A 288,358-nucleotide genomic window follows, 5' to 3' on the forward strand; every position below is an offset into this window, starting at 1 on the left:
GAAACACCTTCCCGCCAGAGTGGTACCTATTTATCTACTTGCACTTTGATGTGCTTTCAAACTGCTAGGTTGGAAGGAGCAGGGATCGAGCAATGGGAGCTCACCCTGTAGCGGGGATTCAATCCGCCGACCTTCTGATCGGCAAGCCCAAGAGGCTCAGTGGTTTACACCACAGTGTTTACACCAAATACTCTTAGCATCATATAATTTAGAGTTGTGGGGGCATTACTGGTTTCTTTTATTTCTGTTTCTGTTTTATTGTGCGTTTTATATTTTTGTTTTGTGAAGGGCAGTATACAAATAGACAAAATGAATAAGCATAGGAAGCTGCCTTCTACTGAGTCAGACCATTGGTCCATCTAGCTCAGTAACATGTACACTGCCTTGCAGCATCTCTCCAGGTTCCAGACAGGCACCTGGAGATGCTCTGAATCGCATATTGGGCCGTCTGCACATGATCTACCACTCTGAGCTATGTTCCTTCTCCTTAAAATGACATACGCTTCCTTATATTGTCTCAGGCCATAGGTCCAACTCTCTCAGTATTGTCTACACTGACTGGCAGCAGCTTCTGAGGTCTTGGACAGGAAGTCTCTCCCAGCCCTAGCTTGAGATGCTGGGACCTCCTGCTTGCAAAGTGGGCACTCTGCCTTTGAACTGCAAGTACCATAGAGGTCATCTATTCCAAGCACCTGCTCAGTGCAGGGATTTTAGGACTGCAGTGTCCCCCAACAGAGACAGCCACCCAGCCTCTGCTCGAAGACTGCTAAGGAAGCACAATCCACCACCTCCCGAGACAAAATCTTCCATTGTCACAACGGATTTCATGCTCAGTTAACTTCTACTCCATCACTTCCCCCCCCCCACCCTTTCGTTCTAGTCCTTCCTTCTCAGGAGCAGCTAATAAGAAGGGGGGGGGAGAGAGATGTTATTTTGTCCACAATTAATAATAATAATAATAATATTTATTTATACCCCGCCCATCTGGCTGGGTTTCCCCAGCCACTCTGAGCGGCTTCCAACAAAGATTTAAAATACATTAATTGAATGAGAAACTACCTAAATTTTCACTTTTCAGACCAATGAATGAACTAAAATCATGCTGGAAAAGCTCAGTTGATAGAGCACGAGGCGCTTCATCTCCAGGTCATGGGTTTGAGCCTCACATTGGGCAAAAGATTTCTGTATTGCAGCGGTTGGACTAGATGATCCTTGCAGTCCGTTCCAACTCTACCAGTCTTACGATTCTGCAAAATGCAATCACCCTACAGAACTTGCACTCCTCTGAATTTCACGATGCCATTCTCCGACTGGCCAATGTGTGTACTGTAAAATGTGGGTATTAGGGGAAGCTATGCTTTAAAATGCATATGTTAGTGAAAATAAAATACAAAAGCTATTATTATAATTATCGTTGTTATTAATATCATTAATTCTTATTTCCTGGTGCACTGGTTTTCTAAGCTCAGAGAGCTTCTCTTTATTTTTATTTTTAATTGTAATCATCATTACCTTTATTTTGTTTATTACATGCCCTTCAACAGCAGGTCCTAGTGTGATTTACAACAATTTAAAATTCAGAATTAAAACCAGTTAAAGCAGATCCCAGTCTCAGGAATAGGTTGGACCCTTAAAACACACATCTCAGTTGTAAAAGGTCAGGGTAAGAGGTACATTAGATTAGAAATTGCTTGCAAAATGATGTATATTAGTCAAAACTGCATGCAAAAATCTGCAGATTAGGATAAATTCATGCAAATGTGGAGAACTGGCAAATGTGGAGAGCTGGACAAGACTGCATCAAAATGAGAAACCTAAATTGAAAGATTCATCCATTTTTAGAAACGAAAGTCTTCTACAAAGGCCATTTTCATTTTTAACTAACCAATGCATATGTAGGAAAACCCTGTTTTCAGCCCTCAATAAAAAACGAACATTTCTCTCCCCTGCCCCACCCCATAAGGTTGGTGTCCTTAGAGAGTTAATGGGAGGGGGGGCAACTGAGGGACTTACCTTGCGCCGCTCAGGTGAAGGATGAATCTGGAGGTAAGAGAAAACCTCCTTCTGATGAAGATCAGCTCAATTAAGCTCCTCCACAGACAGGTGCACCAACATTTTCCAAGGTGGTACCTGCTCTTTATGGGGAACTTTTATGACCAGCCTCAATGCAATTTTGCAAAAGCACCTGCATGCTATTAAAACAAAAACAAAAAAACCCCACCTTATTACATGCCTGAGGCCCCGGGGAAATCAGTGGTTCCTCCCGAGGGAGGCATATTTTCTTAAGATGTTTACTACAGATGAAGAGGTCCTGGGGCAAGGCATTAACAAGTTGTAAAGTGATAAAAGAGGCTGTATCTTTCAGGGCCAGTGACATTGAGAGGAAGAAGCCTCTCTCACATCTGGGGTTGTCCCTGCCGACCTAATGAATTTGCTTTAACCATTTATTAAGTGGCTCGGAGGTCTTGAAGCTGACATCGCTGGGCTTTATCCCCCCTCCCCCTCCTCTTCAAATGTGCACGTGAGGGGGGGAGGGAGACCACTTAATGAACATGTGGCATTCGATCTGCCATAAGAAATTACTACTGCTAATAATTGAGACAAAATAAATGTGCCTGTATTACTCCACGCCCACCAAAAAAAAACCTTATTAAAAAGCAAATTTGCCCACTGTCACTCCAAACCTGGTTGGGGGGCAGGCTAAATTTCAACCTTGTGTGGAACAATTTCTGGTTTTATCCAAAGTTAGAGTAGATGCATTGAAATTAATTTTCAAAAGTTTGTGATGTCCATCCATTCCAATTGGAGCATTTACCCCATGCATTTAAAGCACTATGGCTTTATTATTATTATTATTATTAGCTGTCAAGGCAATAAGCAACTATTTTACTTTTAGAAGACAACTGTTTAGGGAAGTTTTTAATGTTTGATGCTGCGCTGTTTTTAATATTCAGTTGGAAGCCTCCCAGAGTGGCTGGGGAAACCCAGCCAGATGGGCAGGGTATAAATAATAATAATAATAATAATAATAATAATAATAATAATAATAATAATAATATATTATTATTATTATTATTATTATTATTATTATTATTATTATTATTATGGCATCATTTTGAACCATCACAGATAATCCCAAATAATTCTGGGATCTGTAGTTTGTTAAAGTTGCTGAGAGCTACAATTCCCAGAATTCCCAGGAAGAAGCGCTGATCGTTATAAACCACTCTGAGAACTGTAGCTCTGTGAGGGGAAGAGAGGAGCCTCTTAACAACAAGGGTGCCGAGAAGTGTTAGGGTAACCCATTTCCCCTCACAGAGCTACAATTCCCAGCATGGTCAATAGTCAATCCCTCTTCCCATGGAGCTCTGTGAAGAGAACAAGGGTCTACTAACACCTCTCATCTACAGCTCCCAGAATGCTTTGGGGAAAGCCATGATGGTTTAAAGTGGTATCATAGCATTTTAAATGCATGGGGTGAAAGTGGCCTAGGACAAGCAGTGTATGCAGCCCTTCATCAAAGAGCCAACCTTGCATGACGTTTGTGTATCAAGGTACCCATCATCACATCCATGTGTATTTATTTGCGGGGGGGGGGGGGACCATAAAGGCTTTCAAGCGCTTCATTTTGATCTCACACTGCATTAACAACAGTTGTCTGTGCTCCATTATTGGAGATGAAAGCATCAGATCGTCCCAAGAATGTTGCCTTCTAATTGAATTATATGAACCCATTTAAAGGCCTACTTCAGAAAACTCATATTCACTTTCAAGATGACTTACTTCAAGGCTTAATGGGCTAGTTAAACAGCCCTAGTTAGAGAGCCCAGCACAGGTGGGCTGTGTTAATAACTTTATTTAAGCTGCTTCCCTCACCCCATCCCCCTCTTTGAGGAGCACAAGTCATCCATTAATTCATTCATTACGGTTAATGGCAAAGTTCTGCTGTTCTCCTAATGACACTGTCCAGACTCCAAACATGCCCACCTAATTGAGTCCAGCTGCCATCACCGTAACAGGTTTCTTGGTTGTTGTTTTCAAGGGCAAATGTGTCACAGTGATTAGGTTTTGGTTTGGTTTTTTGCGGGGGTGGTCAGGATGGCTTTGCCCCCCTCCATCTCCTTGCTCCCCATTTGTGGTCCAGCGTGCTGGGCACATGGGACATCTGCTCCTACTTTTCTCTTGTACATGGAGAAACATCCATCTTTGGACAACAAAAGGGTGTCGTGGACGTCCAGGGTATGAGCATTTTTCATGGCCAGCCATGTGCTCCCATTATTGGTTTTTTATAATGGTATAACTCTTTCACTTCTTTTCCATTGTGATGTTCTATTGCTATAATGCACACAGAGACCTTCTGGCAAAAGGCGGGTAAGAAATCTTATAAATTAATATAACTTTGATATAAAGCTTTGGTACTGAGAATTGGAAAGTGTTCGGAAAGAGGCAATCAAAATTATCAAAGAAGAGTGGAGTGGCTCCCCTATGGGGGAGGTTTGTAGCATTTGGGACTTTGAGTTTAGAAAAAAGGCAAGTAATAAATGACATGACAGACATTTATAGAATTATGCATTGAATGTAGAAAGTGGATAGAGAAACCTTTTTCTCCCTCTCTTATTACACCAGAACCCAAGGACATCCAGTGCAGCTGAATAATGGAAGATTCGGGATAAAGTACTTCTTCACACAATGCATAGTTAAACAATGGAACTCACTCCTGTAGGAGGCAATGGTGGCTGCCAACTTGGATGGCTTTAAAAGAGGGTAAGACAGATTCATGGACGATAAGGCTATCAACTGCTCATAGCCACAATGGTCATGTTCCATCTCCACTGTTGGAGGAAATATTCCGCTGAATAGCAGTTGCTGGGAATCACAAGCAGGAAAAGTGTGCTTGTGTTTAGGTCCTGCTTTGAGGCTTTCTATTGGGGTATCTGGTTGGCTACCGTGCGTGAGAACAGGATGCTGAACTAGATGGGCCACTGGCCTGATCCAGCAAGGTTCTCTTTATAACTGCAGTGCAGGAAAGCAGAGACTCTCAGTGCAATCGTATCCATGCTGAGTCAGAAGAATGCCCCATTGAAATGAGCAGGAGTTTCTTCCAGGGGAGCATATGTGTGCGTAGGGTGGCAACCTTGGTTACCCATGACCCTCCTTTTTCCAGGTTCCCCCATGGCAGCTACAAACAAGCTAATGTGTATCCGTTGAGCGACCCATTCCTCAAGATGCTCGTGACCGCTGCAAAGGATAAAAGAACTAAAGAACCTTTTCTGACAGGTGCTCTGTGCTCTCAGCTCCTGGAAGTTTTCTGGTTTAAGGGATATTATCGGCTTAGATTTAGTGGCAGGTGCAATGCCCTGGGGATTTGCAGGAGTATTTTCTTGAGGATTTGCAGCTGACCCACTTTGGCCTAAACTTTACGCAATGCCTGCATTTTCAATATCTTTTCTAAAACATAAAAACTTGAGAACGTAAGAAGAGCCTTGCCAGATCAAACCCAGGACTCATCCAGTCCAGCATCTTGTTCTCGTGGTGGTCACCCACATGCTCCAAAGGGAAGCTGTCAAGCAGGACTTGAGTTCAAGACGACTCTCCTCTGAACACCAGTTGTTGGATTCCACAAGAGAGAAGAATGCTTTTATGCTCAGGCCCTGCTTGCAGGTTTCTAATTATTATTATTATTATTATTATTATTATTATTATTATTATTATTGTTATTGTTATTGTTATTGTTATTATTTATTTATTTACTTTTACCCCGCCCATCCATCTGGCTGGGTTTCCCCAGCCACTCTGGGCGGCTTCCAACAGAAAAATGAAATAAAACAATCTATTAAACATTAAAAGCCTCCCAAAACAGGGCTGCCTTCAGATGTCTTCTAAAAATCTGGTAGCTGTTTTTCTCTTTGACATCTGATGGGAGGGCGTTCCACAGGGCGGGCGCCACCACCGAGAAGGCCCTCTGCCTGGTTCCCTGCAACTTGGCTTCTCGCAACGAGGGAACCGCCAGAAGGCCCTCGGCACTGGACCTCAGTGTCCGGGCAGAACGATGGGGGTGGAGACGGTCCTTCAGGTATACTGGACCGAGGCCATTTAGGACTTTAAAGGTCAGCACCAACACTTTGAATTGTGCTCGGAAACGTACTGGGAGCCAATGTAGATCTTTCAAGACCGGTGTTATGTGGTCTCGGCGGCCACTCCCAATCACCAGTCTAGCTGCCGCATTCTGGATTAATTGTAGTTTCCGGGTCACCTTCAAAGGTAGCCCCATGTAGAACGCATTGCAGTAGTCCAAGCAGGAGATAACTAGAGCATGCACCACTCTGGCAAGACAGTCCGCGGGCAGGTAGGGTCTCAGCCTGCATACCAGATGGAGCTGATAGACAGCTGCCCTGGACACAGAATTGACCTGCGCCTCCATGGACAGCTGTGAGTCCAAAATGACTCCCAGGCTGCACACCTGGTCCTTCAGGGGCACAGTTACCCCATTCAGGACCAGGGAGTCCTCCAAACCATAGGCATCTGGTTGGCCACTGGGAGACCAGGAGGCTGCATGGTCTATGACCTTTGGCAGGGCTGCTCTATGGAAGATACGACAGCTATGCTCTGCCTCTACAGTTGGCGGCAGTAACTTTAGAACTACTAGTTGCTGGGAACTTCAGAATGGAGAGTGCTCTTGTGCTTGGGTCCTGCTTGTGGGCAATGGGGCATGTGGTTAGCCGCTGTGAAAACAGGATGCTGGGCTATTTTAGTTTCTTGTATTGCAGCGGGGTGGATCAGATGACCCTCAGTGTCCCTTCTGGCTCTGCAGTTCTATGATTCTATGACCACCGCCTGATCCAACAGGCACTTCTTATGTTCTTATGAGGGTAGGGGTAGAGAGGAAAGGCAGTCTATGGAACATAAGAGCGCACTCCCAGGGGTTGAGGGGTCTTCGCCCCCCAATAAAACATTTGAGGAGGCCATCCCCCAAAGTTGATGGGCACTGCCATTCAAATGGTGTCCGGGCACGACATCATGTGAATGATTATGCAGGATAGGGCTTACTTCCCCCCCCCCCAAAAAAAACATTTTATTCAAGTTGCTATGGAACAAGGGGAAAATCTCCAGAAGAAGTGCTAGGTTGCTATTTGATGTGTAGAAGGCTTGAGGGTACATATAGGTAAAAACAGGGCTGGCCCCAGACATTTTGGCACATGAGGTGAAGCACAAAATAACACACGCCCTGCCGTAGAAGAGAGACTGTGGAGTGAAGCTCTAAATTGGGAACAAGAGGGGAGTGAAGATCTACTTCAGGGACAAGGGGCGGGGAATCAAATTAACCTTACCCAAAGCTTTTTCCAGCCAAAACAAATCGGAGCACAGTTCCAGCACCTCTAAGGTGGGCACCATTGCAGGCCAATGCACCCCTGCCTGCTTCTTGCCTTTACATACTTCGGGGAAGCCCCAAACATTTCAAGTCAAAATGGAAGCTGGCCCAGCGTGTGCAAGTCTACCCTAATTTTTAGATCTATGATTCCACCTAGCTCCAAGCCACGATTGGTCATGCTATGGGGCGGGGCCAATTCATATTTCCTTTTCTTCAATCCATCTCCTATGTAGCGGCAACAGGCTTTAGGTTTTCCATCCAGGCCTCTACTGTTGCACAAAAATGTGTTTCCTCAAGGGCTCTTCCGAGCTGTCTGCCTGAATCTAAGAGAATGATGGAGGTGGGGCGCATTCATTAACCAGCAGCAGGACCAGGGACAACCCCCCCCCCCAAAACCAGCTAGGAAGGCAGCTTGCTGTAGTTTTTAGTACCTCCGCGGGTGGTGAATGTGGCTATTGTCAAACAGGCGTCTGTTCAGGGATTACTGTAACAACTTCATGGTGATTTCCAGCACCTATTTTTCTTGGAAAAAGCACTTTTACCCAATGGTTTAAGTGTAAATGAAAAGCCTTTTTTTATGGGGAGGGTACTCTGAGTCACTCTGGGTGGGTGCAGAGCTCAGGAGACCCCAGAGGGCAGCCCCCATCATTTCCACCCTAGGGATGTGAGGATAACAGCAGCTCCTCCTATTCACTGAGAGGCCATTGTGGATGCAACAATAGGGGGCTGCCAAGGGGTGGTAGATCTGGCATTGAAGGAGCATGCCCACAGCTGCTGGTGTTACCATGACACCAGCAGCATGCAATTAGTTCTATAGAGGCTAGATCTGCCCCATGGACGCTGCTGCCCAGGATGGTTGCCTTACCTCAGACCGAGGAACCTCAGCCACTTCCTCAACTGTCTTTCTGACCTAGCCTGTGCTGATCTTTCCACAGATACTAGGCTGATACTCTTTGGGCTGCTGACCTCCCTTCCTCTTTCCTTTATTCTTCGTCCCACCTTGGGAAAGGAGACATCTTTCCTTTGCCTTCCTCCTGCAGAGATAAAGGAGCAAGCATGGCTGTTTGCATCTCCACCCAGAACTAGGACCTTTCATCTCCAACACATATTTCCTATGATAAACTTAGCTCTGTTATTTTTCCTTACTCAAAAAAATTCTCCATGTGGAATTGCATCAAGGGTAACAGCATGCTCCTCTAAGCAGGGACGTCACTGTGGAGCTTCAGGCTTCTGCTGATGGGTTTAAACTCCAAATGCCATTGAGGAGGAGGGACAGGGCCCAAGGCAAGAAAGGCAAAGGTGAACTTTGCTGGCAGAGGTGCACAGATGTTAGTCAGATGGGCTGATTTGGTAAGGAAGATGTACATTGCATCTTGTCAAGAGGGTTCCGTTTCTGATCTGTGATGAACACTGAGCAGGGGTCTCGCTGCTCAGCTGAATTAATGCAGTGTCTGTCAGACCCACCCTTGACTGCGATTAACCCTGGGTCATTTATGAGCATCCTTTGGCTGTTGGGCCTCTTCCGATATTCCTGCCTGTGTAACATAAAAGCACATAACAGCCACAGCACCCATTCACTCTGTCTGCGGCTTCCCTTGCATTTTATCCAGAAGTGGCAGTTAGGACAGAATCCTGCAACATGATCACTGACAGGAGCAAGGCCTTGTCAGCATATAGCACCTGTGCTCAGAAATCTATGCTTGTTGCTGGTTTGCTACTGGGCCAAGCTCAAGGTGTTACTATTAATATGTAAAGCCCTTAACACCTGTTGGGACCAGTTTACCTTTAAGATTGCCTTACCCCATGTATGCCACTCAACCACTTCAGTATGAAGAACATACATAATACCTGTTCTGCATCTGCAAGAAATCAATACTTTATTGTGGCATCAGCTATACTCTGGAACTCCCTGCCTATTGACATCCAGCAGACACCTTCACTGTACTTTTTTCCACACCTGCTAAAAAAAAATTATTTAGACAATCTTACCCAGGCTAGATTCCCTAGTCTTAAGGATGGTTCTCCACCTTTCTTCATCACTTTACTAATTTTATTTTTAAAAAATCCTCATGAAAATTCATCAGCATTTAAGTGCAACATTCTCATTTTTGTATGCAGGTTTTGCTTAATATTGGAAGTTTTGGGCAAGCAACTTTCCATAATGAAGTGCATTTTGACATGTGACCTTCACTGATTGATGCATTCTGATGCACACTTTCCTCTAATACATGCAGTTCTGAACACATTGTTTCATTTGAGAGCTGCATCACGGAATTTGGAAAATAGTGAATTTTGAAGGGTAGCTGTGTTCTGCCTTGCATATTGCTTAGGCCAGGCAGAGGCAACTGTGGCTCTCCCAGATGTTTTGGAACTACAACTCCCATGATCCCTAGCTAGCTAACAGGGCCAGTGGTCAGGGATCATGGGAGTTGGAGTTTCAAACCATCTGGAGAGCCACGGTTGCCTATGCCTGGCTTAGGCAAGTGAGAATTAGGGAGAGTCATCTTGAAACCTAAACTGATGGGGAACGCAAGTCCTGTTCTCCCTTCTGTTGACTCCTTTAACCAGGCACATTGGAATTTGGCTGGGGAACTCTGGGTTCACATCTCTGATAAGCCACACAGTGTAACTACAACTTGATGTACAGTACAGAAAGATTCCGGGGAGTAATTACCATTGAACTTGGTCATATTTGTCCTGACTGCATATATTTGGTGTAAAAACCACAAGGAGCTTTCTTTTAAAAATCTAAAGTTGGTCAGCTGAAATGTATCCTCTGGCTTTTCATTAGAAATTCAAAACACTTTTCCAAGAAGCATCGCCATTTTAAACTGTTAGCATGAAATGCAAACCCCATCAGAGGAAAGACATACCCAGCTTCCACCTGGTGATTGATATTTATTCATTCATTCATTCATGTATAGATATTAGTATACTGCTGCTTCATCAAAAAAAAATATTCAAGTAATTTACAGTAATAAAAACAAAACCATACAATAAAAACCAGAAAGATGTTGAAAACAGACATCGTTTAACTACTGTGAAAAAGATGAATTCTTAATTGCCTGCTTAGGCCTGGTAGGATAGAACATTTTCAGCAGGTGTTTAAAAGGTAGCACAAAAGGCAGTCTTCTTCGACCCCTGCTAATCATTGCAAGCAATAGTCAAATGATAGTATCATTATCACAATAATGTTTTGTCATTTATCCTGGTACTCCGGTAGATGACATCACAGCTCTTCCTCCAGAGGAGAGATAGAACAGATTGTTAGAACATGCCACCCTATCCTTGATCCCCTATGTCATTTTCTATGTCCTCTTTGCAAATTTCTCTAGAGTCCTAATTCACTTACAAAAGTCCTGCTTGAACATTTTGTTGCTGGGAAAAAAAAGAAGCAGCAGCAGAAGCCTTCAAATGCAGTCTCTGAGCCTGGAGGCTGTCCTTCTATACCATCATCTGGACAGGTGAAGGGAAACAGATGGGGATGTGTTCGAGCATCTCCCATCCCTGGAGGGGTTGAAAATCTTTCACCAAAGATTGCTCGTTTTCATTCAGATGAAAGGAGAAAGTCGTGTGTGTGTGTGTGTGTGTGTGTGTGTGTGTGTAAGTGTGTAACTTCACTAGAGCAAATTCTCGTCTGCCTGTCAGCCACAGGATCCTTGTACTGTATCTGTTTTTGTAGGTCAAGCAAGAATGCAAGCAACATTTGGATCCAAATTGCATGCACACGTCTCCCCCAACCCACCCCCTCTTCTGACTTCCAAAAGTGGTTGTGGGTATCCAGTGAAGTTAAATGTTGTTCAAGATTCAGGACAGATAGAAGCAAGCACTTCCCCACACAGCACACAGTTAAACTGTGGAACTCACTTCCACAGGAGGCAGAAGCCAACCTAGGTGGCCTTGAAAGAAGATCAGACAAATTCATGGAGGAGAAGGCCATGATGGCTGTGCTCTGCCTCCACGGTCTAAATACCAGTTGCTGGAAACCACTGTGGGGGGAGAGTGCTTTTGTGCTAGGGTCATCCTTGAGGTGCTTCCCATTGGGGCATCTGGTTGGCCACTAAGAGAACAGGATGCTGCACTAGATGGGCCACTGGCCTCATCCTGCAGGCTCTTCTTACATTCTCATTAGAATTCCTGTTGCCAGTGTGTTAAAACATGCAAAAAGCACAGGGGTGAGCGCTCCTGTGCAGACATTACTCTAATTACTAATAAACCAGGAATGAGAAAAATCAAGACCCAAAGTCCTGTCACACTGCGAGACGGCCTGGAAAAAATGAATCCAGGATTGGGCTATACAGACAGAGGGGTGAGCTATGTAAATTGGGTTAGTTTAAGTTCCCAATCAGGGAAGGGGCACCTGCGTCCCTCTCAGTATTCCTGGATTCCAACTCCCATCAACCCTAGTCAGAAGGCAAATGGTCAAAGGTGTTGGTTGCTGTAGTCCAACAACATCTGGAGAACCGCAGGTTCTGCCTTCCATTCTAAGTGTCTCCAAGGGACACAGAAAATGGGTGGTGGTGGGGAGCTGTGATGATCCCACATTAAAACAGGGAAAGCATTTAAACAGGTCCAACTGCCATGACGAACCATGCCAGAGATCCCCATGAGCACTGTTTGTGATGTGTGAAAAGTTTCTTTTCCCCTAAATGTGAAGCACATGGAAGAGACTGATCAAGGAAGACTGGAGAGCAGATGAGGTCTCTCTCTCCCCTTTTCTTTAAAAAAGATATATATTTTTAAGAGGAAGCAGGCAAACAACCTGTGAAGATAACATTTCAAAGCCAGCCCTAAATGAGTAACAGATCCAGCTACCAGGAAGATCTATAGGATTTTTTTGTCTAGTGGTGCTAAGAGAAGATCTGATTAGCATTAACATCATCATGATGAATTTATTTACAAGAAAAGCAAACCTGACATTTCCCCTCCCTTCCTACTTTCTATTGAATAGTCCGCTTAGAAAGTCAGCCAAGATCTCCCCCAACATCTTCCTTCAGAGAGAGAGAGAGAGAGAGAGAGAGTGAGTTAAAGATTTTATTTATTTATCAAATGGATATGCTGCTTGATTGTTAGCAAAACCTATAAGCAGTTTACAAAGAAGAATAAAACATTAATATTATTGACGAATGACAGTTCAAAAGAGGCATTAAAAACACTAGAAAGATAACTAAGATAAATAGTAAGCTAAAATGAGAGTTAAAACATTTTGATTTATACACATCTGGATGGGTTTGCTTAAACTGCTTGCTTTTGCCACTGGACGCACCCACTACTGAGTCTTTAATAAGTTTGGCAACTTGATAAGTTTGGCAACATTTGATAAAGTTTGCAACTTGTTTTGATATGCTTCCACCTGTGGTTTCAACCATGATCTGGCCTCCTAGTTTGGACCTGACTTGGTCTTTGGATCTACAGTAACTCTTGGGTTGGTGTGTCCTAGTCTAGTGCTGGATCCCACAGAGAGGGAGGTCAGGCCTTGCAGGACCACGGAGAGCTCCAAGTAATCCACTCACTCCCACAAAGGTTATGCCCCTGCTCTCAAACTACCTATGTGACTAACACCCCCAATTCAAAGTGCTGGTTTTGACCTATAAGGCCTTATGTGGCTCAGAACCCCAATACCTCAAGGACTACCTCTCCTCATATGAACCAACCCACACCCTGCAATCATCATCTGGGGTCATTATTTGTGTGCCCCCTCCATGGGAGGTCTGGAGGGTGGTAACACAAGAAAAGTGGTGGCTTCCAGCTTGTGGAACACTCCGCATGGGAAAGCTCACATACCACCACCATTACATATCTTCAGGGGCCAAGCAAAAACCTTTCTTTTTAATCATGCCTTTGGCCTTTAATTATCAATGGCCTTTTAGAGTGGGTGGGATGTTTTAATGTGTGTACACACACACACACAGACACACACACACACACACACACACACACACACACACTAGCTGGCCCGGCCACACATTACTGTGGCTCAGTCTGTTAAATGGACCCTCAGAGTCCCCCTTCAGATTCCCCTGACCTTCAGAGTCCCCCTTCATTTTGTTGAAATGTTTTACACGTGTTCTGTTTACACAGGCTCATCCCTGTGACTCCCCCCACCCTGTCCCAACCCATGAGCTACCCCATCCCCTCCTCCCCCCACCCCCCGGCTCATCCCTGTGGTTGTCCCCATCCTGTCCTGACCAATGAGGTATGTCGCCCCCTCCTCCGCCCAGCCCCACCTTATTCCTGTGGATGGATATACCCTGTCCTGACCCATGACCTATCCCACCCCCTCCTCCCCCCATCCCCCACCCAGGCGAACCCCCACCTCCACTCAGCCCAGTCTGGAAAGGCGAGCCGAGATGTTGTGGAGAGGGAAGCTTTCCTAGGTGCAGTATCAGTGTATGCGTCGCTAGAGGGCGCTGTTATGCAACCTCTCCTGTGCTCCCAGCATGCACTTTCGTCCAAGTTGTGAGTTTTGGAACACAGGGTTTTGGGGGGAGGGTTACGTGGCCTGGGTGTGACATCCGTCTACGCAAATGGTTTTTTCTACCTCTCGTATTCGCTTGTGACATATCAAAATTTAAACGCAATCGGTCAAGCGGTTTCGGAGAAACGTGGACACAAACAAACATGCCCCTTTTACATTTTTTTTGTATATAGTGTGTGTGTGCGTGCGTGTGTGCGTGTGTGCGTGTGTGCGTGTGTGCGTGTGTGTTTGCTTGCTTTTTGCTTAAAATATTGTAAGTTGCTTTGAGTTGCTGCAGCAAAAAGTGACTAATAATAATAATAATAATAATAATAATAATAATTTATTAGTAGTAGTAGTAGTAGTAGTAGTATTAGTATTAGTACCCTGCCCATCTGGTTGAGTCTCCCCAGCCACTCTGGGCGGCTCCCAATCGAATAGTAAAACAATACAGCATTAAATATTTAAAACTTCCCTAAACACGGCTGCCTTCAGATGCCTTTTAAAAATAGGATAGCTGCTTATTTCCTTGACATCTGTTGGAAGGGCGTTCCACAGGGCAGGTGCCACTACTGAGAAGGCCCTCTATCTGGTTCCCTGTAACCTCACTTCTCACAATGAGGGAACCGCCAGAAGGCCCTTGACACTGGATCTCAGTGTCCGGGCTGAATAATGGGGGTGAAGACGTTCCTTCAGGTATACAGGACCTTTAATAAATACTTTAATAAATAATAATTACTCTAGAGCAGGCATCCCCAGACTTCGGCCCTCCAGATGTTTTGGACTACAATTCCCATCTTCCCCGACCACTGGTCCTGTTAGCTATGGATCATGGGAGTTGTAGGCCAAAACATCTGAAGGGCCACAGGGATGCCTGCTCTAGAGTCTTAAAGCAGCAACCCTCTGGCCTGAAGTTGGCCACTTCTTCATTCCTTACCCTCCTGCCTGGTGCACATCTTTGAATTGCTGAGGTCCTGAAGAAATACAAAAAAAAAAAGGCAACACGTCAACCAATTCCAACGGGCGAAATATATCTATTTTTATCTTTATAAACTAACGACATGAGAGACAGTGATCCAAGTTAATCATACTGTTTCGGTTTGGTCTTCTTCAGTTTTTTAACTTAGTGTTTGTATACAATCTGCGGAACAGATTGTGCTGCCCCACAAAAAAAAGATGCCTTATACTGGTCCGTCTAACTCAGTAATATCTACAGGGATCAGCAGCAGCAGCTCTCAAGGTGATGTCTCCCAGCCTTACCTGGAGATGCCAGGGATGGATTGAAACACGGATTTTCTGCCTGCCAATTTCTACCACTGAGCTATAATCCTTCAACCACCCATTCTGCTATTCTTAATAGGCAGAGCAGAAGTTCACATCTCAGATACCCCCATACTATTTTGGAGGTTGGTATTCACAATCCCATTCTGGCAAGTTCAGATTGTTTAATTATTGTTTTGGGTTCTTACACATCAAACCCACTTCCCTCCAAAGACTGGGCCTTTTGTGGTAAGTGAAGTGCAGGAGAAAGTGTGGGGCCACACTTGCCTTGGATGTAGCATCACCTAATCTCACAACAAATCAGAGCGGTTATTCATTATTTAATGTCATCTAATGGGGGATAAGGCTATCAATGACTACTAATCCGGATGGCTGTGTTATATCCCCAGTGTTGGATGCAGCAATATTTCTGAACGCCAGTTGCTGGATACCACAGGATGGAAGTGTATTCTTGTGCTCAGTTCCTGCTTGAAGGTTTCACATTAGGGCACCTGGTTGACGACTGTGAGAACAGGTTGCTGGACTAGGTGGCCCACTGGCCTGATCCTGCAAGACTTTTCTTATAGTCTTCCTGCAAACAAATCAGAGTGAATGCTCACTAAACAGGTCATCTGGAAGAGCCCTCAGATTGGGAGGCATCCGCAGAACAGTGGCATGCCAAGATGCAGGAGTGGGCTTCTCTCGGAGAGGGAAGCTCATTCCTACTCTTTAGGCCCCTAAATTTGAAATTATTTCTGAATGCATTCCCCCCTCCCCATTTTTATGTTAGTGGGGGGCATGCTTCAGCCACTGGGTTTGGGAACGTCTGAGCTAAAGTGTACAGAAGGGGGAAGCAGCACCAGGGAAGGGGAGATTAGCAGGAGGGTCAAGTGCTTTCCTTGAACTTTGTCCTTTTCCCAAGCAAAAGAAAATATTGTTTCACCCTTTGAATAATAAGAGGGGAGAAGTCAAGACCAATGTTAATCCAAGCCCCCAAGGAAAACAAACAGCTGTGTGAAGGAGAGGGAGCAAAAACCGGCGTCTTAATAGCTGCATTTTCTGTAAGCTGGGTCAAATGATTGGAGAAAATGGAGATTTCACTGGGCTTAGTGGGAGAAGGGTGTGCAAAAGGGTTCAGTTCCAGTAGCAGTGGATGGACCGGTCGATTCTGGCTTTCTCGGCTTCTAATTTTTCCAATAATTTCTCTGCATTTCTGTAGCAATTTACGATGATGCTCATCACCATCAATTTAAAATCCTCGTGAAAATTTGTCAATATTTTAGCACAAATTGCTTCGAGTAAACATTTTGCTTAAAATGCCCATTTCCCCCCAAAGCCATTTCCCTGAATATGATGCATTTATGTATGTTATTTTTACTCACATATGCATTTGTTAATCCACACTTTCCCCAAGTATATGCATTTTTGTACCTGTTACTTGGCTGGAGAATTGCATTCCAAAATTCTGAGACCTTAGAATCATAGAATCATGAAGGTGGAATCATCTAGTCCAACCCCCTGCAATGCAGGAATATGCAATCTTATTCAATCGCTTACAAGGATTGAACCTGTGGCCAACATATGAATTTGAAGGATGACCTGTGTTTCAGTTTGGGTATTGTTTCGGAAAATGTGGATCTGGTAGTGTTACCTTCCAGTGTGAACTTTGGTGACATTAACACCATGCATTTAATGCTCTTTGATACCACCTTAGGACGGAGAATTGTTAGGAGACCCCTTATTTTGCTCACAGAGCTACAATTCCCAAAGTGGTTTAACAGTTAATCCCTCTTCATAGGGAACTCTGGGGAGTGTAGCTCTGTGATCAGAATAGGGACCTACTGACAACTCTGAGCACCCTTAAATAAATATGGGCCCCAAAATTCTTTGGGTGCAGCCATGAGTGTTTAAAGCAGTATCCTATCACTTTAAATGCATGGCATGAATATGGCCTAAGTTTGCACTGGACAAGCAAAGAGCTCTTTGACTCAAGCAATGACAAACCTAGACAGCATCTTAAAAAGCAGAGACATCACCTTGCCTACAAAGATCCGTATAGTTAGAGCTATGGTTTTCCCAGTAGTGATGTATGGAAGTGAGAGCTGGACCATAAAGAAGGCTGGTCGCCGAAGAATTGATGCTTTTGAATTATGGTGCTGGAGAAGACTCTTGAGAGTCCCATGGACTGCAAGAAGATCAAACCTATCCATTCTGAAGGAAATCAGCCCTGAGTGCTCACTGGAAGGACAGATCGTGAAGCTGAGACTCCAATACTTTGGCCACCTCATGAGAAGAGAAGAATCCTTGGAAAAGACCCTGATGTTGGGAAAGATTGAGGGCACTAGGAGAAGGGGACGACAGAGGACGAGATGGTTGGACAGTGTTCTCGAAGCTATGAACATGAGTTTGACTAAACTGTGGGAGGCAGTGCAAGACAGGAGTGCCTGGCGTGCTATGGTCCATGGGGTCACGAAGAGTCGGACACGACTGAACGACTAAACAACAACAATCGCTTTAAATGCATGGCATGAATATGGCCTAAGTTTGCACTGGACAAGCAAAGAGCTCTTTGACTCCTCCTCTTCCCCTAGATCCAGGATGTGGCTGTGGAACCCATGGTTGTCCATGTTCCTGAATGCCAATTCCCATCAGCCCCAGACAGAATGACCAATGATCAGGGGGGGTAGGGAGCGTCATCTATTAACATCTGTGGAGTTGTGGGCTGCTCAGCCTCTTCCCTCCTTTAGATGGTGGTGCCTTCATATTGCTTCATAATGCAAAAGGTCCCCCCTCCCCAAACATCTTTGCTGCATTTAGTGGTCCTTCTGTCCATTCAACTGAATGGGGCCCCTGGATATCTGCCTTGAAAGTCCTGCCTTTCAATACTTGTTCTATGCAGAATAGGGCCCCATGAAAATTATTTGGCCACCAGGGAAGCAAAGGAGTAAAGAAGAAAGCATGGAATTCAGGGGAAGAGCCTGGATAAAGAATTGTGAATGGGAAAGCATCCCGCAGCTGCCCCTGGTGCCTAGGCAACGTTGTCTGGAAATGATAGAAAGCATCAGTTCATCTTTAGCACAAACATACCCCTCGCCTCCCAACAATTAAGCAAATGATTAAGAATTGCCGCTTCCACTCTGTCTCCAATAATTCCCATCCTGGGTAAACGTAAGTCCCTGCCTTAATGGGGTGCTGCGATTGTACAAATATGAATAATTTAAAAAACAGAACAAGAAAATGGGGCGAAGGAGAAAGCCATTAAGGGAGAATATCTGAAAGTGAGTAAATCACCAGCAATTCACAAGTCCTATTCCCAGGTCGACTTCTAGCAGTCGGGATGTTGAGGAAGGTGTGTGTACATGTGTATGTGTCCCTCTGGGGAGCAATAAACGACACAAGGCCTGCCTTTAAAATAAATAAATAAATGTGATCTTAAGTGGCATGGATTCATTTGGTCCCCAAGGAAGGAGTCTTTGTGGCTGTTTACAGTATTTCTTTAAGCGATAGCAATGAACATGGCTTTTAATAGCAGGAGTTCACTCCTGGAAGACAGGGTGGGCTCACTTTGGTTGAGGAAGGGTGGGATATCGGGGGGGGACAGGGTTCTGGTTGGCTGCAGTAATTTCATGCTCATTACCAGCTTGCAGAGTAGCTTGACAAATTGTGGGCGAGGCTGGGGTATGTTTAAAGCAAATCCGCTGCACATTTAAAGCATGTTACTTCCAGCAAGGAATTCTGGGAACTGTAGTTTTTTCTGGGAATTGTACCTCTTTTAGGGAAAACCAGAATCAGTCCCAACACCAGGAGGAAGGTCAGCACAGGTTAAAGGGCAGCCTAGGAGGTTCTTCTCTCTGTCTACTCTTTCCCATGCAGACCCACCAGCCCCTAAGGCAAGCAGAGTTGCATCCCAGCACTTCCAGCAGAGGATGGCGACAGAATGAAAGTTAGTGGCCAGTCTGCCTGTCATTGGATTGAGCCCCACGTACTTTTGGGGCTTCCTGCATTCTTCTCCCCCAATCTCAGTGGGCAACAGCCAAGGCTGCTACAGTATAGCAGGCAGCCCTATTTAGGGAAGCTTTTAATGTTTACTAGATTATTTTATGTTTAATAGATTATTGTATTTTAATATTCTGTTGTAAGCCGCCCAGATGGGTGGGGTATAAGTAATAAATTATATTATTATTATTATTACTATTGCTATTGCAGCTGACATTAAGTTTAGATCAGTGGTTCCCACCCTTTTTTGGCCATGTCCCACCTAAGCATCTCTAAAATCCTTTTTCTTTTTTACCTTTATTGATTTTCGTATATTACAATAATAAACATTTTTATAACACAATCATCATCTTCAATGTTTTATATTACATTTTTATCCTATATACAAAAAATAATTCACACCACAAAGTCCACTAAATAAAATTAAAAGGAAAATAAAAATATAAGAGAAAGAAAAAGAAAAACCAATTTCTCCAGATCTTAAATAAATCATCAAATTAGACTTCCCCTTAATCTCCAATGTATATTCTTTTATTACAAATGAATCTCTAAAATCCCGATCACCACCCCCATGACATATAATTCTTATTATTCAAAAAGTGAACTCCTATTCACGTGGAGGGAGCCTGTTAATAACTCAATCTTGAATTGCCCCCTTAAAAATCAAATTGCCCCCCCCCGTGGGGCATGTGCCCCACATTGGGAACCACAGGTTTAGATAGTGATGCACAAAGCAACATTGAGTCACCCCATCTATTGGAGCGTTTCCACTAAAACACATTCATTTGATATATGCCCAGGAATTAATGCTGGTCAGGCTGGAAGTCTGGGAGCAGCTCAGCTTGCTGATGAGAAGTTTGGGTTGCGAAAGTGAGGGTTAGGGACCACCAGATTCCCTGACTACCCCTGTATCTTTAACCTCTTGAGCTACCTACCACCTCCTTTTTTTAGACTGATCCTCTCAGGTTGCATTCTGTTTTACAACTTTCTCCTCCTCACACTTCTCTTTCAGCTCTCCAGATACTTAACCATCCTGTGAGAGTACAAAGGATAAAGCATGGCTGCCTTGCACTACTCTAGGCAGGTTAGTTAGAATAGAACTACCGGTAGAAACTTTGCTATCCATTGTTGGCATCCATCTGTCTTGAGAGACAATGGATTCACCTCCAGGGGTGAAGTCAAGCTGCTGCATTAACAGCTCACTGAAGTGATCTCCCTGGGGCACAAGCTTGGTGTGTATGGTGGTCCTGGGCTGCCCGCCCAGATGACAAGACCTGACAAGACTCTTGGCCTGGCTGATGTGGTCCAAAGAAAAGCAGAGCAATAATTTGACACCAGCTTGGCTGCAGGAGTTGCCATCCAACAGTCTTTAGGCACTCCACTCTAGATTTGTGTAGGATTTAGTCCTTAGCCTTTTCTTCTCCCAAAGGTGTCCCACAAGGCAGTGGAGGTTTAGGATTACAGTTGTCCTTCTCCTAGATGGGATACCTTCCCAAGTTGAAGAGCCCCACATGCCCCTCACTTCCCTCCACAGCACATGCAGAATCGCCTTCTTGACCATGGGACCCACTCTTGGTCTCATCTGCCAAGGGTTGAGCTCATCGGCTCCCCTCATGTGGTTTAGTCAGCCAGTGGAGGTCGTATTCAGGGTGTGGCTGTTGTCACATGCTAACAGCTTCTAGGAGCCACAGGTGAGAACTGAGTGCAGGGTGGGGGCCAAAAGTGGATAAACTATCCCAGAACAAACACAATGTGTCCCCCACCAGAGGTAATGCCCCTCTCCTAACACCCCATGCACTTTCTATCAAAGTTATGAATTTTCCTACAATGAACAACTTTATTATTTTCTTACCTACAAGGTATTATTTTCTTTACCCTACAAGTTGTCTTTCTAACCAAGATTCACAAGTTCAAACACTGCTCACTCTACACACCAAAGGGGTTTCAATAGGTAATTGTCCCTGTTATCCCATTATGCCAGCCAAGAGAGTACTGAGAGAAGGTGTAACAGTGGTACAGGGGTTGTGGCCCTTGAGGGCCACATTCCCTTATGTGCAGCCTTCTGAGGGCCACATACCAGGGGTGACCAGAGACAAAAAGTGGCAGGACAGTGAATTTACATTTCCCTGTTGTACAGTAGGATAGTTTCTACAAACAACCACACATTCCTCTTTATCTTCTAGGCATTCCCAGAGTTCAAGGACACAACCCAGCCAGGCAAAAACTCTCAGAGGATGCAAAGCAAGACCATGGGGGGGGTGGCTAAGAAGACTCTCAAGGGCCAGCCAGCATTCAGCCCCTGCGCCTGAGATTCAATTCCCCTGCTCTATGTTTTTAAAGAGCAGCTCTAGATTGTCTCTGCCTTCAGGTGGGATTTAGTAACATGCCCGCGAAATCCAAGTTGCACCGTTACAGTTGATTGGGAAGTCCTGTACAACAGACCTATGTCCCCAAAAGATTGCCCCTCCCCCTTTGCAATAAGTGGCAGGCAAATAAATCGGAAAGGTGAATGGTAAGACTTGATTTGACTCTAACCTCCCTGCAAAGAGATCAGAATGAATGCCCGGTGAATTGCTTGCCTGGAAGTGACAAAAGATTCCAAAACATTCCTTTCTTCTTAATTTTTAATATACAGTGCTCTGATCTGAGAACACAATCAGCCCAAGAACTTTTTTGGGGGGGGGCAATGCTTGATTACAAAGAAAAACAGTGGTGCTTCTCAGGATTGTGGGAGAGGCAGGGAAAGAAGATGAGACTGAAGGGAAACATGACAGGGCTCTTCAAAAAACTGATGGGCTGTCACATCAAAGAGGGAAAATGCATGTTCTCTGCTGGCCCAGGAGGCAGGACTAGAATGAATCAGCTTAAGTTGCAGATACGGATGGGGGGGGGGAATCTGTCAGTTTTGGGTTCTCTCAATTTCTCATTTTTTCACTCTTCCACATTTCCACATCAGTTTGCAATTTTTAAAAGAAAAAGTCCTTGTGAAAACTCATCACCATTTTTATGCTAATCAGGGGTGCCAACTTGAATAAAATATGTGGGGCAGGTAAGCCCTGCCCATGGACGTAGCCAAGAGGGGCAGGGGGGGCAACTGCAGCCCCAGATCAAGTAAAACAATAGAAATATTCAGCTAACTGCCCCTCATAACAAATGTCTTGCCCCCTCTAACAAAATCCTGTCCCCTCAAAAAAAAATAATCCTGGCTACAACCATGGCCCTGCCCCACATAATTGATCACAAGACACAGCACACGCACACCATTTGAATGGCAATGCCCATCAACTTTTTTGGGGGGACTGGCCCCCCTCAAATATTTTATGGCGGGGCAAAGGGACCTCAGCCCCAACGTGTTGGCTCCTATGATGCTAATTTATTCTAATTTGCACACAATCTTCCTTTTAAAAACACACATTTCTGCAGAGCAATTTTCTGCTAAAAGAATGCAATTGGGTCTGTTACGGAATTCTCACTGATATGTGCCTTTCTGTGTGCATTTTCCCCTAGTTACTTAGCTATAGTACTATGTTCAGAGAAGTGTGAACCCTGGAGGACAGCAGTATTTCATTTTCTTGCATTTTTTGGAAATGTGTGGATTAGGCAAGTGAGTTTCTGGTGTTTGGAAAGTGATGGGGAAATGCATCGGAAAGTGTGAGTTGACAAATGATGAATGGTAAGACATGTCAACCTACTGCAAGCAAATTCAGATGAATGCAGGATGAATGCGTGTTATCATTTGCCCTCCTTATTGTCCTCCTCAGTGGCTAGGTGTGCCTTTGATCAAGTTTGGATTGTTTGCCTGCTATGTCCATTCCTGGACAGGTATAACCTGACCATGAGTTGGTAACCTTGAGGCTGGATTACTGCAATGGGCTCTATGTGGGGCTGCCCTTGGGCCTGGTTTTGGAAGCGCCAGCTGGTGCAGAAGGCGGCAGCCAGACTGCTGGAGGGGACACCTGGCTGAGAACATGGGACACCATCATGAAAACAGCTGCACTGGCTGCCCATCGACTCCTGAGCCAGGTTCAAGGGCCTTCTGTTAATTTACAAAACCCTGAACCCCAGGGACCGCCCAAACCCTTATGTCCCAGCTCAATCGCTGAAGGACTGTTGTTGTCCACTGAGTTGGTGGGGCTTATTTGACATCAACACAAAACAAGAGTCTTTAGTGTCATCAACTTAGTCCTGTGGAGGGCTCTGCCAACAGAAATTCAGCAGGGGCCTTCTGTGCCAACACCTGCTGGAAACCTTTCTATTCTGCCAGGCTAATGCAGGCAATGAAGAATACATATTTCCTCAATAATTACCTGGTTTCTAATTTTAACTTTTTAAATGGTTTTTTATTGCATGGTGTTCATTTACAATTGTTGTAAACCACACACATACACACACACACATGGGAAAGAGAGAGAGAGAGAGAGAGAGAGAGAGAGAGAGAGAGAGGAATTCGTGGTATAGAAATATTAGTATAAATAAATAATCTAAAAACCTTGCAAATGAATCAGAATAAATGCTCAAAAAGGACAGGATATACTCTAACATCCCCATAAGCTTTGTGGAAGAAAGCCCAGATGAAGGCTCCAGAAATAGGTCGTCTGGATGGGCCCAGAATCTCCCAGTGGATTATGTTCTGGTTGCCTTGTAGTTTCAGATCACAATTAAACAAATGCATTTAGTTATGATAAAAGTTTTTAAAAATTGTTTCATAAATGGCATTTGAAAAACCGCCCGTTTCAGGTGATGACTTACACCATCACAGTTCCCGCCTTTCTCTTGCTACCCCCATCTGCTGAATTTTGATAGATTTGGTTCTAAGTCAAAAGGAAATTGAACCACTGACCGAAGTGTGAAGCAAGCCACATTTTACAAAACTGGTGGATTTATTTCACATTTGCAGCTTTGTTTGTCATGGTCCCTCTGCACTAAAAAATAATAATAATAAATCCCCTGGAAATTCAACCTCAGCTAGCAAAGTTGATCCTTAGGTTGGCAATTATTTGAGGGGAAATATAGAGTATTCTTCCTGGTCTACCTGTTGGAAGTTACAGGTAGGTAGCTGTGTTGGTCTGAGTCGAAACAAAATAAAAAAATTCCTTCAGTAGCACCTTAAAGACCAACTAAGTTTTTATTTTGGTATGAGCTTTCGTGCGCATGCACACTTCGTCAGATACACTGAAAGAGAATCCACCAGACCCTTATGTATATTCAGAGGGTGGGGGTGATGGGAATGGGTGATGGGCTGATAGGAGTGGTAAACCTGTTGATGACTGTTAACGACTGTTAATGACTGCAATTGGTCTTGCGGGGGGGGGGAGCAAGGGCTAAGGTGCTAAGGAAAGCTTGATCATGTATAATTCTAATCTCATTATATCTCATATATTTATGGTGGGAGTGTGACAAGCTTTCTGGGTTTAGGCAAAACGCTATTGAGGTTGCTTCTAACATTACTGGTCAATTATTGGACCCAAACCCTGCTCTTGTTCATCTGTTGCAAGACCTTTACTTTATAGTTTAGATTAGAATATAACAACCACACTGTTTACTGTGGTTTATTTAGAGATCACTGATTGGAAAGCCCCAAAGGTCCATCTCTGACAGAATGGCAAGGAAGAGTTTGGGATCTGGCTCTTTCAAAGCATCTAATGCAGGGGTCAGCAACCTTTTTCAGCCGTGGGCCAGTCCACCGTCCTCAGACCTTGCGGTGGGCCGGACTAAACTGGTATTTTGAAGGGGGGAAATGAACAAATTCCTATGCCCCACAAATAACCCAAAGATGCATTTTAACTAAAAGGACACATTCTACTCATGTACAAACACACTGATTCCCGGACCATCCCCGGGGCGGATTTAGAAGGCAATTGGGCCTGAGGTTGCCTACCCCTGATCTAATGATTCTATGATTCTAATGCAATAGAGGCCAAACTAAGCAAGATCGTTTTGACCAGCCACCAGTATGATCCCAATATATCAGTTATGTAAATAGAAATGTCATTGATGTTAGACCTCCAACCATTTACGTCTGGAGAGGCTATGTCCTAGATAGTTGAAGACTTGGCGATGCATTCAACAATTTAGTTATTTGACAGCGTCCCTGCTCACTTTTCTTTATTATATGTGACTGGTGTATGCATGTAACACTCTACACTTTTGTTGAGTTTTATCTATGTCATTTTACTTTAAAATCAATGAAATGTTCTAAAAGAGAGAGATCTTCCTTCACCTATTCCAGCTCCTGATGGTAACCATTCAGCACCACCTTCAAACCTTCATAAAGCTACTGCAAGAGAGGACTATCAATGGCTCCTAGCCAGAAGAGTTATGCTCTGCAGTGCTATTTTTCTAGAAGGAGAGGTGCTGGAACTGAGTTCTGGCAAGTTCTGGATGAAAAAAAGCTCTGGTGCTCTGCCTGCTCAGTTACTGGAATCCACAGGATCCCATAGCAGCCTCCAGCTGACCACTGTGATCAGTATGTAGAAATAGATGGGCCATTGGCATGATTCAGCAAGCTCTCTTTATGTTCTTATTATACTTCAAGGTCTGCAGGAAGATCTTGAAGGCCCACATAATTTTTTTACTGGCCTATCCAAAGAGTGACTCACTCTCTGTCTACGCTGCCATTGAGTTCCTTTGGGCTGGAGGTCTCATGAACTGATGCCATTGATTTCCATGGGTCTACGCCGAGTATGCCTTAGTTGACTTATCACCCACTCTCAGCTCGCTTTTATTAATGTTTTGAGCTCTACAGGAGCTGTTGTATTTGATCTGATAATTATTGTTGGGTTGCAATTTTTTTTTATCATTCAACAGGTCTGGAGTGAGTTTCACTCAGAAAGGGGACCTATAAATATTTTTAATAAATAAAAGAATAGCTCTCCCTCTCTCATAACTAAGCATTATCTCACTTTTGATGATAATTCAATAACTTTTATAACCTTTGCTATCTCTTGCCAATACTGGTATTGTAGGCCGCTTGGGGCTTAGACCTAGATTTTTCATATGTTGATTAAAGTGCCATTAAATAAGTTTATATGTGTGTTAAAAAGAAAATGTTTGTGTGTTCTGTTACTTGTTATATTTTTTAAAAGTATATTACATCCAATCTGTCCCTTAAAATTTAGAGTTTTTAAGGAATGCATGTTGGGGGGGACAGGGTGGTTACCCTGACTGTGTTTATTGACAGATGATCTTATTTAAGATGATATTTCTTTACCATGGGATTAAAATTGGAAGAGAGTTTGGCCTTTGATTGAAAAGCAGTGGGATAAAACAGCCTCCCCCTCCCACCACAGCTCCCCAGTTGAATGGACTCCTATACCATTCTAAAATACACAAACAAATTCTATCTGCTTAGCTGCTTAGGGTCTTGACTGGCTTAAGACGACAGTTCGAGAGGTGAAAGCCTTGTAATTAATCCCTCATGCCAAACAATCCCCATCAGCGAAGCTCCCTTCGTTAATAGGTGTTTTTTTTTTTAATGTTAAGCCACATTATAAACATTTTTAACAGTTCACATCTGTCTTTCATATAAGAATTGTAATTCATATTTAAGATTTTTTTCTCTCTCTCCTGAGGTGGTTGTATTTCAGAAAGGCACATTCCACCTGGGAGATGGGCCAGATTTGTTTCCCCTCCCAACAGATGATGTTCAGTAAAATAATAATAATAATAATAATAAATTGTGTGCTGGGTACAAAAATAAGATCACCCCCACACCAAGAAATCCTGCCAGAAAGAGAGAAGTGGTAGAATCTAGGGTGGCAGAGTTCAGCAATGATAGCATGGATTGTACCACTTGAAATTGCAATGAGAGTGTCACAGTTTTGAAAGCACACATTAACAGGGCCGGCTCTAAGGCAAGGCTGGGTGGCGCAGGGCAGCAGGGCGCCGGGCCACCAGGGGGGGGGGCCACACAGCTGCGCCCGCTGCAGCGGCGCTGCGCCTGCCAGACAGCAACGGTGGGAAACGGGGGGGGGGGGGGCGCCGGAGTGATCTTCGCACCAGGGCGCCCGATATGCTTACGACGGCCCTGCACATTAAAACACACACACAAACAAACAAACAAACTCCCTGCAATTAAATTAAAAAATTCTATAACATCTGAGAGAAAGGTTTTGCACTAGCTTGCTATGCTAGTGTTTCTGCTTGGGAAACTATGGAAAATGATCCTGGAGCACTGTGTCCAATTCTAAACACCACAATTTAAGAAGCACATTGACAAGCTACAATGTGTGCACAGGAAGGCGACCAAGATGATCCAGGGTCTGGAAACCAAGCCTTATGAGGAACGGTTGAAGGAGCTGGGTATATTTAGCCTGGAGAAAGGGAGACTGAGAGGAGATATGATAGCTACGGTATCTTCAACTATCTTAAAGAAGGTGCCATGGAAGGTGGAGCAAGCTTATTTTCTCCTGCTCTGTAGGAACCAAATCAATAGCTTCAAGTTACAAGAAAGGAGATTCCGACTAAATATCAGGAAGAACATTCTGACTGTAAGAGCAGTTTGACAGTGGAACAGACTCCCTCCGGATGTGGTGGACTCTCCTTCCTTGGAGGTTAATAAGCAGAGGCTGGATGGCCATCTGTCATGGGTACTTAGAATTCCTGCTTTCCATGGGGTTGGACTAGATAACCCTTGGAACCCCTTCTAACTCTAAAACTCTAAGTTCTGTGACTCTGTACTTGCTGAAAAACTGATTTTTCAATTGATTGATTGATTATTAATTTATTGACTCAGTTTATAAACCACATATTGTAAAACAGCTCAAAAGGATTTAACAGTAAAAAAGATCAACAATGAAAGCAAGTTTTAATAAAAAACAATGAAGACATGGGGAGCATTCCAAAAACAGATATAAAAATGTGAACTGCACCTGTAATCTTAAACTCTACAGTCCTTTTTGTTTTTCTTTTTACTATCTCAGGAATTTACATAATTCAGCTCCATGCTTATGTAAGGCCTGGATGGAAAGCAATTACCAGAGTTCCCTGATTGATTGCTAAGCCATTCTGGGGAATAGTGGGGTCTCTAGCAACTCTCAGCATCCTTAGCAAACCACAGCTCTCATAATTCTTTGGGAGAAGCCATGTCTGTTTTACAGTAGTATCTCGGTGCTTTAAATGCATGCTTCCAATGTGTCCAATGTCATGGGGATGCTTTATAATGAACACGGCATTATCAGAAAGCCTTGGGATCATGAGGACTATCGATCAATCAGAAAGCAAAAGAAAATCATATGTCAACTGATGCTACAGGTGATGGGGCAAGTCTGAATTTTCATGTTAGGGCATGCCAACATAACTTCATCCAGAGCAAAGGGAAGGTGTTAAAACAATTTAGAGTGGAGTGGAGCTAATTAGAGCAAAGAGGCTTCCATCAAGCTGATCTCATCCATCAAATGTCAAAAAAAGGCCGAAGGTGAAACCATTTATCGTTCCTGATAACCTTTCAGTCCCAGGGAGGGGAGATGTCTCTTAAGGAGGGAACTTTCTGAAATGCTGAATTCTTAAAGACACAAGCTCATCCCCACCAGCCCAGTTCATAAATTAGAGTCCGACTGAGGGTGACAAGATTGGTCATGCTTCAGATGTGCCAGTGATGAACCTTGATAGGAGAGAGAGAGAGAATCAATGGTGAGGGAAAGGGGTAGTGGTAGATTTAAAGCCGTCCACAAGCAAATAAAACTTATAAGGGAAGCCCAAATCTCAAAACAACCCATATGAGGACATCCTCCTTCACAACTAAATGCTAACTGAGTACTGTGTGAAAACTAGAGTGGTGATTGTGGAATGAAACAGCTGGAATCGTGCTGCAACATTTTGTTGCAGGTAAGGCTCACATATTATATATACACTGATAGTGATCTTGATTCTCTGTGTGCTAGTCCTTACATAACCAAAAAGCTCCACTCATGCAGAAGAGGGGAATAACACAGTGGTGTAGCATTGGGGGACCGGGGGGCCATTGCCCCGGGCACACAATTGGGGGGGTGTCAACCAGGCATACACACACCGCAGAGATCCCCTTCATGCATCCTCTGTGCCCCACCCCCAACCAGTGCTCGAGCACCTGCCCGGTGGCACCTGGGGCAAGGGCTGGATAAGCACACTCTTCCCCCACTTGGGCGTTTGCGCACGCACCTCCCCAAACCCTGGCAAACTGTGCCATGCCCCTGGAATAACAGGAGGTTTGGAGGAAGTCCAAGTTTTACAGAACAAAGATTTTGCAGGCTCCTAAATAGGGAGGGATTTAAATAACCCCATGGGAACTGCATGGGCTCAACTGACACAAAATGCCAAACAGCTGTTAGAGGGGAGAGAAAACTTGCTATGTATCTATGCAATACATTTCAAGCACTCTTACACCACTTTATGAGTTATTATGGCTCCCCCCCAAAAAAAAAAATCCTGGGAAACTAGTTCAGGGTGCTGACCGCACAAAGCTATCATTTCCTTCACCATGAACAAACTACAATTCCCAGGGTACTTTGTGACAGTTAAAGTGGTGAATGAGTCCTTTAAATGTATGCATGGACATAGCCAGGATTTGTTAGGGGGGGGGGAGAACCTCAGCTATGTATTTTTATTAATTTGTATTGATTTAGGGGGAGCAGCTGCCCCTCCCTGCCCATCGGCTATGCCCATGAATGTATGGTGTGGAAGTGAACCAAGCAGAGAAACATTCCCTGCTGCAACACTGAGTTCCCATCTGCACTGCACATTTAAAGCAGTATCATATCAGTTTCAACAGTCATGGCTTCCCCCAATGCATCGTAGGAGCTGCAATTTGTTCAGGGTGCTGAGAGTTGTTAGGGGGTCCCAATTCCCCCTCACAGAGCTATGATTCTTCTCAAAGTGGTTTAGCTGTCAATCCTTCTTCACAGGGAACTATAGGAATTGTTGCTTTGTGAGGTAAAGAAAGGTTGGCAACCCTCTGCTGCAACAGGGAGCTTCCTGTAGCTGGAGTAATAGAACTCCCACCAGCCTTTGCCAGCATAGTTAAAGATGCACCCTTTTATCCTGGCTTTTGACAAAAGAGTTGCATATTTTAAGGACCCACCTTATTTCTGTGGTTGCAAGTTGTTTAAAACTGTTTTGAACATGGTGCTCTAATTGTTGTAACCTGCCCTGGGACCTTAGGGTGAAGGGCCCGATAATAATAGTGATAACAATATCAGGCAGGGCAGTGCTTTTTTCTGGGGGGGCCGCATACCCCTAAACGTTTTGTGAATCAAAGTTTGGCCTCATTGAGGGGCAATATTTCAATGAGTAGGAAAATGAGAGTACCCCTTAACATTTTGTAGGGAAAAAAACACTGAGGCAGGGGCATGACCAGGGGGGGGCAAGGGGCAGCTGTTTAACTGACCAATTACGTCGTTTCTGTCCCCCCCACAAAAGCCCCCCCCCACGTTACTGTCTGCTACGCCCACGATATCAGGGACAATGAGACTGTGACCCAGGCATAGGCAACCTTGGCTCTCCAGATGTTTTCGAACTACAACTCCCATGATCCCTGACCACTGGCCCTGTTAGCTAGGGATCATGGGAGTTGTAGTTTTAAAACATCTGGAGAACCAAGGTTGCCTATGCCTGCTGATGTAACACTATCTGGAGACAACCCCTGGTACTAGAGTAGCATATGACCCATTACCTGTCCTATTAAGAAGTATACCAAAAGGCAGTGGCGGAGGAAGACTCTCCGGCACCCGGGGCGGGGCGAACCACCCGGCTGCGTCTGCGCGGTGTCCATACAGACTGCCCATGTGTGGCGATCGTACGGACTGCGCATGCGCGACACCTGCACGCACGGCACTCAAGCGGCAGCTCGTACTGACAGCGCATGCGCAGTCCGTACGGTCGCCACACGTGCGCAGTCTTGTCTTGACACCGCGCAGGCGCCGCCGGGTGGTCTACAATCTTCGCTATGGTCTTCAGTAGAAGGCAAAATAGGGGTTAGGATTGTAGGGCAGCATATGTCAATGAGGCAGAGAGTTCCACAGATGCTGCCTGACATCAACGGGGCGGGGGGGGCCAGGACATATCGAAAGGGAAATGTACTGAACAGACCGGGGTCACACGCACATCATATGTTTGGCGCACTGATGGCTTCACCCGAAGAACCCTAAGGATCACAGCCTGTTAAGAGTGTTGCTCTCACAGAACTACTATTAAAGTGTTATAAGACTGCTTTACACGTGGATGTGGCATGGGGTTGAAGGAAAAGGGGTAAAATGATGTCTCAGTAACCCCGTCTCAAAACAATAGATGAGAAGTATTTCTGCACCCAAACGTGCGGTACTACTGTGTGTGTACTTTGTGCGGGGGAGAAGGGGTTGCACGGTGAAAAATCAGTAGCGCTTTTCTTTCCTCAAATCAGGATGTTCCAGGAGCCTTGACACCAAGACTTCCCTCGCCTTGATCGCGCGGGAGAAGGGGAAAAACAACTCAATTTTTACTTCAATGCTGTTGCGCTCCCGGTCCCACCCGTTCTAGGGGGCGCCGGAGCAATACATAGACACTCGCGTCGCCGGCGATTCCAATTTTATTGGAGGTGAAAGTGACTTAGCCCGTCAGGGAGAGGCAGCGTCGCCTGGCCAGGCCTTTTCGGGGATCCGGAGGGCTTGGCGCGCGACGCAAAGTATTGGTAGGGAGTGGAGAGAGAGAGTCCTTAGGCGACCCTTGGGGACCGATTCTCGGCCTTTCTTCTTCTTCTCCTCGCCATCGGGGCGCCTGGTCCCTCGGGCCCGGCCACAGAGACGCCTCGCCGAAGCCTGGGATCGGGCAGGGTGGGGCGCCAGCTCTGTCGAGGGGAGAAGAAAAAGCAGAGAAGGGAGAGGCTGAAATCCGATTTCACACCAATTTGGAAGAGCGACGTCAGCGCTTCTTTGAGTGATCCAAAGCCTCCGAGCGGACAATTTTTTTATTTTTATTTTAAAAAGAATTCCCCACGAGGTAGAAACTTCAAAGGGCGGAAGAGTAGATAGGAATCCGCAAGTAGCCTAGCGCGCAACAACCGACCGTTCTAGACGAGGCTGATTGCCAGTCGTGATAATGGTTATTAATAATATGATGATGAATGGCTTTTACGAATAGGGATCTGATACCTAAACGTATAAGGATAGATACAGTCACAGAATGTCAAATGACCTTGGATAGCCTGGTATTGATGGCATCCATCGTGGTTGTTTAATGTTACTGTTCTTCAAAATAAGTGCATAGTTAGAATAATTGTTCTTTAGAATAACAAAAAAAAGGAATTGTAGGAGGGCGCCCATCATCAACATTACACCAACTTATAAAGCCCTCAATAACTTTTATGCTATTCTTTTTTATTATATATGAACTGGGCTGCTAGACTCGAGAATCCTGGGTTTATTTTATTTTATTTTCACTTTGACTTCTCCCTCTCTCTTCTAATTTCCTTTAAATATCTGCAAATTGACAGGAACGCTGATGTACAGAATGATAGACCTATTCTCGTCAAATGTTTAAATATTGTGGCGACCAACAAAAGAGGTTTGAGACGCCTGCTAGAATTCTCAAACTAGAGGGAAAATGTTGTTATTAAAAATAAACAACGACAACAATAGTAACATGGTTAACTAATAATAGTTAATAATATTAACAATGTTAATAATAGCATTACTAATAATTCATGAACACATTGTTAATGATATTAAGAAATATTTATTTAATTTGTATGAATAGTAAAATATATACAATATCATATATGATATAGCATTAACTGCAGTAATAAATATTGCCTTCTTTAATTTATATTAATAATGCTGCAATGTAACTATTAATAGCCTATCTTTAATTTGTTTAACATCCTTTAAATCCGGTTCTTGCTCTCTAAGGGAATCAGAGCAGTGTTCAAGTAAAGCACAAATAATATTAAGCAAACAGCAGAAAAGAGTAAATTTCACAACAGCCAAAACAACTACCGTTAGGAACATACCCCCAAAACCCCACAAAAAACCCCACATTAAACAGAAAAGTTTTAACGGCCCCCTACCCAAATGCAAGTAGGGAAGAAGCACGTGGGTCTTCCAGGGACTCGGGATAGCGTTAATATTGCCAAAGTCATTTATAAAGTCATTTACTATAAGTAGTGGTGGTGTGGGTGTTAAAAGCCTGCCTTTACACGTCTTTAGTTTTTTCTAGGTCAGGAAGCAAGAACGAAGGAAGAGCGAAAGTCCCTGCGTATTTGAGACAATTTAGCTACCGCAAAATATATTGCTCAAAGTCATTAGGGGAAGAAGAGATGTTCTGTATATATACATCGGTAACGCTCAGGCTATCAATGCCATATGTATAATAATCTCATATTAGAGACGATAATTAAAATATCGTACCGGATTATATCTTCGCCAAGTTGTTTCCACAATCCTGGTTGCGTTTCCTTCCGTCTGTTGTATCTATCCTTAATCCTTTTTCTCGTTTCTAAAAGAACTTTGAATCAAGCTTAGCGAAAGCCTTCTTTGGGATATATGTTTTTTTCCCTCCATCTGTTTGACAAAGAGAAAAGAAGCCTTTAAAAAAATCTATTTTATTTTGTTTCGAAATTTATTATCTCATTCATCCTTTCTTCCCTCTGTTTTGTTTGGCTATTTTGGGGCTGCCTCCCAGTGTTGGTTCCACTCAGAGTAGACCCGCTGAAATCAGTGGAGATGGGCTACTTGGGTTCATATATTTCAGTGGGCTTACTCTGCTTAGAATTTACATACAACGCAGTATTATTTATAGGAGCTATGATTGCTCATTATTACCAATCGTCGTGGCACTTAGGAGACAAACTGTTTTCAAATTCCTTCGGTAAAGCTTACTGGAGTACGCGCTGCAAGAGTTTGTTTGCGCGCGCGCGTGCGCGCCCAGATATATGATGTGGACGTACACTATCAAACGCAAACGTGTTTTTATTATTTTTAAATACCCCCCACCTAAATAAATTAAAAATTCTCAAGCGCGTCATCCGGCACTAAACAGCCACGTTTGCCGTGCTGGATTCCACTTGGATTTCATCCGAACTGCCTGACTGGGATTCGCCCCCCACCCCCACCCCGTTCTAAACAGAGCGAATGGAATTTTAGCACATTGGTGGGATCAAAGGCATGGGGAAGGAAATGGCGATTGCAGTTGTACCTTATGAAACGGGACCCCTAAAGGTCTCTCCCCCCGCACACACGCCAGTCTCATCAGAAATCTGGAAACGGCTCTTATTTGTGGTGGGGAGGAGGGAAAAGTCTGTGGGCTACCCCTTGATATCCCCATCGCTGGATTTACTGAAATCGAATAAAAATTAAAATGGGAGTGTGTGTGTGTGTGTGTGTGTGTGTCCCTTCCTGTAGAATCCAGGAAAACGCCCCCCCCCCGCAATGTACTTGTGAGAATGTGTTTACTGATTTATTTATTTTCATTCTGGATTTATTGCTGCATTTTCCTGAGATATGCTTTGTAAGCAGCTTGGATAACGCTGCGTCTGGGCGGCTGATCAACGCGGCTGAAATAAATAAATACCCCACAGATTTTAAATCACTAGTTTATTTTGGGCTGGGGGGGGGCGATCGCGTGCAGGTTCTCAGGATGGCATCCCTAACAAGGGGAGGTCGGACAATCCATTCATAATCTGTTGTTTAAAACAAACAAACAAACAAAACCAAACAAAAACGCCATTGATTCCATCAGGAGAGATTCCAGCAGGTGTTGGAAGTCTCGGTGGGAACAATGGATATGAAAAGTGTTGGGGAGGGGCGGGATAGAGGGGGAAAGGATCTGGATCCCGCTTCCCAGCACTGAAAAATATATTCAATTTCAGTCCATTAAACTTGCTTCTGGTTTATGCCCAGATAGGATTAAAATCCATGAATGGTGGATCCGTGTGTTTTTTCGGCTGTTTTAAAAGTTACAACGAACATCAATATAATTAAATGAGAACCATTGTTGAATTATGATTATGATTAAATTTATTACCTGCACTTCACCTACAGATCCCCTGGGCAGGATACAATTTAAAATTCAGAATTTAAAACTGTTAAAACATAATACAGTCACAGGAACAGGGTATTATTATTATTATTGATTCGACTAGATTATAGAATCAAGTTTATTTATTTCAGTGGGTCTACTCTGAGTTAGTCGGATACAACCCATTATTATGCATTGATCCAATTTTAGGAGCCGATTCCTAGGGGCCAAGATCCCTTTGCCGCCTCGCCATTAAAATATTTGAGAGTGCTACTCTCCCTCCCGCCCAGGTTGATGTGCATTATTATTCAAATGGTGTGTGCGAGCGGCGTGTAATGATCGATTATGCCGACGCGGCTTACCTGGGCTCCCCCAAAACTTTATTCAACTTGGCACCACTGCCAAACAAACGTCTAAACCCCATGCATTTTCGAGGGAAAGTTTTCACACCCGTGTTTGACTTTCATGCTGAAATAAATGTAAAACACATCCCTGAGGAAATCATTGTCATGTCTGCAGTCGCGATATCAATTCCTCCTATATAACCTTTGCATTACCGAAACTATTTTTGGACAGTTGGATCCTGACCCCAAAGGGAGATAATTAGTTCGTGGTTTCTAAATCGTGTTTACTTGGGACAGATTATATAAATCGCAATGAAGCGGGTTTCCGATGCGTAGTGCAATAGGGCGCAGGCAGAGATGGCCGTTTAGGTACTGATCGCCAACAGTTCGCTTATGGACCTCATTCCCGCGGAACACACACACACTCATCAGTTCAGGTCGCGATTCCAATCTAAGCGTTTTTGTAGCCGCTTCTTATCCGTGGGAATAAATCCGCAGTTTGATTCCATGCGCGTTTGCTTGGGAGTAAATTCAGTGTACTGCCTTCTTTGCTAGGAAATCTATATGGGCTTGCTGCTGTAAACGCGTGATTAAACTCTGCGCAATCCTGGTACCAGTGCCACTGACAATTGTGCGTGCGTGCGTGTGTCCAATCAGTGGATTTTAAAACTACTTAGGTTTGTTGGCTAAACTATGTGAGCACCTTGAGACAGAGAGTGGACAAACAAGAAGCTGCTTTATCCCATTGGCAGCGCCTCTCTAACAATTCAGTCTCTCTCCCAACCCTACCTGGAGATGCCCGGGATCCAACCGGACCGGAGACCTTCTATGTGCACTGGCGTAGCAACTCCCGCCGGCAATCACCCAAAGCTGCTGAGCTTTTTGTGGGACATCGCCCTACCCAACCACCCGGAGGGACTGTGGCTCCCAGTCGCCCTGCCCCTGCCCCTGCCTTTTTGTGCTACTGTCTGCGACGCTCTCCCACTGGGCTAAACAAACTTTATCTGAAATATCATCTGAAAGTAGATTACTCCAAAACTAGGGTACAACCTCCCATTTGCTTCCTTATATTCAGCCGTCAACTGCCATAGATGTTGGTGGAGTCAAGAAAATCAACGTTTGAAGGAGGTGGACTTTGGTAAATTTCGAACGGGGACTTGACTGTTCCTCTCAGCTAAAATAAATAAACGAAGCCAGCATCACAGACCCAAGCCAATTTTAATCTGGTGCAACCCCCACTGTGTAAAGTGAAACATCCTCCCAGGAAAGCGAGTGCCTAGGGTAGGATAGCACCCATCGAACTCTGTCGGACTTACTTCTGAACAAGTGTAGGACTTCGGGGAATTCATTGAGAATAAGGCAATGTACCACCTGCCCTCTCGGAGCGAAGGTCAATGGCTAGGAATCACAGGCGAGGAGAGCGCCGCTGCGCTCAGGACCTGCTTCTGGGCTTCCTTTGGAGGCGTTGGGTTGGCCACTGTGACCACCACAGGAGACTTTGGCCTGATCTTTTGTTAACCCCGGTACAGATCTAACGACACTGTACGCATGGGGGTGGGGGTAGGAGGGGCAACTGCCCCCCTAAATCACTAAAAATAAATACAAATCGGAGGTTATGCCCCCCCCTAACAAAAGCCTACTCCCTCTAACAAAAATCCCGGCTACGCCCATGATTGTAGGTTGCACTGAGATCACCGCTCCAGGCAGGGGCGAGTCTATTCTGAAACTAATGAAGCTTCAGCTTGAAGGCCCCTTATCTTGCAGGGGCCCCAGAAGCAACCTCAGTCCAAATCGTTTTTTTAAAAAAATGGGTCTAGTAGACCTAATTTGAGCTGCATTGATTTGAGTGAAATTGCTTGGTTTTAACAAACCCAATGTTTAAGAGTAAATACCACAGATGTTGTAAAGGTTGTTGCAAACAACCGCATTGAAGAAGATAATATTAGTTACCCAGACCTGTTGCAGAACTATTGCTGGTTGCAAAGGGGCCCCCATAACAGTTGAAGCTTCAGGGCCCCCCAAAAGTAGGTCGGTCACTGACTCCAGGTAGTTACAAACCCAAAACGGCTGCGGAAAGCAAAGGAAAGAAAAGAAAAGCCAGTGGTGGCATAGAGATTAGACTGCCGGATTTGGACCCTGGGAGGTCAAAATGATTACTATGATCAATCACCACAATAACCCTGTGAGGTAGGTTAGGCTGAGAGGCAGTGACTGTTTCCAAGATCACCTAGCGAGCTTCATGGTCGAATGGGGATGTGAACCCTAGTATCTTAGGTCCTAGTCAACACTCTATCTACTGCACCACAGTGCCCATGAAATTTTCTGCGCACCCTTGCCCCACTGCCTCTTAGTCTAACCTAACTCACAGAGTTGTTGTGGGGGTTAAATGAGGAGAACCGCAAATTACGCTTTCGCGTTCATTGGTGGCGAGGGGAATGGGAAATAGATAGATGATTAGATAGATAGATAGATAGATGATTGATAGATAGATAGACAGACAGACAGACAGACAGACAGACAGACAGAAGATAGATGATAGATGATTGATAGATAGCAAACCAACACCAGAAGTAACTCTACAGTACTGCATCGCCAGGAGGCTAGGAATCGAGGCCACCGAATCCCCAGTCGCTGCGGAGAGATCCCTTTTCCTTTCCGGGAACTCCTAAATAGCATGTTATATTTTTAACCTGTTCCAAGTCGCAGAGCCTGTTGGAACTTGACAGAGGGCGTAGAAGAGCAGGCACCTGCTTCGGGAAGCAGGTTGGTGTCCACCTCGCCCCGTTCTCATTGAGTGACCGCAGAGTGGCGGGGGGGAGGAAGGAGTGTGTGCCTTTCCTGTGATTTATGCCTCGGCCAAGGCGTGTAGGAGCGAGCTTCCCGCTCGACCGCGCTGGCTCTGAAGGCTCCGCTATAAATTACCCACTCGCCGCTGCGCAAAAGCTGCCGAAGGCTGGCGGGGAATTAAAAAGCCCCAGAATGGGCCCTTTGAACGCCAGGAAACCACATTTTTGAAAAAGGCAAAAGGAGGGGAGGAGGGGGGAGGAGGAGAGCCAGGAAAGGCTAATTAAGGGAAGGTTCCCTCACTATCCCCTTTTCCCAACAGACATCGTGGAAGTACCAAAAGTCAATTGATCGCGACTCATGGGAGATTCGACTTTTCCAACGGAGAAAAGGGTGTCGCTGGCACATGTTTCCAGGAAAAGCATCCAGAAGTCTTAGGGCCCCTTAAAAAATATGCAACCTCCTGATCCCCTGTGAGTGCACACTTGAAAGTAAGCATAATTGTGTTGCATAGGAAGCTGCCTTATACCGACTCAGACTGTTGGTCTATCTAGCCGGAAGCGACAGTGTTTCAGACCAGGGGTTTCTTCCGGTCCTTCCTGGAAATGCTGGGGTTTGAACCTGGGACCTTCTGGGCGCAAAGCTCTACAGCTGAGGCAGGGCCCATTCGCTATTGTCTGGGGTTGGTTTAGTCAGTGGGATTGACCTCCTAGCCAAGGTTGCAAACCTAGGGCTGAGGATGCGATGACACCACGCCTCCACCGCAATGCTGTAGGACTTTAACGCTCACCAGAGCCCCGGCCATCGTAGCTAATAGCCGGGAAGGATGTTGGGTAAGGTTGGAGTCCAGCAACATCCGGAGAGCCACAACTCACAACTTCCCTGTTACTGTAGAATCCGGGGCAAAATCTCCAGCTTCCTCCATTGATTCTGAACGGCAAAGAGATCCCATAGGCAAGAATGTAGCCACCGGATGGGCGTTCTCATTGGCGAATGTTCATCTTACATAAAAGGAAAATATAAATCCAGTCCTCTTACTTATTGGAAAACCATCAAAGCAAACGGCCAATGTTCTGCCCTAATGCTCTCCAGGAACCAATCAGATTAGCAAGGATACCAGGCTGCCTGCACATATTTATGATGTTCTGCAATGGTTCCCTGTTGCTATCCCATAGACGAGCCTCTCCCTGCACCCGTTATCACAACATTCCTGGCAACGGGTCTGGCAAGAACAGCTCCCTTCATTCGATGCTAGAAGCGGGAAATTAGGACCACCGTCCACCCCAAAAAGCATTCGATTCGCGAGTCCCCTGGAGGCAAAACTAAACCCTGCGAAAGACTCCTTAAAACAGAGCGAGATATCATCATCCTGGGTGAAGTGTTTTTATGCTTAGAATCTTATTTTGGCATTCAGCTGTATAGGCTACTGTATAATTTTGTTGGTGGTAGTGGTTGTATCCAACTAAATTCTACTTCGAGTAGGCCCATTGAAATTAATACACCCAAGTTAGTCATGTCCATCTATTTCAAATGGTCTTCTCTAACATTTGCTATATTAGAGCAGCGGCGGGGGGGGGCGGCGACCCTGTTTAACGCGTGCTTAGGTCGCTTTTGCAGCCCTGTAACTGTTCCAGATGTGATCCTTACGTGGAATAAAGTAACGGGCTGGATCCGTTTCATCCGCATAAAACAGCTCCTATCTAAAACTATTGTGGAGGGGACTCGAATTGAAACCGAATTCCGACCTGCTCCCCCGGGAGCTTGGTTGGAAAAATGGAGGTGGGTCGGAGTGGGTTTTGTCCCGCAACAGAGCGCACACGGCCTGGGGTGCAGAGTTCTGCTTCAGGAGCGCCCGCGGGAGTGTGTCTGTAGATCAGCCCTTTTATCTGAATGGAAAGGGGCACTCTGCAAAAAGCAATCTTGATTCTGTGCAAATAAAATTGGAGCAAACCAAACCGAAGCAAGGAAGGATATCTCCCTCAGAAGTAGGGAAGGGGCAAAACGCACTCCTCGCCACGTCCCCTTTCCTGGATTGTATCCTCACTAGGGCAAAGTGGGACACTTTGGTGCTAAACCGGCGTTTCTTGCAGGTCTCTCCGTGGAAAGGCTCGGGATCAACGTTACTTTATTCTGCTGCAACCGGATATAAGAAAAGGAGTTAATTCCGAGTGCTAATGACAGGGATCTCGAGGTATGAAAAGAGGAAATCCTCGTTGGTTTTGACAAACCGGAGCAATAAGTAAAAAGATGGGCGGGGTGGGGGGCGGAATCCAGCCAGCGAGGCCCAGGAAATATGTAAAGGCAGTCCAACTTAAGCCAGGGAGTCGCCCTTAAGTAGTGCCGAAAAGTGACTCTTTTGGCAAACTGCTCTGGCAACCAAAGTCGGACGAAGCAAAGGTGGGCGGGGGTTGGGGGTTGGGATAAAGAAACCCCAGCGAAGGAAATGGGTTGGATTTAAGCAGGGTTCCCCAAAGCCGGCTTGTTAGCTGAAGGGGAGGGAGGTTGAAGCTAAGATTCCCGCTAAAAGTGCCAGGTAGGAAGATCTCCTGCTCTTTGGCGGGGAGGAAAATGTGCTCTGCTATTGGAAAGAGAAGAAGAAGAAGAAGAAGAAGAAGAAGAAGAAGAAGAAGAAGAAGAAGAAGAAGAAGAAGAAGAAGAAGAAGAAGAAGAAGAAGAAGAAGAAGAAGAAGAAGAAGAAGAAGAAGAAGAAGAAGAAGAAGAAGAAGAAGAAGAAGAAGAAGAAGAGCATTTCTAGATGCGTCCTGCACGCTTTCGGAGAGGTTCTTGTGCGCCCTGGACCGCTGGGTGCGCATTCCTTCTTCGCAACTCTCCAACCCAGCTGCATCTTGTAATATACATATACCTATTTATCATAGCTGCCAAGTTATCCCTTTTTTTTAAGGGAAATTCCCTTATGCTGAATGGGCTTCCTCGTGAGAAAAGGGAAAACTTGGCAGCTATGCTATTTATATTTATATATTTTACGTTATAATGCCTCCACCCTTCTGGAGGAGCCAGTCGTCGCGGCCCCCCTTTCTCTCGCACCCTTTCCACAACGACCCACCCCTCTCCCTCCCTCTTCCCAGTTGGACCTGGCGGCCAGCATGTCAGAGTTCACGAATCTGGTTAGGCGCTTTTAACTTCCAGCTGTAAAAAGACGGATATTAAAGGCCTCTAATGGATCCCGCGCGAAAGAAGGGATACATTTTCACGTTTCAGAACGGGGGCGGGGGGGCGTAGAGAATTGCGTCTGGGATAACACACACACAGCATTAAACATTCGAAAGGAGTGGCGGGTGGAAGGAAAGACACCATCAAAAGCGAGCTGAGGAACGCGCTGTCCCCAGTCTCACTCACTCACTCACTCACTTACTCACTCACTCACGCACGCACACCCTGCACCTGGCATTTGAGAACAGAGTGAGTAGGTTCGAGGCTGTACAAGGGCATTTGGATAGGGCGTGTTTTCTTTCACCTGGCAAGTTATGCGGCAGAAAGGCAGGAGATATCAAGAATGGTCAAGGTGATAGGAAGACCTGCTATAAGCTAATAGAAGGAGGCAGGGGTGCAAACTTAAATAAAATGCTGGGGGCAGCAGGTAAGCCCTGACTCGCATACTCAATCGCAAGACGTGGTGCATGCACACCCTTTGAATGGTAATGCGAATCAACTTGAGGAGGGCGACCCCTCAAATATTTTATTGGGGGCCCTGAAGGGACGTCTGCCCCTAGGAGTTGGCTCCTATGGAAGGAGTTGTGTGCATGTGTTTAAGAAATTACTAGTAGGGGAGGGGGCGCATTCCAGTATACTTCCCAATGATATCTCTGTGTGTGCGGAGAGGTTTTTCCCCACTCTCTTATAATACTGGAACTTGGGACCAAATGAAGCCAAGTAAATAGCTTGTTAAGGCACTGCTCTGCCTCAAAGAGGCTCCCTTTTGCTGCTGTTCCATGGGCAGATGTGAAACAGCAACCTAAGTGTCTTTGAGTTGTTTGCTCCTGCAGGAATAGCCAAGGTTTTGAATGACACTGAGCTCTTCTTCTGTTCATTTGGTTCTTAGGGTAGAAGCATTCTGGAGAGGGGGAAGCTGAACCACTGAAGAAAGCGGGGGGGGGGGGACGGCTCAGTGGTAGAGCAGGGCTGACATTTTGGCATCTGAGGCAAACTACAAAATGGTGCCGCTCCTGTCAGGGAAGGAGGGTTGAGTGAATATCAGGAACAAGGGGGAATCAAATCAACCTTACCTGATGGTGTTCCATAGTGCCAGAAGCGGTTTAGTCCTGCTGGCCACATGACCTGGAAAGCTGTCTGTGGACAAACGCTGGCTCCCTCGGCCTGAAAGCGAGATGAGCACTGCAACCCCATAGTCGTCTTTGACTAGACTTAACCATCCAGGGGTCCTTTACCTTTTTACCTTACCTGATGGTTGAAGTACTGGTACGATTCAAATGGGCCTGCTCTAAATCAGCCCAAGATAGCCCAGAAGGCAGCCACCTCCTACCTAAGAGTAGGAGGATGTCAGGAGTACCTCCCATTGTCAGAGAGGATGCTGTAGAACAGGCATCCCCAAACTTCAGCCCTCCAGATGTTTTGGACTACAATTCCCATCATCCCTGACCACTGGTCCTGTTAGCTAGGGATCATGGGAGTTGTAGGCCAAAACATCTGGAGGGCCACAGTTTGGGGATGCCTGCTGTAGAAGCAGCAGGTCCAAGGAGCGTGTAATAGCAGCAGCAGGTGACACATTCATCGGAGGCCAGATCTGCTGCCCCCGTGGATTTTGCCACCTGAGGTGGTCACCTCATCTTGCCTCAGGGGTGGGCAAGCCCTCTGGTAGGGCATTTGATTTCTGCACAGAAGGTGCCTAGTTCGATCCCTGGCATCCCCTAGTAGGGCTGGGAGGGTCTCCATGTCCGAAAGCCTGGAGAGTTGCTGCCAGTTAGTGTAGGCAATGCTGAGCTAGATGGACCAACTGACTGCCTCAGTAGAAGGCATGTTCTGATGTTTTTAAACAAATTGCCTAAGTGACGCTTGGCATGTTTGATGAAAACAAATTTAGCAACAGAGGAATGAAACAGGGTTGTGGTCCAACATTAGTCAGAGTAGACCCATTGGAATTTATCAGCACTAAATTCAGCAGTAGGTGTGCTAAATTTCAATAGGTCTATGTGTATAAATTAGATGGAGACAACCCAATGATTCTCACAAAAATGGACATGGAAAGAATGATGTTCCCAAAGTCTTTCATTTTGCACACCTTGAACAGTTTGAAACACACCTTAAGTTAGAGCCAAGCTTGGAAAGTTTAACAGAACAACAGCTAACTACTACCCATCACAAGACACCATGAACTTTGGTTTAGGTGACTCCCTCATAATTATTGGGGTGCTTCTAGGACAGGACTTTGGGGGAAGAACTCCAGAGCTCCATGGATAAACCAATTGGCCTTAGCAAACCCAGATATTTAAGCAAAGCAGGGGGGGAGGGCAGTGGGAGGTAGGGTGATTGCTTTACCTATCAAGCAGTAGAAAATTCCCACTCCCCCCTCAGATTTAGTTGGTGGAACCAGTGGAATTTCCCAATATTTTTCTTCTCCACCCCTTTTCAAAAATATCTTTGCCCAGTATTCCCCTACTTTTGTCAGATTCATGTAACTATTTGCTCCCAACAAACATAAACACAAATTCAATAAAAAGCAACCAATGATAATGATGACAATGACATAATCACCATCATCATTATTTGTTGTGGGGTAGGGGGGCTGTTGTCTTCAGTGTTACCCCTTGCTCTGAGTAGACCCACAGGCATTCATGAACATGACTAAGGACTATTCATTTCTGTGGGTCTGCTGCTCTGAGTAGGACTTGCAATCCCCTTCCAAAAATTGTTTGTTTTTCCTTTCTTCATTCTATTTAAATATAATGGCTCTAAATATATATTCTGGGGAAAGGGGTGGTTTACACATCATACATTTAAAGTTCTTGCCCTCCCAAAGAACCCTGGGAACTGTAGTTACCTCTCACAGACTACAATTCCCAGCACCCTTAAACTACAGGTCCCAGGATATTTCAGGGTGGAGTCATGTGCTTTAAATGTATGGTGTGTGTGCAGGCTTTAAATATATGATTATATCTTCAGCTTCTAGTTGTTGTATTAAATCAGTCCATTCCTATTTTTATTTTACTGTATTTTTACACAGGTCAAAGCCCCACTGAGACCAAAGGAACTTACTTCCTAATAGGAGTACTGTATAGCCTTACCACCATCAATTCCTCTATTCCCAATGTTCAGGTTATGAGTGCCCTTGCAATGGTGACCCAAGTTGTACCATTCCCCAAAAGATGGAAATGTCAGCAGGCTTGTGGGAATCCTGTGTTCTGAAGTACATGTTATCTTCAGGGATGGAAAGAGCCCTACAGAAGGAATATTTTTTAAAAGGCCAATTAGCAATGGAGGAGGCTTGTACATTAGGCCCAATGCCCCACCATCCTCAGACTTCAGCCAATCCCCACTGCCTTTCTCTCCAACCAGCCGGAAGATGGCTCTGCCTGTCATTAGCTCTGGCTCCACCTACTGCTGGTCTCCTTGCCTTACACTCTGCCAGTCCCACAGCGGCACCAGCCAGCCACTTCTGTCAACGAGGACTGAGCATGTTCAGTGAACACAAAATGCTGAAGGACTATAGGCGGCTCAATGGAAATATGTAAGGGGGGGGGGAGGAATGGAAGAAGTGGCAAGAATCCTGGGAAGAAAAACTCTACACTGCAATATTTTGCTGCAAGTTCCATGCTCCATTACTGGAGGTAAAGGTAAAGGTAAAGGGACCCCTGACCATTAGGTCCAGTCGTGACCGACTCTGGGGTTGTGCCGCGCACTCATCTCACATTATTGGCCAAGGGAGCCGGCGTACAGCTTCCAGGTCATGTGGCCAGCATGACTAAGCCGCTTCTGGCGAACCAGAGCAGCACACGGAAACGCCGTTTACCTTCCCGCTGTAGTGGTCCCTATTTATCTACTTGCACTTTGAGGTGCTTTCAAACTGCTAGGTTGGCAGGAGCTGGGACTGAGCAACGGGAGCTCAGCCCGTCTCAGGGATTCGATCCGCCGACCTTCTGATCAGCAAGCTCTAGGCTCTGTGGTTTAACCCACAGCGCCACCTGCGTCTCCATTACTGGAGTGGGAGGTGGGAATCAACAAAATGCAGCCTAATCCTGTGCACATTATGGAGAATCATCACAATTCAGTGGTAGAACACATGCTTTGCCTGCAGAAGGTCCCAGGTTCAGGCCCCATCATCTCCAGTGAAAGATTAACTGTCTGGAAATCTGAGCAGCTGCTGCCAGTCAGTGTAGACAACACCAGGAGACCAGTCATTGTCTGATTCAGTATCAGGCAACTCACTGCATTCCATTACAAAAGTCTCATTGTGTTTAAAGGAAACTTAGAATGTCAGCCTTAATTAAGAACATAAATAAAAAGATACACTATCATTTCCACTTCAAAACATAGTAATATACAACATGCAAATCACCATGCATTTGATGTGCACACACACACCCTCCTATGTGCAATTTGTTAAACAAGGACAAGTATTGGAAACATCAGTGTATTTTTATGGCGTTCAACACACACACACACACCAGGTTGTATCATATTGATAAAGATCAGAGTAATTAAATTACCCATAAAAACTAAATCCAAAATAATGCTTTACCTGAATAAAACATAATATCTGTCAAGCACCAGGATCAGTTACTTGTCAGTGGCTACCCCAGAAATGGAGTCTCTGGAACCACATGAGAAAATCTTGCTGCTTCCCTCAGTATCTGATGATCAGAGCTACAGTGCCTCTGGTACATGAACATTTTCAATCTGTGGGCCACACTTGCTTCTTTGCAACCATCTGTAGGCCACATCATGCCAGTGATGGCAAAAGTGGGTAGGGCAAAGGATGTAAATTTTACCTCTATACAGTAGAGTAGTTTTTACATACACAAAATAGTCCATTCATCTAAGCAAGAGGCAGCTCAAGCCTGAGGTCACCCCACCCCACCCCCCCATGTGCTAATATGACTGATAGGACCTTCAGATTGGACCATCTCATAAGAAAATAAGAACTGCTTCCAGGGGAAACAGCACTTGTTAAATTTCTGCCTGTGGTGCCTCTCTTTAAAGACCCAAGGATTCCTCTGCCAGGGGAAAATTGTGTTACTTGTCAAAAGAATCCTTTCTGTCCCTGCACATAAATATCTCCCAGGAAATACTGAAATTCATCTTAATACAAAATTGCCATGCATTGGGGCCAATAGTCCATCTTGCCCAATTCTGACTGCCAGAGTTGTTGGTACGTAGCTTTCCAGGATCTAAGGCAGCATAGGTGCCAACACCCTGGGGCCCTGGGTGCCCCATGAAGGGGACAGGCAGGCACCCACACATTTTGGTGCCAGGGCCATGCATCCTGCTGCATGGCACCCATGTTCCCAGGCACTCACAGTCGCAGGGCCAGGCTGGCACTCCTAACAGGCAGATAGATTTCCCCAGCATCTGATACCTGATTGGAGAGAGAAAGAGTGAGAGATGCTAGGACTGAATATGGGACTTTCCCCTTGCAAGGCAGATACACAACCATGAGGCAATGGTGGCTATGGACCCTCTGTAGGTCAATCTTCTAATATAAAGCCGTGAGAGAGCCTCCCATATTCCCTTAAGCTTACAGAAGCACAAAAAGGTGTATGGTAAGCACACACATACACATACACACACACACACAGAGAGAGAGAGAGAGAGGGAGAGAGAGAGAGGGAGAAACCCACCCTAGGGACAGGTAGAATTCTCAAAATGAGCATGCTGAGAAGCCTTGGAATGCTGACTGACTGCTGGGGAGGGATAGAATGGAAGGAAGTGCCCAGAATCAGAACCAGGGAGTACCTCTACACAGCAACATTTTGTTTCAGGCCCATTGGCAAAATGATGATGAGATGGAACTTTCACATCATATCCATCACACAAGGTCTTTCAGCTCACCTATTTAGGGCACACATCCAGGGCACACCGTTGCTTTCACAATGGCTGGGCAAATATAATTCCTCCTCCAACAGCACTCTCCTTATGTGATTCCCAGCAATAGGTATTCAGGGGCATTATTGCCTCTGACAGTGGGGGGTAGAACACAGCAGATGGCACTGTGGTTTCAACCACTGAGCCTCTTGGGCTTGCCGATTGGAAAGTCTGTGGTTCAAATCCCTGCGATGGAGTGAACTCTCTGTCGCAGCTTCTTCCAACCTAGCAGTTCGAAAGCATGCCAGTGCCAGTGCAAGTAGTAAATTATGCTGGAAATGTAAAGATAAAGATGGTGAATTTTATCATATGTGGTGGACATGTGAAAAAGTAAAAAGATTTTGGGAAATGATATATAATGAATTGAAAAAGATGTTTAGGTATACCTTTCCCAAAAAACCTGAAGCTTTTCTGTTAGGATTAATGGGAGAGGAAATAGCAAAAGGAGATCAGAGACTATTTATGTATGCTACAACCGAGGCAAGGACTTTTTTAGCCCCCAAATGGAAATCACAAGAGACACCAATGATTGAGGAGTGGCAGACGAAAATGATTGACTATGCAGAGTTAGCAAAGTTGACCTGCGGGATCCAAAACCAGGGAGAGACAAAGTTCCAAAGGAAATGGAGTAAATTCATTGACTATATGGAGAAGAATTGTAGAAGTTTAAGGACACTTGCAGGACTGAAATAAATCCTATGAACTTGTTTTAACCATGTGGGTAAAAAGGAACTACGAGATAAGAGTGAGTAACAAAGCCAAATGACAGGAGGGAGGGAAGTCACAGCTCGGCAGAGTGAAATGAATTGAGATGGGTGAATATAAGAGGAAATGTATTAAGAATTTTTGTTTTGTTTTTGTTTATTTGGAAAATCTAATAAAAATGTTTATAAGAAAGAAAGAAAGAAAGCATGCCAGTGCAAGTAGATAAATAGGTACCGCTGCTGTTTAATTATCTTTTAAGATCAGGACTTTAGGATTTGCTTCACTGTGAACAGATCAGTGAGGAAGGTTGGTAGTACCAGGCACAACTGTCTAAGTAATATACAGGCAGCCTGTTCCATTTAATCAAGCAACAACGGCCTACAGCAGAGAGGTCTCTGTGGCCCTCCCAATGTTGCTGGACTCCATGTAGCCAGCACAGCCTCTCTGGACACAAACAAAAGAGCATGAGAAAAGCCCGCTGGATGAGGCCATTGACCCATCTAGACCAGCATCCTATTCTTACAGTGGCCAACCAGAGGTCTGTGGGAAGCCTGCAAGCTTAAAACAAGTGCAATAACACTCTTATCACCTGTGGCTCCCTGCAACTGGTATTTAGAGGTATAATGCCTCTGGCAGCAGAGGTAGGGCATAGCCACCACAGGTAGCCATTAATAGCCTTGTCCTCCATGAATTTGTATAATCTTTTTCTAAAGCCAGCTAAGTTGGTGGCCACCACTGCCTCCTGTGGGAGCAAGTTCCATAGTTTAGCCATGAGACAATGAGAATTGTAGTCCAACCACATCTGGAGAACCACAGGTTCCGTGTTTTTTGGCATAGAAGTCTTCATTAAAAGCCTCCTTTTCATCTTAAGCACATTACTGGCGCAAGCCACGCTCCCACAGAATCCCTAATGATTCATGCTACAGAAGCAATGCATGGCAGATTTTCCTGAAACACAGGCTGCTGTTGTCATCATTAGCACAAACATTGTTCAGCTTATGGGAACGATTCTGGGAAGTTCAGAACTGGGGCCCACTAGTCCCCAGCAGCATATGGGGAAAGGCGCCCAGTCCTTCACAGATCTTCACCTGGGCCCATTAGCACCTATAATGGCTCATTAATTCTAGGCTGGGTAATTCAAACTGCAGGTATATTCTTAAAAGAGTTAATTTTTAACTGAGAAGATTGCTGACTGGGGAGAAAAAATAATAATGCAATACCATATTGCCCCTGAACAGAGTGGAGAAGATAGGAGCTTGAGAAACTGTCACTATCCAGCTTCTGTAGCAGCCTCTTCGCCCCACCCCACCCCATAACACACACATACACACAACCACCACCACAAGGACATCTGAAGGACCATCTCCCCCACCCCCATGGGAATGGAGAAGAAGCAGGAATAACTTTTTCTCATCAAACAAGTGGTCTTATCCTTTCTACTGTAACTTTTTTCCCCCAAGTGATGCTTATTGTTGTCATGATATTATTCAAACCACTTTGTATATAACCACCTGGTATATAAATGCCATAAGAATATAAATATATGCTGAGGCTGTTGTTTTAACAAGTAGCACCCAGTCCTTGATTTGGGTTCCAAAAGAGCCTACATGGAATGACAGGCTAGGCTGAAATTTTGGGCATTTTAGTTGGGGGCGTAAAGCTGCATGCAAGTCTACTTAGAAGTAAGTCCTATTCAGTTCAAAGGGCTTACTCCTCCTGAGTGAGTGGAGTTAGGATTGGCAGTACATAAAGGTAAAGGTAAAGGGACCCCTAACCATTAGGTCCAGTCGTGACCGACTCTGGGGTTGCGCGCTCATCTCGCATTATTGGCCGAGGGAGCCGGCGTATAGGATTATGTATTTCAGCTTCATTTCCTACACCATTAAGGATGTGGGCTGAGGGACACACCATGCATTTAATGAACATTCTGCCCCGAAATAATCCTAGGAACCAAAGTTTACCTTTCGCCAAGCTTCAATTCCCAGCGGTCTTAACAAACTATGGTTCCCAGGATACTATTGGAGGGGGGTGGGGGGGAGGCATTCTTAAAACGTATTGTGTGCCCAAAGCAAAAGTGTAACTAAATCCATACCAGTGTCACAATAACTTTGTTGGTCTTTAAAGTGCCACAAAATCTGTTTTGGCTTTTAAGCAAAGCATTGTTTGGCTATGCCTCCAAGAGGTAGAGAACGAACACTCCAGACTTTCCAGGGAGCAAAGCAATTTCTGTAGAAGGCTTTTAATTCACACAGAACCCTTCACCTGGGTAGTGGATAATATCCCATTCCCATGTGTAGGATTGGGTTGTAATAACCAATAATAGTAAATAAATAAATAAATAAATAAATAAATAAATAAATAATATCCTCAGTACCACATGCTTTAGAATTCCATAAGAAAAAATACCAAGGCAAGACCTGCTAATAATATAAATAATATATAAACAAACAAACAAACAAACAACAACAACAACAACACAGTGCCATACATTTTATTGAGTTTCATAAGCCAAATACAGTAAGTAAGTAAGTAAGTAAGTAAGTAAGTAAGTAAGTAAGTAAGTAAGTAAATGATTAAGACAAGTATATGGGCCAAAAAAGTTACATTTAGCTCTTGGGGAATATGCAACGTTTTGAATGATGCTCTTTTTAGGGCAGAAGGGCATTCTGGAGACAGAGAGAAGCTGAACCATGGAGGAAATGGGGGGGTGAACCTTAGCTCAGTGATGAGGCATCTTATTTTCATACATAAGTTCCCTGGTCCAATCCCTGGCACCCCCAGGTAAGATTGGCATGTCCCCTTCCTGGAGAGCTGCTGCCAGCCAGTGTGGACAGTACTGTGCTGGACGGACTACTGTACCGGTAATGTTCTACTCAGTAAAAGTCAGCTTCCTGTGTTCCTAAATTAGTAAATACTTGTATCTACACATAACCTCAGTTTTGTAGACTGAACATCTGGTCAGGGATTCGTTGTAGATGCATAATAATCACACGCCATGTTCTATATAACGTTTAATTGGGGCGGCAGTCAAGCGTTAATGGGGTCTTGGGTACCCTTTAGAGATAAATCCGCTTAAGCAGTTTGTTTTCGAAAACTGAAGGCAGATCTACGTCCTAGAACTCCCCAGTGCCTTTTAAAACTACAATCAGAAGCCTCCTCCTTCATCTTTACCTGCTTTGTGCGTTTCCGTTTCAGGCCTCTTTGAACAGCAAGTTTGGAGTAACGTCTGAAGCCAAGAGCAGAAATGCAAAGCACATATTACTGCAGCACCATCTTATTCAGAAGTAAGTCCCACTGCGACCAATATCATCTACACTCGTGACCCTGTGCATGCCTACACGGAAGCAAATCCCACTGAATTCAATGGGATTTACTCCCAGGTAAGTGTGTATACGATTGTAGCTTCAGTCCCACCCACCAAAACCATATCTTCTTTATTTTTCTTTTTGTTATATGGGGTTTCTCTCGTTTGGTTTTTAAGATAACTAATCTTACAAAGTTTGTGTTTCAAATAATGGTAAAAACAGGTCACGCCCGTTTACTCTGAATTAAAGCTGCCTTGAATATAATGGGACTTTCCTTCAAAATTAGAGAGAGTCGAGGTCGGAGTGTAACTATGTTTCAGATCAGATGTAATAATAACGGTGGAGATGCTCATGGCGCAAACAAGGAAGCAAATTCCATAGTGATTCAGTTGGAAGTCGCGTCAGAGTAAACAGGGTGCAAAATTATGAAAGGGGTTTATTGATTACTGGGTGTGTCGGATTTTTCAAACTTTCTTCAAAAAAAGGGCTTGGTTTTTCACGCGAATTTACTGCGTTATTTCAGATGTCTTTGAAATAGTTAGCTGCATTTATTCTAGCCTAAAATATAAGCCTCTTAAAATGTTTTTGAGACATCTGAAATAATAAGGGATTCCCCGCGTACAAAGGAGAAACGTTCGTGCGTCCTTCCTGATTCCTGTTGCTGCTTTTGCTGTTTTTAAAGTGAAAATTCAAAGCCGAGGAATGAGATCTGTTCAATTGATTTCGTAGTTTGGTTTTATATTTTGAAGGAAATGTGTTGGATTACAGAGGGGACATTTTGGGTGATCATGTAAATTTTGTTTTAAGAAATCATTAGACGAATACCTCTTCTTCTTCTTTTCGGACTGTTACCCGGTGTTAGAAATTTTTATTGGGAAGGGGTGAAGGGCTATGTAGCGCTCAAAATAAGCTGTATGTATAACCTTTTCGAAACAAACTTGAAAACGATTGTACTCAATCCAACCCAATAAAGGTGTTTTATAGAGCGCAATCTTATGCCTTGTTACTCAGGAGTAACTTTCACTATCTCCAATAGAGCTTCCTCTCTTAGTTTCAGATCGCACCCTAAAAGTCATGTTGATTAATTACCCCTTGAAATAAACATGGACATCAAATAAGCTGAATTTTGCTTGATCACTAGCCTCCATCACTCCCATTCTGTGCCTGTAAATATACATATTCTCTGAAGGTTATGTTAGGATATGGGTTTGATTGAGCTTTAAATCTTTGACATTTTATATAATAATATTATTCGTCTCCCAAGGGCCCGATCGAACCAATTAAGCGCGCTCCACCTCCAGCCTACTTCAATGGGGAAGAAAACTTGCACGCCAAACTTTTAAAGATACATATATTTAACAGTGTCTTCTGTTAACCTGAATGCAGCCCATATTCTGTAATCCACTTTTAGCAATATTTGGAGTACAAATGGTTAAAAAAATATATCCAGGGGGCTCGCACGATCAGGTACTTTTGAAGCCCAGTCCATTTCAGCGGGGATATTTAGATACCACCCTTGCTTCAATTCATTTTCAAATTATTGTTTTGGAGCTCTGCAAGGCGGGTGGATGGAGCCCAGAAGGTTACAGGCTTATCTGGCTGCGATCCTCGCAAACATCCGGGCTTCCTAACAGCCCCCCACTCCCCGCTTGATTTCAAGGGCTAGATAAGCAGGTGCTGAAATTTTTCCCATTAGGAAACGGGATTTTAAAATGCCTTTATATATCCTGCCTAAATTAACCAACTGACCCAAAGCATTTTTCAACCTGCCATCCCCTCGTACGTCCTCCTCAAAGTTGTGCCCCCCTTCCCCGCCAATTTTTTTTATTCTATTATATAAAAGTTCGTGCTTGCATCAAGCTAGACTTGCTATGCGGGTGCCTCTCTTAATATACTAGGAAAGTATTCCCAGGAAGTACACAGAACCGTAGCTCAGCGGCAGAACATTTTCGCTGCAGGCAAAAAGTCCCAGGTTCAATCCCCAGGGACATCGCCAGGTTGGGCTGAGAATATTCCCTAGCCGCTGCCGGTCAGTGTCGACAGCACCGAGCTAGGTGGCAACTTCTTCCCAATTGATGACTACGTGATCTTTGGACATTACAGCTTTCCGAGGAAGCTATGCCCGTATTGTGAGGAACCGGGTGAAAACGTTCAGCACATCCTTGGGGAGCCTCTCTCCTTTCCTGATTGGAGGGCAAATACACGCGAGTTTGCAGGGGTGCCAACTGGAATAAAATATTGGGGGGGATGTAAGCCCCGCCCCACATAATCGATCACATGCCCATCCACTTTGTGGGTCCCGGCCCCCTCAAATATTTTATTGTGAGTTGATTCCTATGCGTGTTTGGCAAAGCCATGTGGAATTTCAAACCCGTCTCCGCGCGCCTTCGCGGAAACAGAAACCGTTTGTCTGAATGCCTCTCCTTCTGATTTCTAAGCAGACAAAAAGTCGTTTCTCATTGGACTATATGATCCTGCGTACATTTATTTGGGAGTATGTTCCTTTGAAATTTACTTATGGGTATAAATGGCTGGGATGATAGTAACACGCTAGACTTGCATTATTTGATTGGAATTTGTTGCAATATCGCTCCTAACTTGTTTACTTTATTTGTTTCCGCTGTCACAAACTGAACCGGGCCGGGAATTAAGCATTTGATCTGATTTACTGTCGTGTTGTTTTACGAACACAGCAACATTTTTAACCGATTGAACGTTTCAAATGGATGAACCGAATAGGTTTAATCAGTTTACCATGGCCATCCGATCAGAGTGCTTCTGAGTAAGCTTGGTGAGGACTGCGCTATTAGATATAACAACCTGCCACTGGAAGTTACGTAGGCTACTTTTACATGGCTGCTGGTGGTGTTGATTTTTGTTTTGTTTTTATAAGGGGAGATCTCTGCCCCAAGGAGGTTACAGTCCAAATTCGACCAGGGTGGCATCGTTCCTTTAACATGGACTGGAAAAGGGGGCTGTGTGTTATGTCATCTTTGTTTTAAGGGGCCCTGGCGCTTTAAATATTTCAGTCTCATTGAACGCCCCTTTAAAAGACCAATAACCCACTCATCCACCCACACTTCAGAGGATAAACAATAACACCCACTCACTGTGGGGTAAAACAGTACAAGGAAAAATGATCACACACTTCTCTAAATCTTCCAGATATGATACACACAGAGGAAATACAGAAGTCAGAGTTATAACACTTTTAGCTGCCATGGATCTCGAGAATTGTTTGATTATTGTGTTTTGCTCGTCCTTGAAAATAATGAGATATTTAGGCCTGCTAGTTCTGCATCATATCATGTCATGTCATGTCATGTCATCATCAGATTGTTCCCAGTGCTAGCCCTACTCAGAGTGAACCCACTGGAAATAATAGGCATGAATAACTTAAGGCCATTAATTGAAATGGGTCTACTCTAAGTAGAATTTATTTTTTATTATTCTTTTATTAATTTTTATGGATACAATCCCATTTTTTTAGTAGTAGTAAGCAGTAGCGTCACTTCATTTCTGCACCGCCTTTCCTCCCGAAGGAGCCCAGGGCGGTTAACCAAACTAAGAGAGAAAAAATGCAACACACTTAAAGCACTGATAGAAACATCTAAAACAACATATCTAAAGAAAGAATTGTTAAGCGGCAACAATTTACATCCAATAGCAGACCAAAAAGTGTTAATTATTGAGTTCCACCACAGTTAACTACCTTGTGGAACAAACGGGTCTCCAACTGATTCCGAAAAGATGTCAGCGATGCACATAAATGTAATTCTACAGGAATATGTTGTATTATATCCATAGCTGCCAAGTTATCCATTTTTTACAGGGATTTTCCCTTATGCTGAATAGGCTTCCTCGCGAGAAAAGCGAAAACTTGGCAGCTATGTATACGCCCCACCAGAGCTGATATAAGAGATGTTGGGGCAGCATAACACAATGCATATTATCTTGTTTTAGACAAGCGATTGTGGGGGAAACAAAGGACCTGGAAGACGCAACGCGGTCTCCAACCAAGAGCCCTACTGGATCCTAAAGACGAATGCATTCCTTGATTATCTCAGTCTGCCACCGACTAAGATGCGTGCTGGATCCCCACTCCAGAAAAGCTCCATGAAGATTTAAAAGGTAAAAGCGAAGGGCGAGTTCAAGTCAGATGAGGACCCGATCCCAGCCGAAGGGAGGGAGACTCATTTCAGGGGGAGACAAGTCTACTCAGAAGTTAATCCCCCTACTGCGTTCAAGGGGACTTGCTCACAGGTAAACACGGACAGGGGTAAGGCTTTGAACACCCGCCTTGACTGCTTCATTTTGGCTGGGATCCTGTCTTAAGTAGTTTACCACCATCATTTTTCATTGCTATGTATTTATCAGAGTAGTTGTAATGATTACAGCACATTGTAAGTAGCACAGTGATTTCAGGTTTTCACATAACGTAGTCCAATCAATGTTACTTTTATACCAAAGTGTGCAAGATTAACAGTTCCGATCCGGCCAATAGCACAGTGGAATGTCACCCGCCTTGGATGCTGAAGGTCACAGGCTCGAGTCAGGCATCTCTTGGAATGGCTGGGGAAAACCTGGTCAGAAGCCATGGGCGTAGCCAATATTTTTGTGGGGGGGGCAGGACTTTGTTAGGGGTTGCAGAACCGACGTGATTGGTCAGTTAGTTAAGCATTTTCTATTATTCTATTGCCGCCCCCCTTGGCTTTGCCCATGTCAGAAACGCTGGAGAGCTTCTGCCAGTCAGTGAAATACTGAGCTAGTTGGACCAACGCTTTGACTAGGTGTAAGGCAGCTTCCTCTGTGCCCGAAGTAAGGCAGCTTTTGCTTTTGAATTCCCCAGAGATATTAGAACGTGCGTCTGCTCAGGGTCGGATCTAATATGAAACTAATGAAGCTTAAAGCTTCAGGGCCCCTAATCCTGGAGAAGCCCCATAAGCGAGTTTAGTCCACATTGCACGGCTCAAATTGATTAATTTGTTGTTGCATGTACTTCAACAATCCCAATTGTTGAACGCATCGGGATATGCGTTCGAGGGAATGTGCAGAGCGAAGGACAGGAACTTAGCGGCAGAGAATGTGCTTTGCATTGTAGGTCCCAAGTTCAATCTCCAGTGGCATCTCCTGGTAGGGCTGGGAAAGACTGAAACCTTAAACCCTGGAGAGCTAGATGGACCAAGGGTCAGCTTCCAGCTTCCTGTGCCCCTCTAGGTGGCGAGAGGTTCCAGGGATTTAGAGAGCGGCGGGACTGGGATGCTGTACTCCTTTGAAAAGGGATCTGGCAAGGGGAAGAATATGAGGTGGAGGCGGCCCTACTTTTGCTTGGTGGGGGAAGTCCAGCGGTTAAGAGGCTGTGGGTAATCATGTGATCAAAACTCTGGCTCAGGATTTGGTGACCCTTATGCAAGCCGCTGGGACCCAGGTGGCGCTGTGGTTAAACCACTGAGCCTAGGGCTTGCTGACCACAAGGTCGGAGGTTCGAATCCCTGTGACGAGGTGAGCTCCCGTTGCTTGGTCCCAGCTCCTGCCAACCTAGCAGTTCGAAAGCATGTCAAAATGCAAGTAGATAAATAGGAACCGCTACAGCGGGAAGGTAAACGGCGTTTCCATGTGCTGCTCTGGTTTGCCAGAAGCGGCTTTGTCATGCTGGCCACATGACCTGGAAGCTATACGCCGGCTCCCTCGGCCAATAATGCGAGATGAGCGCGCAACCCCAGAGTCGGTCACGACTGGACCTAATGGTCAGGGGTCCCTTTACCTTTACCTTTATGCAAGCCGCTAGTCCTCAAACTCCCATCTTCACTATTAATAATACTGTGCTGCTGCAAGGATTACTGAGATGATTTTAAATATATATATCTGCAGTGTTTGTTGTTGTTGTTGACTATCTCTCCCCCCCCCACTCCGTTCCTATCCACTAAGAACTCCAGTTTCAGCATCTGAATTTGAGATTGATCTTGGATTATTTTATTTATCACATTTTTAAACAAAGCCCTGCCTTTCCTCCAAGGAGCTCAGGCTGAAGTCCACATTCTCTTCTACCCATTTTGTCCTCCTTAGAGCCCTGTGAGGTAGGTTATGTTGAGAGTGAACTGACAAAAGCTCATCATGAGAGAGATTCCAATCTTGCTGGTTCCTCGCTCTAGCCACTAGGTACAGAGAACGATTCCCCCGCCCAGCCAGATCTCCTCCTCTCTTTAGCTTGAACCGAACTTCAAGAGTCTGGCAGCGACGAGCTGCTTTTGGGGAAGAAATTTGAGCTCAGAAAGGCTGCATTGAGGCGCATTGACCAGCAGAGGGCAGAGGGCACACAAGGCTAGTAACGCGCGAATGATGTCGATGGTTGGAGAAGGCACAGAAGCTCGAGCCTTTTGTCAACCGCTGTTAGGACGCAGGCCAGCTTTAGGGTGCGGGGTTGTTAAGTAAGGAAAGCTGCATAGCCAGAGGCTCCGATTCTCTGGTGGACATTTGTGGTTCAAAAGACCCAAAAAGAACGACAACGGCATTGCTGACCGTTATCTATTCGGGTGTGAGGGAAGATTCTGAAGCAGTCTTCACCGGCCTCCAGGCTGAGTGAGGTTGTCCTACAGTCACTGTTTATCTCCACAGACAGCCTAGGCTAGCAACTACAAAGAGGGTAATGTAGGGCAGGGGAGCTATGGCCCTGCTGGACTACAAATCCCATCATCCCTGGCCATTGGCCATGCTAGCTGGGCCTGGTGGGTGGTAACAGTCCAACATCATACGGGACTGCAAGTTCCTCTGTCCTGGGCTAAAGCATGGGGGGGGGGGCGCGGCTGTTGCCAAATACTATGGCAAATCTTCCACTCACCACCATCTTCCACCACCTTTGCGCAGTGGAACACAGAAAGCTGCCTTATAGTGAGTCGGGACCACTTAGTATTTTCTACACTGACTGCCGCTGGTTCTATGGGGTTTCAGACTCGGAGTTCTCTCCCATCCCTACCTGGAGGCACTGGGAATTGAACCAGGAGTCTTCTGCATGCAAGGCAGCAAACTGTCTCACTGAGCTGCAGTCCTTTCAGCAATGAAAGGCTTGCAAAGTACGACCCAGTTAGTGAAAACTGCGTTTGAATAGGTTCACGGGAATCAGCTGGCTGCGGATTAAAGGAGACAGTGACAAATGGGAGATTTTTATATTTAGAAAAGGGTACATGCCTCTCCCCAAATCAAGCAACTGATAAAGACAGTTCCAGAATGTAACAGAAAGTAAAATTGTAATAAATTAGGGAATGGGGAAGGAGTAAACCAGATTCTCTCCAATTTTGAATGGAACCATCTTGTATGGAATTTAAAATTCCCATCCCCAAACAAGAAAATATTAATTCAATTGGACTCTCAGAGTTAAAGTTCCAAGGGAAGAGGGTCCTTTCCTTTCCTTTCCGGGCTGCATGTTAGGGAGCCCTGTTCACATTTGGGCATAATCCCAAGCCTGATTTTCAAATCCAGCCATGTTGCACAATTGGATTTCTCTGCCATCTTCCAGGTACAAAACCCATTTAGTTTAGAAAGTTGCTTTTGGAAGGCGTACTTAAAAGAAAGAAACAGATAAATAAAATACATAACTGTTCATTCTGTTGATGAATCAGAAGCCTTTGGTGTTAATCTTTTGCTAAATTCAGCATCTTTACATCTCCCTCCCCTCCTCTTCCTCTAAAACCCTGAGCTCCATAACAGGCAATGTAGGTGAAGGGTTGTCGAATTTGGAAATTACTCTTTTCATTTTCGGTTGTTTTTTTTAAATCCCCTGGCAATTTTTGGTTGGAAGAGATGGGGTAGATAAATAAAATCAAATGTCTCATTGTCCGCCTCTGACACCAGAGATCCTCCCCCCAAAAAAACTTTGGTGTGTGAAATATGTTAACAATAAGCCCTAATTAGAGAATCGCTCCTCTCCGTGGCCTGAATGAACATCCTAAAATCTACTAGCTGCCTTGCTGTGATCATTTAGCCATGGCAAAAAAGGAGAGGTGCAAAATGGTATTTTAGGCTACATTTAAAGCACTGCACCAAATAATTGTGGGAACTGTAGTTCTCCCCCTCATAGAGTTACAGTTCCCCATACCCTTAAGAAACTACCCCCCACCCGGATTCTTGGGGGGGGGGAGGATGCTTTAAATGTACTGAATCTACAAAAATGTGTATGAATACTGAACATCTATGATAGTACAGGGTGATGTACTGAATGGAGAAATGAAACGCCTGCCTTCCTGCACAATGTCATAGTGGTAGTTGCAATGCACATTAAGCCTGTGAACCTATGCGTGTCTGCCTACTCAGAAGTAAGTCCCACTGAGTTTCATGGCACTTAGTCCAGGGAAGTAGGTTGCTGCCTAAGGAATTCCAATAAACTCAAGAGAGATTTACTTTTGAGTGAGCTCACCGAGGCTGCAATTCCATGCACTCTTTCACAGAAGTCTTATGAACAAGGGATAACTTTATTCCCAGGGATCAAAGTATTGGATCCAGGTATCGGGCAGAGAGAAAGCTGAGGTGTGTGTGAATGAGTGGGAAGGAGAAAAGAATGGAATTGTTAAAGGTTTTGAATGTTTCCTTTGGAACATTCTCTCTTTCCTTTGGGGAAAGTGGAAATCAGGGATTGGGAACCTGTGGCCTCCAGACCTTGATAGAGCACATTTCCAGTTATCCATGACCATAGGGCAGTGGTGTCCAAACATTTTTCAAAGAGGGCCAGATTTGATGAAGTCAAGGGCCGTGAGGGCCGACCAAAGGGCCAACCAAAGTTGTTGACCTTTTTTTAGGATTGAACTTGTTGAGCTTTTTAATGGTTTTACCCCAAAGTTGTTGAGTTCTTTTTAGGGTTGAAGCTGTTGAGGAGTGGAGATCCTAAACGCCAGACCATGAATTGGTAGACTACAAAGTGGAGGGAGGAGGCTCCACCCGGGCAGTGTGGCAGCACTTCTTGCAAAACTGGGTGGGTTTTTTGGGGGGGGAGGGGGTAGACTGCAATTGGCTTCTATCGTTGCTGTTGATATCGGTGCTTACATTGTAATGGGGTTTTCATGAGGCTAAGCCTAGCCTTGAGGAATGTTCACTCGGAAGTAAATCTCTGGGTCCTGATTCAGAAGTGCTTTGATCTAAACGCGGAGTGTAGGAATGGGCTGCAGCAGGGAACTGAAAACGATTTCAGATCTAAAGTTGTGTGCTGAATGTTACACAAGGGATCAGGTATACAGTAAGCCATTCACCTCCCCAGGGCTAGCCTAAGACGTTTTGGCACCTGAGGCGAACTACAAAATGCTGCCACTCTTCTCCAGGGCAAAGAAAGACCTGCAGCAGGAACAAGGGGTATGAAAATCTAAACTGGGGACAGGGAGTGAGTCAGTGCAAGTCAAATAAACCTTATCCACAGAGATCTTTGCGAGGGAAAAGGGGCTCGCTTTGAATCACATCAGATGGGCGCAACGTAGGAGACTCCAGAGGGTAGCCCCCGCCATTTCATCACTGGGGTGGGAGGTGACCAACAGCACCTCCTATTCTCCGAAAGGCTGCTTGGTGGGAGCGGTAGGCTACAAGGAGACCGGTGCAGCCGTCGCTGCCGTCGCTGCCACTGCGAACCGTGTTTATAGAAGACAATCTTGCTCAGCTACGAATGATCGCCAAAAAAAGAAGGTGGTGTCCCTTGGGTGCCGGATCTGCTTGCCTCTGTGGATCCTACCACCTGAGGCGGTCACCTCGCCTTGCCTCATGGATGGACCGGGCAGGCCCTGTACCTACCCCCCCTCCCCCGTCTTTTCATTTAGCCTCTTCCCTCTAAATCTATGACCAATTTTTGCAGAGTTCCTGGTTTTGTTTTATTTATTTTTAAGGTTGTAGGGGAAACAGGAACAAGGGCTTCTAATATACACGCCGGTAGAGGAAAGCGAGAAAATTTATACAACATTCACATGCGGCAGTGAGACGCGTCTTGGTTGTGAGCTAGGTGCGCGCAGAAATACCCCACCACGACTCTCAAATGAGGCGATTAAATTTCGAGGAAGAAATGAAATGGCTTCCATTAAGATTCGGGGACTTAGGAATTTCCCTTCTTCTCCTGCTCTTGCAGAATAAAACCAGGGAATAAGGTCATGTCGAAAACCCCTCACCGCACTGACCTGTCTTCCATAGTATTATTTCCTACAGGAGCCTTGACTCCAAACGTGCGCAGGATCGGGTCGCAGTTGTCTTTCTTTAAGTTCCGCTGTCTCTTTCTAGAAGAAAATCCCAGGGGATGTCAACCTCAACAACCCAAGGGGCACCCCCAGCTGTTTATCTGGAAACAACCTCCTATTGATCTCAGAGAGTGGCTTCTCCGAGTAAACAGGAGCAGAAGCTCAGCTTGACCCTTTCCGCAACACACTGCCTCTTAGCTTAGGTGTCTCGGAATGAAACAGGGGCTTCCTTCCGAGTAACACCTCTGAAATCTTCCTTGCACACGCGGACGCGAGCGCGGTTTTCGATGGTGCTCACTCCATTCCAAGGCAAGGTTGAAAAAGTGAGAGCTGGCACTAAATTCAATGAGGGCGATAATAAATAAGAATTATCATCGCCACCATCATACTAACTTTCAAGTAAAAGCTTGAACATTGGGGCTCCTGTTCTCCGAAAGTCCTTTAACCCTGATGATATAATAAATAATAATAATAATAATAATAATAATAATAATAATAATAATAATAATAATAATAATATAGTAGTAGTAGTAGTCGTAATAGTAGTAGCAGCCTGGGATCCTAATACACGCAAACAGCTTTGCACTTAAATTTCGCATCAACTCTTAAGGGTTCTGCACCGTCTCTCCCCCCCCCCGTCGGCGCATCCTCTCCTTTGAAGCCCAAGTCCGGATCAAGAAGATGAATTTTAGAGCTTTTTTGAGTGCCCGTTTGTACGTAGGTGCGGCGGGTGTCCCCCTCCCCTCACTGCCATCCCACGCTCAATACACACCTCCTCCCTGCACCTCTGATCTTTTGGTAGTCACTGGAAGAAAAATTGTGAAAATTGCTACGGTGACTAATAGGTATTTCGAAGACCAAAGATTTCTCCGGAGAGTGGGTTAGGACTTCCCACAGTCTGTGGAATTGGGCTGCGAGGTAGGAGGTGGCATATTCCTCCTCATAGCCGTTCCAGCGGTTTCTCCAGCCGCTGTTCCTTCTCTGCGCAATCTCCTCCGTGTCTGGCAAACTCACCATCGCACGCAGATCTCCCTATTCTGGACTTTTTCTTCGTAATTTCAGGAGGTAATTGTGTCTAAATCCGGAATTGTTTGCATTGGGAGGAGCGGCGGGAGGCGGGGAGAGAGGGTTTATTCCAGAGAAAACATCAGTTTTAATTAAAGCGAGCCGGGTTAGCTGTCGGATTTCGAGCGGAATCGCCTCCTGAAATCTAAAGAGCTCTTGATTCCTATTATTATTTTAGCTTGATCTCAAAATTAAATAATCACAGCATTCCGCACATACACACACACACACACGTATACTTCTCACTACAAAGAAACAGGCCTGTGGCAGAAGATAGGACGAATACACATACAAACACACACACAATCAAGTAAACTTTTTTAAAAATAAGGAAGAAAATGACATAAAAAGAAAACTTTCCAAAATGAGATAAACATCCATGGAGAGTTTCCTTCAGTGATACAATTTAGGCAAAAAAGGAAGGAAAAAGTACATACCCAAAGGAAGGCGGAGAAAGCCCTTTAATTTAAATAACTATCAAATAACTTTCAATGCATTTTCATTCCTCTTTTTTTATTCCATCATTTTTTTTCCTGAGAAGTTTGCCCCCTGATCCTAATCCAAGAAATATTGTGCATTTTAAGAAACCTCGGCGGGAAAATAATTTCCCATATCTTCAGAGAGTTAATTGAAACGATCATTAAAAAAAAAAGTTCACCAGAAGTGGAGTGTGCTTGTGTGTATTTAAGCCAAGCAACTGGCTACATCTCATGGTAGCCTGATTTGGGAGAAAATATTTCAGAATAGGGTAAGGAGGAAAGAATGCTCTCACAGACACAAGAAAGTGGCAAATGATTTGGAATTAACATTTACAACTATTCTTGTCCTTTTGCTGAGGTGCAAGTTATTGTTGCTGAGGCCAGTACATGAAACGGTTACCCCTACGTTGTCGGGATTGATGCAACACCACACATACAAACATACACACACTTTAACGTGCGGATCAATACAAGGCGGAGGAATTAAAGACATTTGTAATTTCTGTACCCCGCCTCACACCCACACCCACCTACAATCCATCCATTAATCTCAATTTCTCCTTTGTTTTCCCTTATTGGAATGGAAACCGCCAGGACCGCGGAAATGTTAAGAACCGAAGGTTTCTCTCAAATATTCCTGACAGTGGGGTCTATCCTTGATTACTGGCAGTGCGTAATTGTCCGGCCGGGTCCCCAATACAATGGAACCATCATCTGCTCCCGCTCTTGTGCACCAGGGCGCAAAAGTAGACACAAAGAAAGGCCCAACTGGGGGCGCCCCAAAGCGGGTCTCAGAGCGTGCTTATCCCCTAAAAGAAATCCCACCAGTTCAACCCTCTCCATAAAATCACACTTGCCTGTATCCCCTATCGCCACTATACCCGGCAGAGCAGAAGCCGCCTTTTCCATCAGAGCGCTGCTGTGCGCCTAGGTTTGACAACCACTTGGAAACAGGCCAGCAAGTGGTCCCAAAATTGAGGGGGAGATGAGGGCCATTTCTAGACATGACCCCCTGGCAGCAACTGAAGCCCCCCTCCACGCCCATCTCTTCTTCATCAGCAGCATTCAAGTTCATAGAGGGGTGCGTAAAAGGCACTTAATTTTCTGGGCGCGCTGGACAGAGGCTCGCCGGACTCTCTCTCTCTGTGTCTCTGTGCGCGCGTGTGTTTCTTTTGAGAGAGAGATCATGGAAGAAAACCGAACTGTGCGTCAGATTCTAAAGGGTTATCTCCCCCCTCTCTCCAAACACAACGGGGTGAATCATATCTGCGTCCACATCATACATTTAAAGCGCGCTTAAATCCACCCCCCCCCACACGCTGAATCCTGTGAACTGTACCCTTCACAGATCTACACTTCCCAGAACCCTTAAATAACTCAGTTCTCAGGGTTCTTTGAGCCAAGGGTGAAAATGTGCTTGAAATGTACTTTAAATATATGGCGCTGTACATAGGACGCAAGCTTACTTTTGGGATACCGGGAACGATCAGACTCCCTATTTGGGATCTGAGAAACAGAAGCATGTACGGTATTACTTCCTGTCTGTCTGTCTGTCTGTCTGTCTCTGTGTTAGTTATCCACCAGCTCCTTATCTATCTCCCGGGGCCTCCCGCCAGGTGCAAACTCGGCAGTCCCTTTCTTTTATGCCCCAGACAACAAAACAGAAAAGCCTGGTGGGTGTCAGGAACAAGGGCTTCTATGGGAGGGAGGCGGAGGGGGGGAGATAGGAGACGGGGCGGGTGTAACCGCATCCAGCCCCCCCCCCCGCACCCGCTTGCCAACGCCGGTGCCACGCTATAGTAAGATCAGCCCTGGCGGCACAGCCGGCGGCCAGCTTGCACGGTTGACACCTCTCCCTGTGATCTGCCTCTCTAGCTACTACCCCTACCCTTCCCACACTCCCGGACCCAATCCAGCCACAGCATTCCTTCCCCACCCATCCCACCCCGCATCCCCGGATAGCACGCAGGTGGCAGCGTCCCGGAAGAAGGGGACCCTGGAACTTTAAAACCCAAACGAACCCCGGAAGGTCCCAAGAAGACACCGAGGTACCTACCTCCCAGCCGGGCGTGAAGGGGGCCCGCCGGCTTCTGCAGGCTTCCACCGTTGGGGCTGGGTGGGAGACATTTGGGGCGCAGGGTCATTCTGCCTAAGATGGGTGGTGTGCCAGCAACTTTGCTTTCCTCCCCATTCAATCAGCCCCTTTCAGCAAGTTCCTAGATCTCATGAATTCCTTCCACCGACCGACTGGCAAATCCGCCCCCAATGCCCTGCCCTTCCTCAGTTTCTTTTTTCAACTTTTCTGTAAGTAGGTCCCATCACCTGATTTTCTTTATTTCCTTTCCTTTATTTCATCATCCCGTCCACTCACCGACACTAAGTGTTCCAGGATGACAACAGCCCCCTCCCTTCCCTACCGACCCCTCCATTCTCTCTATCCTCTCACTACAAACTGGTTACCTGGGTAAACTCCGCTTCTAATCTACACCTGGCTGGAATCTTTTCCCATCATGATCCGGGGTGGAATGGGAGCGGGGGGAAAAGAAAGAGGGGGGCTTGCTTTTCTTTCCCTCCCATCTTACTTTCTTCTCTCCCCCCTTTATTTATTTTAATCGTCTCTCTAGCCCCCATCCCCCCCCGCGAGTTACAGACGGCACTATTTGACGTCGAGGAAAACCGCGTCACTGCGGCGCAGGGATATTAGGAGCACCAATTGGGAGTTCAAATGTCAGCAAGTTCCCCCCCCCCGCTTTTTGGAAAAGGGAGGGGGAGGAGGAGGAGGTGGCGGTGGTGAGGCGGCTGGCGGGGTGGGTGTGTTCCTCCGCCGCCGTTTTTCCCTCCGCTTCTAAACGGAGCGTCTCCTGGCTCGGGACTCTTGCATGGCACTGTGAAGTGGAAGCGCTCCGGGGGAGAGCTTCTGCCCGCGATTGCATGCAGTGCCGGGGATCCCCCTGCTCCGGGGAGGGCCTCGCCGCCCCCTCCGGCCCGAGAAGGGCTCAGGAGGCGCCCCCTAGCCTACAGGTGACCCACCCTGCCTCTCTGCTGTCGGGGCGCGATGCTCTGACTGCCGATGGACGCCCGGCTTGTCTCGGCAGCGCTCGCCTCCTCTGCCCCGCGACGCAGCGGTCCTGATCCCGGCAAGAGCGGACACTAACCCCCTCCTCCCCCTCCTCCCGCTTCGCCTCTGCAGCCAGCCTTCGCCCCATGGACGTAGCGACGGCCCCCGAGTCGCTGGAAAGCTGTTTCAACCGGGGCTCCACTGACTGCTCCAAGATGCTGGACGGAATTAAAATGGAGGATCACCCGCTGCGATCGGGTCCCGCAACTTTAGGAGTCTTGCTAGGTGAGTCGACTTCACTTTCACCGCGCAATGTTCAACTCCCCTCCCCTAAAAAAAGGAAAAGCCCAGAACACTGATTTACCCGGGGAAAGTCCCGGGCCCCCGATCCTGAGTCTGCTGTACTCTTGCTTCAAATACAGTGCTTGGAAACAAACCGGTGCTGTCAGGACAGCAAGCGGTGAGGGCTTCCAGTGTAAACACGGAGTGCTGTAAGTAGTTTTCAGGCCGATCCTAGAAAAGGCATCGATTTGCCTTTAAGGGACTGAAGGGGTCTTTTCTTTATTTAATGCCCTGTGTGGGATTGTGACACGATCTGGCTTGATTAAAAAAATGCTACTATTATTAATAATGATTTTAAATATATAGCCACTTTTCTTTGACAATCTGAGGCTAGGATTTAGATTTCCCCGCCTTGATATATTTATTTTATTCGCGGAGGGGTCGCTAGGTCTACATAATGTGGCTGTAATGTTTTTTTAAAAGACTCGCATTTGTTACAAAGGAATATATAAATAAATCTCAAGTTGCAAAACTTTGAACCGAAGATGCCGCCGGCCAACTTCAAGAAGTGGGGGGGGGGGGAGGCGCTACTTTTAAGATGCCTTTGCCAATCTTCCGACTGAATAATCCTTTTGAGATTGAAAGATACACGCATCTGAAGCTTTGTGTTCATGCACGTCGGAATGGGGATTTGCCACAACCCAAAGGAAGTCCCTGATCTAATTTAGCTTTGTTGCTTCACTAAAACACAGGCACACAGAAGATTAATTTACACTCTTACTTCCCCATCCCCGAAATATTAACCCGTAGGACAAAAATCTCTTCCCTACACCTTTTAACAATGTTCCAGAACATATTCGATTTTACTTGAGTCATCTTGGAAAATGAAGCAACAGCATTTAACCCTCTGTTTCAGTTTATTTTTTATGTCTCTTGTTTCTCTTTGAAATATAATGTTCTCTTGCATTTTGAAGCAAGTTTTATTGGACTGTCCCTGCTGGGACTTGCAGAGTATGGAACTGAGGCTTCAAAAAGAAAAGGGAGAAACCTCTAAATGGGGCGGGGGTCCCCTCGTATCTCCTGTCTGCATAACACTCCTGTTTACTTAATTACACCCCCCTCCCGCCGCCACTTTTTGTAGTTTGTTGTTGATCTGTGTACTGAAGGCACTCCTTTAGCTTGCAACCCCAGTGACCTGGGAGTAAGCCCCATTTAATTCAGTAGGACTTCCTTCCGAGTAGGTCAGGTAAGGATTGCAGTCTGAGCCGACGAAAGTTTGATGCCCTAATCAATCAATTATCCTTTAAGGTCCTCCAAGGATCTCTGTTTCTGCTTTTCTAATCCCAATAATAACTAGTAGCAAAACAAATGTCTATAAATTTAGCAAAAGAAGAAAGGATCCAAGCAGCATGTTGGATTATTCTCAATTTAAATTTCCTAACAGTTGGCCGGATAATACTTTTGATTGAGTCCCCCACCCCACCCCCAATCCGCCGCTCTTGCTAATCCTGGGGCCAGGATTTGACACCCCCCCCCTACGCATACACACTTGAATCATCATCATCACCACCACCACCATCATCATTATTTTAATGACACACACACAAAGAGTATTAATATTAGGTAATATTAGTACATATAAACTCTGCTTTTAATACCAAAGCAAGCTGATGAATTATGCCATTCTAGGACTGTGGGAATCTGTTGCAAGGACACAGGCACGTGCTTTCGCTTTTACAGTAATCCAAACAAGCCCTGCATTCGTGAACAAGTCAGTTGTATATTAAAACGTGTGTGTAAATATAATCACTACCGTCGTTCCCAGTTTCGAACGCAATCCTGTACACCTCGCTCCGCATTGCACAAGCCAGCCCAGCGTGAAAAACAGAATGATTAAAAATAGAATTCGGATCCGCGCTGCACTATAGAAAGCGAAGGGTTCGTGTTAAACTCAGTGGCGCTTACTTCCGAGTAATCAGATGCTCGCCTCTCACTGTGCCACTCCTTTCCCCTCAAACACCCTCTTGCAGCAACAACGAGCCACCCAAATAGCAAATAAAATTTGGCCACGTAAACGCCATACGTGTGAAGCACGCTAGGAACTGTAGCTCGGTGAGGGGTAAACTACAGTTCCCATCATTATTTTAATGTGGGGCGGGGCGGGGCGGTTTGGAATGTGATTTAAATTTGTTTTAAAACAGTGAGAAACAATGTCTTGGCAACCCAAACTAAGTGAATAAAAATTTTAAAAGCAACACTTTTAATAGCAATCTTTGCTCTTGTCTGAGACTCTTGCTCTTGTGAACGTGACTGTGATTGTGTAACGATATTGACATGGTCCTTTGTGAAAGCTGCACCATCCATTGGGGCCCCTTTCTCCCCCCGCCCCCCCACTCATGCGAACCGTAAGTTGTTAAAGGGTACTGGGAATTTGTAACTCTGTGAAAGGGAAACTACAGTTTCCATTGTATTCTTGGTGTGTGTGAATATGTTTTCAATATGTACTGTATTCTTTTCTTCTTCCAAAATTCACTCCATCTTTCACATTTTCTCTCTCTTTTTGCTACTTCGTCTCCCCACCCCTTCCTTCCCTTCCTCTTCAGGGTCAGACTGTCAGCACCAGGCCGTCTGCGAAGGGTGCCAGCGGCCCATCTCGGACCGCTTCCTGATGCGCGTCAACGAATCCTCTTGGCACGAAGAGTGTCTCCAGTGCGCCGTGTGTCAACAAGCGCTGACCACCAGCTGCTACTTTCGGGACCGCAAGCTTTATTGCAAGCAAGACTACCAACAGTAAGTGGGCGCAGCCACCGCCCAAATTAGGCTCGTCCTTTTGCACGTCGGAACAGTATGTGCACGACCATGCAAAGCAACGTGTTTTCCGATCTAAGCAAGCATCTTTAAAAATTCAATCCCGATACAATCTTGTTTATGCTAGTATTTATTTGTTAGTATTTATTTATTTATTTATTTATTTGGGGCGGGAGTGCCATTCTCAGTTTTGGGGTGCACCTAATTAAACCTGGCTTTGGAAGATAGTGTCAAGCAATCAAAGCTAAAGCTCATTCTCCCCACACTCTCCGCGCGCGTCCCACTTTTCTTTAGAACCTTTGTCGCACCATTAGTAGAAGTTCTACCCTTGAGTCAGAGGGATGTCTGTGGGGTTTTTTTTTGGGGGGGGGGGGGTTGATACCAGGAACGCGAGGCGCCGGCTCTTGCTCTCTTCAGTGCACGAGTTTCTTTCTATAACTTTCAGCTAAGTCTGTGGCCGATCAGACTTAGTTTGGGATCTGAATCCAAGGTTGCGGAGACGTCCCTACCATCGGTTCCCATTTGAGGTCCGAAATCGGTTTGACTTCGAAGTGAACCATTTTTTATAATAAAGATGAATTTCTCTTCCCACTTTGTGTAACAACCTTCCTTTCTAACGGGTCCCACTATGCTCAGCTGAGACACATTCCCAAATTTACAACGTCTATCCATGGAAATCTCCCCCCTCCCCCCTTTAAAGATTTAGTCATTTTAACGGAGTCTTGGATTGGTCTGGATTCCACCTTCCCTTTCATTGAACAATTAACAAATTTAAATTACTGCAACCGAATTTGATTTTGCGCCACACTTTTCTTGGGAGTAAATCCATCTGAATTCTACCCCACTGACTCTAGAGTGGGTCGCCCCCCTCGTTATTTCTTTATAACGACATTTGCAAAGGAAATAACCCCTAATTTTTCCACACAAACACCTATTTTGCTTTTTACTTCTTGATTTTAATTTTCCTGCGGCCTCTTTTGAAGATGCAGAAACGTTGAATGGCTACTTGTTTGCCTTGCAGAATGGAATAATATTTGTTTTCCGATTACCTACTTTATTAAAAAATAAAAAAATGCATATAAACAACACTCGCTTAAAAAAAAAATTCCAGTGGTGGGAAATTTTATACCAGCAATTAAAAACCAAACGATGTTTGCAAAGTACCTTCCTTAGATAATATTGCTGATTTGATGATTGGGGGTTGGGATTCAGAATTTAAATTTTGCGTGCATGTATTCAATTACTGTAAGATTAGCTAAACTACTTTGGTGAGAACTTGGTGGAAGGAGATATTGTAAAATACTGAAAGTGGGAGAGAAAATTTAGCAAAACATTTCTAACAAATCCTGATTTTGTGGTTGGGAGTAATATAAAGATTGGAAGTATTATTTTTCCCATTTGTGAGTGGGGAGGTAGATAATTATATATAATGATTATCTGCTAAGAGATCGTGCAATATAGTATGATATCGAAATACAGAGGAAGTTTGTGCCTATGTGTTTGTATGTACATATGTGTGTATATATGTGTGCGCGTGCGTGCGCGCATAGGCGCCAACTCTAAGGGGCCCAGACCCCTTCGCCCCCCCAATATTTAGGAGCGCCGGGCCCCCCAATATTTTATTCAAGTTGGCGCCACCGTATATGTTTCTGTGTGCATATTGTATTTATATAGACATCGTGTCACAAATCAGATTAAGTGATATTTAGGCTGTCCTTTTACATACATTTACCTCAGAAGCAGCCCCAGCTGCACACGCTGCATTTACTTCCGAGTAAACTGAGTTGCCGGTTATTCCATAGGGCATTTCAGACAGGGAGCTGTTGGAGGCTGGATATAATGGGGCAAAGGCGGCGAGCGTGTCTTTGGGTGTGGAGAAGTTTTCTTAGTTTCAAGATCGGAGGATAAGTGAAGAGATACTGAAAGACAGGGAGTGTCATTTTTCCTACCCCCCCTTTTATAAGAGGTGAACACACAATATACCCCTCTGAGGTAGATGAGAGAACAAAGGCATAGGCGATTGACCCACTAGATTTCTTAATAAAACGACCCCCATATTTTATTGAATTTTACTGATTTTACAATACTGCATTTATTTTATTAGTTTTTTAAAGCCCCATCATGTTACATAGGGCTGCAAATCTAAGTCTGCAATCCTATCTACGTTTATCTGAGAGCAAGTCCCATTGAAACAGTTGCACTTACTTTTGAGTAAGCAGGAGTAGGCTCGCTCTCATTACCTGGTAAAGGGGTCTTAACTTGAAAATAAACTGGCCAACGTCGGGTCCGCATCATAATCCGGATTCAAAATTCAAACGCTTTGAAGCGCCAGCATCATTTGATTCGCCCAGATCAGTTCTGCCGGGCCGGAGCATAGCTGCCAAGTTTTCCCTTTTCTCGCGAGGAAGCCTATTCAGCACAAGGGAATTTCCCTTAAAAAAAGGGAGAACTTGGCAGCTATGGGCCGGAGCCCGAAGGCGATCGTGGACTGCGAGTCGGAACATTTCGGCTTAAATCCAGTTCAGACTTCATTCATTGAATTTTCAGATATATGTTTCCCAACCCTTCGGGTGAAGCAGAGGCGAGTCCTGCTGACTTCGGTTAAAATAAAATTAGAATCAAAACGGACTCGGAGCAAACTTTGGGCTTTGTAAACAGCGCGGTTGAAACCAGCGCGAGTTTTGCTTGAGAGTGAGACGAGTAGGGAATGAAAGGGAAGCGGGTGGTTCCGCTGGGGGAACCAGCCCTGCTGCCTCGGAGCACCTCCGGGCAAGACAAGCCGCTACAAGGGCCGGCCCCGGCTTCATAGCTCCTTCCTCCCAGCTGCTGTCGTAGGCCCTGCTTTAGAGAGCGGCAGCAACGGCGGGTCTCCAGAGCCAAGAAATCCTCCAGCACAGAGGAGGCTCTAATGTCTAATCCGCTCTCCTTCCCCCTTCTTTTTTCTCCTCCTGAGTTGCCTCCAACTAAGTCCTACTCAGAGAAGACTCTTTGGGGTGAATGGGGCTAAGCTAATCATGCCCATCCATTTCAATTGCTCTATTCTGAGTAAGGCTACGCGCGCATCATTTTCTTTTCACTGGCCTTTCGCTTTCATTCTCATTCAACGTTTTCTATCCCCTGACTTTTTGTTTCCCCCAGGGTGTGTGCGCGTGGCAGGTAACCCTGTTCCCGGTAGGGGGGCGTCCTGGGCTGCGTAGACACCATGCACTTAAAGCACACTCCCCTAACACCAAGAATCATGGGAGCCATAGTTCACCCTTCACAGAGCTATAGTTTCCAGCACCCTTTAAAACTACAGTTCCCAGGATTATTGGACGCGGAGTCTACTCGGAAGTGAGCCTCAATGGGGCTCCTTCCCAGACAGGTAAGTCGTGTTAGACTTGCAGCCTTTTGAATGCGTTTGGTCTGTCCACGAAAGCGCACGTGCCAAAATTAAACCAGGTAGTCGAAGGCACAACCAAGTTGTTTTCTCATTATTTTCCATTTTTTTGGAGAAGTAAAGTAAAATAAACACTCGCTTCACAGAAAAGAGAGGCTAAGCCATGAGTGCTACTCTCAACAGGCGGGGTGACTGTGGTTATTAGCTCCGGAGAGAAGTCACCATTCTCCCCCTACGGCCAACTCCGCAGGTCACCCTCTCGGGCGGGTGTCTCTTCGAAGCAACCCAGGAGGAGTACTTCGAGGAAACGGCCTTCTCGTTTTGTTTTGTTTTTCCCAGCACAGGCGAGTACTCTGGACGCTAAGCGTCTGCCGGAGCGTCCGTTGGCTGTCTGATCGCTTCTTTCTCCGACGAGGCCAAAGGGCCGGTTGCCTTCCGAGGGGGCTCTCTGGCACTGCCCGTGAGCGCGCAGACACGCTCGCCCGGGAATTTGGGCTGCGAAAAGGCTTAGCTGCACAGTGACGAAGGAAAACGGATAATACCGAGAAGCAGGGACCTCAAGTAACCCAAGCCCAGCCATAAGGTCTTGAGACAGGCTCGGAAAGAGAAGCAGTCTATTTTCTCTTGACGCGCCCGTCATTATGGTTGGGCCGGAAAAGGAAAATACCGGCGGACTCAGGGCGCAACGGCTGGCGCTTCTCTTCTGAGCCCCACTAAGTTCTGAGCCCCGCTGACCTCCCTGCCAGCGAGGTCCGGGCTGCGAGTCTGGAGCACCTCGTTCACAATAAACGGCGTCCATAGAGTTCTCCCGTTTCTGCTAGGCCTCGCTTGGAGAGCTGGCGGTGAAGGCCGCGACTCCTTTCTGCTTTAGGAGAATGAGGGGACGGGATGGCTAAGATTTTGGAGCCGAAGGTTGGGAAGTCGGTGGGGAAGAGTGACAGCACCTCCAGGAAGAGCCACGTTTAGGGGTGAAGCCATAATCTGTTTGCTCCCCCTATTGAAATGGACTCTTCCTCTTAAGGTAGCCTTAAGTGCATAGCGATACATTTAAAGGATGCCCCTGAATATTGAGAATTGTAGTTTGAGGGTACTGGGAATTGTAACACTGAAGTGTAAACGTTGATCTGTATGCAGCTTTTCACCTTAAAAGAAAAGTGAGTAAAGGAGGTGCTCAGAGAAAGGAATATCACATTTAACTCAGCCAAATGGACTTACATTAACCTAGGTCTGCACTTCATAAAACTAGAAGTAATTTCGTCCATCTTTACATAAAGCACACACACACACACACACACAATTGTATAACACAGGAGAGAATCTTAACACCTTTCCTGAAACTGCTGGGGGTTAAAACCACGAGATCAAGAGGCAACCAGTGTGACTGTGAGACAAGAACTTGCTTTTGAAAATCCATGGAAGGTGGTGATAGAAGCATGCCAAACTATTGCATTTTGGACTTGAGGGATAAGGTCCTAGTCCTCATGGCGGTGAGGACAAAAATCTTCTGAACTGTCTGAAAAATATGGCTTTAAAGACTAGGATATCTTCAGTCTTGGTGTTTCAAGCCCCACTCCCCAATCCCAGGGTCATGGCAAAGTATCCCATATTGTAGTCTACTGGTTTTACAGGTGAGTAAATAAGAGAGAGACCAAGAGAGGAAATTAGATGGGTTCGGTCTTGAAACACAGACCCTCTGAGCAGACAGATAAAGGGTAGTTGTGAAACCTGTTAAAATACTTGAGATATCATTTCAGGAGTGCAGTTTCAGCTTCTGAGTACCTGTACAGGCAATTAAGAGAGAGAGAGAGAGTGTGTGTGTGAAACCAACAAGGTACAAATACCCCCTTTATGTTCCACCCACAGTTACATGGCCAAAACAGTTGTATATTTTTCAGAATGTATGTTGTGATCCTTTTCATGGCATAAGAACTTTATTGCTACTAGGACACAGCAGACCTGTCTTTGTCTGCTTGCCAGTCTGTTTCTCTGTCCGTCTATCATCTACCTGTGCAAAGCTGACACTTTTAAGACTCCTTACTTAGAGTGAAGACGACTTCCTTATTTTAAAGTAATTATAGATGAATTGGGTGGAGTGGTTGATGCTTCTGAGATTACATTTCTTGTGACTTGAAGTGTGTGAGTTGGGAGGGGGAGAGAGAGAGACTCCTTTTATTTACCAATTCTCTCTGCAAGTTAAGGCTCTAAATTCAACTACAAATACTCAGAAAGAGCTGGGTGCTGTGACTCTTCCAGAAGCAAAGCAAATAGTTATACCTAAAAAGTCATTGTGACTATGTGTGGTCAATGGCTAGCTCTTGTTAAATCATCGTCCTCTTAGTTGTTGTTTTTTGCTTTCGTCCTCTTCAGTTTGTAATCTCCTTGGGGCAGAGATCTTGTTGTTCTGTCAAGTGCCCTGTACTAGGATGAAGCCTTAAAGCTCATAATATGAGCAATTGTCTTTCTTGGACATCTCACATCATTCGTTCCATGCACAATCTGTATGTCAGGGCATAGGTTGGTTTTGGAGTTTTGTTTTTGTTTTTTGCCTTGGAGCTGATTTTCTCCCCCCCCCCGCCCCCGCCCCCTGTTTTCTTTCTCTTTCTCTCTCTTCCACTTCACGCTTGTCACTAAAATTTAGGACCCTCTTTGTGCCCAGAGTGGGGTAGAACATGGTCCCTTCAATCGTCGCGACATAATAGGACTCCACAAGTAGTCTAGGAGCTGACAAAAGGCGACATCTCTTGTTGTACATCACCTTTTGTCTAACGTTCAGAAGGTTCCCCAAAAGATCCTGAAGTGAAGCTTGGTTGGGTGGGGGGAGAAAAGCTATGTGCATTTCATAGCAACAGCCCCAAAATCCCTCACCATGGAAACTGTGTAGTAATCTGTTAATGAGACATGCGATGTATAAATATTGCCAGAGTTGTATGGTTGGAGATTAATGTCCTTTTATTTCAGAGTGACACCCCAAATGTGTTATTTCAGATGGGTGCTTCTGTCCTGGACCTGTAAGCTAAAGAAAGTTTACACAGCATTGAAGTCCAGGTCTTAAGTGACATTTCCTTTAGCCTTATTGATTTGAATGGAAACCTGTTCTGAGTGTCTTAAGATATCTGACAGAATGCCTCAATTGTAAACAGAGAAGACACTTGGTGTGTCAGTAATATATTTCCCACCCCTACCCCACCCCTGACCAAACCCTTTTGGTTTCAGGTCCATGGCAGAATAATTATTTGTAGATTTCCACAATCATTGTTCATATTTTTACTCCCATTTGAATAACAGTCACACTTTAGGAATAATGAAAGGTTCAAGATGTACCAGTATCATTCTTATTTTGCTCTCCAAAAGGATTTTTTAAAATTTTTGTATGGGGGAAAAGGTGGAATATGATTAATTAACATTCTAAAAAAATAAGCATAGAATTATTAGATTATGAAGTTGCTAGGAAAAAAACCCAGAGAAGTCAAAACTGGAACAAAAGCTTAGATTTCCTTGGGGAAAATATCCCAAATGGGAGCTGTACGTGTCAATCTACTAAATAATGGGACTTTTAAAGTGATTAATTTGGTGTGGGTGTGTGAATTTTAACTGGTGAGGCTTGAGTTAAATGTACAGTTGTTTTGTAGGTTTTTGGTCCAGTGTGTTACTGCAAGTGGGGTTGAATATGAGGCTGGCTTCTCTTTACAACAATGTGGTTGGATTGCTTTGCGAATTGGCACAAGCTTCCTTGCAAAAAGGCATACCATACTGAAGTGACAGTGGTGTGAATTTATTTACATCCAGTGTATTTCCACATTAGCTATAGGCTGTAAGAGGAACAAAGGGCATAACATATAAATTATCAAATAACAAAATTCATATTGGACAGATGCATACAATGGTCAGAAAGGAGACCAACTTTTAAAATTTGTGATGAATCCACTGGAATTTGATTAACAGCCCTACCCTAATAGGAGTGTATGTGTGTGCGTATTAGTATTTACCATTTTTAGACATTTACTATAATTATTTATAGTCTCACAAGAATGAAAATGATTACAGATGAGCAATGCAGTCCTATGTGGTTATTCAGTAGTTAAGTCCTAATGCGTCCAACAGGACATCTGTTTATGATTGCTAAATTTCTGAACATTTGAAAAGACACAAATGAGTTTTGATAATTACCTGTATGTGGCTAATATGCGCTGGTGTGTGAGAGTATACGGAGATTTTCAGCGTTGCAATATTTTTGCAGTTGCATACTTTCTTAATTCCTTACTTGCATTTTTATTATCAGAGGTTACTTTACATTATCAGTGGGTTGTTTAATTGTAATGTTAATATAATATGTTTTCATTAGTTTATTCTTGATATGACTGTTTACATTTTGTCATGATCTTTTAACTGCTGGTGGGTTGTGTAAAACTTACTGATGTTATGAGTAACCATGTGTGTAAAATAATGTAACCTATATATAAAGTACACAACTCCATTCACCCTGGAGAGGAGCAACAACAACAACAACAACAACAACAACCTGAGGTCTCTTCAGATATTCTCAAAGCTTTTCCAATTGGATAAGGTTGCAATGGCAGGGAGGCAGCAGAGGTGGTTGGGGGGCGGGGAGAGTTTGGTGCAATGCTATGCAAGGCCGGGCAGGAATAAAAAGATATCAACATGATGGCCTTTTGTTAGATCACAGCACCTCGTTTGACATGACAAGGTAGCCCGCTGAGCCTGCTTCTGCAGACCGACAGCAGAAAATACAAGCAGGAGGAGGAAGAGGGAATGAAGGAGAGGGGGTGGGGGTGAAAAGACACAGTAAATCAATTTGTTCTCCTTTCCTCTGAAAAGTTCTTTGAATGAAAAGGGGAAAAAACCCGAAAAATGTGCAATTAAACATATTTTTTAAAGGAAAACCTACCAGCGCCCCAGTACTAGGGTTTATTTCCCAACTTACGTCATTAGGAAAAACAAGAAGGTGTTAGACTTTAAAATGCTGTTGTGTTTTCCAATCCCCATACAATCACATTGATCTGGTTTGTAAAAATGGAAGTTCCATAGAGGCTGGGCTCCATTTAAGAACAAGTGGTGAGCTTTCTATCTGCTGTAATGAAGAACAATTTAAGCCTATGGGACAATGAGAGTGTATGCCTTCCCCAGGACCCTATTAAGCTGAGGGAGTTGTACCTCTCATTTTCACCATCTTGAATGTTCATGCATGGGCCTTGCTGTCTTGCACTTGCTTATTCAGAAGTAAGGTGTGTGTGTGTGTTTGTGTGTGTGTGTGTGTGTGTGTGTGTGTGTGTGTGTGTATTCTCCTGCAGTCTATTGTCTGGAGTAATCAGAAAGAGTCAGTGGGTGGATCGTGGCACGCTTCAGCTAGTTGATATATGAGCACAATTTTTACAAAAGTGCCTTTTGCAGTTAAGATGGTGTCAAGTAATGGTACAGTCAGGAGCTGGTGTGAGCTGTAGTCCAAAACATCTGGAGGGCACCAGGTTGGGGAAGGCAGATGAAGAGATAAGCTTGTCATCACATCACAGCTATGGCTGTGGTCGATCAATCAGCTAAAGCTGTAGTTGATTAAGATGGCCACTCTTAAGCAGCAAAGACAAATTTCCAACAAAACCAAAGGCGGCACTTGCTTCCATGTACAGTGTGTTTAGGACTGGCGTATGATACTGCTGTTCTGCACTCCTTATGCAGAAATAGGTTCTGCAGAAACCAGTAGGATTCATGACCTAGTTTTATAATCACTGCATAAGAGCTGGAGGTAGAGTTCCAGCTTTCATGTACCGTAATCTACCTTTTAACAGTGTTCCTTAATTAGGCCAAAGAATGCATTTGCATCACACCTTAACTTAGAGCATGTTCCGTTGAAATTGACAAGCTGAAATTCTATGTTCATCTGCTTAAGATCAGGCAGGATCTGTAATTACCTTGAATCCCACATGGAAAAAGCTCACGGCTCAAACGTAGGGGAAATTTATATGTTTTATAAACAATTGTTCAGTAGCTTTTTTCTGTTTTTAATAATAAGAAAAATAATATAACCCTTTTTCTTGTTGGCTGGGTGATAAAGCAACCTTATAGTATATATTTATTTGAATGTATAGGCTGCCAACTCAGTGCACACTTGCTAGGAAGGAAGGAAGGAAGCACCACTGAATTTAATGTGGTGATGGTAAACACACTTAGGATCTCACTGTAAATAAACTGGAATTTAGCCAGCATACTAATCCTTGAATTCACAAACTTTTCTGCCAGAATAACCTCCCCCGCACCTAGATAATTTTAAGAGAGGCAAGAGATTCTTACATTTTCTTCCTTCCTAAAAAAAAAAAAAGCGGGTGGTAGTACAAAACGAAACCTCCTTGAATGGGCTCCTTTTTGAAATAATGAAGCCAGTTATTGGGAGCTGTTTGGAATGCTGGCGAATGGAATGCAGGTGGCGAGATCAAAGGTGTATGAAAAACACAATTTATCACCCGAATTTCACTCCCACATCTGTGAGATTCTCAGATAGTATCAATCCCAGATCAAGGGCTTGTGCGCACTGTGCAGGAGGCTGCGAGTGAAGGTAGGGTGCTCTGTTCTGGGTGTGGGATGGATTGTGCTTGCCAAAGTATGTCTTCTCAAAGTGATGGTCATTGCACACTGGATCAGGGCTGCAGTATTTCATCCCTTGGATTTTGAACCCAAAACACTAGGGTTGACTCTTCAAAGAAACTGCAGGCAACACTGACATGACATTAGAGGACATTAGACATTAGGCTTCTCTGTTTTCCATTTTTTCAATCTTAAATTCAGTTCTCCACATTTCCACATCAGCGTGTGAATTTTTAAAAAAGTCCTCGTGAAAATTCATTAGCGTTTTGTTATGAATTTCTCCTGATGCACACACGTCTCTATGCAATTTTACCTAATGCACACATATATTTTTTTGCAAAGTGGTTTCTCAACATAGTATGAATTTCTGTATGTTATTTTCCCAAATCTGATTTTTTTTTTTAAAAAAACCCCCCCACACACCTTGCCCTTGTACACAATACCTGGCTGGAGAACTGTGTTGCAAAATTCAGAGCAGTGCAAATCTTGAAGGCTGGCTGCATTTTGGGTTTTGTATCATTTCAGAAAGTGCAAATTAGGTTTGCAAACTGAATTGAATCCTCCCCCCTCATCCCCAAGTGGAATTAGATTCACTTGAAGGCCAAGCAGGAGTGACTTTACTAACACCTACCTCCAGGGTCTAGCTAGTGGCTATCCTGTATCTATTGGCAAAATGAACTTCCTTGAGTATTGATGCTTGAAAAACTGTGTCCCACCTGCCAGTTAGGCAAAACTCTAAACCTTGCTTACTGCTTTGTGGCATAGGTCTCATAAACACCACAATCCTAACCCCACTTATTTGAGAGTAAGCCCCATTGAATTCAGTACGACTTACTTCTGAGTAGGCATGGTTTGGATTGCCTACCCCCACTTAATGTACAAATAATGGATCAGCTTGTCATTTTTCACATACCGGTTAAGACTTACATTTTTTTTTTAAAAAAAAAATCCTCCAAGATTGAAAATTCTTCCAAGATCCAAACAACTATTCATTGTTTAAAGGCTTTAACAGCTGAGGTTTTTTTCTTATATAAAAAAGCAGCAGCAGCAGCAGCAAAAAGCTCATCTGATCTCATTTATATTTGCTTGGAAGTACCTTTGCTCAATTATGCATTTTTCTTTTTTAAAAACTGCTTATGTTGAAGTAAATATATAATTATCAAAAGAACCGTTATTGAATTGCCTCTATTGAGCAAATAAACAGACTGTGAGAATATCCAGTCTATAAACCAAATTAAGGGATACAGCCAGTGCAAATCCTCCTCAGAATAGACCCATTGGAATGAATGGACATGCCTAACTTAGGTTCATTACTTTCAAGTGGGTCTAAATATACATTTGTTGGATATAACCTAAAGCCTTTAATTCTTTTTTGTATCTGAAGCATAAGAACATAAGAAGAACCTGGCTGCTGGATGAGGCCAGTGGCCCATCTAGTCATAACTGCCAAGTACCCTGTTTTCCCCGGGAAACCCCCCGTTTTTACTTACCCTTTCCCGGTGGTCCCCCGTATCACTTTGTCTCCCGTTTTTCTCCGTTATTTTCTCCTGCTGGCGGCCATTTTCTTTCTTTCTTTCTTTCTTTCTTTCTTTCTTTCTTTCTTTCTTTCTTTCTTTCTTTCTTTCTTTCTTTCTTTCTTTCTGACGTTGACGCAACTTCCGGTGTCACAGGGCTGCCGGTCCCGGATTCTGCAGTCCGGGACTTGGAAGGTAAGCATCTAGTCCAGCATCCTGTTCTCACAGTGGCTAACCAGATGCCTGTGGGAAACCCGTCAGCAGGAGCCGAGCTCAAGAGCACGGTCCCTATCTGAATAGCTCAGGCAGTAGAACACGAGGCTCTTAATCTCAGGATCGTGGGTTTAAGCCCCATGTTGGGCAGAGGATTCCTGCATTGCAGGGGGTAGGACTAGATGATCCTTGTGGGCCCTTCCAGCTCTATGATTCTATGATTCTATTACTGTGGCTTCCAGCAACTGGTATTCAGAAGCTCTGCTTTCTCTGACCTTGGAGACATGAGGAGAAATGAACAGGCTTTTTTAGACATTTAGTTACTCTGCCCGTCTCACTAATAAACCAGTTAAGCCAGCCTCTTTGGAATTGTTGCTATTTACTATTCTTGCCAATTCTATGTGCCCCCATTTTAAATCTTATACTTCCAATCAAGGATATTTCAGATCCTAGTGTTTCTTTGCTCTACCAAAATATGGTGTATGGGTTGGGCTGATGGTCTGAGAGAGGACTCATTCAAAGCCTTTTTTGTTCATGGGAGCCTGCTGAGCAAGAGAAGTGGGAACAGACATGAAGAAGAGAAGCTTAAGAGGGGATATGGTTCCCATCTTCAAACGTCTGAAGGGTCTGTTGCCCAAAAGATGGAGCAGCCTGTTTTGAGGGTGGGTCAAGAACAGGTGGGGGGAACCTGCAATTAGGGCAAATGTATCATTTTCAGTTTTTCTCCTTTTCTCATTCCATACCAAGTCTTAAATTTAGTTCTCCACATTTTCACACCAGTCTGCAATTCTTTTTTTCTTTTAAAAAGGCCTTGGTGAAAATTAATCTGCATCTTTGTGCAAAATTCTCCTGTTATATACATGTTCACGTGCAATTCACCTAACAATTTTTTTTGTGGCAAAGCAATATCCCCTAAAATGATGCATGATATTTTCATGAACATTATGCAATTTTCTGCACACTTTTTACCCCAGTAGATGCATTCTTTTACACAGAGAAAAACACCTTGCAAAATTTGGAGGCGACAGGTTTTGAAGGATGGCCGTGTTTCGGTTCATGTATTGTTTTTTTTTAAAAGCACTACTTGTGCAATTTTCCCTTTAAATGCAAACAAAATGGAATTCCTCCCTCCCACTTCCCTACTTATAAAGAAGCAGGTTTTGCTTAAACATTCAGAGAATCTTCCTAATGAAGATAATAATAAAAAATAAAGCAGAAAGCTGTTTGACAGTGGTGTAGCCTAGAGAAAGGGTGTGTTGCCTGGGGAGACTTCTGAGAGCCAGTTAGGTCTAGAGGACTGCATTAAGCCTTGGGCTTGAGGTTCTCCAGCTCTGCTGTAATGGGTATACTGTATGTGCCTATCATTGAGGCCATTTTAGACACTGCAGTTAAATTGTCTTAAAGGAAGGAGCACTTTAGATGGTACCGTGTATCCCTTTGCTGATTCCAATATATTGTAAAACTAACCTGGTTTGTGTGCCCTCTTGCTTATTCAGCTGAATGGGGCCAAAATATGTGACTCTCTCTCTCTCTCTCTCTCTCTCTCTCTCTCTCTCTCTCTCTCTCTCTCTCTCTCTCTCTGTGTGTGTGTGTGTGTGTGTGTGTGCCCCAAGCACTGAAAATATTGTGGTGCGCCCCCCACCCCCAAATGTAATTCAAAATAAAGACAATTCTAAACTGTAAAATAAAAGTTTTAAAATAAAGCATAACACAGATTTGTTGCAACACCTGACAGGATCCGATTCCCTTACATTATTTTGAATTACGTTAATAGGGCACCCCCCTCATTTAGGAGGGGGATGAAGAATAAAAAAAAGATACCAGGAAAATGGGAGAAGAGTAGAATGTAAGAAAGTCTAACAAAGTCCAGATTCTTCCCATGGTAACTAATTGGATGCTTTTTCGTTTTAATATCAAATATCAAATTCTTTCCAAAAAGAAAAGTTCTTATTCCCTCCTCCCCCCCCCGCCCTCCAATGCCACTGCTTGGCTGGTATTCTTAAGAACATGTTTAGTCAGCTCGGTAATCCAGCGTGGTCTGGATCCCTGTCGGTGACCAAGACCTAATCCCACTTACGCAGGAGTAAACCCGACTGAATTCAACAGAACTTACTTCTCGGAGCCTAAAGCACCCAGTTCCTTAACATTAGCTTAATGGTTAGGCTGTTCCTTCCTCTCTGCTCCATCAAGCCCTTTTCTGTTTCTCTTGGAGCGACTGAAATGTTCTGGGTTACATAAACATTGCAACTCTCTTTCTCTCCCCCCCCCTCCCCCTTGTCTCTCTCTTCTGTTTGGTAACGTTATGTCGTTTTGTAACTCCAACTTGGAGAATCTTAAAAGAGAAGTTTGCATTAAACTAAGGCGTTGCCTTTTGTGCGCAGCAAGGCTTGGGTCTCACAAGGCAGGCAGAAATCAAGGTAGCAGCAGAGTTCCTCTAGCAAGGAAGGTTCCTTCTAAAAACCTATTCCTGTTTAAGGTGTAAAAGGGATCGGCCTCCAAATCCTAGAGAACGAGAACAAGGCACCTTGTTGGCGTTTAGCACTGGAATCATTGAATTCAGCTGTTGCTGTGTGAAAATTTGCCATATTTCTTGGGGAAATAATGTTTATACATTTTATTTTATTTTGCCTGGGCTGTTGGGTGAATAATGTTGCATCCAAGCAAGTCCTACTATGTTATGTTCATTGTTTTGGATGGGTCTACTCTTGAGCTGAACTAGCATTGGATGCAACCCACTCTGTCTGGGTTGCTTTCTGCAATTCTTTTCTTATTTGTAAAGCCTGATCTGACACACATAACTTCCTCTCATGCATTCTCACATCCATGAGTTTATCTAATCTCCTTTTAAAGGAGATTAATTCTGGGCAATTCTGGGCTGCATCAATAGGAGTATAGCATCTAGATCAAGGGAAGTAATAGTACCACTGTATTCTGCTCTGGTCAGACCTCACCTGGAGTACTGTGTCCAGTTCTGGGCACCACAGCTCAAGAAGGATACTGAGAAGCTGGAACGTGTCCAGAGGAGGGCAACCAAAATGGTCAAAGGCCTGGAAATGATGCCTTATGAGGAATGGCTTAGGGAGCTGGGTATGTTTAGCCTGGAGAAGAGAAGGTTAAGGGGTGATATGATAGCCATGTTCAAATATATAAAAGGGTGTCATATAGAGGAGGGAGAACGGTTGTTTTCTGCTGCTTCAGAGAAGCGGACACAGAGCAATGGATTCAAACTACAAGAAAGAAGATTCCACCTAACTTTCTGACAGTAAGAGCTGTTCGGCAGTGGAATTTGCTGCTAAGGAGTGTGGTGGAGTCTCCTTCTTTGGAGGTCTTTAAGCAGAGGCTTGACAGCCATATGTCAATAATGCTTTGATGGTGTTTCCTGCTTGGCAGGGGGTTGGACTGGATGGCCCTTGTGGTCTCTTCCAACTCTATGATTCTATGAAACTAGGATGGTGACCATCACTACCTCCTGTGGGAGCGAGTGCCGTAGTTTAACCATGTGCTGAATTCCCCCCCCCCCGATTCTCTAACTTTGGTTTTCATCACTGTTGCTCAGTTTATGGGGACTTCTTCTCTCCATCCTGGATGTAGCTGCCACTCTATTCAGCTTATGGAACTTCTATTATTTCAAACAGGGAGAAAGGACTGAAATCACACTTTCATCTGTTGCTGTTGGATTAATGGAGGAAAGAGAGTTGGTAGAGGGTGAGGAGAGAATAATGTGTGTTTTCAGGAGGCTTTCTGCAGGATGTTAAGTGGGTCTTGCTTACTGCGGCATCAGTCTGCTGGTGACCATGTTACTTGCCTGTGTATGATAGGTGTCATTTGAGGCCAAAAATAACACCTATCTGCTCCTTGGAGGCCTATAGAATTCTCTCCCTCTTTGCTTTAAATGTTTATTTGTTAACATTAGACCTTTTAAAAGCCTAGCCTTGACCTGAAGTCTCCAGAAGGACCCACCTTTCTCTCTCTCCTACCCCCCCAACCTCCGTCACCCCTGCCAGCAGATAAAAGTCTGACCAAGTTTGTGCAATTTTCCTAGTAAGGTGTAATTGACAGGGCAATGAAGGCTTGGCTGTTTGGCTTGAACTGCATGGGATTTAGCTGTTTATAAGGACTTTGTGCTTGGCATTGACCTTCCTTAATATATTTCAAGCTGGAACTGACAGCACTTCCTAATGGGTCTTGCTTAAGTTTCCTTACTCAAAATAATACTTTTAATTTATTTTGCCTTTATGTTCTCTCCTTCCAGTCACCCAATTTGAAAGCAGCTCCATTCTTAACAAAAACAAAACAAAACAAAACAAAAAGCATCAAACCTCAAAACGCATTAAATGTATTAAACTCCAAAGTGTGTGCGTGTGCGCGCGTGCATGCAAGCCTTAATACTTGTTCAAGCAAAGTTTAGTTTAGGGGCATCTCATCCATAACAACCTTGCAATTCAGCCTTCTCTGGTAGAATTAGTTTAGATGCAGATAATCAATCCTACCTTTGCGTATAAGTCTCTGTGAGTTACTTTGGGGATTTCCCTTGTTTTTCATTTCTTTATTGCTTCCCGGATTTGCTCTGTCCCGTTTCCCTGATTCCTGCTTTGAGTAGAACTCCTAAATTCAATTCTGGAACTTCCATAGTTCATTCTAGCTTTTCGTTTCCTTAGATCAGGGGTAGGAAATCTCCCTGCCTCATCCCAGAGGCATTATTTCCTTAGAGGCATCCTTCCAGGGACTACATGCTAGTGATGGGTGGGGCCAGAAGAGATAGTGGACGGGGATACATGAATGAACGAATGAAACTTCATTTGCGTCAGCCATTGGCCATAGCAACAAAAGAACATTGCAGTCTACACAGAACAAAATAAAAAGTTGATTATATAAAACACAGTTTAGAGTCCTTAATCAGCAGTCAAATAGTGGACCTTATTCTCATTGCCCCAGCTAAAAACCTTGCAACCTTTGCTGTCATCTGCTCCTCTTGATCGGCCAGGAGAAAAGACACTGTGGCAGTGGTTGGGCGGCCCGGAATAGACAATAAAAAAGGGGTGATAATGTCATTCCTCAGGTCTTTGTAAAGAGTACAAGCCGGGAGGGCATGCGCCACTGATTTGGTGTTGCCATCTCTGCAGTGAGGGCGGGGCTACATGCAAAACTTAGCAGGGCAATAGACTCTTAGCTTCATACAGCAAGCTACAGTCCAGCCACACAAAAGTCAAAGGTTTTTCCGATACATACCTTTCCCTATCCATTCCCCCAGGTGCCAACTCTGTTGTCTTTTAGGCACCTTTCCCAAAATGTCTACTAGAATACTGTCTACTCAGAAGGAAGCCCAGTTGAAACCAATGGGACTTTCAGATAAGTACATTGAATATTATGGTATTACTTTATACAGGGATGCTTTTTTTGGCCCGGGGGGGGGCGGCCGGGAGGCTCAAGTTTGAAGGAAGTAAATCCTAATGTGCAGCAGAACACATTTTAGAAAGAACCCCCTGGCCTCCCCAACTTGGATGGGTTTTAAAAGAGGATTAGACAAATTGATGTATGGTCAATCTACTGATGGCTACTAACCATGATGGCTTTGCTCCACCTCCACATCTGGAGGCAGTGATGCTTCTGTATACCAGTAGCTGGAAACCACAGGAGAGAATGTTCTTGTGTTCAGATCCTGCTTGTGGGTTTCCTGCAGTCCTCTGGATGGCCACTGTGACAACAGGATGCTAGCAAGGCTCTTATATTTACAGTTTTTTATATATGTCAGTCAATCACCCATTTCCACCACCCTTCTGAGTGATACCCCTCCCCACCCTATCTCTACATATAAGCATCTGGGGACTTCTATTTCAGTGTATCTGAAGAAGTGTGCATGCACACGAAAGCTCATACCTAAATAAAAAACTTAGTTGGTCTTTAAGGTGCTGCTGGAAGGTTTTTTTTTAAAAAAATTATATATGCTGTAAGCTGCCCAGAGTGGCTGGGGAAACTCAGCCAGATGGGTGGGGTATAAATAATAAAAATCATCATCATCAAGTTCTTAAAAAAAGGGAGGTTCTAACCAATGCTAGTCCAACTCAAAGTGGACATGTGAAATGGATGGATATGGCTATCTTAGGGTCATTAATTTGAGTGAGTCTACATTGAGTAGAATTTAGTTGGATGCAACCTGTTCAACAAGGACATTAGGAGTGTGTGTGTGGGGGGGGGGAACTGAAGTCACCCTCCACCCATGAGAGGCCATCCCAGGGTAACAGCACAAAGCCCAAAATGTCCCCCGTCCGCCCAACGACGAAGGGGTGGAGGTGATGCTGTCACCCCAAGCCTTCAAAACAGGCTTCCTATTCTGTGCCTTAACATGAATAAGGGGATTAGGATTGGCAAATTTCCGTTAGCTCACTCTACCGGACAAAAGATCCCAAGGTTTTAGTGTCACACTGCCTGATAAAAGTACAGGAGCTTGTCAATCAAAGGGGTCTGAAGCACTTGTGTCCATGACATAATCTTATTAGAAGATAAACCGGCAAAATCCCTTTCATGAGGAAAAGTTACATTTAATTGCGCCTACAGATTTTCCTCCTTCCTACCCCCTCTATTCTGCCCCCCCCCCGGGGGTGGGTGTGTTTGCACAGTTTGCAAATGATCAAGATTGCCACTGCCAAACTTTTTGAATGGCTAATGAAATGTTTTCTGATAACCAAGGAACTGTTGTTCATCATTGTCAGCCTCGAAACACTGATGATGAGTCAATGAAATCTGGAGCGTCTGTCTATAGGAAGTTGAGATTCTGGTGTAAATGCTTTTGTGCATCTGCTTATAAAAATGTTGAACAAGAGCTGTGTTTGGAGTTTTTTAGTTCTTCCGAAGGTCCATCAGATCCAGCCTCCAGCTTCCTGTAGTATCTAACAGGCTGTGGCCAAGAAACTGAAATGTAGGGAGCTGCTTTATGCTGAGTCAGACCATTGGTCCATCTAGCTGAGGATTTTCTGCACTGACTGGCAGTGGGTTTCCAGAGTTTCAGGCAGGGGGCATTACCAGCCCTAATTGGGGATGCCTACTTGCATTGAACCTGAGACCTTCTTCCTACAAAGCAGATGCTCCACCACTTACCGTAGCTATGGTCCCTTGTTATACTGTGATAACCATTGGGACTTCTATCTCATAATTGTCTGCACTGACTGGCAGCAGCTCACGGTTTCAGGCAGGGGTGTCTCTCAGCCCTACCTGGAGAGGCTGGGGTTTGAACCTCGGACCTCCTGCATGGAAATCAGATGCTCTACCAATGAGCAAAGAAATACTTTACCTGAAGGAATCATCTAGAACAGGCATGTCAAACCTGCGGCCCTCCAGATGTTTTGGCCTACAACTCCCATGATCCCTAGCTAGCAGGACCAGTGGTTGGGGAAGATGGGAATTGTAGTCCAAAACATCTGGAGGGCCGCAGGTTTGACATGCCTGATCTAGAACTAAAGTAAGATTACAGTCTTCATGGTTCTGGACAAAGCTTACCTGGAGATTGAACCTGGGACTTTCAGCATGCAAAATGGGTGCACTTTCATTAGGTTATGGATGCTCCCTGAATCCCTGAAACAAAATTCTTACCACACTGCCTATAAACTTCTCTCTGCTCTTTGTGTATGTGAGTGTCTAACCTGAAAAGCTTAAAAAATGCACCAACCTTTTTCCTTATGGGGAGATGCTCCTGCATAGGAATGGACAAATCTGTCAATTTTTATTTCTCTTTATTTCTCATTTTTCCAATCTTAGATTCAGTTGGCCACATTGTCGGCGAAAATTTGCAGTTGTTAAAAAATCCTGAAAACCCACCAGACATTTACCGGTAGTATAGATTTCTCCTAAAAACACACATTTTGTCTGTTGTTTCGAGTAACATGTACATTTTCGCAAACAAACACCCCTAATATAAAGCAAATTCACACAGTATCATCCCTAATAAATGTGTTTGCATGCACACTTTCCCCTGATTTTTGCTCACATTGTTTGGTCAGAGAACTGCATCATGAAATCAGGGAAGCACAGATTTCAAAGGATTGGCTGGGTTTTGTTTTTTCAGATTGGTTTGAGAATTGTGGATTATGTAGTTTCTTATTAAAACGTCCTACCCTTTTTCTTGATATCCATTCCACATGAACAGGCACTGATGCTGCTTCTCAAGATCTAAGTGCTAGGAAGAGGTATATACACACACACACATACACGCAGGTGAAACTCGGAAAATTAGAATATCATTGAAAAGTGCATTGATTTCAGTAATGCAACTTTTATTTTTATTTTGACAAATGTTTTCTTTTGGAAAATCCACAGTAATAAAACAAATAGTTAGAATAATACAAAAACAAACAAAAATAAACATCGCTATGACATTTCATTAATGACATTCCATTTATAATTGACCCACCTAACGACAAATAATTACACTTGCAACAAATCGAGGCCTGGCATATCTTGCTTTGCAAGTCATGCCTCTATCTCATCGATTGGTTTCACCTTTTAAGTTGCATTCCTGAAATCAAGGCACTTTTTGACGATATTCTAATTTCCCGAGTTTCACCTGTGTGTGTATGTATACCCCCCCCCCACCCCATATCTCTTCTTGGGTCCTGGGAGTCAGCAATGCATCATGGTGTCTTGTGTAAAAGTTTCACAGCCTTGACTTTTTCTTCAGAACGTTTTTTTTTCTTTTGTGGTTATCCCTAAGGTAACCCATTTCAACTGGTCCCCACCTTCTCCCACACACCCCACCCCTACTACAGTGCCTCCTTTACCCTGTCAACCGTTTGGAAGTCTGTTAGATCAACATAGGGCTTGCTGATCTTATTACTTTAACTGGGCTTGCAGATTTTCCCTTCTCCCCTTTCATTGTTTTCTCTTCAGCTAAAACGAATGCATGTACAGTGGGGGCTGGAAACTACCTCCCCTCCTTTTCTTTCTTTCCTGGCAGTCCCTGTTTTTGCCTCTGAATTCCCAGCTGCCGGGAATCACAAGCTGGAAGAGTGCTGTTCTGCTCACGTCCTGCTTATGGGTTTCCCTCTGGTGCAAATGGCCAGCCACTGTGAGGGCAGAATGCTGGACTAGATGGGCCAATGGCAGACCCCCCCAGGTGTCCCTATTTTCCAGGGACGTCCCTGATTTAGAGAAGCCATCCTGGTTTCTGATTTGATCCTTAGGACGTCCCTATTTTCACTGGAGAAATGTTGGACGGTATGGAGCTATCCGACCCCTGAGCTGTCTGAAGGCAATCCTGTATAGGGAAGTTAAAAAAAAAAAGTTTAATGATTAATTATGTTTTCATATATGTTGGAAGCTGCCCAGAGTGGCTGGGGCAACCCAGTAATATGAGTAAATAGTAAAAACTATCATTATGGAATGGGACGTCCCTATTTTCATCAGAGAAATGTTGGAGGGTAAGGCAGAAGTTTGATCCAGCAGGGGTCTCCTCACATTCTTCTGATGACTGAATGGGCCTGATACCTATTCTGTATACCCTGTTTCCCCCATTTTAAGACGTAGTCATAAAATAAGCCATAGCAGGATTTTTAAGCATTCAAGGAATATAAGCCATACCCTGTAAATAAGACATAGTGATAGGGGCAGCAGCAATGCTGGCCGTGGCAGGAGGAGGAGGAAAAAAAATAAGACATCCCCCGAAAATAAGCCATAGTGGGTTTTTTGAGGAAAAATAAATATAAGCCGGTGTCTTATTTTCGGAGAAACACGGGTAGTATCCATTATTCTACTAAGAGTAGACCCAGGGCCGTCTTAAGCATATCTGGCGCCCTGGCATCATGGTGCGAAGATCCCTCTGGCGCCCCCCGCCCCGTTTCTCAGCACCTGCTGCGTGGCTGCTGCAGGCGCAGCAGCATGGCACCCCACCTGGCGGCCCGGCGCCCTGGCGCCACCCAGCCTTGCCGTAGTGCCGGCCCTGAGTAGACCCACTGAGATTCACATATCTTTACTGTTAATGATCAATGACCAGTGTTAAGGAAACAGCACCACAGGCCCCTGAAACACATTATCTAAATGTGCACAACAGGCTAATCAATCAATCAATCAATCAATCAATCAAAATAGCATTGTGTGGAATAAAATGAGAACAAACTTTTAAAAAGAGGAAAATAACATGTCTGGGTTCTGGCAAGTTTTGGCCCCTCTTGGCCCCACTTAAGAGTGATGGATACATTTTGATTTGGGAGGAGTAAAGGACATAAAATGCATCTTATCATCTTGACAGATTTGATAAGAAAAGCTTGATAAAGGTTCTACACAAATATGGGGTGGGGTGGGGAGAATAGTAATATAGGAATACGTAGGTCACCAACTCAACCTCTTCAGAGTTTCAGAGGTACTTGCATTCATGGTAGGATTTTCGTTTTGTTTTGTTTTAAAAAATGTCTTCGCTCCACAAGTCCTGAGACTCGTTGAGATTAATGGACATGGCTACCTTGAATTTGTTAATTTCAGCGGGTCTACTTTGTGCAGAATATAGATGCAAGCCTCTTTTGGGGCAAGAGTAGAGTAAAAAAGAAGTGCGGCTATGGAATTCTAGTGGAATCTAACCTGCTGGGTTCCCTCCCCCTGCCTCACTGAAGGAGAATTCCCTGCCCTTGAAGAGGGAGAAATGAGCTAGAGGAATACTTTAGAGATCAGATTTCAGAGCCTCCCAGACTCTTCCCTGCACCCCCCCCCCCACCCAAAGTTGAAATGATTTGTGTTCAGGGGTCTGTGACCCACAGAGACATCAAACAGCCAGCCAGCGAAGCACTCAGAGTTCACAGGGACAGTAGATGGAGATGACCAAGCAAAAGACAATGCAGATGGTTCTAATCAGGAGGAGCCTGTGAAGAGGGACATGAGAAGGACCCTTCGGATGGCCCTGTTGATTTTGGAGTCCCAGCTAGGGAACAATTTGGAATGAGAGATTTCGATGTGGTACTGTATAGGCTTGGTGGGTGTAGAATAAAGGGGGATTTCTTACAATAGCATGACGCAGTGTGGAGCGTTCCTTTTCAGGATACTCCATTGCCTCCCACCTGCCTCACAGGGTTGTTGGCAGGATTGCAATGAGATAATCTGCATGAAGCCAGCTGAGTGCTTGGAAACGTTATACAAATGTAAAATACTGTTTTATGAAGGCAGCAGACAAATGGATTAACTGACTGCCACACTTTTAGGCAGGTGGCTGAATAGGGGTAGAGTATGATTTATGGCTGGGTTGAAATTTGAATAGATGGTGTGGCTGTCTTGTCATTTCTATACACAAAATGTGAAGAGGTGGCTGCTGCCAATTGGAACTGGTGGGGTGGAAGGCAGGGAGGCCAACAGTAGGCAGACCCAGAGCCAGTCCTCATACTCTTGCTGCCTGCTGAGTTCTAGAAGGGCAACCCTGAGAGACTAAGAAGGAGGAGGAAGGTGATAACCAGAGCTACTTCCTGGGCTGGCTGCAAGTAAGACGGCAGGTGCTCCTTTTGCTTGAATGGACCAGCTGCTCCTGAAAGCATGGACTCTCTTACAGAGCAGTCCAACCTCATCTCTCTTGAGTGTGTACTTATAGAGACTTTAAAAATGGTTGAAGGCATTGATGTACATTGCAAAATAAAAGAGCTTACAGTCTTCCGGTGATGGTGGTGATTGTGGGTTGTTTCGATGCTTGGAAAGAAGCCTCCCCATTCCCAAAGCAAAAAAAAGAAAAGAAAAGAAGAATTCCCAAAGCCAAATCCTGCAGTCCCAACAGCCTCAAAATTCCATCTGTTTAGATTTGAGCATGCTTAGCTTTTTAAAAACGCTGCCAGCCAGTGCCATTTCATCTCCACACACAACCTGCCAGCCACACACACACACACACACACACACACACACACACACACACATACTGTACTATTTCTCTGGTGATCAGCTGATTCTGCTTGGTCATCTTAAAAAAAAAAGGACCCACATCTGCCTACCATATGCTTCCTGGTGCTCGACTTACATGTGTGTTTTAGGGATGTGTTACCTTAATCATATTTATTGACCAATCTGGGAAGGGAGTGACATGGAGAATGGTTGCAGATTTGTAAGGCCTGGAGCACACTTTGATGGAGACCCTCTGAATGGTGAAGGGGCATACTCTGCCATGCTGGCTTCTCTCATGTGTGACATGGGGGCTCTGCATGGATGCTATCTGTGTGATCTTTCGTTCGTTCATTCATTCATTTTCCCCTCCCATCATTATCTGAGGAGGAAGGACTGCGAAGGGCCCTTAAACTGCTTGGATACTCTCTAGCTGGTGGAGAGGAGGGCCACACCTACCTCCCATTTTTTTTTGTTTATTTTTAGTTACTGCATTTACAATCCACCCTTACTCAAAGGAGCTCAATGTGGTGCACATGGTTCTTCCCCCCCATTTTAATCCCTACAACAACCCTGTGGTGTCGGTTAGACTGAAAGGCAGTGATTGGTCTAAGGCAGGCATCCCCAAACTGCGGCCCTCCAGATGTTTTGGCCTACAACTCCCATGATCCCTAGCTAACAGGACCAGTGGTTGGGGAATATGGGAATTGTAGTCCAAAACATCTGGAGGGCCAAAGTTTGGGGATGCCTGGTCTAAGGTCACCCTGAGTGAGCTTCATGACTGAGTGGGGATTTGAACCCTGGTCTCCCTGGTCCCAGTCCGATACTCTTAACCACTACACCACATTGACGCTCCTTTGCCCCAGTGAATAACTAAACTGAGCAGTCATGATAACAAAATGTTGGTCCAGGTTGATCCCCCACCCCGGATTGCATCCCAACTGAACGAACTGTCATGCTGTGCAACACAGAGGAGAGGTCAGTGTAAAATTCTTCATCCATTTTTATGTTTGCTTGTTGCCTGTCACAAAAAAATGATGCCTTTAGTTGCTCTGCAGTAGTAACCCTCTTGGAATGTTTGTTTTAAATTGGTTTGTGTGACCAGACAGCAAAATCCTATGAAAGCCAGTTTTAACTGCTTTTTCATATGGTGCTGTTTCTGTGTTCCCTGATGGGTTGGTTTAGCATAGGATACGCATCACATATGTACCCCATGTATCACCTCATTTCCAGGGCAGATGCTTATGGTTACACAAGTTAAAATATGAAAACAGATTAAACTTACCTGAAATTCTAAGCATCTAGGTAGGCTTGTCTAAACAAGAATGTTTTTTTGCAAGTGCTGAAAAGAGCAAATTGAAGGCACCTGCTAGATTTCAATAGGCAGGGAGTTCCAAGGTGCAGGTGCTGCCACACTAAATGACTGAGTGCTTACAGATGGGGAATGGGTATTAGGTAGCACATGTAGTAGTGGCAATTCTGCTGATCAAGGCAGCCGAATGGGCACATGTAGGGTAAGACAATCTCTCTAGTCAACTGGTCCCAAGTTGTTAATATACTAATAGTGGCACCTTGAACTTGCCCCAATAGCAAATTGGCAACCTGTGTGGGCCATAGCTGTCAAACCAACTGCAGTTGATAAAAGGCACTTCTAGCCTCACCTGTAGCAGGGCTGGATACAGAAGCACTAACAACAACAACAACAACAACAACAACAACAACAACAACAACAACAATTTATTTATACCCCGCCCACCTGGCTGGGTTTCCCCAGCCACTCTGGGCAGCTTCCAACAAAAGATTAAAAATACATTAAAATATCAGTCATTAAAAAGTTCCCTAAACAGGGCTACCTTCAGATATCTTCTAAACATCAGATAGTTGTTTAAACAGGGCGTACCACAGGGCAGGCGCCACTACTGAAAAGGCCCTCTGCCTGGTTCCCTGTAACCTCACTTCTCACAGAGAGGGAACCACCAGAAGGCCCTCGGCGCTGGACCTCAGTGTCCAGGCAGAACAATGGGGGTGGAGACGCTCCTTCAGGTGAACCTTCTCCATCGGGGGAGTGCAACCCCATGCAGGGTAGACAACTGACCAATTTCTTTGAAAACAACACAAGTTTTTACTATTTTTAAATTCTAAACTTCAAATTGTTGTAACCCCCCCTGGGACCTGCTAGTGAAGGGCAGGTAATAATAGCAATAACTACCTCTCAGTTTTCCTTAGGGTGACCCACAAATTCTAGTTGTCTGTGAGGAGAGTGATTTTTTTTTTCATTCATAATTTTCACAAACCTCTGCCATACTCCCCCTTTCCCATATCTTCTCCACCCCCCTCGCCCCACAAACTGAAAAAACCCCTATCCAAGATCTAAAGCGAAAAAAATTAATTATGGGGCCTTGACTGATTGTAGTTTCTCCACAGAAGTATGGTTCTAATCCTTATTAACCTTCCCCAAAGTCATGCATGAAATATGACTTTTGTACCACACTTTAGACCATGTGTTTTCTCTTTCCCAAATATATTTTTCAAGCTATCTTCAGCTCTCTTGTGTTCCCTATTTGAGGATAGGTTGAAACGAGGCAGCCTCCAAACAGATCCAGCAGAGGACTTTTTTTTATGGAGGGGGTAGCAATGAAGGGGGTGGGTGGGGGGGAAGAGAGGCATATCATTCCATCTTATGAACACAAATTGCATCTGATGACTTAGCTTTGAATCTTTCCCCCATGCTGTTTTTATTTTATTTTTTTAAAAAAGAAAGTATATTTACTCTTGATAGTGTCTTCAATTAAATTAAAAATGGTCTCTCTCTGACAGAAGTATGCTCTCTCTCCTTCTCTAAAAAAAGCTGTCACAACCGCAAAATTACCGTAAAAACCTGTTTCCAGTCAAGTCTTGCTTCACCACAGCACGAAGTATAGCTATTTTCTTGTATGTGTTCCAACTCTTAGATAAACAAGCCCTGCGTGCTGTCTTTGCTAAAGGAAAGATGTGCACTCTGATCAGTCTTAGAATACCACTATGCATTTTTCACACTTCCCTGCAGTGATGGTATTAACATAGGTGTTAAGGGTTTTATTTATTTATTTTCAATTTTTTTTAAAAAAACCCTTATCAATGAAGTTCTGACATTTTAGGGTGCTTCTGAAGCCTCTCCAGATGTCCTTTCTTCTTGTTCCATTCCTGATGATTTGGGATCAGGGTTGTTAGATGCCACCCTGCTTTTGGGGTGGGTGCAACTCCCAGCTCAAATCCCCTAACTTTGCAGGCTGCATATGTTCCAGGGTGTTTTGGTCCCACTTCTGTTGTCCTATAGTGCAAGAGTGCCCCTCTGTAATTGCAATAATGCAATAACATTGGAGAACCATTGCAGAGCAATGAGTGATGTGTGGACGGTATAAATTGACCACTTGTGTCAGGGGTCAGCAAACTTTTTCAGCAGGGGGCCAGTTCACTGTCCCTCAGGCCATTGTGGGGGTGGGGCCAGACTATATTTTGGGGGGAAAAGAACAAATTCCTATGCCCCACAAATAACCCAGAGATGCATTTTAAATAAAAACACACATTCCACTCATGTAAAAACACCAGGCAGGCCCCACAAATAACCCAGAGAGGCATTTTAAATAAAAGGACACATTCTACTTGTGTAAAAACACACTAATTCCCGGACCGTCCGCAGGCCAGATTGAGAAGGTGATTGGGCCGCATCCGGCCCACGGGCCTTAGGTTGCCTCCCCATGACTTATGTACTATTACTGTGTGATTGACATATCCAGTGTGGAGGATACCACAGACAGGGGTACTATTCTCCATCCTTGGACTTGCCTCCGAAGGTCACCTCTGATCTCTTTATCTTTCTGATACATTAAAAAAACAAGTTCTCAGTGTTCCGTCACACATTCATGTGACCAAGAGACTGAACATGTGGGGCTATGCAGATGAAAGGGAAGGGATAATGCACATAGGCTCGCTTTTCAGGGGGCAGGAAGCAGGGTTAGGTCCTACAAAGTTGTGTTCCATTATGGTCCCCATCAAAAATGTTTGCCGCTCCCATAAAAAAGATAAGTGTCCAGAAGGCACTAATTCTTCCTTTGTAGGTATCTCCTCATCCTGCCATTTTTGCGCATATAATACTCTCACTGCTGTTGTTGCATATAGGAATAGGTTCGCCTGCCTTTTCGGCACCTCCAAGAGTCAACTTAAATAGTTCCTTTTATTTGTTATAAACCATTTCCCCCAAATCCTTAGCCACTCAGCATGTCCACCACATAGGATAAAATGTTCCTTCTGCTTCTTTACATTTCCAACAAATATTTGACTCAGACCTATGCATTTTTGCTAACTTACTTGGTGTCAGGTACCATCCACAAATCATTTTCATAAAATTCTCTTTTAGAGCATAACATGCTGTGAATTTTAAATTTGATTTCCACAAATTTCCCAACAACTCCTTCTCTATATTGTGCCCCACATCTCTAGCCCAATGGACTTCTCACCTATTCTGCTCAATTTACTACATCATAGTTATGCCTCCTTGCGGTACCCGCTAACCTTTGTGCCCAGTGAGGTGGAACCAGTTGCAGTGCCCTAAATCCACTTCTGTTCAGGGTTGTGGTAGACAGGGTTCACTCCTGTTTTTCCTTGCAGTGACCCTGTGAGGTAGGCTAGGCTAAGAGGTGGCAACTGGCCCAAGACCACCTAGAGAGCGCTGTGGATGATTGGGGAGGTGAACTCAGAATTCTAAGTCCACGCACATTTTTTTTTAAATCATAGGAGGGTTTTTGAGCCTGTGGACTGCATTCTTTCAAAGAGAACCTTCGGGGGGGGGAGCGCAGTGGTCACACACCAGTAGTGGATGGAGCTGGGGGCAAAGTTGGGCAGAACAAGGGACATGACTCTTACCTTTGCATGACAGGTTACCTTCCAGCTTTGCAAAAGTTAGAGGTTTAGGCACATACATATATGGCCCTCTCCATTATTCCTCTAGAGGCATTATCACAGTTTAAATATGCATTTCAGCTATACAGAATGTCTGAAGAGGGTATGACCTGCAGAGAGTCCCGGGACTCAGAGGCCTGGATTTGGCTCCTGGGCCCAAAGTCCCCAACCTCTTTGCTCTCTTATTGCACCACAATGTAGTAATAGCCTCTCTGGTTTAATCCTGTGAGGGGGGGAGGTGAAGTGAATGCAATGTGCTTTTGGGTACAGAGTGTCCACATAGGCACTGCCTCCCTTCCCCTCCCTTCAAGTATTCCTCCCCCCAATTTTAAATAAATCTCCCACCTTCCCTTCAATAGCTACCCTGTTTCTCATATTTTAAGACATACCCATAAAATAAGACATAGCAGGATTTTTAAGCATTCAAGGAATATAAGCCATACCCCGAAAATAAGACATAGTGATAGGCGCAGCAGCAATGCTGGCCGCGGCAGGAGGAGGAGGAAAAAAATAAGACATCCCTTGAAAATAAGCCATAGTGTGTTTTTTTGAGGAAAAAATAAATATAAGACATGTCTTATAATATGAGAAACACGGTACCCACCCCTGCTGTCATAATGCAGGGGCTTTTGCTCACGTTGCAATAAAGGCCAAGCTGAGGTCTCAAAGAGAGAGAGAGAGAGAGAGAGAGAGAAAAGCACATCCCAGCGAGAATGCTGCTGGAGGTGATGTTTGGAACAGCTGTTTTTATGAAGCCATAAAAAAGGAGAAGCAGCAAATGCTCAGCAACACCCATTTGAGGGAGGCGTGGGGCGATGATGGAAGGTTTTACTAGCATCTTCAATAGGAGCTCCAAGCAGAGAACCAGCACAGCCTGATTTTGCCAGGGACTCTCCCTGTGCTTCAGTTTTCAGACAAGCAGTCTGGAGGAACTTGCACTCTGCACAAGCTCAGAAATAGAATGGTTCCCTCCTTTTGGTGGGTGTATTGTGCATATGGGCGCAGTGGGGACAGGGTTTATGTTTGGGGGGCCAGGACGCTCACCTGTCGTCGTCCTCTGCCTGGCTCTGCCTAGCAGATTTGGAACGAAATGTCTCAACGGCAGTTGTTTTCAATTACTTTCTTTGAACCCCAAGTGCTCAGAAAAGTCTGTCAAGATATTTCCACAATTCCTACTTTTAGTTAAGTATTTTTATTTGTTTACTTGATGGGGGGGGGACAGCTGCTCCCCCATTCCCCCTGGCTACGCTCATGATTCTGCAGCATGTTATCAATAGAAAAACAAGAACTTAAGAAGAGCTTTCTGCATCAGGCCAATGGCCCATCTATTCCAGCACCCTGTTCTCACTGTGGCTAACCAGATGTCCGTAGGAAACCTGCAAACAGGATTTATGCACAAGAGCCCTTTGCCCTCCTGTGATTTCCAGCAGCTAGTATTCAGGAGCATTGAAGCCTCTGACTGTGATGGCAGAGCATTGCCATCATGGCTAGTAGACATCAATAACCAGTGCTGCTTTTCTAGAAAAAGAAGAGCTGGAACTCACCTTCCTCGTGCTCTTAGAGAGGCAATGGCGCCCACCTGAGAGGTGAGTTTTAGCTGCAAAAAAGCCCTGTTACTCCATGAATTTGTCTAATCCTTTAAAAAAAATGGTGGCCATCACTATCTCCTTTGGAAGTGAGTTGAACTATGGGCTTATCCATACTTACTTGTGCCTAGGAAGAGTAAAGGTAAAGGTAAAGGTAAGTGCTTAAAAGCTCTGTGTCTGAGCCTTCTTTCTTTTTTCTTTTTGCCCTGGTGCTTTCCCCATGAAAATCTGCTCTTTAGCTCTCAGTCGGAGCAAACGTCAATTTAGGTTTTCTGCAGATTGTCATTTGCATCGATTGAGCTTTGAAGAGCAGGTTTTTGCAGGGAAAGCTCCAGGGCCAAAAATACACACCAAGTTTTGAAGCATGGGCTGTTCCTGGAAAGAGCAGAGGAATGGTAAGTGTGGATAAGCCCTATGTGTTGCATGAAGAATGATTTTCTTTTAACTGTCCTGATACAGTAGTGAATCAGTGGTGGATCTATACATCATTCTGCTTTATTATTTCTGTATGAATTGTATGATTGCTGTCTGGGGGTGGCATGCTTTACTGCAGCAAAAACAAGACAATAAATAAGCCAGGATGTTTGTGAGTTGGAAAGTTATAAGATTTCAGTAGGAAGTTACAGGGCACTGATGGAAATGTAGCGGTATGTCCTCATTGAAAATTTTGCAGGCACAAGCAGTATTGAAAGTAGGACGTCATATAACTGCACCAATACCATTGCTAGAACAAAATCAGCATGAATGCACAACAAAACTGACACTTAGAAGGGACCTAAAGCTGAGCTCTGGCATATTCCAGGTGATATAAAACATCAGGTGCAAATTAAATCTTCTGTTGTTTTGTAGAAGAAGATATTTTGCAGAGCTTTTATGTATACAATCAGTATGGAGACACACCAAATTTATATGCCTGGGAGATATTTTATTTGTTTTTTAGTATTTAGAGATGGCTTATTTAAGGGTCAACGCCACCCCCCCACCTTCCCAGGCTGCTTCCAATAAAATACATTGCATCAAGTAACAAGAACATCAGAATGATAAAACATAATTCTGCTGTTCTTTTATCTCAAGTTTGTTTTCAATCATTATTGCTGCTCTGTATTTTATTATGGTGCATACCATGCTGTGTTCCTTGAAAGGAAAGAGAAGCATATTAATAACAAATAAATAAAGAATAGCCCTAGAAATAACCACAAATATGCCAATGAAGTAGTTCTGCATAGATTTCATTAATGCTTTGCATAACTGGTTCAGCTGGTTATAGGAAGGGACAAGGGAATCAATCTGTTTGCTTTGCAATCTGTATGTTTTCAAGGCTATCTTCTAGTCATGAGGACTAGTCACTTATAGGATTTGCGACTTTTGCTTTAGTATAAAAATACAACAAATACAGACACATGGGACTCCCTCTCCGCAGTACAATGTGAAATTTTGTTTTCCTAATGGTCTTAAGTAATTTTCCAACCTGATCTTTCTCATACCTGTTATTTTGGAAGGCGAGAGACAGTGAGCAGTCACCAAACTTTGCCCTTGCACAGGAGAGACGGTGAGCGGTCACCAAACTTTGCCCTTGCACAGGGGGCACCGCTGAAATTTGGAAGACCAAAGTCCATCGCTGGAAGGAAAGCAGGGATGTACAGGCCTTTAGTTTTTGCGCCAGGCTTTTTAATAAGCTTATACAGTGCAGTTCCAAAAAACGTGGGCTAGACAGAGTTGGGAGGAAACTTGCTTGAACTCCAGGGCAAAGCCAAGTTGAAAGACAAGAGGAACGCTTTCCCCTTATCTATTAGTTCACCCCCTGCAGTTGTGGCAAGCCCATGCAGAATTTTCATGGGACTCTTCCCAGGTCAGGCCTCTGGCTTTCAGCAGGGAAGCCGCCAGAGAAGCGTGAACTGTGAGTGCTCTTTCTGTAGCCCCTAATAAATGGGGTGTTATTAGGGATAAGTATAGAGGAGCTTTTAAAGAGCTATAATTAAGGCGTGGGGTTGTTTTAAAGGAATATGAACTGGAAACTTATCCTGCTCAGTCTCTCTCTCTCTCTCTCTCTCTCTCTCTCTCTCTCTCTCTCTCTCTCTCTCTGTGTGTGTGTGTGTGTGTGAGAGAGAGAGAGAGAGAGAGAGAGATCAACTCTCTCAATTTCACTATTTATTTATTTTGAAGTTGGAATTGAAAATCACAGGGATCAAAGAAAGATCAAGGTGGAGCCCAGCTTCCCTTTCAGTACAGGAATTTTTGACCTGAAAACAGACTGTGCACATTTATTTATTTGGTCGCCATAAATGTTCCACTGTAATCTGTCAGTCTAGGACCCTTCTATTGATTACAGGGCTGGGTGGGATGGTGAGTGGGTCTGGAACCCAAGTCTCATGAAGAGTGGTCGAAAGACTTGGGGTATGTTTCGCCCGGAGACACGGAGGCAGTAGGCTCTCCAGGACTGCAGGCAGCACCCAGCGACAGTCTACCAGTGGGAACTTTGCCAGTGACCTCCTGAAACCTGCCTTTTTTTAGGCACATAGGAAGCTGCCTTGTGCTCAGCCAGGCCATTCCTCAACCTAACTCTGTACTGTTAACACCGACTGGCAGCAGCTCTCCCAGCCCAAACTGGGAGATGCCGGGAAATGAACCCAATGCATGTGCTCTTCTGATGTGTTTCCCACTTTGAGGTGCTTATCAGAAGGTAATGCTTTGCCTTGGCATGCTGGTAGCTCTGGCTTGCTGACATCCCATTACAGACGGTGGGTCGGTTGGGTGGGTGGGGGGTGCCTTTCAAATGGAGACTTCATTGAAAGTTTGAGTTCTAAACTGAATTCAAAGTGACTGGACGCGAGCTGTGAGCAGTCCCCAAAGACTCCTGTCGCGGTTGGAGAAAACACTTAAAAGTTTCTCAAGTGCGCTTGGGTTCAAAAGTCAGGGCTGTCTTCAATTAGTTCAGGAGAGCCTCTGCAATCAACAGTTCTTGTGGTCTTGTAGCAAAAGGGTCTAGCATAGAGCTCCACTCAGCCTCTCCAAAAGCAGTCAGCCTGTACTACTTTCCACTGCATTGGAAGGAACTCTTTCTCATTGCAGCTGCCTGCCTGTGGAGTATAGATGAAATGATTTAAGTGGCTTTGGAAAAGGGGAGGCAGAAAGAGCATACCCAGAATAGGGGGCAGGGTCATAGACGGTTAAAGCATTTTGGGTTGGCATCTTCCCAGAGCAAGTGATGGGTGAATCGGTCCATTTTGGCTTATCTTTGTTTCTCATTTTTCCAGTGTTAAGTTTAGTTCTCAACATTTCAACAAAAGTTTGCATTTTTTTTATATAAAGGTACTCCTCATGAAAATTCATCAGCATTTTAGTGTGAAGTTATCCTAATACACACAAATTTGTATCCAATTTTGACTGACCTACCTTTTTGCGAAAAATTTCTCCGACTAGAACGCATTTTTGAATGTTACTTTCACAAATATATGGGTTTTAAAGCCACACTTTGCCCAAGGATTTGCATTTTTATATACCTCATGGCTGGTGATCAACATTGCAAAATTCAGAGAAGTGCGAATTTTAAAGAATGTCTGTGTTTGGGTAATGCATTGACTCATGAAGTGTGAAACCTTTATGTATTGTTTCATAAAGGTTTACATTGATCCAAAACAAAATTCTATCCCATCCATAAGGATGGGTCCTTAAGCTGCAATGCCAACAGATTATGGAGTCTAGATTAGACTCTATCATCTATTTACATCATAGCTCAAGGACTCATTCCAGCCAGGTAAAGGCAATGTAAGAAGAGTCCAGCATACTGTTTTCACAGTTGCCAGCTAATGGGAAGCCCACAAGCAAGATCTGAGCACAAGAGCCCTCTCCCCTCCTGTGGTTTCCAGCAACTGGTATTCAGGAGCATTGCTGTCTCCTACTGTGGAGGAAGCAGTGAGGGGCATCGACTTAAAAAAGCCCTGGCGGGCCAAGTAGAGAAGACTGGAGGGCCGCATCTGGCTCTAAGGCCTGAGATTCCCCACATCTGAACTATGTTGACAGGTGATAAGGTCTCTAGCGCTTCTCATCTCTGACGGTTTTAAAATGCAAAGCCTCTCTCTTAAGCACCCTTTGCCAGTTTTTCCTTAAGATGGTTGAGGAGGGGTGTGTGTGTGTGTGTGTGTGTGTGTGTGTGTGTTTGCAATAGAGGTGATTTGCCGGAGAGTCATAAGTCAAGCTGAGCTTATCGTCTTGCTTATCTCTTTCCACACTTCTCTGCTGGGAGATTTATGCTAACATGCTCGCGGGGAGGTTGGAGGCTATCCGTACGGTAATTGTCGAGAGCCAGATGCCTTCAGAACGCACAGCTCCTTTTTATTTATAGCCAAATATTAGCAAGCCTGATGGGTGACTTGCCTCTTCAGCAGCCAGGAGGAAGTCCAAGTTTCTCCTTGATGGTTTTTGGCGTGATGGAACCAGTCTGTGGAAGGAATAAATCTTGGGGTGGAGATGGTATATGGGCCGTTTGCCACTTCAGAACAGTCAAGTACAAATGCTCTTAAATCATTCTTGCTCCTCCCCTTTAGATCTCCAAGAAGCTGTTTTGGATCATAAGTCATTTCCATCCACAAAGCTGTGATTTAGAGCCACGTCAGCTTCACAGCTTATGTCTTCATTGCCTGTGTCATGAATGGTGAGAGGTGGGAACCGATCCATGGTAGCCAGTCCCCAAGGGCTTAACAAGTCGGGGTATAGCAGAACCTGTGGATCTCCAAATGTTGCCAGACCACAACTCCCACCCTTGGTCATGCTGGCTGCAGCAGCAGATCAAAGTTGTTCAAAGCATTTATACCCCACCATTAGGCAAAAAGCGGCTCTTGCAGAAATGGTTCCATTCCTCAGGGTCACAATCTAAAATGGATATGGCATATGAGGAAAAGTTGTTAGGAGGGAGGAGGGAAAAGCAAACTCAGACAAAATTATTTTTCATGAGACAGTTATCAAAGTCTGAGCTGATGTCACTGTCAGTTCTGGCTGTTTTGCCCTTGATAAAAAGCAATCCCTATCCAGAAGCAATCCGCCCCCACCCAAACCAACAAAACAGGGCAACTCCTTCCACATGTAAAAAAAAGGAAGCAAGCTTAGATTTGTGAAATTTCATCAAAGTATTTGTTTTAAAATTGTTGTTGTTGTTGTTGTTGTTGTTGTTGTTGTTAGTTGTTGTTGTTATTACACTTACTGGTTTTCTTTTCTTTTATTCTTTTACAAAAGTAACTCAAAGCGACTTAAATAACACGTACATTAAAGCCAGCATGAAAACAAAACAAAACAATCTTAAACTTATTCATAATTTTAAAAGGCAGGACTAAAACATTCCACCCTCCGAAGAAGCCTGCTGACAATTAAAGTCCAAAGGCCTGACAGAACAGAAATCCCCACCCCACCCCCCGGTTCCTTAAGATAAATATTGATGGTGCCAGGTGAGCCTTCTTGGGGAGAGCATTCCACAAGCAGGGAGCCACCACTAAGAAGTCCCATGTTTTTTGTTTGTTGCTACCAGACTTCACGTGTTGGGGGCACATGGAGAACAACCTCCGATGACCATTGCAGGGTCTGAATTAGTTCATGTGGATTGTTCATATATACAGACAGACCATTGAGTATGTTCTGCTTTCTCCCGGCTATAAGAATCTTCTCTTGCTTATGAAAAGTAGACTTGGCAACTGTTCTCCTATCCTGCTTGCACCCTTGAAAGAGCATACTGAAGTTTCCAAGGCAGCCGGGGAACCATCCCACAGGATTCTGATCCTCATAATTGCCTCATGCTTCCCTCCAGCTGATCTTAAAAACTTACCTGCCAGTAATCTCCCCCATTTTACAGGATAGTTCACAAGCCTACCTTCTAATTCTTGTGGATTTCACTCGGTTGGACTTCCTGATTTACTGCCCACCACCCTCTGCTCTGTTGTGGTATGAGTTCCCAATGAGCTGGTAACGCTTTGTCCTTGCCAGTACACCTGCAACCTGTTGCCACCATGCCAGCTGGCACTTGTGCCCTGGAAAGCAGATGACACCTGTCCCCTCTGGGCTGCAGCTGTGCTTCTGCTGATGCTCACATTCTCCTTCTGAAGTGGATGGTTTTGGTGCTGTGGCTTGTCCAGGCTCAAGAAAGTCCTGAGGGCGGCTGAGCAGATGGAAGGAGCTTCTGTCAGCAAAGTTTCTGGCTAAAGATCAGTGGCCATTGGGAAATCCTCAAAGGAAGAGCTGTTCCCCAACTTTTGTTGTTGTTGTTTGCACTGGGCTGCCAAATGCTTGTTGCAGCTTTGACTTCTTCTAAAAAGCAATTCCAGCAATATATACATATATATATGTGTGTGTGTGTGTGGCAAGGATACATGTATGTTGTGACCTCATAGCAGCTCAGGAAATCCTCTCAGTGTAGTATTGGCCACAGAATCTAGATCTGTAAGGAATTTGGGTTGTGGGTGCATGGGAGGCAAATGAGGTTCTAGCCCTCATGGTTTCAAATTATGCTGCAGGTGGAAGGGTAATGACTTCCGGTAGTAAAGTCTCAGAAGTGGCTAAAAAAGATTGCTACTGATAATCCTATGCCCTGTGAAGCTGCAGGATATATTATATGGAATAAGAGAAGCCACACCAGGTTGCAGAATATACAGAATATACTGAGGATGTGTAATTCAACTGTTCCAGTTGCAGAATTCTGCTTTTTATTACAGTATTTAAAGTGTGGTATAGACACAGGAAACCGCATAGTGTGAGCTCCTGGTGCCTAGGTGGGTGGACACGCGCCAGAGGCATGCATGCACACACCAGAGGGGGCAGACAGGTGCACTGGGGGGTACATGTGCATTGGGGATGGGACACAGATTGTGGAGGGTGAAGGATCTCACCGCGACACTCCAGCCCTTGCCGCCAATACTGCCGGAGCAACCCCGCACCACACGGGAACCAAGCAGAGCCATGCTGCGCTGCCTCCCTGCCTGCCCACGCAGGGGGGCAGCCCGGCCAGCTGACAGCACTTGGCAGCATGAACCAGGTGCCCCCATGTTGGTGCCCCCAGCGCAGCCTGGTCCAGTGCTCCTCTCCACAAATGTTGCTTCCTCCTACTCCAGGAGAGGAGCGCTGAGCCTGCTTTGCACCTCTCAAAAATCCATGCCTGGGGCCACAGCCCCTCTGGCACCCCCTCATGCTACTGCCCCTGGACACATGGCCTGGAGTATGGGCTGGAGCCCAGATCCAATGACTTTTTTTTTTAAGTGACATTTTTACAAAATCTCATTCAATACAGCAAAATTCCATATTTTTATACTGACAGTCATTGTGGGCAGGAGGGCTAAGATTGAAGTATGCACTTTGGAAGTCTGTACATAATCTCAAAGCTGATGTGACATTGACAGTCCAGGCATGGATCTCCCAAATGCATTCTGCTTTACTCCAAAGCAGTTGCTTTTTAATCAGATTTGTTGTGCTGCAAGACAAGGGCTAACTTTTCCCTCCTCCCCACAGCATTTTCCTGTTCTAACTGCTCCCTGAAAGCTGCTGTTTAGCCTTATGGAGGGAAACCTACACAGGCAAAACATAAAGAACAGTAGTGTTGGCTGCTTTAAAGTAACATTTATAAATTCAAGTCATCTAATAATGGATTTCCTCCAGTTTAGGCTCTCATGCTTGAGGATGTTTCTAGTCCTCATGGAACTGAGGGTAGATTTGTTCTCCTGAGATAGAGGTAAAGAACACTACAAGAGCCTCTTCAAAAAGGAAAAGGTGTAGTTTCCCTCTTTGATCTGTAGATTTCAAATTTAAAGGCTGATTTTTCCGACCCACTTCCAATTTATTTGGAATCCCTCTGCCTTTTAATCTATGTTACAAAGAGGAAAGAGATCTCAAACTGAGCGGACGCTGTTGGAGTGAATGGAATTCCACTCTTGGGAAGGGAACATTCGACTGTGTGCCTTGCAGCTACTGTGATTCCATTGTATTGCTGCCTCTGGGAATGCAAAGAAAATTATTACACAGCCCTTTCCTTCCAGAGACCAGGAACACTTTTTCCTTATTGAATTGCAAGTAATTGCATGCTTCCTTTTGATGTATCACAAAGGTGCTGATTTTTGAAATTGTGGCTGCTTTGCAAACAGATTGAATTCCACACACACAGATTATTAATCCACAGTGATGGTGAACCTAGGCACATTGGTCTAGGAGTTAGCCCTATTGAAGCCTGTAGGGCTTGCTTCTGAGTAAGTGCCCCTCCAGGTGGCCTGTTGATCGAACATTCATCTTGATCTTCTTGCAGAAAGCTTAAGCCAAGGTTAGATACAATTAGTCTTTACTGAGTGTTCTGATTTGTTTGGGGGGCAGTTATATGGGGCAGTTCCTAAATTGCCAGCATATCTTCCCATTCATCCTGTGCTTTTCAATGCATTTCCCCGTCACTTTCCAAACCACCAAAATCCTAGTTCTTCTTAAAAGTAGATGTGTCTTGCTAGGGCAAAAGAGCACTTTAATCTACTGTGCAAACCTAATATTCTGGTAGGTGTTTGAATCCCTCCCTCAAAATAGTGACATTGCAGAGGCACCAAAATCCAGGATTGTGCTGACAAGATCCTTTAACTCATCGATGGCCACGGACATTTGTACATTAGTAGAAACAGTGTGAGGATCACAGATTAGCCTGTAGCCACAAATTAAGTGGTGGTGGGGGTAGTGGGGGCTGCAGAATCAATGCTGAACTGCCAGAATGAAATTACATGTAGCCAAACATACTTAAAGTTAATTTTATTGTGGTGTTTCATATTTGGTTTTAAAATAGAACACCTTCCTGCACATTCTACCTCCTAATGCCCAATAATGTAGTGGGAAATTCAGAAGCGCAAGGTCCCATTGTGATAGTCACAGCCACACCTCTTTCAATGCCATACAACCTGTTAAGGTTATACAATTATAATAATTACGGATGCAATGAAATAATCAAGCAGTTCTCCATGTGCTGTCTTTCAGCTAGATATATTTTCTGTGTACATATGTGGGCAAACGATGTAGAGTGTTCCAATATCGTCTTTCATAGTGACTTGTGTTTTCCATGAAGTTCTAGTGCAGGGGTCCCCAGACTTACCGGGCTTAGGGCCGGTTCCCACTGCGCCGATCGTGCAGCGGGCCGGAGGGCAGGGGAGTGCGCGCCCGTGCGCATGCGCACGGGCGCTTACTGGCGCGGCGGCGCGCTTCCAGGTCGGAAAAAGCGCCGCAAATCGTTTGTGCGCATGCGTATGGGCCTCCCCCGACCCGGAAGTGCACCAGAAATGACCTCTTCTGGGTCGGGAGAGGCCCATACGCATGCGCACAAATGATTTTCGGCGCTTTTTTCCGACCTGGAAGAGCGCCGCTGCGCTGCGCGCCGTAAGAGCAGGCGGCAGCGGCGAGCGGCGGGGGTTGTCGCGGGCCGGATTGGGAGGCCAATTGGGCCGCATCCGGCCCCCGGGCCGTAGTTTGGGGTCCCCTGTTCTAGTGAATAGTTGTACACTATTCTCTTGAAATTGAAGCACCTTGTGTTTTCAGTACTGCATTCTTAAATGCTTGGCTTTGGAGCAGATAGAACAGCAACAGCAACAACAACAACAACAACAACAACAACAACAACAACAACAACAACAACAACTTGGTGTTCTTCCTGTGCATCTTCTCCAGAGTGACCCTAGGAGCCAATCCTCTGTGGCTGACTCACATTATTTCACTCTGATTCTCTCCAATCAGCATGAAGTGAAGGGAGATCTCTCAGTGGCTAAAACGCTCCCCTTTCATGCTCTAGGATGCTGGCGACAGAAATCTTCCTGCAAAAACAGTTAACAGGTCTTTGAAATCCTGTAACCCAACACTGCTACACCATTGCTATAAAAGGACTAGCAATTTTGTTGATTGCAGCTGGATCCTGAACATTTCAGGGAAGGGATTGTACTGCTGTGTATCACCAGATAACAGAGGATTTTATTTTATTTTAAAAGGACACCAATTTGCGTAATATTTGCATATTTCCATTTATATGTAGATATAGAAATTTGGAAAGAAGTATGATTTAAATAGAAAGGCGGTACATCTCACCTTTTGGGGAAGGTTGTGACCAAGTAGCCTCTGTGCTTGTTCTCTCTGCTGTCCAGGTGCTCACTGTTGAGGGGTGACTTCAGAGGTCCCTGATGCTCTCTCCTCTTAGATGTTTTTATCTCTTATAAGGGACTTGGACCAGACAGCTCTTCAAACAGAGGACTGTCCCATGTAACTTAGGGCATATGGCCACCCTGTCCCTTGAACTGGAAAATTTGTCAATTTTGGTTTCTCTCAATTTCCCAGTGGAAAATTTGTCAATTTTGGTTTCTCTCAATTTTCCAGTTATCTGCCCAGTTCCTCACCTTTCCATTGCAGTTTGAGAATCCCTTTTTAAAAAGTCTGCTTGAAAATTCAATGGCATTTCACAGGTTCTTTTTCCTGGTTCGAATGCCGTTTTGACTAATACAAACATTTCTGCAAAGTAGTTTTCCTCCATCTATTATCAATGATTTGTGCATTTTGATACATACTTTACCTTAACATTTGCAATTTTTGTACCTGTTACTTGGCTGCGAAGATGCACTGCAACATTCAGAGGAGTGTGGATTTCAAAGGATGGCCGCCTTTCAATCCACTTATTATTCTGGAAAGTTAGAATCAAGGAGGTTTGCCTTTAAATGCAAATCAAATCAAAACTCTCCCCCTCCCCATCCACCCTGAAGCAAATCCTCCATTCATTGGGCTCCAATCTGGAACAGAAGAAAGGCAGGAGTGAAAGATCATCAGGTCACTATCATAGCATAAGAATCAGATCTCATCTGCAGTCATGGGCTTGCAGCCAACTAACCTGCTCAGAGTAGAGCCATTAAAATCAGTGAACCTAAGCCAGCCATGCTTATCAATTTCAGTGGGTCTGTTCCTGAGTATGACTAATACTATGATGCTTGCATAGCCATTTAATATATTTTGGGGTGGGGAGAGACACCAGACATTTAAAATGAACTACAGCGTTTGGTATTTCACATCTTCTCCCGACAGTAGCATGTGCAGTGCCTCTAAATGGCCGGGGGCACATATTTTCGTTATCTGAGTGTGATGTTCAGGTGCCATTATCTGAGAAATTTCACTTGATTATGGTGCATCATTTTGCTTGCCCAGTTCATTTTGCATCTGCCCTAGGAGCAACCTCGAGAAGAGTCGGCTTTGATTATTCTCCACCACCACCTCCCCCTCCCCACATAACACCCGTTAAATAAAAATAGGGCATACATAATTAAAGGAGCCGAAGCTTTAACCTAGCAGAGAGACAGTAGGTATAATTTCCTACTTAGTGCTTAAAGGCCTCCCTTTATTAACTGTTATGAAGATAGCTGTTGCTTACTAAGCTCATTTTTATACACACACACACACGAAAATTGTTTTTGCTCAGCCCTCCCTTTCTGCAGCAATGGAGATCAGGCTTTAAAAGAATGGTCGGCAACTGTTGGCCCTTGACTAGAGGTTGTTCTCCAGAGGGATGACACCTCCTTTCTTCTCTCTATTATGCTAGGGCAGACCCTCCAAGTGTCCCCATTTTCTAGGGACATCCCCGATTTAGAGAAACCATCCCGGTTTCTGACTTGATCCTGGAATGTCCCACTTTTCCTTTGTTGTTTAGTCGTTTAGTCGTGTCCGACTCTTCGTGACCCCATGGACTAGTGCATGCCAGGCACTACGGTCTTGCACTGCCTCCCGCAGTTTGGTCACTTTTCCTTAGGACGTCTCTATTTTCATTGGAGAAATGCTGGAGGGTATGGAGTTATCTGACCCCCGAGCCGTCCGAAGGCAATCCTGTATAGGGAAGTTTTTTTAATGTTAAATGTTATATTATGTTTTTATATGTGTTGGAAGCTGCCCAGAGTGGCTGGGGCAACCCAGTAAGATGTGTGGGGTATTAATAATAATAAAAAATCGTTATGGAACGAGACATCCCTATTTCCATCAGAGAAATGTTGGAGGATATGCTTGGGGTGAGGAACCTTTTTCAGATCGAGGGCTGCATTCCCATCTAGGCAACCTTCGGGGGGGGGGCACATGCCAGTTGTGGCCAGAGTGAAGGACAAAAAGTAGGCAGAGAAACAAAAGTAAATTCTTCCATTTTTACAGTGGGCTAGATTCTACACACACTCAACCCACCCCTCTCCATCCTGCATCCAGTCAAGCAGGATGCATTATAAGAGTTCAAGGACAGATGTCAGCCAACTCAAGGGGGTGGAGGCAAAGTATGGGCTGAAGGGTGTGTGTGTGGCCTCTGGAGAGTTGCAAGTGAAAGCACCAGAAGAAGGTTAAGGACATCTCCACTCAAACCTGACTTTAGGAGTAGTTTAACAGTCAAGCCCTCTGTCCAGGGAACGCTGAAAATTGTAGTCTTGTGAGTGGAAGAGGGGGTCTCCAACAACTCTGAGCACTCTTAACAAACTACAGTTCCCAGTATTCTTTTTGTGGGAATCCTTAAGGCGTGACCCTGCTTTAAATGTAGATGTGGATGGTCTAGAGCAGGCATCCCCAAACTGCGGCCCTCCAGATGTTTTGGCCTACAACTCCCATGATCCCTAGCTGACAGGACCAGTGGTCGGGGAAGATGGGAATTGTAGCCCTAAACATCTGGAGGGCCGAAGTTTGGGGATGCCTGGTCTAGAGTGTCCATTGCAACCAGCCCTCATTGCTAGAAAAAGCACAATAAATTAGGCAGAAAATACAGGTGGCAAAATCCAGATTTCCTATGCACAATGGATGGTCTCCAACTAAGTTTTACTCAAGGTGGACACCCACTTAGTCCTGTTTAAAAATTTCAGTGGGCCAGCTCAGGAAGATTAATAATGGATACAACCCATGATTTTGGGGTTTGCATACAGAAATCTTTATATAGATGTACATATATCTCAGATAATAATCATTTGTCTCCTATCCATGGTTTTCGTTGTAAAAGTGCAGTGGAGGTATGCCTTTATGTCCCTTTAAATTATTCTGTGGGCTTTAAATTCTTCTGGCAGAGGGTGAGTGGTGTGTGGAACTCCCTTCTTTTTTCCTTCTGTCCCTTTCCACAATAAAACCCATGCATTTTCTTGAGCATCCCTACACCACAAATCCTCACCCTTTAGGCAGGTCCCACCGCAGAGCTCTCTAGAGCATTCAAAACTGCAGTGCACCATGAACCATATACTGTCATCGCTGCTCCATCACCAACACATTTTTAACCTGATCATGTAGTGGACATCTGTGGCTGCCTCTTGGCATGGTGGTTAGAAGAAATGTGGGAGATGTCTCCTTCACCGAAGCATCCTCCCTAACCCCGGGAGAGATGTGTCGTGCACTGCTGCATCTTTTAAAGTACTTTTTTTGTTGTTGTATCGTTTGTTTCAGCAGCAGGCAAACCGGTTTTCTCTTCCTTTAAGGCAGAATCGGCTGCACTAGGCACGTCACACATTGCCTTGTTCTGTTCTTGGCTGCTAGAGAGACAGCCCTTGGTGCACTGTGGGAACTTCAGCTACCACTTTGGTGTGCAACCAGTTGTAAAGCTCTGTTATTTGCATCATCCTGCGGGCAAGAATAGTGTTACCACACATACTCAGCCAGAAATCTGGAGAATCCAGAATTGCTCCAACCATTCCAATGGACTGATGAACTGTTCCAAATTCTGTCCCCACCCCCCGACCCTGTCCTTTACACACCTACACCCATTCCACTGTCCTTAAATCTTAGGTCTGGTCTGAAATGCCACATCACATTAGGAATGGCCATAGCTCAATGGTAGAACATCTGCCTATTATACAGAAGATCCCAGGTTCAATCCTTGTTGTTGTTGTTGTTGTTGTTGTTGTTGTTGTTGTTGTTGTTGTTGTTGTTGTTGTTATACCCACCCTTTTCCCTAACAGGACTCAAAACAACTTACAGATAAAACCAAGAACAGCTAAAAACGTGGGGGGGGGTCATTTAAAAACAATTAAACATTGTTAGAATTAAAACGATGTGATATATAAAATCTATTAAAATCATATAAATTTATTATTATTATTATTATTATTATTATTATTATTATTATTATTATTTTATTCCCTAGGAAAGGATGAAATCCAACCCCAAACCCTAAAGTCCTCACTGCCAGTCATTGAAGACAATCATTAGCTGGACGGATCAATGTTCTAATTTGGTATATGGCAACTGCCAACGTTCCACCACCATTTTGCCACCCTAGTGTCATTTTGTTATTTTAGTCTTTGCCCTGCTCTCGCTTGTAGTCATTTAGAAGTCCCTCTGGATCAATATTTGGGTCCCTGTGTGTTGCTGGATTCTAACTTCCACCACCCCCAGCATGAGGGATGAGGGGTTTCTGAGGTTTAATTTCCATGTACATCTTAACGGCCATGAGGACTAGGAATGAAGAGAAAGAGCTGTATTCTGTCCCTGCTCAGTATTGCGTTCCATTCCTTTCTTACCTTTATTTGGAAAGGCTTTATTTAACATCACAAATCAAAACGAACAGTCCAACATGCTTTGTGCAGCGACAAAATATCAGAATAAAGTGACTCCATATGAAATTCCTGGTTTGCATCAAACATTTTAAATGACTTTAAACAAAACAAAACAAAACCCTTATATGAAACAAGTAGTGAGCACTCCCCCCCCACCCCCACTTTTTACTGCTAATAAGTCACAAATCTTAGCTTGTTATCCTGAACGCTAAGTACCTGATTATTGCAATGGTTAACTTGTAGCGAAGCCTGACAGTCAAAAAGGTTATGGCCATTGTAAAGTGTATGGCAACTTAATAGTTGGGGGTGGGGTGGGGGGCTCCAGACCTGGTATGTTTTAGGTAAGCAGACAACTCTGGACAGTGAAAAAACAGGGTGAGCATCTGGAACCAGAGTGGCAGGGACAATAGACAGTTTCCTTTCTTTACAATCCACACACACACACACACACACACATTTGGGAGAGATAGGGAAAGGGAAGAATTTTTATTCAGTTTACATTTAAAGGCAAACTTGCATATTCTACGCGTTCTGAAACAGCATGAGAAGTGAGCACATGGCCACCCTTTAAAGTTAAGTTTTGCAATGCAGTTCTCCAGCCAAGTAACATGTACATAAATACAAAAACCGTGTATAAATATGTATATCTTAGTGGAAATAACACACAAAAATGCATTACAGTGGTGCCTCGCTTAACGAATGCCCTGCTTAATGAAATTTCCGCTTAACGAAATGATTTTTCGAGCAGAGGTTACCTCGCTAGACGAATGCATTTTACAAAAAATTTGTCTAGCGAATCGCGGTTTCCCATAGGAATGCATTGAAATTTAATTAATGCGTTCCTATGGGCAAAAAAATTGCAAAAAATGCATTCCAATGGGATTCGCTAGACGAATTTTTCGCTATAAGAAAAGACCCGTGGAACGAATTAATTTTGTCTAGCGAGGCACCACTGTATAGTTATTATTATTTTTTTTAAAAATGCATTCTATTAGGGGAAACAGCTTTGCAAAATGTATCTATTCAGAGAAATTCATGTTAAAATGCTGGTGGATTTTCCCGAGGATATTAAAAAAATAAACCCAAAAACTAATGTAAAAATGTGGATAACTACACTTAAGACTGGGAAAACAAGTCCTAAAGTTGATTTAGGGACACTGAAATTGACATATTCACCTGTTGCTAGTTAGATGTTTTGTCTAGCTCTGGGAGTGTGTGAGTGATAAGTGGACCTGTAGTCAAGCCTACCTGTGTCAACATGGAAATTAGCAGAAATAAGATCTCAGTGAGACTTTGCCAATTTTTGATCACATTTGATGGCTCGCTGTGCAGTAGCAGCAGTATCTGACAGAATCTGACGCGAAGCCATCAGTGTTTGATATGCGACATGCAGTATCTGTCAGTATTTGACAGGATTGGATAGGAGATTTGAAAAATGATTGAGTGTGCTTTTAATATACCAGTTTTCTCCAGTTTAACCAAAACCATGGAATTTCGGTAGCAAATGTCAATTCTGAACTTTGAATACTGGTTTTGGAACTCAAAAGTGTGATGCTATGCAACTCTGTGTGTGTCTGACTGGGTTGTACTCCAACTAAATTTTACCCAGAGTAGGCCCATTGAAATTAATAGACTTAAGTTAGTCATGGCCATTAATTTCAACGTGCCAGGATTCTTTAGCCCTTTATCCAAAGCATTGTGCTAAAATTTGGGGGATCCCCAGTCAGCCATGAAAATGTAAGAAGATCCCTTCTGAACCAGGCCAATCTCTCATCTAGAATCATAGAATCATAGAATCATAGAGTTGGAAGAGACCAGAAGGGCCATCCAGTCCAACCCCCTGCCAAGCAGGAAACACCATCAAAGCATTCCTGACAGATGGCTGTCAAGCCTCTGCTTAAAGACCTCCAAAGAAGGAGACTCCACCACACTCCTTGGCAGCAAATTCCACTGCCGAACAGCTCTTACTGTCAGGAAGTTCTTCCTAATGTTTAGGTGGAATTTTCTTTCTTGTAGTTTGAATCCGTTGCTCCGTGTCCGCTTCTCTGGAGCAGCAGAAAACAACCTTTCTCCCTCCTCTATATGACATCCTTTTATATATTTGAACATGGTTATCATATCACCCCTTAACCTTCTCTTCTCCAGGCTAAACATACCCAGCTCCCTAAGCCGTTCCTCATAAGGCATCGTTTCCAGGCCTTTGACCATTTTGGTTGCCCTCTTCTGGACACGTTCCAGCTTATCAGTATCCTTCTTGAGCTGTGGTGCCCAGAACTGGACACAGTACTCCAGGTGAGGTCTGACCAGAGCAGAATACAGTCGAGCATCATATTCTCACAATAGCCAAGCAGATGCCTGTGGGAAAACCACAAGCAGAACCAAGAGTTTTGGAATACAGTGGTACCTCAGGTTACAGACGCTTCAGGTTACAGATGCTTCAGGTTACAGACTCCACTAACCCAGAAGTAGTACCTCGGGTTAAAAACTTTGCATCAGGATGAGAACAGAAATTGCGTCGCGGTGGCAGCGGGAGGCCCACTGAGGCTGTTTGGATGATGTGATAGTAGAAAATGCGCAGGGACCCTCTGCTCTATGCTGAGGGAATGGAGAGGTCAAACGTGGTCTCCAGATTTTGACAGGGCTCAGAGTTCTTTTCTTATCCCAAGGTGGGAAAAGAAAAGAACATGGCATGGCATGGAGAAAGGGTGTGTGTCTTTTTCTCTCTCAGCACTAGAACTGGTGAAGCCGGAGGTTGGAAGATTCGGGACAGACAAAAGGAAGCAGTGCATGAAGCTAAACTACAAAATTCGCTCCTGCAGAAGGCAGCAATGGCATAATCCATCAGGCTCTTCTTAGTGCTTACTGCATGAGGATATGCCTACAGGCACATAAGGAATTGATGTCTGTTTATGCATTTCTCACCAGCCAACTAAGAACACAAAGGGGGAGCCTTACTGGACTGGACTGAAAGGTCCCTCTAACCCAGCACCATTTCCCCACCCATGATGGGAGGCAGGAAAGTGGCACCCCTCCCTTTGGGCACCCAGCTGCACCTTAAAGCATAGTAATGGAGAAGAACTGAGTGCTTTCGAAAGCCATGGTTTTAAAAATTTGCTCTTTGCTTCAATTTTCTTGAGAAGAAGGGGTTAGAACGATGTGGTTTTCAAACACACTAATACACAAGGTTCAAGTAAATGGTGTTCGGCCTGATTTGCTTGCACAAAGCTCTATGTGGATGTTAGGCAGTCTTTGGTCTTTACTGAGCATTTGTGCTGATTTGTCTACTGGATGGTTACACATCAATGAACTTTACCCCTGATTTCTTCATGCAGTGTTTATGTATCAGTCATTCATTGACCCCACTTTCTCCTATCGCTGTCCTAATAGCAAAAAGTCAGGGTTGTTGTTGTTTTGGTAAATGGATTTGTTGAGCTTGCATTGCTGCTACCAATCAGAGTAGGCGGTACTCAGCTAGATGAACCAAGTTCTGACCCAAGTCAAGGCAGTTTTGTGCAGTTTATCTTCTAGATGGACCATGGCACCTTTATCCACACGAGAGGTGGCAAGCTGGTGCGCTCCATGACAGCAGAGTCTGCATTTACTCTCAGGAAGACATTTACTGTCACGATCCCCATGTAGATGTCATGGAGGGGATGGGCACATCCCAGAGAGGTATGGGAAGAGATCAGGGAGCTGGAGCAAGATGGCCCAGGGCAGGGAGAGATGAGGGGGGAGAAATTGGGGCCTCAAGAAATGTCAGAGGTGGCTCAGAGGGTCAGTAATCAAGGGAATCAGGAGCTGGAACATGGTGGCAGTTCCAGGCAGTTGTCACAGATGTGTCCTGCTCCCTGTGATACTGGACAAGTCTCATCAAACAGCTGTTATGGGGCTTCTGTCAGCCCCTCTGGTCAGTAAGGAGCCTCATCTGGGTGAAGTGCCTGAGAGTAAGTCAGATCTATCTCCAAGGACACAAGAGATGCCAGCTCTGACTTGAACAAACCTCATAGTCCCAGCCCACTTGCGGAAGTGCCTGTTCGCTTTCCCAGTGCAGGGATGCCTGTTGTTCACCATGCTAAGGCCTATGCTCAAAAATGCTCATCCCACTCTTCAAAGGCATGAGGCAGGGGGCATGGCACTTGTTGGATCAAAGTGTCAGTTCTTGCTTAGCCGTGTGATTCACCTGCTGTGCCTTTATCTCTTGCTTTGCCTACTATATATCACTCCGATTTATGCATTAAAGAGTCGGGCAGAAACAAGTTCTTCATCTAGCAGTGAGGGCCAGCACATGTACATAAAACCCGAGCAGACTTTCTTTTTAAAAACACATAAATAAATGCAGATTTCCAGGAACTGTGTGTGTGTGTGTGTGTGTGTGTGTCAGAAAGAGCAAGAGTGGGAGCAAGAGAATGAGGAAATAACAAGCTTTGATTCAAATCCGGTTTGATAATATTTGGGAGATTATGGGCTGTGTCCAACCCTAGGCATAAACAGAGCAGATCCTAGATCTATCCATTTTAATGGGTCTACTCTGAGTATCTGGATACAAGTTAGTGGCCCTAATCAAAATGATGGTTCAGTCTCAGGGTCTCTCTGTAACTGGAAATGACACACTATAACTATCATATATGCTGGAGGCCGATGATACTGCTGTCCAGAATGTTTGGAGGGTACATTACCAGGTTGGTGATGTCTGCCTGAGCATAAAGTTCTGTGGGTCCCCCCAGATGTTTGTGGAAGGTGACTCCCACATTCCCCTAAATGTTGGCCACATTGGCTGGGGCTGATGGGAGTTGTAGACCCCAAACATCTGGAGGGCCGCAGGTTTCCCATCTCTGAGAAAAAAGGAGCTTGGCAGTGTTAGGGGAAGAATGGATAACGAGAGTGGAAGGAGAATGCCAAGACAGGTTGCCAACTGGCTAGGGAAGAAACTGGCCAGGCTGGTTCATTTTGTTTTGCTGATGCTTTTGGGCTCTTTACCAGAAGAGTGAAGCCAAGTTCCTTACCTCCACCCTTCATTCTTTTCTCTCTCTGCCCCCTCCCCAAATATCCATTATTGTCAGCCTTAGGTCATGAGTGGAGAACCTCAGGCTCTGAATGTGGCCCTTCAAGTTTCTTTATCTGGCCCTCAGGACTCACCCCAAGCCATGTCCATCCTTCCCAAGCCACTCCTCTCACTTCCTTGAACTCTGATTGCCCCTCTTGCATGCTCAGAGGGAGGAGAAAAAGACAGGGGCTGCAGAAAGAAACCCCTGAATTTGCACAGCTGGAGTATGGTCTTCTTAACAAAGGTTAAATGCACACTTATTGCTCTGCCCCATTTTTGGCTCTGGCACCCAGAAAAGTGACAACAACAACAACAACAACAACAACAACAACAACAACAACAAGCCCTCAGGTTGAAAAGGGTTCCTCCTTACCTCTGCCAAAGGGGAAGAGATAGTTTTTGCCTTGGATTTCATGACAACCCACTGTCCCCAGACAACACTTTTGGTGGACTCTGCTCTGCCCCCTGGCCCTGAGAGATCCTCCTCAGGCACTGCTCAGGGTAAACCAGGGTTTTGCATTCCAAGAACTGGAAGCCATTATGTCAGAGGAAGGGCAGCAGCTCAGTGTTAGAGCACTGCTTTACATGCAGCAGGTCCCAGGTTCAATCCCCAATGGCATCTCCAGGTAAGGCTATGATTGTCTCCCTGGCTGGAAACCTGGAGAATCCCTGCCAGTCAGTGTAGGCAATACTGAGCTTGATGTCCCGATGGTCTGACAGTATAATGAAGGAACATGGTTCAGTGGTAGTCTCTGCTTTCATGCCCTCCAACATTTCACCAATTAAAACCGGGGTGCATGCTTTTTGGTGCTGCACTCCCATGTGTGCCAGCTTGGGCTTCTCTGCCCCAGCCTCCCCATTTCCATTACCAACAGCAGCTACCTTCCGTGAGCACCCCACCAGCTCCTCCAGCTCCTCCTCCTTTTCAATGTTGTCATTGTTGTCCTCAACGTCCTTGGCTTCTTCTCCTCTGATGGTGGTGGCATCAGGCAAAGGAGGTGTGGTCTCAGGGCCTTGCAGGGGGGTGGGGTGGGGGCTGGCTGAACTGCACCACCAGTAGCTCCCTCTCCTCCAATTCCATGGACTCTGACTTGGGTGCCTTCCTTTGCATGGAACATGCATATCTTTTGGTACTGATCTCTCGCAGGAGCCAGCTGACTCGCGTGAGAGCTTGGCACTGAAAACAGGACATCCAATTGGAAGCCGTGATGGCTTCTGTAATTTCGGGGTTTCCTGGTCAAATCGAGGCTGTAGACAGATATGTGCTTTGCATGCAGAAGGTCTCAGGTTCAATCACTTTGGCTGAAACCCTGGAGAGCCGCTGCCAGTCAGTGCAGACAATGCAGAGTTAGATGGAGCAAGAGCCTGACTCAATATAGGCAGTTTCCTACCTTGAAAGGCATGCAGCCACTCTGATGACTGACACCCCCCCCCCTTTTAAAATCCTTATTTTTGGATTATTATTATTTTTTAAAAAATGTACTGGAAGGCAATGTTTTAAAAGCCCACAATATGGCTTATGAAGCAGATTGCATGCTTACTCCTACTGTGAATATGTGACAACAATGTTTGGCTGTTCCATTGTGGACTGCCCCAATAGCCAGCAGGGTTCTGGGGCCTACGAAAATAACTTCCACATTGGTCTCAGATGCTGTGGTGAAGTATCCACATGGCCAGGATGAGGCTTTGTGTTTTATCCCACCAGCTCATGAATGCGGAAGAGGGAGATGGTGGTCTAGGAGGGGGTGGGGCGGGTAGAACAGAGTCACTGAGATTTATCTTGTCTTTTGGCTGACAGTCAAGGCAAGTGATTGCCAAGGCAATCTGGCACTTTTTAATCATTTTATTTCTCTCCCTCCACTCTCCGGGGAGACAGACAGCGTTTAGCAGTCTGCTCAGAAAGACCTTGGGGCAGATTTCAGCGGCGGTGGCTCTGAGGCTCCGATTATTAGCTCTGCTCTTAGGAGCGGGTTCGGATCTTTCCCTGGGGACTCAGTGTGAAAAATTAACACCAGCTCAGTGGCGGATCGGCGGCGGCGGCAGCAGCAGCAACGGAGCGATGTAACTGTAATTACTCCATTGATATTCCTCACACAATAACGCTGTCATTGGTCATTTACATAAACTTCGCTCTTTCTCCCCCTCTGTATGGGGGTGAGAGTGTGTTCCGCACACACAAACCACGAAGAGAAGGGGAAGAGGGGAGATAGGTTGCTTCAGACCCTGGGCTGCATTCATACCAAACACTTAAAACACATTCACCCTTCAAAAAGAATCCTAGGAATTGTAGTTTGTTCAGGGTATTGGGAACCATGGGTCCATGGGGAGGTAAACTACAGTCTCCGGGGTCCTTGTGGATAAAGAAAAATGTGCTTTAAATGTATGGTATATATGTAGTCAAAGGCACAAGGCTCCGGAAGGTGTTTCCCTGTTATCCATTCTGCCATTTCCCCTTTGCTTTCTAGTTCCAGGGTCTCCTTGACACTCACATGCACACACAGAACAGAGAGGCTGGGATGAAGGGGAAAGAGATAATGGGTGATTGTTTCTTGCTCTGCACCACAGCTGATAGCTTCTTGGAGAAGAAATGGGGGCAGTCCAGAAAAGAATGAGCTCCAAAATTTGGGATGGGTTGCTTGTGTATTTCCATGTTGGATTTTATGTGTCTGTCACCCCCGCCCCCCCATCAAAGTCCACAGAAATGTAGGGCACATTGAGTTGGACCGATTGGTCCATCCAACTGACTCTAACTGGCAGCAGCTCTCTAGGCTGTCACGTCAGGGACTCTCCCAGGCCTAGCTAGAGATGCCATTTGGGACTGGACCCGGGGCCTTCTGCGGAGAAAGTCGTATGCCCTACCACTCAGCTGCATTTCTTCCCTACTTTTGAACCAAGCCCCAGATGAACGCATCTGAACCAGGGTCCTTCTGCGTGCAAAGCTTAGTGTTAGGGCAGGAAGAGGCTACAAAGCTGCACAGAATACTACTGCTTTATGCCTAATTAGACCATTGATCTATCTAGTTCAATATTGCCCACACTGACTGGCAGTAGTTCTTGAAGGTTTCATCAGGGGAAATCCCCAGCCCTGTGTAGTGATGCCATCTGGGATTGAACCTGGGACCTTCTGCATGGAATCAGATGCTCTACCACTGAGCTACAGCTGTTTTACAATCTTGGAGCAAGCGCCCATTTGCCTGACATCCAGCTCAACCCTTGAATGGACTTGTCTTTTTTTTTTTTAAGAGGTAGGACTTGATGCTACTAGAGTCTGGTCTGTCTCCAGGAGCAGCCTGTGGCATTTTGCTGCTGCAGACAAAACATCCTGATGCTGCCCCTGCGCCCCAGAGGCTGCCCCCCCCCAGATCAGACTCCCTCTCTACTCCCACTATTGTGACCATGCTGCCGCTACCTCACCCTTACAACTGTACCCTCACCTGCTGGTATCACCAGCAAGGGCAGATTGGTGAGGGCAACAGCAATGTTGCAGTGGTGTGGGCAAAGCCCCAGGGGGGTTGGCAATGGCAGGGGTGGGGGCTGGATCTGCTGTCTCTCTCTGTGGCAATTGCACCTGGTTGCATGGAGGTGTCCATTTCTGCACTGGAGTTCGTCTAGTCAATGTGGCTCTCCTCAATTCACAACAATCACCCATGTCAGCCTGGCATCATTATCGCTTTGGGTGATTGATGGCTGAGTTGTCCCACCTAGAAAACTTGGCCCACAGGGTGTGTGAGAGAGATACTGGGCTGGATATGTGATGTTAGGTGGGGTAGAGGGTAAGGCACAGCTGAGCCAAAAGAGGCTTGCAGTCACCCTTGATCAGATTATGGATGCCCCATGCATATCACTTTGCCATGCTGGCAATCACCTGGTTGCCCAGGCTTGCAAAGCTCAGCTTGTGGCAGTATATAAACCCCAACAACCCACTCGTCACCAGAGGTTGCATAGTGCCATGCTCTGAGCTTTGCAAGCCCTGATTGTTGGGGCTTCGCATAGCAAAGCCACCACGGAAGCCTCCCCCTCCTGGTATGCATGAAGGTCTGCACCCCTGCATAATGATGTCATTATGCCCTGGGATCTGGAGTTTGAACAGAGTCTTCCATCTCTCAACAAGCCAAGCCTTATGGAGCCTGGCTTACTTCCCTGAGCCATTTTGAGTGCTTTTCTGCTGTGGGTAACCATCCTGTTCTCTCTTTGTTGTGGATGTTAAGAAGGTTAATCCGTGGTTAGATCCAACTCACAAAATTCGGTCCTATCATAATCGGGGGGGGGGGGTATGGTACTGGGATAATTAACATGGGTGCAGATCAGCTGAGGATAGGGAGTCTGATGCCTCTGATAGAGCAAGTCAAACCTCCACCCCTTCTTTATTCTTTTGCCTTTTGCCACTACTGCTAAAATCAGCAGGGATTTGGGACACCAGGAGCAGGGGCAGGAAAAAAATGCCCAAGGGGCTGAATCATCTGGAAGGTTACAGCTTTCCCATCTCTACTATAGGCACTGTGGGAGTTTGACTTAAGTGATCCAAGAGAGGGCTGAAGGGGATCTTTCCATGAGTGACTGTAGCAACTCTCAGAAGTGATAGCTGCTACAGTAAATTAGAGGCTTCTAACCATACTTCTTTGTGGGCTATGTCTGGGCTTTCTGATTAGCAATGGCTGTTTTATCCATCAGCTTCATGACCTGGTATCACATTACAAGTGCATGCAAACTCTCTCCACTTCACCCAGATCATAATGGACGCAGCATTCTGGCAATTAGGATCTAATCTGCCCTTTTATTTCTGAGAATAAAATTCTTTTTTAAAGTAAACATTTTTTTAAAAAAAATGCTGTGCAGTTGTTCTCCTGCCAGATACAACTTTTGCTCCTCTTTCCTCTTTCCAACCTTGCTTTGTAAAACAGCCTTGATGGGCTAACTGTGCTCCTGGTGGGCTGATGATGTTGCATCTGTGTTCGCAGTATGTTTGTGTGTCAGAGAACAAGATAAAAGAAGTTGACTTTGTTGGAAATTGGGCTTTAATTGCTTAATTAAAGACTTTGGGGTGTCGATCTTCCCAGGGCCATGGCTACCAAAATTGTTAATCATTTGTTTGCCGCCCACAACATGGATTATTTGGGTTTGGGGGGGCACAGCTTGCTTGCCACACAGCCCATCTCCCCATCTTTCTTGCCTCAGCCCCTCTGCTCCACCAGTGAGCCTCTGGGGCAAAGTGTTGTTATTGCTGTCACTGACGAAGCCCCAAATGCCACAGCAGTGTGGGTGTGTGGGGTGTGTTTGCAGTGTTTCAAATGGGGAGGCATTGATGGAAGCCACAACTGCTGCATCGCCCCCTCCTTTTTTTGTATTTCACAGGATGAATATTTAATGAAGCCCTACCCGTGTGTTTATTTGGTTAGCTTGTCGATTTTTATTGTTCCGTCAATAGCTTCTCATCTAGGACGCGGTGATGATCTTTAGCGGAGGCCCCCCTGGGAGGCCCAGGCGTTAAATGCAATTATGGATTTTGGAGACCCCCGCCACGGGTTTGATATTTTCCCACTGATCTAATTTGCAGGCTGGTAGTTTATTGTTTGGCATTTTAATGGCGTCAGGACGCCATTGGAAAATTTGATTTCTCTTGATAATTTCTCCTCCCCCTAATGACATTAGCGCTGATCATGGAGCTGCATGGATTTCTAAAAGATGCAATATATAGGAAAATCTTAAAATTATTTTCTTTTAAAAAGAACAACAACAACAACAAGAAGTAGAAGAAAAAACGGGTGAAGATGTTGAACTAAACAGATTGGGCTTGCTTTACTATGCAAAACATTCTTTTACTGTTTTAGGTTTGGGGTTGGGTTATTTTGGCAGAAAACCCCACACATTCTACTTACAGAAGGGTTCAGTGGTAGAACACGTGCTTTGCATGCAGAAGGTCTCAGGTTCACTAGCTACCTGCCTTGTAATGTAACTACTGGCTTATCTAGCTCAACACTGACTGGCAGGGGTTTTCCATGGCTTCAGGCAGGATTCATTCCCAGCCCTACCTGGGTATGCCTGGAATTGAACCTGGGGCTTCTGCATGCAAAGCACATGCTCTACCACTGAGTTATAGAAATAACAATATTGGGAAGTGGGAACACAGGGAAGTTTCTTATACTGAGCTGTGGTTCCTTGATCCCCAATTAGCATCTCCAGGTAAGGCTGGAAAAGTCTAATAGAAAAAGGTCAAAAAGTGTGGGATAAAAAGGTCATAAATGAAATGTAGGGAGCCCTTAAAAAACCCACTGTAGCATCCCTGTGGGTTTGAGGGATGCTACAACCCACAGCCCTTTTGAATGTTGCAGGAAGTCATGAGTTAATCATTCTTCAGCCCTTGGGAAACGAATTATTTAACTAACTAACTAACTAACTAACTAACTACATAAAACTACTGAAGAGGTTTACTTTTCCCCTGATTAATAAACCAGAGGGATTCTAGATTTATTCAAGACTGCTATTCCACAATCAGTTTCAAGATGTGTGGATGTGCATGAATGTGCATAAATATGTGTACACACAGGTGCAAGAGTACGCAATGCTCTTCTGTGCCCTGTACACACTTATGCATGATTCTGAAGAATACAAGGCAGGGAGTCAATTGTACTTTCCCCTATATGAGCAAGCCATTCAAATAAACCATATGGGGGGGGGGCCCACTAGATCAAGGCTTGATCTCCCCTGCCCCACTTCATGGGCCACCACACCCAGACCCTGCGAATGGAGCTCCAGCAGATCATGAAGGGTAACTTGGGTTCAATCATCCAAAAGGAATGAATGAATGGTGATGGATGGCGCCTCCTCTCTGTCAGTTACCTGATGTCACAATGCAAAAACTAGTCACAGGGGCTTGTAAAGTGCAGCGCACATCATATACAATGTCAAGGTGCAGGGCAGTGCGTGTGGTTTGACAAAACAGCCCTATGGGCCGTAAGGTTCTCTACCCTGACATATCCCATTGACTAATGTGAGAAAGCAATGGGCAATAACAGGAGCACGATCTGTTTATGAACGGGAGTGACAACGGTGTGGAATTGTCAACAGATCCCCTGCGACAACCACTGAAAAAATGCCAGATGCATCCATGTGAGAAGAACCTAAAGAGAGCCTACTGGACCAGGCCAATTGTGCATCTGTTCCAGCATCCTGTAAGAAGCTGTTACAGCATCTGTATGAAGCTGGCAAGCAGGATCTGAGCACAAGAGCAGCACTCTCCCATTCAGTGGCTACCAGCTACTGGTATTTGGAAGCATTATTGCCTACAACCGTGGACTTGGGAAGTTGTGTTATATTGAGTCAAATCACTGGCCTGTCTAGCTAAGTTTTGTCCATGTCTAGCAGTATCTCACTGGGGTTTCAGGCAGGAATCCTTCCCAACACTACTGAGAGATGTCAGGGATAGTGTGGCCAGATTATAGTCCAGGTCCGGGTCCGGTTTCAGGAACCGTAAAGATGGGTGAGCCCTTGTACGTTCCCACCAACAGTTATATCAAAGTGCAATCCATTGAATACTGATGGAGTTTTTGAAGATTGCTCGTTTCTCAAACAGTTCCTAAAAACAAGCCAAGGGGGCTTCACGGTTGACAGCGTTCTGTCAGCGTAGCGAGCCTGCACACGCTTCGTGTCAGCGGTGGGTCCGAAAAAGGCAGAGATTGCCTTACATCTGCTGCTTCTCCCTTTAGGATAAATGGCAATTTCATGTTGAAAAAGGTAGTCTCAGATTTCTGCCTACGTCTCCTTCCTGACAATGTGGTGTTTTTTCACGGTGGGGGAAGAAAAAGGAGAAAATGCGCGGAAGGGGAAAACTCAATTCCCTTCTGCAAGGCCTGTCAAAGTCAAAACTTTTTTCAGTGACATGCTACCATCAGGCTCGCGGTTTCCCCCTTTCCTCTGATGCCGGGAGAATGTTTCTTTTCTGTCTTTCAACAGAAGTGCGGAGGCCGGGTGAAGCGAGCGTTATAAATCTTGCCGAGTGCCAGAACTGGGCGGTCTTTGTGGTTTTGCAAGTTCATGCGCTTTCCAGAGAATTGAGTGACTCTCTCCCTCCCCCTGCCAAACACACACACACATACACATCCCACCTCATTTCATCCATCAAAGCAGAAAAAACTGAGCAGAAACATAAATGAAACCATTTCAAAGGAGCTGCTTGTAGGAGCTTTGCAGAGAAGGCTGCTGTGAAGGAGGCTTTGTAGGGAATCATAGAGCCAAAGGCTCTCTGGATTGATTGATTGATTGAACTTGTATCTCATCTTTTATCCAAGGAGTTCAAGTACATGGGTTTCCCTCCCTCTCCTTTAATCCCCACATCAACTGTGGGAGACAGGTTAGACTGAGAGGCAGGGAGTGGCCCAAGGTTACCCAGTGAATTTATGGCCAACTGGAGATTTGAACCCTGGTCTCTCCCAGGTCCTAGTCTGACACCCTAACCACTACACCACATTGACTCTCACATTGGATCACCTATGCACTGGTGAATCTCTATCTATCTATCTATCTATCTATCTATCTATCTATCTATCATCTATCATCTATCTATCTATCATCTATCTATCATCTATCTATCATCTATCTGGAACCATTTTCAGCTTGAGGGCCACATTCCCTGCTGGGCAACTTCTTGAGGGCCACAAGTCAGTGGTGGGTGAGCCAGGTGTACACATCCCTCTGTATCCTCCATCCAGGTAAGAAAGAGGCATCATCAGAGTTCAAGGACACATTCCAGGCAAAAAAAAAAAACCCAGGATGTGAGGACAAGGCCAAAGAGGGCTTGTGGCCTGGGAAGAGTTCCAAGGGCCAGACGGGGAAGCTTGGAGGGCCACATTTAGTCTCTGAACCTGAGGTTTCCCCACCAATGGTGTAGGGGGTACAAGGTGCAAGCGCTGACTTCCCCAAATGTTTCTGTTCCCACCTTCAGCACCACTATCTTCCTGTACGGTGCAGAAAGTTCTGATGGGGTATTCTATACATTCTGCTGATAGCCCTTAGATGCCTCCCTTTGATCAGGAACTTTCTATTGTCAATGGGATTCCTAATTACTCTTAGAAGCCTCCTTGCATGGGCTGAATAGATTTCAGGATGTCAAGTGTGTTGGCTGGGATACGAGTGAGACCAGCTTATTCAGCCCTGTACACACTTTACGTGGCCTTTGCCCTCAGCATCCCCTTCTCTGGTAACCTTGCAAAGGCCATGGCTTATTACCTCTTGATCTTTTCCCCAACTAGCCACATCCAAGCAAGGGTGGCCAAGGTCTCGATTTGCCAGACTCGGAGGCCTGGGGAAATGGTCCATTGTGCAAGGCCCACTGCCGCTGGAGTTAGAGAAGCGACCAAGTTTTGGAAGGGGGAAGTTTGGCTGACTGACACCGAATGCCTGAACCTCCTGGTGATTTGTTAGCGGATGATGGATGAGTGCTGCTCCTCACTCAGCAACGCCACTTGGGCCCACAACCTTTCTCCAGAAATATCTGTCAAGATGTTAAGTGGACGGCGGCAGTTGGTGGTGAAATAAGACCTGTGTAATCTGATGTTCCACTTAGGGAAGGAAAACACAAATTCCTGGCACCTCAGACAGGGCTATGCCTGTTGGACATGACTAGGCACTTTCAAAAGGGCTGCTCAGCCCTCTCAGAGAGCCATCTCCATTATAGTTTTTTTAATTGGGGGTGGTGGGATGCTGTGGGTCTAACAAAGTTGGACCTATTTTCCTGGGTATTGTTCTTGGGGGTGGTTCCCAGCAAACGTGATCCAAGCATGGTGGTGTGTTCTTGTTTCCTTGTTCACAAGCCTGTGTTCTGAGCGTGTATAATTCAGAGACCTGCAAGGGTCATTTCCCCTCTGAGAAAATTCAGCTTCATGTATTCCGTCGATTCTTCCCCAGAAGCAGCCCTCTGGTTTGGGGTGGGCATCTTGCTTTAGGTGAAAATTCCTGTGGACCAAGGATGGGGAAAGTTCAGGTGATGTGCCCCCCCCCCCCAGACCTCTGACCCTGGGAATTCCCCTTGGGCCACACCAACACCCCTTGGCCAACTTGTCTGGTGTTTTTGTCTGGCTGGAATAGGTCTTTGAACACCAATGACGCCTCTTGTTTATCTTGCTGAGGCTTAAGTTGTTTAAAACTGGTTTTTGTTTTGTTTTTTTGCATTGTCCCCCACCTCCTTAATCTGAAACTGGCACCCTTGACAGCATCATCAGGATTAATCCTCTTCCCCATAGGACAAACTGTCCTGCTGGCAGACCTCTTTGGTCTCAGCCACTGCTCCTTCACACACCCTTCTTGCTTCAAGGCTGGTATGTGCAAGGGACCAGCTGGTACATACACAGGCGGATTTGGCCCAGCAATCGCTAGTTGCTGACCCATTGCCAAGCCTCCTCTGTGTTATCCTCCCCCTTTTTATAACCCCTTTGCCCAGTTTGCCTTGTACATGGAGAGATGGCAGTGGGGGGGGGGAGAGAGAGAGAGAGAGAGAGAGAATGAATATTGTATCTAGTTTGATCTATGTGATTTAATTTGATGGCCAAGAAGAAGGATCCCTGTGACAAACTATAATATTCATGAATGCATAATTCCCATTCTTTAGCAAATGTGAGCTGTCCTTCTTCCAGGCTCTCTCCTGTTCTCTCTCCATCTATCTATCTTTTAAAAACAAAATATTTTGGCTTTATTTATTCCCCCCCCCCTCTTCTCAGCATGAGCTGACTGACTATGATTTCTGGATTCTAATTATAAATACAGAGGAGAGGTTTGCCAGAGAGAGGGGGATGAAGAGAGAGAGGGGAAGAGGGAGAGGGAATGTGTTCAGATCTCTGCGTCCAGCTCCATTCAGTCACATACCAAAATATGTCATTTGTTCTAAAACAGCCAGGAATTAATAACATAGCTGCATACCCAAAGAGAAAATGCCAGGCCTTCAGGCTCAAACTTGGGTAGAAGAGCCTTCTGCATGAAACCAAATTAGCAAATGCTCCCCACTCCATATAGACAAACTACATTTGTGTGCTGTTTTTCTTGAGATCCCAAAACATGTGATAATGAATATTTTGGGCTGCTGCCTCTTTATAAGGAGTTCGTTTTCAGAGACGAGGTTTGAACAGAGAAGCATTTGTGGGTCACAGAAACGTAAGAGTTGTATCCAAAGTTAATTGTACTCAGAGTAAACCCATTCAAATTGGGTGTGATGGAGCAGTAAAAAAAAAAAAACTCAGAGGAGAAATGATAGCCATCTTCAAATATCTGACAGGCTGTCATGTAGAAGATGGAACAAGCTTGTCTTCTCCTGCTCTGGAGGGTAGTACCCAAACCAATGGCTTAAAGTTACAAGAAAGACAAATTCTGACTAAACATCAGGAAGAAGTTTCTGGCAGTAAGAGCTATTCAACAGTGGAACTGTCTCCTTTGGAAGGCGGTGGACTCGCCTTCCTTAGAGGTATTTAATGAGAGGTTGGATGGCCACCTGTCAGGGATTCTTTAGCTGTGATTCCTGCATTGCAGGGGGTTGGACTAGATGACCCTTGGGGTCCCTTCCAATTCTACAGCTATGATTATACCATGGACATCCCTAACTTAGTCCGCATTCACCATGTACATTTAAAGCACTCTTATACCACTTTAAACAGTAATGACTTCCCCCAAAGAATCCTGGGAGCTGTAGTTTGCTAACATGCATGCTTTTCACAAATGATTTCAATGAATGCGAGCCTTCTGAATGTTATTTCCCCAATATGTGCATTTTTAGCCACGTTTGCCCCAATATACACATTTTTGTGCACATTTTGGGTTGCACAGTAAAAATTCGAAGCAGTGCAATGCCTGCATTTCAGCTCATGTACGTATTTATATTTTAGAAAGTATGAATTAGGTAGGTTTGTGCTAAAGTGTTAAACTAAATTTCTCCCCCAATGCTTAGGGGTAGCTTTCATGTCTGAAATCGCTTGCTGGATCAGGCTGCCCATGTCAGGTCCAAGACACTTGGTGAATGGCCATGAAGGATGCCAATCTATTTCTGTACTCAGTTGTGGGGGAAAGAGGTTCCAAGTCAATGTTTCTGAAATCCCAAAAGCAGTCTATGAGCTTTGGTTGGTCTGTATGATCAAGGAGCCCATTTATGGTTTCTGGGACTTTTGAGATATCATTAGTACTCTTGGGGGGGGGGGTCCAAAGTGTATCACAGGCATTATCTTGTCATCCATACACAGTCCAGTGAAAATAAGCATGCCTTTGTATTATTACTATTGCCATATAACACCGGTGGGGGGTCTGAGGTTGAATAACTTCCCTGAGGTCAGTTAGTGAGTTCATGAGGAAGTCAAGATTCGCACACAGGACTTTTATTTATTGCAGTTCTATCCCACCTTTTTTCTCCAAGGAGTTCTAATGCATGGGTTCTCCCTCTTCACATTTAATCCCCATGAGAGACCTGCAAATTAGGTTAGGCTGAGAGGCAGTGACTGACCCAAGGTCACGCAGTGAGCTTCATGACCAACTGGAGATTTGAATCTTGGTCTCCCAAGACCCTGGTCTGACACTCCAGGCACTCCCAAATTTCGGCCCTCCAGATGCTTTGGACTACAATTCCCATCATCCCTGACCACTGGTCCTCTTAGCAAGGGATCATGGGATGCCTGCTCTAACCACTATACCACATTGGAACTCAGCAATGTAGCAATGAATTAAGTCTTGCTAAGCTGAATTTCATGGAGTCTTTGAGCGGGTGGGGGAGGGGAGAGATGAATTAATCTAATAACCACAAGATGTAGACAGTAGCTCAGATTGCTTTTTAAATAAATTCAGGGAGGGCAAGTCTACCATTGGCTATTAGGGATGACAGCTGAATGCGGCCTCCCAGTTCAGCTGCTGGAGAGCAACAGTGGAAGAGAGATGTTGCCCTTATGTGGTACTTATGGACCTTCTGGAGGCACCTGGTTAGTTCAGGGATAGAGAACCTTTTTTAAGCCTGAGAGCCACATTCCCGTCTGGGAAACCTTCCAAGGGCCACATGAACACGATTGGTGGAAGCAATAGTGGACAGCGTAACAAATGTCAATCTCACCTTTGTAGAGTAGGCTAGCTTCCGAATACACACAGGCACACCTTTCCAGGTAGGCAAAAACACTTGGTGTGTGAAACAGGGGAGGGTTCTGAGGGCCAGACAGAGATGCCTGGAGGGCTGGATTTGTCCCATGAGCCTGAGCTACACATGCACAGTTAGCCAAGGTGGAAAACAAGTTTCTTGAACAGAGAGACCCTTTGCTTTGGTCCAGCCAGGCTCTCCCAATTTTCTTCTTAAGATATACTGTAGTTTCATATAATGTTCTATGTTTCTTTGAACTTCTGTAATGGGATGGGTCAAATGGCCTTTGTTGGGGTTGTGGGTAGGTCTGGTGAGAAGAATATCAAGTGCAGACACTCTGCAAAAGAGCACAGCACACAGAGCACCCCTCCTTACAGTTGGAAGCATCACCATTCTCAAACTCAAACCAGATGTGAGACACACCGCAATAGTGGCTGCTGCTGCCAGCAGCTCACAGTTTGCTTTTTGTGTAACTTGGAATGAAGCGAGCCTTGCGGACCAGTGCCGAGGACAAAGCTGATGGGACATGGGGGGGGGAGTGTAAAAAGTCCACATTTGAAAAATCTGTTTGGAGCCTTGGAGAATAGGGGGGGGCAGGGCTGCAGCTGTGGGGCTGCTGCACCCAAATCAGGTCATGGAGTTTGTGCTCCCCAATGTTGGGTCCCCCAGAATTGGTTAAGAACATCAGGCGAGGCCAGTGGTGAATCTAGTTCAGCATCCTGTTCTGACAGGGGCCAAACAGATGCTTGTGGGAAAGCTCCAAGCAGAATTTGAGCACAAGAGCCCTCTCCCCTCCTGTAGCTTCCAGTGACTGGTATTCAGAAGCATTGCTGCCTCTGGCCATGGAGGAAGAGAACAGCCACCATGGCTGGTAGCCTTTGATAGCCTTATGCTCCATAAAATTGCCTAATCCTTTTTAAAAGCCATTCAAGTTGGTGGCCGTCACTGCCTCCTCTGGAAGGGAGTTTCATAGTTCAGTTATGCGCTACATGAATAAGTCCTTTATTTTGTCTGTCCCGAATCCTCCAATATTCAGCTTAATTGGATACCCATGAGTTTTAGTGTTATGGGTGAGGGAGAAAAAAATGATCTCCATCCATTTTCTCCGTGCCGTGTATAATTTTATAAACTTCTATTACAACATCAGTTTTTACTCACCTTTTCTCTAAACTAAAAAGTCCCAAACACTGCAAGCTTTCCTCACAGGGGATTTGCTAGGTTCAAAGTATTTATCCCAGGCAGTTCGAAAGCATGTCAAAGTGCAAGTAGATAAATAGGGACCGCTCTGGCGGGAAGGTAAACGGCGTTTCCGTGCGCTGCTTTGGTTCGCCAGAAGCAGCTTTGTCATGCTGGCCACATGACCCGGAAGCTGTCTGCGGACAAACGCTGGCTCCCTCGGCCTATAGAGCGAGATGAGCGCCACAACCCCAGAGTCGGACACGACTGGACCTGATGGTCAGGGGGCCCTTTACCTTTAGTCAATCCAAAGGCACTTCTTACCAGCTGCTAATCGGAGGGCTGTGGTGGTGCCCATCCCTATACCCTACAGAGCCTGAAGGGGGTGTTGTGTGACCTGGGCACAGTAAATCAGTCAGCTAGGCCCTAGACTCAGCAATGGGGGACCATTGTCTATGCTCTTACTCATAAAAACTTTAAACATATGCCACATCATGTTCGAAGGTGCTTAATGTATGTCTTGACTGGTTCATGCATAGCATCGGTGTCCCAGCTATCAGTGGCCTCAGCGGACACCACACTGGTGTGATAACTGGTGGAGGCAAAGATGGGGCATTTGAGAGGTGACTACACATCTTTGGAACTCCCTAGCCCAGGAAGTAGCCTACATATTAGTGACATTTTAAGCAGATTCTGAAACCAGCAGCTGAAACCAGGGAAGGATGTATGGGATCATTCTATTTCTGCTCTGTGCTAGCAGCTCATTTCAACCCAATTCCACACCTGTGGATTGAGATTTTTTTTTTTAAAGAAACCCACCACCCCAAAATGCATAGGGTTGTATCCAACATTAATCTTACTCAGAGTGGACCCATTGTAGTCAGCTCAGTTGTAGACCTATTGATCTGACTAGATGGTAGGACTAGCATTGGATACAGTCCATTCAGATTCATGGACATAGTTAACTGAAGCCTCATTAATGCCAATGGGTCTACTCTAAGTAAAACTTAGCTGCATAAAACCCAGTATTAGTTTTTAAAACACGTTTTCAAAAATAAGCTTAAATGTGTACAAGTTTTAACCTAAAATGTGCTTTTTCAAATGCATTTTGCCATGTTTTTTTACTCAAGAACAGTGGCACAAACATCAGAGAAGGGGAATAACTGAAGGGTGGCTGTGTTCTGATCTGCATATTGCAGATTTGGTTGGTTTGCTTGCAAATCTCAACTGAGCAAAAGCTATACACATCCCTAACTGAACCTTGAAGACTAACAATTTTAAGGGGGGGGGGAATAGCAATGCATCCTCAAAAGGCCCATACTGGGGCACTTCCTCTATCAGGGACAGCCACCGTGAAAACGGGATGATTAGAATCTATATGGCTACCCATCTCTCCTTCAAACATGTCAACAGAGGATACCCTGATGGAATCTGCCCTTAAGTAAGAAGGTAGTTCAGTGTTTCTCAGGCTGGTAATCTGACCTTGGGATCATAGCTGTTTATTTTATTAACACACTCTTTTCACAAATGTGAAAGCATGCTTCTTCTTTTTCTAACCCCTGCTCTAAAAACCCCTCTGTCCCCCTCTTAACAAGCAGCGTAATACAATGTAGCATGAAACTGTAATGTGGTAGAAAATCGCTAATGTAATAAAACAGAGCCCCTTGAAGAATTGCTTAAAGCTTCATTATCCTACTTGTCTAGGCCTTGCCTGACCCTGTTTCCAGAGAGAGAGAAATGTCCGAGAGAGAGAGAGAAAGGGGCAGGCATGGGGACGGGGAGTAACAGGAAGGGACTAAACAGGAAGATGAAGAAGACGGCTTGTTTAGTCAAAAATGGGGTGTATCCCAGGTCTAAAAATGAAGGCTGTTCAACTGAGAAGTTCTAGCTGAACAATCTTTTAAAAACAATCTCTTTGTTTGTACTGTTTTGAGAGATGCTTTTCAAGGGCACCTCCCCACATGGGCTCCTATAAAGAGATATTGACTACATTTGTACAAGCCAAATCAACAAATAACCAAAAATGATTCTTAAAAGTTCAAGGAAATCTAAGTGTTCAGAAGGCGTTTGGCTCTGCCTCCTGCTCTTCGCGACGCCACCCTATATCAGTGGCTTTGACCTCATACCATAAGAAGAGTCCTTCTGGATAAAGCCAAAGGCCTATCTAGCCCAGCATCTAGTTCTCTCAGTGGCCAAACAAATGTCTAAGCTCAACAGCATTCTCCCCACTTGCGATTCCCAGTCACTGGTCTTCAGGGGTGTACAGCTGCTGTGAATGACAGGGCATGCCTGTCATCCATAGCTTTAATGAATTTGTCTACTCTTTTAAAACCATTCAAGTTGGTGACCATCACTACATGTTCTGCGTTGCAAATTTTTGCCTATGAGATTGTGTGGGCTGAATCCTGAAGCCCTCCCGGCTGAGATATGTAACCATGAAGGAAGCTTTGGGGCAAGGCTGAGGCTTTGGACAAATGATGCCACCCAGACAGGTTAGACGAGACTAAGCCACCCTCTGCCTTCACATGTCCATAGATCAAGCATGCCATCTGAAAAGACTGGACTTCTCCCAGCAAAACTCCAAACGAATCGATCCCTGCTCCTTACAATAATAACCTTAAGCAGTCTCTTTGCCTGCTGGTGGGATCAAAAGCCCCACCAACAAAACACTGTAAATTTGATACATCTCCGCAAGGGCCCACTAGTCACGGGTAATATACATTTGGTAACTAAAGCCCCCTTTCCCCCTGAGTTTTTCTTCTCCTTCTCCTTGTTGTTGGCGTAACCCAATCCCCTTGTCTGCATCTCCCGCTCACCTCATCCCTTACTCTCAGTGGGCCCTCCTGACCCTGCTGCGGTGAAGGGACCGGACAGTAGAAAAACACGTCAAGCATGAAAAGTGGCAAGTTGAGGGCAAACATGACCCCTCCAGCTCCTTGTTAGTGATCTTCTGAGAGTGTGGCAGAGTCAGCTAGAAAGGGAAGGTGGAGGGGACACTTCACAGTGGCAAGATATGGGAGGCTGGGCTTCCTCACTCTTGAGAAAAACTCAACATGTTTTGTTTTAATCATGGGGAGAAGCGCTGGCGTGGCACTGTGTGAGCTGGACTCTGCAGTCCTTCGCAAGGAGGGTTTTCTCAAAACATGCTAAGAAAAACAAAAGTCAGCGAAGGAGGGAGGGGGGGAAGGCAAGAGAGAGGACGGGCCGGACCAGGCCAGCAAGTTCTTCCTTAGGTTTGATAACAGGAAACACGGAGGATGCTGGAGAAAGGAAAATTAATTAGACCGGGAGGGGATGTTTCTCCAGCTATCCTGGAGGATGCTTCATTATGCTGAAAGTGATGTGCATGCAAAGATGTGCTTGAATCAGGTTTAAATCTCAAACACTCTGACCTGTTTCACAGTGTCCTCACTTTTGGGTGCCTCAAAAATATATTGAGGTTTTTTGGGGGGTTTTGTGTTCCAGTTTTGCTAAAGTGAGGCCACATCCACACCATTCATTTAAACTACTATGGTACCACTTTAACCAGTCATGGCTTCCCCCAATGAATTCTGGGAGCTGGAGTTTCTTAAGGGTGCTTAAGAGTTGTTGTTCCCTCCCACAGAGCTACAGTTCTCAGAGTGATTTAACAACCAATCCCTCTCTCCAGGGAAATCTGGGAATTGTAGCTCTGGGAGGGGAATGGGGCCGCCTGACAACTCTTAGTGCCCGTAAAAAACTGCAGCTCTCAGAATTATTGTGTGTGTGTGTGTGTGTAATGCGGTGATTGTTTAAAGAGGTATAATAGTGCTTTAAATGTATGTTATGAATTTGAATGTGGCCTAAATAGGAATGGGTTGTTCTGTCAATTTCCTTTTCACATTTCCACTACAGTTTGTGATTATTCTTATTTTTAGTCCTCAAAAAAAATTCTCGCATGTATAAATGCTAGTTTCGCCTAATATACATATCTGTGTGTGCAGTTTTGTGTAATATACACATCTGTGCCAAGCAATTTCCCTAAAACAATGCATTTATCACAGGTCATTTTCACTAATAGGTGTATTTATTTGCACACTTTACCCCAATAAATGTGTCTTTTTTTAACATATGCCCCCAAATTCAGAGCAGTGCCAATTATGAAGGACAGCTATAATCTGGCTCTCATGTTGCTTTGGAAAGTGAGAATTAGGTAGGTTTGCCATTAAAAGCAAACTGAATCAAAATCTTCTTCCATTCCTAAATGGGAGCTGTGAGGTCTGCAGTTCTTAGGTTTTTGCTCTCTACCTCACTTCTCTAGATATTGCATTCCTCAGTCAAGGAGAATATATGGATGCAAACTGTCTAAAGCACATATAGTTTGTTGCTTCTACCCTAGACCAAATAATGGAATTCACACCCACCGGAGACAGAGATGACCACCAACCTAGATGGCTTTAAAAGAGGATTAGACAAATTCATGGACAAATATACTAGCCAGAATAGCTATGCTCTGCCTCTGTGGTTGGAGGCAACAAGGCTTCTGAATCCCAGTTGCTGGAAACAGCAGAGGAGAGAAACCCCTTGTGCTCAGGTCCTGCTTGCGAGTTTCCCACAGGCATCTGGTTGGTCACTGGGAGAACAGGATTGGCCCGGTCTAGTGATCTCTTCTTCTGTTCATATGTTCTAATGTCAAGTTATAGGGCAACAAATGAATACATGGTAGAGGTGTCTGAGGTTATGCACAGCATGGAGAAAATGAACACTATATGGAGAAACCACCTTTCATAAGCAGCCTGCAAACGGGAAGTGGATATCTTTCCTGTGCCCTCCACCCCCTTCCTGGGGTCTTGCATGGCAGAAAGCACCAGCCATACCTATTTTAAACACAAGTGTAATGGTTTATAGCCCATGGAGGGATAATTACCAAGTACAGAATCACAGATTTTTATAGCAGGCTTTTTCCCAGGGGCGCTGTTAGGGAAACTGCATGTGTCATGTAGCCAATTTAGATAATGATTCTGATAAAGATAAACGGAATTGTTTATTATAAGTAATTGGGCCGGCCACATACCCAGTGACACGGATACGCATGCAGGCTCAAGAAGAGGGGAAGCCATCTTTGGACCCCACTCCCTTAAAAAAAAAAAGAACCATTTGCACTCATACTATCTTTCACAAATTTTGAAGAGAAGAATGTACCTAAGGAGGTTCAGACACAAGTTTCACCCTCACATTCAATTCCCTATGGTTTTTTTTAAAAAATATATTTTTATTGATTTTATAAAACATACAAAAAAGAAATATACGGAAAAAATACAAAAAGCAAAGAAAAAATAAAGAACAAAAACAAAGGACAAAAAATATTTCTTTAACAATATCATATATAATTCTTACTCTGTCGACTTCGTCCTTCCCCCCCTTCCACGTTTCTATTAATGACTAATATAGCACTCTCTTCTTCTTAAACCATTTCTTCTTCTAAAGTACTTATTATAAAAAAAGATCCATTTTAAACACACATTCCCAATATTTCAAAATATCATTTGGATCTAGAAATCTTAGTAATTCTGTTACATTTAAACATATTCCCTTCTTACTATATCTAGTTGCTTCTACAGCCTCTTTGTACTTCCACTTCCCTTACTGTCCATTTTAAATCTTATATTTCTTCTCCAAATAAATCTTAAATTTCTTCCAATCTTCTTCCACCGTCTCCTCTCAATTCCCTATGTTGCATATTGACTGGGTCTGAATTGAGGCCCTCACATTTTTTAAGGGTTTTAAACCACCTTTCAAAGCACACTGTCCTCATGAGGCAACTGACAAGGCTGTATAAACAGTGTTGCCTCCTTGAGATGTTGTTGGATTACAACTCCAATCACCCCTGACTATTGGCTAAACTGGCTGTGGATTATGGGAGTTGTAGTCCAACAGCATCCATAAACCTAAGGGCTGAAGGATTCTTCTCCAAAATGCATGAAAATACAATTCCCACCCCCCACATGTCATCAACAGCCTTCAATAGCCCCCTCCTCCATGAATTTGTCTAATCCTCTTTTAAAGTCTTCTAGGATGGTGGTTGTCACTGCCTCCTATGGAAGTGAGTTCCAAAGTTTAACAGGGACTGGTACGGATTTAACTTGGGATCTTCCGCATGCAAAACAGATCCTTCAGAAATTTGTCCAATCTTCTTTTAAAGCCATCCAATATCAGTCCCTGGTCTCTAAGGCAGCCTGGGGCAAATTTTGATACTAAAGTTCAAAAACTATTGTGATTTTGCAATACAACGAGGCCTACATTGCTTTACGTATTTTGATGGGTTCCACCAAAATTGTCTATTAAGGACTGGAAATAAAATTGAATAGGGAAACCTTCAGTCTTCTCCCAGATTTTTTTTTTAAAAAAACAAACTTTTCTGGAAGTTCTAGAGCCCTGAAGGGATGCTGTACTCAGCTTGCAGCTTTCCCCTTCTTGCAGACATGAGATGTCTCACTGATCCTTCCTTATCTCCCTTGAGATAAGAGGAAACAATGAGTCTCAAGTGGAGCATCTTATCAAGGTTATTAGCGCATGACAAGATACATTTTTCAGCCCTCTATCAATCACCAGCGGATGGCCCCCAATTATAAGGTAATTGCTACTGTTAAGACTTTGACAGCCTTCTCAAGACCAGTTTCCCTACAAGTGCCAGAGGACTGGGAGAGAGAGGAGGGAGGTGGAATCTGCTAAAAAAAAAAAAGTGTGACATTTCCTCTTGTGGCAAAATTAATGGCATTGTTCTCCCAATGCTGCAATTTGGTGTGTGCTTTCGTGTGTTTGGATCTGAGCAAAAGGTTAAATGAGAAACTGCCTGTCAGATTTCCCTTTCAGACATTCATCATTACATTGCCTTCAGGGTAAACTCAGTGGTGGAGCATCTGCTTTCCATGCATAATGTCTCAGGTTGAATCTCTGTCATCTCCAGGTCGAGTTTGAAGAGAACCCAGTCTGAAAACCTGGAGAGCTGATATCTGTCAGTGTGGACCAGGCATAGGCAAACTCGGCCCTCCAGCTGTTTTGGGACTACAACTCGCATCATCCCTGACCACTGGTGCTGTTAGCTAGGGATGATGGGAGTTGTAGTCCCAAAACAGCTGGAGGACCGAGTTTGCCTATGCCTGGTGTGGACAATACAGAGCTAGGCAGACCAATTGGTCTAACAACTCAGTGTAAGGCTCTTATCCTGGGTTCTTATTTAAAGTCAGCTCCACGAGGACTAGAACCTTACTTTATCTTTAGGGGAAGGACCATAGCTGAGTGGTATTGCACATACTTTGCAGGCAGAAGGTCCCATATTGAATCCCCAGCATCTCTGGATAGCCACTGGATAGCCACTGCTGGTTAGGGTGGGCAATACTGAGATAGATGGACCTGTGCTCTGATAACACATGGCAACTTCTGATGTTCGTATGCCTTCTCACAACTTGCAGGAGGAGCCTGACAAAGGCATTTCATGTGTCTCAGATTTTACGCTTCGTTTCTTTCCTCTCCCCCAACACCCCACCGCCTTTGCAGCTTTTCTTTAGAAATTACTTTGGCTAATCAGAAAAATACTCTGCCTTCTCAGCCAAGGCAAATACAGTAAAATAGAAGCAGGTTGCAAAAAATACTGTTTTCCTCTCCATCACGAGACGTCTCCCCCCCCCAAATCTTCCCTCTTTCTCTTTTTCTGCAATCCTAGGGCGTTTTCACACCAATTAAAGCCGAGGGTTTGGAGGAAGGAAAGGGAGCTGGGTTTGCAAATGAGGAAGTGGAGTGGGGGAGAGAGAAAGCACACCATATTTGTTTACATCAGATGGCAAGCACTCCCCATGCCAAATGTATGTTTTAAGTTAATTGCTACATCAGGCCTCCTCTCTGGCTTCCATGAAGAAGATGGTTTCCAACTGCTGAACGTTGATCTCCGCAATGTTTTCCTATATTTGCACACTCTGAAATACCAAGGAGGGTTCCCCCCCCCCTTCAGGAAAAAACGCCAAGATAATTGTGGGCCATTAGTACTTGCTGGAGATTGTTTTATTAATGGAGCCTGGATATTGTGACGATCATGGTTTTAAAAATGCATGGATAACTTTAGACAGACTCCTCTGGCATTTCCCCTTCTCCCTCTCTTGATCCATCAAAAGAAAAAGAATTAAAATGCGCCCAGAGATAAATGCAAATAGTTTGGTTTTTTTAAATAAAAAAACACACACAACCCCACCCCCCTCAGATTCTGGAAGTTTGCTCTTTGCAAATGAACTTAAGTCTAGATGCAAAGCGAAAGGAGCTGAACAGGGTTTATTTAATTGACCTGAAACAAATCCTCAATACAGTCTGTTCCATTGTACAGACTTGAAAGCTGGGTTATGACAGTGAAAGCTATTGTAGGCACTGCAACCTAGTGTCAAGTCAGACCAGGCAACCAATACACAATATGCAAATTTAAGTTTTTAATTTTCACGATTTACTTTTGTGTCTGTTACATGCAGGGGAGAGGCAAGGAGAGATGCAGGAACTAGAAGCCTTGCCTCCAGTCCTGACCAGTAGGTTTTCAGACTACTTTACTGAGATTTCACTCACATTCAAGCATATCCTCCTATCCATAAGGACTAGAAACTTAGGAAGAGATATATCTATAGGGAGGATTTGGGGAAACCACATTCTGCCATGTTCACAAACGTCCATGGGATATGTGCTGCTGTAATGTAAAAGTGGTAATCACACAATCAACTCAAAACATGCACACACATGCTTGGTTTCACCGCTAAGTATTCCTATACAGTACATAACAAAGTATGTAAAAGTGCTATATAATGGAACAAACATATACAGCATAATTAGCTTGTTAGGGGGGGCATAAGAGCAGATTCACTTAGACATATACAAAGATACAACAGCCCAGCTACTTCATCAGTTTTAGTTTTAGTTTAGATTTAAAATAAAGTTTTAGTTTAGATTTAAAAAGTTTTAGTTTAGATTTAAAATAAAAGGTGCCAGGCACATGTATAGATGGGGGAGGGGGAATGCATGAATTTAACAAGGTAAGAAACAAACACAAACAAACAAGAATTCTAAGTCCTTCTTTGCTAGAGCAGTCAACATCATTCCAGTTCGTATACAATACATATCTGGCCTCCAGGCTTTCATTACATCACAGCAACTCAGCCAATGGCTATAGAGAACTTGCAGAAATTGTCTTTCCCACCCACTAAATCCCTGTGACTTTTCCTGAATCAGTCTGGTAAACTGTTGCCAATTGGTTATTTTTGGGTGGTGATGGAGAGAAGAGGCAAATAGGCAAGCTATTTTCCCCCTGTGGCAGCATCTGTGCAGATACCCAAAGATCAGTGACAAGATATCATGTAACTTGAATATGCTTTCTGGGTTGAAGGATTTATATCCTCCTGAAGATGGATGTTCTTAAGGGTTTTCTGTGTGATTATATTGACAACAGGTTATCTGCATGAAGGGGGGGGGTGATTTTTTGGGGGGAGGGGGAGCCTAGGAAGTGTGATTCAGGGATGGCAGACCATCCCCACCCTACACCAGCAGAGTTTTAGGGTTGGCTGGCCTGGTGAGAATCAAAAACTGGAGGCGCTTTTGGTCGAAAGAGGCCCTGATAAGCTCTACTGACTCGTAACAAATAGAAGTCTGTGATGGATGAGCTGTGGTATAATGTTAGATTAGGGCGTAAACACCCAAAGAGATCTCTTTGACAGACCCCAAGGCTCTCCCTTGTAGAAAACCAAGGGAAGAAAGAGACAGTGGGAGTTCAGCTGTAAAGAAAGAAAACCCCAAACAACTAGATATACGGAGCCATGCCATTTGGTTACAGCTTGTCTGAAACCCTATAGTTCTTTGATAAAATAAAAAAGGAGGGAAAATATTTATCATAAATCATAATCCTCTTGGGCCACATCTGCACTACGCATTTGAAACAGTCCTATACCACTTTGAGCAGGCATGGATTCTCCCCAAGAATGATAGAAGTTGTAGTTTATGAAGGGTGCTCAGAGTTGCAAGGGAAAAGCCCTCTTCCCCTCTCAGAGCTCCTCCTGGCCTGGTACCAGGTGGGGAGAAGAGGGATGGGGAATAACTTCATGTAATTATTTATTTTATTTTATTATTTATTCTATTGCATTTATAACCCACTTTTCCTCCAAATGAGATGAAAGTGGCGTCTGCCCCCCATTTAGTCTCACAACAAACCTGTGAGGTAGTTTAGGCTAAGAGTGAGTGACTGGTCCTCACGGTCACCCAGTGAGCTTCATGGCTGAATAGGGATTTGAACCCTGGTCTCCCAGGTCCCAGTCTACATTGAAAGCTCTACCTACGTAGTTCTCACTTTTTTAAAAAAACTATACTTGAACGGAAACGCAGCCATCCTTGGAAGGCCAACCTCATCCGAATTTTGCAATGTGGTTCTCCAGTACATGTACACAAAGAAAGTGTGCTTTAAGATGCATGTACCAAAAAGCCAGTGGTGGTGTAGTGGTTAAAGTGTCAGACTAGGACCCTGGCAGACCAGGGTTTGAATCACCACTTGGCTATGCAGCTCACTGAGCTCATCTTGGGACAGTCATTGCATCTCAGCCTAACCTACCTCACAGGGATGTTGTGAGGATTAAATGAGGAACAGTAGAAAAACTTTTTTTAAAAAATGCATGTACTAGTGGAAATAACCTAGGGGAAATTGTTTTGTGAAAACAATTTTGTGAATTTTGTTTTGTGAAAATGTGCATGGTAAGCAAAATTGCATACACATGTGTATATTGTGAGAAATCCTAATGGAAATTACGATGACTTCTCATGAGGACTTAAAAAAAAAATCTGGAACAGATACATAAAAGTGGATAACTGATCTTAAGACCCAAAAAACAAGAAACAGAGAGAGATTGCAATTGATGTTTGTTTAGTCGTTTAGTCGTGTCCGACTCTTCGTGACCCCACGGACCATAGCACGCCAGGCAATTGATAGATTGCAATTGATAGATTGCAATTGATAGATTGGCACATCTCTGCTGGGTTTGTTTGTTTGTTTGTTTGTTTGTTTGTTTGTTTATAGAGACCTGGTAGTTTCATCAGCTGCTGTACCAGTCGTTGCTCTCATGTATCTGAATGCCTAGCAACCTATTTGTTATTTATTTAACCAATTTTATATGCCACTTGATTGTGAACAGAATCTCTAAGCAATTTACAAAACTGCAACAGCCATTGACACTATCCCTTGCCCTCCTCTCAATCCTATTTGCATGGCCAGCAACTGAGAATCAGAGATCACCCTGCATTATGGGCCAGGAAGCGAAGTGTCAAGTATGAATGTGAGCATACTGTGTTGAGCAACAGGAAGCAGAGGGAGTTGGCATGATTTCCAAGTTAGGGGGTCTGTCTTTTGAGGGATGTGATATCCCTATGTCCCTGATCAAAAATATACCTCTTTGAGTGTACAGTCATATACTTAGTATATATAAAATCCTGCAGATGGGATAGTGTTAAAAATGCATGTGCAAATCACCCCAGACCCTCTTAAAGTGTGCTTTATTGCTGCTGAAGATTGTGTGTTAACGAATATGTAGAAGCGATGCCAAACGATTTTTTAAATGTTATGAATATAAATTGAGCATCTGAAGCCCTCATTATTAATTCACAAGCTCTTCTTGTCATTAAAAACAACAATAACCAACAATTTCATTTTAATAATCCAGAAAAAAACCACACCCTACGTCACCCAAGCACACACGGTGTGATTCCTAAACATACTTAAAAGCAAGTACCGGTATGAAAGGAGTGATGTTGGAAAGCAGACAATTCTGCCCAGTAACATTGCTGCAACAGAACTCTACACATGGCCTTAAATAAGTCATTATTTCTAAACTTGTATCTATGTCAGCAGAGAAACTTCTTTCAGCCAGAGGGCCGCATTCCCAGCTGGGTAGCTTCCTGGGAGCTACCGTGTTTCTCATATTATAAGACATGTCTTATATTTATTTTTTCCTCAAAAAACCACACTATGGCTTATTTTCAAGGGATGTCTTATTTTTTTCTTCCTCCTCCTGCCACAGCCAGCATTGCTGCTGTGCCTATCACTATGTCTTATTTTCGGGGTATGGCTTATATTTCTTGAATGCTTAAAAATCCTGCTATGGCTTATTTTATGGGTATGTCTTAAAATATGAGAAACAGGGTATATGCTAGTGGTGGGTGGGGCAAGAAGCAAAAGTAGGTAGGGTTGCCAGACTCAATAGAGGACAGGACTTCTGTGCCTTTAATTGCCCTGCTCTCTTTTGAGTCTGGAAACCTTAAAGAGAAGCCAGCAGACCCTTTGCTTGGAAATTAAACAAAGGGTCTGCTGGTTTCTCTTTAAGGTTTCCAGACTCAAAAGAGAGCAGGGCAATTAAAGGCACAGAAGTCCTGTCCTCTATTGAGTCTGGCAACCCTAAAAGTGGGTGGAGCAATAAATGTGAATTTTACCTTTTTTACAGTTGGTTAGGTTCTTCATGCTCACGCACTCCCATCTCTGTCCTCCGCCTGGGTAAGCAAGAGTTCAAGGACAGACAAAAACACTGGAGAACTATGGAAGGCAAGGTTAGTGGGTGGGTGTGGATGTGTGGCCTTCTGAGGGCCACACGGAGAGGCCTGGAGGACTGCATCACTGGCCTGAGCTTCCCCAATGCTAATCTATGCACATGATGACCTCCCTTGTTCTGTTGCTTTGCAGACATTCAGCATCTACCTGGGTTTTCCACTGACCTATAGTTCTATCCCTGCTCTGCTTCGCCCTCAGCCCACCCCACCCGATACGCTTGTGATGTCGATGCTTGGGACTGGCAACCCATGTATCTCATGTATCAGCTTCTGAGCTTCAAGAGCCATCTGGCCAGCACAGCTGAAATCTGAATGCTCAACTCTGATGTTTTTAACCACTTAGATCAAGAAGGCTTATTTACTTCTTATGCCCATTCCCCGGGTATTCTGCACCCACTGTGCAGAGCAAGGCTCTTAGTATTCACAACAGAATTCTTCCTGAGTGGCTGAAGTGAGTGATTTTATTTTATTTTTTCATTGCTTTGGGGGGTTTGTGGGGAGGGCCCCCCGAAATGCTGGCAGTGTTCACTTATGGCCTGATTTGATTCCAATGACAGCATAATAACTGCCCATATTTTTACGAGAAAAATAATAAATAGAGCATAATGGTGAGCTGAGAGTTTACATTCCCAGTGGAAAGGATACATCTGTTAAGATGAGTTTCATTAAATCCTTAACCGAAACAGACAGGCAAATTTTCAAATTGATTCCATCTTTGCACGGGACTTGGTGAGGGACTCTGTTGGAGGTGGACAATATGAAGCATTTTGTTTGTTTGTTTGCTTAAGATAAACAAAAAAGGGAAAATAATTCCTGAAAAGGAGCTGTTGTCTCTGCGGGTCACCATTTTAACCTCTCAATTAGATTTGGGATCTACTAATTAGATATAATTCATTAGCTGTGAAAATGAGATCAGAAATCGAGGGCTGCCCTTCAGAATACAGAGCGCTCTTTCTCCCCATCCATCATTGTTTTAAGTAACCAATTTAAAGGCAGACAAATGCATAAGCTGTATTATTACCTTGTCATAACTAGTTAGGGAGAAGGACCTGGATGGAGCTGGCGTTATAAATGGTTTTTATCGCATTACTTTGCAGTTATCTGTCAGCCCCTTTGCTTAAGATGAATGTGGGACATATAATCAAATTATCAAGCTGAGATGCCGGAAAAGGTCGGGGGGGGGGGAATGAGAGGAAGGTTTTGTGTTAATTGCTTTGTGTGCATGTGTACACGCTTGTGTGATATTTGCAGTTTCTATACACACCTGGATCGGGACAGAGGACAAATTTTGTTCAGTGAAGTTTTTAATAAAAACCAATGTGATCTATGCTTCCCAAAACAATGTGCAAAGTGAAACACAGTTATCCTCCAAATGATGTGGTCCTCCTACCAAGTAATGTGTACAAAAATCCATACCCTACATAAAATGTGCAAATGGGAAGTCACTTGCAAAAAAGAGGGTTCAATAGGCACAATTGCACAAAAATGTGTATATTAGGAGAAATTTGCACTAAAATTCTGGTGAATTTTCATGTGAACTTTTAAAAAGAAAAGAAAAGAATTGCAAGCTGATGCAAAAATGCTGAACCTAAGAATGAAAAAATGGGAAACCAAGAGAAAGTGAAATTGGCTGATTTGTCCATCCACTCTCCTCGGAAAGCGTCATTTTCTATATACTCCTGGGATACAGTCCACTGATTGGAGGCATCCTTTGGGAGAATGGAAACAATGTGAATTATTTTTTGGATTTTTTTTGGATTTTTGCTTCAAGCCTAGAAGCTTGAAAATTTCTGCTCATTGTTATATTCTCTCTGGATTTCAGTACTCTCACTCCATATGCTTTAACAGGAGCAGTCACTATTTTCTGAAAAAACATTTCCTCTGCTTTGCCCTTGGTGTGAGAACACCTTGTTAATTATTATTATTAGTTGTCACTCTTTAGAGTTCTGCTCCCTTTAAAGAGTCTTTAGAAGTAGACTGGACGGACTACTGTGATGCATTCTATGTGAGGCTACAAGGAAGTTTGAGCTAGTGGGAAATGTGGTGGCTTGTTTGCTTGTTGGGACAAAATGTTGCCATCATGTCATTCTGCTGCTGAATAACTTGCACTGCCTACCAATTATGGTAGCTATCAGGCTGGGTTCAAAATCCTGGCGTACAAAGCCCTATGCAGCTTGTGACCAGGATACCTAAAAGATCACCTCACCCCTAATATACCCAACCAAACACTGATCATTGCAGGAGAGGGCCTCTTGCAGAGACCATCCCAGGGGAAGCTCCATCTCATAAGACAAACGAACTGTTCCTTTAGTGTGGTGATGCCTATATTTCGGAATTATCTACATATCACGGCACATGCTGGTTTCACATTCCTTTTAGCACCTTTGGAAGACCTTCCCTCTTGTAACAAGTCTTTAAAGTGGAAACGGACTGAAATGGTGTTTAGATTTGTTTTTACAGTTATATCATTTCAGGATAGTTTATGGGGAAGTGAAACAAGTAAGCTTTTTAAGTTTTAAGCTTTAAGCACTCTTATCCCCATTGCTTTTATAAATATCAATTTTATTGTTGTATAAAGTGTCACATGTATGATATGTTCTTTGGAATTGTTCTTCCAAAGGAATTTTTATAAGAGCTGGTCTTCGACCATAATAAAGTATTCATATTCATCCAAGTAAGTGAAGTAAGTATATAAATGTAATAGAAGTGAAATCTCTGAGAAGGGCTCATGCCTGGTCACTAAGGTACCACACAGTGCTCAGCCTGCTAGTTACCACTCAGTTTTCAGGGGTGCTGTTGGGTGAATTGTAGACCAGGGATGGGGAGCATGTGGTTGGACTTCAACTCCCATCAGCCCCAGCCAGCATGGTCAGTAGTCAGGAGTGATGGGAACTGGAGTCCGACAACCAGTCCATAGCTCTGTGGTAGAGCACCTGCTTTGCATGCAGAAGGTCCTAGGTTCAATCCTCAGTATCTCCAGGTAGGGCTGGGAGAAACTGTTGCCCCAAACTCTGGAGAGCTGCTGGCAGTTAGCGTAGACTACACTGAGCTTGATCGCTTGGTATGTTGCAGCTTCCCTTGTAGCTGATGCCTCTTCCTGCCTTACCACTAAGCCACCTCACCAGCTAGTGCGTAAGCCATTAGAAAAATATTCGCCCATGCAAATGGTTCAATAGTTGCAGCCCCATTGCTGGGTGCCTTGACTCATCGCTGAACTTTTGAGTTGCCACTGTTGCACATGTGAGACGATGGGGAAACGATACCTGTGTCATTTGATGTGCAGTGTGTGCCTGACTCCCCTGCTCAAAACACTGGAGAACTGCTGCCAGTCAGTGTAAACATTCCTGAGATAGATGGACCTAAGAGTCTGACTCAGTATAGGGCAACTTCTCATGTTCCACTTGTCTGCCTAGCCCAATATTGTCTACTATGCCTGGTAGAAGCTTTCCAGGCAAAGAATAATAGAATCATAGAGTTGGAAGAGACCACGAGGGCCATCCAGTCCAACCCCCTGCCAAGCAGGAAACACAATCAAAGCCTTCTTGACATATGCCTGTCAAGCCTCTGCTTAAAGACCTCCAAAGAAGGAGACTCTACCACACTCCTTGGTAGCAAATTCCACTGCCGAACAGCTCTTACTGTCAGGAAGTTCTTCCTAATGTTTAGGTGGCATCTTCTTTCCTGTAGCTTGAATCCATTGCTCCGTGTCCGCTTCTCTGGAGCAGCAGAAAACAATCTTTCTCCCTCCTCTATATGGCATCCTTTTATATATTTGAACATGGCTATCATATCACCCCTTAACCTTCTCTTCTCCAGGCTAAACATACCCAGCTCCCTAAGCCGTTCCTCATAAGGCATCGTTTCCAGGCCTTTGACCATTTTGGTTGCCCTCTTCTGGACACGTTCCCATCTCCTGTGAACATGGTATTTCTACCTGCTGCATCAGCATTGTAAGGGCCAAAGCCTTGTTTTTATTGGGTCATGTTGTAGATTTTTCCTTCCTTCCTTCCTTCCTTCCTTCCTTCCTTCCTTCCTTCCTTCCTTCCTTCCTTCCTTCCTTCCTTCCCCCCATCCGTACTCACCAGTCTGTCCTTTCTAAGTGTCAAATGAAAAAAGCAAACAAACCCAAGCTTTTGCATCTACCAGCAGGTGGGTAGCAATTCACTAATGATCCATTTGCCCCTTTGACCCTCTCCTATGAACTGGCATTTTGAAAGATGCTCTCTTGTTTCCCCTCCTCCTTGAGGATCGGGGAGAGAAGAGGCCTTGGTGGCAAATTTGTTTTGTACTTCCACCACCACCCCTGTGACATTCAAAATGTCCCTTATTGAGAAGCCGCCCTTCTGTTCCCTCCTTGGTTTTCTCCCTCTTTCCCATGCACCCACCCCACTTTTGATGCCAAAGTTTGATAAACGGCACCCATCTCCTGGCACTAATGAATGAGGACCAAGTACCGCATGGCACTTGTCTGCTTGATGGGGGTTTCCTGGATGCGCTGTAATTGTTGCATTACTTATGTGATGGAAATGTGGCTCTCAGGGGGGATCATTCGAATGAGGAACAGCCTCCTGGGTAGCGTGGCGGTGTGGTGAGCAAAGCATCACGGTGCTGAATTAAGGTGCAGTAATTATTTCCTCGTGAGGGCCTTTTTGTTTTGTTTCATTTTGGAGACACTTCTGGAAGACAGGACCCAAAAAAATTGGCCTAGAGCACCGCTGATGGGAGGGGGGGGGGGAAATGATATGTCTTCCTTGCTTTTGTCTTATTTTATTTCTTGTGTGACTGATCCTGGTGGCAAAGCACCTGGGGATTGAGTCCTAGTGGGAAGAGGAGGAGGAGACTTTGCCCTCCAGGCTCATCAGGGAAATAAAAGCTGACAAGGCGCCTAAGGCTTGGTTGCACACATTGGGGGAGCTGCTGATTCTATTGTAGGTATTAAAACCAGTAACCTGCCTGCTTTGCAAATGTGACACCTGGGAGATTCTCTATTCAAGCGGGAGGTGGGAGACCTTCTGCCCCTTGTTCGGTGCCTGAGGCGTTGGGACACCGGTTGAGGAGAGGAACCTGCTACCCCTTGGCTGCCGGTGGCAAAACACCCCCACCACCTCTAAACATTGAAGATCATCTTCATTATTCATCCAGCCGCGCTTGAAAACAGCTGGTCTTCAAGGGAAATTACCTAATGAATCAACAATAAAGCTATTGTGTAGGCGTGACATTTGGGATCATAAATTAATGCCTTAGAGAGACTGACCACACTTGTCTGGTTTGGGGCACATTACACCCTGTTCAGCTGCCTGCTTTACATAAATGAGAACGGGGGTTGTGTGTGTGTGTGTGTGTGCGCGCTGGTGGGAGAACAGATCTCCCACTCATGTACACCCCCATTTATAAACTAAGCACCAAAATAATTTACTGCTATTATTGGAGGTCTTTTTTATGAATTGCATGTGCTTTTATAATACTGCATTTTAAAAAACCCTATGCTTATGATCTTAAAACTGTTGTAAGTCTCTTGGAGACACGTGTGTGTGTGTGTGTGTGTGTGTGTGTGTGTGTGGTGACTAACAAGTTCAGGTAACAGTAGTAGGCATAGTAAATTTTTATAATGATAAACTGTACTCCATTTCCCTTTTATTTTCTCAATCCCTGCTCTGTCTTTTCATTTCCAAACAGCCCATCCGTAGTGTTTCTGGGCAAAACAAGGGAGGGAGATTTGTGGGGTAGGGTGGACAGCATGTGCAATTTGGGTTTTTCATATACTTTCCATTTGCAATGACAGTCTTTGTTGTGTCATATTTATCTTCAAATTAAATGTGGAATTTAAATATTTCTCGAAGGGGAAATATAAACAAGGTGGTGGTATGCAAGCAGTTCGCTGGTTTTACTTTTTTATAATTTCTTTTTTTCATTATGGTTTGTTTCATTTGGAGATGGGCAGCTGGGGGTGGGAGGGATGGGGGGAGAGTCATATGGATCTGCCTGTCTCGCACGCGCCTGCTCCACAGGGGCTCTCTCTCTCAGAAATGATTCCAGCCCCGTGGAAGGAGAACATGGAGATAATCCATTCCGCACTGTCCCTTAAATGATCTGGACATGCCTTCCATATTTAAGGATGCTTTAGTTCATGCAAAACATGCTTGAAAGATTATCGTTGTAAAACATGCTTCTCGTTTGCATTTTTTATTTATTGCAGGTAGTAGTTGGCTACATAATGCTTACTCTTTTGAAATTGCGTGTATTAGATAGGACCACATTCAGTGGGCATCACTGAGGCCCATCCATTTCGGTGGGCTATCTCCAAGTTCCACTCAGATAAGGCCCATTGAAATGAATGGATCTAAATTAGTCATGTCTGTTATTTTCAGTATGTCTACTTTGAGTAGGATTAGCATTGGATGCAACCCAGTGAACCTCCCTTGAGTAAGAGCATAGAATCATAGAATTGTAACACATAGGTAGCTAATGGTTAAATCAAAGGAAAAATATACAGTGATGGCCCATTGTTTGGCTGGACATACAGGGAGAATGAAATACAGTGGTGCCTCGCTAGACGAATGCCCTGTAAGACTAATTTTTCGCTTAACGAAGAGATTTTTCGAGCGGAGTTTGCCTCGCAAGACGAATTCGTTTTGTGAAAAATTTGTCTAGCGAATCGCGGTTTCCCATAGGAATGCATTGAAATTAAATTAATGCGTTCCTATGGGATTCACTAGATGAATTTTTCGCAAAACGAATTGACTCACAGAACGAATTAAATTCATCTAGCGAGGCACCACTGTATAGTGTCTTTTGTCTTTTTTACATAATTTTTAAATGAAACTTTTCATCATATAATACAATAGAGAATGAAATATAGTTTCTGTAGAAGATTCTTCTCTGTGTTTGTCCCAACAACATATTGTAGAACCAGTTTCTTCGGGTTGAGTACTATGAGCCTTTTCATAACTATCTCTCACTTTTTCTTTTCTTCTTTAAAAAAGGACAACACTGACTCTTTTTGCCAGATTTCTCGGGGGCAAAACACATACTTTGTTTTAGTCACATTCTCAGTTTCAAGGAATGGAACATGTCTAGTAGGAAGTATGTATTCTTATGCAAGGGGAAGCAGAAATGAGATCAAGCTTGTTTGAGCAAGTTTTTCAGAATTCACTTTCCCTGTGACCATTGCTCTGTCAGATCTCTCCTCCTTGGCTGGTGGTGGTTCCTTTCAAAAAGATTGAAAACAAAATGCTGCTATGTAAAATGCTATTTATAGTCATGAACCTGCTAGCTTTTCAGTCATCGCCTGTGTTTCATGTGGAAGAGAACGTGGCTTTAATTGTCATGATGCCTCCCCTAAAACCAAACAGGAGAAGACATATAGGAGAGAAGCTTTAAATTATGCATTTTGGAGGGTTTGACCAAACCTCTGGCTTTATATACACTATTTACACAATGGGTCCCATCTGATTGGCTGATTCTGCTTCCCTCCTGGAGCCTGATTGGGCTGCTCTTGCAGGCCAATCAGGTTGTTGCATTCTAGGATCCTACCTGCCTATTGTTCTAGGATCCAAGCTTAGTACATAACAGTGCTGATGCCTAGCCTTTTAGGGGTGCGTATTTTACATTGAAATGGAGTGCACACGGACATCACAAGGGTGTTAGCAAAGATTCAGAGGGTAGATAATAGAATCATAGAATGCTGGAGTTGGAAGGAATCCCAAGGGCCATCTAATCCAACACCCTAAAATGCAGGAATCTCAATCCTAAAATGCAGGAATCTCATAAATGACAGATGGCCATCCAACCTCTGCTTAAAAACCTCCAAGGAAGGAGAGTCCCCCATCTCTTGTGGGAGTCCATTCCACTGCAGAACAGCTCTTACTGTCATAATGTTCTTCCTGATGTTTAGTTGGAATCTCCTTTCTTGTAACTTGAAGCCATTGGTTTGGGTCCTACCTTCTGCTACAGGAGAAAACATAATCCATGTGACAGTATTTTAGATGTTTGGAGATGGTTATCATATCACTTCTCTCAGTCTTCTCTTTACATGGCTGAACATACCTGATTCCCTCAACTATTCCTCATACGGCTTGATTTCCAGACCGTTTATCATCTTGGTCACATTCCAGCTTGTCAATATCTTTCTTACATTGTGGTGCCCAGAACAAGACACTGTACTCCAGGTGGGGTGTGACTAAGGCAGAATACAGTGGTACTATTACTTCCCTTGATCTGGACACTATACTTCTCTTGATGTAACCTAGAATAGCATTAGCTTTTTGCTGCTGCATTACACTATTGACTCATGTTAAGCTATATTTGTGTAGCTAGTTCTTCCTGTCTAAGTGTAGAACTTTATACCTGTCGCTTGTGAAATTCATTTTGTTAGCATTGGCCCAGGTTTCCAGTCTGTTGAGCTGGGGGCAGTGCCAGATTTACATATAAGCTAAATAAGCGATAGCTTAGGGCCCCACTCTCTTGAGCCCCCCCCCCCAAATTAAAGGAAATAAACCTGGATGTACATTTTCAAAATATAAGATAAGTTCAACAATTACCTTGATGAAATACATATTTTGTTATGTGCAAATGACTTTAGATACCTATTAGGTCCATAAATTACCGTACAGCATATATTCAACACAAAAAACGGTGACAATTTGTTGCTGACAAAGGACAGCTGGACATATAAAAGGGCCCCATTACCTTCAGTAGCTTAGGGCCTCATCAAACCTAAATCTGGTCCTGCCTGGGGGGAAATAGCTGAAAGCTCAGGTAGAGAGCCATTGAGCAAGGAATTAGTGGCAGCTCCTCCACCTCCTCTTCTCTATTGCTGTTGTTTTCTTGTTCTTTCCCTCTGGGTCAGAGTGAGAGGCGTGTGAACAAGCAGCTTCCAGTAGTGAAGAGAAGAAGCAAGTCTAGAGGGTTCTTGCCCACAGGCCTTTGGCAGGTGCCTGATCATGCCGACACTCGGCGCCAGCACTAAGAAGCGTCATGGCGCAAAGCCAGGCAGTACCTGATCAGGTGATGTGGCTGTAATCTCATAGACTGGAAGCCTCAGGAGATGTAAATACCCAATGTCGCTGTCTGACTTATTTACACCAGAGACGGGGAATTGGTGCTCGCCTTAGATGCTGCTGGCCTACAACTCCTGTCAGTCGCTGCCAGCAGGGCCAATGGCCAGAATATTACCACTGTTGGGGGCAGCTTTGCTTCTAAATACCAGTTGCTGGAAACCACAGGAGGGGAGTGTTGCAGCTGAGGTCATCCTGTTTGATGGTTTCCTTTGGGCATCTGATTGGCCACTTTGAGAATAGGATGCTGAACTAGGTGGGCCATCCAGCGGTCTCTTCTCATGTTCTTATGATTGGAGTTATACTCCCAACCACCTAAGGTCCGCAGCTTCCTCCACTCTTGCTATAGACCAGGCACCACCAAAATTTGGCCCTCCAGATGTTTCGGACTACAATTCCCATCTTCCCCGACCACTGGTCCTGTTAGCTAGGGATCATGGGAGTTGTAGGCCAAAACATCTGGAGGGCCGCAGTTTGGGGGTGCCTGATATAGACAATACTGAGGTAATTATGGCCTGGCTTGGCAACCGCCTATGTACCTCTATATGGAGTTATGGGGCAGTTTTCTAAAGGTCAGGTTTCTAACAAGCAGGCAGCTGCTAGAGAGTTGAGCCTGGTACTGTTGGGAAATGTGCTTTGTTTAAAATGGGGTTTCAAAACCCTGCTTTTCCACCACGGTGGCCTTCAAAGAGCTTGCAAATTTGAACAATGTAAAAAAAGATAGCAACAAGCATGGCTGAAACGTGTGAACCATGAGCAGCTTAAAGCAGGCTAATGCTTAAAAATAACACTCAGGATGGATTTAGCCTGGCACCTGAAAGGTAACAGTGAAGGCACCAGGCCAGGAAGCATCTTTCACATTTGGGTCACTGATCTTATCATTGCGATTATTGGTTTAGTGGTGGCAAAGGTAATAATGACAAATAGTGCGGTGATAGAGTGTTAAGCGATTGCAATCTTGCTTATAACCTCTAGATCCCTGCAAGGTTGTCCTTTCTGGTTTAGTGGGCAGGAAATTGAGGATGAGGGATGCCTGGTTTATGTAAGGCCACTGTGCCTTCACCCATAACTCCATGGCTGAGGAAAGCTATGAAGCTCAGTCACCCCCAGGTTGATGACCAACACTGTCACGTACTGAGCTGAGCCAACTTTTGTGGTTGTTCATCTGTCTCTTCCTAATTGCTACTAATGACATAGTGCACATAGGCTGGGAGGAATCTAATAAGAAATCAAAACAAAGGTGTTTGTTCAGGAAGGTTTAGAAACTCCAGGGAGGCCCCTTGGTTGGTGCCAGCACTTAGCAAGGCTGGGCAAGTGCAAGAGCCTTCACTATTAACACATGAAGCTACCATATACTGACTGAGTCAGATCATTGTCCCATCCAGCATTACTTACTATAGACTGGCAGGGGCCTCCCAGAATCTCAGACAAGTTTTCTCCCCCATCCGATTTGCTGTGTATCTCTAAAGAGACATCAAGGGTTAAACATGTCTCCTTCTGTGTGTCTTTGTGTATACATAAAAATATTAAAATGTTGTTATGCTCTGCAGTTTGCATGGCTCCTGACAGTGTGATGAATGGCAGGTCCGCCCAGGCAAGCTTGCTAAACTGCTGGGTGGAGGGCTTCCCTGCTCTGTTTAATGTGCCTGCAGCAAGGTTTAATGGGAAAAGGGGTCCGTCACCCACTTCACAGAGCAAGCTCCTCCCCTCTCCTATAAAGGGGGGTGGAAGTTAGGAAAAGCTGGGAGAGAGAGGAGCCTAGGTGAGGTGGTTGGTGATGTGTAAAGGTAGGGGGGTTGTCAGATGAGGAGGCTAGGCAGTTGTCAAAGGGGTAGGTGGGTTTGGCAAGCAGAACGAGCAGGGCTGGAGTCCCCAGATGAATTCATTACCACCAGTGGTGGATCTACGTTTTTGGAACCCTGAAGCTTGAACTGTCATGGGAGCTCCACAACCAGAGACAACTGTGGTCTGGGTAACCACAGTTAACCTCTTCAATGGGGTTGTTCCATGACAGATCACCATACCTTTACAACATCTGTGCTACTGACTCTCAAGCTTTGGGATTGTAGAAATATATACAACAACAAAAAATCATCAATTTGAGGTGTGTCACTCAAATGGCGTCTAACTGACTGAAATTTTTTAAGCAATGTGGACTAAAGTTGCTTATTGGGCCCCTTTGGGATTACGGGCCCTGAAACCAAACCTTCATTAGTTCCATCCTGATTACTACACACCACAGGGATGCCATGCTACCAAGGTGCAGCTGGACTCAAACTCCCATCAACCACAGCTAACCTGGCTAACTGTCAGGGATTATGGACACCGTAATCCCAACAATCTCTGTAGAGCATGATAGTGGTTTACCCCTGACTAGGGACGCGGGTGGCGCTGTGGTCTGAACCACAGAGCCTAGGGCTTGCCGATCAGAAGGTCAGCGGTTTGAATCCCTGCGACGGGGTGAGCTCCCGTTGCTCGGTCCCTGCTCCTGCCAACCTAGCAGTGCGAAAGCACGTCAAGTGCAAGTAGATAAATAGGTACCACTCCGGCAGGAAGGTAAACGTCGTTTCCATGCGCTGCTCTGGTTTGCAGAAGCGGCTTAGTCATGCTGGCCACATGACCCGGAAGCTGTCTGTGGACAAGCGCCGGCTCCCTCAGCCTATAGAGCGAGATGAGTGCCGCAACCCCACAGTTGTCCGCAACTGGACCTAATGGTCAGGGGTACCTTTACCTTTAGGGATGGGGAAGAAATTTGATTCTGCTCATGTTTAAAGGCAGACCTACCTACCTAATTCTTACTTTGCAAAACAGTACATGAACCGAAGCACAGCTACCCTTTGAAATCCACGCTTCTCTGAGATTTGCAGCGGAGGTCTCCAGCCCAGTAATGTTTACAAAGATGTGCACATACTAAGGTAAAGTGTGCATAAAAATGCCCAATATTCATGAAAACAGTGAACAAAAATGTGTTGTGTTAGGTCAAATTGCTGTGTAAAGATGTTTTATATTGGGCTGACTTGCATACAAATATGTGTATATGAGGAGAAATTCACACTATAATGCTGATGAATTTTCACCAGGACTTAAAAATATCACCTTCCCTATCAGCCCATCACCCATTCCCACCCACCCCCACCACCCTTTGTATATACATAAGGGTCTGGCTCTTCTGTTTCAGTGTATCTGAAGAAGTGTGCATGCACACGGAAGCTCATACCAAAATAAAAACTTAGTTGGTCTTTAAGGTGCCACTGAAGGAATTTTTTTTTATTTTGCTTCGACTCAGACCAACACGGCTACCTACCTGTAACCTTCCCTATTGTAATAATGCAAGAAGTGGCCTGATGGGTCAGGCAAGTAGCTCATCCAGTGAAGCAGTCTGTTTCCACAGGGCAGAGTAAACCTGGTACCCCATGATGGGCCGCTTGGAAGAAGGACCTGAGCACAAGAGCAACTTTCCCCTCCTGCAGATGCCAGCAGCTGGCATTCAGAAGCATACTTCCTCCAGAAGTTGAGGTAGAACATAGTCATTAGGACTGGTAGCCTTATTCTCCTCTACTGATTTGTATAAGGCCAATCTCTAAAGACTTCTGCTGGGACACTGAGCACCTGCTTGTCATGTGAGGAATGCCACTGGAAAATAATATCGATAGCATTGGTACTGGGGAATGTTGACTGTCAGTATGTTTCATGCTCTTTTTTTATTTTTTGATATGCTTCAAATCAGGAAAAGGGAACTGGTGTTCCCTTCAGATGTTGATGGACTCAAACTCGCAATAGCTGCAGCTGGCAATGCCCATGAAAGTGGGTGTTGATGGTGGCTTTCAAAACACAGAAGTGCTTGTTTGCTCGCTTGGTGCTTTAAATACCACCTCCTGATAGAATCCCCACCTTTCAAACTTCATTGTTGTCATTGTCCACCTCCCCGCTCTCTGGCAATTCATTCCCTCCTCCATGTTTTTCGGAAGTTGCCTTCCCCTTAATTACCAAAAAGCCACTCCAGGCTTGGATCTGTACAGAGAGAGATGTGTGGGGTTAAGGCTCCAAGTAGCAGCTGTGGGTTTCGGCCTTCGGACCTAGCAGGTTGCCATGGCAATGGTGGCAAATTCCTTCTTGGCTCTTCAAAGTGAAAGACATATTTGTTTTGCAGGCACAACTTGGGACCACAAAAGCTGGCTCTGTTGGTCTCTCTGTCTCTCTCTCTGTCTCTCTCTCCCCCTCTCTCTTTGAGGGGAAGCGGGGGGGGGGGCTTCCTAACACCTGCCAATCTGCACTTTGTCCCCTTTTCAAGCCCCCCGCTGGCCAGAAATTCAAATATTTTCCCCCCTTTTGCTAATCTCCGTTGTAATCTGGAGAACATTGGGGCTTTCATGTTCACAGGTTAAACAGTTTTTTCTTACACCCACACACTGCTCTCTCCCTCTCCCTCTCCCTCTCTGACTCCATGTTCATCATTGGATTTATCTCCCTCAGTGAACAAACTGGAAGTGGTGTGTGTGTGTGTGTGTGTGTGTGTGTGTGTGTGTGTGTCTCCCCGTGTGTGAAATCATACTGCTAGCTTGAAAAATGGCACAAACGTTTTTTATAGATGTTATTATAAGGGTAGCCCAGTGCCCTTCCATCCATTGTGGCACACAAGTTGGTGTCCAGGTGTCCTCATGCCCTCCTTTAGGGAGGACAGCCCTCTGTTTAAAGAGCTGCCCATTCGAAATCTGTTTTAATGATAAAGCCCGCTAAGAAGGGAAGAGTGACGAGTAGGGGGGCCTCTCAGAGTTCCCCAGCAACCATTATCCCCTGGACAGCAGACTGAGTAAGCACACCATTCGCCCGGTCATGGTTTTGCTCCCCACCAGGGTGAGATGGATTGTACATCTATTTAAATGATCATTCCCCCCCTTTAAATGTACATCTATACATATTAGCATAAGAACACTTCACACACTCGCTTGTCTCCTCTTTTTTGAGTGATGCATTTATTCTTTTTGAGAGGGGCCATAGCTCAGTGGTAGAGCATCTGCCTTGCACAGGGAAGGCCCTGCTTAATTCAGCCCTTTAGAACTATGAGGACTAGAATCTTAATTTATGTTTAGGGGAAGGGACACAGCTCAGAGGTAGAACATCTGCTTTGCAGTGAAAAAGCCCCGGGTTCATTCCCCAATGGCATCTCCAGGTAAGGCTGTGGGAGTATTCCCTGCCCAAAACCCTGGGGAGTTGCTGCCAGTCAGTGTCACCAATACTGAGCTAGATGAACCAATGGTCTGACTAAATATAAGCAGATTTCCTATATGCCCCGTTATTTATGTGAGAGGACCATAGCTCAGCAGTAGAATATCTGTCTTGTATTCAGAAGTTCTCAAGCGGCAATCCCCACCCCCTCGAGGTTGGAGGAGACTTCCCATCTGAAATCCAGAGAACTGCTGCCAACCAGTGTAGACAGTACTGAACTAAATTGACTGATGGGTCTGACTTGGTATAAGTTAGCTTCCTAGGTTCCTGTTTAAAGTCAGCTCTTTATTCAGGACCACATTCACTAGAACAGTGTTTCTCAACCTTTTTTGGGCCACGGCACACTTGTTCCGTGAAAAAAATCACGAGGCACACCACCATTAAAAAAGTTAAAAAATTTAACTCTGTGCCGCCCTATATTATAATTATGACTGTAAGAAACACTTGCCAAATATTGCTTTCCAGCGGGTCAGTGTTGTTTATTGGCGGCCGCCTGGCTCGTTTGCACTGAGCTTTGGGAAAGAGGAGGAGAAATATTGCTTTCCGGCGGGTCAGTGTTGTGTACGTGACAATGCAAATCGCCCTTCTCGTCGCCGCACATCGCGGCACACCAGCCAGCGTCTCGCGGCACACTAGAGTGCCGCGGAACAGTGGTTGAGAAATGCTGCACTAGAATCTTGGTCAGCTTTCTATGTTCCTCTTTTTCCTTTCTGTTTCAGGGGCCAGCTTATAGCATCAGCTGCCGCAACTTTGATTAAGCTGGGCCTTGATGGTGTTACTTGAAAAACATTCCCGAAGAACTTTTACCTTTAGAAAACAGTAGCAAAGATTTGATGCCCTGATATTGGTTCTTTGCAAGACCGATGTGGGGAATGTTACAGCGTATTTTGATTACCTTTTTTTAAAAAAGAGGCCCCTTCCTGTTTGCTATCTTTGCTTGTCTGCCAGGTAGAGCTTATACGCGGCCAATATTTTGACAGAGACCACATGGCAACAGAAGGTTTCTGCCATCCTTCAGCTCGCAGCTCTCTCCATACAAAGTATTCCCTGTAAAGCCTGTGATGTAGAGCAAGGAAAACCTTGCTGAGTAATTTCTCACCTCTGCTACTGACAAGCTGAGCTCACCTTCACTCTGTTGGTTGAAACCCTTGTGCAATAGGGGACCAACACACATAAAGGTTTCCCACAGGCTTTTGGCTGGTCATGGAATGCTGGACTAAGGTTCACACCTTTTCGCTTTCCATTCATACATCTGCTCTAACTTCATTGTACCTAGAACAGGCATTCCCAAACTTCGGCCCTCCAGATGTTTTGGACTACAATTCCCATCATCCCTGACCACTGGTCCTGTTAGCTAGGGATCTTGGGAGTTGTAGGCCAAAACATCTGGAGGGCCGCAGTTTGGAGATGCCTGACCTAGAAGGTAGAGCATCCTCCCTGAATGCAGAAGGTCCCAGGTTCAACCCACAAGGGCATCTCCAGGTAGGGCTGGGGCAAACTCCACCTTGAAATCCTGGACAGCTGTGCCAGTCAGTGTCATCAATATTGAGTGTAAAGATGGCAGCTGCCATTAAAAATATTACCTGGAGAAAATGCTGCAAAGCATCCTTCTTTTTCTAGGCAAGGAAGTGGAGAGGTCAGAAGAAAAGGGGGAAAACCCACATTTTCTCAGAAGATAATGTTGGCTCAGCTGTTCTCCAAATTGGTAACTGGAGGACTGCTCTGGACTCCCTTATGGTGTATGAATTTTGCTGCCCAAGGAACCCAGTTTTTTACTCAGATAGCCTGCATCTCCATTGGCTTCTGTTATTGAAGGGGTGCAAAAACACAAGGTGCAAGTAAGGGGTGTGGCCTAGGGAGAGGGGGTGTGGCCTGGCAAAGAGTTTCAAGAGCCAGATCAAGAGACTTAGCTGAGTCCCTGTGTTACGAGCTGGTGCTTTATCGTTTCTGGTTAAGCTGTACTGTATAGAGACAACTGTGGGAAAATGTAGTAAATGGGACACATCTGTGGTTTTCGTAAATTCATTTTCCATCGGTTTTACTTAGTTATTCAGATTTTAATAAGCTCTTCACCCTCCCTGCCACTCAGTTCACTTCATGTCTTATAATAAGAGACGGCACTTGCCTCCCACCTCCTAAGCTGCAATTCCCCATCGTTCCCATTGGGTTGGGGGGGGGACATCTAGCCCTCTCATAAGATCAGGCTCCTTGAGTGCCCATTATCTCATAAAAGCTGGCCCAATCCCTCCCTGATTTTCTTATTAGGGATGTGGCTTGAATACCTTCTCCCCGCCCTGTCTCCCAGACACAGAGGTTTGCTGTGTATATAATCCCAACAATAATCTAGGCCTGATTTCACCTAATTAAATCCTGTCCAAACATCCCGCTCTGTGCCAATATCTCCAAAGACAACGAAAACATCCAAATAAATTGCGGAGGTGGGTAAAGGGCAGGCAAGGGTTCCCCAGACACAGCATTCATAAAAAACGAAAAGAAAAAAAAAACACACACAAAACCCACCAGGCCTTTAATCCTGTATCTTTTGAAAAATAGCAACGTCCTTTAAAATGCAAGGGTCACTTTTTTCCCTTTGCCCTCAGCTCCGAGAAGTGGAATTCTTCATTAAACAGCAGCTGGGTCATCATCCCTACAAAAGCTGGTCTAATATCCTGCCAGCTTATGGGGCGGGAGTGGGGGGAGATCCCCAATCAAATCATGATGTACACAGAGAATGGACGGTCATTTTCGATTAAGGAGGCCACTTCAGATCCTGCCTTGACACCAGCTTTTCTCCAGCTTTTCGGAGGTGGGATTATCCTCTGCGTCTATTTAATTACACATCAGAAGGAGGGGTGAAAGAAGCTTGGGGTGGGGAGAGAGGAGGCTATTGATTGCCTCTTTAGAGTCAGAGTTAAGTCAAATAACATAGCTGGGAGGCTGAACTTTTCATGGAGGCAATTTCTCGGTACAGAGGCATTCGCAAACAAGCCTTCACCAGCAAGAAGGCTCTGCGCCGTCTCCAATTAATATCCACAGCCGATTGATGCGAAGGAGCTTTAAGCTCTAGATCTGTATTCCCATCCAGGCCAGAAATTCCTGTCCCAGCCCTTTAAGGGAACAGATGTCATATTTATTTATGAAAGTGGGAGAGAGACAAAGAAAAGATGAAAGCTGATTTCGATTCCTGATAGTTCCCTCCACCCTCTAGATTTTTCCTCCTCTTTATTTTGTGCCTTAAAAAATTATTGTTTTGATTTTTAAAATCTTTTTGCCTAGGACAATGCCCCCCCACCCCCGCCAGTCCTGAGATGTAGCTTGAGATACATCCAAGATTCCTGATTAAAAGCAGTTTAGCATCATAAGGAAGCTGCCACTTCCAACGTTGGGCCACATCTGACAGTGATTAAACGAAGCAAGCTATTAGATTTTTTTTCCTAAGGAAACAATAGTTAAATATCTCTCCACAAGTATGAAACACTTTATGGTACTGTCTCTGGTCTGGCTCATTTTAAATTGACTTGGATGGAACAGACCCAGTACGTCTAACCAGTAGGTTATTACCTGGTGCCCAAGAATTTACAATCAGTTATATGTGGGAGGTATCCCGCCACCCCCACCCCCAAGCCTAGTTTCAGCCTGTCTTTCATACACATGGCATATACCATAAAGATGTCGTTTTTGTAGCAGGGCAAGTTTAAGGTGTGTGTGTGTGTGTGTGTGTGTGTGTGTGTGTGGCAATTAAAGGGACTGTGGATGTCTGAGACAGAATCAGGGTTGCAACCTCTGGAAAATCCTGCTGCATCATATTCTATGTACTGTACATAATGCTCTGTCTTTCCTGACTTGGGGCCCAGGTACATTGTTGTGCATTAAAGCCTTTTCCTGAGGGGTTCAAAAGTTGATGCCATGAATGCACGCAGAGGGGAGAGGTCGTTGCAGGATCTACGGTACCCCCAAATGATTGCATGCATTAGAACAGGTGCAGAGTGCCTGCACATGCAGCTGTATTTGCTAAGCTACATTATAACGAATGTGTGTAGCTTAGGGCATGCCACTTCCCCACACACATGTGTGTGCGCGCACACATACATACATGTTAATTATACCTGCTTGAAATACCTGCATTTTACAAGAAGGAAATGGAGGGTATATGGAGTGGAAAACAGATACATACAGATAAAATGGCTATGGTGCTAGGATGTTCATGCACCCCTGCTTTACCTAGGACAGCCCTCTATTGAGAGGAGTTCTCTATTTGAACAGCTGAAAGGAGAGCAGAGTTATTAACTGGAGAGTAAGCTGATCAGGCACACAGGTCAGCTGGGTCTAGGCTACCCCACTGTGGTGACATGTAAGGTGGTAACTAAGAAATAAATGCCCAAGTTTGCTTTATTCCCTTCTTCCTCCCAATCCCTTTTCCTTTTATGTCATGTATTTTGGTTAGTGAGCCTGGGCAAACAGCTGAGCAGGCATGTGGGTGACCTGGTTGCAATCTGGACAGGGGCAAGATGTATTACATTGTCATTTAAGTGGCAGAAATCGTGCCCAAATTTACACCTGTGCTTATAAATTAGCATAAGCAAGCTTTATGCAAATCCATGTCCTCTTTAGTTCTCTTTATTTGTCAGCATGTAAGTGGACACCCTATAGAGTATAAGCACATATACCGTAACTTGTATGCTCATTTAGTTTTTGGGGCCAGAGGGTGGGGAAGATTCTGCTTTATTTATACCAGGAATAGGGAAATCTGCGGCACTCCAGATGTGGTGGGACTTGAACTCCCATCAGCCCCAGAGCCAATGGTCAAGGACAACGGGAGCTGTAGTCTGACAACATCTGCTGCTGGATCAGACAAAAGGTTCTATCTCCCATTTCAGAAAGCTGAAATGAAATACTGTAACATGAACATATATTGCCCAGGGTGACTTAAAATGCTTGATTTGTCTGAGGAAAGGGAAGCGGCATTTCTACATCAAAGATGTAGAATGAAGGTGACTTCAGGCTAGGGATCAGGGGTGGGGGCAGATTTTATTTGTTTTGCATTTCAAAGTGAACCTAATTTCCAAAATGATACATCAGTAGAAATGCAACCATTCTTTAAAACTCACACTTATCTGAATTTTGCTATGCAGTTCTCTAATCAAGTAGGGTGTCTAAAAATACATATGCTGGGGTATAGTGTCAATTTAAGTGTATGGTATATTATTCAACAGTTCTATGATTCTAGAAGATAACATGCAAAATGTATAATTTTAGGAGAAATGGCTTTGTAAAAAAATGTGTATATTGGGCAAAATTGCATACAAACATGTATCTTAGGAGAAATTGGCATTAAATGCTCATGAATTTTCATGAGTACTTAGAAAAGGTTTCTCAGTCTAGTGGAGAACTGAGCTTTGTCTTTAGTCTTATGATGGTAGTTTCACATCATTTATATATTTTACGTTGTACACTGCTTGGAGGTTATTTTAAAAGCAAGTAATTTAGAACTGCTTCTATAGAAATACATTTATAAAATTATTCATGGTATGGAAAAGTGCAATACAGGAATTCAGGGTCTTTCAATGAATTTGACAGGGCATTCAAGACAGAGAAAAGGAAAGAATTGAGGCACAGTCAGGTTATAGAACTCACCACCACATGATGGAAAACTTCCAGCCCAGGGCCAAAATGTGGCCCCAAGCTTCTCTGGCCCTTGTAACTCTTGCCAGTTCAAACACTGCAAGACATCTGGTCAATCATGGTGGGAAGCAAGATGCTGGACTAAATAAACCAGATGTGGTCCTCCAGATGCTGATGAATTCCAGTTCCCATCATCTCTGGCCACTGGCCATATTTGTTGTGGCTAATGGAGGGCCAAAGGTTTCCCCCATATCTGAGACTGACCTTGTGCTCTTATCTAGCCAGGCTTTTCTTCTTATTTTCTTCTGAGCTGAAGGTTTTGAAGAATTATTCAGGCTAGATCAGGGGTTGTCAACCTGGTCCCTACCACCCACTAGTGGGCATTTCAGGATTCTAGGTGGGCGGTAGGGGGTTCTACGGCACAAGCTGAATCATCCTTCCATTGAGCACTGGTGGGCAGTAAGGAAATTTTACCATCAAGAAAGATGCATTAGTGGGCAGTAGGTATAAAAAGGTTGACTACCCCTGGGCTAGATCTTAAACCAGGCACCCCCAAACTCAGCCCACCAGATTTTTTTTGGACTACAACTCCCATCGCCCCTAGCTAACAGGACCAGTGGTCAGGGATGATGGGAACTGTAGTCCCCAAACAGTTGGAGGGCCGAGTTTGGGGATGCCTGTCTTAAACAGAGCAAAACAAGCAAGTGGGGATAAAAGGATGGGGAGAGAGGGGGGGAACTCCCACCCTGGCCTGCCATTTGTTGGGTTTTTTTTTAAAAAAATCCTTGTCAAGAAATAAAAGATGTCCAGAAAAATAGTTTTCTGTGAGATGAACTGGAGGCAAAACATCCCCCCCAAAAAAGAGAGAAATCTGTTTTTTTATCACAGTCAACTCACTTAAAGACTTTAGCTAGTATGTTTTGAATTAAATATATCATGGCACTTAGCCAAAGAAGATTGAGGGATTCATTCAGCTTGAAAGCTTGTAGTGGCAACTTGCCCTGATATTGACAAAGGGGCAGAAAAGTGAGCAATTTGATCCAATGGAGTCTAAAGATGCCCAGAAGGTTTTTTAATGTGTCTAGGGTCAGACAGCCTTTCTGAAGCTCCACCTCAACTATGGATAAGAACTGGAACTTAGTAACAGAGCATCTGCCTTGTACACAGATGGTCTCTACTTCGATCCCTGGCATCTTCAGGTAGGGCTAGGAGAGATTTTTGCCTGAAACTCCAAAGCCTCTGCCAGTTAGGGTTTACAGTACTGGGCTAAATGGACTAATGAACTGACTCTGTATAAGGCAGCTTCCTAGGTTCCTTCTCACCAGTGCTTTTCTTCCAGGAAAAAAATGGTGCCTTTACTGTGTACCCTTGAGTACTCCCAGTAAAAAACTTTCTTTTTTAAAAAAATAGATATTTATTGATTTTCACAGTAGAAAAGGGATTTACAGAGGTTTAGAAAGGATGGGGGAGATACAAAAAAGCAAAAATACAAAAGTCAGGAAAAACAGAAAAAACCAGAAAATAAAAAAGAAAAAATAGAAAAAAAACTTTCTACCCATTCCTTTTCACCCTTTAATTGGCACAAGGATGAATTTGACAGGTTTTGAACAGTTGTGACAGGGTTCTGTTGACAATTCCACACTCTCGTCATTCCCATTCATAAATAGCAGGAGGGGAAAGCAGAGAAAGTCAAGAAGATGTATGCCACTCAGCCCTTAAACATGATTCTAATTATGCTTGTTCCTGTTGTTTTGAGAGAGCAGTGGGTGGGGATGGAATGTTAAGAGCTGTCAGCAGGCCCTCTGCTCAACTGACATGGTTTTGATAGAACATATGAAGTTGCCATTGCATTGAGTCAGACAGTCCTTCCATCTAGTTCAGTGGATGGGGAACCTTTTTCCACCCAAAGGCCGCATTCCCTTTGGGAAGGAAACCTTCCAGGTGCTTTTCACATGGCAGGAGTGGGTGGGACCAGGGGCAAAAGTGGGCAGGGCAATTAATGCATGCTTCCCTCTTCGTACAATAGTTCCTACACACACATTTCCACACACCCCTCCCTCTCTGCTTTCCATCCAGGCAAGCAAGAGGCGTGCTCAAAGTTCAAGGCCACCTCCCAGCCAGGCAAAAAATGCTCAAGGAGAGTGCAAAGCAGGGTTGGTATGGGGTGTTGCTGGAAGAGGGGTGTAGTTTGGAGAGAGTCCAAGGGCCAAATCGAGAGGCCTAGAGGGCTGCATTTGGCCCCAGGGCCTGATATTCCCTCATCCAACTCAATATTGCCTTCTCTGACTGGCAGTGGCTTTCCGGGGTCTTTAGAAGAAAGAGTTTCCTTCCCCATCAGTTTTAGCAAGAGAAGGCAAAATATGAAATTGGCGTCTCCTACATGCAAAAGCAGGTGTTCTTCCACTAATTAGGAGAGGATGCTCTCCTCTTAAAGAAACCTACACGTTGCTTCCCTCTGCAAAGTGATTTTCAAATGGGGGGCCCCTGGGCCATCATCAGAAGCCTTTCAGGAGATCTTCCATGAGTAGACTATGATGGATGGCAAGCTTCCCAGAAAGGGCGACTTGCGTGCTACCTCTGATGCTGATGGTCATCTTCACCTGGAATATGCAAGGAGCATTTGCTAATTTCTAGTATGTACACTTGGCAATTCATGCACCATGTGTTTAAAGCGCATTTAAAGCACTTGACTTCTGCCAAAAGAATCCTACGAATTGTCATTTGCTCCTCAGAGAGATAGAATTACCAGCACCCTTCATGAACCACAGTTCCCGGGATTCTTGGGGGGGGGGAGGGAATTCAAGCAATTCCCTGATGGTACAAGTCATTTGACAGTGGCACAGACTGTCACAGGAGGTGCAGGCTCTCCTTCATTAGAGGTTTTTAAGCAGGGACTGGATGGCCAACCTATCAGGGATGCCTTAGAATCAGAATTCCTGCATTGGCAGAGGGAAAGACAAAAGGACCTTCAGGGTCCCTCTAGGATTCTATGACCTTCGGCACAGTGTTCTACCCCTGAGCTGTGGCACCTCCCAGTTTGTCACATCTCACTTCCTCCATCTGATCATCTAAATGGTGTAAAGACAAAATGGCAGCCATCAAGTGGGTGAGAACCTCCTCTTGGTATGTCACGGAGCAGTGCACAGCAGTAGCCTCAGAGACTCTGGAGATGAATATCAAAAGCTCCTGTGTCTTGCCCTTGGCTTCTCTAAAACTCCGGTTTCTGTCATGCAAGCAATTCTGTGGGCTGATCCCGGTAAATGGATGGCCCTCTGTGGCTACTGCCAATGGGCCTAGATTAATAGGACATCTCTTCCAGAAAGACGACTCTTCGACCTCCTTTGACACAACATTATTTTATTGCATTGTGGAGAATAATGTCATGAAGGATGCCAGCGCATCTATCAGCAATAAGGCCAAATTGAATATCTAGGGCCCAGAGAGATGTTAAAGCAGAGAAGGAGGTTGCCAGGAATCAAGAAACCCATGTTTTCCTCTCTTCTCTTTTCATATTGATGTGATCCAGGAAATCAGTGCAAGGGGAAGGTCAAGCTTTTTCTTAGACCCCTGAGCCTGTGCATCTCTTTGGTCAACCTGCAGCAAACCTGGAACAGTGGTGCTCATTCCTCTGGGTTGGTTGGGGAACCACCACAATGGCTGGTTGTTTGCTCTGTGTCTCCCTGAGCCAAAGTGAGATGTGGGTTTGGTAAGCAGGCTGCAGTAGTGACGAGGAGGAGCAGGTGCAGGGGGTTGTTGTCAGTGGGTCCCCTGATGGAGTATGGGTCCCCTGCAGGTGATTGACCATGCTGGCCCTTTGTGCTAGGCAAAGAGAAACTGTGGTTCTGACTGTGAGCTGAGGGACAGGAGGCAGAGATTCCTTAGGCTTTAATTGTATACCTTATCATCCACATGCAGGAGGCTGTGGAAGTACAACTGCCAAAGGGCAAGTGCCAAAGGGAACTTCCTCAAAGGAGTTTGGCATTTGTTTGACATCCCAAAAGCAAGAATCTGACCCATCTTAGAGTGTGTCTTTCTACCCTTATTACAACATCACATGAATAGAGAACTCCTTAAAAGGCCTGTCTCAGGAGTTAGGAACCTGTGGCCCTCCAGGTGTTCCTGGACTCCAACTCCCATCAGCCCCAGCTGGCCAGACCAATGGTCAAGGATGATGGAAGTTGTAGTCCAGCAACATCCAGAAGGCCACAAGTTCCCCAGCCCTTCCCTACCACTACTGTGACTAGCTTACATTGCACATCTTGGTTTAAGTACACAATTGGTTCCGGAAGTCTGTACTTAACCTGAAGCGTACTTAACCTGAAGCGAACTTTCCCATTGAAAGGAATGGGAAGTGGATTAATCCGTTCCAGACGGGTCCACAGAGTACTTAAACTGAAAGTACTCAAACTGAAGCGTACTTAAACCGAGGTATGACTGTATTTGAACCAAAGGGCTGAAGCATTTATTGAGTGGTGTCTTTCCTGTATTGTTCCTTCCATAGCTTAGTGATAAACCACCTGCTTTGCATGCAGAAAGCAGAGCCATAGCTGGGGAGCTAGCTGTGGGGCTAGCCAGGTTTCTTTGCTCTGATTGAAGCCTCCAAAGGGGTGCCATTGAGGCTCCCAGCCCCCCTCCCTCTGTGTGTGTACACCAGCAGCACTGGGTATAGGGCCATGCTCCCCATTCCCCACCTGGCACACAAGCAGCAGCATGGCGGGGGCAGGATTCTTGTGTGGCACAGCACACAAGCGCTCACATGCCAGGTGGGGGAGGTATGTGTCACATGGCTCGTCACATGCTGCACACCGTCAATGTGTGTGTGTGGGGGGGGGGTCAAGTCGGCTACCCTGGTGTGTACACAAATGCTTGGAGGGTGGGGGTGCCAAACTGGGTCTTTGACCCAGATGAAATAAAGCCTAGTTTCTGCCCAGCTTCAATCTTCCCAGGTTCAATCCTCAGCATCTCCAGGTTGGTTTGGGAATGTCCCTTGCCTGAAACCATGGAAAGCTGCTAACCATGCAATGTCAACAGTACTAAGCTTGATGGACCAATTATCTGACACCGTATAAGGGAGCTTCCTGTGTACCTATACACTTTTGAGAACAGGGGTGGTGCTGAGGTGGAGTGGGTGGTGAAAGCAGCAGATTCCCATGCCCTTCTGTGTGCTGGGCAACAGAAATTATAAGGACATCAGACAAGTTTGGGGGGGAAAGAGAGATCCAGGTGGAAACTGTCTCCGCTGCTTGGATGACAGCTAATGTTTGCCAGGGAACAATGCTTTTCCACAGATCCCTTGGGGACTTCCAAGCGAGCCATGGAAAGCCAGCCACGGTGATGAAATTGGGAAGAACTACTATTGTGTGTTCTGTTGGTCCGAGTAAACACAGAGGCCTCTCCCACCACAGGTACACAGTTGCTATTTGGACAGCTGCACTGTCCGTTTTGAAGGATAGTGCCTCTTGGCAGCCATCAAGGCTGGCTGGATACAAGGCTCACAGTGAGTCGTAGGTCACCATGGAGATGGTGGAGGCGCTCCCCCCCCCGACCGAGCAGCACAGATGGGGGTGGGGGGCATCTTGATGCGATTCAAGGGAACCAAGCAAAGCGTGGTTAGAGGTGCGGCAGACGTGATGTGGCCTTAGCGTCAGAAAGTGCCGCTGTGTTGCAAGAGCATCAGACAAATTCATGGAGATGTGGCTATCAGTAGTTACTAGCTCTTATTGCTTTGCTCTGTCCCTGACAGTGTGCCTCTGGATGCCAGTTGCTGGGATTCACAAGTGAGGATAGTTACTTACCGGTACTGTCATGCTCAGGTCCTGCTTGTGGGCTTCATGGAGGAAACTGGCTGGCCATTGTGCGAACAGAAGGCTGGACTAGATGGGCCACTGGTCTGGCCCAGCAAGACTCTTCTGATGTGCTAATGAGGTGTCCAGCCCTGCCCTGGAGTTGAAAGGAACAGTTGCAAAATAGCAATTGGATCTCAAATGAATTCTTTTTAAAATGATGATGATGATGGCTCAGATTTATGTTGAGGAAATGTGGTGTGCGCTAGGATCTTGCAATCTATACCAGGCTGTAGGAGAGGGAGATGGGTGGGACTCCATGGCCCCTCCAGCCACTTTATTGAAACACCAGCTCCATCAACCTCCCTCCCCCAAACTGTCATCTCCAGCAGCTATTCATAGAATCATAGGATTGTAGAGTTGGAAGGGACCCTAAGGATCATTTAGTCCAACCCCTGGCATCTGTGACAGATGGCCATCCAACCTCTGCTTAAAAACCTCCAACAAAGGCAATGCTGGCTGAGGCTGATGGGAGCTGCAGTCCAAAACATCTGGAGGACCCCAGATTTATTTATCAGATTTATATCTCTACCTTTCCTCCCAGGAGCAAATGGCGTACATGGCATTTCCTCTCACCATTCCAGTCCCACAATGACACGTCAGGCTATAGGATAGGGAGAGAGATGAGACGGCCAAGCCTCTCTGCATCGCCTCTGCTGAAAGACCAGCAATGTTTGACTCCCAGCTCTCCTTGAACTGTTTCCATTGTAGCTGCTCATTGCAAGAACTCTGTAACTAAGTGCCAGAGTTTGCTTTCCCCCCTATTCCATCCGTCTCTCCTTTCCTTTTGTGTTATGTCTTTCAAATTGTAAACCTAAGGGCAGGGTCTCTTTCATTTAATGACATTTCCAAGCTTTTCTGGATCCTTTTTTTTTTCAGTTGAAGAGCAGGGTAGAAATGTTTTAAGTAATTACTTCCAGGAAAAACAACAGAGGCTTAATGGGAAAGGCAATATCTGGGTAATATTTAAGGAGTAATGTAGGGAAAGAGAGTGGGGGAGGGGGGAAGGATCATGCAGACCTGGGTGGATGTCAAAATTCTGGACATTGAGTTCAGATTCCTGCTTGCCCACGAATATCATTTGGAAAGGCTATAGCTTGGTAGTAGAGCACCTGCTTTGCATCCAGAAGGCCCCAGGTTCTATCCCAGGATTTTCCAGGTAGGGCTGGGAGAAACCTCTGTCTGAAGCCCTGGAGTCTTACTACCAGTTAGGGTAGACAACTCTTGGCTAGATGGACTACTGACCTGACTCCATATAAGGCTGCTTCGTATCATGAGTAGCCTGGATGAGTTGGTTCATCAACCAACCTGGCTCCACAAGGCATGATGGAAGGAGAGATAAAGTCCGGGATGCTGCTGTAGTTGCATCTTGTGCTGAGCAGAAGCGTTCGGCTACATGGCCTCTAGGATACCATTCCACTCTAAAATGTGATTAATTTTGCAGGTTCCAGTTCTAAAATAGTGTGTGGACAACCGTACGGGAGTCACCCCTGAACTTTTCTTTCCTTGCTGTATTTACTTAATAACAGCCTGTCTCATCATTGGTTTCAGAATCACAAGAGTATAGACCCCAAAGAGACAACATATAGGAGAAGTGACAGGGTTGGTATTGTCTACTCAGGGGTCAGCAATTTTTTTCAGCAGGGGGCCAGTCCACTGTCCCTCAGACCTTGTGGTGGGCCAGACTATATATATATATATATATATATATATATATATATATATATATATATATATATATTATATATTGGGGGGGGGACGAATTCCTATGCCCCACAAATAACCCAGAGATGCATTTTAAATAAAAGCACACATTCTACTCATGTAAAAACATGCTGATTCCTGGACCGTCCGCAGGCCAGATTAAGAAGCCGATCTGGCCCCCGGGCCTTAGTTTGCCTCCCATGGTCTACTCTACATTGACTGTCAGCTACTCTCCAGTGTTTCGAAAAGGAATATTTCAGCTGCTTTCCGAAATGACAGTTTTCCTGGCCTCTTTCCTGGTAATTTACTCCTTTGATAATAGTCCCAGCTAAGCAGTTTTGGCTTACTTCTGAGCAGACCTGCATGGCATTGGGAATTCTAATCTTTACTCTGAATTAATTAGCACAAGGGTTTGGGGGCTCTGGCTCCTCCCAGTGTTGGCCCCGCCCACTACCAGCATGTTGTCTCCAAGGGATGGTCCCCAGAGAATGTGGCCTTTGATTACAAAAAGGAACATACCTTATACCATAGCAGACTATGGGCCCATCTAGCTCAGTACTGTGGTAAGGATTTACTTCTACACCACCTTGTTCTTACTCAGGCGAGGGACTACCTTTTAAACAAAACACAGAACCAAGGAAATTAATTCAAGTCCTGTATCCAGGAGGGATCCAGCATTTATTATAGCTATGGCAATACAGCAGAGCTCACCTTAATGTGGTTGTTCGAGACAAATCGCCAGGTAAGAGGGAGTATCTTCTCCCCTGCAATTGCTTTTGAGTGCCCCAAATGTATCCAGGCCATTTGGTCTCAAAGGTCGTACTTCTATCACTGTTCTTCTGGCAAGCGGCCTTCATCGGGCTGTTGACATTGCTTCCTTTATTTAACTTCCCTTGCTTCTCCTTTTCTCCAGGAAGCTTCAAGGTGTTTTTTTAAAAAAAACATTCCAGTGCTGACTCATGATAGAATAATATCCTGGAGGGTCATTTGTGCCACTTTCAAGGTCAGATCAGAAAGGAATGCCGTGTTGGAGTCATAAAATGCAGGCACACATCAAGCCTAATACGTTCTAGCCAAAGGTTCAACACGATTAAAAGTGAAACATGGAAACATTATTAAAATAAAAAAATATACACATTGGGTCTCTAATTCTTGTATCAGTAGTGCCTACACTGGCTGGCAGTGGCTTGCCAGGATTTCAAATGGGATATTCCCAACTCTACTTTGAGATGGAAGGGATCAAACTAGGCACCTTCTGCATGCAGAGCTGATGCTCTGACTACTGAGCTATGGCCCTTCTCCAGCATAGGAAGCTGCCTTATAATGATTTGGACCATTGGTCCATCCAGCTCAGTGTTGTCACTGACCAGCAGCAGCTTTCCTGATTTTAGAATGGAGTCTCTCCCTACCTGGAGATGCCAGGGATCAAACATGGGACTTTCTGCATTCAAGGTAGATGAGTATGTACCTTCTTTGCAAGGTTGCCCATCCCTGTTTTATGGAGTCAATATTTGGCCCATGTATTGCCTGTTCTGACTGGCAGCAGCTTTTCATTATCACAGCCAGGAGACCTTCACATTAACTGCTATTATCTGATCCTTTAAAACAGAGGTTCTGGGGACAGAATAAGGGATACCTTTTGCATAAGGCAAGTCACACAGATGATCCACCTCCAAGCTATTATTTTGTTCCACCAATATTTGTCTGTGATTCCTGTTCTTCTATTTGAGGAGTCCCTGACAATCCTCCAAGGAACACCACACTGTTCTATGGGAAGCACATTGAAAAGCACCGTCACAGATTCCTGGTTTTGGTCCAGCATTGTCTCTCTTGGATCTGAATACCTGCAGAGGGATCATTTCAAAATTGCCCGATGTTGCTGTGTTGTTATTGCCTTGCTCTTTACATGGGAAGTCTTTAGATTATCTGTTTCAGTCCTCTGCACTAATGTGGGTGGAGGAAGAATGGGTGGTGGTGTTGATTTGGGAACTGGTGGCCAGGACAACGAATGCTATTTTCATTCTTCCAGCCTCTCTTGTCTACCCACCCCCCCCCCCTCTGTTTGGCAACTGTTCCTTGGAACCTCTTGCAGAATTTTGTACAATCCTCCAGCCGGCCTCCAGTGAAATGCCAAGAGTTAGAAAGCTTAGAAGACCGGCTCAGCCAGTGACACTTAATTTGAAGTGTCTGCCTAGCAGCCAAGAAAGCCACAAACATACCAGGAGGCTGGCAATTCTTTTGCCCTAGCAACGTTGGCCTGACCCCTGAGGCAAAGGTAAAGCTTGAGGAAGGACAAGAGGGGTTTTAGGAAAGTGTAACTCTTGCTAAACCTAGGGCTGCCCCATTCGTCCGGATTTTCCTGGGATTTCAAAGGCAGAATTGACGTCTAGGGAAATTTCAAAAGGCGGCACTTTGTCCTGGATCTTAGGCAAGTCTTTCAAAAAGTCATGCTTTTTGATTTTTTTTGAAATATGGCAACCCTAGCTAAACAGCTTGCTTGTTGCTTGCCAACAATTGCATTCCCTCCAACATTTCCCCAATGAAAATAGAGACGTTCTGTCCTACACCAGGAAGCTTCTCCCACGTTTGATCTCGCCGCACACATAGATGCCATATACAGTGGTACCTCGGGTTAAGAACTTAATTCGTTTTGGAGGTCCATTCTTAACCTGAAACTGTTCTTAACCTAGAATCATAGAATCATAGAGTTGGAAGAGACCACAAGGGCCATCCAGTCCAACCCCCTGCCAAGCAGGAAACACCATCAAAGCATTCTTGACATATGCCTGTCAAGCCTCTGCTTAAAGACCTCCAAAGAAGGAGACTCCACCACACTCCTTGGCAGCAAGTTCCACTGTCGAACAGCTCTTACTGTCAGGAAGTTCTTCCTAATGTTTAGGTGGAATCTTCTTTCTTGTAGTTTGAATCCATTGCTCCGTGTCCGCTTCTCTGGAGCAGCAGAAAACAACCTATCTCCCTCCTAAAGCACCACTTTAGCACCACTTTAGCTAATTGGGCCTCCCGCTGCTGCCATGCCGCCGGAGCATGATTTCTGTTCTCATCCTGAAGCAAAGTTCTTAACCTGAGGTACTATTTCTGGTTTAGCGGAGTCTGTAACCTGAAGCGTCTGTAACCTGAAGTGTCTGTAACCCAAGGTACCACTGTACATATATACATCTGTCATCTTGAGCCAATTACAACCTCTCAGCTTAATCTACCTCACAGGATTGTTGTAAAGAAAAAAATGTGTGAGGGAAGGGATCATGTAGAACACCTTCAACAGATAAATGGAATTAAATAGAATTCTCGCTGTAAGCTTCCTTGAGTCCCTGTCAGTGAAAAAGGCAGATGATAATAATAATAATAATAATAATAATAATAATAATAATAATAATAATAATAGAAACTCTGGGAATAATCAGGAACATACCAGAGAGTAACATACCAGAGAGTAAATCCTGTGGAACTTAGTGGGACTTAGTTCTGAGTAAAAATGCTTCAGATTGCAGTGTAAGGCTGCACAGTCTTTACCCAGTTACCTGGGAGTAAGCGCTATTGAATACAGTACGACTTCCTTCTGAGTAGACAGTGTAAGACTCCATTTGCAATAAAGGAATAAACATTCCACGTGTTTTCTAAGAAATGGCTCACTGAAGCATTGCAATTAAAGAATTTAAAGTGGATTGGTGACTTTTCTTTTAAAATTATAGGGAGGGCTTTCTATGCCAGCTTCGCCATTTCCTTCATTTGGTGCATGTATTTTATTTTCAATAGAAACAGGACTCTGTTTTTGTCCGAGCGCGTGCACACACACACCACTTTTAATTGTTCTCCGAGATGTGGAACTTAATTTAACCATATACATTAATAGAAGCCATCCATATAAGTATCTAAGCAAGAATCATTTGCATTGCACTGAGGGCTTTTTCTCACATTATTATGCTCACCCATTTCCCCTGATCCTCTCTTTACTGTGGAACAATCTTGGATGGTTCCACCCCCACCCCACCCCCAGCTGCCTCTGATTCTTGTTGCCGGAAGTGGAGCCACAAGAGCAGCTTGCTTTTTTATATATATATATAGCCTGGAAGAAACCACTTTCTTTAATTTCTGCTGGGTGAACAAAAATTAAAGAATTTGGCACATGGATAAAGAGAGTCAATGTTCTTTGCAGGGTAGTTTGCCCAAGAAAAGTGGATTTTAAAGAGCAGCTGGAACAATCTACAGATCAGGAAATTGTCTTTTGTGAGCAGGGAAATACTGTGTGTGTGCAGAAGAAGCACTGCCTGATGCTTCCACAGCATAAAAGCTAGAAACCTGACTTATTTATTTATTTCTGAGGACTGATACTGATTGGTGTTTTTTAAAAGCTGATTAGTTAGATTTTTTATGAAGATGTTTTAATTTTTTTAGTGATGTTCTGTTCAATTTCACTTGAATTGTGCATTGCCCTGGGGCGCTAATGGCTGAAGGCTGGTTTTATAAGAAATAAAAACATATATATATATTAAAAATTGCAGTAAATACTTAGCTGACAAATCTACAAAATTTTAATTAGTTGAAGCTTTTAAACAGTCAATTGCAGGATACACCCACAGTCTTTAAGCTGACTGCAGTCTCTCTCTCTCTCTCTCTCTCTCTCTCTCTCTCTCTCTCTCTCTCTCTCTCTCTCTCTCACACACACACACACACACACACACACACACAGCCCCAGACACCCTGCTAACAATCCACTGACAAACTTACAAATCCTTCAGTTCATCACTCAATAATCAAGGTTCTGCATGTTGCCAAAACTGCCTCTGGCTGTACCAGCCACCGTCAGAAACTTGGCCTTAAGTGCAAATGAAGGATAAAGAGATGAGCGGGCGGGCAGAACGTGGGGGATTGTCCGTCTGTTGCTGACTGCACACAGATTGCTCTGCGATTGATAGATGGATGGGCAGAGCTGAGTTTCAGAAATGGCTAATGATCAAGGAGGCTTCCTCCTCCGAAAGGGTTAACGTGGATCTTTTTAATTGTCAAAAGAGCTCCGGGCTATTAGGGTTGGCATATTCTTCAATAATCTGTTTTATTTTTACCTGCTGGGAGCTTAATTAAAAAACAAAGAGGCTCAATTTAAAGCCCATTACTATGCTAATTTTGTAGGAACTGGGCTGCGATTAAGAAGCTTTAAAAGGGGGAGTTTAGTTTGCCCTGGGGGAATGGGTTGGAGGCCGTTTTGATTTCGTTTCATTAGCTAGCTACAATTATTTATAAACTAAATGGAAATCATGATATTAAAGAGTAATAAAAAAAACCTAGTGCCTATGTATTATTGAGTAGCGGAAGTTTCTCCTTCCCTCACCCCTCCCTTTCCCGTTTTTTAATTTAGCGTCAAAACGTGCCCGGTCTTTATTACTGTGACTTGCAGTTAACACAGCTAAATGCAGTTGTTAAATATAAGACGCCTTTTATATGGGCCCATAAATTCAGAGCTGTCTGCTCTGCCTTCCCTATAGATCACATGAATAAGTTTATAAAGACATCAACGTGACAATAAAGATGAAGCGCAGAGCTGTTTGGGCACAGAGTTTTATGAGACTGTAGTCAAAGAAGTCTTTTAACTGAGAATAAATTATTTTAAGATGCATGGTTTGTAAGACAGGGTGGGTTTGGGGATGGACGCAGAAGAGGCAAGCCTGCAATTGCATTTGGCCAAAGAGCCAAGCAGGGGTTAATAGCATATATATTATATGGATATCAGGAATAGAGTAAGTTACCTTACCTTGGGTCAGACCATTGGTTCATCTGTTGTTGTTTAGTCGTGTCCGACTCTTCGTGACCCCATGGGCCATAGCATGCCAGGCACTCCTGTCTTCCACTGCCTCTCGCAACTTGGTCAAACTCATGTTCATGTAGCTCAGGCCAAACTGACTGGTAGCAGCTGTCCAGGGTTTCAGACTGAGGTCTCTCCCAGCCCTGTCTGAAGATGCTGGGGATTGAACCTGGGACTTTCTGCGTATGAAGCCGATATTCTACCACTGAGCTATATCCCTTCCCAGGTGCATAGGAAGCTGCCTTACACTGAGACAGAGCCTTGGTCTATCTAGCTAGGTGTAGTCTACACTGACTGGTAGCAAGTCTCCAGTGTTTCAGACTGGGGTCTCTCTCCGCCCTACCTGGAGATGGTAGGGATTCAACCTTGGTGGTATTATCATTATCATTATGCCCTATGTGGAGGAACCACCTGTACTATCCTAAGTCTAGCACTGCATCTGGAGTGTTATCCCAGACATAAATGCATATTTTAATAGAAGGGTCAGGCACAGTTCATAAGTTGAGGATGTTGGAGAATTGTGGATGCTGACAGCGAGAGTAATGCCACATAGGTCTGTTACACATGTTATGCTGCTGGACTAGAGAGGTGTTGTGACTGATATCCTCTGATTTCTTTATATATAATGGAGATTGGAGATTGTCTAGCTGTCAGGAGCAAGTGGGCCAAGAACTAGCAGCCTCCTGAGCTCTGTCCAGCTGCCCACTAAGGTTCGCCTAGAGCAGTGGTTCCCAATTGGTGGGATTGCACTTCTATCTTCCAGCATAACTCTGCCCACCTGGGCAGCCATTGGCTCCCCTGCATTTGACCTAGTTCTAAATGGTTCCAGGGAAAAGCTGGAATTTGGTTTTGCCTGTATGATTGTTTGGGTGCCATCTTATCTGTGCCTTTCTTTTCTATTCTTCTGCCTTTCTATTCCGCAGTGCTTACATCTTCCTCCCTGTTCAGGCCTTTTGTAAATTCTGCCGCTGTTGTCCCTTCTGAGTTGTGATCCTATACTAGAGATGGGGCACCTCGGGCCTGGGGACTAGTTGTGGTCCTGCTGGCTTCTCTGTCTGGCCCTTGGAACTCCCCATAGATTGATGAAGTTGGAAAAGACCATAAGGGTCATCTGGTACAATCCCCTGAAATACAGGAATCTTTCGCCCAATTTGGGGCTTTAACCCACAACTCTGAGATTAAGAGTCTCATGCTTTACTGAGTTCACCCCAAGCCACACACCCTTGAGCGAAGCATTCTATTGTAACCAATAAAATTGGTCAAAGAAATTAAGATACCTGAAGTATGAAGGTATTTGAAGAAGTGTGCATGCACATGAAAGCTTATACCAAGAACAAAATTAGTTGGTCTCTAAGGTGCTACTGGACAATTAAAAAAAAATTCAAAGAAATGAGTTTGGGTCTAGCTGCAGAGCTGCCTCAGGGCACAAAAGGTCAACATTGTTGGACAACATTGTTCTTTTTTTAAAGGTGCATTTGGGGTGAGGTATCTGTGTTATTTATGACTCCAAGAATCACCTGTTTGCATCCTTCCCATAATAGAACACACGTACCCTACTCGAAGAAAACTAGCCTCCCAAGAAGGGTTTTAATCTTGCCTTCTCCCTGAAATGCTACTTTTCTGATGAGGGAAAGGTTGCTGCTTTTAAAAGTGGAAAAGACATTCAAATATGTTATCCCACACATGCATTCAGGAGTGTTAAGCAGCTATACCACTTGTGGGACAGGCCGTGGAGGGGTGGGGAGTAGCTGTTACAACTGACAGTTAGGCATATGAACCTTCAAGAACATGAGTTTAAAGTCAAATTGGTCAAAGGACTGAGCCTGGGCCTAGCCTCAGAGGTGCCTCAGGGCATGAAAGGTCATATGATGGAGGGGTTTTCAAAGTAGTGCATTTGGGGGGTGGGCAATTGTTTGAAAAGGCTAACTGGAAGCCCGAGGTCTTTCAGATGTCCCACCCCCACCCCGTCCCCCTGAGCTGCCGCCTGACCTGGCCTATACCTTCACATTCTTCCTTTCATGACTGACACAGTGGGTATGTGCCTCCAGGCGGCCGGTGAGCTTGCCATGGCTCCCGCATCAAAGCAACTGTTTACAGATGGTTTGCGTTGGATGCCCCATAAACAGTATTCTTTTTGTCTCCGAAATAAAAAGCAGCTTAAGCTCTTAATGATAAGGAATTTTTTTTTTTGGTACTTTGCGAGCCAAGGAGGGTGAGCCGGCGGCTGGCTTAGCCGGCCGGAATGTGCCTCTGTGCTTCTGCAAAACCCCTTTTGTTCCTGCCTTTGTAGATTCTGAAGTGGGGAACATCTTTAGGAGCAAATCAGCAGCAGCATGCAGTGAAACCTTAAGATTCTGCACTTTGATAGGGCCCTAATCGGCTCAAAAGGCATTCTGTGGTTGTTGCCTTTTCCGAGGGGTGGGGTGGTTCCTCTGGGCTTTACCACCTGCAAAAGGCTCTTGATGGGTGGAATTCTGGTTGCCTTGTCTCAAAGAGAGAGAGAGAGAGAGAGTAGATTATGAAGAGCTGGGGAACTGCAGATGAAGGCAATCAGAACAATCCCGGAGTTGCAGAATCTTCCCTACAAATGTTTGAGAGAACTTCCAGACTCTGTTTGCTGAGCATTTGGCCTGATCTGTTTGCAGGGAGATTAGACTGACACTGTCTATTTAATAAGTGTCCACTCTGATTTGTTTACGTGGAGGTTAGATGATGGTTGCATCAAAGCAAGGGTGAGCCCCACTTTCCAGTGCATTTCTCCATCACTTTCCTTACTGGAAAAAGTCCGACCTTGGGGCAAGTGGGTTTGTTAAGAATGTAAGATGAGCCAGCTGGGTCAGGCCAATGGCCCATCTAGTCCAGCATCCTGTTCTCACAATAGATGACCAGGTGCCTGTAGGAAGCCCACATGTAGGACCTGAGCACAAGAGCACTCCCCGCTCTGGCAAGTTCCACCGACTGGTATTCAGAAGCATTTCTGCCCCAGTCATGGAGGAAGAGCAGAGCCTCTGTTGTAGCTAGTAGTCACTGATAGCCTCATATTCCATGACTTTGTCCCACCCTCTTTTAAAGCCATCCAAGCTAATTGAGTAAGGTTGCCCTGCTTTGATTGCACCACTATAGTTTGCCAGTATGTGACCAAATCCTGCTGGAAAATAGTGACAGTCTAAAAGTACCATTAGAACATTCCCTGTTACACTCCTAGAAGTGTTTGCTCAGATGTTAGGAGCCGTTGTATTGAATGGGAATGGCTCTCACACAGGGCAGTCTCGAGCAGGTCCGGCGCCCTGGCGCTGAGGCGCGGAGATTGCTCCGGCGCCCCCCTCGCAGCGTGCAGCATGGCTTCCGCGTGGCTTTGCCGCGCAGCGCCCCACCTGCCGGCCCGGCGTCCTGACACCCCGCGCCACCGGAACTATACCTAGAGCCGGCCCTGCTCTCACATATAAGTATGTGGATTTAGCCTGTAATATGAAGAAGCCCCGTTGAATCTACGAAGACTCAACAACTTCAATAGTAAAAAAAAGGTCAACAACTTTGGTTGGCCCTAACGGCTCTTCACTTCATCAAATCTGGTCCTCTTTGAAAAAAGTTTGGACACCACTGGGTTATAGGATTGTATCTTACACCATGATGTGAATGGGAAAATCCCTCTTCATTCACTCTGGGGGGTCCCAATAAAAAAAGATTAACCTCTGAGTCATGGCAGAGCGTGTTTTCACAAGTGTCAGCACAAATATCATTAATAATACTAATACTAATAATACTAATAATAATTTCTTATTTATACCCCGCCCATCTGGCTGGGTTTCCCCAGCCACTCTGGGCGGTTTCCAACAAAATATTAAAATACAATAATCTATTAAACATTAAAAGCTTCCCTAAACAGGGCTGCCTTCAGATGTCTTCTAAAAGTCTAGTAGTTGTTTCTCTTTGACATCTGGTGATAGGGCGTTCCACAGGGCGGGTGTCACTACTGAGAAGGCCCTCTGCCTGGTTCCCTGTAACTTGGCTTCTTGCAGCGAGGGACCTGCTAGAAGGCCCTCAGCACTGGACCTCAGTGTCCAGGCAAAACTCCAGGTGGAGACGCTTCTTCAGGTATACTGGACTGAGGCCGTTTAGGGCTTTAAAGGTCAGCACCAACACTTTGAATTGTGCTCGGAAACGTACTGGGAGCCAATGTAGGTCTTTCAAGACCGGTGTTATGTGGTCTCGGCGGCCGCTCCCAATCACCAGTCTAGCTGCCACATTCTGGATTAGTTGTAGTTTCCGGGTCACATTCAAAAGTAGCCCCACATAGAGCGCATTGCAGTAGTCCAAGCGAGAGATAACTAGAGCCCCATTCTGGCAAGACAGTCTGCGGGCAGGTAGGGTTTCAGCCTGTGTACCAGATGGAGCTGATAAACAGCTCTCACCTTTGTCCCTAGCTCGCAGGAGATCATCCACCAGTGCCACCAAGACAGCTTCAGTCCCATGACGAGGCCTGAATCCCTTCTGGAAGGGATCCAAATGGTCCGCTTCTTCCAGGCGTGCCTGGAGTTGTTCAGCAACCACTCGCTCAATCACCTTGCCCAAGAATGGAAGATTTGAGACTGGGCGATAGTTGACCATATTGGCCGCATCTAAAGATGGTTTTTTAATAGGTGGTTTGATAGCAGCCTCTTTCAGAGGGTCTGGGAAGGCTCACTCACAGAGAAAAGCATTCACTACCCCGCGAAGCCCATTGCCCAGCCCTTCCCAGCTAGCTTTTATAAGCCAGGATGGGGAAAGATCAAGGAGACATTTGCGCTAAACTGGTGGGTTTCCAAAACAGTGTTTCTCAACCAGTGTGCCTCCAGATGTTTTGGGACTACAACTCCCATCATTCCTGACCACTGGCCTTGCTAGCTAGGGATGATGGGAGTTGTAGTCCCAAAACATCTGGAGGCACACTGGTTGAGAAACACTGTTCTAAAAGTAGATCTGAAAGAGTAGATCCATTTGTAAATCCAATGCATGTACTAGCAAAGACAGATCTTGTAACTTCACCAGGAAACCATTCAGAGTGGAAACAGAATTCCTGTGCAGACTCACATGTGTGCAAGTGAGTGGAAATCTTCAGCATTTGGATGACAGAAGGAAACGCTTTTACAAATTGTGTGAAAGCTCAATATGCTTTATCAGATTGGGCAACCTCAATTTGCTGGCATGTGATTCAATATCACCTGAAAACAACAGTGGTTGGGAAGTGCCCTGGGTTTAGAGCAGAGAGGACTGAAGGGGGAAAGCAGCAGGCTCGTAAGATCATCATGGGTGGTGTAGCTAATTAATAATATTTATATCCTGCTTTAAAGCCCCAATAAGCTCTCAAAGAGACTTACAAAAGATCCTCACAATAATTAGGAACAGAAATAGCATTATTTGAGGGTATTGTTTTTGTTTTCGTTCTTTTATAATCAAGCAGTGTACAAATTTTATTAATGAAAGAATGAATGAATTGAATAGTATGGTGTCTCCCTGGATAATTCATGCGGCATTTCACATACTCATCTTTTTTAAAAAATCCAAGACTTTGGGTTATTGGCCTTCGCCCTCTGCATTGTAATCAATAGCTCTCACTGATGCCCTCAGTGATAAGGGAGGGCGCCTGAGCATCTCAAACTTGCTCAGCCAGCAGTTGGTGTTGGGGGGTAGAGATAATGTGTCACCCTCTCTCATAATACTAGAATTTTTTTTGTCATACAAGCTGATTGGCAAGGAGATTCAGAATAGGCAAGAAAAGAACAAGGTGGGCCAGATCCACAGGGGCAGTAAATCCCAATATAGATCTACTCCCCCCCCCTGCGCTTATTCTTGAAATAGATCTTCATTTACTGCTTCTCTCTCTGGTGGGGAGGGAGGTGCCAATTTGTGGTTCGCCTTGGGCTTTAGACCAATGCATTATGGAACTCTTAATGGGTGCTGACAATGATAGCTAAATAGAACCTCCAGTTTCAGGAGCAGCATACCTGTGGGTATTCAATTGCAGGGAACAAACAAGAGAAGATGGCCACCATTTTCAAGCCCAGTGTGTGGATTTCAAATGCTATCTGTGCCATGTGTTCATTTGCTAGCCCTGGTCAAGCACTCTTTGATTGACTCCAGTTTTGCAAAATGACAAGGCTAATGATCTTCCAACTAAGGCTGTGGTAGACTGCATTCTGGGTTAAAAATCATTGCTATGAAGAGATTGCCTCTGGGCACACACAGTTTCTTTCCCTTAAAAATGAGAATAACAGCCCTGTTTAGGGAAGTTTTTCATGACTGGTGATTTAATGCATTTTTAATATTTTATTGGAAGCCACCCAGAGTGGCTGGGGAAACCCAGCCAGATGGGCGGGGTATAAATATATTATTATTATTATTATTATTATTATTATTATTATTATTATTATTACAAAAAGTCACAGGTGCAATATATCTAGATTGGCGGGTAGAGCTTTCAGGTCAGATGGTGGTGTGAATAGCAGGCAGGTTGGAGGTTTTGCATATCTCTACTGTAGAAGAAGGGACGCAGGTGGTGCTGTGGGTTAAACCACAGAGCCTAGGGCTTGCTGATCAGAAGGTCGGCAGTTCGAATCCCTGCAACGGGGTGAGCTCCCATTGCTCGGTCCCAGCTCCTAGCAGTTCGAAAGCATGTCAAAGTGCAAGTAGATAAATAAGGACCGCTATAGCGGGAAGGTAAACGGCGTTTTCGTGTGCTGCTCTGGTTCGCCAGAAGTGGCTTTGTCATGCTGGCCACATGACCTGGAAGTTGTACGCCAGCTCCCTCGGCCAATAATGCGAGATGAGCGTGTAACCCCAGAGTCGGTCACGACTGGACCTAATGGTCAGGGGTCCCTTTACCTTTACCTTTTTACTGTAGAAGAGGAAAGCGACTTTTGAAACTTGCGTCTTCAGCTAGTGGTTGCAATTTTGTTTCTGAATGATTAATACAATAAGGACTGTATGAACATGTTAAATAACTAATTTCATGAATCTGTGTTGACATTTCATGCCTGAAACTGGGTCAGACCTTTTGGAAACCTCCTTCTTTCATATTTCGAGAGCTTTTTCCTTTTTTTAGGCAGGATTGGTTGTGTTTATTTGGACAAAATGAGGCAGGAATAACAGCGACTTTAGTATGCATTTGGATTTCGTAGGCAGGTTTCTCCATGGGGGTTTTCTCAGCGTGTGCAATCAACCAGTGGAAAAAAACTTCTAAGCCAATATTGATGTTTTTGGTGAAAGGTGCACCGGCTGGCTTACGGTTCTTGGCTTATCGGCAAATCTGTAAATACAGGTGTGGACTGTCCAATTTGCTAAATCTCCAGAGCAAACACAGATGCTGCAATGTAGAGGGACGCCTGGCCCATCTCCTGGTCTTTTATTCTCGATAACTACAAGTATTGAAGTTGACACATCACACGCTTCAGCTCTCTCTGTTTATGAGGGACAATCCCTGGTTCCTGGTTTCCAAGAAATTACTGTCCCCCTTTTTATGGATGGCTTATATTAAAATGTTTGCTTAGAGTGAGTTCCTGGATTTGCCATTCTTCAGAATCCAATCCTTCCTTGCTGCAAACACACTGTGAAGGTGTATCCAATGTCAGTCGTGCTCAGAGTAGACCCATTGAAACAGATGGACGTGACTAACTGATGTTCGTTAATTTGAGTGAGTCTACTCTGAGAAGAACTTAGTTGGAGACAACTGCACACATTTAAAGCTCATGGCTTTCCCTAGAGAATCCTGGAAACAGACGTTTACCCCACCGCAGTGCTACAGTTCCCAGCAGCCTTAACAAAATGGTAGTTCTCAGAAAATAATGTGCTTTAAATATATTATGTGTATGCAGCGCACATCTCTGGGAAAGGAAAAATCTAGGTTGGTGAGTGGATGTATTTTGTACATGAATTTATAGTCAGAATGACCATTGGCTCGTTGAGTCTGAAAGGACCCCTGAAAGTCATCTAGTTCAACTTCCCTGTTCAGTGCAAGATCTTCCATGCAGAACCCAGTGCATGTCCCTGAAGAAGGAACACCCAGCCTTGGTTTAAACAACTTCCAGTGATGGAAAACCTGCCACTTCCTGATCCATCTGCTCCATGGTCACAGGACCATAGGCTCACTGGTCCATCTAGCTCAGCATTGCCTACACTGACTGCAGCAGTTTTCCTGGATTTCAGACAAGGTTCTTCCCCAGCCCTACCTGAAGATGCCAAGGATTAAACTGGGACTTTCTGCATGCAAAGCAGATGCTCTGCCACTGAGCTATAGGCCTTCTGCAAAATAGTACGCTGCCTTATACCGAGTCAAACCATTGGGCCCATCCAGCTCAGTATTGTCTACACTGACTGGTTAGCAGTTCGAAAGCACGTCAAAATGCAAGTAGATAAATAGGTACCGCTACAGTGGGAAGGTAAACGACGTTTCCGTGTGCTGCTCTGGTTCACCAGAAGCAGCTTTGTCATGCTAGCCACATGACCTGGAAGCTATACGCTGGTTTCCTCGGCTAATAATGCGAGATGAGCGCGCAACCCCAGAGTCGGTCACAACTGGACCTAATGGTCAGGGGTCCCTTTACCTTTAATGTGTATTTTAGGAGAAACCCAGACTGAAATGCTGGTGGATTTTCACAAAGCATTTTAAAAAAAACAAATAGGCTTACAAACTGATGTGAACTTGGTGGAGAACTGGGTTTAGGTTTGGGGAGGGCATGAGAAACCGAAAGAAACCCAAACTGGCAGATTTCCCTGTCCCTAGCTCTGGGTTCTCATTCGTTTCGAGTCCAGTTCATATTTAGAGGATGCTTAAGGATGCAAAGAATGAGAGGAAGTTGTTGCTGGGGTAGTAAAGGAGAGAAAATGTAGGCCTGCTCAACATTCTCAGCTCAAGCCTGTGGGCTAATCTTTCTGCTGTTTGCTCTTTTTTTGGTGGTGGTGGGTTGTGATGGTAAAAGAAAGCATTTTCCTTTGTAACAAGGAGGTTGTTAAGAGAAGGTATGCGGTTTTCATACATCCGGCAGAGGAACCAGGGGGCAGATTCTTCACCATTTCACATTTGAAGGCATTCCTGTAACACCATCTTTACACCCCAGGGATAGCTGCTTAAGTACCAGCTCTTTCTTGACCCCCATCACACCAGCAGTTCATTGTATTAATTTCCTCTGTAAGAACCTATCTGGCACTGACTGGGGGGTTAGTAAATGAAGCCTAGCAGTTCCCTTGTTTCAGAACTGTGGGTTGTATATGCTGTTAGCCATACTCAGAGCGGAGGACCCATTGAAATTTATGGATATGGGTCTGCTCTGAGAGAAACACAGTGGGCTGCAACTCAGAAGGTCTACTTCAGCTCACAATAGCAATTGGTCATACTTACGATAGAAAAGCTATCAAATGCATTCATTATATTAACTATTTTCTAGTGAAAAAGGTGCTGGTACTCATGCTGCCCAGGGCATTTCTGGCAAGGGAGAGGGAGGATGATGAAGGAGGAGGAGGAGGAGGAGGAGGAGGAGGAGGAGGAGGAGGAGGAGGAAGAAGAAGAAGAAGAAGAAGAAGAAGAAGAAGAAGAAGAAGAAGAAGAAGAAGAAGAAGACAACAGGGAGGGAGGGAGGGAGGGAGGGAGGGAGGGAGGGAGGGAGGGAGGGAGGGAGGGCTACCCGACCGCCTTGAACCTCAGCACCAGGGCTGCTGGGCATCAGTGAGGCTGTGCAAGGAGAAGTGGGCAGGTGAGGATCGGGCGGAGGGGGGCAGAACTGGGTTCTGCTTCCACTAACTCCACCACCACTGCCTCTCCCGCATTGCCTGGCTCCTCTTGCCTTACTGTAAGTGGTGTAGGAGAACAAGTGTGGTATAGCGGTTAAGAGCGGTAGTTTCCTCATAATCTGGGGAACCGGGTTCGCGTCTCCGCTCCTCCACATGTAGCTGCTGGGTGACCTTGGGCTAGTCACACTTCTTTGAAGTCTCTCAGTCCCACGCACCTCACAGGGTGTCTGTTGTGGGGGAGGAGGGGAAAGAAGATTGTTAGCCGCTTTGAGACTTCTTAGGGTAGTGATAAAGCGGAATATCAAATCCAAACGCTTCTTCTTCTTACTGCCACCAGCCCAACAGGGGACATAGTAGGGGCCGGGAAAGTGGGTCCCTCTTGGCGCTCCTGGGGCTTTCATCTCCTTCCACTCTGCCGCCAAGAGGATGGAGAGGAGGTCAGGAGCTGCGCTGGAGGTTGGAAAGTTGGACTATCTCCAACTTTGGGGGGGAAAGAAAAAAGTGCTGGTACTGTGTACCATTGACTACTGCCAGAAAAAAAGTACTGGTATTAACTATCTTGCCTAGGCAGTTATTGGATTGGTAAGGATAAAGTAAGGCACACACAAGCATTTTGTCTCCATTCAGAATTAGCAATCGTACCAGGAGCTGTGTTCCTGATAATGTTGCTTGTCAATCCTGCCTACCCCTCATCCCTAACCAACCCCCTAAGCCACCCCACACCAACTTTTTAGATCAGGATTTGGAACCTTTTTGCTCCTACCTTAAGGGCCAACTTTGACAGGTGGGTAGGGCATCCCAGCATCAGAGAAGCTGAAAGAGGGAGTGCAGGAAGGCTGGCAAAGTCCACCCTTTGTCGACCCTTTCAACATTTTGTGATCCTCCTCTGCTTCTCTTTTGCCTCCACCCCCATCTTGAAGGTCCAAAGGGAAAGGATCACAAACCTTGGGATCTCAGTGGAGGAGCAGGGATAGCGGGACACCCCCAGCCCCCCACCACCACCACAAGATCCCCATACTATCAGAAATCTTGAGACTCCAAGTGAATACATCTGAACACAAGTGTGTCATCCTTACGGAGTTTGTGGCAGTAAATGCAGTAGGGTTTGTAAGGTGGGTTGGAGCCTTTTATATGCTGGCCCCAAGGAGGTGGTGGGACCCAAGTAGCCCACCGTGACTTACCTTGCAAGGCATTTTGAGGGTAAATTTGCTTGTATCTGCAAAGACCTAGATTCCACTATTCTGACTGGTCAGTTTCCAGGGCTGTCCAGAGTCATGTCTGGATTAGTGGATGGATTTTAGCTGCTAAGGTTTGAGGATGCAGTCCAGGTGCTCAGATAGTTTTCTTGCCCCTTGTGGCTGATAACATTTTGCAAGGAGAAGCCTGCAAACTGGTACAAGTGTTAATTAATGCCCTTTTGAGAGAGCAGGAGTGGTCTCAGGCCACCTGAAAAATGTAGCAATGAGGCCACTGGCCACTTGCAGGCATTATTTGATTAGACTGATTTTCCAGATCCATTGTGATCACTGTTCAGGCCTGGCTTGGACACCCGCATGATGACATATCATGAGAGGAGGGGTGTCCTCTGACAAGCAATGAAATAGAGGACTGCCCTCTGTCAGGTAGGGGGCATTGCCACCCTGGTTGTTACGGAAGGCAGGATTAGTAGGAGCATGAAGCAGATATTTATTAAATATTAGGAGAAGCTCCCTAACAATAACAGCTGCTTCCTTGGGAGGAGATCAGATCTCCTTTAAAAAGAGGTTGGGTGGACATTTGTCTTGGATGCTGGAGTTACATTCAGCATTGTAGAACCTGCATTAAGCAGGAAGACTTAATGATCTCTGAGATACCTTCCAGGTTAAAGGTGCTGGTTTTGGTGCATAAAACCCGACACCTTGGGAACAGGAGGCCTGAAATATTATCTCATCCCTATATTTACCCAGTTCATGACTGCCCTCTACAAGTGAGGGCTTCCTGTAGATACCATCTTACCCAGAAGACTATTCTGCACAATTTAGAAATCAGGCCTTTAGTGTGGTGGCACCAACCCCTTGGAATGCCCTTCCCTTACATGTTAGGCACCATCTCTGCTGCCTTTTTGGCACCTGCTGAAGACATTCCTCTTCCAAAAGCTTTTAAAGGTGAAATCTTTCCAAGTCTGCATCTGTATTAGAATTGTCCAACACAGTATAGTGAAGGACAATCAGATGCTCAGCGGTAGAGCATCTGATTTTGCATTCAGAAGCTCCCAGGTTCAATCCCTGCTGGGAGGGATCTCCTTCTAGAAATCCCAGAGAGCCTCTGCCAGTCACTGTGGACAATCCTGAGCTAGGTGGACCAATGGTCCTCTTAGTGTAAGGCAGTTTCCTCAAAGGACTAGAATCTTAGGGGAAGGATGATAGCTGAGTGGTATAGCACACACTTTGCATGTGCAGGTTCAATCAAGGTAGGGCTTGGAGACTGACCAATCTGAAACCTTGGAGAGCTGCTGCCAGCCAGGTTCAGAATAAAGAACCTTCTGGTGTTCTCGCCATCCCCAGAAAATAAACAGCTCACCATTTTGCTGCTCAGTTTTCTCCTCCTTCACCGCCTCTATTTCCTCCCCCACCCCACCTTGTCACATTGCATTATGTAGGGGGTGGTAATTCCTATTTGTTCTGACTCCTGTCTTCCTGTTGACTTTTGTTTCCCCCTTTAGCTAATCCCAAATTGGGTGGCGGCGGCTTGCTACACACCCCTGCATCCCATTCTCTCTAAGGGTTTGTGAGTGTGGAGTGACTCTGCTAGAGCAACCCCACTTTTCCAGAAAAGAAAAGAGAAAGCCACAACAATCTCTTTGGAAGGGAGCAAAGGGAAGGAGGGGTGAGCAATCTTTTCACAAGCTGGTTGCAAAATCAAATCTGCCTTGAAGGAACAAGGCGGATTAGCAAGGACCGGGAGGTTGCCGACTTAACTCTACCCCCATGTTTCTTTGGTGTACCTGTCACTCAGAACCCTGCTGCTATGTACAATTAAACACAGCGGATAAAATAAAATAAAAACTCCTGTGAGACCCAAGGAAGGGGAGTGCAAAAAGCTTTAATTCCACTTTAATATCTTTCTGAGCTGAGGGTTCGAAAAGAGAGCAATTTAACCCTTGAATTTCCATTTGGGCATATAAAAAGGATTTTAAAACCCCCACATCTACAGGGAGTTGGATCCAGTGCTACTCCTACTCAGAGCAAACTTGCTGATAATAGAGGGCATTGTTTTATTTACTTATTTCTTCAAATTTATAGGCCACTTGACTGTAAGAAAAAAAGAAGTGCCCTCGAAGCTATTTACAAAAACAACGAAATTTTCAGTGAAAAATAGTTAAAACCAACAAATCAAAACCTATGGGGGGGGAACATTAAAATAAACAATAAGCTAGGTAGGGATGATGGGAGGTGTAGTCCAACAACATCTGGGGGTCCAATGTTGAGAAGGGCTGGTCTCTACTGGCAGGCAGGGGACATTCATTCCCAGCCCTACCTGGATATGCTGGGGATTGAACCTGGGATTTTCTGCATGCAAAGTGGATGCTCTACCACTGAGCCAGGGCCCTTCCCCTTCTGTAGTTCCTGCCTCTAGACCAGTCAGTGGCAAAGAAGAACCTAACACAAGGTTTATGCCCTTTATACAAGGACATATTCCAGCCAGGCAAGAACACTCATTGAGGGTACAAATCAGGGCTGGTGAGCAATGTGGCTCAGAAGGGTATATGGCCCATGGAGAGTCCTGAGGACAGATTGGGATGGAGGGCCATATTGGCTCCCTGGCTTGAGGTGCCCCGAGTTGGGAGGATGTGCATGCTGGGTCACACCTCTGATTTGGACAGGTGCCCACACAGAGCCTACACCAATACGTTCTGCATGCATACCTGCCATGAGGCATAGATTCATAAGCTGGAGAGTACTTTAAGCCCATTAATTTGCACGGGTTTGCTCTCAACAAAAACTGGTCGAGTATAACCAATGGGCATCAAAAGTAAGGGATTTCAGCCCATGTCTCCCAGGTAAAAGCCATTTTTCTGAACCCCAAAACTCCTGCCCACCTCAAGAAGTCGAGACATATTGCAGCATTTGGAACTACTTAGCTGAATGAAAAGGCAAATAAGATGTGACATGATAGAAAACTTCGCAAGGCATGGAGAAAGCGAGTAGAGAGAAGTTTTTCTCGCTCTCTCTTAACACTAGAACTTGCGGACATCTTATGAAGCTGAATGTTGGAAAATTCAGGAAAGATAAAAGAAAGGACTCCACATACTGTATTTGTTAGACTATGGAACTCGCTCTCACTGGAGGCAGTGATGGCGACCAACTTGGATGTCTTTAAAAGAGGATCAGACAAGTTTATGGAGGACAAGGCTATCAACAGTATCAACAGATGCTACCCATGATGAGCTAGTTCCACAGCCAAAGATAGCATGCCTTCAAATACCAGATGCTGGAGACTGCAGGAAGGGAGGGTGCTTCTGCAACGATTGGGTCCTACTTGTGAGCTTTCCAAGAGGCATCTGGTTGGCCATTATGAGAACGGGAAGCTGGACTAGATGGGCCTTTAAAGTTATCTAGCAGACTCTTCTTATCTTCTAATGTTATTATGAAGTGGGAGCTCATTATTTTGCAGGGTTGGGAGCAGGAGGAATAGAAACATGCTTCTTCACTCTCCCAAGCAACAAATCAAGGAAGCAAAGTTTGCAGCCAAATGTCAGCTCCTCTCCCCGCCCCACAATAGCAAATCTCTGCCAGTATCTTCTTCCTGCACCCCACTGTTTTTATACGGAGGGAAGGCGAGGAGATGTAGCACATGAAACATTTTGTTTATAAAATGTCGACGCTTGTGTTTTATTTCCCTATGTTTTCCCCCCCTCCCTCCATACCCCCCACCCGCAATCTAGATAACGGATGACACCACCAAGCTTTCAGTGCCTTCCGCAATAATGCTGCCACAACAGCCTTTCGAGGGGTTATTAATAATAGATTGTGTTGATGAGTTTGGAATTTGGCAATAGACCCCCCACTGGAAAGACATTAACACCGCAGGACTAAGGAGTCCCTCCCTTGCAAATCAGCAACTAAATGGCTTCCTTGATGGGCTTTGGGCATGAGAAACTCCAGTACTGTATCTCTGAAAACCAACATATGAAGTTATTTTGTTTTATTCAAGCTCCAACTCTCCCCTCTCTCACACACACTCCTCTTTTTAATGTTCCCATTTGAGAAGAAAGGGCTATTATAAATCCTGTCCATAAGTCATTCCCGCCACCCTCACCATCCTTCAAGACAAAACAAAAACATTAAGGAGTTATTAATTCTGTTAGAATTGCACCGAGGTTATTTTGGTGTAAGGCAAAGTAGGCTATTGTGGGTAGTGTCATGCTTCCAAGGGCCGCATCGCACTTTGGTGATTCCCCCTGCGTGGGTTGGAAATAGCATCTGACGCTCATGGTGATCTTTTTATTGTACGTGCAGGGAGTTGGATCCAGACTAAGACAGTTGCAGTTAGGTCTCATAAGTTAGGAATGAATTAAGTCTAACTGATTCCCACAGGGACTAAGTGCAACTCACATACAGGGCAATCCTATTCATCAAAATCAGAAGTAAGTCCCATTAAGTTCAATGGGGTTTACTCCAAGGAAGTGGGCAGAAGATTACACCTTTAGGTTACCAAGGGACACAGGTGGCTCTGTGGTCTAAAACCACTGAGCCTTTTTGGGCTTGCCGATCAGAAGGTCGGCGGTTCGAATCCCCGCAACGGGGTGAGCTCCCGTTGCTCGGTCCCTGCTCCTGCCAACCTGGAACTGGCAGAGCAGAAGGAACTGGCAGAGCAGAAGGAACTGGCAGAGCAGAAGAAACTGGCAGAGCAGAAGGAAGAATGCAAAGCAGCATTAAGTGAGTGTAGCTGGAACAGAGAGGCAGCAAGGAAAGAGTGCAGTGTATATATAGTAAACAGGAAAATATTTAATGGGGTGTAACGGAAGCAATAAAGTGCATTTTGGGTTAGGGGGAGCTTTGCCCCAGATTTCAGGAAGAGATTGTAGTTCCTTCTATCTCTGATGATCAGGCTGTGAGTGCTGTTGCTTATGAAGCATTAATAGCCCCATGGATGCACAAGACAGAGCATATCCTCCAACATGTTGAGGCCGAAAACAGGGGTGCGCACCTTCCTGGCTGCGCTCCTGTGCAAGTCATGTGATCCACATGAGACCATGTGGTGGAAAGCAATAAAATCAGAGCAGGAATGGGGAGGGGACCTGTGTGGCCCTCCATATGTGGCTGGACTCTTGTTTCCCCTGACCATTTTGTGTGTGTGTGTGTGTGTGTGTGTGTGTGTGTGTGTGTGTGTGTGATGTACTTAAAACCCATTAGCTTCCCTATTCAATCCACATTGTCCACATTTATTTCCGTCACTGCCACCATGAGTGCTAGTAACTTGCTTTTAAAAAGCACAATTGCTGAATCTCCATAAAGATTCAAAATACAAAAATACCTTAAGCTACAATTAAAATCTGTGTGAGAGAGTGAACACTGCAGTCTCCGCTGTCCCTCATTCCCGAAGGAAACATGAACCCTGATTAAGCCCCTGGGACCTCTGGAATTCCGCATCGCTCAGAGATTGGGGTTGTGTGTAACAATATTTAGGTCTGATTCACCTGTTGAAGCGGAATCAATCTTGCCGAGTCTTCTAAGTTCCTACAGGTGTGCGTGGATGAATCTATATGCACCTAATACCATTTGATGTTCTTGTGGCTGTTGTGGCATGTTTCCCATGGATGCAGAGCCAAACACCACACACATATACGGTAACTCCAGCTTACCCTTTCCCCACAACCCTTTGCAGCATATAGCCTGAAACGACAGTTCTCCCCCAAATAATTGCCGCTCGTTAATCCATTCAACTTTTTTTAATTGCCTGTGCTGCTCTTTTTTTTTAATGAGTTCAACCAGCGCCCTGAACTTTATTTTTTATTTTTAATCTCTCTATATAAAACAGTTTCTCGGCTCCAGAGCAGATTAGAAGAAAATTGCAGCTATAATCTGTAGCGTGCAATTGCCGAGCTTGTAAAGAGCAATGGGTGTTGCGGGAGGGGGAGACGCATTTAGACTCCCAAAGGTGGAGCAACGCTGAGGCAATCTCGGGGACTTTTTTTTGCAAATGAAGGATCGTTTTAATTCTCTTCTTGCGGCAATAATTTGATTCCCCATAAATTCTGCCATCAAAGCGCTGGGAGGGAGCAATGCCATTGAATCTGTGCAGGCGACAGTGATGGAACGGGCCACTGTCAATTACAGGGTGATTATTGAGCAGAGGACGCATCCCTTCAGTCAATGTTTCCTTCACTGCAAGAAACTCTGAATCCTTTGGAAAACATTCTTCCCCCACCGCACCGCCCCTTTAAAGCTAGGCTGTGATCCAGCTACTGAGTCCTGCCAGGGTTTTCCTACTGTAAGGCTACAGGCCAGTTTGCTCTATAGAACAGAGGTAGGGACTGGGGGCCACATTGCCTTCTGATCAACCTTCTGAGGGCCACATGCCCAGTAGCAGGAGGAGCCAGAGGCACAAGTGGGCCGAGCAATGAATTTAAATTCTACCTGTAAATGTGAACAGGTATGGTAAGAAAAAAAAATATTATTTAAAGCACAGCTCAGTCAGTGGTAGAACACATGGCTTCAGGTGGAGAGTCCCAGGCTGGGCCTTGCCATCTTCACCTTTAAAACAAAAAACAAAAAAACCTCAGAAGTGATGAAGAAAAACCCTCCTCTCTCTGAGAGGCCCCGAAAAGCCTCCAAGGGTCAGATTAGACAATATTGAGGGAAGAGGAACCAGTGGTCTGGATTAGTCCTAAAAACAGTTTTTTCTTTTGTATTAAAGGAACAATTGATGTTAGGAGAAAATACCAGCTCATGGAAGGGTAGCAAGATCAGGAAGGTTTCATCCTTCATAATAATAATAAATTTTTATTTATACCCCGCTCTCCCCAGTCAAAAACTGGGCTCAGGGCGGCTCACACCAACAAAACCACAATAAAACATAAAAACAATTAATTAAAATACAGATTAAAATACAGTATTAAAATTTAAAATTTAAAATGCAGCCTCATTTCAAGTAGTCCATAAATCCAGGCCATGAGGGAGGAAAACACAGGGGTCAGGCTAAGTCCAGCCCAAAGGCCAGGCGGAACAGCTCTGTCTTGCAGGCCCTGCGGAAAGATGACAAATCCCGCAGGGCCCTGGTCTCCTGGGAAAGAGCGTTCCACCAAGTTGGGGCCAATACTGAAAAGGCCCTGGTTCTAGTAGAGGCCAATCTAGCCACCTTATGGCTCTGGATCTCCAGAGTATTGTTGTTTGTGGACCTTAAGGTCCTCCGCGGGGCATACCAGGAGAGGCGGTCCCGTAGGTACGAGAGTCCCAAGGATATGTTTCTCAAGGGTCCCTTGAGGATATGTTTCTTTGTTTATTATCACATTTATGTCCCACATGCCCAGTGGTAGGCAGAGCCAGAGGGAAAACTGGGGCAATGAATGCAGTGCTGTTATTATTTATTGCATGGATATCACACATTTTTTCTCTAAGGAGCTCAAGATGGTGTACACAGTTCACAACAACCCTGTGTGGTAGGGCTAGCCGGAGAGGAAGCAGCTGGCCCAAGAGCTTCATGGCAGAGTGGGGATTTGAATTCTGGTCTCGCCTGTCCTAGTCCAATACTCTAACCCAACCATTTTTAACCTTTGGTACCCAGGGGTTATTGAACTACAGCTCCCATCATCCCTGCCCACTGGTCATGCTGGCTAGGATTGATGGTAGTTGTAGTCCAGCAATGTCTGGGAATCCAAGGTTGAGAAACGCTGGCTCTGCATGGTCATATGTGATGTTTTGAAAGCATTGAGCTTTGCGCATTATCAACTTCTGCCCTGGGTGTAGTATGTGTTTGTAAAGCTACATTTGTTTAGTTAGCATTTGGCCAGTGATATAAAAAGAAACTCAAAAAAAAAGGAAACATGATTTAAAATCCCAGAGTATTTGACAGGTTGCAATCGGTGGGCCAAGCAGGAATGAAATCTGGTTTCATCATAGTTTCTGTAATATTGGTCTGCAGTAATGGCCAAACGATGCATTGAATTGTTTCCTTGTTACGGCTCTGCGATGTTTGGTGAACCTCTTGAACCACACTTAATGTGAACAGCAAACCTGACACAGTATGGCTGGTTATCTCTCTCTGCATAATAAATGAGTTATAAGAAAACCATTACAATCTATTTGCCCCACAAACAGGAGGAAATTAAAGACCCGGGCAAGGCGATTGAAAAGGTAAAAGTTAGGTTGCTTGGACATTATTGTAAGAGTAAACAGTGCAGAACGGTGATTTGAGGGAAGGAGAACGGGGTCGAATTTAAATGTGAGATAACAAGCTAGGGAGGCAATAAATCAGCTGTCCTGTACAAAATGCCAGATGGCTGGAGCCTGGTGCAGGAAGGTGTAATGGCCTCAATCCACCTGTAGCCACACAGACTGCAAAGGCCCCCTTTTCATGCTGTCAGGCATACTCGGAACATTCATATTTCTGTAGCATCCTCCATTGATGAATATCTCCCTTTACTCTTTACCAGCCATGACTGTTGCTTAGTAAGATAGCTAGGGCAGAAGGCAGAGAGACCAACCTTTGATGGAGCCTGAGCCAATGATAAGCAGAACTAACTAATTTTTATTGCCCCTCCTTCTCCTCTTTGCTGAGTTCTACAAGGGCAACACTGGCACTAAAGAGGAGTGCGACAGTCAGGGCCATCCCCTGGACAGGATGAAAGCAAGAAGGCAGGCAGTGTTAGCTAAGGGCAGTGTGAGGTTGGTGAGTCAGTCTAATGCACAGACTCCACTGCAGTTCTTGGGTGCTGTGTGCCACCCCCAACTCACTTTTGCATTTCCATGCCATGCAAAGGGTGTGTGTCAATCTGACCAGCCAATGACCATTAGTCATGAAAGCTAAATGGAAGTTCCACATTTTGAGTGCCCAGAACCTGAGACAGACATCTTGCAGCTGTACAAATATTAAATTTGCATGTGTTGCCCTGCCTACATTTGCCTTTTGCCCCACCAGTTGTGCGATATCCCCAGAAGGTTGCCCAGAAGCTTATCATCTTTCTAACAATTTGGCACCCAGAACCAGATGCAGTAGTCAAGATGCTAGCTTATCTGCAAAGCCTACGATAAGGAACATTACTTCTCATAACCAAGACACAACGAGGCAATTCATTTTTCAACTCTTGACACTAAAACATTGATCTGATCCAGTCAGACACTTCTTACGGGGGAGGAATCTGCAAACAGAGTTGGGTAGGGAGAACACTGTTGTGTCTGATCAGACCATTTGCTTTGCTGCCCTCAGATTTATTGCTTTGATTCAGAAACTGTACATGGGTCATCTGCTCAACTTCCCTCCTAAGCCTTCAACAGGTTTACTGCCTTGTGTTTATAATGCTAAGCCATCTAATGAGCTGTGGGTTTGATCAAGAGATATCAAAGTCAGGTCATTTGTCAAGTTCAGTTTCCTGTTGTGTGTGTTTTTGATGTCCTAAAAAAAGCCCCCCCCCCTGGCTGAGCTGAATTAAATATCCCTTTCCTTATGTTGGGCTGCCCCACTCTTTTTCAACAAGGGAGCAGATGTGGGTGGGCTGAAAGGTGCTCCTGGTGATCTGCTTATATGTTTCAAAGCGGGGGGCTTTTCTAGACTATCCCAGAACCCTGTTTTCCATATCCACAAGAAACCAAAAGTGGAGTGTAATGGGTTGTGCCTCGGGAGGAGGGAGAGATTCAATTCAGTTCATCTTTCTAAGTGAACAGATGTAATTTGCACTTTCCAAAACAATACATGAACTGAAACACAGAAGTCCTTCAAAATTCGCAGATCTCTGAATTTTGCAATGCAGTTCTCCAGTCAAATAATATGTGCAAAATAAATAAATAAATCATATTCTAGAGTGAAGTGTGTATAAATATGTATACATTTATTAAAGTAGCATCAAGACTGCTCTGCAAAGAAAGAGTATACCAGTTAAAACTGCATAGAAAAAGTGTTTAATGTTAGGAAAAATATTAATCAAAATTGTGAATTTTCATGAGGACTTTTATTATATCTTAATTGCAACTCAAGTGGAAATATGGAGAATCAAGGATTGGAAGATTGAGAGAAATCATAATTGATAGGTTTTCCCTTCTCTAGTTGCATCCAATGCTTGTCCTATTCAGGAAGAACCCATTGGAATGAATGTACCGGTACTTAAGGAGGAGGGCTAGCATTGACTACAATCCTTTGTCTTTGTGGCAAGGATAAGCAGCATCGAGTGTTAGTCTAGACTAGGACTAGCCTTCAACAGGGTTAGTGTTGAAACAGAGGGGCATGGTTAGTGTTGAAACAGAGGGGCATGGTGGATTTAAGTCTATTAATTTTAATGGGCCTATTCTTGAGTTGAAGTTAGTTGGATACAACCCTATTTCTCTTTGCGCCTGTTCAGGCTGAAATGAAATTTGTTTCCTGAATAGATGCCTGAGAAATTAATTATTTGCAAATTCCAGTACAGAACAGACCAGATCTGCCCTTTACAAATGAATACTTACATTAGAACACTCTTATCATTCAGAATTCACACATCACTGAAATTTGTCAAGCAGTTTTTTGCTTTAAAAAGTACTCAAGTGTGTGTAAAAAGCTTATTTTTATGGATAAAATACATTTAGAAATGCACATTTTGTATTTAAATGTGAAATTAAATATGAAGAGGCATGCAAATATGAATTTTCATGCAGATTATTATTATTATTATTATTATTATTATTATTATTATTATTATTATTATTATTATTATTATTGGACTGGAACAGATTTATGAACATGTGCAAAACAGCCCGGAAACAGACTGTTTGTTCCATCCCTCTGTGGATTTCCTCCTTTGCTCTGTGATGTCAAGGACTCACTGGGACAGTGAAAGCACTCAAATTTGGCTGGGTCATGTCCTGGGTCCTACATTGGGGAGTAGGGGTTAAATAAATGCCTTTTGCTTGAAAGCATTCCGATTTTACATTTGGACGATCATCCGTGGAAAGGACAAAATGCCATAAAAACAGCAGAAAGCTTATCAGAGCAACAATGTTACCCCTTCCTCCCCCTCCCCCCAGCATGATAAATCCCCCACCCCACCTGAAAGCTTCTCTCCCCTCCCCAAATGCTTTTGCCAAACATCAGCCTGCTTCCACCCCTCATTACCTTCACCCCATTGAATGTTACTGAAGCGCAATCGGTTTTGCAACGGTCTGAATGGACTGCCCATCTGCAGATGCCTTTACATTAGCGCTGATCCTCTTGAAACCCTTTGAAGGCATCCTGTCTTCCCCACGCCCCTTTTGAGTTCAAGGGGCAAGCTTCATTAAACAGAGCCCAATCGGTTTAGGGAGCCAGGGCAGGGGAGATCTGTGCACGCTTTTAATCCTTTTAAGTACTTCCTTGGTTGCATATGCAAGGAAAAGAGAAAAGAATGGGGGTCTCAGCATGCTTGGATGCTACCAAAAGCTGGAAGATGCTTCCTCTCCCTCTCAGTGTGTCCTGGGGTAAGCAACGGAGGCTGGTCCACTAGGGCAAGAGGGTTACTAGCCCTCCCCCCATCTCAATCTGCCCTCAGACAGCCCACAGCTGTATGCCTTCTTGTTGAAAACCAGTCCGGGGGGTGGCGGCACTACCTGTCACCTTCTTCCTCGTGCTTAGTCTCATGGTTGTCCTTGTAGAACTCAGTGGTATAATTAGTTGGCTCTGCCTCTCATTGGCTCAGACCCTGCCTATCATTTTACCTATCATTTCATTCCACTCCAGTAGCCTCAGTGGGCACCAGACACTACTGATTCTATGGCTGCGTCAAGAGAGTTTTATGAGGGGCTTCACCAAGGAGCTCCTATACAATGGCAGAAAACTAAACACAAACTGTATGCACAGGGCCAGATTAAGACCTTTAGAGGTCCTATGCACTGAAAAGATTGTGTGATTCAGAATAAAAGCAACACAAAGCCATGAAATAATATTTTATTGGTTACATTTCATCCTGCCTCTTATCTCAGTGATCAGAAATAAAAACAGAAAAACAAATTATGCAATGCACAATGTTTTTATGTTTATATGCATAATATGTAGATAAGGGGGAAAAACCCAAAGTTCATATAACTCAGAAGAACATATTGTTAATAAAGCATAGATTTGCAGCACATAACAGAATCTGATTTCCTTGAATTATTCCAATCTATGTTAGTAGATGATTTTAAAAAATAATAATCAAAAATCAAATTCTTTTTTAAAAAAAAATCTTATTTTTTGTGCCCTTGCTTTGATGCTGCCCAAAGCCTCTTGAGTAATCCAGTGCTGTGTATCCAACAAAGTGTCTTGGGCCTGTCTCTTGGAATTGAGGTTCCAAGCCATTCTACTCCTGGTTTTCCCTTGATTTTACTGAGTACCCTCCATATGTTTTGATGACCTCTTTGGAGGAAGAGCAAGACAGAAATGTAATACTTTTTTTTTTAAAAAAAAAATGTATTTCAAACCCTACACATGACTTAGATTGCAGCTTTGGGGGGGTTCTGTTCTCAACAAAAATAATTGCAATGTATAAAATGTATGTGAGCACTGCAGAATACATATCCGGGGTGTCATATAATCTTCTACAAGGAAATTCATGCCAGGAGATTTTCATTCCAGGTTTTCTCCTCTCTTGGAGGGTAAGGCTGTCAGTGGCTACTAGCCACAATGCCTGTGCTCTTCTTCAATGGCCAGAGGCAGAAACGTTTCTGAATACCAATTGCTGGAACCTACAGGAGGGGAGAGGGTTCTTGTGCTTGGGTCCTGTTTCTGGATTTCACAGCTGTCCGATTGGCCGCTGGGAGAACAAGATGCTTGGCTCTTCTTATGTTCTGGAATTCCAACTTGGGATCCTGCTAGGAGCCTCGGCCTCGTGACCTGAGTATTCTCCTTTCTTCCTCCAATAGGTTGTTCGCTGCAAAATGCAGTGGGTGCATGGAGAAGATTGCCCCAACAGAGTTTGTGATGAGGGCTCTGGAGTGCGTCTACCACTTGAGCTGCTTCTGCTGCTGTGTCTGTGAGCGGCAGCTGAGGAAGGGAGATGAGTTTGTGCTGAAGGAGGGGCAGCTGCTCTGCAAGAGTGACTATGAAAAGGAGAAAGATTTGCTCAGCTCTGTCAGCCCTGATGACTCAGATTCAGGTGAGTCCTCTCAAATGGTGTTCAGTCACGTGGCTAGGTAATTTCAATCTCTGAAGCAAAGCTCCTGCCTTTCTTTCCCTTTGGACGATAATGAGAGCCAGTGTAGTGTAACTGATAGAGTGCTAGACCTGGATTTGAATCCCCATGCTACCAGGAAGCTCACTTGATGATTTGGGGCCAATACCTGTACCTCGGCCTGATTTACCTCACTGTATTGTTGTGAGGCAGGAGGAGAAGCAATGCCCACCACCTTGAGCCATAGCTGCCAAGTCTCCCATATTCCCCGGGAAACCCCCGTTTCCCCAGCCGTTTCCCGCTGGCAGCCCGGATTTTAAAAAAATCCCGTAAATCCCCTGGATTTTTACTGGCCCAGGGAGGCTCCTTCTGCGCATGTCTGGAGTCTCTGGACATGCGCAGAAGCGATTTCTGGCGCTGCAGCCATTTTGGAAATGGGCAGAGCATGCGTAGAAGCGACTTCCAGTGCTGCTCTGCCCGGTTCCAAAATGGTCGCAGCGCGACTTCTGGTGCCGATCCTGGATTTTTAAATCTGGGAGTTGGCACCTATGCCTTGAGCTCCTTGGAGGAAAAAGTGGTATATAAATGCAATAAATAAATAATGTAGAGTTTGGGAACCTCAAGCCAGAGGGACAAATGTCTCTGGGAGTCTCCCCCGGGCCAAGACCCAGCCACCTCACTAGATTTTCTCCACCCCATACTTGAGTGCTTTGATTTGGCTGGAATATGTCCTTTGAACTGTGATAATGTATCTTAACCGACCAGCTAGATTGATGTACCTTTGAAAACAACAGCATTTTGCAGTGCTTGACTGTAGTCTGCTGTACAAAAGTCAGAGGCACACCTGTCTCACTCCCCACTTCCCCCCTCTGGCCACACCCACCATTGGTATGACATCCCCTGTGGCAATGTATATTACTTCAAAAATTGATGAGTTAGAAATGCTTAAATTGGGGAGTCCTCCTGTTTATGCTGCCGAAAAGGGTTCCAGACAACTGCCCCAAAGTTCTAGGTTAATGGTGCCACAGATTATAAGTGTTCCTCAATGGGTAAATGAAGTGTGTCACACAATAGCTGAAGTACTTTCCTGCCATTCAGAAAGCTGGAATATGGCACCTGGTGCCAAAAGTTATTACTAGATTATTAATAGTTAAATCTGAAAGGGAGACTTATGAGACATACGTACAACTCTCCTTCAGAATAGGGTAAGAACCAACCAGCTAATGTTCCTATTGCCTGCAAGCCCTATTCCTAGTCTTTCCTTGGGGTAGGGCTGCTGGAGGTGTTTTTTTCAGCCCGAGGACCACATTCCAGTGGTGGGAGGAGACAGAGACAAAGGTGGGCGGAGCAACAAATGTAGATGCTACCTATCTTTATATATCATGCTAGTTTCTTCACAATCCTCTTTCTGTACAAGCAGGAGGAATTATCAGAGTTCATAGACAACATTCAAGCCAGGCAAAAATACTGAGGATGTGATGGAGGGCAAGTGAGGGGCATGGTGTAAGGAGAGTTCTGAGGGCCAGGTAGAGGGCTGCATTTGATCCTTGGTCCTGAGGTTCCTCACCAATGCCTTGGAGCATCTGGCTGGTCACTAGGGGAAACCTGGTGATGACTGGATGGGCCTTTGGTGGTCCTGTGTGGGCTGAGTGGCCATGTATTTTAATTTGTTCCATTTGCAATTGACCAATAGTTAAAAGTGATGATGAGGATGGGGATGTGAAACCGACCAAAGGACAAGCAAACCCAGGGAAGGGTGGAGACGACGGGAAGGACCCAAGGAGACCAAAGCGGCCGCGGACGATACTCACAACACAGCAGAGGAGAGCTTTCAAAGCTTCATTTGAAGTATCTTCCAAGCCTTGTAGGAAGGTAGGCTGTCATTGTTCAAACACCACCATTCACAATCTGATTCTGTATCATGGTTGTGGCAAAAGCATACACATCAACTGGCATCTTCAGCTAAAAGAATCGTGAGTTTAGGGTCAGCCCAACCATTAGGTAGAATGAGGCAGAAGATGCTGTGTAAGGCAGCAGGTGCAGGTGTTCCCTATTTGAGCTTGTTGCACTCTGATACAGGGCAGGATGCTGCCCATTGGCAGTGATTGTGACTGCGTACATACCATGCATTGAAAGCACATACAAAGCATATGGCTCTACGCTACAAAAAAAACCCCTGTAGTTTACCGTTCACAGAGCTACAATTCCCAGCACCCATATCAAACCACAGTTCCCAGGATTATTTGAGAGAAACTGTATTATTTAAATTTGTGGTGTGTACAACTTGTGGACTTCTATTCCTGCCCCTAGGTCCTTTGTGACTTTGGATGGCTTCCAAAAAGACAACTTCCCCTCTCTTCTGCAGAAGCCAAACTTTTTGACAGGTCATTTTTTAAGAAATCAGTTTCCAGGAAGAATGTTTGTGAACATTCCATTACATCACACTCACTCAGCCAGTCCGTGCCAGGGACCTCTCTACCAAAAAGCACAATACAATATAGGCATTGACATGGCAAAGTTGGCACTGCCAAAGCATTCATTCAAATCTTTGCAGGTCCCAAGACTGTAGACACACACAGAGAAAAATAAAATTGTTTGCATTATTTGCATTATTATTTGACTCACTGAACTCTCATCTCCTCTTCTGTCTCATTAACTTCACCATCTCTACAATCTTAGCATTGAACCTGTTATTTATTCTTCTGGATGTCCCTGCAGTTTCTTGGAAATGCAGGGCTCAGAGTTGAGAGAACTTGGGCATTTTGTTTGATTGCAGCAACTTTCCATTTCAGCTCCACAACTTATTCCATCTTTTTACCTTTGTTGCAGGTTAGGGAGACACTAGCAGCTGAAACAGGCCTCAGTGTCAGAGTTGTCCAGGTGTGGTTTCAGAATCAAAGAGCAAAGGTAAGGTCCTGCCTACCAATAAGACAGAACGGGTTCTAACCAACCAAGTCCAACTCAGTGTAGACCCACTTAAAATTTATGGACCTACCCTGGTCATATCTATTAACTTAAGTGGGCCTGCTCTGACTAGGATTAATATTGGCTACAACCCAGGAACTGATATTCTGGGAAGTGGAGCTCAGAAATGCTCTCTTTAATTTATTTTTTTATTCAAGATGGAACATTTTGCCAACCACTTTAGGTTTCCCACTTTGGGATCCCTCTGAAGATCTGTCACACATTTGCTTCTAAATTTCATTTTGGGCCATGGTTTGTTGACAACCCTAACTGTGGTGAAGAGATTTGGCTTTTCATCAGAAGGAGGGGAGTACACAGACTACACAAACCCTCCAGCATTCTGCCAAATAAAATGGGGGGGGGGGTTATGTTATGTGGGGCAAATTATGCTTAGTCACAACCTGAAGGGATGAGAAAAGAAAGAGCCTCCCCCCAGTGCAACAGAGAACTTAAGCGCTATGCATGGTGTTGTTATTAAGCCAGGCTGCAGCATGTTGGGCGGGGAGGGAGGCAAGAAAACATTCCCCTGTGCAGGTTAGAGCTAGGGGGTCCAAGAGTGAAGGTACATGTGGGGAAGGAGGGGGGATGCTTCTTCCTTTCCTACAGCAAACTTACGAGAGAGAGAATGGGGGGGCGCGGCAGAAGACATCCCCCCCTGAAAGAAAACAACAGGAGGCGCAGGGCAGGAGGGACTCAAACTGGCCGCCTTTCTGGAGCGACGCTGGGATTCTTTCCGCCGTGCTCCTCTCCCTTCTCAATACCTCAGCCGCTTTCTAACTCACCACCATCCCCTCCCGTGCAGGGGGGGGGAGGGAGGGGCCGACACAGCGGCGTGTGATGAAGGAAGCACTCACGGTAGTGGGTAACACTGCCATATGTGACCTCAGCAAGCTGGCTCGACTACTAATTCTGCTGTTGTTGTTGTTGCTGCTGCTGCTGCTCCTGCTGCTGTTGCTGCCACCTCCTTCTTCCGCCCAGAGATGCACGACTCCACTGTGCAACCACGTGACCATCGCCCGGATTTCTCTCCCCCTCCCCTCTCCCTCTCCCCCCCACACCCTGAGAAATACAAGTTCGCACACATGCTCTTTTCACTCTTCCTTCTTGTCATCATAACAAGGCCCTTCACTGCCTCTTTTGGTGCTGCGCTCTCACAGGAGCCACAGCACCAAAAAACGGGACAATCCAGAAGCCGAGATAGCTTCTGTAATTTCAGGATGTCCCGAGAAAATCGGGACGGTTGAGGGGTATGGAATATGGCAATCAAGCATAATAGACATTACAGGATTGTGGGGTGGGGAGGGAGAGAAGTGGAGGACAGGAAGTACAAAGGACTTGTGCATCCTTCTTAGTTGTACTTCCTGTGTCAGATCCTAAGCAGTCCCTGCTTAACTTAAAGTGAGAAGCGAAAGCTCCAGAAGCAGAAATAGTTCAGGGGTTGATAGTGAGAGTGGGGAGGCAGGGAAATATGTGAATTCAAGTTAAGACACTACATTGGCCATATTTATTTATTTATTTATTTTAATTGGTCTACTGTGAGTAGGAGTAACACTGGATACATAGGAAGAGGAACAGTGAATCACATCTATTGCCTCTCCTAGGACCGCCCCAGACTGGTGTGCTGGGTTTTTTTTTTTTTAAAAAAAGGGGGAATTCTGCAAAATGCAATTGACACCGCAATTCATTAGTTCCACTTTATTGGTTGTTTTGCAATGCTTCCCCAATGTCACTGCATTACTGCCTGCTAGAGGGACACTCTTGCACTACTAGAAATGGTGGCTACGTTCTACCTCTACGGTCAGAGGCATCATGTCTCTGAATACCAGTAGCTGGGAATTGCAAGTGAGCAGAGTGCAGTTGTGCTCATGTCCTTCTTTCAGGCTTCCCACGCAGGCACCTGGTCAGCCACTATGAGAACAGGATGATGGACTAAAAGGCCATTGGCCTGATCTAGCAGGGCTTCTTATGTTCTACCTTCACTGCCAGAGTAGTGTGCCTCTGTATGCCCATTGCTGGAAACAGCTGGAGGGGAGAGTGTTGTTGCACTCAGGTCCTTCTTGCAGGCTCCCCACAGGCATCCAGTCCAGCCAGTGTGAGAATTTGATTGATGTGCCCCTGTTTAGTCCTGATTTTCCTTTCTTCCTCAGATGAAGAAATTGGCCCGAAGGCATCAACAGCAGCAGGAGCAGCAGAATTCACAGCGACTAGGTCAAGGTGAAACCACAGTGGTGACGTGGATGGGACCCTTGGGGTTGATGATGGCATTTGGGGGTTATGGCCTTTTTTCCAGTTCCATTGCATCATTTCTGATTTGGGTGGCCAGCCCAATGCAGAATATTCAAGGTGTGAACCCAGGATATGCTTACATACAAACAAAAAGAGTGAAAGGCTTTTAACTGCAGGAGCTTGAGTATTGGGTATATACCCTGCAAGTTGCAGCCAAACACAAAGAAAGAAAGAAAGAAAGAAAGAAAGAAAGAAAGAAAGAAAGAAAGAAAGAAAGAAAGAAAGAAAGAAAGAAAGAGACATAGGTAGAATTGTCCTATTCCTAGAGGACTATACCATTCTGGAATGCAGAGGGAGGATTGCCTAAGCTGAATGCTCTGCCATGTTGTGTCTTGTTTTTAAACCCTCTAAACATAGGGAAAGAGGGGAATACATTTACAGAAAAGACTCAGTGAGCATCAGCACTGTGTTTTTCTGGGGGTACTCAAGGGTACGCAGTACCGGCACCCCCCACCACATGTTAAAAGTGTGGCACTTACTGTAACAACTTCATGGTGAGTACTGGCACCTTTTTTCTTAAAAACAAAAACAAAAAAACTGGTGAGCATAAGAGGATTTTGCCTATGCCCCACTCCCCACCCCTACCCTGCCTTGCTGAGTTGATTCTCCCCTGTGAATGTTTCCTCCACCCATAGTTTCCCAAAGTCAGGCTGATCATTAGGCTTGGAGCCCAGCTTGGCAGGGGGACCCAGGTTAAAAACAGCCTGGAGGATATTTCCAAGGAAAAATTGGCAGGTGAAAGAAGCACCTTTCTCACCCTTCCCTTGGATTACTAATCATGCTTCGCATATGTGCATGTTCAAAGCATCCCGTATATACAATATTTTAATCCTTATACCACCCATGTAACGTAGTCCTCTGCACCTTAGCCCCATATTGAATACTGGAGGCAGGGGGTGGCTGATACGTGTCTGATGCTGCCTACTGATTGACACCACTCAGAGATTTTTGAACTATTAAGCATGCTTCTAAGTAAAATAAAATAGTAAGTTTCTAGCAGAGACAAGATTTGAATCATACTTGAACCGCGTGTTTATAGGTATTTATTTATCCTCATGGAAGATAAACCTTCTAGCCACCACAACTATCTTCTGCCTCCACTGTCAGAGGCAATAGGAATATCAGTTGCTGGGAATTATTTGGGGAGAGAACTCTTGAGCTTGCCATCGGCATGTGGTTGGCCACAGCCATCTGGTTGGCCACTGGGAGAACAGGGCACCAGACTAGATTGGGCCTCTGGCCTGAAACAGCAGGTCAGGCTCTTCTATTGTTCAAAATATGGCTCTTGTTAAAAGCTAGTTGAGAACATAATAAGAACCCTGCTGTATCAAGCCAATAGTTCATCTAGTCCTGTTTCAAGCCAGGATGGGAGACACCTGGCTTGAGAGCAGTACATGTGAAAAGGATCTAGGAGTCTTGGTAGACCACAAACTTGACATGAGTCAGCAGCGTGATGCAGCAGCTAAAAAAGCCAATGCAATTCTGGGCTGCATCAATAGGAATATAGCATCCAGATCAAGGGAAGTAATAGTACCACTGTATTCTGCTCTGGTCAGACCTCACCTGGAGTACTGTGTCCAGTTCTGGGCACCACGGTTCAAGAAGGATACTGACAAGCTGGAACATGTCCAGAAGAGGGCAACGAAAATGGTCAAAGGCCTGGAAACGATGCCTTATAAGGAACGGCTTAGGGAGCTGGGTATGTTTAGCCTGGAGAAGAGAAGGTTAAGGCAGTGTTTCTCAACCAGTGTGCCTCCAGATGTTTTGGGACTACAACTCCCATCATTCCTGACCACTGGTCTTGCTAGCTAGGGATGATGGGAGTTGTAGTCCCAAAACATCTGGAGGCACACTGGTTGAGAAACACTGGGTTAAGGGGTGATATGATAGCCATGTTCAAATATATGAAAGGATGTCATATAGAGGAGGGAGAAAGGTTGTTTTCTGCTGCTCCAGAGAAGCGGACACGGAGCAATGGATTCAAACTTCAAGAAAGAAGATTGCACCTAAACATTAGGAAGAACTTCCTGACAGTAAGAGCTGTTCGGCAGTGGAATTTGCTACCAAGGAGTGTGGTGGAGTATCCTTCTTTGGAGGTCTTTAAGCAGAGGCTTGACAGGCATATGTCAAGAATGCTTTGATGGTGTTTCCTGCTTGGCAGGGGGTTGGCCCTTGTGGTCTCTTCCAACTCTACAATTCTATGATTCCTCTTCTCCTAGTGGCCAACTAGATCCCTGCGGGAAATCAGCAAACAGGACCAAATCACAGGAGCGTTCTCCTCTCCTGTGCCTTCCAGCAGTTGATATTGAGAAGCATACAGCCTCTGACTATGGCGGCAGAGCACAGCCATAAATTTATACAACCAACACCAGAAGAAAACCTAACAACAACTCAAAGCAATGATGTTTAGTTTCCAACCTGGACTTTGAAATGAGGGGAAGAAGGGCCCCAACCGGCTAGACCTCTTGGCAATTACACCCCCACATTGCTGCTCCTTCGCCATCCCATTAGCATGATGTTCTTATCTGTTCTTGCCGCTCTGGCACCCAGTGGCGCCAGTTCGGGCTGGCACACTACTGTGGCAAGGACTGGACAAAACAGGAGTCTCCACCCCAAACCACTTGCAACACCATTTACTTAGGATAGGATGTGCAACCCCAAACCACTGCATATGGATGAGCGATGCAACAGTCTTCATCACCTGTCTGGCATTGCATCATGTCGGAGTAGACAGCCTGGGATCGTGGGAGTGAATTTCAAGGAAACAATTAGCTGCTTCTCATTCCACCCTGGCAGAAACAAATAGCTCCTTTCAAACAATATCTGATGGAAATGAAGGAACTCTGGGCTTGTGGTTGGGGAGGATGAGGAGAAGGGGCTGTGAGTCAGGACTGTTCTCTACAGCAGGTGTCAAATCAAATCCAGATGTTAGACTGTTCAAAAATAAATTTTGTGTGTGTGTGTGTGTGTGTGTGTAATGCAGCCACAAAAGACTTAGGGATCACCTATGCTGCACATTGGTTTGATACCATTTTAATAGGGATAGCTTCCCCCAAAGAATCTTAGTAGCTGCAGTTTGGAGAGGATGCTGAGAATTGTATTGCAAATCGATGGTGTGATCACAATTGGAATAGGGGTGTGATTATTTTTTTAGTCGCCCCAGCTCAAATAGGATAGTGTACTGTAGAGTTGGAAAAGTTCAGAAAAGGGCAACCAAAATGATCAAGGGGGTGGAGAAGGAAAGGTTGCAACATTTGGACTTTTTAGTTAAGAGAAAAGGCAAGTAAGAGATGAAATGACAGAGGTTTGTAAATTATGCATGGCATGGAAGAGAGAGAGAAGATCCCCCCCCCTCACAATGCTGGAACTATTCATGGGTATCTAATGAAGCTGAGTGTTGAAAGATCCAGCAGTGCATAGTTAAACTATGGAACTCACTCCCACAGGAGGCAGTAATAGCCACTACCTTAGATGGCTTTAAAAGAAGGTTAGATACATTCACGGAGGACAAGGCTAATGCTGTGCCTCCATGATCAGAGGCATTAAAGCTTCTGAATGCCAGTTTCATGAAGCCACAGGAGGAGAAAGTGGTCTTGTCTTTGGGCCCTGTGAGAACAGGATGCTGAACTAGATGGCAGTGCATTTCCTGAAAATGTGAACACTGTTATCCCCTTTCCCTGCAGTCAGTCCCTTCCAATCACTGAATTGGGGAGGGTGGTGCTTCATGGTGATGAAAATGTTTGTGGAGCTTGCCCCCTCCCCTCTTTTTAAACTCAGCCCCAAATGGAAAGAAAACAGGGGCAACTTCAAAGGCCGAGAGCACTGTAATTTCAGCCATCTCACAGGAGGAGCTTTAGATGAAGTCAATTGTCTTTCTTTGCAGAAGTTATGTCCAACCGAATGGAGGGGATGATGACATCTTATACACCGCTAGCACCGCCACAGCAGCAGATTGTAGCGATGGATCAGAGCAGCTATGCCACTGACCCCTTCCAGCAAGGTCTCACACCACCACAAATGCCAGGTGACCACATGAACCCCTATGGTAAGACTCACTGGGAACCAGCTGCTGTTGGCATGTCCAAGGTAGAACATGGAAGCTTCGGTCTAGGATTCCCAAGCCCACACTCTTGAGAGGTCTCCCTGTCATTTTACAGGGTGGAAAGCCCTGGGAGCAACTTGAGTCAGATGTTAAGATTAGATGCCATTTGTATCCAAGGCATCGTTTTGGTCTTCTTCTGGAGGAAATAGAGTTCCTTCCACCAGGGTCCAAAACAAGCAAAGAGGGAAGATGAGTCTCCATTGAGTCTCTGGAAGCCTATCCTTTCTGTTCTGCTTGTGCTGGACTCTACCAGAAAGACTTCTGCTCCTTTATATGGTATTTCAAAGCAATGGCATTTCTGAATGAAGAATTATGAGCCCTTTCAAGCTCCATCATACTTCCAGTAATGCCACTGGAAATGTAGCAGGCTCTGAATTCTTCCCTTAACTTCCCACCAGCCCTCACCCTTCTCACCCAAAATCCCCCTAAATCTTCTTAGCTGGCCGGCAGAAGCCACACAAAGATACCAGGGCCCTCCTTAACTCTCTAGCTCAGGTTTTTAGGTTGCCACTATGATAGTGATCTAAATGTCAGGGATCTTGGGAAATGTAATTTCCTCTGGAAGGGGAAAAAAAACAAGGGAGGCAGGAGGAAACTTCCTGCTGTCACAGCTGTCACCACAGCCCTTGTGCCTGTATTAACTGGTTCTTAAAACTAGCCCAGCAGCTTGCAAAATGCTTCAAAAGCAGACCATTTGCTTCTGGAGATGGTCCAGACTTGAACATTATTAGCTGTTTTACCTTTGACATCACAATGCCCTACTTATGTGATATATTGTCAATCCAGCATTCCTAGTAGGTCTCATTGGGGATTTGGGGCATGTCTATAATATTTGCTTAAACTGCAACTCTCTGATAGAGGTCTTGGGATCTTCAGCTCTGTGAGGGAGGGGACTATGGGATATTCTCCAGAGAATTCTTTTCACCTTCACCAAACTCTGTTTCCCAGGATTCATGGCAGTGGCAGACTTTGGGGTCTCAAATTCAGTGGTACCTTGTGTGATGTCAGAATTCAGCCCTCCCCACTTCTCATGCTTTCTTCTAAATAATAGTTGAGGTTTCTCTGGTGGCATCCCCAAAGCTCCTCACCCAGCACAACCGAACCGGTCACACTCCCTTGAATCTGCCTTTGTTCATAGGAAGGAGACAATGGAGCCATGACAGCTAAACTGGTATGAAGCCAACCAATGTATGTAGTCTAGATGCTTGCTTCATATTCTGAGGAGGCAGAAAAGAATCCAGCACCCTCAATAACCTGTCTCTCCACTACCACATCATGAGGAATGCAAAGTCAGATGTGGTTTTGGCAGAAGGCTGAGTTATCACCTTGCTTATACAATTCCTTAGCAATGCAAATTGATGTGCAGACTTTATCTCCTCAATCCTCATACAACAACAGTGTGTGGGGTGTAACATTTAAGATTCCCAATCAGGAGATGAAGGATTTGTGGTTGGAAGATCGCGACAGATCCGAGGCCACCTAGTCAGTGTGTGGGACTGAGCAGGCACCTACTGTTCTATATTACACACTGAGTCCACCAGGGCACCTGGTAAAATAACGACTCTTGCCTTGATGGATCAGACCAAAGGCTCATCTGGTCCAGAAAGCTATCTCCTGCCACTGTGGAGGAGCTGTGGGTTAAACTGGTAGAGGAGGTCACAGGGTGGACTTCCGTTAATGGAGCAAGTGAGCAAAAGCTTTGCTCTTTTCCCAGTTCCATATTTGCCATTGACACCATTTGATACCGCCATTCCTGGGAGCCACAGTTTCCTGGGATGGAATGCAGAATCTCTTCTCTGTGACCAAACAGCTTCCCACAGATTGTTTACTCGTATCAGTTAGAAAAGGAACTTTCTCTTCTTAATTATTTTTTTAAAAAGCTCTTCCTAAATGCTGCAAGGGACCCAGGTGGCGCTGTGGTTAAACACTGAGCCTAGGGCTTGCTGACCAGAAGGTCGGCGGCTCGAATCCCTGTGATGGGGTGAGCTCCCATTGCTTGGTCCCAGCTCCTGCAAACCAAGCAGTTTGCAAGCACGTCAAAATGCAAGTAGATAAATAGGCACCGCTACAGCGGGAAGGTAAACGGCGTTTCCATGTGCTGCTCTGGTTTGCCAGAAGCAGCTTTGTCATGCTGGCCACATGACCTGGAAGCTATACGCCGGCTCCCTCGGCCAATAATGCGAGATGAGCATGCAACCCCAGAGTCGGTCACGACTGGACCTAATGGTCAGGGGTCCCTTTACCTTTACCTAAATGCTGCAGATTGGAATGCAAACAAGTCCTTGGCAAATCCTCACCTCTCTCCACCCTCACAATGCAGTCACTAAACTCTGCAGTGATTAGGAGCCCAAAGAAATAAAGCTTTGGAGTTGCAGCCAAATGTTAGTCCCACTCAGAGTCAACCCATTGAAAATAATGGATGGGACTAACTTAGACTCACCGGGCTGGGTTTAATTAATACAGCACACTAGCAGAAGCCAATGCAAGTACTGACACTAGTGAAATATCCCTTCCCCCCCCTCCCACCACGTGCCCCTGCACCTCCCCTAAATCCTTTGCCAGGACTGCACCTCTCCAGACTGCCTGGTTGGAATGCTGTAGAAAATTAGCCTGAGAGGGAGCAGGGTTCTAGGTTAGCCTTCTCCCCTAATGGGCCCTAATTGACACATCACACGAAAAATAACATTGGTTACACTGGTTTCCACAAGAGGGGCAGCTGCCTCCCCTTTATGGTGGATGAACCATAATCTCCACCTGGCCTTCATTTTGTTTTTAATGAGTTAGACTGAATTCGCATAGCAGTTTATTCTGTTTCTCGGATCTTTCAATAATTGTCAATTTCCACATTATACCGTATTTACTCGAGACTAATGTGCCATCGAATCAAATGCACAGCTCAGTTTTCAGAGCCTTGAAATAAAAAAAATAAAAAAAGTATTTGCTGGCGAATGTAAATGTGCCATCGAATCTAATGCACACCTTAATTTCCGCAACATAATTTGGCCAAAAAAGGTGAGCACTAGATTCGAGTAAATACTGTGTTTGAGCTTTCGTACAACATAAAAGGCATTTCTCAAAATACAGTGGAATGTAGCACAAGTTTATCACTCATTTCCATGTTATTTGCAAATAACACAGGGAATGAGTGCTAAACTTGCCATATTATGAGACAGCGCCAGAAGTACATCTTACATTTCATGAAAGCTCAAATACAAGGGGAATGTTAGATTAAACTGCCATGTGAATGCAGCCAAAGTTTTTAGCATTTTTAGAACCTGAGATATGAGGCAAAATGTACAGGTGCGCTCTCTCTCTCTCTGTGTGTGTGTGTGTGTGTGTGTGTGTGTGTGTGAGAGAGAGAGAGAGAGAGAGAGAGAGAGAGAGAGAGAGGAGTGGCCTGTTCCCTGCTTTCAGTGTTTTACTCTCCCTGTCCACCAAAAATTCCTGCAGATGCCCCCAACCATGCACACAGAAAAATACCGGTAGCATGAGAAGGAGAAAGGAAGAGAGGAGGGAAATTAGCACGCCAGGCTTACCTTGGCATACTCATTTTCTGCATATGGGGTATTTTTCATGTAGGGGCAGCAATCAAGCATGAGATTTCCCTCCAAATGCAATATGAAGTGGCATGGTTCAAGAAAATTCATATCACGTTATTCTGCTGTGTGTGCAGATGGGCTTCCATTGCATGAAGTGATAAGGGAACCCCAGGTCTCTTTCTCTGAGTGAGCAATTCAGTGTGTATTAATGTGCTTGTGTTGCTGTTTTTTGTGCCTCGCAGGGAATGACTCGATTTTCCACGACATCGACAGTGATACCTCTCTAACTAGCTTGAGCGACTGTTTCCTGGCCTCCTCAGAAGTAAACTCCATGCAGGCCAGGGTTGGAAACCCCATTGACAGGCTGTACTCTATGCAGAGTTCTTATTTTGCCTCATGAAATTCAAGGGAAAACAAGGGGGGAACCCTGGAAAGAAGGCCCATCTTCACAGATGACTCCCCAACCCCTCACGTGCCCCCTGATTTCTCAGCTCAGACTCTTACAGCCATATTTTCCTCAGCTCTTCCTTCATGCTGACTTCAGGCTCTGTGACAACAGGAGTGTTAAATTAAGAGAGACTTTCATTTTTTTTATTTAAAAAAATGAAATTTCAAGGCTGCTGCCAGATCACCTACAGAAAAAATAAGTATCATGGCACTAGCATTGAGTTCAGGAGGAACATGGCAACGCCCATCAACAACCCTCCATTTTGATCCCGCCATCGCAAAGGAAAGCAAGATGAACACCATGAAACCTATTAACCTTTTGGAGCCTCTTTCGGATGCCCGGAGCCACAAGTATCACCACCATTTTGAGGGGGGGGGGTATTGACCCATGCAGCAAAAAAGGTCGGAGTAACATGTTAGTTGTGGACCAACAGCCAACCCGGACTGTGAGACCTTTTCCTGTAACAGTGGCTCCCAAGCAAATACTTCCTCTTTCCTACGTTCCACGCCCCCCTTCCTTCCCCGCACCATAAAAGCCCATAGACTGGTACATTAGTTTATAGCCTTTGTACTGTATGAAACTGGGCGAGAGAAGGGGCAGCGGGGAGATGAGTAGCTGGTGAAAAGTAAGACTGTGGAGAAAGACAAAGAGCGAAGGCTCATGTCATAATGATAGTATTTTAAATAAATGACGAAGTAGATGCATGAGTTAGTGGGGAGGGTTTCATTTAGATTAGTAGTAACATTTTGTTTTTTTAACAAAAATGAGCAAAAGGTTCTTATGAGACACACAGTTTCATTTAACTACATTTACCAATATGAGCACAAAACATTAGGGTGGGTGTTCTTTATTTTTTAAAAAATGTAATATAACTCACTCTCAAATTCTCCACTTTCCTCCCCCCCCCACTCATGTGATTGGCAGGCATCTGTTGGGTGTTCCTTATGTTTATATCTACTTGACAGATATATGCAGTGCTCCGTTGTCCCAATCTGGGTTAATTAGGAAGGTCTTTGAGAGAGAGAGAAATCTGCCATGTCCCTTGGGACCCTCCTGAAATGTCAGTCGAGTCACTGTAGAAAAAGCAATGCTTGGGGGGGATTGCAGTTCAGTGGCAGAGCATCTGCTTTGCATGCAGAAGGTCTCAGGTTTTCTGGCATCTCTAGACAGCTGGGAAAAGCTCCTGTGTGAAATCCTGGAGATCAGTGGCCAATCAGACTGGATGGTACTGAGCTAGATGGGCCAATAGCAGCTTCCTATGTCCTCATTTTGTTCCTATGGCTTTCCCCCAAGCCCTTACTCAGACTTAATGAACTCCAATTGCTCAGTTACTCCAGATTCACATGGACCAGTAGATAGCTGAAACTCAGGCTTCAGCATCTGCAATACAGGATTATGCATGTTCACTCATAAATCAGTCCCACTACTATATTTGATTCATTGGTTAGATTGGGGATGTGGGCTAGGGGCTGATGAGAGTTGGAGTCCAACAACATCTGGAGGACTGGTTGCAGGTAGCAGGTCTTTAATTTGTTGAAATATTTTTAATAAGTTAACAAAAAACAACCACCCAGCAGGTAATGTGATATCTTATTGGATGAATTCCTTCCATGTATATCAGAGAGGAAAGGATGCTTCTTCTCAGATGTGGTAGCTACTTTGCTGGATGTGTGAGTTATGAAAAAACACCAAAAGGTATTTCCTTCTTGAACCAATCAACGCTTTCCCTCTTTTGCAGTTTTCTGCATATTTTATGTATTATTTGATTCTTTAGCTGCTACCATTCATCGACTAATATTTCTCTTACTGGACCACAGCCCTAGTTGAATGCGGCCCACTGAAAGTGGACTTGGTAGAGCCAAAAACAAATGAATCAATTCAAACCCTACACAGAATTGAGGAAGGATCCTAAATGTTACTGTGGTCTTGACCAATTCCCCTTTAATTGTAGCACTTTTAAATGAATCTGAAAATGGCGATGAAAGCTATCCATTAGTTGTTGCTACAATGAGAAAGAACATGAGAATGGGCTCACTGATGAAGACCAGTTAGTGTTTCCCGGCAGTGGTGTGAAATGCGGACTCCCAACAGGAGATAGATCTAGAACCAATGGCAAAGAGAATCGCCTCCTGACAGGCTGTAAGTCAGGAATCAAGCCAATGGGGACTGCCCAAGGGCAGACGCAGGTTAATGGGACAGCACCCCTTTTGCCCAAATAAACTAGCCTCTGCTGTTGGATTATCTAGTGGTGGCAAGACAACCATTTACATTTTCCCACAATGCCACCAGAGCAATGTTGAACCAGGAATGGGAATTTAAAATGGATGGTGGATGGTGGGGCCAGGTTATCCATGGACATACATGCTCAGAGAGTGGCTGTGTTGGTATCTTGCAGCAAAAAAAAACCCTTCCCACACCTTAGGAGTTATTTATTGTATTGTGGCATGAAAATGGCATGAGCATGGGCAGGAGTCAAGGGAGAGGGGAGTTACAGGGACTGTCACACACACCTCTTATTCATCCAAGAACCTAACAACATAGGAGCCCTCATGTTAGCTATCCCTACATGCAAATGGACAGAAGGCCTACAAAGGCTGCATTCGCATCATACATTTAAAACACTATGATACAATTTTAAACAGTCACAGTTTCCCAGAATGAATTCTGAGAGCTGTAGCTCATTAAAGGTGCTGACCACTATTTCCCTCCCAAAGCTCCAATTCCCAGTTTTGCCTGAAGAGAGATTGACTCTTAAATCACTCTGGGCACTGCCATTCTGTGAGGGGAGTAGGGAGGGGAGCAGGTCTCCTAACTGTCAGTGTCCTGGACAAACTAGAGCCCCCAGAATTCTTTAGGTGAAGGCAGAATGCAAGAACAGCAGAGCCAGAGCCAATAACAAGGAAGAACCAATGGTAGGCGGAGCCAATTAATTCTAGTTTTGCTGCCACAAAACTCCCTGGTGAGTTCCACAAGGGCAACCTTCAGACAAAGGAAGAGGAGGAAATTGACAAGCAGTGCCAATGGAGGGGCAGGCAGGTGGAGGGGCAGGTGGAGGGGCAGGCAGGAGGAAGAGCATTTAAAATGAATCAAAACATGATTTCCCTCAAAAGTCTTGACAAATTGGATGCTTCTTCTTTCTTCGTTGGCGATCACTCATAGTCGAGTAAGATTGTCTTCCATGAACACGGTCTTAACAGTGAGTCCGTAAATGATTGTGGAGGCCAATTCTGGATCCACATGTCCTTCCACAGTGGGGACATAGGTTTCCAAGCGGAAGTTTATCACAATGAGGGTTTGCCAAGCATACCTTCCTCTTAGCACATTTTCCCCTTTTGTCCTGAGTTCAAGCATCTTTGAAGTCCACGACACCTTTGGTAAAGGCTGTTCTCCAATTGGAGCGCTTGCAGGCCAGTGTTTTCCAATTTTTTAAGATTTGCTTTGAGAGAGTCTTTAAACCTGTTTTGTTGACCACCAGCATTACACTTTCCATTTTTGAGTTTGGAATAGAGTAGTTGCTTTGGAAGGCAATAATCAGGCATCCGCACAACATGACCAGTCCAATGAAGTTGATGTTGAAGAATCATTGCTTCGACACCGTACACTGGCATTAGTTCACCTGTCTTCCCAAGTGATATGTAAACATTTTTGGAGACACCGTTGATGGGATCTTTCCAGGAGTTGGAGATGGTGTTTATAAGTGGTCCATGTTTCACAAGATATACTGTAATAAGGTTGGTAGTACAGTACAATGGCTTTGTAAACAAGCATTTTGGTTTTCCTGCAAATGTCCTGGTCCTCAAACACTTGGCACTCAGAATGAGGAATGGAGGAAAGTTGCTTTTTAGCATAAAGTTATGTCAGCTTCCCCACTACTCATGAATACATTTCTGTTGAGGGTTGGTATCTACAGGTTCAACAGAAAGTGCTTTATACTGAGTCAGACGACTGGTCCATCTAGCTCAGTATTGTCTACGCTGATTGGTAGCAGCTCTGCGGGGTTTCAGGCAGGGTTACATGCCCAGCATACCCTGGAGATGCTGGGGATTGAACCTGGGACCTTATGCATGCAGAGCAGATGCTCTGCCACTGACTAGTTTAATAATACATCAAGTAGCTTAATAGTCATTCCATGTCCTGAGAGAACTCTGGAAATTGTATTTTGTCAGAGAGCCCACAGATCTAGAAGACCTACCCCAGGATTTTGTAGGAAGCCATACCTATTAGGCCAGATACAACAGACACAAATTTGACATGCAGTATTCCCATACATCAGTGGGGACTCATATGTTGCTCCCTAGGTATTTGTACCCCAACTCCTAACCACTACCCGTTCTGACCACTGCCCATTGTGGCTGGGGCTAATGGGAGTTGGCATCCAACAACATATGGAGGGCAGCAGGTCCCCCAGTTTTGCCCTATGTAAACAGCATCCGGTCGCTTGATTGGTCCACAACTGAACAGATGTTCTTCTATGTGGACCTCCCTCACTATTTTTATTCGTGGAGAAGTTTGAATTTCCCATATTTGTAAATGGAAGGAATGAGCCACATCCATTGGATTGTATATTTGAGTTTTCTTTTTAAAAGAACACTGTTCCAGAGCACAAGTGATGCAGCAGGGACGCGGAAGCCATTCTTAGTGTCATGTCTAAAAAATGTTATTCCTCTTGTGTTCATTCTAGACCAGGGATAGGGAACCAGTGGTTTCACAGTTGCTGTTGGTCTTCAACTCTCATCACCCCCTAGCCAGCATGGCCAGTGGTCAGGGAGTTGTTCACTGACAACATCTGTAAGGTCACATGCTCCTCACGAGGGTATGTTAGGAGCCATATTCTAGGTGTTTTTCCCCAAACATTTGAGTCTACTATGCCAAAAATGAATTCATTGTTTGCCAAATATTCATCTAAAGGGTTATCAGAGGACACCATCTAGCACATAGTAATTTCCTATGTCATGGGCTTGATACACTGACAGTTTTAACAGTATACCAAATGGTGAGGAGGCTTTTTGCATGTGTGTGTGTGCATGCGCGCACACACGCATGCACGCGGATGCACACCCCAACACCAATCATGCAGTTTCCTGATCTGGCACAGAAAAGGTCTCATTGCCACTTCTTCTGATGATACAGCTAAATTCCCCTCTTTATCCTGAAGCATAGAGAATGTGAGTACCATAACTAAGGTCTAAAGTATATATAATGTTAAAGATATCCTTTGTTATGTATTCAGCAGCCACTGTGGGGAAGGGGAGTTCAAATCTGTCTCTCCCTGCACCATCTCCCACAAAAACCTGCCCTCTGAAACTGCTAGTTGCTTTACATGGTGCCAATGGGGACTTGAAATGCAAGCAGCAGCTTCAGAGACATGGTTTTCATCAGGATTGTGGGAAGGATAAAAGATACAGTATTCCCCTGAAGTGTCAATGTTTCCCAGGCATTGCAATGGCTGCTACTTACATTAAACAACAACAACAACAACATGCACACTAGTTGCATTTGCAACACTGGTGCCATGTTTAATTTGAGGCTAAGAATCTTGCTTTGCTTACATTTCTGAGATATATATTGTTTCTGAAAACTTGAACTCATTGAAACAGATCCAATCGTACACTTTGTTGAAATGTTTTAAGCAGCTTATACTTAGGATGCTGGAGGCATCCTATATACTGGAATTGATAACACCTAGCAAAGTCCTTAAGTTATAAGCAGGCCCTCCAGATGTGGCTGCACTACAACTCCCATCACCACTGGCCATGCTTGCTGGGGCTGATGGGAGTTGTAGTTCAACAGCATCTGGAGGGCCATAGGTACCCCATACCAGGCTTATAGTGTTCTCTCCAATGCTAGTCCCACATAGAGTAGATCCACTGAAGTTAATGGGCATGACTAATTTAGGTTTATTAATTTCTATAGCTCTACTCTACTTGAGTAGAAATTAGTTTGGTGCACAACCCATGGTTAGTATACAGATGGAAAACCTGTAAAATGAGGACGCCTCTCCTGTGCAGGGCAAATAAAGTGTCCCTTTACGTATTTCCAAAAAAAGAGGAATCACACACACCACAAAAGGATAAAAGAGGTCACAGATTTGCATAGTATTTGTATATGCATAATTTATATGCATAAACCAAATTTAGAAACAAGGGCTATAATTTAAATGGAAATGTGGTACCTCTTGCCCTAGAAGGGGAAACTGTGACCAGGTGACCTGTGTGCTTGCTTGGTCAGCTGTCTATGTGCTCGTTGTTGATGCTCTCCCATCTGATGGCACTTCATCTCAGATTGAGACAGAGAATCCCTTCAAATAAAGGAGACCTTTAAATATGATGACGATGATTATTAATTAAATCTTTATACTGCTCTTCATCTGAAGTTCTCAGGGTGGCTCATAGCATAAAAAGACAAAATAAAAACACAAAATATATAATAAAAGCAAGAACAAAAATAAAGCAAACAAACACACCCCACAAACACATTTAAAAAGACATAGAATATTAATCATCCCAAGACCTGGTTGAAGAGGAACATTATTGTCTGGCACCTAAATATGTATAATGAGGGCACCAGGCAAGCCTCCCTGGGGAGAGCATTCCACAAACAGGGAGCCACTGCAAATGGATATATGTCCTCTGTGGATTAGGACACCTGACCGGCCTAAAACGTTTTTCTGTGATGCAGACATTGCTTATCATTGCTGCGGCAAAGCAAGGTGTCTTTATTTTTGAGCATTGCCATAATAGCAGGGAGCTCTGGTTGGTTCATGGGCTAAGACCAAAGGTGATCCCTCTCCACTGGCAGAGGAAGAGGAGTGTGAGGGGAGTGCACCGCCCCCGGCAGCGCAATCCCAGCAGGGTGCCATCGCAGCTGCCCCCACCTGCCTGCGCTGGGCACCCCACCCCCAGGACACACTCTAGCTCCGCCCCCGCCTGCTCTCCGCCCCCCGGTGCCGGAGCATGAAGCCACCACTGTCCCTCTCCAAGCAGAAAATCTGAGCAGTCAAAGAGAAGAGGAGGGTGGTGGCAGGTCAGAAGTCTTCCAGGCACTGAAACCACATCAAGAACCTTCCAAGAGTTCCTAGGTGTTGTAATCTCTTGGAGTTCTCTACACCCAACTGTCACATTTTCAATCCCAACAAACAAATATCTTCTCTCTTTCTCCCCCCCCCTTTTTTTTGCAGGGGTAAGTTCCACCATTTGAAGTTTCCCCACCCTGAAGCACAAAGAAGCAATGTATAGAATAGAATAGAATAGAATAGAATAGAAATGTACTGTGTGTCCCTCTGAGACCACCACCCTGACATAGTCTTCAGTCTCCAAGAATTTGTTTAAAGACTAGGTGTGTGGAGCCCCTTATTAGCCTTTGGAGACCTTTATTTTAATATATACATAATTGCTTCCCAAAATGTATTCACCTTCAGAAATGGGAGAAAGAGCTCTCCCTCATCTGCAACCCCTGGTTCCTTTATCATTCTGTGGGTTTGTGTTGTCCTTCCTTCAGCCAAATTCTGCCTTAACTCAGAATTATATATCCTGACTTAGAATGTGCATTCTACTGCTGTGTCCAGTTAATTTGCTTTTTTTTCTTCAGTGGGAGAGTTAGGGTAATTTTAACCTCTGGACATCGGTGACACCCACCTCATAAACCACATGCCCCCCCAATGGGAATTGTAGTTTACCCCTCAAAGAACTACAATTCCCAGCACTCTTAACAAACTCATCATTCCCCGGATTCTTAAGGGTAAGCCATGTGCTATAAACATGCTTTAAATGCATGGGGTAGATGCAACCTTAATGGTCTTACGAGGAGTATCCCTCTAGACTGCAATGTGCATGACTTCACACACTTCAAAATGTGGTAAGCCAGCCCTGGGGACCCTCCTGTTCATCCTGCTGAGTGGAGCCATAGGATTCTGCCAGAAAGTCCTGCACCACTGTCTCCCCTGCCCATGTAACAATGCACATGTATGCATTGATAAAAATACAAAAAAGCAACCTGGATTTGATTGCATGTTTTATTTGATAAGTGTTGGGTGTTTTGTTTTTGTTTTGCAGTGTTTTTATAATGGTGTATATGTAGCCCTCTAATATGGAGCACTGGTAAAACACTACATGAAAAGGATCTGAATATAAGCATACATACAGTCACATCTCAGTCTCTACTCTTTTTGCAATCTTTTATCAATGCACAGAAGTAAAACTGCACAAAAATCACCTCGATGCATCCATGTATAGAATCACAAAAAGATTGAGCTTTCTTGCAGTGTTTTATCAATGTGAATATGTAATTTGGAAGTATGGGAATAGGGAAAGGTGATGAAAGACCTAGAAAGCTGCAGCAACAGGTTTATGCAAAGTACAAAATTCAGAAACGAAAAGAAAACTTGAATCAGTGGAGGTTTCCTAATGCATCCATTCCATTTTAGAAATAGGACCAGGGAATCCCAGAACTCCAAAAAAATCCATTGATAAATTTAAAGAAGACTGTCAGAGGTACTTCTGTATAGAAACTGCTTTGTTGAACCAGAATTGGTTCAAAGTCAGGCAGTTGACTAGATGATATTAAGGGCATCAGACAACTCTGATCCATGGACATTTTTCACTTAAAGCTTTCGTCTACAGAAGTCCCATTGAAATGAATGGACACGTGTGTGCATGCTCCTGTGCAGCTCCCCTTCATTTCAATGGAGCTTATGTAGATTAGCAGGATGGGAGAAGCACCAAAACTAGGCTGGACTCTAGTAATCTAACCTTTCTGCTGGACTTTAGCTGTAGTTCTCCGTTGCATAGGGGCTGGATTAGACAACCCTTGGGGTTTCTTCCATCTCTGCAAGGATTCTATGATTTTAACAGAATGAAAGCATTTGCTGAGAAACCTTGACAGGCCATGACTCCACCAAGCTCAGAGATCCAACTGGGTTTCCACCTTTAATCAATACAGTTTGAACAGCAAACTTTGAATCATAAATAACAATTTAGAAGAAAGGGGGGAGACACCTCCCCACCATCACCACACATTTTCTTTAGCTCATATGGCTGCATTACTTGTATATTTATATATTCTGTATTTATGTTACCAAATGTAGTATTTTGTAGCTGTTCCAGTTTGTTTAACTTGTAAGATAATGATGCTGATGCTAATGATTCTTAATATGGTCTCCCATTCCTAGGCCATTTCCCCTTTCAAACATAGTTCCTAACCCCACCCACACCCCTTCCAAGCTCTGTTGGTTTTCTCCCACCAACATCAAGGTTGCAGATTGGACGTTTTGTTTTTTATTTAATGACTTTCCCTTTCTTAAATTATTTATTAGTGTTTTTGTTGGGCTTCATTTTGGTTTTTTGGTTCCCCCCCTTCCAACTTCCACTCCGCCCCATCTCTGCCGCTGTCAACTGGCAGTTAAATGATGTGATTCTTAGACCTTGTGTTTGTTTTTCCTACAAAAGAGAAAGAGAACGAAACACTTCAGTATATTTGTAAATAAAAGCTACCTGTAAATGAAATGGGATGTTGCTTTTGGAGTGAATTCCCCTCTACCCACCCACTGCATTTCACAATGAAAAAGACACCTATCACTCACTGGTGTGCAGGAAGTTCTGTGTTCAATTCCTGACATCTCTAGGGCTATGGGTCTGCACGAGTCCTTACAGAGCAGTAAGCCAGTCAAAGCAGGTACGGTAAGTGGGTGTAGGTTGGCTCATCCCCCCCTCCATGTAGAATTTGAACCATTGGGGCACTAGGTTCTACAAAAATCATTCTTAAATATGATATTTAAGGTTTTCTCTATGAATGAGTAAACTTATTGATTTCAGATTCTCATTTCCCTTGCCTTTGTTCTCCACACTGCCACATCAGTTTGCGAAAAATAAAAAATTAAAGTCTTCAGGAAATTTCACCAGCATTTCAGTGTGATTTTCTCCTAGTTTGCACTTTTTTGTATGCAGTTTTCCCTAACACGCAAAGCCATTTCCCCTAATGCATTTGGTATATTATTTACCATGTTGATCCTGCCCGATGCCATTTTGACCAGTATACAAAGAAAACATTCTTCTGCCTAACAACAGAAAGTCATAAGGGTCATCTCATCCAAACCCCTGCAATTCACAAATCACAGCCAACAGACCTCTAACATGTGACCATCCAACCTTTTCCTAACTTTTAATCAGAATCTCCATTCTTGTAATTTGATTCCATTGGTATGTATTACAATCCGAAGCAGCAGGGAAAAAAAAGCTTGCTTCATCACCTATGTAGCAGTTTCTCAGATATTTGAAGACAGCTGCCATATCACCTCTCAGACTTCTCCAGGCTAAACATACCCAGCTCCACTGATGCCAAGGCTGGATGACAGACCCCCTGCTCCTGTGTGTTGATCAACAAGCATGATATATTTAATGAATTTATCATATTGTGCCATAGGAGGCAATGACAGTTCCATTCTCCACATCATGAGAAGCACCACTAGTTTCTGTGAAAGGCACAAGGATGGTTATTTCTTGTGTCAGTTGGCAACCTTAGTGGTCTGAAAAAGGGGGAAGGAGAAGACATAAATGAGACTGAGCTCCAACAATGATTAATCAGCAGCGTCCTGTTGTTGGTGTTGTGTTTATTTCTTCGGTGTCAACTTGCTGGGAATGAAGACTGATTCACACCCTACAGCTGTACTGCACAAACGGACGGGTAGTTTGAAAGCAAAACACATGGGAGAAAATGTCTGGAGATGAGGAGAAAAATACCCTGGCTAAGGTGGTGCACCTGAGTATTCTATTCCTCTTCCTCACTGGGAGCATCTTGGGAAATCAGATTATCCTTGAATGCAGAGTCAAATCACCCTTTCAGAAGATCTGTCTTAATTGCTAGTGCCTTATCTTAATTCCTAGGATGCCCACTCTTTTTCCTCCACCCTTTTGATCAGCCAGGCTGCTGCTCAGAGGGACACCAGCCTGAGGCAAAAAAGGGCTGTCACCCCAAATAACGATGAAAAATCAATTCTGTTCATCTGGAAGGTTAAGCAAAAAACAAAACAAAGCTAGACTCACTGAAATGAAAGGGGGGTGAGGTGAAGGAGAGACTTGTTCAGTGAGCCTGATTGTCTGTTAATCCCTATCTTCATGAGTGAGAGGTCTGAAAGGGAGCTAGGTACCACATGACCCACACAAGCTTAAGCCCAGTGCAAATTTGCAACTAGGGATGGTGAAATCTGACAATTTCAGTACATTTCCCCAAACCTAAGGTCGGTTCACTGTTCCATATCAGTGTTCCATCAGTTCCATATCACTGTTTCACAAAGAAACAGTCTTTGTGAAAATTATTCTGCATTAATTGCAATATTTCCCTAATATACTATTTTCCCCCACAGTGCCTTCCCCTAATCTCATTCATATTATTTTTTAAAAACATTCCTCACCCTAGGGTCCCAGGATAGGTTACTACATTAAAACATAATATTAAAAATAGTATAAAACAACTTAAACACACTTTACCCAAATACAGACATTTCTGTACATGTCTGTATGTTTTTTGTACATGATCCTTGGCTGGAGAACTGCATTGCTACTTTTGGAGCAAGGCAAATTTTGAAATATCTCTATGCTCATTCTGGAAAGTGCAAACAAAATTGGGTCACCTTTACAGTAAATGTGAACTGAATCACATTGCTCCATTGTCCCTGTTTGCAAAACTGCATTCTTCATGATTTGGCATGGATTATACTGAGCAGAAAACACACAAGCCTTACTTGTCCTGGGAACATGTTTGAATGACATATTTGCTGCAATTAAGTTGGTCTGGGTCTGCCCAGTGCCTGGACGTATGAGAGACCAGCTGGAAATCTACATGAATTTCATGTAGGGCTGCATGGAAATGTTAATTTCAGTTTCTCTCCATTTTACCATTCTTCAATTCAGTTCTCCACATTCCCACCTCAACTTGGAATTTTTTTTATTTTAAAAAGTCATTATTTTGTTGCAAATAATATCTGAATATATACCATTTTTGCATGCAATTCAGCCTAATGTACACTATTTTTGCTAAACCATTTTCTCTAATGTACCAGTAATGCATAAGTCTATGTTATGTTCATCAATCTGTGTATTTTTTATGCACCCTTGACCATAGCATGTGCATTTTGGAACACATTACTTGCCTGGAGAAATGCACTGCAAATTTCAGAGAGAATGCAAATTTCGAAAATAATAGCTATCTTTTGATTCAAAACTGGTTTCATAAAGCGCATATTAGGTATGCTTTTAAGTGTGAATTGAATTGTTTTCTCTCCATCTCAAGCTCCATGACAGATCTAAGTTGGGATATCAATGGACTAAATAAATAGGATTGTAGTCAGGGAAGAGCTAGATGAAAGAGAATTAAAATTAGGTCTGCATAAATTATGCAACTCAAAAGGCATTTATTTTGCATTCTTAGCTCTGTTCATTGTGTGGGAGGGTGCAGGTTGAGGTCTCTCCACCTGACTGCTATAAATCCTTTTCAAACTTCCCCCACTTCTTTCCTCATATCTGATCTCTCCTTGGATTGTTTGCATGCTCCTAAGCCCCTTTTCATGCCTAGAGATACAGTTGGGGTGGGGGGCAGTTGTAATGAACAACTAAAGTCCTCTACATATGGAATTCTGTGCCAGGTACCAAACCTAACTTAGGATGCTCTGTCTTCAGAAGTTTTACCTAGCATAACTCATGAACTTTCAGGCCAATCTTCACAGCCTTAAGGACAAAGGACTCCCCCCCTTTGTAATAAAAAAAAGCTAAGGCTTTCAGCACATCGTGCAATGTACTGAGACCAATTTTGCATGTGCAGTACTATTTCAGAATGCAGATAGATTTATTTTGACCACGGGTGAGAAAATATCCAGCCTCTGGGCCAAATCTGGCCTGTGAGGGGTTCAAATTGGGCCCATGAGACCATTATCCCCAAACCACACCCCCATCTGCTTCAGATGCAGGGCAGGTAGAAACATGTTTGCCAATGCACCTTTGTGAGCCTTAAAGTGAGGTCCCAATATGCATTGGCAATGTGAAGTCATTGTGGCATCAGGTGGTTGACAGGTGGGCAGATGTGTCCATGTGTCAAATTTGGCCTGCCAGACTAGGAGCCAAAAAGGTGCCACATCTTGATTTGGAATGTCCTGCCTTCTGAGCATTTTCCTAGTATGGTTCACATGTTTTTACAGTCTTTTGAAAAAGTAACATGTTATTTGATGAAACAATTTGCAGTGTGTGTTGAAGACTACATTCTACACCCGAGAACAGAGAGAATTCTACTTAGAATCAGTGCTATTTTTCTAAAAAAAAAAAAAGAGGTTCCAGAACTCACACCTCCCTTGTTCTGTTTGAATGGCAATGGCACCCATGAGAGAGGTGCTGGAACTGGGTTCCAGTGAGTTCCAGCTGGGAAAAAGCCCTACTTAGAATGCACTGGCTCCTAAAGCTTCATCTGGTATTCCCTATGTATTATTATAAAATAGGGTTGCCATATCTTGAAGAGGACAGCCTGAGCCACTGCCAGCCCAAGCTAGGGAAAGAGGTGCGTGGTCATGGGTGGTGCTGCTGCTGTACCCACACGCCTCTTTCCCCAGCTCGGGCTGGCAGCAGCCATGGTATGCAGAGCACCTGCAGCAATGCCCGCATGCCTCTTTCCCCAGCTCAGGCTGGCAGCACCCGCAGCATGCAGAGCAGCCCAAGCCGAAGCTGCCCCCCAAGCAAAACAAAAAACCCCATTTCTGTTAAAATGTAAAAATCCGCCTAGATGGGCATATTGCCCCCCCCAAAAAGAGGGCATGTCTGGGTTTCCCCAGGCAACCCTATTATGAAAAGGTCTTTCTTTGATGGTCTCTGATAGGAATGGAGAACCTTTACAGCCCAAGGGCCACATTCCCTTGTGGGCAACCCCATGAGGGACAGATAACAAAGTGGGTTGGACTAGATATAAAAGTAAGCGGAGGAAATGGGTGGGACTATTACAAAGGGACATAGCATGCAAAAGGTCCCAGGTTACACCCCTGGTGTTTCCAGATAGAGCTGAGAAAGACCTCTTCCTAAAATGCTAGTCAGAGTAAACAATATTAAGCTACATTGAACCATGAGTCTGCTTCAGTATAAGGCAGCTGCTTATGCTCTACAGTGGAACCTCGGTTTGCGAACACCTCGGTTTACGAATTTTCGGTTCACGAATGCCGCGGCCCCATCTGGAACAGATTAATTCACTTTCCATTACTTTCAATGGGAAAGTTCGCTTCAGTTTATGAACGCTTCAGTTTATGAACAGACTTCCGGAACCAATTACACCCATGCTTCGGGTTAAGTACGCTTCAGGTTGAGTACTCCGCGGACCCATCTGGAACGGATTAATCCACTTTCCATTACATTCAATGGGAAAATTCACTTCAGTTTATGAACGCTTCAGTTTATGAACAGACTTCCGGAACCAATTGTGTTCATAAACCGAGGTACCACTGTAATTCCAGCCATGCAAAAATCAGAGGTCTTTTTTTTGTGACACACACAACTGCAGGCGACCAGAGGCATCATCACAGTTCAAGGCCATATTCCAGCCACGGTGTGGTCTGGGGGATGGGGTTTGGCCTGGAGAGAGTCCCAAAAGGCAAATAGCAAGGCCTGGAGTATTTCATTCGTCCTCAAGGTCCTGAGGTCCCCCCATCTCTGGCCCATAAAAATCCCTGGCAAAGCTGACCAAAGCTCTTCTAGATATTTGAATGCATGCACGATTCAGCCTGAAACTTCAGCCTGATTTCCACAATTTTGCACACTTAATTTTCTCTCTGCCCACTGGTGTGTGCAATCTTGCCAGAATGCTACAGTGCAGCAGCCAGAGCACACTGTTGCCACATGCTTATGCCAATGTACAAACCCCCAAGCTGGGTTTGCTTTTTCCTCTAGGGCAAGCAGGATGAACACCTGGGCATCATCCAAGAGCATTGATTCCCAAAAGAAGAGGTTCCCAGCATTCACGGGTAATTACCATGAGGAACATGATGTGCATGCAATACACCCTCCTGTTTGCAATACACCCTCCTCTCCCATTCCTCTAGGTTATGTGTCTGTACAAGTCAGGTAATGATCATTCCCCTGCACGTATTGAGAAGCCAAATACTAGTGCTCGGCCCTTTGATATCCACAGTGCTGAACCAATGAGACTCAGTAAGCGTGGGCTAACTTGGTTCCATGGTCACCAGCCAAGCCAGCGGCTGACTGATTATCAAGGTACTGTATGACTTATGGTTCATCTGATTTCTTCGGTGATGCGTGCTGGATCTGACACCTTCTTTCACACCTGTGTTGTCAGATCCCTATCAACAAAGGAGACGATAAGGGCCTCACAACAAGTGCTGTCTTGCACACAAATGCATGTGCCTGTCACCTGGCTTTTATTTATTTATTTGTTTATTTAAAGATTTATCATATGCACTTTTAATAAAATATATCAAGGTGGCTTACAACATGCAATATACATGAAACATACTGTAATGGTAGAGATCAATAAATAGCATTGATATGTTAAAAAGCTTTCATAAAGGGCAGATATAAGAAAGGACTTATTCACATAGCACATTGTTAAACTATGGAACTCACCACCACAAGATGCAGTAATGGCCATCAGATGGATAGCTTTAAAAAAGGATTGGGCAAGTTCATGAAGGCAAGGTTATTAATGGCTAATAGCCACATTGGCTTTGCTCTGCCTCCAAGTTCAGAGGCAGCAATGCTTCTGAAAATCGGTTGCTGGAAACCCCAGGAGAGGAGAGAGCTCTTGTGCTCAGGTCCTGCTTGCTGCTCTCCAACTGGGAGAACAGGATGCTGGACTGGGTGAGCTATTGGCCTGATCCAGGAGGCTCGTTTTATATGTTTGGCTACAGACAAAAGTGTTTAATAGGCTGAGTGACTTATTAGAGCAGGTTGGTGAAATCAGTGTCCCTCCAGATTTTGTTGAGCTTCAAAGTCCCTGCTCCCCATGTTCAGAAGAGGAATGTCAAATATTTGAAATCCATTCTTCATTTCACAGTTGCAAACATGCCCCGCATCTTGTGTTCATTCCAGACCAGGGATAGGGAAGCTATGGCCCTCTTGATGTTGTTGAACTCCAACTCCTATCAGCCCCAGCAAGCAGAATTCATAGTCATGGATGATAGGACTTGTAGTCCAGCATCAACTGGAGGGCCACACATCCCCCCCATACCTGCATTACAGAATTAATAGTGGCTACAGGGAGCATATGACCTGAGGTTTGACCTGAAAGACACCATTGGCCCACAAAGTCGTGTATTGTCTTCTCTGATTGCTGGACCAGGCTAGTGGTCCATCTAGTTCAGCATCCTGTTCTCACCAGAAGTGCCAAGTTGCCCCCAAGATTGGAGAAGGCCGAATGCTCTGGATGAGCCAGTCACTGAAGCCATGCACCAAGCCCCTTCAACATTGAGAGGGCCTGGCACCCTTCCAACAAATATTCAGAGGGCTGAAGACACTTTGACCCCCACCCTAGAGTTGGTGCACCTGGTTCTCACAATGGCCAACCTGATGCCTGTGGAAAGCCTTCAAGCAAGACCTGAGCACCAATAGCTCTTCCTCTCTACTTGTGACTCCCAGCAGCCAGTATTCAAATAAATACATACTCCGAACATGGAGGTAGAACCTAACCATCCATGTTAGTGGTCATCACGACTTCTTGAGGAAGGGAGTTCTACAGGCTTTCCCTGTGCCAGGTTTTAGATTGTAAACTCATCAGGATAATGGCCTGCTTTCTTGTTTTTACCTTTTCTATACATGCACACAGAGATCTACTTTATAGAGCTGAGGTTTAAAAGCATAATCAGAATTCTTGCTTGAATACCATGAGATGCTGTGTACTGAGAAATGAGGAAATTACAGGATTGCTAGGGGATCCTCAGGCACAGATAGTGCAGATGATGGGAAGCCAGCAGAGATGAGGCCCAAATGCCCCCCCCTCCTCCTAATGACGCTAATGAGAGTTTTCACCCAATTATAACCTTTTAATCTCTAGGTTGTCTGTGTGTGTTTTTTTAAAGACCTTGCCAGGCTAATTGGCTTTCTTACAAAGTGAAAAAGCTCAGAGGCAGGTGTGTGAGAATTTAAGGGGTAGTTCTCATGTACTCCCAAGGACTCTTTCAGTTCACAGAAATGGGGTCAGCTTGCTACTTTCTGGTGGAGAGGGGTGTGTGTGTGTAGAAATCAGCCTAATGTATGAAGTTGAAATATGCACTCATTGTTTCATCCACTTTGCTCCTTGGCCTCACTCTACCCATCATTGGCATATGGCCCCCAAAGGGTTGACTGGTAGGGAATGTATCCCTTAGGCTGAAAAAAGTTTCTCCAACTCTGCTCTAGGACCTGAACACATGAGCACTCTGTATTCCAATGACTTCCAGCAACGAGTATTCAGAAGCATTAATGCCTCCAAGGGTGGAGCCAGAGCATAGTCATTGTGGCTAGCAGCCATTGACATACGCTAGCAGCCTATGAATTTGTCCAATCATATTTTAAAGCCATACAAGTTGGTGGCCATAACTGCCTTCTGTGGAAGTGAGTTCCATAGTTTAACTGTGCACTGCATGAAGAAGTTAAACCTGGTACCTTCCTCATGCAAAACAGGTGGCCTACCATTGAGCCATAGCCCTTACATTCTGGGAGAGATTGGAGATTGTATTAACTTAGATCTCAAAGGACCTCATTCTCTCTCATTCTCTCTCTCTCTCTCTCTCTCTCTCTCTCTCTCTCTCTCTCTCTCTCTCTCTCTCTCCTCCATTCCCATAAAAGTGCAGACTTTTGAAATCCCATCTCGCCTTCTTCCAAACATGCAATGGTGCACTGTTGACCGTAAGTCCCTGAAGATTTCCAGTGTACTTTTTTTAATTCCACAGCTCTGGCACCGCATAGGAAATTAATTCAGTGACAATATTTTCATTAGATTATGCCCTGCATTCTCAATCTTAGGCACATTTGTAAGCTTGTTGTATGTTCTAATTAACCGGGAAGAATAAGTCTGTGTTCTGGGTGACTTCTTGAATGTGCCAAAAGGAATGCATAAATAAATTGGTCTCTGTGTGGCAAAGGCTGCCTACACTGTCACACCCCTCCCACCCCCAACACACACAAAAGGGAAATGGTTTATTAGCAAGAATGGTTGTAATTGTAAGAAGCAGTTGTATGGTAAGAAGAGCAATGATGGTAAGTGTTTAATGTTCTTGATCAACATGAAATTCCAGGTTATTTAGCGTTTAGTGCCTACATATATTTTAGATCAAGGGCAGGAGCACTGTGACCTGTGGCCAAATGCTGAACTCTGAGCTTCTCTTGATGTCCCATAGGACTGTCCCTACAACACACCTCTGACCATCTCTATCAACAGTGAACCACAGCTACTAACCACAATGGCTATGTTCTGCCTACACTGTTGGAGGCAGGGTGCCTCTCAATGCCAGCTGCTAGGAATCGCAAGTGGGCTGCCAGGTCCTTCTTGTAGGCATCTCAATGGCGCATCTGGAACAGGGACACTGGGCTAGATGGGTCTGTCCAACTAGATGGGTCTGTCCATCCAGCAGCCAGGCTCTCCTTACATTCTTTTTTTTTAAAAAAAATAATTTTTATTGATTTTACAAAAAATCAATTCTTATGTTGTGGAATAAGGTTTCCAGAGGTGAGGGGGGGATGTTGGTCTAGATGGGTCATTTTCTTGATCCAGCAGGACTCTTCTTAAGTTAACGCTCCTTTTGCACCTTCATGAATGCCCGTGAGACTACCATAGGTCTATTCATTTCAGTGGATCTTCTCTGATTAGAACTTCCTAGCTACAACCCATTACATAGTTGATTTAGGAGTTCAGCTGGAGTTGGACTGAAGCATTTTGTATTGGCCATTGCAAGGTAGTCCAACCTCATGGCTCGATACAGGAAATGTATAATTACAACATCCTCCAGCAGAAGACACTCTAGCTTTGGCTTGAAGGTTTCCAGTAAGGAAGAAGCCACCACTACCCTCTGTCATTGGTTCCATTTTTTTAACTGTTCCCACCTGCATGGCATTTCTCCTAATGCTAAACTGAAATCTACCATACTGTAACTTAGGTCCATTAGATCTACCCTCTGAGGGCAGCAGCGAACAAGTATTTGCCCTCTTATATGTAACAGCTCTTCGGGAATTCAAAAGGTGCTATTATGTCTCCCCACCCCCAATAGTATTCTCTTCTGCAGGCTAAACATACCTACTTCCTTCATCCTTTTTTAAAAAAGTATTTTTTATTGATTTTCCATTTTTAACAATTTTATAACATCATAATACTTTTTATAAAATCTTTTGCTTTGCTAAGCTTTCGTCTTCCCTCCACCCGTCTTCTGGTTTTCTTATAACACATTATTATCTCCACACATTTAAACATCTCAATTCTATATGTATCTTAACTTGTTAACCAACCTTAATAAAAAATAGTATCTTTCTTCTTTTAAACGTTATGAGTTTTATCTCAGTCCCGCTAGTGTCGCTATATGTGTACAGTACAATGATTCTCAATGTATTGTATAAATGTACTCCACTCTCTCTGGAACGCTTGGTCGCTCTGGTTTCGGATTTTCCCGGTCAGCTTTGCCAGTTCTGCATAGTCCATCATCTTCGTCTGCCATTCTTCAACCATCGGTAACTCTTGCTGTTTCCATTTTTTGAAATATTTTTTTTAAAAAGACAATTTATTAAATTTTCAAATAAACACATTGAACAATAACAAAACATTCAACAACAAACACAACAACACATAATAAACATGAAATTTCCTCCTTTTAACATCTATTCAACTATTTCAATTCACTTTGCTCTGCCGAGCTTTGACTTCCCTCCTTCCCCTCATTTGGTTTTCTTATCCACTCCTATCTCGCAGTTCCTTTATTCCATCTACTTAGAGTCAATTCGTAGGATTTATTTCAATCCTGCAAGTGTCTTTAAACTTCTACAGTTCTTCTCCATATAGTCCACAAATTTACTCCAGTCCTTTTGGAACCTTGACTCTCCCTGGTTTCGGATCTTGCTGGTCAACCTTGCTAATTCTGCATAGTCCATCATTTTTGTCTGCCACTCTTCAATCGTCAGTAACTCCTGAGTTTTCCATTTTTGGGCTAATAAAGTCCTAGCCGCGGTTGTCGCATACATAAATAATACTTGGTCTCCTTTTTCAAGCTCCTCTCCTATGATCCATTTTAGAAATATTAAGGTTCTAGCTGCCATTGTGGCATACATAAACAGTTTTTGATCTACTTTTGATATTTTCACTCCTATCATTCACAGCAAGAACGCTTCTGGGGTTTTTTTGGGAAGGTATACCTAAACTTTTTTAAAAATTCATTGTAAATACTTCTTATTTCTCATTCTACACATTTTCGCTAATTTACTTGGTGTCAAATACCATCTATACATCATTTTCATTATATTTTCTTTCTGTCATCTATTTATCTAATCTATATATCATCTATCTATCTATCTATCTATCTATCTATCTATCTATCTATCATCTACCTATTGTCTATCATCCATTTATCTAATCTATCTATTTATCATCTATTTATCTAATCTATCTATCATTTATCTATCATCTTTTCTTTCTTTCTTTCTTTCTTTCTTTCTTTCTTTCTTTCTTTCTTTCTTTCTTTCTTTCTTTCTTTCTTTCTTTCTTTCTTTCTTCATCTACCTACCTACCTACCTACCTACCTACCATATCTATCTATCTATCTATCTATCTATCTATCTATCTATCATCTATCTATCTATTATCTACTTACTTACTTACCTACCTACTTCCTTCATCCTTTTCCTCCTTCATCCTTTCCTCATAGGACTTGTTCTCCATACCACTGATGATCTTCATTGTCCCTCCTCTGAATCTGTTGCAAGTTGTCCACATCCTTCTTTGCTGCAGCACCCAGAACTGGACACAGGAATCCAGATAGAATCTTGATTCTGATCAAACTAAGCTTCCTAGGAGAATCAAGTATACACTTCCAGAGTCAACACTAAATACATTACCTCTGGTAAATATGCCACCATAGCTGATAGAGGGCCATGAAAATTTGTGTCCCATGCTTTTTAGACTCGTCTTCCCATGTACTATCTGAAACCAAAGGGTGTTGCCAGATGTGAAGTTCTTTTCAGCTCTCCTACCCCACTAAGAGTGTTAGCAATGCTCAGAGCAGGCTCATTGAAATGCATGCACCTAACTTTAATAGGTCTAATCTAAGTAGAACTCACCAACTGTCAAAAAATAATAATCACACTAGCCTTTTTTGCTATCCAGTTCACATTGTTGACTCATGAACAGCTCATGACTGACCATGTTCCTAGAACCCTTTTTTCATGTGTATCATTTCTTTTGTGATAAAAACCACTTGTACCTAGCTTTTTGTTTTTAGCCCAAACAAGGGCTCCTGAGATAGCTTCTACTGAAAATGGCAATTAACCGAATTAACATCATAAAAATCTGAAAGCATAGAGCAGGGTCATTAAAAACAAGAGGCACCACCTTCAAATAAGCAGGAGCAACAATCCGGCACAGACCAAAAGCCTGAAAGGAATGTCTTAATGCTGTGTATGATGATCCTAATAGAGGGTTCCAACCAAGTCTCTCCAGGGAGGGCATACCACATTCAGGAGTTTCATCTAGAGCTGTGCACCAGATTTGGCCACAGCCATAACTGAATCAGGCTGATTTGGGTGGGTGGGATCTGGGCTTTGGCTGAGCTGGCTGAAGACAACCCTAGATTGTCCCAGATTGGATCGAGTCTCCTGGAGCAACTCAGGGCTTTCAGGCAAGACCACCAACAACACCTGCAGATGTGAAGGCATAAACCCAGAGCAGATTCGTTATTGCTCCAGAGAGAATCAGTGGGTGGAAAGAGCAGGGAAGCATATTTGGGCTGAACATTTCAAGGCACTGCCCAGTGTGAAGAACTGTGGGATGGCCTATCTCTGAAAGCAGGGTCTCTCCATCATTGGGACACAGGAGACAGTGATGGCCACCAACTAGGGTGGGTTTCAAAGAGGATTAGACAAATTTATTGAGAATACTGCTATCAGTGACTACTAGCCATGGTGGCTATGCTCTGCATCCATGGTCAAAGGCTGTATGCTTCTGAATGCCTGTTGCTGGAAACCACAGGACGTGTGATGGCTCTTGTGCTTAGTTGAACAGGAGGGGGTGGACAAGATGACCACCAAGGTCCCTCCCAGCTTTATACTTCCACCACTCAAAACTTTGCAATGTTTCTGTAAGGCAGAGTGGAGTTATCCCTCATTGCCACGGGCTCACATCACAGTGTCCCACATAAAGGGGTGTCCACTCCTGTGATATGTATCTGTGGCAGCTCTTTGATTGTCAAAGGCAGAGCAAAAGAAAGAGAGAAATCCTTTGTGGTAACAAGTCAGATGCTTTCAGCACACCATCCGTCCCTGCGGGAAACACATTTCTGTCATGCTGCCAAGTGAAACCATGGGTGATCGACTGCACTGGTAGCGTTCGGCAAAGCTGCCCCAGGCAACTTTCACTTTTCACACCCAGTTCTTATGTGACTTTGGAGACTGTTGTTTGCTTGGATCCCATCTGGGTCTTCTCCCCCAGCCCCGGGCCCCTCCAGCCCCAGGTTTCTCAACCCCCCCCCCCCTAGATCACAGCATTCTATCCTGGCCCTTCCTTCTCCTTCCTTTCAACAGGCTTGGCTATGATTTCTGATCCCAAAGCATATTACTGGGAAGCTATCCACTTGGAAAGGAGCAGACAAAACTGTGTGTAGCAGATTAATACTACTACTTCTACTACTACTACTAGTAGTAGTTATACTCCACCCATCTGGCTGAGTTTCCCCAGCCACTCTGGGTTTGGAAGATCATCAGTATCAAATTGTGTGTGCATGTGCGTGCGTGTATATGTGCACGAGAGAGAGAGAGAGAGAGAGAGAGAGAGAGAGAGAGAGAGAGAGAGAGAGAGAGAGAGAGAGAGAGAGATCTCTAAGGTTTCCATGCATACTTGGGATTTCCCCCCCAAAAAAATTATCACCAGGGCCCCCTGCCCACCAGGCAAGGTGAGGCAATTACCTCAGGCAGCAGACCCTGATGTTAATCTTTCTCCCCCACCTTGTTCCTGATGTAGATCTTCCCTGGCCCCTTTTTCCCTGACAGGAAGGGGTACGCCATTTCGGGGTCTACCTCAGGTACCAAAATGTCTTGGGCTGGCCCAGATTGACATACACCTTTTTCAAGCTAGTTGCTGGAACAGAGATAGATTATCAATGTCCCACACTTACATGGGTTTCACAAGGCATCCCTTTTCCCTAGGGAGCTGAGAATTGTAGTTCAAGAGGGGGGGTGGCTAAGGATCTGTTAGTGTTGTTGTTGTTGTTGTTTAGTCGTTTAGTCGTGTCCGACTCTTCGTGACCCCATGGACCATAGCACGCCAGGCACTCCTGTCTTGCACTGCCTCCCGCAGTTTGGTCAAACTCATGTTCGTAGCTTCGAGAACACTGTCCAACCATCTTGTCCTCTGTCGTCCCCTTCTCCTAGTGCCCTCAATCTTTCCCAACATCAGGGTCTTTTCCAAGGATTCTTCTCTTCTCATGAGGTGGCCAAAGTATTGGAGCCTCAGCTTCACGATCTGTCCTTCCAGGGAGCACTCAGGGCTGATTTCCTTAAGAATGGATAGGTTTGATCTTCTTGCAGTCCATGGGACTCTCAGGAGTCTCCTCCAGCACCATAATTCAAAAGCATCAATTCTTCGGCGATCAGCCTTCTTTATGGTCCAGCTCTCACTTCCATACATCACTACTGGGAAAACCATAGCTTTAACTATACGGACCTTTGTCGGCAAGGTGATGTCTCTGCTTTTTAAGATGCTGTCTGTTAGTGTAGTCCTGCCTTTTGGCATAGCTGTTTTTACCCTAGTATTGCTGTGTTTTTAGTTTTCCATTGTTGTTTTAAATTGATTTTCATGTAATCACTTTGAGTTACTTGGTAAGAAAAGTGACAAACAAACAAACAAACAAACAAACAAACATCAAAGCCTAAATTCCCAAGGTTCAAGTGGAAAGCCATGACTATTAAAGTGGTAAAAATAAAATAAAACTGGTACAGGTTTGTTGCATAGAAAGTATGGGTGAGCTGGGTGGGTTTTATTTGTATCTTGTTTAGAAATACAAGTAAGGAATACACGGCAAGCATGCACAGAATTAGAGCCCACAATTAGGGTCCTAATTAGAGTCTATTGTGATCTCTTAGAATGGTGGGCAACAGAGGCAGGGCTTTTTTCGTGGTGTTCTCTGGAATTCTCTTCTTAGGGAAATAGATATCTCCCCTACTCTGTGCACCTATTGTAATTGTTTTGAACCAGTGTTTGTTTATTTACTTCATTTAAAACATTTAGCTGTAACTGTTCATTAAAAAAAAAACACCTCAGGAGGGTGTACAAGAACTTATCTGATCAAAGATGCATTAAAACACAAAATTACAGTACTTAAAAAAGCAGTCATTCCCTCTTCTGGATAACTCCCCTTGTCCCTTGCCTCTGCCACACATTCTTCAGAGCCCTGCGAGCCACTGATATGTGCCCACTTAGATGTTGCCTGATGACAACTTCTATCACCCCATGCTTGGGAATGTGGGTCAGAGTTCAGTAGCATCTGGAGGGCCACAGGTCTGGAGTAAAGCATACAGCCATGGGCAATAATGTGTGGATGTATCTGTGTGTTCCTTGGTGGGACTCAACATGCCCCTATTTTTATTGGCAGAGTATCATAAGGTACCGTGAGGTCACTGCAAGCAGGTTTTGGGAGAACCTGAAAGATTCTCTCACTGCTAGAGTTAAAATGGAAGCCAATATTTCAGAGTCAGAAACAGATACAGGACTAAATTTGCAAAAAGCCCAGGGTGCAGGAGTTTTGGTGCCAGCTAAATGAGAAGTTGACAGATTCCAATTCTTGGTAGTTTTTTTTTAAACAACAACAACATCTCAGTGAGACTGGTTACCTATCATAACCATTTTACTCTGGTTGCACCACTAATTTATTCCAATTTTATCGTTACTATGATCAGTGCTGTGACCAAGATGATCAAGGGTGTGGAAACCAAGCCTTCTGAGGAACGGTTGAGGGAGCTGAGCCTGTAAAAGAGGAGATTGAGAGGCGATATGATAGCCATCTTCAAATATCTAAAGGGCTGTCATTTAGAAGATGGATCACACTATTTTCTCCTGCGCCAGAGGCTAGGACTCAAGCCAATGGATTCAAGTTACAAGAAAGAAGATTTCGACTGGACATCACGAGGAACTACTGGCAGTAAGAGCTATTTGATGGTTGAACAGACTTATGAGAGCTGGTGGACTCTCCTTCCTTGGAGGTTTTTTAAGCAGAGGTTGGATGGTCATCTGTCCTGTATGATCTACTTGTGATTTCCACATTGCAGGAGGTTGGACCAGAAGACCCTCAGGGTATCTTCCAACTCCACTGTTCTATGGTTTGAGGGAGAGATGATTGGGTGCAAAAGAACTCCATTCAGGTGCCAAAGAGAAATGATGCAAACTATTGCATTATATGCCATGCATTATTTGTTATGTTCAGGAACACCACAAGATGAGCTTTCTCTTTCTGAGGTGAGGGACAGAAGCCCACATAACCCCCTGCCCCACACACATCATGTATAGCAGTCAAGTGGTTGAATCTTTTATTTCAGCATCAGTGACAATGTGGCACCTTCTTTAAAAATAAAATAAAATGTCATTCCATTTTACAACATTTAAACAACCAAAATTAAATCGAAACAAATTCAACCTACATTTTCTTTGACTCCCCCTCCCCTGCAGTTAGTTGCTTATTTTATATCATAATCTTGCTTCATAGCCAACTCCAACCTATTTGCAAATTTAACCTTTTTACTCCCTTTAAGTTATTTTTTTACTGCTCATGTTTATGTCAATCCTGTTAATGTTTTTAATTGTTTACAATTTGTCTTCATGTATTCAGTAATTTCCCCCCATTCTATTAAACAGAGTCTCTCATCTTGATCTCGTATTCTTCTGGTAAGTTTCGCCATCTCTGCATATTCCATCAGTTTTAATTGCCATTTGTCTTTCATTGGAACTGCTTCTTCTTTCCACCTTTTGGCATATACAATCCGGGCAGCCATGGTAGCATACATAAATAGGGTTTTTTTGATCTTTGGGTTATACCTAAAAGAAAAGCTTCTGGTTTTTTTAAACAAATGTTATTTTCAACATTTTTTTCAATCCATTATAAATAATTTCCCAGAATGCTTTTGCTATCTTACACGACCACCACAGACAAGGTGGCATCTTCCACCACATGTGACAGCATCAGACCATGTTGGATGGCAGAGACCCCCTTCCACTAAGTTTTAGAGCCTTTATTGTTTAAGTCAATATTTGGCTGCTAGCTATGTATAGGCCAGATTTTGCCAGCTATACAGGAGTTGCTGACCAGGGAGAAAGATATTGTCTTAGTAGCAAAAAACTGCATTTCTGACCTAGCTATGTGTTTCTCATTTCCTTCAGCTCTTGTTCCTTAACGGTTTCTCCAGAAACATGTGCAGACTGATGTAAACATCTTACTCCTTATGGAATTATTTTGGGTTTATGCAATAGGGGGCCCAAATCTCAGTGTTAACATCCGAGACACTGACACCTTTGGATTCCCTAGACTTGTCAGATATTGGATGCTTTGTTTATTGATCTGGGTCTGTTCCTACCCTTTGCTTGACATCTTGTCTTCGGAAAGCTTTCTCCCTACTAAGCCACCGTTTTTCAGAGGAATCAAAACAACGAACTATTTCTGAAAGTTCCCCAGTACATTTTTCTTGTACTGATGGTTGTGGGAGAATCTTATTAGGTCCTTCAGTTTAAAATAACATGACATATATTTCCCTTTGTTTTATTTGTGTATCTGATATTTTGTTATTTTCTTATAGGCCACACTTTCATAAAATTACAGCAATAAAACATTTTGTTTGTTTGTTTGTTTATAATATGTTGTGGTTAAAGTAGAGCAGGGAAAAGAGGCTTTTTGTTGCTTTTAAAGCTTTGGGGTTTCATTTAACATAAATAATTGGGGGGGGACTGCTCTGCTGGGGGGAAATCCAGGGCTCTTCAGTAGTTTACAGACAGCATTAAGGGCAGCCTCAGCCTGCAACACTTATTGGAGAACATTCCCCCCAAACATAAACAAGCATCATCAAAGCTAACTGACCAGTATGAACCTGCCTAATTTTTTTTTTAGTTGCAAGCAAGAATCCATGCTACTTGGGTACCTCTTAATTATATTAAGGTAACAAATATCAAGAGACACTCCTCTGATGGAACCCTCTCATGTGGATTTCGGAGTTTTAGTTGACTGAATAAAAGTTTTCCCCAAATATGGAGTACAGGGGAAAGTGAATCTCTTTTAACAAAAATGCCTGGGTTTGCTCTTAGGCAAACCTAACATACTCTGGAGGGTCCCCTGTGCCTGCAAATTGTGTCCACTTTTGGGCTGAAAAGGGTAAAAGTTATTGCTGCCCCGATAAGAGTGACTAGGGAACAAATAACTGCATTAGATACAAAGCAGCTCAGAATCCACATTGCAGATCAAAGCAGAGCAGCTAAGAAACAAGCACAGGTACAAGATGAATTTTGGAGCTTGTGTACACCCCTAGCACTTCCTACAGATGTTCCTTTTATGTAGCACTCATCTGGTGGTGGGGCTACATGTACGGCAGTGCCATTTGCCCCTGGGCTTTGCAGGCTGACTGTTCTGAGGCTTTTGGAAGCAAATGGAATGTCTATTTTACTGGTCTTCAGCTGGTGGACCAGAACCCACTAGTGGGTCATGGCCTGAACCAAAGCGAGCTGCAACAGAGGCACTACCACCATGCAAAAATATTTGATAAAAAGTTAAGAAATGAGTTCCTAGATGCATGTTTGGGTTAGAAGTGGGTCCTGGGTATGAAAAGGTTGATGGTACAGACAAGGCACAACACCCATGGCTTGTTTTGCCACTGGATACTCCTGCCATCCATTCCTTTATAAGTGGGTGCTTTAACTCATCACCTGAGTTGGGGTCCAGCACACAATCCACACTGTCATAGATGCTGGCAGGCTCCACAGGGCAAGGTTTTCACAAGGATTAAGCGTTCTTTTAACCACTTACCCTCATGCACCCAGCACAAATATTCTTTTCTTTCCAATTCAGACCTCTCCAGGCTTCTCTCTCAGCCCTTGGCTCTCTTGTACAAACACTGCAGCCAAAGGAAAGAGGCAAACCATTTGCTGCTCTGGTTATATTAACCTTCCCTTCACCTGACCTCTCCCACACGTGTTTTTCCAAAGGGGCGGATGGAGCACAGGTTCATAGCACCAAGCACTGGGATATGTAAGGGCCGATTATTCCAGACACACAAAAGGAGTCATATGTGAAGAAATACATGTGCAGTTTTCACTTTTCAGTCATTCCCTCTGGTTCCAGTGTTCAGGGCTGCAGGTACCATTTGCTCATGTCGCCAGCCTCTCGTAATGCTATCATTCAGGACCATCCAATCAGTGGAGGCTGGCCACTGGTGCCCCTTAGACCTGGCAGGGATTAATATGAGATAAATGTTCATTGTTGTATAGCCACCTAATAAACAAATCAGAATGAACATGATAAAGGCTGGATGTAATCTAACTTCCGCATAAGCTTTGTACAAGCAAATAAGGATGGATTCTCGAAAAAACAGGTCACCTGGAGGAGGGATTTTATTATTATTATTATTTTGGATTTATTTTTTTGGATTTTTATTCTTGGATTTTTATTTTTTGGATTTTTTGGATTTATATTTAAAGGCAGACCTATGTAAATTTGCACTTTGTGAAACAAGACACGCTGAATACCCTTCAAAATTCACACCTAAAGCATGTATTTAAAATGCATACATGAGTGAAAAAAACGTGCAAAAATATTAGGCAGATTTGCATGCAAATATGTGTATATCAGGAGAACTTCACACTAAAATGCTGGCGCATTTTCACGAGGACTTAATTCACAAATTTATGTGGAAATGGGGAGAGCTGAGTTTGAGAGTGCCAAGACTGAACCTGAGAGAAACAAAAGCTGACATGTTGCCAATCCCTACTCTGGAGGAGTCCTGCGTCAAAGCATTTTAAAAGAAATCTCTAAAATCATTTTGACTGTAATTTTTGTTTACCACTTCCTTTTGGCTGGAAGGACTTATGTGCCCTGCCAAAGCTATCCCAAACCTGCCGGTTTCTACAGCGTGATGATTTAGGTACCGTGGGCAGGGCCAAGGCTGGCCTAACATCCTGAGGTGCTTTCAAGAAAGAAAGCAACGCCTACAGAAAAGAAAGGGAAAGAAAAGAAGGCATCAGAAGAAGAAGCTTCCCTTTGTTTCGGTGGTGAGAGCATTTGCCTAATTGCAGAACCGCAAGGTTAAAACCTGATTTTGGGTGTGGAGACTGATCTTACGATCACTGGGGAGGAGTGGATCAGCAAAAGAGCCTTTGAATGGGACGGTGCTCGGGGTGTTCTTGGGAATTTCAGGCCAGGAAAGCTGGAGCTTCTGTAGTGAGTAAATCAGGGGTTATTAAGCACAGAGTCACAAAACCGCAAGATGTAGCGATAGGGAAGAAGGGAGCCAGAACGCTTAGTGTCATGGAAAAGCACGTTCAGCCAGGCGGCAAAGTTCTTCTTTCTATTTTTAAGCATTGTCAGCAAACCTGAGAGTGAGTAACAGGTGGAATTGTGTTTATTTAGGGCTCTCTTTGTCTTGGGCAAAACTGTCCCCAGTATGTAACCTCCAGCTTGGTTTGGCTGAGAGTGGGGAAGTCTTTTGCTTGGAGAGACTTGGGTTCAACCGCACCATTGGTCATGAAGTTAATGGGCTATGTGCTGCTCCCTGATTTGGTTTTCCCCATGGATTCTTTTTTTAAAAAAGTTTGAAGATTATCTAGTCCAACAGGGGTGCCAACTTGAATAACATATTGTGGGGGCCCAGGTAAACACCACCCTGCATAATCGATCACATGATGCAGTGCACACACACCGTTTGAATGGGAATGCCCATCAACTTTGGGGGTGCCCAGCTCCCTCAAATGTTTTATTGTGGTGGCCAAAGCCCCCACAGCCCCTAGGAGTTGGCTCCTATGTAGTCCAGTGTTCTTCAAACTTGGGTACTCAAATGTGTGCACTACAAATCCCATCATCCACAGTCAGTTTAGCCTAGTGGTCAAGGATGATGGGAGTTGTAGCCCATCCACATCTGAAGACCCAAGGTTGAAGAACACTGATCTGATTTAGTTAATTCACATTACTGGTGACCAAACTATTTCCCCTGGCACCTGAGATGTCCTCAAAATATGTTGCTATGGTTTTCTTGCACGAGAATTTCATTTTTTTCCCTTCTGGTATTGTAATCTTTTGGTTTAATTGTTTGTTATATATTTTATTGGTTATCTTTCTATAAGCCACTTAGAGACTGTGGGTTATTTTTTAATGTTTATTTAGTTTAACATTTTTAATACTGCTTAATCAACTCTAAGCAAGGTTTGAGAGACCCAATACAGTAAGGAAAAAAAATGAGTTTAAAACATACAATCAAAGTTCAATTAAAAAGCCTGCTGCAGTTTTAAAAAGAGTCTTCATTAAGTTCCAGAAGTTCAAAAGGGAGTGATGATCTCAACTGTTAGGGAGCTTTATAAAATTGGGCTCACAATACTGAATGAGCAGCTTCTGGTCAATAGATGCCATGCATCCAAGCCACAGGGAACCATGAACAGTGAATCTCCCAAAGAACCCAGTGACCGAGGGATTTAAGAGTTGCAGCCAGAGTTAGTCCTACTCAGAGGAGGACTGCAATTCCTAGTGACTGGTACTCTAGAGGCATGCTGCCTCTTACAGTGGAGGTAGAACATAGCCATTATGGTTAGTTGCTAAGGATGATCAACAGGAAAGTGCCCTTGCCCTTGTGTAGTCCCCAGAAGGGATATCCAGTTCACCACTGGAAAAACCCTGATGTTGGGAAAGATGGAGGGCACAAGGAGAAGGGGACGACAGAGGACGAGATGGCTGGACAGTGTTCTTGAAGCCACGAACATGAGTTTGACCAAACTGCAGGAGGCAGTGGAAGACAGGAGTGCCTGGCGTGCTCTGGTCCATGGGGTCACGAAGAGTCGGACACGACTAAACGACTAAAAAACAACACTGTGAGGACAGAATACTGGGCAAATGGACCTTCGATCTGCTCCTAGAGTATAATATTGCTTTGTTTTACAAGGCCATTGTGAGGGGAACATGCATGCAAAGCATCACATCTTCTCTTCCATCATGAAATACAATTTAAAAGATTGGAATGCCTTCTGCACAGTCCTTCCAAATGTAGAATCATAGAGTTGGAAGAGACCACAAGGGCCATCCAGTCCAACCCCCTGCCAAGCAGGAAACACCACCAAAGCATTCTTGACATATGCCTGTCAAGCCTCTGCTTAAAGACCTCCAAAGAAGGAGACTCCACCACACTCCCTGGCAGCAAATTCCACTGTCGAACAGCTCTTACTGTCAGGAAGTTCTTCCTAATGTTTAGGTGGAATCTTCTTTCTTGTAGCTTGAATCCATTGCTCCATGTCCGCTTCTCTGGAGCAGCAGAAAACAATCTTTCTCCCTCCTCTATATGACATCCTTTTATATATTTGAACATGGCTATCATATCACCCCTTAACCTTCTCTTCTCCAGGCTAAACATACCCAGCTCCCTAAGCCGTTCCTCATAAGGCATCGTTTTCAGGCCTTTGACCATTTTGGTTGCCCTCTTCTGGACACGTTCCAGCTTGTCTGTATCCTTCTTGAACTGTGGTGCCCAGAACTGGACACAGTACTCCAGGTGAGGTCTGACCAGAGCAGAATATAGTGGTACTATTACTTCCCTTGATCTAGATGCTATACTCCTATTGATGCAGCCCAGAATTGCATTGGCTTTTTTTAGCTGCTGCATCACACTGTTGAGTCATGTCAAGTTTGTGGTCTATCAAGACTCCCAGATCCTTTTCACATGTACTGCTCTCAAGCCAGGTGTCTCCCATCCTGTATTTGTGCCTTTCTTTTTTCTTTTTTGCCAAGTGTAGTACTTTACATTTCTCCCTGTTAAAATTCATCTTATTTGCTTTGGCCCAGTTGTCCAATCTGTTACGGTCATTTTGAAGTGTGATCCTGTCCTCTGGGGTATTAGCCACCCCTCCCTATTTGATGTCATCTGCAAACTTGCTCAGGATGCCCTCAGGCCCATCATCCAAGTCATTGATAAAGATGTTGAATAAGACTGGGCCCAAGACAGAACCCTGTGGCACCCCACTAGTCACTACTCTCCAGGATGAGGAGGAGCCATTGATGAGCACCCTTTGGGTTCGGTCAGTAAGCCACTGAATGGTAGCATTGTCTAGCCCGCATTTAACCAGCTTCTTTACAAGAATATCATGGGGCACCTTGTCAAAGGCCTTGCTGAAATCAAGATAGGCTACATCCACAGCGTTCCCTTCATCTACCAGGCTTGTAATTCTGTCAAAAAATGAGATCAGATTAGTCTGACATGACCTATTTTTCAGAAACCCATGCTGACTTTTAGTGATCACAGCGTTCCGTAAATAAATGCCAGATATGTAAGCAATTTAATAAAATCTATTAAAAGGTTTATAGATTTCTACTCGAAAGCCAGCTCTCTCCTGCTATCACTGTATGTGTATGTACGTATGTATCTATGCCTGTGTATGTTTGCATTTTTGCATTTCTAATATGCATATTCCGTTTCCCCCCATTTAACTAAATGTTCATGCGTAGCATGACTTATGTGTAAGTCTCTTTCCCCTCCTTCTTCAATGTATACAATGTAAATCCTCCCTTTCCTACACATAAACAAGTTGCTGACTGATGAGGATTAGGAAGAAACCTCCCGCTGGGTGTACTTATTATCATTATCTCATAAAGGTTAGAAAAAAACAACAACTGGTTTTGCTGCTCCAGGTGTTGTGTTCTGCTGGGTGCCAGGTGCTAAAATGAAAAAGATAGACTAGACAGGGCTGATTTTGATAAGGCATCTCTTCCTTCACAGCTAAACTCCAAAAGGAAGTCTTAGCTAGCAGAGGCAGGAAATTCCAGAGATTCTGGGTTCTAATCTCCAGCCAGCCAGCCACTGCTTCTAAATCAGTTGAAAATAGATCAGGGAGATGAACAAATGTTTTGTTGGCTTCTGGTGCAAAAAGGACTTGCATGTAACAATTCAGATCAAATATGGGTGAATATGCCCACACTGCTTTCCCTCAGTTTCTCATTTTTCCAATCTCGAACCCAGTTCTTCACATGTCTGCATCCGTTTGTCATAACATAAAATTAAAAGTTCACATGTAAATTTGGAAGTGTTATGGTGTGAATTTCTCCCAACAGACACATTTTTGCAAATGTGAATTTGCAAATTAGCCAGCATTTTAGTACAAATTTCTCCACTTATGTATGCAATTTAATAAAATCTATAAAAAGGTTTATAGATTTCTACTTGAAAGCCAGCTCTCTCCTGCTATCACTGTATGTGTGTGTGTGTATGTGTGTGTGTATGTATGCCTGTGTATTTGCAAACTTGCAAACTATTTCACCCAATATAATGCATTTCTGTTTTCACAAATGCAACCTTTCCCCTAATATATGCATTTTTGCACACATGGTTTGGATTGAAGAACTGCACTGCAAAATTCAAAGACGTGAACCACGAAGGGTAAGTAATCGCGTTTCAGTTTCGCATATTGGTTCAAAAAAGTGCAGATGAGGCCCCTTCCAATTCAAATGGAAACAAAATCAATTTTCTCCTTCATCCCTAGCTGCTTGCCACATGGCTAACAAAGAAAGAGACAGGAGTCAAGGCAAAAGAAGAAGGATCATGCCACAGAAATGCCTGCAACCTCAATGTATTATGTTCACTTTAATCAGCCAAAGGAAGCTTTCTCTCAAATGTGGTGCATCATGGAGGTCACCAGGAAACCCAACTCCTGAAATAAATTTTCACTCATGTGGTGAAAATATTTTCCTTTCTTCTAGTATTTCCATGGGCAGGAAAGGTATTTGTTCAGACGCTGGTGAGAGGCGGGGGACCAAAGCGAGTCTCAATGGGAGCCTTTGTTGTTTGCAAAATCACTGGAAGAGACTGAGGTTGTGCATCTAAGAACAAAGGAGCCCAGGTACCCAGCAGAGGGCTGCAAGATCTCCCCTCAATGCTCAAAATTGCTGGAATTTATTTTATAGGTCCTGAAATGCGGCCTGGCTCTCAGCAAAGGATACTAACACAAAATAATCCACTTTAGAAAACTTGGGGAATGAATGCATTGTATTGATTTGGACCAGGTCTTTGGGCAGAGCTGAATGACAAGAATTGATCATTAATCAGGATCTTATATACTAAAGTTGTATAACTATTAGTTCCCCTTCCTCTTTCAAAGATCAATCTGCTGCTGATGTGGGAAGATGAGGTGTACTGAGAGGGAGGGAAATGTAATCTCCTCCTACATTTGGAGGTCCTTCAGTCTTTAATCTGGGGGAAGAACACCCTACCTCAAATTGCCCCTTCCCCCATGAAATGGCACTGATGGGTGGGAAGGCAGCTCCCCTTGCTTAAGAACATCTTATGACAGCTATAGGCATCAAACAAATCCTCACCTTCTTCTCCTACATAACTAGCTACCTTCTCACCTCACACAAGGGGAAGAAGACAAAGAGTGGGAAGTTTCCTGGGCCTGGAAATGATAAACAGGTGAGGAGCAGCTACTTCACTTATTCCATTCCATAAAGATAATGACAGGTCTATGGATATTCTGCTATAGCAGGCTTCCTCAACCTCAGCCCTCCAGATGTTTTTGGCCTACAACTCCCATGATCCCTAGCTAGCAGGAACAGTGGTCAGGGATGCTGGGAATTGAAGTCTCAAAACATCTGGAGGGCCAAGGTTGAGGGACCCTGTGCTAGAGAAGGCTCTTATTAAGGAGGCGCTCACTCTGTGGGGTGGGGCAACAACACTAGCCTCTTGGAAGTGGTGTTACTACCAAAACAGGAAGGGCCAAGATAGCTGCAACGCCAAGTGTTATGTCCTGAGCTGAATCCTAGAACAATAGGATCCAGAATGCAGCAGTCTGATTGGTCCGCAGGAGCCACCCAATCCAGCTCCAGGTGGAAGTGAATCAGTGACCTGATTGGCCTGCAGGAGCAGCCAATCAGGCTTCTGGAGGAAGTGAATCCACAACCTGATTGGCCTACAGGAGCAGCCCGGAATTAGCCAATCATGCGGGGCCCATTGTGTAAATAATGTATATATAGCAGACATTTTGGGGAAAGTTTCATTCATTGCTACTACGAGCTGAATAAAGAACATGAAATTCATACTCGACTCCGAGTATATTTCACCAAGGTTGTGTGAAGGAACTGGCTGAAACGTCAGGTTGACTCTGCCAGTGCGCTGGTGCAGCCCTGACCTCACTGCTACCTCACCGGTATCACTCCTGGTACATAGAAGCAGCACTGCTCCTGGAAGGCAATTGCTGTGGCTTTACCCCACTGGGTGAGCCATTCCTGTTACTTTTAATCATCATCATCATCTACATCTAGGTGGCCCACACATTGGCACCTGGAAGTTGATTTCCAGGTTCCAATTACGTACAATTGTCCATGTTCAGAGCCGGCCGACCCGTGAGGAGGGGTGAAGCAGCTGCTTCACATGGCAGAAGCACAGGAGGTGGCACCCTTGCAGATGCCCCACCTGCCCCACTGCTTCTGCCTCCTACAGATAAGCAACCCAAGTAAGGGAGGTGGCGGAGGTGGCACAGTAGCGCAGTGTTCTGCTGAGCAGCATTGCTAAAACGCCCCAGAAGAGGTGCAGAGCAGTCAGAAAACAGCACCTAGCAATCCCACAGGTCTTTGCAATTGCAACCCGAGAGCCCTTGCACCAACCATTGAGTCCTGTGGTGAGTTGGGAGTTTGAGGGAGGAGGCTGGGAGAGGGCAATTGTGGCAGAGCTTTTTTGAGCCATTCTTTGAGATGGCACCTAGACACACAGCAGCATCTTCCTTGGGTGATGGCAAACCCAAGAGGCAGCGAGGGGTGCCCATGCTGGAGGGAAAATTGGAAGTGATGGACTGTTAGTGGGATGGCATGAGTGTGTGTGCAGGTTTGGCAGGAATGAGTACAGCATATGTGCCATAAAGATACAGGCAAAATAATCTCGGCATTAGGCAGCGAGTACCTGTACACCTACAACTGCCAAGGTCCCCCGCCAGGTGCAGGACAAGGCCCTGCTGAAGACACATGAGGCACTGGACCTGTGGCTAGAGGACATGAACAGCCAGCATCTCCCCATCAACAGCAGCACCTTGCCCAAGAGGGCTCTCAGGCTGTATGCACAATTCAAGCAGCCCGCAAAGGAGTTCCGAGCCAGCTCCGGTTGGCTGACCCACTTGCAATGACACTTTAATTTGAAGAACATAGGCACCCATATTGAAGCTGTATCCATGGACCAGGAGGCTGCCCAAGCACGCCCTGATCAGCTGAAGAGACAAAAGCACCAGCTGCCCATCACCATGTTCCCCAGGAAGACACCATTGGCACCACTAAGTGCATGTGACCCACAACCAAGCACTTCAGGGTCTACCCCACTTGTTGTTTGCAACTCATCCTCCATTGATGAGAAAGACTGCCAACATTGCACCATTCCTGCCTATCTGGTAGGGCTGGTTTTTAAAAGGGCTTTTCAAGGATTTCCAGAGGGTGTTCACAGGCTTTTCCAATGGGTGCTTCAATTATACACAATTTCACTTATGCTTGCGGTGCCTCAGAACATAACCCCCATGTAAATGGGATGTTGCCTGTACAACTTTACTTGTGCAGGGACACAGCAGTGACCTGAGACAGTATTGTAAAGTGCAATGCTAATGGCGGGGAGGGGGGAGAGACCAATTTGTGTTGTGCCTCAGGTACTAAAATGTATTGTGGCGGCCCAGCACACATTCACTTATTTTAATAATATAATAATAATAATTTATTATTTATATCCTGCCCATCTGGCTGGGTTTCCCCAGCCACTCTGGGCGGCTTCCAACAGAAGTATTAAAATACAATAATTTATTAAACATTAAAAACTTCCCTAAACAGGGCTGCCTTCATATGTCCTCTAAAAGTCTGGTAGTTGTTTTTCTCTTTGACATCTGATGGGAGGGCGTTCCACAGGGCGGGTGCCACTACTGAGAAGGCCCTCTGCCTGATTCCCTGTAACTTGGCTTCTTGCAGTCAGGGAACCGCCAGAAGGCCCTCGGCGCTGGACCTCAGTGTCCGGGCAGAACGATGGGGGTGGAGATGATCCTTCGGGTCTACTGGGTCGAGGCCATTTAGGGCTTTAAAGGTCAGCACCAGCAGTTTGAATTGTGCTCGGAAACGTACTGGGAGCCAATTTTATGGAATTATGGAACTCATTCGTATAGGAGGCAGTGATGGCCACCAACTTGGATATCTTTAAAAGAGGGTTGGACAAATCCATGGAGGAGAGGGCTATAAAGGGCTACTAGTCACAATGGCTATGCTCTTTCTCCATGGTCAGAGAAAGTAACAGTTGCTGGAAGCTGTAGGAGGTGAGAATGTTGCTGTTCTGCTCATGTCCTGTTTGAAGGTTTGCCATGGGCATCTGGAAGGCTACTATGAGAACAGGACGCCCAACAAGATGGGCACTGGCCTGATCCAGCAAGCTCTTCTTATGTTGTCCTTTTGCATAATGTATCCAGGTCCTGGCAGCCAGGGTGGGGGCACCAATATACTGACCAATAAAAATACCTGGCACATCTCCAAATTCAGATTCTATGAGAATGCTGGCCATTTGTCAAAGCCATATGGACTAGAAACTTAATTAACTGTTATGTTTTTAAAGGCCGATATTCTCTGGCTGCTGAATCCTCAGTCCAATGCCAATTTCAGGGAAGTTTAGGGAAGTTTTTAATGTTTGATATTCTATCGCTTTATTATTATTATTATTATTATTATTATTATTATTATTATTATTATTAATTTTCTGCTGGGAGCTGCCCAGAGTGGCTGGGGAAACCCAGCCACATGGGCAGGGTATAAATAAATAAATTTATTATTATTATTATTATTATTATTATTATTATTTCAGACTTACAGAATTATGTGTTGATATGCAGAGTCCTGCCCTGCCCAAATTGCCAAGTAAGGTAATAGGTTGACCATACAAACTTAGATGGGCTTTATACACCCATTTGAATCCCCAAAGCCCACCTAATTACAATTGGATGTGTGGTATCATTTCAGCGATAACGTTTAGATAGATAGATAGATAGATAGATAGATAGATAGATAGATAGATAGATAGGCAGCCTAATGGTCTACTGGAGTGTAGCCTGGACCTCTAACTGGGCCCATACATCACATGTGCCCTCTCTGTGTTTTGTAACACAAAAGACTTGGGGCAGATTCTCCTTTCCTTTTCATGCAAAGCAAGAAGCAACATCCCGGCCCCTGGGCGGGGGGGGGGGGGCGCTGCTTCGACCAAATTGCGCTCCATTGTAACAAAACCTTGTTCAGCTATTGTTTTGAGTTGCACACACCAGCTGAGCTGAATGGAGCCGGAGGGGGGGGGGTGCAAAGGAGGCGTGGGAGGAGGGGGGTCATGGAGTGATCAGCCCCTGGGCCTGATCCCAGCTGTATCCCTTCCAACCGCCTTTTTGAAAAGTCTCAACAAAAGAGCAAAGAAAGAACTTTTGTCTCGCAACACGGCGAGAGCGGGCGACCTGCCTTTGGCTGGGTAACAGCAGGTACAATTAACCGGATGGGATTCATTGAGGCGTTGGCATTGGGAGATGTCAGGGGTGGGGGCATCACCCGCCTCCCTCAAAGCTCTCCACCCTGATCCCAGCATCCCGGGAGCAACCAGCCGCCTCTTGAGCGCTGCGGTGCTAAAAGAAATGGGTGGCATCGTGCTTTCATTATGACTCGGTTCTCTCGGCCTGGCTTTGTCTTTCCGGCAATAGAGATCTTGCGGCCCGGAGGGAGAAGGAAGCCAGCTGCCAGGACGGGATCTTCTGAAGGGAGCGTAGCAAAGCAATAAGGAAGATACAAAATACAAGAGGTGTGCTTGGAAAGGGAAGGTAGCTCGTGTGTGTTCCACACGGTACAATAGGGAGCTGAGTATTTGGCGGGGGGGGGGCACTTTTATGAGACAGGGAAGGGCTGTAACCCAGTGGTAGGGTGCGTGCTTGGCTTGTAGAAGATCCCCTGAGATCTTTAGGCATGTGTGGAGAGGGGGAAACATGGAAAGTCTCTGCTATACTGTGCTAGAGGGTCCAAAGATCTGACACAAAAAGGCAAAGCCCAAAGGCAGCTCCAGTGTTCCTGTTTAACTAAGCCCTTGTATTCAGAACCACGAGGACTACCGGTAGAACCATTTTTTTTTTAAGCAGTGACAGAGCACATAAGGTGCCGGCTTCAATCCCCTTCGCCAGGTAGGACCAGTGGGGAAAACCCCTGGATAAAATCCTGGAGAGCTGCTCCCAGACAGTGTAGACAATGCAGAGTTGAATCGACCAAAGATCGAACTCAGTGTAAGGCAGCTTCCAATGTTTCTGTTTAATCCAGTTCCTGTATTCAGAACCCTGGGGTCCAGAATCTTGCTTTCTTTTCATACAAATGCTTTGCATACAGAAGGACCCTGGTTCAGTCTTCTAGACCAGAAATCCCGGAGAGTTGCTGCTAGTCAGTGTAGAGTCTAAAATCACCAAATGTACCACTGGAATAAACATGGGCTATCTGTTGCACCCAGGTCCCAGTGGCGTTGTGGCATTTGTTAGTTCCTGGGGTGCAGAGGATTCACAGAGCCCACCATACCAGCCAATCTCTTGCCACTGGAGCCAAGTGGGGCCTTACTTACCTGCCCACCTATGCAGTGGGGGCCCAGTCGGCCAACATGGCCCTTGGTGGGTGAACATGGCACAGGGACACGACAACAATATCAACTGGGCTCCAAGGCCCAGGGACCCCTGGTGGCAGGCAGGGTGGGGTGGGGATCCCTGCATGGGGGCCCCTTGTTTGTGCCTCCTCAAAATCATGTGCCTGGGGCAGCAGCCTTCAGCCTGTTATGTCCCTGGCTTGGCCACCGTGATAAAAGGATGTTCAGCTACACGAGCCATTGGCCTGATCCAGGCAAGTAAGTCAGGTAGTGCTGGCCTAGTTTAGACCTTTAAAAAAGTAAGCACCAGCACCCTCCAGTGTGCTCAGGAATTCACCAGGATCCAACTAAGAAAGCTCTTTCCTAACCAAGTAGGATGATCCCATTAGCTCTCAACACTTTGTAGTCAGGGCACTACATTCCAAAAGCGGAGCTTCCAAGCAGTCTTCAAAGGCTGTCCTACACACAGATTACTCTCCATAATCCTCCAAGCATGGCACCAACTTCTGTCCTGGAGGCAAAATGTTCCACAACATTCTGAACTCCTTGCAAAAGAGGACGCCCTGTTCCATAAGCACATGGCCAACCAGATGTTCAAAAGGAGAGTTGCAACGGTGTACCTCATGTTCTGGGCTTTGTAGTGTGTAAAGAATGCTTTCCTGTCACTCAGCATTTCAATCTGAGCTACTATAGGATTGCTATCTCGTGCTCATCCGTTCCTTTGCTAAGCACCACCTCTCTTAACTGGGGTTTGAGTGCATTGCTTCTTTTGAAAATGAAAACAGATCCTGAACCAAAATAATACTGCTAATATTATAATGCAATTATACAAATCTATGGTGTGACCACATTTGAAAATGTTGTGTACATTTCCTTAAAAAATTTTTTTTATAAAAAATAATGAATTTTCTTCACAGTCACTTATATTTTCATTTTTTGCTTCCCACCCCTCCTGTGCTGATGTTTTTATTCTTATCCTTAATTGCTGCATTATACTTGTTACTAAACCCCCTAACTCCATCTTAACATCATTTCAAGTCTTTGGCCCATCGTATCATCACGGTCTTAACCAATTCATCTTTTGCTTGCCAATCTAATGACAATTTATACATTTTAGAAATCAGTTTTTCTTTACTCTCCATCAATCTAATTTCAAAGTCTGATCTTTGTTCATTAAAACTGATCAATACATATTTTTTATATATACTTCATATATCTGGTGATATTGAAACCAACCAGACATCCACCCTTGAATTTTTTCCTGTTTTTAAAGTTTATAATCATTTCCCAAACAAGTTAATATATCTCCATATGTGCTCCATCCCACCATCATATTACCAGTAATTTCTTTTGGGGCATAAGTCTCTATAGGGGGTAACAATAGTGGAGCTTTCCTTTCCAGCTGTTGTGTACAGTTCCTGTAGCCCCACCTCAAAAACGATATAGTAGAGTTCGAGAAGGTTCAGAAAAGGGCAAACAAAATTATAAAGGGTGACTCCCTATGAAGAAAGGGACTTTTTAGTTGAGAGAAAAGGCGAGTAAAAGGATAGAAGTTTATGAAATTAACTGTATGGCATAGAGAAAGTGGGGAGAGAAAAGTTTTTCTCCTCTTCCATATGTAACACTAGATTTTATGGACATACAATGAAGCAGAGGGTTGGGAGATTCAAGAAAGAGAAAAGAAATAACTTCTTAAAGCAGCACATAGTTAAAGGGTGGAACTTGCTCCCAAGGGAGGCAGTGATGGCCACCAACTTAGATGACTTTGAAAGAGAATTAGACAAATTCATGAAGAAGCAGGCTATTAATGGCTACAAGCCATGATGGCTATTCTCTGCCTCCACAGTTGGAAGCAGCAATGCTTCTGAATACCAGCTGATGGAAACCATAGGAGGGGAGGGGGCCCTTGTGATCAAATCCTGCTTGAGGTTTTCCCACAGGCATCTGGTTGGCCACCAGGGCCGGCTCGTCGTAGACCCCCGGTGGCGCAGGGCACCATGGTGCCGGCCCGCCAGGAGGGCGCCGCGAGCTGCGCCTGCCCGCTGGCCGGCCGGCCGGTCTGCCGGTACACTGCGCAGCTGCGCGCGGCGCCTACCTGCCCACTGTGCTGGGAAACGGGGCGGGAGGGCGCCGGAGCGATCACGCTGTGCCTGCCCGCCCGCCCGCCGCGCAGCAGCGCCGCGCCCACCCGCCCACCGCGCCGGGAAATGGGGTGGAAGGGCACTGGAGAGATCCAGCGCACCATGGCGACAGGGGCGCTTAAGACGGCGCTGTTGGCCACTGTGAGAACAGGATGCTGGATTTGATGGGCCATTGGCCTGATCCAGCAGGCTCTTTTGTTCTTATGCTCACCATGTGCCAATCTCCCCTGAAGACCTATTTTTTTATTATTATATTGCAAATTCTGTTGTATATTATAGCTTTCATGGAGCTCAAGCTGGCTTGTATAGTTCTGTTTCCCAATTTAGTGCCACAACAACCCTTCGAGGTAGGTTAAGCTGAGAGTGTGAGTGGCTGGCCCAAGGTCACCAAGTGAGCTCCTGAATGGGGATTTGAACCCTGGTCCTAGTCCACCAGCGTAGCAACCCCTGGCGGTGCCTGGAGCAGAGAGATGGTATTGTTGTGCCAAAATGCCAGTGGGCTTGATTGTGCTAATCTGAATTTATGCTGTCAGCTTGGATCCCTCCTGCAAAATGCTGACATTCTGGAGACAACCCTTAGCTGCTTTGATGTATGTTCTATATCAGCCATTGCCATCATCATCAACACCTTTCCTGCACCCCACATCCCCCGTTCATCAACTGCAGAGGCATGTCACACATTGAGACAGATGAGCAACTGGCGATGGAAGAGATTTGGTGTTCTTTTGGAGGTAAATGGTACACTCTGCTCCAAGACATGAAAGCAAGTTAATTAGAACCTACTGCTGGGAGGCACAAGCAATTGGTTTTTGACATTTCTTGTGCAACAGTTGTTTAGTAAGTGCAGGGAGGCTTTGTTTTTTTGTTTTGTTTTTAAAAAACAAAATAATAACTTCCCTCCAAAGAAATGATTTTGGTTCACAAGCATGAACACAAGAGGTGTACAGGAATCACATATTTATTATTGTCTAATCCCATATGTGCCAATTCAATCACTTCAGTCTTAAGAGCTTGCCACACAATGGCTATTCTGCATTTGTCAGGAGCCATGCCTTTAGAGTGGTGGTTCCCGAATTTGGAACTCCCTGCCTCTTGATATTAGACAGACATTTGTTGAATGGGGGTGTAAAATTACCTGTAACTTGTTAGTGTTACCAGTTTTACAAAAAGATGAACTGTTTGTAAATTTTGTGGATTGTTTAACTGATGACCCAACACAGGTGCCCTCTGAACTCTGAAAACCTAAAAGTCTCACCCTCTGGGGATGTGCCTCAATCAGTTTCACAGGCATCCATTAATAAATCTATCCCATTTGCACATTAATCCACAAGGCAGCAGGCAGAAGAAAGAAGAAAACTAGAAGTCTGGACTGAAGGTCAAGTCAACGCTGAAGGATAAGGGAGAAGGCAGAAATCTAGACTGAAGAGCAGTCAAGACTGAAGGATGTCAGAAACAATCCAGAAATCAGTAGGAAAGAGCAAGTCAGATTACAGTAGGCAGTATCCTAGGCTGCCATATTAACTCATCAGGGCAAGAGATGCACCACAAAGCAGAAGAATGAGCTGTAGACAGGAGACACAATAGACAAGAGAAACCATGTCTGTCTCGACTTCTGCCAGAATAGGTACATGACTGTTCTCTGTTTCCAGAGCATTCTCCTCAATAACTATGCATCTAGCAGCACTCCCTGAGCAAAAAGCATGTTCGGTTTAGCTGTACACACACACACACACACACACACACACACACACACACACACACCTGCTCTGCAACTGCAGCTGGTCCAGGAATGCCACATACAAAGGGTAGCTCCAGACAAACAAATGGAAAGATAACCTTATGCAGGATCATCAAAACCATCAGATTAATTATGCACTGATTTACATAGTTTGAAAAGAATCACCCTTCTTTTGGGGAGGGTGGTTTGCAAAAGAACCAGGGAGCTCCCGGGTAGAAAAGCATGAAGAGAGCACTTTCTCTGTCATTATCTGTGCTCTTATCAGTGTAGCTTGCAAGGCCTCATAGGCAGAGACAGTCTCCAGCACTATCTGCATCATCTGACACGATGGGGACGTGAGATTAGGTGGGGCCACTAGGTGTTCCTTCAAGAAAAAACAAAAAAATGTGTTGGGGATGTTTGCATTTCTGCTGTTGCTGAATGCAGCAACTCTGCTCTAGGGGATCACAGAAATGTACGTCTAGCAAGACCACTCAATTGAAAGAAAAAAGCTCAGAAACTTGGTGTTCTTGTCACTTCAATGCCCTTTTGAAAAGCATGTGAAAGGGATCTAGGGGTCTTATTAGACCACAAGGTTAACACAAGCAGCAGCAATAAAAGTGAATGCTATTTTACGTTACTTCAACAAAAGTATAGTGTTCCAATCAAGGGAAGTAATAATACAGCTCTGTTCTGCCTTGGTCAGAGCATACTTGGAGTTCTGTGTCCAGTTCTGGGTGCCACAATTTAAGAATGATGTTGACAAGCTGGAATATGTGCAGGGGAGAGTGACCAAGATGAACAAGAGTCTGGAAACCAAGCCTTATGAGGAATGGCTGAGGGAATTGGGTATAGGTGCTACTGGAAGGAATTTTTTTTATTTTGTTTGGAGTTGGGTATGTTTAGCCTGGAAAAGAGGCAACTGGGAGGATTTTCGAATATCTAAAGGGCTGTCACATGGACGATGGAGCAAGCTTGTTTTCTTCTGCTCTGAAGGGCAGGATTTCTACATAACTTTCTGATGGTAATAGTCATTCATCAGTGGAACTGACTCCCACAAGAAGTGGTGGACTCTCTTTCCTTGGAGGTTTTTACGCAGAGGCTGGGTGGCCATCTGTCACGGATGCTTTTGTTGAGATTTGTTGTCCTGACCCTCAGCACCCTTAATTAACTTTAAAGATGACCTTAACAGAATTATGGTGCTGGAGGAGACTCTTGAGAGTCCCATGGACTGCTAGAAGATCAAACCTATCCATTCTTAAGGAAATCAGCCCTGAGTGCTCCCTGGAAGGACAGATCATGAAGCTGAGGCTCCAATACTTTGGCCACCTCATGAGAAGAGAAGAATCCTTGGAAAAGACCCTGATGTTGGGAAAGATTGAGGGCACTAGGAGAAGGGGACGACAGAGGACAAGATGGTTGGACAGTGTTCTCGAAGCTACGAACATGAGTTTGACCAAACTACGGGAGGCAGTGCAAGACAGGAGTGCCTGGCGTGCTATGGTCCATGGGGTCACGAAGAGTCGGACACGACTAAACGACTAAACAACAACAACAACAGATTGGAGAACTGGGCCCTAACTAACAAAATAAATTTCATTAAGGTCAAATGTAAAGTTATACACCTAGGCAGGAATAATCAGATGCACAAATATAGGATGGGGGACACCTGGCTTGACAGCAGTACATGTGAAATGGATTTGGGGGGCTCTTAATGAACCACAAGCTTAACATGAGTCATAGGAGCCAGCTCCTAGCGGCCGAAGGGTTCCCCCCCCATATAAAATTTTTGAGGTAGTCACACATCCCGAGTTGATGGGCATTGCCATTCAAATGGTATGTGTGCACCACACCATTTGATCAATTACGATTTTATTCAGGTTGGCACCCCTGACATGAGTCAGCAGTGTGATGCAGCAGCATAAAAAAACAAAAAAATAATGCTATTCTAAGTTGCATCAACAAAAGTATAGTGTCCAGACAAAGTGAAATAATTTGTTGTTGTTGTTGTTTAGTCATTTAGTCGTGTCCGACTCTTCATGACCCCATGGACCAGAGCACGCCAGGCACTCCTGTCTTGCACTGCCTCCCGCAGTTTGGTCAGACTCATGTTCGTAGCTTCAAGAACACTGTCCAACCATCTCGTCCTCTGTTGTCCCCTTCTCCTAGTGCCCTCATCTTTCCCAACATCAGGGTCTTTTCCAAGGATTCTTCTCTTCTCATGAGGTGGCCAAAGTATTGGAGCCTCAGCTTCACGATCTGTCCTTCCAGTGAGCACTCAGGGCTGATTTCTTTAAGAATGGATAGGTTTGATCTTCTTGCAGTCCATGGGACTCTCAAGAGTCTCAAGAGTCTCCTCCAGCACCATAATTCAAAAGCATCAATTCTTGATGCTTGATGCTTTTGTGAAATAATAGTGCTACCCTATTCTGCCATGGTCAGACCTCACCTTGAGTACTGTGTCCAGTTCTGGCATGACAGTTTATGAAGGATATTGACAAGCTATAATATGTGCAGAAGACAAAAACCAAGATGAAAAAGGGTCTGCAAACCAAACTTTATGAGGAACAGTTGATGGAGCTGCGTATGTTTAGCTTGTTTAGCTTGGAGAAGAGAAGGCTGAGAGGTGATATGATAGCAGTTTTAAAATATATGAAGGGCTGTTAAATGGAAGATGGGGAAAGCTTGTTTTTGGCTGCTTCAGACGATAAGGTAAAGGTAAAGGACCCCTGACAGTTAAGTCCAGTCATGACTGACTCTGGTGTTGTGGCGCTCATCTCGCTTTACTGGCCATGGGAGCTGGCGTACAGCTTCCAGGTCATGTGGTCAGCATGACTAAGCCACTTCTGGCGAACCAGAGCAGCCCACGGAAATGCCGTTTACCATCCCGCTGGTGTGGTACCTATTTATCATCTTGCACTTTGATGTGCTTTCAAACTGCTAGGTGGTCAGGAACTAGGACTGAGCAACGGGAACTCACCCCGTCACGGGGATTCAAACCGCTGAACTTCTGATCGGCAAGCCCTAGGTTCTGTGGTTTAACCCACAGCGCCACCCACGTCGCTTCAGATGGTAAGACCCAACCAATTGATTCAAATTACAAAAAAAGGTGATTCCAACTAAACAACAGGAAGAACTTTCTGATGGCAATATCTGTTCAACAGTGGAACGGACTCCCTTGGAAGGTGGTGGACTCTCCTTCACTGGAGGTATTCAATAGAGCTTGGGTGGGCCTCTGTCAGGGATTCTTTAGCTGTTATTCCTGCCTTGCAGGGGTTGAACAAGATGACCCTTGGGGTCCCTTCCAATTTTTAAAAAAAGATTTTCTTGATTTACAGAAATATATGCAACGTCACTTGTAACATTTTTACAAATTGGTTTAATTTGTTGAGACATTGGGAAGAAAGAGGAGGATAGAAGTAGATGGGGGGAGATGGGTGGGGTCAGGTGACGATGTTTCTCTTTTACTTAATATATGTGTGGGGGGGTTGTCAGCATCGCTTGTGCGGGTTCTCTGTTGTTCCCTTGTGTTCCTTTGGTGGTGGGAGAGGTTGGGGTTGGCCTAGGGTGTGATTGTTCATTTGTGGTTGGCTGTGGTAGTCTTTGTTTCGTGTGTGAGTGGGGTGGGTGGGTGTTTTGGATCAGGTTAGCCATATTGATTTGTATGCTGTTGGTGGGTTTTTGTCATTATCTTGTTGGGCCGTGTATGTGATAAAGGGGAGCCATACCGGGGTGAAGTCTTCTTCTTCTATATTAACAAGCCCAGCAAGGTGGAAAATCCTAAGCCACCACAGCCAGACATTACAAAAAATGAAACCCGCCTCCAGGATAATCCTAAATCACCACACCCAGTCACTGTTAAAACCCATCTCCATGAGAATAAGCCCCCCAAACCCCAAACATCATTTAGCAAGGAAGGAAATGATTTTATTCTAAAGAATGGGCAATGCCTGATGGCCAATCTAGAGCAACTTCAGCAGTCTCAGGATACACTGATCGATGAACTCTCGGCCCTAAGAAAACATATTTTCCTTCTAGCTCCTCCGGCCCCTTTGGATTATTATTACGCCAATCACAAAACAAAGCCCCTATCTAATGAGGAGTGGTTGGCATGTCAATACCTGACCCCGGAAGAAATGGGCCCCCCAACACTTCCTTCAACACCAAAATTGACAACACACCAAGTTGAACTGGTGCAGCCTAGGCCTGGAAATGGTTCAGTCTTTGTGGACAAACTTGGCACTTTAGAAACCATTCAGGCAGAAGACTGACACAGGAACCCAGGGGACGGGTGCCTTGATGGACAAACTGTGCACTTTAATTTAATCCGGGATGTGGCGGGAGGGGCTATACTTATACCTATTGGAGATGTCTGTCCATCCGATTCTACATATCATCATTATATCCTTCCTATTCAAGAGACTGGGCCTAGGGCAGATCTGTTATTGAAGGGACATCACTCCTTTGGGGAGGACGCTGACACGGGGCTAGGGATCACCACTGTCGATGGGCGAGGGAGGTATGGTGGTGGGGGTAGATTTCACAGGCGAAGGGTTTTGAGATGTGGTGATGCTCGAATCCCTTCCAATCTACGCCCCATCCCGAGGGACGAGGGTAGGGTGAGCAGGGATTATCCACCTCCGTCACTGGTGTTGTGCAATGCCAGGTCCATAGGCAATAAAACCGCCACTATGCGAGACTTTTTTATCTCACTGGGGGTTGACCTGGCTTGTGTGACGGAGACCTGGGTACGTGAAGGTGAAGTAGTTGCATTACATGAAATAACACCCCCTGGGTTCTCCGTCCTCCACCAGTCACGGACTGTGGGTCGGGGGGGAGGGGTGGCGTTGTTAATCCGGGAGGATTGCTCTTTCAGGGCTCTGCCATCACCATCAATCACCGGCATTGAATGTGTTGGCCTAGTGTGGGGCACCAAGGAGGGCTTGGCTGTCTGGCTGGTGTACCGACCACCCAGCGCACCAGCAGCCACCCTGTCGGACCTGTTGGAGGTGGTGGCCGGCTGGGCCTTGGAGTTCCCTAACTTATTGGTTTTGGGGGACTTCAACATCCATGCTGATGCCACCCCCTCCTCACGGGTTCCGGACCTGGTGTCTTCCATGGCGACATTAGGGCTCTCCCAGTTTGTTTTGGGTCCCACACACCAAGCAGGCCACACGCTGGATTTGATTTTTGGTGCAGGTATAGATGTGATCATGTCCCCAATTATGGAAGTGCCATGGTCTGATCACTACGCTCTGAAAGCCAGGATTGACTTACCGCCTCTGCCCCGCTTGGGTGGTGAGCCGATTTGGGCTCGTCCGCGAAGGCTGATGGATCCTGATAGATTCCGTCAGGCTTTACGGGACCCTGCTCCCCCTGGTGGCTCGTTAAATGAGCTGGTCGAGAACTGGAATAACCGGCTCTTGGCGGCCATTGATGAGATCGCACCTAAGCGCCCTCTGCAACCCCGCCGAAACCGGGCCCCTTGGTTCACCGAGGAACTTCGGAAAATGAAGCGGGACCTCAGACGGCTTGAGCGAGTATGGCGGCATACTCGCGACGGAGCCTCAAGAACATCTTATAGGTCGCTTATGAAAACCTACGAGATGGCGGTGAAAGCCACAAAGAAGTCTTACTTCTCAGCTTCCATCGCATCCGCTAGCTCTCGCCCGGCACAACTTTTTCGAACAATCAGGTCTCTAACAACCCTTGAGGATCAGTCAAATTTAGGCACTAATTCGACCCATAGCTGTGAGGCATTTGCGAGCTTTTTTGCGGAGAAAGTCTTGACACTTCGCCGTGACCTTTCTGCCAATTTTGATACAATAGCGGAACTAGAGGCCCCTCGACTGTCTTCGAGTTTAGTATTGGACCATTTCGACCACATACTCCCCGCTGATGTAGACAGATTCCTCCAGGCTGGGAGGCCCACCACTTGCTCCCTAGACCCCTGCCCGTCCTGGCTGATTAGAGCGTGTCCAGACGAGGTACGGGGCCCCCTGGTTGAGATTATCAACTTGTCTCTCAGTTCAGGGACTTTCCCAGAGGAGTTGAAGGAAGCAGTGGTGCGTCCGCTCTTAAAGAAAGCATCGTCAGATCCGCTAGATCTATCCAATTATCGCCCTGTTTCAAATCTTCCATACTTGGGTAAGATAATTGAAAGAGCGGTTGCCGAACAGCTCGGTAGGTTTCTGGATGAAACATTGGCTTTAGATCCATTCCAGTCCGGCTTTCGTCCCGGCCACGGGACCGAGACAGCACTGGTCGCCCTAACAGATGACCTCCGTAAACAGCTGGATCAAGGCGGGTCGGGGCTGCTGATTCTTCTAGATCTGTCAGCCGCCTTCGACATGGTCGATTATGAGCTTTTAGACCACCGCCTTGCCGACGTGGGGATTCAGGGTACAGTCCAACAATGGCTGCGTTCCTTTATCTCAGGTCGGGGACAGAGGGTGGCGCTAGGGAGGGGGTTGTCACTGCGGCACTCCTTGGTGTGTGGAGTCCCGCAAGGTGCAATCCTTTCCCCAATGCTTTTTAATATCTTCATGCGCCCCCTTGCCCAGATTGTCCGGAGTTTTGGGCTGGGTTGTCATCAATATGCTGATGACACCCAGATTTATCTGTTGATGGATGACCGTCCTGCCTCGGCCCCGGACATATTGACCAAGTGCCTGGAAGCTGTTGCTGGATGGCTACGTGGGAGTCGGCTGAAGCTAAATCCTTCGAAGACAGAGGTCCTCTGGCTGGGTCGGGATGACATGGGGCGGGGGGGCCAACTTCCATCTTTCGCTGGGGCCCAATTAGTGTCAGCCCCTTCTGTCAAGAGCTTGGGGGTAACCTTGGATGCCTCCCTTTCCATGGAGGCACAGGTTGCAACCACAGCCAAGGTGGCATTTTTCCATCTCCGCCGCATTAAGCAGTTGGTCCCCTATCTCTCTCAACCTGATCTAGCCACAGTGATCCATGCGATGGTCACCTCTAGGCTTGATTATTGTAATTCGCTCTACGCGGGGCTGCCCTTGAAACTGACCCAGAAACTCCAGCGGGTGCAGAATGCCGCGGCGAGGCTCCTTACGGGGTCCCGGCTGCGGGATCATATTCATCCAGTGCTTTACCAACTGCACTGGCTCCCGGTGGAGTACAGGATCAGGTTCAAGGTGCTGGTTTTGACCTTTAAAGCCTTATGCGGCTTAGGACCCTCGTACCTACGGGACCGCCTCTCCCGGTATGACCCACAGAGGACATTACGGTCCACAAATAATAACATATTGGAGATCCCGAGTCACAAGGTGGCTAGGCTGGCCTCGACCAGGACCAGGGCCTTCTCAGTACTGGCCCCGACCTGGTGGAACGCTCTGTCCCAGGAGACTAGGGCCCTGCGGGATTTGTCATCTTTTCGTAGGGCCTGCAAGACAGAGCTGTTTCGTTTGGCCTTCGGACTGACGCAGTCTGACCCCACGGTTACCCTCCCCTAAGGTTTTATTTATAATGGTTTTATCTTATTCGTAGATTTTTAATTTTAAAATTGAATTTTAACATTGTATTATTCTGTTGTTTTAACTGAAATGTTTCTTTTATATTTGTGTTGATATTATTTGTTGTTAGCCGCCCTGAGCCCGGTCTTGACTGGGAAGGGCGGGGTATAAATAAAAATTATTATTATTATTATTAATTATTATTATATGTCCCTGTGTCAGTTTCAGGTCCCTTCCAATTCTATGATTCTATGGACTACAGTTCCAGAATTCTCAATGACTGTTAGGGTGGTAGAAGAGTGCTTTAAAGATAAGCTGTGGGTGTACAGTACCTGTGTAGTGATGCCAACATGTGGCTGCTGCAGCGGGGCGGGGGGGGAGGGGGAGGAATCAGGAAGAGAAAGAGGTGGTTATCTGTGGGATGGCCAGCTTTGAGAGTTTTGCTCTCTGTGTGAACAATTGTTGCTGAGTGAGATTGCAACGCAAGGATGCTCCAGGGCACATTCTCAGGTGAAGGAGGTAGCTCAGCTCTCCTGAGTCAAAGAAACAAGAAGCAAGGTTCCTGGGTTCTCTCCCAAGATTACCCATGACTCACTGGGACACCTGCGGGGGGGGGAGAGCGAGAGCAAGCTCATTTTTCACCCATCCTGCTCCAGCCGGATAAGATCAGTTACCCCACGGCACTTGCTGTGAGCATGTGAAGCATTCGGCCAGCCTCCCACCAAAAAAGTGTGATTCCCCCCCCCAATGTGCAAGTTATGCAAGCTCCCCTCCCTCGGATCTTCCCCGCCCTTAAAATTATTCAAAAGCTGCCCCAGCAGTTCTCTTAAAGTAGATTCTCCAGACACCTAGTGCCCTTTTTTCTTTTCTTGGAAACATTTGGCTTTCTCCACCCCCACCCCTTTGTTGTAAATACATTACATGATTATCAGTAGCCCAGGGGAATTCAGGAGTAGGAAATGCATTTGTGTGTCCTCCAGTGTGTTATAGATTAGAAAATGAACTTTTGTGTACTTGGAACACACTCCTGGTTGCACTGGAGATCACTGCAGGAGGACATACACACACACATTTCTACTGTTACACATTGTCTTCATTCTCAGTGAAGTGGTAAACTATGCATTTAAAGTAGTATCACAACACTTCACCACCACCACCACCACCACCCAGCAAAAATCCCCAATAATTCTGGTAAACTGTTGTGGAAATGTGGAGAACTAAACTTAAGAATAGGAAAATGAGAAATAAGTAGAAACTGGCATATTTGCTCATCCCAGATACAGTGGTACCTCGGTTTATGAACACAATTGGCTCCGGAAGTCTGTTCATAAACTGAAGCGTTCATAAACTGAAGCGAACTTTCCCATTGAAAGTAATGGAAAGTGAATTAATCCGTTCCAGACGGTCCGCGGAGTAAGCGTTCATAAACTGAAGCAAACTTTCCCATTGAAAGTAATGGAAAGTGGATTAATCCGTTCCAGACGGGTCCGCAGAGTACTTAAACTGAAGCGTTCATAAACTGAAGCATGGGTGTAATTGGTTCCGGAAGTCTGTTCATAAACTGAAGCGTTCATAAACTGAAGCAAACTTTCCCATTGAAAGTAATGGAAAATGAATTAATCCGTTCCAGATGGGTCTGCGGCGTTCATAAACCGAAAATTCATAAACCGAGCTGTTCATAAACCGAGGTTCCACTGTAACCTTGTTGCATCCTGCATGATTCCATGGTCGATCTTTGGAATGCTTATGTTTTTGTTTTAATATTGTATATCTGTTTGCCTTCCTGCCACTCCTTGGGGTGGAGTGGTGTGATATAAATCCAGTAAATCAATAAATCAATCTTAAATAAATTAAGATCTCTTCCTTTTCTAGGAATGGATGGATATACCCATTTCACAAATCTATCCATTTTCTTTCCTTCAATTTCACCTTTTCTGAAATTCAAATTCAGTTCTCCACATTTCTGTAGCAATTTGAATTTTTTTTTAAAGGAAAGACCTCATAAAATTTCATGAGCATTTTAGTGAAAATTTTCTCCAAATCAGTGCTTGCATCCATGCTGCTTTGACTAATGAACCCGTTTTTTGCAAGCCCATTTCCCCCTAATGCAAAGTATTTTTGTGTTATTTTTATAGAGGAATTTATTTTTATGCACACCTTCCCCTAACAGATTCATTTTTGTAAACATTGTTTGGCTGGAGAACTGTACCGCCAATTCAGAAAAATGCAAATTTCGAATGGCTTTGTTCTCACGTTGTTTTGGAAAGCGGTGGATTCGACAGTCACTTTTAAATGTGAACTGAATCGAACTTCTCCCCCGCCCGCCCCCGATGTTATATGAATGAGAAACTGCGCTACCGGCGTCGGATCAGGCCTGATGCCAGCATTATTTTTACTGGAGGACGGTAATCTGGATGTGTAAAAAGAAACAACATCTGGAACGAGAAGCCCCTTCAGCAACCTAGGCAAAGCTGCGGCTTGTTTGTGCGTCGTTTGCCCAGCTGTGTCTTCTCTCAGGCATATCACCTGTCGCCTTGCCAAGGGAAGACTCATCACAACGGGTAAGTGGGACGGTGTTTTCCCCCCCTGTTAATTATGTGTAAACTTACCACCTCCCGGCTCCGCGGAGCCGGTCGAGGGAGGGAGTTTTGCTGACGAGGAAAAAAAAAGCATTTTTCATTGTTCACGGATGCAAATCACTTCGAGAGTGGGCTATGGCTGGGGTTGTGTGTGCTCTGTGTGTGCGCGCGCGCGGGTTTTTTTTTTTTTTAAGCGTCTAGACATGTGTTTCAATTCACCCGATTACATGGTGCCTCAGCAACTGTGGGTGAGGAGAGATGAGAGAAAGGAAGGGAGAGGGAAAAGAGCGCCCACCCGTGTTACAAAAAGTCAGCCAAGGCTGGAACCTGCCAGGGGTACAGAGGTTCTAATTCCCTATCCTGCAATTGTCAACTCTGGGCAACCCACCTGACCCCGTCCGCACCCACACACACACACACACACACACACACACACACACACCCCAACACAAACACCGTACTCCTGTCCTGTATTTATCCATCAGTTTGGTGCGAATTAACCTGTCCACCTTCCTCCAAGCGCAATGACAACTAGCAGTAGCCCATCACTCTGCAGAGCCTGGATCGGATTAGTCATAGCTTTCGAAAGCCTTTTAATTTGGATTTACACTAATGCGGATTACAGGCAGCATGGCAGACATTGGTTCTGTAGATTTTTTTTTTAAGGGAAAAGAAAGTAACTGAGAGAAATGAATTAAGCTTGTCAGTAATGAAACAGGTTTCCAGGCGCGCTACCCCATCCCGCCAGCATCAAAGCAAGTGACATGCGAAAAATTCACCACTGGAATCCCTGGCTTCCTGATCTGATTCCTGAGCACTAAGCAGAGGAGTTGGGTTCGCTGGAAAAATCTGTCTTTGCTTTCAATAGATGCTTCCACATTTTGAAGTTCTCTTTGATTTTTGGAATACCAAATCACCTGAGTGGTTTTAATGGAAAGTGTCTGGAAGCTGCTGTCCTAAATCAAAAAGTATGCATAAAATTATGTATAGTGTGCAGAACACAGAGAAGTTTGCCCCCTCTCATATAACACTAGTACTCAGGTGCATCCATGGAAGGTAAGTATTGGAAGATTCCAGACAGATAACAGAAATAATGTATCCATGCAGCACATAGTTAAGCTATGGAAATTATTCCAACAAGGCAGTGATGGGCATCAACCAGTTCTGGTTTGGTGGAGCTGTAATTAAATGCCAGATCAGTCCATAATACAGCCACCCTTATCTATTATCAAGACCAAGGGGCTGATCTGGTTCGCATTACCAAGACCTGGCTGAGTGAGCCAGGTGAGCCTGAGCTTACCCAGCTGTTCCTATCTGGGTACTTGGTAGAGCACCAGACTAGACTGGAAATCTGGAAAAATGCAATGTGGTTCTTTTAAAATGAGATTCAGAAGCAATACAAAATACACAAGTGAGTGAGAAGATTAAAGATTTTATTCCAAAACAGAAAGCATAGAATCATAGAATCATAGAGTTGGAAGAGACCACAAGGGCCATCCAGTCTAACCCCCTGCCAAGCAGGAAACACCATCAAACCATTCCTGACAGATGGCTGTCAAGCCTCCGCTTAAAGACCTCCAAAGAAGGAGACTCCACCACACTCCTTGGCAGCAAATTCCACTGCCGAACAGCTCTTACTGTCAGGAAGTTCTTCCTAATGTTTAGGTGGAATCTTCTTTCTTGTAGCTTGAATCCATTGCACCGTGTCTGCTTCTCTGGAGCAGCAGAAAACAATCTTTCACCCTCTTCTATATGACATCCTTTTATATATTTGCACATGGCTATCATATCACCCCTTAACCTTCTCTTCTCCAGGCTAAACATACCCAGCTCCCTAAGCCGCTCCTCATAAGGCATTGTTTCCAGGCCTTTGACCATTTTGGTTGCCCTCCTCTGGACATGTTCCAGCTTGTCAGTATCCTTCTTGAACTGTGGTGCCCAGAACTGGACACAGTATTCCAGGTAAGGTCTGACCAGAGCAGAATATAGTGGTACTATTACTTCCCTAGATCTAGAAGCTATACTCCTATTGAGTAAGCAATGTATACATATCAAGCATGCACTTCAATCTGCTACTTGGAAGCCCTCAAGAAGCAGCAAAGTGACTCCCCCAGGTAGACTCAATTTGCACAGCCCTGCAGCTAATTAGTCTGTGCACAAGCTTCAAAGAAACTCTGCCCAAACCATCCAATTTTATAGATAGCCTGTGTGGCTTCCAAGATTTTGTGCATATCATCCATTAGCCACCCCCTCCCAATGCCTCACTTTCTCAAAACAATGTCCAGCATCCAAGAAGGTACTATCCTCCACAACTGATTAAGGCAGCTGTGTGGGGGGCTTCACCTCCTCCCAACATTCTCAGGACATTCTCAGGACGATTCTCACACCATCAAAAAACTTAACAAGAGCGAGGGAGGGGGAAGGAACAGAGGCAGGAAGGGCTCCATGTTAGATCACTAACTCCTTGATACAATTTTGTCTTCCGGTATAATTTCCCATACACTGGAGTTTTGAAGTCAGGTGTTGCTATTGTTCACAAAAGCACCATCTCCTTTACTAAAAAACATCTTTATCTTGTGACAGGCTTAGTTGGTCTGCATCTGGTGAGCCAGAGAGATAGCCTGGGGATTCCTTGTCAGGCTGAGGTAGTATCTCTAAACTAAGGTATCCTGGGATGACTTCAGTAACCATGCAGAAGCTGTCCAATATATCAGCCAGGACGCACCTTTGATGTAGTCTTTGCCCCAATGATATGAGGGATAGATGGAGGATGGGGACATGCAATATACTCCCTTGACATGTTCAGACCATTATCTGGTAAATTTTGGACTGGCAGAAGCAATTCCCTCTGTTTGGGTGATGGACCCCCTTGAATAGCCCACCCTCAGAGACAGATGGAACCTGATGTATTCCAGAATGCTCTGGGGATTTTCCAGTGAAGAAAGCTGATGATCCTGTTGAAGCCCTGATCTTGTTATGGAACAGTGAGAACTTCACTGCATCACCTCCTTGAGCTAACTGCCTCTTGTAGTCATCTCAGAGCAGCACAAACTCTTGTAGATGCACAGGTGTAGGGCCAGGAAAAGGGGGGGGGTGGTCATCATATTTGACATAGTCAACATTTATTTTAAAAAAGAGCCTCATAGCACAAACATGACTACCAGGTAATCTCTTAGTTGTTCCCAATTTCATTCCACAGACCCCTCTGAATCGTGCGATACACACAGTAGGGGAGGCTGGTCCATTACACTAATGGAAGAAACCCCCACCACCAACCTCATTCTGCCCATAGCCTGCTTTGTTAGTTACAACCAATCTGGAGGTGGCTCCACCTGCCATTGGCTCTGGTTCCATCTACTGTTAGTCTCCCTGCTTCCTGTCCCACCAATGCCCATGGACACCAGCCACTGCACACCACTAACCAGTGGAGGCTGGTTCATTCAGGCAAACACCCTACCAACCTCCGTCTGCCCTCAGCCACTGCCCATCTGTCTGCCTTCTTTCTTACAACCAGTCCAGGAGCTGGCTCTGACTATCAGCTTCCTCCTCCTCCTCCATCTCAAGGCTACCCTTGTAGAACTTGGTAGGGAGAAAACTGGGATGAGTTTGCATGTTCCTGCCTCTGGCACCACCTAACGTTGGGCTCCCTGCCTTCCATGCTACTGCCCCCATGGACACCAACCCACCACTGCACACTACTAGGACAGATGATGACTCTACAACAGGTAGTAAACTGGGTCACGGAGAAGAAAGCTCCCCTCTCATCTTGTGAGCTGCCGCCTCCTGCTTCCAGAGGGCTCGCCGTCATGAGTCAGTGTTTTGGGCTTGCCAGCAGTGGGCGTGGGAAGCCTCAAGGGCCTCATCCTATCGGCAGAAGTCATCTAAGTTGCCTACAAAAGATTGCTAATGCTTTTTCTTTCTTTCTGAAGCTGAGGAGCCTGTCATTTTCCAGACACCTGTGTGGGATCAAGAGCCACTCCAATCAGCAGGATCAAACCCTCAGAATGGCTCCCCTGAATGTCTTCCCTTTGTGTTTGACAGTTAACCATCAACATTTGCATTGGAAACCAGATGTCAGGCTTACCTTTTCCATTCATCTGGGATGTAGCCAACTGAGTTTGCCTCATGTCAATTAAACTTCCATGGGTCTGCTCTGAGGAGATCTAGCATTGGTGACAACCCTTTGTTTTCTCAGGATCTGCCTTGCCAATGTTGCCTTTTACTTTAAGAAAGAATGGGGAACCACCAAAATGCTACAGCTGACTGTGCAAAAGTTAGAAGGGAACTCAAAGCTCATCTAGTCCAGCCCTGTTTCTGATGCAAGAAATCTGCTGCTACAGGATTCCTGAAAGGTTGCCATCCGGCCTCTACTTAAAAGCACCTAGGCAAAGGAGAACCCACCACCTCCTGAAGCACTCAGTTCCATCTGTCAAAAAGCTCGTGCCATCAGGAAGTTCTTCCGAATGTTTCATTAGAGTCCTTTTCCTCATCATTTGAACCCATTGCTTTAGGTTCTTACCCTTTGGAGCAACAGGAAGCAAATTAGCTCCATTGTCTATATAACAATCCTTCAGATATTTGAAGATGGCTGTAATATCATCTCTTAATAATCATCTCTCTAGGCTAAACATACAAAGCTTCTTTAAAATGTCCTCATAGGATTTGATCTCCAAGCCCTTCAGCTTGTGCTAGAGCTGGGGTAGGGAATTACCGCATTTTTGCAAAAAAAAAAAGGCATTTTTTTTGGGGGGGGACTCAACAATTTTGATGGTTTCCTTAAAAAAAGCTCAAGAACTTTCGGGATGTCTGGCAACCCTAGGATACGGAACCTTTCCCAGATCAAAGCCACTCAGATCAAAACCACTCATGGAGGGGGGGGGGGTGTCACATGGCAGTGGCAGACAGGACTAGAGTCAAGACTGAACAGAGAAAGGGCAGTCAGTTTTACCTTTGTGCAGTAAGTTTCTACGCACAGCTGTCCCTATACTCCATCCAGGACATAGGAGCCAATTCCTAGGGGCCGAGGTCCCTTTGGCCCCCAGTAAAGTATATGAGGGGCCCGGGGGGGGGGCAAAGTTAATAAGCATTGCCATTCAAATGGTGTATGTGTGCCCCATCATGTGATTCAATATTTTATTCCACTTGGAACCCCTGATCCAAACAAACAAAAGCCATTATCAGAGCTCAAATGCATATTCCAGACAGGCAAAAAAACATCCAAGGTGCAAAGCAGGATCAGTGGAGGGGAGGAGGTATAGTCTTGGAAGAGTCGTGAGGGCCACATAGACAGACCTGGAGGGCCACATTTGGCCTGCAGGCCTGAGATTCCTCACTCTTGTGCTAGAGCAGGGTCTAAAGGCCATTTTGCTGGTGCAAGGGAAAAATAGGTGTAGAAAAGAAAATTTCCTGGATGCCAAGATCCAGGTTTGAAGCAAATACTGTTTGGTGAGAGAACCCCAGCAGAGATTTAAAGGCACAAAATATGTTATTAACCTGCTCATGCATTAATTAGACTAACGTGTGTTGGTTATATGAGGCTGGTTATCCCACACATTTCTGGAAAGGGGATACCCACTTGTGGGGGGGGAGAGTCCAAAGCTCTAGGCAGAGAAGCCTGTGGCCCTCCAGATGTTTCTTGACTACAGTTTCCAGCATCCATGACCCTTGGCAATGCTTGCTGGGGCTGATGGGAGTTGGAGCCCAGCAGCATCTGAAGGGCCATAGCTCAATGATAGGACATATTATTTGCATACAGAAGGTCTTTGGACCCTGAATTACAAGTGCCAGTTCATTGCATGTCTTTTCATTTCATTTATGAATTGCCTCCCATACAACATCCAGATGTGATCTAACAATGAAAGTGTGTGTGTGTGTGTGTGTGTGTGTGTGTGTGTACACATACACACAAAGTCTGGGATTATTATTTTTAAAAAGGACTCCGCTTAAAAGCAACCCCCGTGGCCACTAGTGATTGGAGTAAAGTCAAACTGCTACCCTGTTTCTCATATTTTAAGACATACCCATAAAATAAGCCATAGCAGGATTTTTAAGCATTCAAGGAATATAAGCCATACCCTGAAAATAAGACATAGTGATAGGTGCAGCAGCAATGCCGGCCGCGGCAGGAGGAGGAGGAAAAAAATAAGACATCCCTCGAAAATAAGCCATAGAGTGTTTTTTTGAGGAAAAAATAAATATAAGACGTGTCTTATAATATGAGAAACACGGTATGTCAGCAGCACCAAAGTGACCTACCTGGGGTGCAAACCTAGGCAGTGTGTATGGAGGTTCTGGGCTGCCCATACAAAAGGACACACATGCCCCTCAGTCTCACTGATGAGGTCCAAAGGAAAGCAGAGAAATACCTTGGCGCCAGCTTGGCTGCAGGAGTTGCCGAGAGGAGGTGTCCAAGTGCTACTCAGTTATCTTAGGGATTCCTTAGCCTTTTCTTCTCCTGAAGATATCCTGCGAGGCAGCAGAGATTTAGGAATAGAGTTGAAACAAAATTAAAAAAAATTCGTTCCAGTAGCACCTTAGAGACCAACTAAGTTTGTCATTGGTATGAGCTTTCATGTGCATGCACACTTCCCTCAGAACTTCTTCAGAAGTGAAGAAGTGTGCATTCACATGAAAGCTCATACCAATGACAAACTTAGTTGGTCTCTAAGGTGCTACTGGAAGGATTTTTTTTAATTTTGTTTCGACTACGTCAGACCAACATGGCTACCTACCTGCAACTAGGAATAGAGTTCTCCTTATCCTGGATGGGCTGCCTTCCCAGGTTGACAAGCCTTATCTGCCCCTCACTTCCCATTGGACCCATTATTGTTCTCGTCCATTCAATAAACCACAGCCTGTCTTCATATGCAGGGGAAGGATTTCAGACCCATCAGCTACCCTCATCTGGTTTAGCCAACCGATCAAAGCCATTTCCCAGCATGGGGCTGCTGTTGCATGCTGACAATTTCTAGGAGCCACAGGTAAGAACTGAGCACAGGACCAAAGGTGAGCAAACTACCCCAGAAGGAGCACATGTCTCCCACCCAAAGGTACTACCCTAAAAATAAAGAGCAAGAATAAAGACACAGGGAAGTGATGGCATTAAAAGGGGACTTGACAAATTGGGGGGAGGGGAGGCATTTATTGTGGTGTTTGTTTATTGTGGCCACATTTGGACTATTGTGTACAGTTCTGGCTACCTCACATCAAATAGAATATTGCAGAGGTGGAAAAGGTTCAGAAAAGGTTCGGCCAAAATGAGCAAGGGCTGGAGCAACTACCGTATGAAGGTTGCAGCTTTTGGGACTTCAAAGTTTAGGGGGAAAATAAGTAAGAGATGGCATGATGAAAGTCTATACTGTATAATTATGCATGGCGTCATGTCCCCCCCCCCAAACACTAGAATTTGTGGACATCCAATTTTGGAAGATTCAGGACAGCAAAAAGAAAGGACTTCTTCATGCAGCACAAAGTTAAACTATGGGACTTGTTTTCAAAGGAGGCAGTCATGGTTACTAATTTGTGATGACTTTAGGATTTAGCAAATTCATGGAGGATATCAAAAACACTTTTGCAAATACAAAAATTAACCCAACAGTTGGAGGCAGAAATGCTTCTGAATACCAGTTGCTGGAAGCTTCAGGAAGGGAGAGTTGTTGTTGCATTCAGGTCCTGCTTGAGGGCTCCCTATTGGGGCACCCTGATGGCTACTGGATGGTGGAGTAGACGAGCCATTGGCCTACTAATTCAACCCTGTCCTCTACTGATTGGAGGCATGGAAGGTTGCTTATATACTGGAATGCACAAAAATGCACGTGTACGCAAAAATAACATAAAAAATACACGGTATTATTGTGAAATTGCTATGCAAAAATGTCTGTACAGTATTAGGCAACATTGCATACAAACATCTGTATATTAAAAGAAATTTGCACTAAAATGCTGATAAATTTTCACCAGGAATTAAATAATAATAATCACAAACCTATGTGGAAATTTGGAGAACTGAATTTAAGATTGGAAAATATGAGAAGCCTAGAGGTATTAAAATTGACAGCTTTGCCCAGAAATTATAACTGACAGATTCTAACATGGTTAGAAGCCTCTCAGTGATCAATGGTTTTCAATTGCAGCAGGCTTCTAAGCATGTTCCTGCATTCACCCAAACACCTGATTAGGGCTGAAGTTCTGGCCGCAGAAGGCTTTGTTGAAAGCTTTCCTGTTTCATCACCCCTTAACAGTCTCTTTGTCACTCCCTCCCTCCCTCCCTCTCCCTCCTTCTCCTCTCTCCTTGGTAGCAGTATATTCTCCAGTATATTCCAACCATGTGCTGATTTGGAATGCACATTCCAAAAGCAAAGGATAGGAAAAACAAGCTGTGCAATACACTGCTATTTCCTGCTGCACCTGAGAATCTTGGAGGAGAAAATAGACAATTGCTGTTGGAAGGCATCCCATTCAAGTGTAAGGTTGTGCAATCTACCCCAAGGAAGAAAACAGCAGCTGGGGTGGGGAGAGGAGAGGGGGGAGGGGAGAAAGAGAAGAGAGGGTTTTTTAGGGCTGTATGTGGGGGGGGGTAGGGGCATGGGGGGTGTCCTACCCCTTCATGGGTGGTGAATTAGGAAGGGGCATTTCAGAGAAACCCAAGAAGCTCCCTTGGACAAAGACATCATTGATGCAATCATAGGGACTTTGTGCTGGATTCATACTAGACTGCTCGCACATCATTTCCACTTTATTGGTTGCTCCACAGTGCTTCTGCAATGTTAGCACCCTATTGCCATATGGAGAAGCAACTCTTGTGCTATAGCACAACAAAAGAAACTGGAACATTTGTGGTATTAAAAAACAACAACAGGATTTCTGCAGGAAGTTACAGGATGTGCACTAACTGGAAATCAAGCAGCGTAACCACCCCAAAGCTTTTGTTTGTTTGTTATTTAACAAACAAACAAACAAACAAATATTCTGCTTATACACCCAAATGGCTTCTGATAAAACTGCCCTGATGCCATTATGAGACAAATCATCATGAATGCATAATAATGTCAAGAGAAGCTCATTGGTCCATCTAGCTCAGCATCATCTACACCAGTTGCCTTCAACTTTTTCAAACCATTAGTCCAAATGATTACTTGGGGACCCTTTTCTCAACACTTTGCCGTATATTTGCATGGTGGTAGGGGCTGCTGTTGTGACCTGCCTTACATCAGGCTGTGACCCAGTAGTGGGTCCCAACCCACCTGTTGAAGACCCCCTGGTTTTCATTGATCCAGCAGGGCTCTTCCTATGCCCTTACCACAGAGCCCTTCCTCAGTTCACCTTCATCTGCTGCCCCTGAGCTCCTCCTAATGCAAGATGACATCAAGAAGAAGAGCCAATCCTTTGGGACATTTTGGTGTGTTTTCTTGAGAAGTTGGCTCCTCTGGACGTGGTGATTCAGTGGTCTATTGAATTGTGATACATTCAGCGGAAACTGGTGCCTATTGGGAATGGTGGGATTGCAGGCCACAAGCCCAACAATAGGTGGCGCTACAGCCTATGACAGACCAAGCCATGGCCAATCAGAGGCTGAGCCCACTAATTTTAGTTTTGTCCCCCATCTTCCTCCCTGCAGAATTTTACTAGGGAAACACGGAGACTGAGAAGGAGAAAATTGACAGGCAGTGCCACCCCCTGGACTGATTGTAAGTAAGAGGACAGGCAGATGAGCACTGAGTTTGGTGGGACAGCATCCCATTTGCCCAATTAGACCAGCCTCCACTGGATATATGATAGCACTGCAGTTTGTTGTCCACTGCCTAGGATGCCCAATAATCAGGCAGGGTGGCGACATGTAGAAAATGTAAATAAATTAGATACACGAAGGCAGGAGTGAAAAGATTTTAAGTAAAGGGCCTTGTCAGATGTACAAGTAATTTAAAGGTTCATGTTGCTCCTCCAGGGCTTTGGAATTCATAAATACTCCTCAATGTTGTTGATTGGTTGACAGCTGCTAAAAGGAAAAGGGGGGGAGTGGAATGAGATACTTATCTCTAAATTGTTAATACATTAAACCTGGAAACTTACGAGATTGGAGAAGATTTGCATTAGGAACATTAACGTCCTCCATAAAAGAACTCCAAACAAATTCTGGTAGCAAGGAAAGAGACAGCTGTAATGTATTTATTACTTTGGAAGAGAACGAAAGCAAGGACCCATTAGGTGGGTAGGGGTATGTGTTTGTGTTGCTCACATTAACCTCATGTCTGTTTCATCTGGAGTTGACACCAACATTTCTTCAAAATCCTAACATTCCAAGGGAGTGCTGGAGAAAGGTGCAAGGAATAACGTAGTTTTTACCATTTATTACCAGCGTTGCTCTGTGAAGGACTTCTGGGTGGCAGTATTGGTTATTTGTGGTGTGGGGGAAGAGAAGCCAACCCTCAAATACCAGATGAGAGATTATCCCATGCAATCTAGCACCAGTGCCTTTAATGACTCAGTCTGCTGATGACTCCCAGCTAAACCACCATGACTTGGTGGCTCTTCTGCTGGCAGCGGCACGAGCAAAGATAACCAGCCACTAGAAACCAGTTGGATTTTCTATGAAAGGCTGGTTGGACAAAATATGGTATGCAGCATTATCAGACAGATCTTATTACCAGAATCAGGTGCTTCAACTAAAAAATACAGATTTGATGCAGTAATGGTGGCCTTTCATTTCTTATGTGAACCAGGTTGGATATTAACTACAACTCCCAATGTGGAGGGCATATTTTAATAGCCTACATTCCACTTAAGAACTTTTGCTTATATTGGACATACGCTTTAAATTTATTTATGACTCACTGCATGCTTCCTCAGATATTCTGTGATGTGAACTTTTGTAATACCACTCCAAAGGCGGCTGTAGAAATTACTCTAATGTGTCTACGTTGTTCTATGTTTATTGTACATTTTCTAAAACATAATAAAAATTAATTACTAAAAATAAAGATTGGTGTTTGAAGGAAGCTCTCAACAGAGAATTGTTGTCTTTTGGGGGAAGGAGAGTTTTGTGAGTGGTAAAAATTTTCACCACTGCTTGAGCTCCTCCCAGAAGCTGCCATTTTCTCCCTCTCCTAAAGCCTCCTAGAGCAGGCACCCCCAAACTTCGGCCCTCCAGATGTTTTGGACTAGAATTCCCATCATCAATGACCACTGGCCCTGTTAGCTAGGGATCATGAGAGTTGTAGGCCAAAACATCTGGAGGGCCGCAGTGTGGGGATGCCTGTCCTAGAGGGACATGAAACATGGTTGCCCAACCATATGTTGCCACACCCTCCAAGTGTCCCTATTTTCCATAGACAGTCATAGAATTACAGAAGCTGCTCTGGTTTCCGATTTGATCCCCAAATATCCCAATTTTTCTTTTTCCTCCTCTCCAAATTTCAGAGAACAATTAAAAGTGCTGTGGGTGGGACATTGGGTGCAAAAACAGAGTCCTGTTTATCCTGAAAATAAAATTCTTGCACCAAATGAAGGCAATGGTGGTGCTGGCATATGAAGCCCTTCCTTAATTTTGAAGGAAAAGGTCACCAATCCACTTTAAATTCCTGATTTGCAATGCTCCAGCAACCAGCCATTTCTTAGGAAGCACAGGGAGTGTTGATTCCTTTATTGTAAATGAACTCTTAACACTGTCTACTCAGAAGTAAGTCTCGTGGAATTCAATGGAGCTTTTCCCCAGGTAACTGGGTAAGACCTGACAGTTTTACACTTCAATTCTAAGCATTTTTACTCAGAAGTAAGCCCCACTGATTTCAATAGAATTTACTCTCTAGTATGTTCCCAAGCATTCTCTGTTGTTGTTGTTGTTGTTGTTGTTGCTGCTGCTGCTGCTGCTACCCTGTTTCTCATATTTTAAGACATACCCATAAAATAAGCCATATCAGGATTTTTAAGCATTCAAGGAATATAAGCCATACCCCGAAAATAAGACATAGTGATAGGCGCAGCAGCAATGCCGGCCGCGGCAGGAGGAGGAGGAAAAAAATAAGACATCCCTTGAAAATAAGCCATAGTGTGTTTTTTTGAGGAAAAAACGAATATAAGACGTGTCTTATAATATGAGAAACACGGTATATCCCACCTTTTCCACTGACTCAAGGCAGCTTACAACTAAAATTTTATTTCATTCCATTTATTGGTGGAATTTGTTGTACACGATCCCTTCCCTTGCACGTTTTTTATTCACAACCATCCTGTGAGGTAGGTTTGCTGGAGAAGTTGTAATTGGCTCAAGGTGACCAATAGCTATATGACACCTATGCATTTGGCAACATCAAATGTGGGAGAAGCTTCCTAATGTAGAATAGAATGTCCCTATTTTCATCAGAGAAATGTTGAAGGGTATGCACCTACATGCCTGACTATTGCCTCTGTTGACTGAGGCTGATGAGAGTTGGAATCCCATTGACTATCCCTTGTGCAGGTCACACTCACGCCCTTCATTTAAAGCACTATGATAGCACTTTAATAATCCTGACTGAGAGCTGCAGTTCATTAAGGGTGCTGGGAACTGTAGCTCTGTAGAATGCATAAATGTATTTTGCAAAAAGAAAGAAAAGCAGATTAACATAGAAACAGATCAGAAAGGAGTTATGGGTAAAAACATGTCAATGTGGCATGGCTCTCCCTCAGGTAAAATAGCTAAGGAATTCCAAGAACAGAGGGCGATGGGAGTCTTGATAAGACCAATGAAATGCTAAAGATGTAATTGCTAAAGCAATAATTCTAACTTTTTAATAAAGAAGTTACACTAAAAAAAGGTCCTAAAACGGAGAGAGAAAATAAAATTTATTAGTATTAGTATTTTTTAAGCAATGTGGACTAAAGTTGTTTCTGGGGGCCCTCTGGGATTAGGGGCCCTGAAGTTTAAGCAATTATTAGTTTCATTAAAAAAAATTCCTTCAGTAGCACCTTAAAGACCAACTAAGTTTTTATTTTGGTATGAGCTTTCATGTGCATGCACACTTCTTCAGATACACAGAAACCTGTGCTACTGAAGGAATTTTTTTATTTTGCTTCGACTCAGACCAACACGGCTACCTACCTGTAATTAGTTTCATAGTAGATCTGCCCCTGGTACTGAACTGTTATCAGAAGCCACTGGGCCTAGAACCAGGAAGGAAACCTTGTCTGTGTGCATGACTGCCCCATGTGGTGAGCTATCAGAACTGAGGTTGGCAGAGTGGATGGAGTGAGCTCTGCTTCCCACCTCTCCCAATGAAGCAGCCTGATGGCATCACAGTATTAGTGATGTTGTCAACTGCTGAGGCAATATTTTCCAGTCCTTGTGAAGCTTAAAAGAGTTGGAGGACAGGCCCGACCATGCACTTGATCTCTTTGGGTTCCTCCAGCTGACATGTTTATTGTGCATCAACCCTGATCTGCTTGCAAAAAGTTTAAACAGAGGTTATGTCCGGTCTTTTATACAGCATTGATTCTGTTTTTTGGGGGGGGGGGAGGCTATATAATGAGTATTCATGTTGATTCACTTTCCTGTTAATCACACACTTTCTCCCATAACTTTCCTAAAAACAAAAAGGCCATTAAAAAAAAAGTGGTCACATAAGCAGTTAAGAACAGCCCTGCAGGATCTGGCCAACTGGATGCCTATGGGACGTGGGTGGCGCTGTGGTCTAAACCACTGAGCCTAGGGCTTGCTGATCGGAAGGTCGGCAGTTCGAATCCCCGCGATGGGGTGAGCTCCCATTGCTCAGTCCCAGCTCCTGCCACCTAGCAGTTCGAAAGCACGTCAAAGTGCAAGTAGATAAATACCTTCTCTGGCGGGAAGGTAAACTGCGTTTCTGTGCACTGCTCTGGTTTGCCAGAAGTGGCTTAGTCATGGCCACATGACCTGGAAGCATAGGTGCCAACTCCCAGATTGAAAAATCCGGGATCGGCACCCGAAGTCGCACTGTGGCCATTTTGGAACTGGGCAGAGTGGCACCGGAAGTTGCTTCTACGCATGCTCTGCCCATTTCCAAAATGGCTGCAGCGCCAGAAATCGCTTCTGCGCATGTCCAGAGGCTCCAGACATGCGCAGAAGGAGCCTCCCCGGGCCGGTAAGAATCTGGGGGATTTATGGGTTTTTTAAAAAATCCAGGCTGCCAGCGGGAAACGGCTGGAAAAATGTGGGTTTCCCGGGGAATACGGGAGACTTGACAGCTATGCCTGGAAGCTTTACGCCAGCTCCCTCAGCCAGTAAAGGGAGGTGAGCGCCGCAACCCCAGAGTCGTTCGCGACTGGACTTAACTGTCAGGTGTCCCTTAACTTTTCCTTTTTATGGGGAGCCCACTAGCAAGACCCGAGCACAAGAGCACTCTCTTCTCTATTTTCTAGAGACTGGTATTCAGAAGCACTCCTGCCTCCAACCGTCAAGGAAAAGCATGGCTAGTAGGCAATGATAGCCTTTACCCCCATGAATTTGTCTAGTCCTCTTTTTCAAACCATCTAGGTGGGTGACCATCACTGCTTCCTGTGAAAGTGAGTTCCATAATTTAACTCTCTGCCGTATGAAGAAGTACTTTCCTTTATATGTCCTGAATCCTCCAACATTCCCCTTCCACAAGTTCTAGTATTATGGGAGAGGGAGAAAAACTTTTCTCAATCCACTTTCTGCATTCCATGCATAATTTTATACACTTCTGTCATACTGCCCCCTTTCTCTAAACTAAAAGGCTGCAAATGCTGCAATATTTCCTCATAGAGCAGTTGCTCCATTCCCCTAGAACATTTTGGTTCATGTTTACTGGTTTTGTTATGCTACAGAGACAGAGCACTTTAATCTGCTTTAATTGCACAAACCTAAATTCCTAGGATACACTTAAATACTGCCTGCAAAATACCAGCAGGCTGGAGGCAAACTTTGTTGAGCAGACTAGGTTCAAACAACGTCTGGTCTCAACTCACCAAGTGAACATCAGGGATGTGAACCCAAGTCTCTCAAGCCAAAATGCTAAACATTACATCACCTTGTGGTTGGTTCTAATAGAAAGGGGAATCATACACGGCTTGCATAGTTCATTTAAAAAAGAAACTAGTTCTAGTTCAAGCTCAACCTGATCCCACTTCACAAATAGTTTTGTTCACATTCAATTCACGGTTCAATTCAAGTTCATCCAAATTCTTTTCCCCCAAGAATTTGTAATACAGTGATACCTCGGGTTAAGAACTTAATTCGTTCTGGAGGTCCGTTCTTAACCTAAAACTGTTCTTAACCTGAGGTACCACTTAGCTAATGGGGCCTCCCGCTGCCGCAGCACAATTTCTGTTCTCATCCTGAAGCAAAGTTCTTAACCTGAAGTACTATTTCTGGGTTAGCGGAGTCTGTAACCTGAAGCGTCTGTAACCCGAAGTGTCTGTAACCTAAGGTACCACTGTATTAGAAACTTCTGGTCAACCAGTGAGGATTTGAACCTGGGTCTCCATGGTCCTAGTATAATACTTTTCAACCACTATGCCACACTGGCTAAGACAGAGACTAAGGCTATATGCACACATAGTTTTTTAAAGCACAATGGAAACACATTCTTTCTCTCAAAGAATTCTGGGCACTGCAGTTTGCCCATCATGAAGCTACAATTCCCAGCAACCCTTAACAAACTACAGTGCCCAGAATCCTTTGAGGGAAAGAATGTGCTTTGAAAGTTAGAAAACATCAGAACACAGACAGAATGGAATGTATTATTTGATTATTTCGCCCCCAAAATTATGGTATTGAAGAGAATGAACTTGAAGATGTACTAGAAATTGTTCCAAGTTGTTGTAGTTGTAGTTGTTGTTGTATCATCCCACCATTTCCTCCAAGGAGTTCAAGATGATACACATGGTCCGTCCGTCCCTCATTTAATCCACACAACAACCCTGTGAGGTAGGTGAGGTAGGTTAGGCTGAGAGATGGTGACTGACCCTGGGTCAAACCTAGTGAGTTTGGTCGCCAAGTGGGGATTTGGACCCTGATCTCCCAGGCCCTAATCCGACACTCTAACCACTGCACCACACTGGCTACCCCAATTCAATTCAATTCACCTGTGAAGAGGGATTGATTGTTAAGCCACTCTTTGAATTGTCACATTCTGTCTCATAACAACTATTAGCATCCTTAACAAACTACAGCGTCCAGAATTTTGGGTTTTTTAAATGGTATCAATGTGTGTTAAATGTAAGGTTTGAATGTGGCATTGGTGAAACTCTTAGCTTGAACGCTATGGTTCCCCAATCTGACCACTAGGGGTATCCAAGAACACTGGCCATGATCTCTACACTATCTAAACACGACAGATTTCTTACATCTGAGTAAAAGAAGGAGTCGTGAATAGCCAGGGTCTTCTTGCTGGAAGGAAACGTTTAGATTCTGCCAGATTTAAAATTAAAAGGGGGGGGGGATGTGGGAGCCCTACCACTTCAGAAAGACAGGAAATCCAAGCAAGCTCTTGGAGGTTGGGTTAAGGGTTCTTAAAGTAATAATTTTCCATGTTGCCCCACATGGAGAAGAATCGCTCTTTGCTAAATTGCTTCTGCTCAGGAGACCTCCACGGTGCCGTTAAATTCCCAATCTTTTGTTTTACTGTGTGTCCCCACTCCCCACCCCACATCATGCACACAGACCTATGAGAAAGTGATAATCTACAAAGGGCAATTTGCAATTCCTACAGAAAAGCTCCATCGCAATGGCTTCGGAAAACAGCAGCCAATAATCTCTGTGGGGCATTTTACACACACACATTTTCCCCCTACCAACATCTGCCTTCATTGTTGTTATTAAAAGGAACAATTATTTCCATCTTCAGGCCCAGAAACATGGGATTTATTCTTGGGTAGAACTCTTTAAACAAACAAACAAACAAATTCAGGCCATTTTGGCTTAAAAATGAGAAGAAAGCCTTTTCTGTGGCTTTTATTTCCTAGCACACTCATTGATTTTCTTTTTGGTTCCATTCTGAATGTCTCATCAATCACCCTCATAAATAAGTAAATATTAGCCTTTCCCGTTCTGCACTTTTTACTCCCCGCTGCATCACCTCTCAGGACAGGCTTGGATTCAGCACGTGGCATGCATCAGCAGCTGCCAGACCCCACTGCTGTGGCAGTGCCCCCCACCAGTGCCAGGAAAAGTACTTCCTGACGGCTGGTAGTGTCATGTTCAGGTCTGATGACAGAACCTGTGTGGAAAGAGGCAAGGCTGGAGGACCACGGACAGCTCCATGTGAGCAACTTGCTCTAGGAAAGACTGGGAGCAGACAGAGACATTTTAAGCCTCTGGCTCCAGACTTCCTCCTTGAGGCTCCATTGCCCTGTGGAGAATTTCAGAGCCTGAAAGGGCCAACCCTCTGGCATGAAGATGGGCGCTCCTCTTTCATTCCATAGTCTTCCTTCTGGTGATTGCAGTGGGAGGCACCTGGTTCTTCAGGACCCCCTGTCAGGGGAAGATGTCTGTGAGGGTCCAGACTCTGGCCCTATAAGCTCTGGTGGTCCGGAAGGTTCCTCTGGGGAGTTATTGTCCAACTGCCTCAGGTGCAATTGGCCTCCCTATTTCCTGCACTCAGCTTTGAGCCTTGAACCAGGTTCAGCTCCCTCATCTGGTGCCCCTACAGCCTCCAACTCTTTGCCCAGGTCAGCGTTGCATAAACAGGTCATGACAGGTAGCTGCCATAGGGAATGGTAACATATGAGTGGTGGGCAAATTTTTACAGCTGTGGGGACTTTTTACAGCTGTGGGGAATTTTGAGGTAGAGTTGTGCATGCCAGTCACAAAATGTCTTCCCCAGGAGCATGACATAATACACAATGACTGCCATGGAGTGTGGCATGATGGCTGCCACTTGTAAAAGAGCGGGGAGGGGATGGAACCACAAAATGGAGCAACCAAGTTCCCCATCAGTCACCAACACCCTCACTCAGAAGTTCTCTTGATTTCTTCCCTGTTCAGAACAGATGGGAGGGTGGAAATCCAATGAAATGTTTGCATGTTTAAGGGGGCAGGTTCAATGTAAGAGGGGCAGGGCCAGTGGAAACTGGAACTGAGCAGAAATAGCAAATAGACTCTATAAGACTGGAGATATTGAGGGATATTTACTGGGGTCACCACAAAAGGTAATGGTAGGCTTGTGAGATAGGGTGGGTGATGGCCAATGGTGAGATATGTTCT

The 288,358-nt window shown here is 44.7% G+C and overlaps 1 protein-coding gene and 1 long non-coding RNA gene across 4 annotated transcripts; one reads left to right on the forward strand and one right to left on the reverse strand.

The window, feature by feature from the left end:
- Positions 1 to 27,788: 27,788 nt before the first annotated feature.
- Positions 27,789 to 30,843, reverse strand: LOC148686633 (uncharacterized). The gene is made up of 2 exons (XR_015948795.1): positions 30,730 to 30,843; positions 27,789 to 28,683 (listed from the first exon to the last, which is right to left on the reverse strand). It is a non-coding gene; the product is annotated as an uncharacterized LOC148686633 (long non-coding RNA).
- Positions 30,844 to 65,676: 34,833 nt separating this feature from the next.
- Positions 65,677 to 216,801, forward strand: LMX1B (LIM homeobox transcription factor 1 beta). Of its 3 annotated transcripts, XM_035113355.3 has the most exons (9): positions 65,893 to 66,004; positions 66,174 to 66,326; positions 68,927 to 69,113; positions 202,666 to 202,898; positions 204,607 to 204,785; positions 205,743 to 205,820; positions 208,025 to 208,091; positions 212,047 to 212,208; positions 216,047 to 216,801. In XM_035113355.3, the coding sequence occupies exons 2-9, from the start codon at positions 66,188 to 66,190 to the stop codon at positions 216,202 to 216,204; spliced, it is 1,203 nt and encodes a 400-aa protein (XP_034969246.1). In that variant the 5' UTR covers positions 65,893 to 66,004; positions 66,174 to 66,187; the 3' UTR covers positions 216,205 to 216,801. The 3 variants fall into 3 exon arrangements, with proteins under 3 accessions (XP_034969248.1, XP_034969249.1, XP_034969246.1); XM_035113357.3 differs by having other exon boundaries at positions 65,677 to 66,326; positions 212,047 to 212,187; XM_035113358.3 differs by having other exon boundaries at positions 65,677 to 66,326; positions 208,025 to 208,166; positions 212,047 to 212,187; positions 216,047 to 216,350.
- Positions 216,802 to 288,358: the final 71,557 nt, after the last annotated feature.

The sequence above is a fragment of the Zootoca vivipara genome, chromosome Z2 (assembly GCF_965207765.1).
Source record: "Zootoca vivipara chromosome Z2, rZooViv2.hap1.1, whole genome shotgun sequence".
Classification (NCBI taxonomy): Eukaryota; Metazoa; Chordata; class Lepidosauria; order Squamata; family Lacertidae; genus Zootoca; species Zootoca vivipara.

Excerpts from the sequence above, each read along its gene's own strand:
- LMX1B (XM_035113358.3), top strand. The coding sequence starts at position 66,188 with ATGGACGTAGCGACGGCCCCCGAGTCGCTGGAAAGCTGTTTCAACCGG. Across the intron at positions 69,114-202,665 it reads TGCAAGCAAGACTACCAACA|GTTGTTCGCTGCAAAATGCA; the intron begins GTAAGTGGGCGC and ends TTCCTCCAATAG. Across the intron at positions 202,899-204,606 it reads CCCTGATGACTCAGATTCAG|TTAAAAGTGATGATGAGGAT; the intron begins GTGAGTCCTCTC and ends ATTGACCAATAG.